At 44.7% G+C, this 285,733-nt stretch overlaps 7 protein-coding genes across 11 annotated transcripts in view; 4 read left to right on the top strand and 3 right to left on the bottom strand.

The window, feature by feature from the left end:
• The window catches only part of GBF1 (golgi brefeldin A resistant guanine nucleotide exchange factor 1), a 107,364-nt gene extending 104,641 nt beyond the window's left edge, over nt 1–2,723 (bottom strand). For all 4 annotated transcript variants that reach the window (XM_082052694.1, XM_082052695.1, XM_082052696.1 and 1 more), the window contains exon 1: nt 2,475–2,723. In XM_082052694.1, coding sequence (XP_081908820.1) covers nt 2,475–2,482 — 8 coding nt within the window. In that variant the 5' untranslated portion in view covers nt 2,483–2,723. The remainder of the gene's footprint in view (nt 1–2,474) is intronic.
• A 6,284-nt stretch (nt 2,724–9,007) lies between these two features.
• PITX3 (paired like homeodomain 3) lies at nt 9,008–31,226 on the top strand. The gene is made up of 4 exons (XM_082053793.1): nt 9,008–9,226; nt 23,601–23,741; nt 28,531–28,736; nt 29,728–31,226. The coding sequence occupies exons 2-4, from the start codon at nt 23,633–23,635 to the stop codon at nt 30,289–30,291; spliced, it is 879 nt and encodes a 292-aa protein (XP_081909919.1). The 5' UTR covers nt 9,008–9,226; nt 23,601–23,632; the 3' UTR covers nt 30,292–31,226.
• An 11,067-nt stretch (nt 31,227–42,293) lies between these two features.
• Nucleotides 42,294–56,498, bottom strand: LOC309440199 (2-hydroxyacylsphingosine 1-beta-galactosyltransferase-like). Its single transcript, XM_082053625.1, has 6 exons — nt 56,388–56,498; nt 47,955–48,802; nt 45,028–45,167; nt 44,779–44,855; nt 44,176–44,395; nt 42,294–43,236 (listed from the first exon to the last, which is right to left on the bottom strand). The coding sequence occupies exons 2-6, from the start codon at nt 48,798–48,800 to the stop codon at nt 42,921–42,923; spliced, it is 1,599 nt and encodes a 532-aa protein (XP_081909751.1). The 5' UTR covers nt 48,801–48,802; nt 56,388–56,498; the 3' UTR covers nt 42,294–42,920.
• A 1,421-nt stretch (nt 56,499–57,919) lies between these two features.
• Nucleotides 57,920–69,947, bottom strand: NOLC1 (nucleolar and coiled-body phosphoprotein 1). Its single transcript, XM_082054520.1, has 14 exons — nt 69,816–69,947; nt 69,678–69,733; nt 69,450–69,577; nt 67,714–67,829; nt 66,802–66,943; nt 66,179–66,282; nt 65,343–65,493; nt 64,231–64,371; nt 63,712–63,801; nt 62,240–62,386; nt 61,523–62,077; nt 60,707–60,819; nt 60,258–60,338; nt 57,920–59,983 (listed from the first exon to the last, which is right to left on the bottom strand). Exons 1-14 carry the CDS (start codon nt 69,924–69,926, stop codon nt 59,825–59,827), a joined length of 2,094 nt encoding a protein of 697 aa, XP_081910646.1. The 5' UTR covers nt 69,927–69,947; the 3' UTR covers nt 57,920–59,824.
• Nucleotides 69,948–73,078: 3,131 nt separating this feature from the next.
• Nucleotides 73,079–116,900, top strand: PIK3AP1 (phosphoinositide-3-kinase adaptor protein 1). Of its 2 annotated transcripts, XM_082052788.1 has the most exons (17): nt 73,079–73,204; nt 78,965–79,381; nt 94,644–94,792; nt 95,642–95,786; nt 97,225–97,367; nt 98,495–98,627; nt 99,374–99,570; nt 101,544–101,733; nt 107,689–107,784; nt 109,218–109,397; nt 109,969–110,031; nt 111,011–111,216; nt 112,806–112,878; nt 113,181–113,336; nt 115,003–115,073; nt 115,257–115,366; nt 116,445–116,900. In XM_082052788.1, exons 1-17 carry the CDS (start codon nt 73,192–73,194, stop codon nt 116,497–116,499), a joined length of 2,397 nt encoding a protein of 798 aa, XP_081908914.1. In that variant the 5' UTR covers nt 73,079–73,191; the 3' UTR covers nt 116,500–116,900. The 2 variants fall into 2 exon arrangements, with proteins under 2 accessions (XP_081908914.1, XP_081908915.1); XM_082052789.1 differs by lacking the exons at nt 73,079–73,204; nt 78,965–79,381 and adding an exon at nt 91,375–91,503.
• A 10,908-nt stretch (nt 116,901–127,808) lies between these two features.
• On the top strand, nt 127,809–175,306 carry TM9SF3 (transmembrane 9 superfamily member 3). The gene is made up of 15 exons (XM_082054358.1): nt 127,809–128,012; nt 136,078–136,273; nt 142,566–142,688; nt 147,138–147,298; nt 150,098–150,175; nt 151,075–151,206; nt 151,696–151,862; nt 154,277–154,371; nt 156,317–156,447; nt 164,859–164,998; nt 166,560–166,628; nt 166,723–166,869; nt 167,301–167,384; nt 167,494–167,570; nt 172,034–175,306. Exons 1-15 carry the CDS (start codon nt 127,917–127,919, stop codon nt 172,099–172,101), a joined length of 1,764 nt encoding a protein of 587 aa, XP_081910484.1. The 5' UTR covers nt 127,809–127,916; the 3' UTR covers nt 172,102–175,306.
• An 8,288-nt stretch (nt 175,307–183,594) lies between these two features.
• On the top strand, nt 183,595–273,367 carry TLL2 (tolloid like 2; the record flags this gene model as incomplete). Its single annotated transcript, XM_082052839.1, has 21 exons — nt 183,595–183,745; nt 215,429–215,539; nt 234,085–234,162; nt 236,296–236,466; nt 238,438–238,555; nt 238,979–239,157; nt 239,446–239,551; nt 244,388–244,512; nt 251,185–251,300; nt 252,938–253,044; nt 256,129–256,241; nt 259,469–259,614; nt 260,598–260,793; nt 264,486–264,611; nt 266,184–266,344; nt 267,103–267,283; nt 268,614–268,739; nt 269,556–269,683; nt 270,388–270,601; nt 271,673–271,923; nt 273,089–273,367. 21 exons carry the CDS (start codon nt 183,595–183,597, stop codon nt 273,221–273,223), a joined length of 3,039 nt encoding a protein of 1,012 aa, XP_081908965.1. The 3' UTR covers nt 273,224–273,367.
• Nucleotides 273,368–285,733: the final 12,366 nt, after the last annotated feature.

Raw genomic sequence — 285,733 nt, 5'->3', positions numbered from 1 at the left:
GAAAGAAGTTTTAAGATTGAAATTAACATGCTGAGTGGCAGAGAGAAAGTGACAAGATTTACCAGACCAACCTGGAATGATCAGTTGGGTTTACAAGAGCATGGTGGTAGTCAAGGAAAATCATTAAATGTATGTTCAACATTAAAAGAAAAATAAAACAAAAACCCCGCAAACACAAAACACACTAATGTGAATCCAGGCTTTATGTTACAAAGGTATGGTCTGAAGAATGGAATGTTGTATAACTGTTGGTTGGACAGCTTAACAGAACTACCAATGCTGAAGATCATCAAAACAGTTGAAACAACCTCCCTAGTAAAGCCATTGTTCCAATTGTTCCAAGCCTCTTGATGTTTTCAGATCAAGACCAGATGCCTTTCTTGAAAGCAACCTTTAATCAAACACAAGACAGTGGACTCAGTACAGAAACAAACATATTAAGTTCTGTGGTCTTGAATTACACAGAAAAAACAAGAAAGGGACCTATTACATTTCAAATGCTTTTTAGCTCCTTATCTCTTCAGTCAGTCGTACATAAACTCCTGCTTCTTCCTCACGATAGGTTCATACACCTGCTAAAATCTGCAGACCAGTCCTCAGATTTTGCTCCTGCTCAGAGCATCAGTGGTCAGCACAGTGAAAATGCCAGCTCCAAACCAAGGCAACACAGCTGCCCAGCCCACCATGAGAGACAGGGAGGCTGTGAGCATCCACAGCACCACTGCTAACAAGGTCAGGAACACTATGAATAGAAAAAGGTGGATGCCTGTGCATGTTATAAGAGAACCAAATCTAACACGCATATGCTTCTCAAAGCCTTCAGCAATGTTCTATGGATAGTAATTATCACTATTCTGAGACTCCCAAAACAGTATCAGATGTGAAACCTTCCCATAAAAAACACTGACAAGATTTACATCTGCAAATTGTATCTCACACGTGCACTGAACACTCCACTGTTCAACCTTGGAACATCCTACCCCAAAACAGAGGAACCCATTTTTTTTCCTGGGTACTACCATACAAAGACTCGGATACACTTTTAGGAAAGACTCCCTCCCCTGCAAGGAAAAGTCTGTAGGTCTTCTGGAAACAAGCAAGAGTTAGCATCACAAGTGACAAAATCTGGCAGACTTCCATCAAGTCGCTTCTTCCTCCCACTAATTTTAGCTTTCAGCTGTGGCAACTGACTCAAACCTGGTGAAACTACCTCAATAAGTAGTAGCAATAAAAAACAATATAATCACTACATATGCAAGAAAGGTTGTATTCCAAAGTAAGCTTCTGTTGACCTAAATTTGCACTGGTTATGATAATGCATGAATAACCTATATAATCTCTGACCTAAATTTGGCCACTCAAGTCCTGATACAATACACTGCGACCAAAACAGAATACACAACCCCCTTCAGTCCATGAATCACAAACAATTCCTGCATAACTCAGAGACAGCTGGGTTACCCAGGAGCACGGCTGACAATAAAAAACCTCCTTGTATTCCTTCTAAGCCACACAGAGAAGGTACATGAACCTCTGCCACAAAATTGAACTTGCTGGGGTTTTTCATGTAATAACTACTCTGCAACAAGCAGTAAAAGTTCAGAGAACTCAGGATGTTGCTCCAACAGATAGCTCCTAATGCCCGGACAAAAATAATAGAAAAGTATTAATTTGTAAGTACAGCAGGGAACTGTGCGGCCCAGTGATGCCAAAATTCTGGGCAATTAAGAAGGCCCTTTAAAAGACATGCAGCACCAACGTGACAGTGGTGGCACATCAGAAAGGAAGGTGAGACAGGCTTCTCTGCAAGTCTCCACTTTTACTTGCAACACTGAGAAATCACCTGGGAACCAAGAAGAAATACCAAGTCGCATTTATCTGTCAGAACTGCAGAATAAATCCAAAGGTAAACAGAGAGAAGGTTGGTTAGGTTGGGTGTTTTTTTAGTTAGTTCACACCGTTGAAACTAAGGAACACAGCACCAGCTGGACTGATAACGTACACCCTGAGTTAGCCCCGAGCCTCCCGCCCGCAACACCTCAGGAGCTGGCGATCAGCTGGGAAAGGTCTCTGTTTCCAGGGGGTTTTGCACAGGCCGCCTTGGCGCGGGGGGGCGCGGGTGCCTGTGCAGGTGCAGCGCACACCCGACACCTCCGACCCCGGCCCGGCCGCCAGCCCCACTCCCAGCCCGCGGCGGGTGTTTGCCCGGTGCCGGGCAGCCCCCGGGGCACCCCGGGCAGGACGTCACGCGTGTCGCGTCACCGCCGGGGGCGGAGGAGGCGGCTGCCAACCCCACCGCGGCCCGCTGCACCCCCGCGGCGGCCCGCCCCGGCCCCCTGCCCGCCCCGGGGCCGCCTCGGCTCCGTCCACGCCCCCGCCGGCACCGCACGGCTCCCCCGCCGCGGCCTCCCTCCCTTCCTCCCGGCCCCGCGTCGCGACAGTATCGCGACAAGCGCTCGCCGCCCGGCACTGACCCCCGCATCCAAAATGGCGGCGCCTGCTCCCCGCGGCGGCGGCCGCTTCACATATCGGTCAGGCAAGCGGCACCGCAGGCAGGAGGGCTCGGCCCTCCCTCTGTCCGCCTCTTCCTCCCTCCCGGCGGCAGCGGGAGGCGGCGGCCGTCCCGGCGAGGCCGCCGAGCGCGGGGTCCTCGCGGGCACGGACAAGCGAAACCGGCTCCACACCGCTCTCACTGACGTGGAAACAGGCGCACCCTAACCCGCTGCCTGGTTACTGCGCCGACGGACAGCCCAAAAAACCAACCCGCACACGATGCGGCAAGCAGCTTCCCAAAATGCCCAATAGGATCACGGTGCGTAACCGGAGAAGGAGGATCCTCCAGTGACAAGCGGAAGAGAGCCAATGACAGCAGAGAAGGGAGAACTAGCAGAACCGCTGGCCAATCGCGAAGGAGACTTGCCGTCGCGGGGCGGGGCCTCGCCGGAACGGCAGCAGCAAGGGTGGTTGAGCGGAAGCGGAGGAAGCGCTGCCCCGCAAGGCATTGTGGGCTTGGCTGCCCGCCGGTCCTGAGCGTGGGCGCGTCCTGGGACCCGTTCCCTGGGGAAGAAGCTCGCCAGCGAGGGTCCTGTGAGGCAGTGCCGGCATCTCCCGAGTTGCTCCTGCAGCCTCTCTTAGCTGCTGGTCCCCCTGAGCAGGCCCTGAGCGGGCAGGAAGGACAGTTGCAGTGTCTGGAACACGGCACGCAGCTGCCACGGGAGAACGCACCGCAGCACGCACACGCAGCCGCTTCTGCCTGTGCGGTCGTGCTCGCCTGGTAGCCTCCCTCAAACCTGAACACAGCTGGTGCTTTGCTCAGGTCTACAAGCCATGTGCTACAGCCTCAGTTCGTCCAGCCCATCTAGCCTGGCAGCCAGGAACCACAGCTCAGTGTCAAGGCTCTTTGAACCAAGTTTACTGACCAGCTCTTTCCTACTGGAAAGAGCTGGTCAGTAAACTTGGTTCAAAGAGCAATCGCACAGCACCTAGCACAGTGAATTCATGGTGTTGGTCCAACCTTCTCAGCTGCTTTCCATGTCCATGCATCAGTGTCAATGCAGTGTACTTCAATGGCAGTCATTTGCAGGGTTTGCTCTGCTTGTTTAAGCCACTGCCGGTTGAACTTGGGGCAGAGGACAGAAAGTCCTCGCATTACCTAACGGTTTTATAGCACTGGGATCTGCAGCCAGGTCAACCCCGGGGGTCTGCTGTGGCAGGTTTCAGAGCGGTCGAAGCAGCTGCTACCCCAAAATCTTAGTTCTGTCTGCAGGGAAAGCACAGATAAAACTGAAGGTGAAAAGGTCAAATAATATTCACTGGCTGTCCTAATAACAACTTCATCTGCTGCAGCGTGGCTGAAGGAGTGAAGTTCTCAGACAAAGGCCCGAGAGAATGTGCAGCAAGAATCCTACCTGGCCAGACCAACCCAAATCTGACTCTAATGCCACCCAACAGCCAGATATCATCATGTCCCTGGCTTGGGGGCACAATCTCCAGAGAGGGTGTTGTCCCAGGAAGGTGCAGGATGGGACACTCTGGAAATGGTGGTTACCAAATCATTCCCTCTCCACGTGAATAGCTGCCTGAATATTGCCTGATCAAGAATCAATGTATCTTAGGCTGAAACTGCCACTATCTCCCAGCTCTGACAGCTCGAGGCCAGGGGACCTGCTTCAGATGAACTTTGCCTGATAACATGCAGGAAGTCTTTGGAGTTGGAGGTTTAAGCTGCAACTGCATTAAGCAGCCACATTTATTCCCCAAGAGTGGAATGAGAAGCAGAATGTAGAAGTAGAATGTGCCAGTGGCCTAACCATGGGCTCAGAAGCTAAAAACTCTCACCCCAGCCTCTACTGCAACCATAGTACATGCAGGTTTTATCTCAAGTTCCTCAGCTATAAAACAGGTGGTTAAATACCTAGCACAAAGAGATTTCAAAAACCACCTAAGCAATGAGTGAAGGTTTGCAGAACAAGATTAGTTGCCATTCCTTTCTCCTTCCCTTCTGTCCTCTTCCAGGAGCCACTAAAGCCCCTATGGTATCTGCCAGATGTTTGGTAACTCCCAGAAGTTTGTCATTACCAGTCTGTCCATCCGCTTCCTGCTCATGGAAGGTGGTTTTGGGTGCTGGCTTGGCCAGTGCACACAACACAGCTCAGCCAAGCCTGCCTGCCCTCTCACAGAAGGGGCTAGAGCCTTCTCCATGCCCCTTTTTGCCCCTTCCAATGCCAGCTGCACAGCTGAGGCTCCCACCCAGCCTGATCTGGTGAATCAGACCCTGCTAACGTGTTATTTATGGAAGCCTGTCACGGAGCTTGAAACCAAGCCAGCCAGGAGCCTTCTGCTTCACCCAAATGCATCTTAGTGAATTAATAAAGAGCAAACATTACAATGTGCTTTGCATTTTTACTTACAATCCAGCACTGCATTGTCTGGAGAGAAAAACAATATGGTTCGGCCCCACGCTGCCTGGGGAGAAGAGAGTTCACTCTCATGCATCACGGCACTGCGTTAGTCAGCCCTCAGACAGCCCAGCACCACCCTGGCTGCACAGAAAATCCTGCTGATGTGACAGCGCAGCACCAACCTCCCCAGCTCAGCAGCAGCGGGGAAACCTGGGCTGCCTGATCCAGCAGCACTGCCAGAGCAGGTACAGCTGTGTACAGATCACGTGTGGGCACATTGGAGCACTCTGTTTGCCCCAAAGGAGACAGGTGTAGGACCAGGACACAGGACGGTCCCTTGTCCCTTTATTCGCAAGATAATGCACTAGTTCTTACACACAGCACAGTACAATGAAACCAGAGATCAGACAAGCACAGTCTGTGCAAATCCTTCAGGTCCCTGCTGTCTGGTCAAGAAAGCTGGGGTTTATCCTCATGACAAAGATGCAGCTTTTCAGCAGAGTTCCTGTCTTCGGTAGTCCTCCTCTGCCCACAGAAGCATGTGGAGGGGATGCAAATGCACTGACAATCATCCTCTCAGGCTTTGCCCAGTTACCTGGTAGCTCACCTGCTTTCATCCGATACATCTGAGCAGCCAGCTCCTTGCAAGGAGACTGTCTCCATGGGGCACACCAACTGCCTTCATCTGGGTCCAGACTGCCAGTGTAATAGCCTGCTCCCTGCAAGTTTTTGATGAGACCGTCACAAATCCATGTCGCAAATCACCTCCACCTCTGCAATCTGCACTGATGAACGGGACTGACTTTGCAAAGTCCATTACCCTTGCTCAGCCCCTTCCAGTTCATGGTTCTCTGCAGGGTCCAGATATCAGACCCATAGGCACATGCAACACAGACATTTTCCTGCAGGTTAAATAGTCTGAGAGGGGTTGAACTTTCATCCCCTCCTCTTGGAGGCTTTTGCTATTTCTCGGAGACTTAGTCTACAGAAAAAGGGTAGAAAGAAGGGGTTGACTCAGAAGGTACAAGTAGTTGTCACAGCTAGAAACTGCTTGCAGCCAGAGCTGAATATCCCAAAAATGCTACTGAGTGCTGAATGCAGTGGTTCTAAGCATCTGCTTCTTTCCAGGGCAAGCCCAAAGCCAGCTGAAGGCTCTTGTTTCCTTAACAGCTCTCCCAAGGAAAACTGATGTGCTGCACCTGGTGCAGTCCGCACTCTGGCCAGGACGTATGACTGAAGCAACAGAGCTATACTGAAACACTCAAAAATATTAAAATCCTTCTCTGGAAACTATACAAAGTACAATATTGAAGCTGCAGAGCAGCCTTCCTAAGCTAAAATACCCTCCCACCTGTTCTACTTACCCATGTCTCAGGAACACTCCTGCACTTCCCAGTGACATGAAACCCTCCTGATGAACATCCCCATGTAATGTTTTCCATTGTCTCTTCTTGGCCAAGGCAAGCCATGCCTTTTTGGCAGGAGCAACCTGGGCTCAGTTAGTCATATCTTCATCACCTCTTGGCTAGACTACAGCTATGTGATGCACCTGGGCATGAAGCCCACAGCACTTGGCAAATGCCAACCAGGAGAGTATGCTGCAGTGGGAGCCATGGCTACCACAAACCCATCAAATCTTCCTTCTGCTCCCTAGGCCATCTTTTGGCTTGGAAGCCAAGCCAAATTCAGGCCTGAGTCCTGATCTTCAAGGCATTTGATGGCACAGACCCAGCATGGCTAAAAGATCAGTTAAGACAAAGATGGAAACCATGATCAACAATCAACAACTCCACCACTCTCTGAGAGCAGTGGATGTATCCAGCATGAGGACTGCACTTGCCTGTGACGGAGACAGGGGGTTCTCTGAGAACAAACTCTTCCCAGCTGGTGAAAAATGAAGTATGTCTAAGATGCTGAGTAATTCCTTCCTTTTTCATATCCCATCTCTCTACCAAGATGTGAACTAGGTTCACTCTGGATTTAGTTTGCCTTTGCCTTTTTTTTTTTTTCATTTTTATTTTCTATAAAATAGTAACCTCTCTCTCCTAAATCCAGGTGAACTTCTTCGTCTCTTCCCAGCAGTGAATTCTCCAGCTGGCAAGACAAGATGCACTACATCTTTGCACTAAGCAGCAAGATCTGCTATTACATTTCAACAACAAACGCTGGAGTACTCCCTCTCAAAGAGACCCTTCAGGGATCAGTCCAGCAGTTTCACCGAGGTTGTTCTAATGAAAGACCTAGTGCAGGTCCCTGGATGGCCTAATCCAAAAGTCTCCACACTGCACTCCACAGGGGGCAAGCTTGTGACATAGTGCCCATTTGTATTTACAGTTCCCTAACGGAAATAGCTAGAAATACCTTTGTTTAATTATTACTTGAAAGCGTAAGCACTAACCATATTTGCTGTGGGCTACTGATGGTAAAAGGTTTGGAAGGATAAGGAGTCAGTTCAAAATATGGTCCCTTCATTGCTGCAGACCTTGAGTAGTGTTTATAGCTTCCCTGTGGCATATGGTGATAGGGACAGACTGCCCACTGGAAAGCACTGTATCTGCTTCTCTTGACAGAGACAAGCATATACTGGGATGGGTTAAAATCTGGGCTGGAAAAATATGTGGTCTAGCTTGCTGTCATTTTTGGCAGGCAAAAAAAAACAGTAAGGCAAACACAAGCCTCAGATTAATACCATTAAAAAAAAAAAACAACACACAGTGATTTCTCATGAGCATGTCAACATTGTGACTCCTTTTAAATTCTCCACGTTTCTACTGAATTAACGTGTTTGTGCATGTTTTTGAACTGTAATCCGTAATGCCTGGGTCTACTTAACCTCTCTTTTCATCCTGTGCTTCTTCATGTGCATTTGTCTTCCCATACATATCTATATGCCACATTATGCATTTAGCAGGCTCCCTAAATATGGCTCATAAATCACATAGGGTTAAAATTCACTCCTACTCTCACAACATTATTTCCTAATCTCTAAAACATGTCAGTGGAAGAGCTTGAGGGTGACCTTTGGTATCATAAATCGGAGAGTGGGTTGACATGGAAATGACCCCAAGAAAATCAGACCGTAGAATCATGCACCCAGCTCCGTAAGAGCCTTACAAGGGTAAACCTGTCCCCGGGGCTCCCAGGGCAGGACGGAGAGGCTGAGCCCGACTTCTGCAAACCTCTCCCCGTGAGCACTGGGAGAGAGGGGACGTGTCTGCTGGGAGTGAAATGTGTTTGCAAACACGTCCAAGGCTTGCTGTAGCGGGGGCGAGCATTTGGGGACATTTCAGGGCGGGATTGGACGCTGCACCGCTGCACCGGGATTTTGCCATGCACTTCGGCAGCAGCCGGGCTACAGCCTGAACTACAAGCAGCATTTGGGTTCCCAGAGAGCCATTTGTGGGCGGGAGCGCGGTGTTACCGCGCAGCCGGAGCCCCCGTGTCCCGGGAGAAGCGGGCACGGTATTGCCAGAGAAGCGGTTCTCGGTACGGCCAAGAGCCGGAACAGTGCGCGCAGTAATTAGCCTATAATTAGCGTCCCCTGCAAGTGCTGCTCCATCGTGCAGTGGAACACTTCCAGCAGCCGACTAAGGACTTGGTTCCCCCGGAAACCTCTGCTTGGTTGGTGGCTCTAACTGTGAAGCCGAACAGGCTCGCCGCGACGGTACTGAGCGGGGGGGATGCCCAGCACGGGCTGCAGGGCACCAGATCACCAAGCACGGAACAACGCACGCAGGTAACGGCAGCCACAACAGCAATACGTAAGAGTACATATACATATACATGGACACCACTATGTGCCCTCAGACCTGGCAGAGCCCCGCACCCCGGAGATGCCCCAGCGCGGCCGAGCCGGCGGCCACGGTGCGGCGGGACGGGGGCGGGACGAGCGCCGCGGGGGCGGGGCCTAGCGCCCTCCTCGGCGAATCCGGGAGCTGGGGTGCGGCGGGATGCAAGTGAGACACGCGGCGATTGGGCGGTGGGAGCGCGGGGCGGAGCCGGGGCGGGCAGCGCTGGACGGGGCGGGCGGGCGGCGGACGCGCAGCTGGAATGGGGCGGGCGGGAGCGGGGCGCCCGGTGCAGCTGGCGGGGGGCGCCGGCCGCCCGCCATAAAGTGAATGGCCAGGGTGAATGGGAGGCAGTCGGCCGGCGCCCTCCGCCCTCCCCGTGAGCCGCGGGCCGGCAGCGAGGCGCAGAGTGCCCGGGGAGCCGGGCGGAATTTACTTTCTGACAGCGGCAGAGCAGCCCGAGCCGCGGGCCGGGGGCCAGCTTCGCCCCTCTCGCAGGATTAAGGCCGCCCAGCCGAGCCCGCCTCTGGAGCCGCTGTAAGTGCCTCTCCTTTCCCAGCCCCCCGGGCAGGATTTTCTCCTTCTTTCCCTGTGAGCCCCTCGGCGCCAGCCCGGCCGTGCGGCGCCGGCCCGCCGCAGCCCTTCTGGCGCGGGGTAAGAGCATCCCCGGCGGGACGGCTCGGCGCGCGCTGCGCGGCAGCACGGGGCCAGCCCCGCTCCTGCCCGGGGCCCGCGACCCGTCGCCTCCTGCGGGGCAAGGGGCAGCAGGCCGAGGAGGGGGAGAGCAGGCGGATCGGGCCCTGTCCAGCAGTCCAGGAGGGGTCCCGAGGCTGTGTGCGGCGGAGCTGTCCCCCGGCGCTGCCGGCGTCGCTGCCTGCCTGGCGACGGGGCGCGGCGCCTACCCCGCTCTGCCCTTGCATGGCCTGGCGGCCTCTGCTCGCCGCCGCCGGGTACCGCAACGCCGGACATCCCCTCGGGGCCGCCACGGGCCCCTCCCGGCAGGCGCTGCCGGAGCCTCTCGCTGTTGCTAAACTTAGTCATTTTCCACTCGGACGAGCGGGGCAGGGGCTGTTTAAATTAGCCGGGGCTCGCTGTAAATAACGGCGTTGCGGGCTGCGGCTCAGCTGTCTGCAGGGTCCGGGGGAGAAGGGCGCGGGGAGCAGAGGCGGGGAGACGTCGCCAGGGAAAAGGAAGGCAGCCCGACGGCTTTTGGACAGTTGGATAAATGATATTTATGTAACGGGCTGGCTCCTGTTTACAGCAGAGCCGACCTCCCTGCAGCGCCGGGGAGAGAGCGAGCCGGCCCCCGCGGACGGAGCGAACCTGCCCCGAGACGCCGCTGGCTGCTGCGCCTTCGTGGCCGGGGCTCCCGGGACCCGACCGGGAATAATAGACCTGGTTGGGCTGCGGGTGAAGGAGCGGGGGGAACGCCGAGCCGCCCCGGCGGAGCAGGGCCGCCCGGCGCCGGGAGGCTGCGGGCAGAGCCGGTGCTCGGAGCTCCGGCCGCTCGCACGGGCTCCGCCGCCTCTTCGGCGCCGGGGCCACGGTGCAAACCGGCACTTTTCCGTCCCGCCGGGTGCCCAGGAAGCCCGACCGACCGCAGCGGGCGCCCGACGGAACGCGGTACCGGCCGCTCTCCCGGCTATTTCCCGCTCAACGAGTGCCGCTCCGGGCGACGGGCTAGCCCACCAGCGCGGTAGCCCCCTCGTCCTTCTCCCCGACCTCCTCCTCGGAGCAGGGGAGAAGGGCGGCTTCGCTGCGGCTCTGGCGAGGGAGGGCAGCCGGGGCGGGGGTCGACGCCCGCGCTCCGCCGCAGCTGCTGGAGCGGCCCCAGGGGGGCGGCGAGCCCGATGCCGCCGAGCAGGGCACACCTGTCGGCCCCTCTGCCGGCGCCTCCGCGGCTGGACAGCTGGGGGAACGGGCTGGGAGGGGGCCGGCTCTGCACCCCCAGCAGCGCCGGGGCCTGGCGGAGGCGCTGGCGGAGGTCAGTGCAGCCCTCCCGCCCCGCCGGAGCTGGGCAGCCCGGAGCAGTAGTACCCCGGCCGGAGGTCCCAAGGCTCACACACCTTTCCCACCCGGCCCGGCGGGCTATGAGATGTAGGGCTCGGCTCCGCACGGACAGCCACTGAGGGGCACGCTGATGCAGGGGCCCAGCAGGTCCCGGCTGTGACCTACAGCCGCTGCACCTGGCTGATGCTTTGAGCTGGTGGTGCAGGAATTAAAACCAGTCCCTCACATGCTTTCGTGTTCCTTCGTCTCAGTGGGAGGCTGCTTCCCACCTGATGGATCCACTTTAAGTGGAAACTAGTGCTGAACGCATCCCCCAGACAAGTGGGTCCTCCATGCCTGGCCCATGGCCTGTAGGATGCTAAGAATGAAGTGGCTTCATTTCTTCTGCAGTTTCCAGAGATACTAAAAGTAACAGTTTGGGAAGGTGCCTTTCAGGAGTGTCACCCCTGTTCCTGTCCCACCTTCCAGAAGCAGGGAGGGGACCACGGTTTTGGTGATGGGATCAGGGTGTCCCTGGCTCCCTGCATTCCCTCCCAGCCCCTTGGCCTGTTGGTGAGCCAGAAAGATGGGTGTTTGCACAGGCTTTCACGGTGCCTTGCTGTGAGGGACAAAGAGCTGCCTGCTGGTTCTTGAGGGACCAGCAGAGCATGGTAGCTGCTTTCAGTCTCCACAAATGTCTGCAGAAGGAAAGCAGGGTTTGATTTTCATTAGAAAACCATCTCACCATGCCCAGTACGCCTTACAAGGAGACCTCACGGGGAGATGTCTTTTCCCAATAGCCTGGAGAGGGGTCTGGGTGAGGGCAGTGTTTTTTCCTGCTCTTACTGGGTTTGCTTGAGTCGCCTCAGACCTGCAGCCCAGGCTTCCCCTTATGAAAGCCCGCCTATATCCCTGCAACTGAGTTGTTTGCTGTCCAAGGCACTGGTTTGAAAACCAGTATCTTTCTCTGGGAGATAAACCATTGCAAGCCTCACTTAATATCTATTATGTTTCTACAAGGACTTAATTCAGGCAATTAATAGATGTGAAAATTATGACTGAATTGCAAAAGGGTCAGTTAATGTACCCTGCAGGGAGTTAGCAAAAAAAGAGTGGCATCTCTCTCTCTCAGATGCTACCCAAAACCTTGAGACTGAGAGGTGAGGCTGCCTTTGGAGTCTGCCAAAATGAAAAAAGCCAGAAACCTGATCTAGAAGGCTGCTCCAAAAGGAAGATGAGATGAGCTAGGGACATGAGGTCTGTCTCGTGACCTGGCACATGCACCCCAGCTCTGGGGACAGGGGAGGTACCCGGACTGGGAACAAAGTCCCAGATGGGGAGAACCGGTGGTTTCACACTGTGTGCCCTGCAGAGGCAAGGCAGTGGGATGAGACCATGGGGCCATGAAGGGGGTGAGGGGGAGGGTCAGAAATGAAGCTGCGGCATCTCTGAGCGGGCTCAGTGATTATCTGGCTGTTTGAAAATGGGAGATTGCTATTTACTTAGGGCCTGATGGCAGAGGGGGCAAAGCTCTCCCTCTTGCTGTGGGCCGCTGGGGCTGAGGGCATCAAGCTGTGCCAAGCCCAGGCATTTGCTGTTGGCAGGCAGACAGCCTCCACCAACTGGCATCCAAGTTAGTGCTGAGGCTGTAGGAAAAACCCTCTCTTGTCAACACCCAGCTGAAGCAAGCTGGGGTTTCAGACGGTTGGAGAAAGAGGATTTCTGAGGCCAGCCTGTTGTGCCGCACTTCCCTGCCTCCCCTTTGTGTGCTGCTCCCCCTCGCCAGCACCCCTGCCCTCCTCCCGCCTCACCTCTGAATATTAATGCCTCTGGCAGATTGGATAATAATGTGACTGGGAATTGAATGAAGCTGGTTATTAGCTCTGGGCTTCCTTGGGGCATTTAAGGGAGTCCATGGGCTATTCCTGGAGGCTTGGCAGCACAGGGGACTGGGGCTGGACCCAGCGCAGAGGGGTTCGCTTCTGTGGAAAATGATTTGCTTGAAATCCTCATGTCTCTGACCCTAGAGGAGGACAAGTACAGCAGCCTGCCCAGAGCTGCAAATTCCTGCAGGAGGGCTAGTCATGGTTTTCAGCAACAAAGAAATTTTAAAAGTCGCTCTCGGGAAGGAGCTAGGAGATCAGAAGCAGAGAAATGTTTCTGTTATTATTAGGCTTTAAAGAGAGACAGAGAGTGAGTGAGGGGTGTCCCCTTCTTTCCTGCCCACCAGTGTCAGAGTGTGCCCAGCAGATTCAGGAACAGGGCCAGTCCTCTGCACACTGAACAGGAAATTTCCTGCCGATTTGCAGAGTACAAGTTCAAGCTCAGAGCCCTCATTTCTGAAGAGATGCACCTTATGATGTCTTTCCTCAGGAGCTACTTAGCCTTTCCATAGGTAGATCTGTGGATGCTTTAACCAAAGGAAAATATTGCTGTCGTGCAAAGGAGAAACTGAGCTCTGGCAGAATTATCTAATCTAACCTGAGCCAGAAATACAACCTCTGTTCCTTGACCCTCAATCTGATGCTCTTTGCTATCTCCCAAACCACAGCTCCACCAGAAAATAAACATTTACACCCTGTTAACTAGTGCAAAAGAGGAGGGAAACCAGAGCCGAATTTGCAGAAGCTGCTATTAATTTTGTCCTGATTTTTAAACTGTTCAAAGTGTTCCAAGATGCATTAACGGGTCTATAGCTGCTGGGGATCTCAGTTGATGTGGGGAGCTGGGTCCTGCTTGGATTATGTTAACCCCTTCAAATCACCATCAGAGCTACTGCAACTGAGACACCTGTTAGTAAAACTCTTATCAAACAAGTTCCACAATCCCAAACCTGACAGCCTAAGAAACACTGCAGTATATAGCATGTATGCTGCTCTGTTTTACATAGCCCTGATCCTGCAGACAACTCTTATTAAATAAACGCATTTATTTGCTACTTGGGGAGCTTTGGTGGGATGGCAGGGGCTGGAAGGCTCGATGCCTGCAGAGCTGCCTGCAGAAACTGAAAAAGTACAAAGATGAAATTAATGACTGGAGAGTTCAGTTACTTTTGTCTCTCTACCTCTTCTTTCCATCATTGCCCAGTCTCATTTCTCCCCCTTCCAATGCTGCCATTTATGCAAATCTAATTTTTAATAAATGCTTATTATAAATGACCAATGAGAAGCATGAGGGTTTAACTATAAATCAAGTTGACCTGTCTGTGTGTGGACATTTTTATTTACTCCTCCTTCTGAAAAACAAATAAATGGAGAATCCCTCAGAAATAAAGCAGCTCCCTGCTTAGATTTGAACACACTTTAAAAGAAACCTCTTTTGTTTTAGCGATTTTTATTTCCTGTTTGTTTCTGAGCTTAGACTTGACAATGAAAACCACATGAAATTCTCTTTTTGTTCCATCAGTTTTATTTTTGGTGCAATAATATCCCAACTTCCAGTTCTACAAGTTGGTTTTTGGTTTGTTTTATTTTTCTAATGCGTTTATTGCAAGCTTATTTTTTAAAGTAAATTTATGGAAGAAGTTTCCCTCCAAAATAAAATAAGACTTTCTAGAGGACTGGATGTATCAGGATGATTTAAAAAATAAAATCTAAATCTTGAAGCTAAATTAATTGAGCCATGAAGGTCAGTTTGGGTATAGATCCATACCTAACAAGGGAGAAATTCCAAATTGATGAACAACACGTACTATTGTATCCCAGTTAAAAGGGTTTTGCAGCTTAGTTTGTGTCGGGTGGATTTCAATAATGATGTTTAAAAGACCCCAGTGCTTGATCTTAGCCGTGCCGCTAGTCCCAGGCCGCGCTGGGAGCCGGGGGAGGCTGTTGCCGCTGCCCGGGGCTGCCGGTGGGGTTTGGGGAGGCTGGCGGGGGCAGAGGCATTTCTGGGGGTCAGGTCCCCGTCCCCGCAGCGGGCAGCCGGCCGGGCGGTGCAAGGTTGGTGGTGTGACCTAAGCGGCAGCGTTTGGAGACAGCTCACTTCCCTCTGCCCCGGCCCTTTTCTCTCTGAGCGGCTTTGATGGGATTGCCCGAGGGCCCGGCTGGATGAGTAATGAGGACTCCGCAGTTTGCTTTCCTACCCACCCAAACTGCTTACCTCCCAAGGCTCTGCATGGGATGCAGCCTCCAGCAGATGGAAAAACTAAGGATTTGGGCGCGGGGGGGAGAAGAGACAGACTTTGTACTCAGGCAGCACAGTGCATTTCAGGATCCTGAAATTTAAACCTCTTGTTTTGCTGCTTGTGATGTCTGTTGTGCTCCCAAATTTAGGGACGCTGGGTGGTTTAGCCACAGCCCCGAGTGGGGCACCTGGCCGAGAGGCTGTGGGCACGGTGGGCTGCCAGCCCTCCCTGCTCACCCACCCGCCGTTTCTCCTCTTTTCCCCCGATACACACAATTTAACCATTTGCCGCGGGAAAGCAGCACGATAACTAGGCGATCCGTGGGCCCGATCCTGCCAGCGCAGGCTGCTTGCAAAACGCTGCAGGATCAGCCCCTGCAGTGTTTGTAGCAGAGAGAGCTAATTGCCACCCTCAGTCCCCTTCAAACAATGTCTGAGTAAACAGGCTGACCTTCAGGGCATGTTGCAAGGTCCATAAAGGCAGAGTGGCGGGCAGTGAGCTCCCGCATCCTTCCCGGAGCAGCCCTCCCCCTGCCCCGGCCCTACAAGCCGCAGTATCCCGAGGGAAAAAGAAGGGATACTGTGGGCTGCGATCGTCCTCTTGTTTTATTCACGGCAGCCTTATTCCTGCAAGGATTTTTCTGCCAGAGAGCTTAAAAAAATATTAAATATAAATTGTTTGGGGTGAAAAAAAAAAGAAAGACAAATCATCAGGAAACCTTACAGCCAGGCACGGCAGACATCGTCTCTCTCCAGCACTGCAGGTTTATGCTGTGAGACAACACATCCCTCGGAGTGAGCCAGCTGCTTCTGGGCTCTCTTTGCCTTAACCAGCAAAGCCGCTCGTTGGCCATGGTGGCTGGTGGGGCTGTCACAGCACCCTTAGCAGTCACTGCTTTTCCCTTTGCAGTCCTGTGGCCCTCTGTGCTTTGCCAGGTTGTTTCAAAACAATGATCCAGCACCACACCCCCCACAAAAAAAAAAAAAAAAAGCTGCTTTTTAGCCACCAGTTTTGCCAAGTTTTGTCACAGAACAAATGTTTATGGTCAAGTCAAACTTCCTCAGAAAGGATTTCTAGCAGAAGTGCTGACGGATGGTGGACACGGACAGTTCTACAGTGCCCCAAGGTCAGCCGTCCGTAAGGGTGTGACATGCCGACGGCATGGCGGGATCCTTCCTGACCTTCAGCCCTGTGCATCACCCACTTGATTAGGGGCTTTCTTGAGCTTGTTTACTAATTGTGAGAATCATTTACATCTTCAGTAACGTCTGAGTCATCCGCTGCCCTCCATCTGCATACAAAACTCCCGACAGTGGCTGGAGTCACACAGCTTCAGTCCTTGATCTCGCTATCTCAAACCTCCATAAAATGGGCCAACATTACAGCCACAAAGATACAGAAATGACCCCACCGTGCTGCTGCAAGTGCAGCCCCCACAGGAATTGGGCCGGTTTCCTTTGACTGCTGGAATAATTAGTCAAATTCATATAATCGCCCAAATAAATACAGCAACGCATACCGATCTGCTGATGCCAGCCCTTGCTGCCCTTTGCTGCTGCGTGAGCAGCGCGTGCCCAGCACCCAAGCTGCAGGCAGGGTGCAGGCAGGGTGCCTCTGCCTCACACTCCTCCCTGGGATCCTGGTTTGCAAGTGTCTCGTCTTGCTCCCAGCTCTGCTTCTGCTCAGTTCACGGGTGCAAGGGAAGATCACGGTCCCTCGTATGAGGTGGCTGTGCAGCTGTTTTCCCCCTGTGGAGACACTGGCAGATCCTGCAGGGCTGGCAGGAGGTGCTGTGAAGCCAGCCTGCCAAGGCTGTGGGAATGGGCAAGGGCAGGCAGGGACGAGCAGGGTTGGTACGTCCAGGCCAATGCCAGTGCTCCTCTTTAGTGGGTCCTTTGTTTTGGTTGTGAGATTCTCCCAGACCAAGTTTCTTACTGAAATAAGTCTATTTTCTTGGTCCCTGAAACAAAGGGATTAATTTCTCTGAAGGACTCTTCTTTCCCTGTGCACACATTCCCAGCACTCCTGTGCTGCCGAGTCTCACCATGCCAGCAACTTTGTGTGATCACAATTCATTCAGACAAAACTGAGCCTTTGCTGGTTTGTTTTGTTCCAGATGCCTAACAAACAAAATAAGCCGTAACAAAGCACGGCTTTATTAGTATAACTGCATAGCCTGTCACAATCCCAGTCCTGGCTGATGGAGCCGAGGTGCCGAAAGCCTCACCGAGGCAGGGCATTCAAGGAATACCAGAAACCCTTCAAGGGATACCAGAAACCCAGACAGACATGGTGAGACCTCCATGCAATGCTTACATGAGTGCAAGAAGCATGAACATTTAGTTCAGGAGAAAAACCAACATTGCAGAAAGTCTGGCAGGACTTTCTGTGTTAGATTTAGCTCTTCATTTCCAAATTTTGGGCACCATTTCAAAAAACAACCAGGTAGGCTAAGGGCAGCATTGGGGTCTAAAGATAGGACCACAGATCTTTTAATTTAAGCCAAGCCCAAGTATGTTGCCCTGTCTCTGCAGACCCCCATGGTTTAGCTCAGTGGAGTCTGTACCAGATGAGTCCAGGAGCCGCAGATGCACCCGCTGGGGAGGACGATGCTTTATGTACACGGCACGGTTACTGCAGGGCGCTTCCCCGGCGCGGGGGCACGGAGCAGCCCATCAAATAAGCGAACGGGACACATTCCATTGTGGGCTTTTTTTGCTGCGGACATGGGTATGGAGCTGTCAATCCTTGGGACATTTCCATTGTGATAATCCTCCAGAATACGGGGGATATATTAACCCTCTGCTGCTCAGAGCAGATGTTTCAGCTGTCACCCTCCTCTGCAGCTGAGGCTCGCATCGAAGCAGAGGAAGCAACTGGCTTGGTCTCACCTTGCAGGCTGCTGCCAGCCCCCCGGGGAACACATTAGGCAGTGTCCAGCAAGGCTGTGCATTTCCCTAGCACCTCTTATCTGGGGATCTGGAAACACTTAATGGAATTTTGCTCCATTGCCTCTACCAGCTCAGACAGGCTCATTAACATCATTTCTGAGATGAAGGATGGAGTCTCAGAACAGCCAAGTAGTTTTAACTACATCACAAGCCAAGTCGGCGACAGCACCTTATCTTCCCCACCTTCTCCCCACTTCGTGTTGTTGGGAACTTTTCTGTGGAACCATGCACAAAAAGAGAAGAGAGTGGAAACAGCCAGGACACCCTCCTCAGAAAGCCAGCCCGTGCTCCCGCTTGCAGGCAGGCAGCCTGGCAGCAAGAGCCAGGAGGGGCTACTGCAGTTAGCACAGCACCATGAGCTGCCAGTGATGCTTTCTCAGCCCACAGGGCAGTATTGGCCAGCCCAGCGATGGGGCAATTTGGAACAACAAATTGCTCTGACAGCAATAAGATATGAAGCACCTCAGGAAGCTTTGGAAAATCCTACTGATGGGAGGAAAAAAACCCCAAACTGTGTTCCAGGCTTTAAAGCGGCACAGACTGCTATGAAACCACTCAGTGCCTGAGCTCAGGGGTTAGTGCCCAACTGCAAGGACTAAATCAAGAAATAAAGTTTATTATAACTTCTGACTCAGTCCCCGTTGTAGGTCGATGATCCATTTCTGAGTGTGCGCCTGAAAGCGCTGCTCAGCCAGCCTGGCCTATGCACAGCCTGAAGTTTGGGAGGCAGGCAGCTCGCTCTCCTGTCCCGTAATGGCTCTGCTCTCTGGGTCACCAGTTGGCTGCTGCTGTTTATCTTCCAGTGATTAATGCTCGCTCTTGGTTCCTGCTGCAATTCCATTAAGATTAGAGACTTAAAACTAGGCTGAAATGTTTAGCAGTGAGTGACCCTGGTCTCCCCATAGTTGTATTTCTATAGTCTTGAGGAAGTGAAGATTAACTCTTGTTTTGCATCCCACCGTTTTTGCTTTCTAGCCTCAGGGAAGGAGCCCCTCACAGGCAGCACTCCTGTCAGCTGGCAAAGAGAGTCTGGCACTCGGGTTGTCATGCAATTCGTGTGCTGTGCAGGCTGTGGCACTTGAAATCCCAGCCTGCAGGCACTCCAATGGCACCGTCCTCTGAACAAATGTATGGATCCAGAGAATAAAATACTCTTCCAGGTGAGGACAGGCACAGCCTCAGCCTCTTCCCCTTTGACATGGCACAGAGGAAGAGGCAGGGGCTGCTCCACGGTTCCTCAGCCCCTCCTGGGGACGAAAGTACAGAGGCAGACTATCTTCCTGAAAACGTACAGTTAAACAGAGTCCCAAATGCTTATCTCTGCTAAAAGTAAGGCAGCACACAAAGAACATGAGCATGAGAGGAGTGAAGCAATCAGCTAAACTCCATCGGGAATCTAGTTACTCCCAGGAGCTTGACTTTTGGGATTGATGGAGCAGGAAGAGACAGCTCAGACCCTCAGACATCTAGTGTAACATCATACCTTCACCTCAGGGGATGGAAGAAAGACGCCCTCCCCCTCAGCTGACTGCAGAGCACCTTTCAGCCTGAGGGATAACCCTGAACCCTTTCTGGAGATCAGCAATCCCAAGCAGAAGCTGCAGTTACCGGCCTTAGCTGGAGGCACAGGCGGTGGGGGAAGCTCTCAGGACCTGGATCTGCCGGAGGCAGCCTGGCCAGGCATCCCTCCTACCTGTGGGTCACCAGCAGTCTGTGTGCTGCTGCCTAGGGACCGCAAGTATCAGGTCCCTTTTGAAGCACTCCTGCATGTCCACGGGAAGCCAAATAACATCAAAACAACCCAAGAGACAGCTTTTCTCCTCCAGATCAACCTGCCAAAGCAGGTTCAGCAGGTAGCCTGCTCCCTTATGGTAGCGCAGGGAGCTGAGCAGCATGTACTTGTCAATCTGAAGGCAGCTCTCAGTGGGCTTATCCACATCACAAAAGACACCACTATAATTAGCCTTACTTGGCTCCCAGTCAGCCTTTATGTTTCCTTCCCACCCCTCCAAAAAAAACAAGCAAAGGCATCTTTGCTCTTGGGTGATGGAGCAGCGTGTTACCGAGAACCAGGAGAGAGGTCACAGGGATCCTTGCTTGCTCTTTTTGGATAAACAGGGTTGCCCTTCTGGTGTAGAAGTGCCCTCGGCCTCCTGCCCCAATGGCCCTGGCTTGGGCAGCCTGGCACTAATGCAGAAATCAAAATGGAGTAAACTTGAAAGGAGTAAAAACCTAAAGCCAGAGCTGCTCTGTTCCTCCTGCCCTCCACCATGCCCGTGGGGCAGGGACAGCAGCTCCCAGCTGGCTGGAGGGACCTGCAGAGGCGGCCGCCAGCACACAGGAGCCAGGAACAGGATGCACACAGGTGATGATTGGAAAAAAAGGCATGTTTGTTACAGATTCGGGAACCTTTATCTTGGGAGCAGTTACATACATCCATGAAAGGAGTTACAGGTGCCAGGGCAGGCTTGGTAGTTTTACAAAACTGAAACCTCTGAGGAAGCCTGGCTGCATGTTGCTAGTACAGGAGCTGTCCCTAAAGAAACCATTCCTTTATATTAAAAGTGAGATGGAAGAATCAGATGGAGATGATAAATTTGATTTTGTCTAAAGATGTTTTTGAGGTGCCAATTTCAGTAACTCCCTGAGAAAAGGAAAACAACTTAGTAGAAATGCCATGAAGGTTTAGCGTTGACTTTTTTAATGTCTCTGGCTGTAGGAAGATCTAGTCAGTGTGGAAGAAAGCTCCTTTAATTAAACCAGAAAGGGCTGTATAATCTAGAATAATACCTACAACCTTTTGTGTTAGTGGCATGGGGTTGCCTTTGGGTAAATGCGTTGGTACAGAGCTCATATGCTGTCCCCCATTGCAGACTTTTCCTGCAGTCTCTCATAACCAGAGCAGATCCCGGTCTCCCTTTGCTTCTCTGTGACCTGCTCACAGCAAGCTGAGGCAGCCTTCCTTGATGCCATCACATAGGGCACATGCAATAGGTATGTAATTACATATATACATACAAAATCTCCTCTCTGAAATCATCCTAGTTTTAAATTCAGTTCAAAAACTTTTTCTGAGCCTCAAGTCCCAGTTTCAATTTGAATATGGACCACACTTTAAAACCAGTTTTAATCTAGGTCCCAACTGCATCTCTGAGGCAGGCCCAACATGCTATGTTGTGCCCTGTTGTTTGGATCAACCAAGTAACCACCTCACTGGTGCAGTAAAGGATGGTGTATGAATTTTCAATACCAGGACTGGAATGCCCTAAGCCTTGTACCTTGTGTTGCCATTTAAATCTATGGAACCGGCTGTAAAATACTCCCCCCTGGTTTTCCCATCTCCAATCTAGTTTGCACAGATGAAAGCAACGCAAGATATGCAAAAAGAGTCCCAAAGCAAACAGGACCCTGCACAGGAGGACAGCATCTTTCAGTTACAGCAAGGCAGGAGTCTGAATTCCTCCTTAAATCTGGTCCAGTACAGAGTCAACCCCAGAAGAGAGGAAATTGCGCTTGACAGATGCAATCATATGCAAATGGCTGTAGAAGAGGGGAAATTATCATCTACAAACATTGGGCAGAAATTCCATCTGCCGCCGCCTCAAGATGGGCTCTTAATAAATTCTGAGACAGCAAAGTGACACACATCTTAATCAAGACTTAATCCATGGAATTAATTCACTGCGCGTTTCTGCATAATTCCGAGAGTAATGCTAAAAGCCATGGCAATATCAGCAGCAGATGGACTCCCCCTACTCTGTGCAAAGGTATTAAAGAAAACAGAGCCCCTATCACATCACTTCGTGTACGTACACACGGCAAAAAGCAACAGGGCTCTGCCCTGCTGCTGCCAGGAGCTGACGCGGCCTGCGGACATCAAAGGTCAGGCTCGCCGCGAGGTGGAAATGGAAACCAGCCTCATGGCAGAGACTGAGCCCCACTGCTTCTCTCTGGCAGGAGATGAGAAGCCCTGGGAAACCAGCACCAGGTCCCTGTGTTAGATGCAGCCTTCGGAGAGTGGTGATTTAGGCTTGTGTCAAGTCAGATTCATCAGCACTTGGGAAAGGTTTGGGATGGAGGTTAAGCAAAGGGAAGAGCTGAAGGAGGACTAGAGAGCAAGAAAAGCTGCTGGGAGTTTCATGAGAGAGATCTGCTGCAGAAACGAGGTGGATAACAACCATTAGAAATGGCTCCCTGCCCTCTTGCTGTGGCCTGGGAAGCATGCTTCAGGTATGGGGGTCAGCCTTGCCAAGGGCCCCAGTGACAACTCTGCTCACATTGACAGGAGGTTTTAGACAGCTCTGAAAATACATTCTTAGTCACTGTCATCCACCTCCAAAGGAGGTGCAACAGCTATGTGATTAATCTCTTGTTTACATGTCTAAACACTAGTGCAGTCCAGGCAAAATACTGCCTTCAGTAAACTCTGTCCCTGACATGCACGGATTTGAGGGGCCAAGCAATTCTTCACCAGCTACAATCCAGTCCTCGCGAATGACTTCCACTTGCAGTTTGGAAATCCCAAACACCTGGTCCAAACCCCCTTAAATCTGAGGATCCCAGATCCCAGCATAGTGCATCAGCTGCTGTTATGTTGTAGAGTGACAGGCTCTGTAGCTGAGCAGGTGAGATATTAGCTGAGGTGACCAGAGTTTCAGGAGCTGCTGTGGTCCCCTCAAAGTGGTCCAACTTGCAGAAGCCATTACACCTGCATTGGTGACAATGCATCTTACTGTGTACAGCAGGGTCAAGACCTGAAACTCGGATTTAAGATCTAGCACAGGGCCAGCTCACCTTTCCAAGGTGATGTGGCTGGGCTTGTACCACCTACTGCTTCACAGCTGTCTCTCCATGGGCATTCAACATGGTCCAGCACAGAGCAGTGCTCACAGCCAGGCTCCTCCAGGCAATACAGGTGAATGGCACAGGGGCCCCAAAGAAGAGTGTGATGAGAATAATTGATTCCACAACAGATAAGCATGGAAAAAAAGGTGGCTGAGGACTCCCAGTGGTGCCTGAAGTTGTGGGGAGCAGCACCACCAGCTTCCCAGCTGGGATGCTTTCAGCCAGAGGAGGTGACCCATGGCCACAGAAGAGGGACTTGAGGGGACACAGGGTGCCTTCAGCCCAGTTGACCTAGGGCTGGAAGTGAGCTGCTGCTGCAGCTGGGCTCACTCATCCCCAGGCACCCAAGGGTGTGTAATGTGATTCCTGTGTTAATTCAGGATTCAGAGGTCCTTGTGTGCCCAAAAGGAGTCTATGTGCACTGCCTGGGATCTCTGCTCATGGCAGTAGCTGTGCAGGCAGATGTACCTTCCTATCAGTGCCACGCACAGGAGTGCGTTTCTTTGGTGATGTGTGCGTGTCTGCATTAACTATCTCTGGACTGCCTTCTTGCATTAGGCTTTATTTGTGCTTGACCAGTTTGTGGAGAAGCAAAGGAACAAGAGGAGGGAAGCTGGGCAGGGAGGATGGGAGGCGGGATGTCTGGAGAAGGTGCTAACAGCCCTTGGCTGGCCCAGAACCACTTCCTCAGATCTCCGTTACACAGCATGCTCCTGGCGTTGCTATTTCAGTCTGAATGTCACCTATAAATTGGAGGCTCTTTCTCTGAAGGCTTCAAATAGAAGTGTCACTAGATGATCTTTGATTTATAGGGAAGCTCAGCAGAAAGCCTGGCATGTCCATTTTCCAGCCAGGAAACTCAAAGTGGTCCAAGGATCACACAGGGATCCTTTGCTTTTCCTATACCTTTCGTCAAGGGTTGGCAAGTCCCTCCCAGAGAGGGTGGGGAGAGGTCACACGCAGATTCATCTCCCTAATCACCCTGTGCCTCCTGCTTTTTCAGATTTCTCCTCCTCTGCCACCCATCCCTGCCTCATGGATTTCAACCTGCTGGCGGACACAGAGGCTCGCAGCCCAGCCTTGTCTCTCTCAGACTCCGGGACCCCTCAACACGAGCACAGCTGCAAAGGACAGGACCACAGCGGTGAGTGTGAGGCTCAAGATGCCAGAGAGGTCCTGACCTGTCCTTGCGGGTGGATCTGGGTGGCCAGTTGCTTGCAAGAGCTGGTTGCTGTTCTCCTGGGAATACACTGAACTACTTCTTGTACCGTGAGCCAGCACAGTGCCATGGCAGCTGGGCCATCCCAGTGAGCAGGGGGAAGGTATAGGGGCATGTATCGCAATGACAGCGCTGTCCTGGTGATAGGAGGTGCCTTGCCAGGCTGCAGGAAGCCACTGCTGACAGAGGGTGCAGGCAGGAGTCAGGCAAGCAAGGTCACTGCCCAATTGAGATTTTGTTGTATTCACATAAACCAGGTCCCCAGAGCAGGAGAGGTCTCCCTGCAACATGGGAAGTCCTAACCAAGGAACGGAAGGCTATGCCTGGTTATAAATTACCATTTTTTAAAAAAACCCTATTTAAATTTCTGAGTTTGAAACTTTCCATGCTACAAGTTAACCTTGGGCTAAACTTTCCAGGTTCAGGCAACAAGAAGGAAGAGAAATACTGTCTTGCCCCCGCTTTAATTGAAAAAGCCTGGTTGTCTGTGCCTTGGCACAAGGCTCCACAACGGGCAGCGGGTTGCTTCTGTCCTGAAAAGGTCCCTCTGACCATTCCTGAAGGCTGAACAAAGCCCATACCTCCTGTATTCTTTATCAAGCCCTGAAGAAGAAACATCACCATTCACATTGCTCAGAAATCACCTACCAAATGGTATGGCTTCCCCTGGATTTTGCATCTGTCCTGTGAGTGCTCCATCCCTCATTGCTCTGGATGCAGCAGGACAATGCAAAGCTGCCCCGCCAGTGCCAGCACGAGGGCAGGTGAGGGCTGAGGACAGCCTGCTGCTCCCTGTATAAAGCCTCCAGGCTCACCCGCATGCAAAAGCTAATAAACATAATGACGCAGGTTAACATTCCCCAGAGTAAGTATTGTGAAGTGAGTTATGCTGGGATAACTATGGTCAGAGAATCCACCCACCGAATTCCCCACTGCACGCGTACCTTAGTTGGGCACATCCCCAAGCTCAGTGGCTCCTTGTCAGCTGCTTTGGATGCACAGCGGTCATCTCCATTCAAGTGGCCTTCCGGATCGAGCCCACCCTGGCACACTGCAGAACTGCCAATTTAGGAGCTGACTTTTATTTCCATTAGGCATGAGCAGCTAATTCCAGCTATGACCACAGTCGTTTCATTGAGTGGGCGAATGTGCACGAGATATATTCCACACCCTATTTTGGGTTGACAATAAATGCTGGGTGCCTGGCTACGTCACTCCCCACTGTCTTAAATGGTCTAGAAATATAAATGGTTCTGGGAGGTGGGTGTTCGCCAGCGCTACCTGCATGCAGAGGCTGGCAGCTTGTGCATTCGTATCAGAGAGGCCAATGGCAGCCACACATCTCCAGTGCCAGGCAGAGTGTGTCACTGAGGGCTGCCCGAGACGGGGTAGGGCTATGCTTCTGGCACTTCTTGCCTCCCTCCTCAGCTCCGCTTCCTTCATCCACAGAACATGAGATCCCGAGGAAGGGAGCGCAAACCTTCTTGTCCCAGCTCAGCTCTCAGAGATCTCCTGGGATGGCATGGAGTGGATTGTGACACCCCCTTCTGTTAGGTTTCATCAGGCAGCAAAGGTCAGGTGGAGAGCAAGGATGAAGAGGGAGGTGGTGAGGAACTGCCCTGCATCTCCCTGAATTCTGCTCCTCAATATGGATTCAGAGCACCTACAGGGTCTGTCCTTCCCAGAGGGTCCCTTGTTTCCCCGTATTGCCCCGGTTTTGATCCCCACTGCAATGCCCAAGCTCTGCACCATTTACAGAGGGTACTTTTCCCTTGCCTAGAGAAGCATCAGAAACAGAGATGACAGTCCCTATTAGCAATGCTCAGGAAGAGCCACAGGTAGCAGGTACAGAAACGGAGAGGACAATAAGAGGAACATGTAGCTGCAGAGATTTTTCCAGGCTCCAAGTCAGGATTCCCACATCCCCTTGGACTTTACAAGATTCATGGAAAGTTCTGCACCAGAAGGTATGGAGAAGACAAATACCAGAGCAAGATACTTGGTGAGCTCTTCCACCCAGATGCTACAGCTGGCCCATAAGCCAGTGGTATTTTCACTCCATTCTCCTTCCCTTTTGGTGTAGTTTCTTCCTGTGTGAAGCAGGGTGGTCCTGAGCAGAAGCTCCCGATCAGGGCACAGCCTCCTGCTTGCCAGCAACCCCTTCAGAAATCTGCTTTTGTCAGGGGCTCCTGTGGGAACATATCCCCTGTATGCATCAGGCTCTTAATTAACCCAGACTTAGCAGATGAACAACAAACCAAATGTTGTCCCTTCTTCTATACTGAGCCATTCCTAATAACTAGCTCAGACACAGTGGCATCATTCCCCTTTTAATCTGTTTTAGAGATGGATAATGCAGGAATCTCCCTCTTCCAACAGTGGCTTAGAGCACTGAGCTAGAGAAATCAGATTTATCCTCTTGGAAGAACCACTATAAAAGCAAAACAACATAAAATCCACATTAAGAGCACAATTCCAAGAGTTCTGCTGAACGTAGGATCCCCACATGAGGATGCTCATGGGAACGCAGAGATTGCCGTCAGACCACAGCCATCTCCTGCTATTCCACATTTCAGGTCCTATAGCTTCTTGGCAACTTTCCAAGGGGAAAGTTCTCATGCAGGTAAACCCTGGATGGAAACAAGAGCTGGTCCTGGCACTGGGAACAGGAGACAGCACCTTCTCACTGAACGCAACCAGCTTGTGCTCTGCTGCTGTGAGCCAACACATGGTAGAGGCTTCTCCAGCTTCTCAGAGCAGTTCTCAATAGCCAGCTAGCTCTCCTTGCCGTTGCTTTCCTGCTGGCTGATAACATTAAACCTGCCACAGAAGTGGAGGCAGCTCGTGGGGATCCTGCATTGTTTTGGTCAACGCAGTGCATTCCCATAGAAACAGACCTTTTCTGACTGCACTCAGGCTTTCCTCCATGAAGAGTGAGCATCTCTCCTGCAAATGCTCTCCATGGCTCCAGCACTGCTCCCTCCAGAGGCAGGCAGGTGCAAGAACGGTTTTCCCAGGAGCAGCAGGGAGTGGTTTCTGAATTAGCGCACTGCCACAGGAACGGAGTAGTGGCACCAGGTCCCAGGCCCTGGCTCCTTTAGAGCATCTGCTGGTGGGTACAGCACTGCCCTGCAGCAGAGCCCTTTCTCTGTCTCAGGTGCCTTTCAGCTTCTCTCTTTTCCATTTAGCTTTATGGGGCATATTTTTCCAGACCACATCCATCTGACTTCAGAAAGCCTTTTCGCCTTTTTTTTTCCCTCGCCCAGCTGTATTCCAGGTTACTATTTTCTTGCCTCCCTGCTTTTTAAGGGGCTATACAAGATACTTTCCATAGTAGGATTTTTCTAGACTTTGAATACTTTTAAGCTATCTTCCACTGAAAACAAAAAAAAATACAACCAAACAAAAATTATTTTAATCTGAATCTCGACAAAGTAATACCAGAATTTGTAAAGGTCCTTCTCCCAGATGGAAAAGTTTGGCAACTGTTTGCAGCACTTTCTACTTAGTTTAGCTGAGTATTTCCAACTGCAAAAGAACACCTGCCCTTCCTCCTGAAAACCTGATTTTTAGTTAGAACTGCTTCACCTTGCTTCTAGAGCAGAGGAAGGAGGAGGTGAACATCAGAAATTATTTATTTTCACCAGAATAATTTTCTTCTATGGTGACTTGTCTTGGTTCTTAGTAGAATTAAACATGAGCTGTAGTTTTCCTCCCTATAGTTGTCCTCCTTAAATTGCCCAGATGCTCAAATGGGACATTTTCTTTTGATGGTGGAAAATATTTGTATTTGCATTCTGCCCCCATTTGCAGGGCACCAACAGCCCCGGGAGGGGCTGTGGCACAGGGAAGTGCCTAGCTGCCCACCTCCAGTCATGACAACCCAAAGCTTAGATTTAAGGCCTGGACTTAATGCCCAGCAGGAGGCTGAGCTGCACTTTTCAGTTAGATACCAGCGGGAATACTGGAGAGTTTCAAGATGTTCACTTAGGGGGCAACAAAATAAAAGATGCTGCTTCTAGGAGAGGGATCTCTGAGTGAGGAGTAGGGAAGGGGCAGAAGAACAGGGAGATGCTGGAGTATTTCATTGTAAGGTCTAAGAAAGGCCTTTTCCTACTTTTTAAATATAGAAATACATGCCCCTAGGTAAGAAGGCAGAGGAGTAAGAAGGTAGGAAGGATAAAAATTTGTGCTTCTCAGGTGTAGTTAATTTAAGAACCTCAACTTTCTGTCATTGTCAATTTGCCTTCTCCCATTACTTGTCCACAACAACACTAATGGATCTTTTACTGTCTCATAAGTGGCAGTTTCCTTTCAGTTTTTATAAAGGGCACCTTAGGCAGAGAGTTTTAAGCAGAATAGGAAATGGCTGGCCTGGATAAGTTCTGCCACTATATCACCCATCTTAACTGCAACCAGAGGTTGGAAGCCTGGAAAATTGAAATCCAGTCACTTGGAAGCTGACATCTATTGGAACAGTTAAACAAGGGCAAGCCGTGCTGCATCAAGGGGCTGTTGTTTTGGTGCAGGGTGGATGCCTGCTCACAAGGGCAAGGGAGTGAGATCTGACCGCTCCTGTGGGTGCAGCTGGAGCTGCTGGTGACTGCAGCAGAGGGAGACCTCACTGAGGATGTACTGGTTGCCCTAAGGACAGGCTCTCCAAATGCATCCAAGCCCCTGAGTTATCTCTCCCATCTTTCTGTTTCTTGCACAGACACCGAGAAGTCCCAGCAAAACCAGACGGACGACTCCAACCCTGAGGACGGGTCACTCAAGAAGAAGCAGCGGAGGCAGAGGACACACTTCACCAGCCAGCAGCTCCAGGAGCTGGAAGCCACTTTCCAGAGAAACCGTTACCCAGACATGAGCACCAGGGAGGAGATTGCAGTCTGGACCAACCTGACGGAGGCACGAGTCCGGGTAGGACTGCAGCCCCTGCATCTTCCCAGGCCTGAGCTTGTGGGGAAGAAGCCGGCTGTGATACAAGCCACCAAGCAATTAGGGGCACTAGAAGATTTCCCTGTCTTGAAAACACCTCACCAGGCTCTGCACCTGAGATTGGGCACATCCAGCCACACACGTACCCCCGTGCTGGTGGTTCCTTCCCCAGCCAGTGCCACCTTGAAATAACACAGGGAGATGCAAAGCCCAGGCTCTGCCACACAGAGCCCCACCAGCTGGCTGTCTTGACCCAGCAGACCCCTTTCTTTCAGTGCCATCATCCCCCAGCCTTGCCCTTGCTGGAGGGCGCGCTCTGGGGTTCCCAAAGCACTGTGCAGTCACAGGCATAGTGTGGCAGGGCTCCAGCTGGAATGAGAGCTTCTCTCTGCTACTAGAAATATGAGTTAGCAGCATCATGAATAGCCTTCCAGCAGCTTCCGTGCCCTAGGAAGTTATATTGTTTGAGTCCCTTCAACACTAACAGATTTTTCCTGTTAGATGGCAGACTTCTAACACCCCACCCGAAGCCCAGTCCTGAGGTGCAGTCAAAAGAGAGGTGGTTTCCTCCACTCAGCAGCTCTCAAACTGCATCCCCCAGATACTTTCCTTCCAAGTCACACAATCCCAACCCTTCCTGCTGGGCTGTGGTCATTTGGAAATACAGCGAGTATTGTCCTACCTTTTCCCCATGTAAAGGGCATCCATTTGTTGAATGAGGTGGGTTATTCTATATATTGTAAAATGGCAGTGGTTGGGTTTTGATCCAGCTGGTGATTCTTGCTGGGAGATGACCCTGCAGCCTAGACATCTTACTGCAACCCGTTTGTGATGCTTGGCCTCCCAGCCCCCTGGAAGCATCCCTGACCCTTCAACAGCTCTCACCTTCCTGGACAAAGAGACCAGGGCAAGGCTCCTTCCAGGGACAGTCCAGAGCAATTCCCATCCCTTCCCTTCTCTCCCTCTCTCATAGGTCTGGTTCAAAAATCGCAGAGCTAAGTGGAGGAAACGGGAGAGGAACCAACAGGCTGAACTGTGCAAGAACAGCTTCGGAGCCCAGTTCAACGGACTAATGCAGCCTTATGACGACATGTATTCCAGCTATTCTTACAACAACTGGGCCACCAAAGGGCTTGCCACAAGCCCACTCTCAGCCAAGAGCTTCCCGTTCTTCAACTCAATGAATGTCAGTCCCCTCTCCTCCCAGCCCATGTTCTCCCCACCCAGCTCCATCGCCTCTATGACCATGCCTTCATCCATGGTCCCTTCTGCAGTGACTGGAGTACCGGCATCCAGCCTCAACAATCTGGGAAACATCAACAACTTGAACAGCCCAAGCCTCAACTCCGCTGTCTCATCCAGTGCCTGTCCTTATGCCTCAACAGCCAGCCCCTACATGTACAGGGACACATGCAACTCCAGCCTGGCCAGCCTGCGGCTGAAGGCCAAGCAGCACGCTAACTTCACCTACCCGGCGGTGCAGACGGCAGCTTCCAATCTGAGCCCTTGCCAATATGCCGTGGACAGGCCCGTATGAAAGGCTGCCCTCCGACAACCAGGGACTTGACCTTAGCCTGACAAAAGGAGACCTTTAGCCCTACAACAGAGTATGTCTTGCAGAGAACGAGAGTGAACGCAAGAGAGAGCAAGAGAGCGCGAGCAAGCGGCAAGCAGGCAGATGGACCTCTACGAAGATTTGTCTAACTATTGTATGGTGAATTTTGACTGTCTTTCCCCTCCCAAGCCCCTTCTTCTCTTGCCCACCAAACCTTCATCCTTGTGGTAAAGAAACCAAAACAATCTACTGGAAGCCCCATGGGGAACTAGGAGCCCTGACATGTGGGGTGCTTGACCCATGGGCAGCAGAACCAAGTGTGTTTCAATCTGCTCCTCTGATCTCCCCCCTTACAGTGAGAGCTCCCCAAATCCATGGAAGAGCACAGGCAGCTGGACACCAGCCCTACGGGGAACAGCCAGGGACAGGGCAATGCAGGGCCACTGCTTGGTGCTCGGCTGAGCCCTTCTCCCTGCAGGCATATGAGATTTCAGTTAAAGATGTCTTGCCTACCTATTTATCACACAACCTTGTCTGAATAGATTGGCATCTCTCTTTATAATGCATATATACGCACAGCTCTTCAGACTTGAAGCCTTTAGGATTGGGGAGTTGTAAGGATATAAAATATGTGTGTGTATATATATATCTTATATATATACAAATACATATCTAGACATTAAAGTATGCTTTTTTGTTTTGTACATGAGATAACCTATAAAGTAGACCTTAAAACCAAAAACCCCATAAAGCAAGCACATCCACCGAAGCAGCATCCTGGCCGTCATGCTTTCCTGCTTCAGTCTTTTCCAGTCAGATGGGAACACCTTTTCAAGTGTACATTCAAAGCATCCCCTTTTGCAACAATCAGCTCCCCCTCACACATCTCTTTCCCTTCCCCAAATCCCATTTCAAAAACAGATAATAAAATAAAAGTTGGCACAATTCCTTTAAGGCTTCTGCCTGTCTGGTTATTGAGAGCACGAGCCTGTGTTCGAGGACTCAGAAATCAAGCGCCAGCAGCCTGGGCAAGACCATCCTTGGAATTGCCAGCAGGAGGCAGCCCAAGTCAGACCAGGGGTTTGCCGTTAGGAGGCGCCATCACTGTTCGTCACTTGCAAATTGAACACCTCGCTCCTCAGGACAGCAAAGACCTGTTGGCACAGTATGAAAGGGAAAACGAGTCCCCTCCCTGCTCCCTGTCCATGTGTACCCACTGCAGCAGGAAGGCTGAGCCTCTCTCTGTGCCAGATTCCCTGCCACGATGGATGGGGCCAGTGCCTTTGGGGTCCTGGCAGTCCGGGGTAGAGGAGCCCCTCCAGGCACTCCTGCTCCAAAAAGCATTCCCCAGGGGAAAGGCCAGCTGCAGCCACCTGCCTTGCTAGCCTGCTCCTGCGCAGTTCCTGTTGGGAAAGCTGTAAAACAGAGCTAGCTCTCCTGAGATGTACATGCACCTGATGCTTCAGCCGATACAGAAGGATGCAGCAGGTTCCTCCAAAGGCTCAGGGAAGCTCCACATGCAGTAGGGGAGCAGGACATCTCTACCCAGTGCAGCCTCCTTTCCCTTCATTTGGCACATGTTCCAAGGGGAAAGCACAACCCTGAAATTTTACTTTTCTCTTAGAAAACAAACAAACAAAACCAACCAAACAAAACCCACATAACCACAGCAAACTATCTTACTTGGATTAATGGGACAGGGAAGCCTGGCATAAACCAGGTTTCTCCAATGCTGTTAGCATGCAGAGAGGAAGGAACTTCTTTGCTAAGGATTCCTACTAGGACACAGTAAGAGTTCCTTCACAAGCAATGCATATGAACAACTCAGTCTTTGCCAAAGCCTATTCCAGGGGGAGCTGCTGCTGCTGCTGATTGGTGAACAGATGCTGAAAGCCATCACAGAAGTCAGCCCAACTTCACTGTAACAAAATTGTGTTTTGCTGTGCACTAATCCAAAATGAGGGAGCCAAGTCACCCTGCACTGAAACAGCTGCCACTGGAAGCACAACTCTAACCGCAATGTGCACTCAAAAATCAAACATAAACATCAAAAACGTACACTTAACACATCCAAGACAAGACCATTCATTGTAACCTGAATTCTACCTTGCCTCTGAGTGCCACTGCTGCTGAGGTCACTCCAGTGGTTAGTCTCTTTTCTGTGCTGGTGCCTCCATCCAGCAGCCTTCCTGCCAAACACACACACTCCCATCTCTGCAATAGCCCTTCCCCCTAAGGGAAAAATGAAGGGCCTGAGCTTCTCTTTAATTTCCTCTACTGATCCTGACTCACAGCTGAGTCCAACTCTTCTCCCTGTTAACCTGCACCAGGTGGTGCCACAATCATCTTCTACTCCTTGACAAAGAAGCTGAACTCTTTACACAGCTAGTCCTTCCCCTACACCCTTGCCAAACACCGTGCCCCTCTACCCCACACTGATATCAAGTGCAGATGAGAACACAGCAAAAACAGAACAGGCATCTCTCATAAAGATACAGCAGGTGTCCCACAGACCTTCTCCAGGACCTCTCTTTCACAAGTCCCCAGTACCTCCCTAGCTGTATCTCCTTGGTACTGGAACTCAGTGAAGTGTTTTTTAGAAGAGACCTGTTTATTTGAAAGACCTGTTAGGCAAGTAACTTTGTCACTGGATACATCCAAATCTGCAGATTTAGCAAGTGCACATTCTTCTCCGTCATCCAGATCATTAATGGAAATGCTGAAAAAAAACCCCAGATCTGGCACAGATGTCCCTAAACTTCACACAACAGACCCTTTCCAACCATGAAGCCTAGATACCTCTGATGGGTTTTGTACCTATACAACATCCCATCTGCATCATGCTTAAGAGCCCCTTAAATGGCAGCTGGGGCTCTTCTCCACCATGCCCTTACCCTGTCATAGAGAAAAATTAGATTACTCTGACCAGATTCTGTTCCTGACAAGCCCATATGGCTCCTGCTCATCTCCACTGCTTACCAGTGGTGAGATTATTTGTTCCGGCATTTTTTGGGTGGTGGGTGGGTGAGAGAGGATTTAACTGTCAGCAGTTCCTGGCTTTTGACCCCAGTCCTCATTTTGAAGGGGTTTTGGGGGGGTACGAAGCTTGCATTTTACAGTCTTTCCATGCCTCACTGTCTCCCAGTAGTTCTCATAGATAAAAGCAAGTGTTTTTGGCATTGCTTTATGTGAAGTTCACCACACCCAGGTGGTCTGAAAAAATTCCCTCTTATCTAAATACTCTCTTACTCATGCTTTCCTTATTCAAGGCCAATCTTTTAGTCCCCATCACTGGCATGGTTTGTGCTATCCATGTAGTACAGACTATTGCTGTCTTCATCTGAAGCTAAAGCAAGGTGCACCAAATAGATGTATGTCCTTGGTGGCTGCCATCAGCATTTTCTCTCTCTGCTAAAAACAGCACAACACAACCATCCATGGTTAGTCTTTTACTGTTAATACAGTGGAGATTTGTTTTCTTGCTTGGCGCATACTAGCTTGTGTTTCTTAATAGGTCCCCAAACTGCAGACTGGATGCGAACTCCCAAGCTCCTGCTGGAGGTAGGACAAGCTGGGCTCAGGTGGATAGGCAGTTGTAAGAGATCGGTCTCATCTCTGTCTTCATTGCCTTTAGGACCTGGTTGCAGCCAGGCACAGGAGGGGCTGGGCTGGGAGCGCGTTCCCGCACTGCCCGCAGCAGCGCCGAGGCGAGACCCCGCAGGGTGCCGGGAGTGGGCAGTGGGCCCTGCCCACCGGGCCTGGCAGGTGAGCCGGTGTGTCACCTACCGGCTGCTGGCACCCGGGGCTGGCCCCTCAGGCAGCAGCGCCACGGCGGGGGGGGAGGGAATGCCACTCTCCCACCCGGCCTGAAAGATGGGAAAAGCCTCCAGGTGAATCCTTCGCCTCTCGCGATGCTTGCTGGCTCCGCAGCCCCTGCTGCACCGGCATTTTCAGCCCTGTCTCCTCCTGCCCTTGAAGGCTTCCTCTCTACAGTGCATCCCCTGCCACAGCTGTGCCAGAGCTGCAGGGCTGCCCCCCTGCACCCCACATCCTCCCCACATCCCTCTGGCCACCCCTAAGCCAAGCTGCTCCAGACACCTTGCTGTTGCCCACCCTCAGGAAGACACAGGATCAAGATGAAGAAAGCAAAACTTCTCTCATAGTTCAGAGCAAAGATCAGGTATGAAAAAGGTATCAAATCAATCCATACATGACAGCATTTATTAGTCATTTTTACACATCACACAGTGGCAGATGCACCCTGAGAGGAGCTGAGTCTGGGACCACTCTGCCTCCAGCCCATGGAGGTGGCCCTGGTCTGGGACCATAGGCAACACCTCACATGCTCTGCAGGGCAGAGCCAGGTCCTGCTCAGCTCTCAGGGTCTGAGGCAGTAGCAAGTCAGGTTAAACAGATCATTTAATATCATTGAAGGGGCACAGTGAGGCATGGGCACAGCCATTACAGTTAATGGGACTCAGTTTCTTGCACGACAGAAGAGAAGGGAGAGTCCCAGGCAAAGGCCCTCACATCTCACTGGATAGCCCCATCACCCAGAAGCTCTTTTCCACTGGATCACCAGTATGTGGGGTAACATTTAAGCTTGCATTGCCCCTCTTTCCCAAGTTTAGCTGGAACCCTTCCTCCTAGCCACTATGACACAGGTGGGAGGTGGAATAGAAAACAAGGAGGGTAAAACTCAGCAATCAGAGCTGCAGAAAGAGCTTGAGGAGACTCCATCCCCAGTGCAGTTGTGGGTAACCCTGAGCTGGCCTGGAGCTGCAGTCAGCTTGATGCTTCACAGATCTGCTCACACATGGTCAGCTTCTGGCACCAGTCACCAGAACCTGTGACACCATGGTCTCTGCTAGAGGGCCTCTCAACTATTTGGCCATTAGAGGGGAGCAAAAGCCTGCAAAAGTGCAGGGAGGCGTCACTCAGCAGAACCCTTCACTCCCCAAATGCAAGAGCAGGCAGGAGGTTGGCTGTGCTCCTTCCTGTGACTCCTCAACTGTTAGCTGTCCTCCCCTGCAGAAGCAGGGCCCTCAGGCCAAGGGAGAAGAAAGGATCCCCTGCTCCTTTCAAGCAGTCCGTCGTCAGCTTCCTCAGTCTCAGGTCAGCTGAATTGCCTTGCAAGAGTCATCCAAACAGTATGATACAGACAGTTTAGGGTTTAACATCTGCACAGTACCAGAGGAAATAGTCCTTACTTGCAGCTCCCAGAGTGGCATTTGACTAGCACTCATGAGACAAAGCTCAGCAATAACGTTTCTTCTTTAGTCTGTCAAGATAAAGCCATAAGCAGCAGCTTTTGTGTCTGTATCAGACCCTCACTGTACAGCACTTGGGCATGGTCCTTCTGAAGGATGTGCATGATGATAAAAAGGTTGGGCATTTGAGAACAATTTTGCAAAGAGCTAGCCAAAGTAGTGTCCCTCGATGCATAAATACTCTAAAAGATGGCTTCTGAGGAACATACTGGATGGGGACTGCCTTCCCTCTGCCAGGCGAGACAGCATTCCCCAAACAGGACACGACCAAAGCAGACGCACTGAGTGGGAAGAGGAGACCTCTCAGAATGGGACTACTTGGCATCCTTACTAGTGCTCCAAGTTATTTCTTGCTCTCTGACCTAGTTGCTCCTAGCACTATGAAACATCTCTGAAGGGAAAATAATGTAAGAGATGGCTAACATCCTGAGGATTAAACAAAAGGACTGTGACAACAAGAGCTATGAACATAAGGATGTCACAACTGCAATCACCCTTCAAATGAATGCTATCATGGCTCTAAGCTAAGGGTTACAAACACCAATGATGAAAATCACCTGTAAGGAGCTCTGATGTTGGTTTTGTGGTAGCATGTACCATTTACAGAACCTTTTGTCCTTCAAAGCCTGTAAGTAGGCTCACTTGTGTTTAGAAACAGTGATTTAGACAAGTGCATTATGTGAGCAAGCTGGGATTTTGCCCAGCGTTGCTATGTATTCAAACTTTGTTCTGACAACAATAGTTCAATACATATGCAGAAGCTGGAGAACTCTAAATTAGCCGAGAATTTGTCAGTTTAATTAATCAGTGTCTGTTTAGTTGAAAATTTAGAGGCTGAAGGAGACTACCTAACAAGTTCTTGAACAAATACATATACAAAAATCCTGTTGAAGGGCTTCTGATGAAGATCAAAGGTGTCCTTTAAAAAACCTGATCAGCTACATCTTTATCACAGAAGTCTCAAGGCTCAGACTTAATTTAAAGAACATCTACAAGCATGCATGCATGTACCTGTTTGTGTTTTTGGAACTGTTAGTTAAAGAGAGACTTTGTACAAAACACATCCAGAATTTCTCAGCCAGAACAGGTATAGGGCTTTAAACAAGAATAAAATAAACCCCAACACAATAACAATGTTATTGCACTAACCAAATTGCCATAATGAGCTGTTGCCTACTGCGGTTACGGTGTGTAAAAGCTGTCCACCCTGCATTTTCAAACATGCAAAGCACCTTCTCCTTTGCTAAGCCAAACAGAATAGCCCCAGGGTCATTTACACAACCAGAACTTGCTGATAGCTGTATGTCAGCACCTCGCCATCATCCTCCTGCTCCAAAGCCTAATCAAGTCATCTGTGCTAATAATTAGCAGAAGTTACACCAACACCAGGCACACTCAAAACATGTGCTGCAGTTGTTTTTTGAGCTCCCCCCAAGTCCCTAACCCAGTTCCTACAGGCAAGGAAAGGATGGCCCATTTGACTCAGAGCAATTCAGACTGAAAGATAAAGCAGCTTTGTATCCAGAGCAATAAGAACATGCTCTTGAGGGCCACCTCAGCCAGACCTGGGGAAAGAAAGGGGGTGTTTTTACTGTTAGGCAGCTGCAGAGCACACAGGTTCATGCACAGCTTGAAGGGTTCTTCTCCCCACTGGCTACAGCCCTGTGCTACTTGTAATTTCCAACCCCAGCCATGCTGCTTGCAGTTAATTGTTTCGGACTTCCTCTGAGATGCCTCTAGGCCCAATCCTAATTCAGCAAATTTTTTTACTATCTGTAGTTACTCTCAGCTTTGTTTGTGCATCTCCTGCCAAAATATGTCTTTAGCACCATCCCTCACTCTGCTGATCCAGAGGGCAAGTGCAAGAGAAAAAGAGAGCAAAGCAATTGTTGTGGTTTAACCCAAGCTAGCAATACAACCATGATAGTTGCTCACCTTTTTACTAATCTCTGACTTTTGTTCTTGCTGAAGATCTTAGCTTCTTGCCAGTTTAGTTTTAATGAAATTTAACCATTCAACCCTTCTTCTCAGCTAGTTTAGATTTTAAAGAGACTGGCCTTATATAGCAGTCCATGCATTTCATTGGTGGGTTCCGGGCATAGCCATTACTGTTTCCCTGCCTGAAGTCCAAAATCCAATATTACCACTGCCTGAACTGATAGATCACCTCACCCAAAGCTTTGTACAAAGAACACTGAAGTTTAACTCAGTCACTCCGTTGAAATAATATCATTGGGATTATAGCACTGAGTTTTCTGCTTGCAGAACATGCAATGTTTCTATTTTTTTTTCGGTAAGATGAATAGGATATGCTGCATTGCTTTCAAGAATGGTTTAGCTATTATTCTATTACTTGACATACCTTTCTAAGAACAGACAATAGATATATGAGGCTGCCCTTAACCTAATGAACATTACCATTTGATTTTCAGTAACTCCTCCAAGCTTCCTCATTCTCTCATACTTCATAAAAAAAATCATCCTATTTCCTTTGAACTACCACTAAATAGTTCACTTTGAGCACACTCACCTCTTCACAATCAAGCAGGATCACTCTGGTCTTCTGACATTACCAATAACATACCAAAAAAAAAAAAAAATCTCAACTCTGTAGAGCTCTTTACTGAGGTTGCAGAGTTTTATGTCAGCACATGGTTCAGTCTCAGAAGAGCTTGCCTTACAGGAACACACATAACTGAATTCAAAGGAGATGAGGATTAGGTTAGCTAACAGCATCACTACAAATTTATCATTAAAAAAGTTTTCCTTAAGAAGATTATTACATAGCCTTTGCTGCTATAGACATCACCAAGGGTAGCTGTAAAAAGCTGAAGAGGAACTAGCCCCAGCTGCAGCCTACCTAGAGTCTTTTATAGCAGCAGGTAAAGTGGCCCTGCTGGGGGGAAACAGGCTCAGCTGGAGGGAACAGGGTGGTTATAGGTACCAGGAGCTGTGCAGCTTCACCTGCAATGTGGAAGTGTTAGAGGAAGGCATTGCCCATGATCTCAGGGGCATGGGCCACCCTGTCCCGTTGAGGGCAGTGGCTGGGGCTGAGCCATGCGCAGGTTCCTGCATCAGCCAAAGAGAAGGGGTTCCTGGCACAGAAGTGCTCTTTGCTTGCTGTCATTTAATGGTGGGGTGAGTGAAAATCGTCTTCGAGGAGCCCGTTCTCCTTCAGGCTTTCCTCTCACAGCCGGAGCCCATTTCACACTCGCCTGCAGAGGGAGACAGCTCCTCTTTATTAGCCAAATCCTATTGACACAGTTTGGTACCATCACCTTACCATGCTGATGTGGCCCTGTTTCAGCCCACGAAGGGGGTCTCTGGTAGGGATGCTGCCAGGGGGACACGTGAGGACCATCCCACATACAAAAGCGCTGCAGATGAAGCAGCAGTAGCTTATTAGCTGTTTGCAAAGTCCTGCAGGAGAGCAGCATTTGAGGCTGTGCCAGGCCCTCCTGTGTGCTCCAGCAGTGGTTCAGCAACAGATGCTTGGCTAAGAGAGGGGTCGCAACAGGAGCAGCATGTGTGGCTTCACCCCTTCCCTGTCCCCAGCCAGGACCAGCTCCCAGCAGAGGTGCTGCTTCCAGCCCAGGGTTTGGGCAGAGCTGCATGGCTATCACCTGGAAAATTCACTCGTGCAAACCCAGGGTGTCTCAAACACCAGGCTGGCTCCTGCTCACAGGGCTGTTGTGCCTCACATGTAGAGCAGGTTTGCGAGGAGCTGCTGAGGCTGGGTGAACCTGAAAAGCTGGCTCGTGTGCACTCCAAATGCCTCCCTGCCTGCAGAGCCTTGCGGGGCCCTCGCAGGGAGTTCTGCACACAGTAACAAGGCTGCTGGTGTTTCGGCATCCCGCTCAGGCTACCCCTTGCCTTGCCAACAGCAAGACAGAGAGGAGAAGGCAGTTTTGCACTGCACAGGGCTTACCTGGGGTTGCAGCTCCTGGGTGAGGCTTCTTCAGCCCTCAGGAAAGTACTGACTCATGTCCTGCTTTTCCTTGGGTGGTAGTGGTGGGGGAAACGCTTGTTCCCTGCTTGTTGCCTCATAAACTATGGTTTTACTTTCTTAAGTTACACAACAGCCCCACCTGCCCATCTCATTGCCTGTGACAGGGGAGGGCACATGGTAACTGAGAGGCACCTTGCCCAGGGATCAGGTACCAAGCTGAAGGCAGAGCTGCCTGAAGGATAAAGTTCTCCTGCAGGCCTTCTCCCACCACGGCTTTTAATGTGTGTGACAGGCTACTCGTTATTCATAATTGAACTTAATAACTGGCTTCAGGCTTTGTTATACTTTCCTTCTGTATTCAATACTGAAAGAAAAATGAGGACAAAAGTAAAGAGAGACAGGTATGTGTTTAGTAGGAAGAGAGTAAAGAGAATGGGAATAATGCTGAAAAAGTTAGAGGGGCCCTCATCTTTAAGGCGTATATCCAAATACTTCCAGAAACTGCAACCCCCACCCCCCAACTCAAATAATGGCTCCTGACAGTTTCTAAGCCTATAAACACCATTTCCTGGGGAAGATCCTTTTCACTTCAGGGATGCTTTTTGAACATCCGCTTTTTACAGGATCCTTGGGCAGGTTTGTGCTTTAGTCCATTAAAAGTAGTTCTCATCAAGTTGTTGGATCATTTTTTAATACACTATGTATAATTTGACTCCCTGGATAAACATGCCTCCTAACTCTGCTCTGTATTTGGAAATGAAGGTAGTTATGAAAAGCTTGAGGAATTAAGGACATATCTAATAGGAGACAATATGCTAATGCTGCACATGGCTTGAACTTCTTTCTGAAATTGTGAACAGTAAGAAGGCAGCATCCTCACTAAGTCAGAAAACAGACTTACTTTTTTGTAAGCCCACATAGACTCCTTGGGTCTCAAACATTTCTCTTTGCCTTTTTACTTGGAAGAAAAAGAAGCCGCAGGTCTCTGGCCCCATCAGGCCATAGTGCCCCTATTTCCTCTGCGGTGCCAGCACTAGTGATCCGCATCTGGCCTGGAGGATTTTGCTGGGCGAGGCTGATGCCGGCACCCTCTCCTGCAGCTCCTCTGAGGCCAGAGACAGCTGCTGTGGGGAACAAACTGAAGGAGCCCCTCACCTCCAGCATGTTTTGCCACATGGCTGGGCTCTGGGGGAAGAAGACAAGCCATGCAGCTGGAGCACCAGTTTGCAGACATGGTGCATTTGTCCTCTTACTTCTTCTTCGCCTAAGTTCAAAGCAAACTAACTCTGTCAACAAACCACAAGCTTCCTGACTCTCTATATTCAGCCTAATCTAAGTAGCCAACCTCTCACATAGGCAGCAGAGATGATCTCCCTCTTTCACCCCAGCAATGACAAAGAACTGAGCAAAATGCCCCACCTCCACCCCCATACTCACCTGCCAGGAGATGACAACAAAGCCACCATAGGGCAGCTGGCAATAGGCAGACACGCTATAAAACTTGTACTAATACCTTTTCCCAAAAAAACCCCTCAAATTACATCAACCTTTAAATTTTGACTCACGGGCAGTAAAAAGTACCAGGTACCCAGTTTCTACTACTAATCTAAAATCCCTGCTTTTCCCTTACTGCTTATTGCTTAGCAGCTCACCTTGCTCTGATCTCTCCCAGCTCCCCATTGGAGACAATTAGACTCCACATCCTCAGCTCAGACGGCACAGAGCCACACGGGACTGCTACAGAGCAAGACTGATGGGTTGCAATGCCCACTGCTGACCACAGCCAGGCTTGGGCATCCCAGGAGAGACAGCAAGAAACTCCAGGAAAAATAACTTCTGCTGGGGGATCATTACAGGTCCCAGCTTAGGGCTATGGGCTCTTCTCAGCCATCCCTGATAGCAAACGGGATTCTCAAACAGCAGCATCTTTACTGCAACCCCTCCACAAGCCATGAGGGTTGGTGAGGGAAGGCAGCACTGCTGGGACTCAAAAGAGCCACTGAGTCAGATCTGGATGCTGTCCCAACCCAGAGCATCCCAGGAGCCCAACCAAACTGCAGTTCACTAGGCTGTGCATGGCAACATGCTTTTCGTCTGAAAAGACAACCACGTGCAACAGCAAGAAAGAGCAGAGCCTGGAAACACCAGTGAGGGCAGCTGTGGCAACGAGGCCACTCTCCAGCTGGTGCCAGCACTGTGATGGCCCCATCTGAAAGGACAGAGTGGAGCCCTTGACCCTCAGTGTGGGGCATTGCCAGTTGGACCATAAGTGAATGCTTCAGGTGGATTGTGCAATCACACCCAAGCATGAATTTGCCTTAGAACCCAGGGTGAGTAGAAGCATATGGGCATCACTCCACATCATGTCCCCAAAGGGGGCAACAGTATGCCTTTTCACATTGAAATGAGAAGGTGTTTCTGTTTTCTTCAGAAAGAGCCAAGCTTGTTGGTTATATAAATGTGCTGTATGGCCCACTGCCTATAACCAGCTCTCCAAGCTACTGGCTGCTCTTCCTGTGGTCCTGGCACCTGTACCTGTTACAAATCCTTATTTTATCAGAAGTTTGGACACTCCATGGGCATGGGTGCATGTCACATGCTGGCAGAGGAGGGAAGGCACAGCTGAAACCCTGTGGGAAGACCAAAATGAGTTGCTGACAGAGGTTTATAGGCATCCAGAGGTACATGGAAACCACAAAGGCAGTGACAAGAAAAAGCCCTTTAATCTTGCTTGAACAACATCCTGAGAGAACTGCCACACAGGGGAAAGAATATAACTTTATTTAAAAAAAAATAATAATTTAGCTCAAACACACACAGGATTGCAGAGGGTTGATGGAAGCACAAAGAACAATGTTTACCCATGGAATTTAAAGACCAATTTCATTCTCTTGTAGATGACAGTTACAGTGCCTTTCCCTGTCCACAGCTCTACATCAGGTCCTCACCTGCACATAAAGGAATCCTGACTCCCAGGGCTCTTGGTAACAAGGCAGAGGAGAAACCATGTCTGCCACACATGAAAAGCTATTCCTGCCTCCAGAGCCTCCCCAGAGATCCAAAAAGCCAGAAGAACAACATCAGCATCTAAACCAATGTGCAACAGAAAGGGAACAACTTGCACTCCTCCCTGGAAGTCTACCTACCCATGCCCCATTCCCAGCATCCTGGCCAAATGATTCCACCCATGCCTGAATTCACATCCCCGCCCACAGGTGCTGTACACAGAGGTGTGCACGCAGGACTTGGCAATACTCCTCCCTCCCCACTCTTCTCATCCAGACCTGCTGATCTTTCACTTCTCTCCATGCCTGCGTGCCATACATTTCTTGGCACAGCAGCAGTTCGTTTCACAGTGATGGACAGGATGTGCCCTGCAACATGCTGAGCTGCTACTGCAATTTCTTCTCTTCTGTGAAGTGGCCTTTCATGCAATTGCCGTTCTGATATACGGGGCTGGCTCCCTTCCTTCTGCACCACACCACAGATTTGTAAAGGACAAATCCAATACCGGTCAGGCACAACAAGAGAAGAGCCAAGATGTCCAGGCAGAAGTACTCATACAAGGAGAGGTCATAGACAGCAGGGCGAAGATATGGTGCCCCATCATGACGAAGGATGTACTCCAGCCAATACACCGTCCGGTTGAGCGCAGGCATTGGTCTGTCCAGGTGCAGAGCTGAGATGAGCTTGGCCGCTTTTCTGTAGCTGCAAAGGAAGAAGACAAGAAGTTACCCTTTGGACAGGACCTTCATAGCTGGAAAGTGGTCTGAGGCGTTTAGGAGTGCTTTCAAGTCCCAAATGATACCTTGGGAGAGTGGCAAATTTCTTCCGTAATTCCCCTTCATCTATGCCTCTGAAAGCCACTCTGATGGCAATCTTTAGTCACAGCAGCACAAGGCAGAGCACATTTTACTTTGTGTTTTGTTAACAAGACTAGCAGTTCAGCTCTTGAGTGACTGTTCAGTGGGTTCATGCGGATTTTTGCTTTTTGAGGGGAGCTTGCTCCCAAAGACCTCACCCAGCATCAAGCAGCACATGCACACTTGATGACTGGCCAAATCCTTCAAGGTACTAAGTTGCAACACCTTAACAACTTACATCGAGGTCAGTAGTTGAGAGCTCCTACTAGGTAACAAAAATGTTCAGACAGCATTTCAAACACTAGCAGTTGCACATGTCCTGATAGAAAGTGGGAGCTTTGTGTCTCTGTGCTACAGCAAATCTAGAAAGGGCAGAGTATCTGGTTGTCAAAAGGAACAGATGGAGCATTACCTGCAGTGCACTCTCTGTGCTATTACTAAAGAAAACTGTTTGGACAAGACCAGGGAGCTCCCAAGGTGAGGTTGTGATTCCACTCCCCAATGACAGGCTGGCATTACAAGGAAAAGAGGTTTGTTCTCAGAAAGCTTTCTAAGAAAACTGCAGTCAAACAGATCACACTCCCTAACAGCAAGTGCTAGAGTATCTTCTCCCAGACAACACCTCAAGATTTCAAGGCACTAACACATCTGGGCAGCTGAGCAATGCTTGCAAGTCTGCTTGGTCCAAAAGCCACCACAGGCCATGCAGGGTCAACATGAAGACACGCTGGTCCCTTCATACAGTCTGCACCAAGGAAGAGCTCAATGCTTTCAGGTGCCTCACCTGGGGTCAGAAATAACTGTGACGATAGCCTGGTAAAGATCCTCTTCTTTTACTCTACTCCAGTCCATGAGGATACCCATCCCCTTTGCCTGCACTCTGGTCATGATGTCAAACTGGTCCCCATAGAAAGGAAATCCCACCACTGGCACACCATGATAAATTGCCTCAAATACACCGTTCATCCCACAGTGGCTGACGAAGGCTTTCACGTTGGGATGGCCTGCAGACAAAGAAATGGCAGTGGGTCAGTGCCTTCTACAGTGAAACATGGTTACTGGTGGCTTCCTCAACAGATGGCATAATGTATGTTTAGGGAAAAACAGGCATGCTGAGCAGAGAGGATGTTACCCTTTGGGAATGCACCTGGCTTTTGACAGCCCAAAACTTGTTGAGTAGCACCTGGAGGAGGAGGGAGATGGGGCCAAGATGCAGCTTCAAGCAGGTGTTAGGTGAGGATCGTGTTTTGTACAGATCAAACTCTTAACAAGCAACAGACTTAGACCCACACAGGTGCTGTTGTCCTTGAATGCCTCTGCTGTGGTTTGGGCTGAACTCCAGGGATGTTGTTAGCGGCACAAACACACACACAGAGCCCAGCCTTACCTAGCAGGTCGTTCTGGGGCAGCCACCCCATCATCAGCGTATTCTCACCCAGGTTTTTTGGCTTCTGTCCAAAATATCTGTGGGAGGAGATAAAGGAGGGAGGAAAAAGGGAAAAGAAACACACAGAAAACAATTATAAATTTGATCAGATCAAGAGATGGAAAACAGATTCTATGTTTTGAGATTAATCACCCTTTAACATTAATTTTCATCTGATTCGAGTCAAAAGGAACCCCATTCCCTCCTCACCTCCACACCACCCTCTGAGGGAGGCGAGCGAATGCACCAGCCATCTTCTCCACCAAGTCACTGGGAAGAGCTCGGATCCCGATGCCAAAGGAGACAACAACAACACCCGCGTCTGCTGCTTCCACCCAGAGACGCAGACCCTGTGGGCAAAACACACACAGCTGCCTTGAATTCTTGTTGGAGAAAGGCCCTTCCCACTCCTGCCTCTGCCAGTAAAAGGTTGTCTACAGAGAGGATGAATCCAAATCCATCTCCAACACACAGGGGACAAACTCCAACACCACTGTGACTCCTGCACCCAGCCAGGCAGAAATTACTTGAGCACCTGCTGGGCTTGGGAGGTTTCAGGAAGGTGATCAAAACTTGTGTTTCATAGCATCACCTCCTGCTTTGGAGGTAAGATTACTCTTCGGCAAGGAGGGCTCTGAAAACATAGATAGGGGCCACACAGGAGCAGCCAGAGCGGAGAAGGAAATTGGAGTAAAAAGAGAAAGGTTGTTTTCCGGTATCACTGAGGCAGGAGGCCTGCCAGGGTCTCCACCTGATACAACAGACGGATACAACAAACAAAATATTGTGCAGAGCTGGCAACAACAACTTGCTGGAGATTCCCCAAAAACTCTCCAATGTCAAAGGCTCCTGGAAGTTGCAGAAGGTTTTGCCATCTTGACAGGAGATTTCTACCCATCCGTGATAGCTACTTGCAGGTAGCTGATTTAGGGTTTGGTCACTAGGCAGAGAGGTAGCTACAGTTCCAGCAGAAACCACAGATGTTTGTCCTTCGGTTAGAGGCTACCTGTAATGCTGCATAAACAGGTGTGTATCTAGAACAGAGTCAGTGCTTTTTTCAACCAGAGCCAGAAGGCTGCTGGGAGAAGAAATCAGCCACCACATGTGCTGTGGAGCAAACACAGACTATTTCCTTTTATGCCAGACTAGGTTGATCCTATTTCTCATTATGGATTCTGTCCTGCTTCAAGATTCCCATGTATCAGTTAGGAGCATTTTAGGGAAGTTTCATAAAATCTGTCTTTGAATATGAATACTTAATTGAAATAAACACTGTAGAGGAATATGAAGGGAAAAAATAGTTCTTCCTATTATTAAAGGAGAAAAATAGGATGATTAATTCAGAATATCTTATTAATAGTAGTCTACACATTGGAGGACCATAGTACAGAAGAGTTACAAAGCACATTTTGGTGTTACTCTCAGGGGATATATGTCCTTCGCTGTATGCTTTGGAGACTCAAACTTTTAAAGCAGAAATGCTTAAAAAGCTCTAAAACAACCCAACAACAAAAAATAAAATTTATAACTATGGGATTTTGATTTTGCCATTCTTTTGAGTTTCACATCCTTTGAGAAATACAACCACTAGAACTGCTGAAGAGAAAGTGTTAGTTTTACTTTTCTAAATAAAAGTACGATTCATAAAACAGATTATTATGTCATCCATGATAATTGTGCCTTGACACCTGACTTTAAGAAACAGCATTAAAGTTGCTAGGGAAGCATGGCTGACCACTGAAAGTTCTCACCATCTCTCAAGTATGTATCTATATTTCACTGAGTCCTAATTAGAGGAACTCACAATCATAGTGTTTCAAACATGAGGAAATAAAACACCTTAATTACGTAACTCTGCTCCAGTTCAGATGGGAGATTCCTTAAGCTACACGTAAACCTACAGAGGCCTCCACTTCTGCTGGCATCACATAAGCTGGGCACACACACCTGCCAGCATGATGGCCACCGCCTACTGCAGGGCTCCGCACTTATCTCCATCACTCTTCCCTCAGGCGCCCTGGGATCAGTTCTGGAAGCACATGAATAATGCCGCAGAAAACAACTCCCTTCTTTATAAGGCAGGTGTGTACGTGGCCAGATTGGACCAAGCCAGTGTTTTGCAAGACCCGTGAGGCAGCGACTCTCTGACACAGCTTTCGGAGCACCTACGTGCGTTGCATTACCTGCATGCCACGCCACATGGGAAAGGGTGATGTGCAGCCACACACATCTGGAGAATTTATTTTCTAAAGCACCTCACCTCTCTTTTTCTTTTTACCTGGAAAAAATTGGCACCCCGAAATTTGTCTTTATTAAAGCTGCCATCAGAGATCTTGACAGGCCTCTAATAATTTGAAACTTGAATCTTCTCTCCATTTCAGTCCCATAGTTGAGACACCAGGACAACCTGACTGCCTGAGTATCATTATCCAGGTCTATTTCCCTCCAGTGTTTGTAAAAACAATAAGGCAATGGGAGGAATGACAGACAGATCCTGCTCTGTTCCAGTATTGTCTTCAGTTGGAGGCTTTAAGAGCTTGTTCCTCTGAATTTACTAGTGGGGATAGTGAGGTACAGGCCAGAGAAAGCCTCTGGGATGACGGGGGAGTTTTCCCCCTGAGCTGGACCTTGAGAAAAAGATGTTGATACACTTCCATTTTGTACACTTTGGGATTCCACATTTGATGAGGGAACAAGCACGACTGTTCTCTATGAGTTCTTAAGACTATAAGCTCGAGGCCAGAAACACCCTACAAGAAACAGGATTGAGAAGGAAATTCTGGATTGACATATATCAGTGATGAAGCAAAGATTAATTTTCTTCCCATTTCCGTTTCAAGTATAGGAACAAACAAAATATTCATGGTAAGTCCCAGTGACAACACTGATAATTTAGGACTTACACACACCATTTTACACAGATGGTGAAGTCAAATCCTGCTTCAGGGTGGACAACTTAATTCTATATCCTCCCTGCAACCTCACAGTCCTCAGTGCTCCATACAGGCACCAAAACATAGCAGCTTTCCAGACTCCTGGAATGTCAGAGCATTTACAAGGCTCTTCAGCAGCAGATTCACACTGAATAACTCCCCAGGCAAATGTGCTATCACAGCTCAAAGCTTCACTGCACTTACCACTGGGAGGGGCTTTGCAGGCTCAGCGAGGATCCCCCCTGTGAAAATGACATGGGGGAGCGTTGGCCGGGGAAAGTCCAGCACCACATCATTACAGAGGAAGAAGAGGCTAGTTCCATGGACAAGGTCCAGCATGGATATCTTTGGCTCTACCCTGTGCTTCTCCATGAGACGTTCAAACTTGGGCAAGATGAACAGCTTTGTGGCCACACGAGTGATCATGTAGACTATGAGATTCCAAGTCCTACCAAAGAAGCCCATCCTGTCTGTCATCAGGGAGTTGAACTCGGGGACATAAGCAATGGGGGAAGTTGCACCAATCTCTGCTGGGAACCAGAACCCAGTAGAGATCACAGCATATTTGACATGGAGAATGTGGGCCAGGATAAAACCGCACATCTCATTGGGGTCCACCAACAGCAGGTCAAAGTGCTCACGCTGGAGTTCCTGCAGAAGGGTAGAGTTTCCCAGCACTAGGTCACAGTTTTCCAGGTACTTCTCCAAAAAGGAAAACATCTCCAGAGAGGTCATCTTCCCTTGGAAGACACGCTTTATCTTCTCCTGCACCCAGGCATCTGCGCTCTCTGTGCTAAAGATACCCCAGTACCTCTGCACACGGAAGCTGGGCAGGTAGGTTTCCACATCCCGACCTTCATGAAGAAGTAACACGGGGTCATGTCCCCGGTCAGTCAGTGCCTCTGCCACTCGCATGAAGACTCGCAAGTGGCTGTCAAAGACTATGGTGGGCACGACCAGCACCTTGGCACAGTGAGATGGCTCCAGACTGAAAGCAGCCACTAGGAAGAGAAGAGCAGCAGGACATGGTAGCACCTTCATGATCTTCATCGCTGCAAGGAGAGAAACATATCATTAATATATTATGAAATGCTTGGTCACGTACTTGGGCAACTAACAACTGGGATTGTAGCTGCAAGCCAGAAGCTCATGACCAGGGAGAGAAGAGCAGTCTGGAGTCCACCACTGGGAAGAAAAAAAAAAAAAAAACAATCATAAAAACAAAACGGCCACGAACACAACCCCCCCCCGCCCCCATAACCCCATAAAAAAAGGCAAAAAAACACACACAACACCTGCCAAAAATGCCACACGAAGTCAGATACCAGGATTTATCAGAAGAGTTTTCCAGAAATTCAGAACCTCTTCTCTGTGCTGATCTGCTCCCAAGGGTCAAAAATTAGCAGACTAACTTGCAGAGAGTTAGAGGGGAGAGCAGCTGGAGGAGCTGTGCTGGATCACAGCACCAAGCAGAGACACTCACTGCTCAATCCCCAGTCACCACTACAGAACCAGCGCAGCTGGATTTTCTATTTCTGCTCAGCCAGAATGGCTGGTTCCCTCTGAGCCCTTGATGTCTGCGCAAACTCACAGGGAGGCTGCAGAGCCCGGTGGGAATGCCAAGAGGCATACCCTGGCTTCAGCCCTCACACGGCTGGCAGGTCACCTCGCTCAGTGCCGATGGGGCAGGAGCGAGCCCAGATCACAGCAGGACCCTGCAGGAGGGACCACGATCCCAGAGAGCCCAGCAAGAGTCTGAAAGGAGAGTTGCTCTGCTGCAGGTCAGCTGTGGGAGGATGGGGAGGCTCCAGGGAAAGGACTGGGAGGGGAAAGCAGGCACCAGGATACTGATGCACTGGAAGAAGGCAAACCCAGAAAGCAACCCCAGAGATAATGTGCAATACCCATGGTACACTAACGCCCCTTAGTCACACTCCTACAGCCCTTGTTCCATTCCCAGTTTGGTGAAACACCCTGCATTTCTGTTGTGTAAGGGGTGTTGCTACATCACTGGAAGCGAACGCGTCTCACCCACACCTTACATTATTTTGGGAGAAGAATTATGTGATAATTATTTGGGAACACTCAGAAGCAGAGCTGTGTCCTGAGGACCCAGTTCAGACATGCGAGGAAGGGTGGGGGGCAAAAGTTACAAAGGGAACAATTATAAGTGGATTTTGGATGGCCTCACATGCTAAGCCCCAGGAGAGCTGCAGGGATGTGGTAGAGCAGAATTTGATCCAAGATTTTCTGCCAGCCTCTCCACTATTGCTTGATCAATTAAGATGCAGGAAAGGAAGTCCTGTGTTGGTGGTTTAACCTCAGCTAGCAACTTAGAACCATGATAGCTGCTTGCTCATTCTCTTCCCGTCCTCCCCACAAGTAGGGAGAGAACTGAAAGGTAAAGAGAAACTTGTGGGAGAGATAAAAACAGTTTAATAACACAAAATAATATTAATATACTACTACTAATAATATAAATAAAATAAAATAAAATAAATAAAATAAAATAATAAACTAAAATAAATTTGGTGCGTTTTCTCATGAAACCCCAGCTGCGCTGAACTTCCAGCCCCAGAGAGGAGAGCACCCTGATGCCAAAGAGCCGATCCCAGTGCAAGAACAGAAAGGCAAAAGGCCCAAAGGCCACTGCAAAATGGCAAAACAGCAAAAGACCAAACTAAGCGAACTTCCAAACAGAACCAAACTGAAACTGAACTAAAACAGATACAATGAGTCAGAAAAACCACTCTCATTATATATAAAGCATGACAATAGTGGCATGGAATACGTTCATTGATTAGCCTGGATGTCAGTCAAGGTCTGTCCTATCCATGCCCCTTTCATACTTGCCTTGCACCTGCAGACAGAAAGCCCAGAAAGACCTTGGTCTCTCTGACAACAGTTGAAATAACAGTAAGTTCTTACACTCTCTTCATACCAAATCCCACACAACGGAGAACTATTAGAAGAAAACCATCAACTCTATCCCAGAGAAAAGCAATGTTATCTCATTATTCTTATACCAAATACAAAGACCATACTAGCTAAGAAGAAGAAAAGTTTTTAACTGCGTGGAAAAATTAACTCAATTTCAGTCAAACCAGCACACCTGGGTAAGATCCTGCTAAATACAGTCTTCAGACTCCCCTCAGGAGCCGGACATCTCTGGCCAGAGAGCGAGTGGGGATGCAGACAGGGGAGAATAAAGTGCCATGCTTCCCCGATTGCTTTCCTGTCCTGCACATGTGGGCAGGGACATGGGAAAGAGCAGCCACTGGCCAAGACACTTGCCTGTTTCAAAGACAACTACTACTAGTGCTTGTACTCCCACCCAGGGCCAACTGGGTGGCTGTGCCTGCAGGAGTGAGGAGAGACACAAGAAATGATAGCAGATATCAAAGGGGTGGTTGGACCCACAGAGGAAGAACTCCAGGAAGATGGAGACAAAGGTGACGGGCTGGAGAGCAGAAGTAAGGATCTGAGAGCAGAGAGAGTAAGGATCTGCCCAACATCCCACCCCCCTGCCAGCAGGAACAGGCTGGCTTGTGCCGGCAGCACTGGCCACCAGGAGCTACAGCACATGAAGCTGGTCCAGTTCTCAGCTTACTTGACAGACCTAAAGGAGATTTGTCCTGCTCAACACCAGAGAAGACAAAGTATTTGGCTGTGACATTATGCAGCAGATCCAGAGTGCATGCAGCTTCCAGGGAAAGAGGGAGGGATAGCAGCCCCTTGCTGCTGCCCTTCTCCAGGACAGCAGGGAGCTCGGGACAGGCTCCATGACAAGATCAGGTATAGGCTTGTCCTGGGACATCCAGTGGGTCATACACACATGTAAGTGTGTTAAGAGTAGAAAAAGTGGTTTTATACATGGAGTGGGGTGTTTTCTCATTGGGCAACAAGTAAAAAGTGAAGAAACAGTGCAGGTGAAAGCAATAGTTATTTAAACAAAAAAAAAAAAGTCACTCATCTTCAGCAAGGACCATCTGCTGTCATGGACCTATGTGCCAGACATTGCTGAGACTCTCAGCTCTGCCAGGACTCTCTGGGGGCTACCAAAATTCAACTGCAAGAAAGGTGTCAATCTCAGGCCTCAGGTCAGAGACAGATGCTGACACAGGAGACTTGCAGATTGCTCTCAGCTGCTTCATCCCTTCCAACATCAGGAGCAATCCCTAAAGGTGCTGGCTCAGGACTCCCTTCTCCCTGCCCAGGCAACAAGGGAGGCTGTAAATCTTCCTAAATGGTGGGAAGATGCCAGGCTGAAGGAAGGGACTTTTTTTCCTGCCCCAGCTCAGTACCACCAGAGCAAATCTCTGCTCTGTCCATGCCAGTAGAGCCCCTGATATGTGCTGGATGCATCAGGCAGATTTTCAGCCAGGCACATCCCTGCTTTTTAGTGCTTCTGGGATATAATGAAGGCGTAACTAACAGCTCAAAGGGCAGCACTCTGCTGGCTCCATCCCCTGTTCAGCAATTAGTCACTGGTTAGGATCCCAGGTTGACAGCAAAGGGGAAAGGAGAGAAGACCTAAATCTTAAACGCACAAGGGCTAGATGAGGAAAGGCTCAAAATCCACCCGCTCACCTCCCTGCTTAACCTCTTGCCAACACCAAACACATAGCTACAGCCACTCCGTGAGCTTTGCAGCAGAATCTTCCAGCAAGAGCAACTGCTGTAGCCAGTGCAGCTCAGTCTACGTGGGGCACTCGCTGCCCCCCAGCCTTCTCGCTATGGAAGCTCAGCTGCTTGCACCCACTATTGGGCTGCAGAAGGGTGGTCTTCAACAGAAACTTTCAAACTGCTGGCCACAGAAACAGAATTCTGCTGAGAGATGAATTCACAGCCTGCACCGTGGCAGAGATACGAAATCTAAGTAAACTGCAGATCCCACAGTAGATCCGAGAGCAGAGCAGACAGAACCACCTTCTCATTTGTGGTCTGAAGTCCTGGGCTAGGGGCTAAATCAGATAAATATTGCAAGAAATAGCACTACCACTGAAAGGAGAAGGCTTGTAGAGGAAGAACATAGCCTTCCCTTTTGTCATGACAAGCACTCAGTAAAGCCATTGAAACTGGCTGATTTACACAGAGCAATCCCCCTAACACCACAATTAACCCTAACAGTCAGAAGTCAGGGTTCAAGGAAACTCATTTTCAGTGCTGCAGCATGCAGGGCAAAGCAGGCGTGTTGGTAAGAGCCAGGCTCAGAGCCTGCTGTAGGACAGGAGGGCAGGCACAAGCTCTTGCACAACTGCCACTGCAGGCAGCAGCATCCCTGCCTGCCCTGCACACCTGGACACCATCAGCTGCTGGGAGTTTGCTTTCAGAGCCACAGCAAAGCATTGAAATTAAAATGGCAGGCAGCAGACTGGGAGCAGAGAGAAAGCATCCCTCAAACTGCCCTGGGAAACCTCTTACTGGGATGAAATTTGCCCCTTGATTTTCCTATATTTAACATGCTTGACAGGGTATGATTTTGATACCAATGGAAGATTACATCAATTTAACTTGAGTAACTGAATAGCTATATTTCTAAAGATGTTTCTTTAATTCAGATGCCTTTTATTACATTGAAGTACTAACACATCTGTCAGCCAGCAGTCTAAGCAGAGTAGCACACAAAGAAAGGGCAGCAATCAGACCCCATTGCAAGGACCCTGCCCTTTCCAACTCTCCATCTACTCCAGTGCTCTGTACTGCCTAGTTCCTGTCAAGGACAAGGAAACGCACATCCATGGGGCTGAATTATTTCCCATTCTGCATCCTGGTCTCTATCCAGCTCTTGCCCACAGTAAGAAGTGGCTTTGCTGTAAACTTCTCAAGAGTTAACAACGTAGCACAATTCATTTGAAACCAAAAGGAAAAGGTGTCTTCACTTGGATGCTCAAAACTTCCTGGAATAAGAAACCAAAGTTTGCCTCATCTATTGGGTATAATCCAGAAAAAGTAGAACCACCTGCTACCATCAAGGCAATGACGGCCAACCCAATCGTGGCTAATTTAGGGAAGGCAAAACGTCATGCAACCAGGAAGGTATGCAGCTCTGGGAACAATTCTGCCACTGGAGGAAGATGTTGCACTACAAGAAGGAGCTGCCCAGGGGAATCTCTAGTAAAAACCTAGAAGATACAATGCTGTATAAACTTAATAAAGGATATGTTGAAACAGGGAAGTCTAACCAGCAATCACATCCAACCCATTGCTTAGTGGGGTTCTGTGTTCTGGTTTTGGATTATCACAGACTCCTGCTCCACCGCAGTCATCTGGGTAAATAACACTAAAATACTAATATTGGTATTATGCTACACTAATACTGGTATTTTAGTATAGAAAACAATGAGTGAGAAAAAAAACCCACGAACAAAAAACAACACGAAACTCCCCTCCAAATATAAGCCTTCCCAGGCAGCCTACAGCTCTGAGTTTTTTTAAACATTGATTGTGCACAGAGCGAATAGCACACGTGTGGTCTGCTCAAAACAGCGTACCTTTCTAGCATTTTTCATTCAACATCTTCATGGAGGCCCACCAGAAACAGAGAACGAACAAAGCCAGATCTCCAAAAGACTAAAGGGAACAACCAAAGCAGTGATCAGGTCAGCATCAGAATAACTCATATTTTGCACCACACATGGTGCTGCTGCTTCCCATACAACGGCCTCAGAAGTGCTCTGCTCATCCTCATCCATTTTGGACAAAGATGGATACAGTCCCCAATCAGTTCCAAACTTCTGGGACCTTGAGCCATCTTCAACATCCTTCCTGGATCATCAGAGTTGTACGGAGGAACCTCTACAGGCAAGGTGGGAATCTGTGGGCCACCAACAGGTTGGCAGTCCATAGGTCGCAACCAGGAACCATGGTACTAAAAAAAATACTGGTCCACAACAACTGGGAAAAAAAATAAGATCTGTATCTCAGGTTGTCAAGGCATTTGACACTACACACACATTCAAGAACTTGAGCTGGCGGATGGTGCCAAATGCAACACAACTGCTTCCCCACCTTGCCTCTCACCATATATTAAATTTGTCTAGGTGGTGAGATTTCCCCTCACTCCATATCCACAGTCTTCCTGGTTGTCCTCTAGAAGGGACAAAGATGGCTTGTGCACTACGGAGCTCTGCAACAGCAAGTTCCTCAGTGTGGCCTTTTCCCTTCACTTGCAACACGGCTGCAAGACAGAGAAGCAGCTGATGTGAGACTGTGCTCCTTGGGAGCGGTCTCTGGTCTGCAGCATGGAAGCACACAAGAACATTATTTATAATTCCTGGATGCAGGAGACAGAAAGGCTTGGGGCCATTTCCAAATACTCACGTGAGCTGTAGACCTTAAGGTGAGAGCACACGACAGTTCAGTGCATTCTTTGTTCTTAAGAAGGAGTTGTGTCTGTGTGACAGTCAAGTTGAACAAGTTATCGGGACTACAGAGAATACTGAAGAGCTACAAGTGTACCAAACTTTAAATAAGTGGTCAAGATGGGTGGGGAAGAAAAGTCTTCCATTTACTGCCTGTCATTTCAGCTTCCTTCTGCAGAGAAGCACCACATTGAAAAAAAAGAAGCCATTAAACATCCTAGAAGGTTGTGAAATCTTGTGTAGGAAGCACTGGGGATTGATAAAGTCCTGACAGACAAGTCTGATCATATTTGACAGAATTACAGCAGTGGAGAAGCTAGAGATGAACCTTATCCTCAATAAAACCATTGATGCCCTCACACTACAAAAACAAAACAAAACAAAACAAAAAACCCCAAACAAACAAAAAACACCACCAAACCATCACCAAACAAAAACAAAAAAGCAAACCAGCAAACAAAACAAAACCCCAAAGAGCTCTTTGGCTCTGAGTGCACTGGAGGAGTCAGACCTGACAGAGCTGCCATAAACAAGGGTTGAGGAGGGATGCATAGGAAGAGGAGGCAGAACAGGAGAGGGAAGACAGTCCTTAGATCTAATCTAGAGGAAGATGAAGCCAGTTACACAAAAGCACTTTGAGCATTTGTTCAGGTGCCAAGGCTCTGATCTTGCACGGTTAAGCAGATGCTTAACTCGTGCCCTTCAGTAGCCCTGCTGAAGTTACCCAGGCTGTTCACACACGCATCCAGGCAGAACCAGGGCCAGGCTGACAGCTGGGAGCGCAAACCACTTCCCTCTCTCCGGCAGCGGAGGAGCAGTCGGGTGCCTCTGCCATTAGCACAAAAAGTTCGGTCCAGCCCGTCAGTGGTCACCCGGAGCGCGACTGGCAGCCGTGCAGCACCCGGGGCTGCGGCCACCGCACGGACCCGCGGTTCACACCGAACTAGTCCGTCCGTGCAGCCCACCGGCCCCGCCGCCGCCGCGACCGCCCAGGGGCAGGCTGAGCCCCTCGCCCGGCAGGACGGCCAGCGGCGGGGCAGACGCCGCAGCCCTTGGCCGCGCTCGCACCGGCGGCGGGGCGCTCCCCGGGGCTGACCGCGGGCGTCCGGACAGGGAGGCAGCGCCGCACCTACGGAGCCGAGAGCCGCCCCGGCGGGACGCGGGATGAGAGGCACCGGCTGCAGCTGCCCCCATGCCGGCTCCCCTCGGACGGACCGCCCGCCCCGGCCCGCTCCGCCACTCCCGCTCCACCGGCAGCGGAACCGACACCCACCTGCAGCGAGTCTCACTGGGAGCGCGGCCCAAGTCGCGGCGCAGAAACAAAACGAGGCACGGCAGTGGGAGGGGAGGGAAGCAGCCGCCGCCCGCCCGCCTTCCCCTTCAGGCCAGGCGGCGGCGGGCACGGGCGGGGCAGCCCCAGCCCACGGGTCGCACCCACGGGCCGCCCCGCCCGCCCGCCCGAGCCAGGCGCTCGCCCGCAGTGGGGCAGATCGAGAGGGTCGGAAGGGAGAGCACGGGGAGCCGCCCCCACCGCTCCGGCAGCCCGAGCAGGCAGGCAGACAGGCAGCGCCTGGCAGCTCCCGCTTGCGTCCCCTGACAGGCCAGCGTATCAAAGCGTCTCTCCAGTAACCGGGACTGGACCCTACTCAGACGCTCGCAGGGCCAGGACCCCCTCTGCGGGCTCAGGGAAAGGAGGGGAACAGGGGACTGCACACATATTAGTCAGGACAGCAAAATGGAAAGGATGGCAAACAGAGGAATCAGGAGACTAAGGACGGTGTGCCGGGGCACCCATACAGGTACAGCACACACCAGAGGGGGAGATCCTGTTAATCCAGTTCCAGCATTAACCACAGCTGAAACCTCAGCAGTGATGCATGGGGAAACTAGGCCTAAGTGTTCCATGGGGTGTTTCCTTTACGCCAGGACAGTAGCAGAGAGCAGAACTGTGCGTTAAGCCTGCCTAGCTGCAAAAGCTTGTGGAAGGAGCAGTTTTTCCCCTAGGAGTGTCAAGCACATGGAAGAGCGTGTAGTTTTGAGTCTCACAAAGCATTTCCTCTCTGGTACTTGCTGCATTTGTTCAGTCAGGTGCTGATCTCCAGATATTCTTTGCATCTGCTGCTGAAACCTCAGATAGCGTTACACCTTCTCCTACAACATCACATTCAAGGTGGAAGGTTCTGACCGACAGTGTTGGTTACAGAGCAACAGCCAGCCCAGTCTGCCTGGCCACTCTGTTCATCACCACCTTTCCCCAGGGGCATAGCACAGAGGGTAAAAATAAGCACTACGGCACACAAGACGTCCACCAGGCCCTACCTAATTAGCATGTTTCTTTTTACTGTACACATGGTCACAGAGGAGGAAGAGATCCAAGGGGACACAGAAATTACTTCTTTTAACCAGGTATATACACAGAATTTTTCAGTTATGCTCCTTGTTTCTTATTACCAGAGGCTGGTGCTACTTAAGTTATATTGCCAGCTGCCACACAGCTAATGTGGCAGCAATATTTGAGAAGAGCTAACCAGATATTCTGGTGGGAATGGATGCAAGCAGCCTCAAGTTGCCTTGCTATAATCAAATATTCTTAGAGTTTTATCCAAATTGCTTGCAGCGTCACTTGACAGCCAGCTGCACAGGCCATCTTTCACTTCTGAAGGCCTGTAACTTGCACACACAACTAAGGAGACATTAAGTGGTTGTTGACAGATGGAAAGAGACAGTGCTACATTACCCCCAGCACCAATGCCCTCCCTTTTCCCACCTGCTATTCCACACCTTTGACTACAGTATCCACTCAGGTTACAAAGGCAGCAGTTTTTATTTTCTGACACATTAAAACTTTCACACTTAAAATACCCCCGAAAGTTTTTAAAACGTTTTAAAGTTTCAAATGCAAGTTCCTGATAAACAGCAGAAAAAGGACAAGTCACAAGCAAGACGATGTTCAAATCCCCAGGCCTTCCCTCCTACCTTCCTTTGGCCTCTAACCTTTAATTCCTTGTAATAACCGTGGTCTCCTGGGCCCCCTCTGCACTGTAGGCTAGAATCCAGGCACCAGTGTGATTGTGCAAGCCAGAGGGGAAGGCCTGAAAAATGCTCAATGGAACATGTTGCAGCTCATGTATATGGGGGTGGTTCATCAAGTCTCATCCAGCCCTCAATTAGGTGACGCTGCTTTACACAGAAACGTGGCTTCCTTAACAAGGCTCTTCTCATTGTCACCCTTTGGTGAGGGAATGGGCACATGGAAATAAGGGCCTGTATAACCTCTCCTGGTGACTGGCAATTTCACGAGATGGGGTGAGCAGTTCTCACAGCCCACTACCCCATCTCCCAAACATTCACTATTGCTGTTGCATTCATACTGGCTATGGGCTCAGCAGACTGCTCCACAAACTAAAATTAACCCAGCTAATGGGAAAAAAGTAGTTGGGGAACCATTTTCTACAAGATGTGAGCTGTACCAGAAATAAGGAGGCAGTCATGCAAGCCCTCCTCAAAAGCAGTGGGCCATTATCTCAGTTGCTCATGAAATGTCAGTTGAGGCTGCAAGCTACTGAACTTCTTTGAGGCTCCCCATACTGAACATGTACTTGTAGCCAACACTTCAAATCTTCCAGCACCAGGGGGAAACTGGCATTTTACTTCTCAAGAGGATTTAGCAGATGAAAAACAGCTCAAAGAGCAGAGATCCAACTAAAAAAGAAATTTAAGGCATTAACAATACATTCATCTCAACTCCCAACAACCTGCATGGCACATTGCTGGGAGTAAGCATAAGCTGGCACGCTGTGAGGAATAATGCCACACTGCAGTCAGAGCCTCTGAAACAAAAACACAGCACAAAACAGAGCTGGGTAGAAAAGAGAGCTTTATCTCCTCTGCCTCCTTACCCATTCCCACTGAGCCAACTGTCACAACCTCCGTGCAGTCAGGTGTATCTGCACATCTGCACTCCCCAGCTACATTCCCAATGAAAGTGTTATCAGGAGTGCTGCAGCAGTACTATAGACTTTGGTCTTTCTGACAAGAGCTCCCAACCTGCAAGTGCAAGCAACACAGTTACTCAACTACTAAGGTGTCTTTAGACTCTGCTTCTCTAAGGTTAGTGGCCTCAACAGGAGTGAAGAGGAAGGTAGGAATTTATTGCAAGGTGAAACCATGAAAGGAGGAAACAGAAAAGAGGAACCCTGTCACACTGCAACTGTGAACTTGAAATGTCAAGTGGGGGTGGGGATTAGAGCCAGAGGGTTCAAATCAATTGCTGCTCTTACAGAACAAGCCAAAGGCAAGTCACAGTCCTTGCCATTTCACAGGTATCCAAGTTAAACTGGCTGAAAAAGAAGAGGAAGGCTAAGATACAGGGGAATGATTTCTTTCTGCTACTAGATGGGCAGGAAACCAAAATGAAAAATCACTGCCAGCCTTTTAAAATGAGACTGTCGAAAATGTAATTATTGGAGGTCACGCTAGTGGTGCCAATAACACCAGCTCAAGGACGGTTCCAGAATAGGGGTCTAAACCAGAATTAGAAATAAAAGAAGGAAACATCCAACCATTCTCACACATTCCCACTCTGGAGCTGCCTGTCCCACAGTGGGCTAGGGAAGGCAGCATTCCAGGCAGGTTTGACATCCAGTGTCCACATGCCCATCCAAGCCATTCTGGTGAGCAGATGGTTTATGAATTCCCAATAAAACATCCTCAGTCACTTTCAAATTTGACGGAATTGATTTGGGTTGATATAGTGCCCCCACGGTAGCTGCCTCGTTTTTTCTTTGTCTTCTCATGGCGGAAAGATTTGCCTTTAGTGAATTTCAGGACATCGTTAGCCTTCTCCCCCCAGTCACCAGCTGCTCCTTTCTGTGAGGGATGGAGAGAGAGAGGAAAAGGAAATTCAGGTCAGTACTCAAGAGAGTAAAGGCAATGCTTTGCACTTCATTCTGCCCAGCAAACACCAGTACAGTAACACTGGAGCCGACACCACTCTCCCATGCACCCCCTACAAGTGCTCACACGCTTCCTAACAGCACCTCCTGGTGGAAAAAGTTCCCACCCACAGACACACCAAGGCTGCTCTGCCGACCTGTGCTGGGAGAGGCCAAGTTTTCCCACTCTGGGTGTTACTGAGCCCTACCTTTGCTTCAAATGAGTTATCAGCAACACGGGCATCCACCTCAATCTCTTCTTCCCTTACTCGGCGGAATGGGGAAGCTGGCTGTTTATGAGAAAGAAAACAAGACACAATAAGCACATACATGTGCATGTTATTTTCTTAGTGACAACCTCCTTCCCTTCTTGTCCTGCAAATAGGGAGTCTGTTCACATTGCCTCAATCTTTTAAGTGTTTCTCAGATTTATAATCCTTTCCCTTCTTCAGATCAGGCAGCACAGGGATGCTCCTGTGCAAGCATATTCAATCAGCCTTTGCCAGAATATTACACACACATGTGCACTGGGTTCAAGTGCAAAAATACAATTTATCCTGTGGGCCCAACCTCCCCCCCAAAAAAACAAAACAAGCCTACTTGTTCAGAAGGCAGAGATGCCTCTACCACCAGTCACCAACAGTCCACGCTCACTCACCCGTTTCACCTTGGGAACTGTGTGTGGTGTTTTGGCTTTGATCTTTGCCTTTTTACTGTGTGGTGTCTCTGGCTCCTGAGCATCTTCTCTCTTCTGTTTCTTCCTGATCGTGCCTGTTAGATGTACAGCAGTAAAACTTCAAAGAGAGTAACTGCAGTGTTGCGGAAAGTAATGACACCTCTCCCCCAGAATGCAAACCCAGTGTTGACACAGGTGTGAGAATCAGTCCCTGCATTACCTCACCCAGACTGCTATGACAGACACTAACAGCCATTCTGGGTCAGCAAAGATTTTGCCATCCTATCTCAACGGATACTGATAATTTTGGGAAATTGAGTATCTCTGTATTAATGATTTAATGCACTTAAGAAAGTTCTGTTCATTTAAATTTTCCAGTTCTTTGAATCACACAGCAGGCACTTGCACACACCACTAGCACATTCAAAGTTGTTTCCCTCCTGGAGGGATAAAGGTTCAGGTTGTGCACTGAGGCATCACCTATGGTGTTCAGCTAAACACAGACAAGGTCATCCAGCAGCCTGCCTTGCTGTCACTAAAAATCTTGTGCATGCACAGATGGCAACTGGTAACAACTGTACAGAAATGTGCTTTATGTTACCACAAATTCCAATGCCAGCAGATACGCGACACAGAGAAAAATGATCACACCGAATTAAAAACTAGCAGTACTGCACCACATGGCATAATCTAATAGCACATACAGATTAGACCGAATATTATTTAGAAAAGGCTCCCACTCATGCTTAGCTCAGTAACACTGCCTGACAGGCCCACTTGCCAGACTGTAGGTAATACCTCCATTGACTTTTCCAGTCTCTTCTTCAGAGCTGCTTTCACTGCTGCCACCAGCTGGCTGAGACTTCAGGTTGTTTGCTGCTGGTGTGGATGTTCTTGATTTCTCTGTGGAGGCAGTGATCTTGGAACCGTTCTGTGCCCCTTTCCCTGCCTTTTTGGGCTTCTCATCCTCTTCACTGGAACTATCAGATGAGCTGCTACTACTACTAGAAGCAGCTGCCTTCTTCCCCCCATTTGCTTTTGCTGCCCCTGTAGATTTGCTGGCTGGTTTCACTGCTGGCTTCTTTTCTTCTTCTTCACTGCTAGAGCTATCAGAGTCAGAAGTGCTTGCTTTGGGAGCTGGGGTAGAAGGTTTGGACACTGGTTTACTCGCTTTGCCAGCTAATTTAGCTGGAGTGCTTTTCTTCTTCTTCTCATCCTCAGAGCTGCTGGAGCTGCTATCTGAATCAGAGCTACTTTGTGCTTTCTTTGGGGCAGCTTGTGACTTCTTTGTTGCAGGTGTTGCTGTTTTAGTTGTGGGCTTCACAGGGGCCTTCTTGTCAGAGCTATCAGAATCTAGAATGTAAAGAAAAAGAATAATTAAGGCTAAGACCTGTTCCTTCAACATGAAGCTAACAGGCAGATTTAACTGCACCATCACACCCTGCCTAGAAACACAGAGGTCTGGGCAAGTGCAACATGCATGTGGGAAATACTAGTTTTCTCCTATCCCAATACCTGAGCTGTCAGAGGAGGAACTGGAGTCTTTCTTTGCTTGTCCAGGCTTGACAGTTACTTTTGCTGGTTTGGAAGTGTTCTTTATCACAGGTTGTCTGGCTGGGAGCTTACCCCCTGTCTTCTTGTTGTCATCTTCAGAGCTAGAATCTAAACAAAATAAAACAGGATGTTTTATGTTAATAAGCTTCTGGTGCAAGTTACTTTAGTAACAACATGTATACAAGCCATGGAGAAGTGAAAAGCAAAATAGGTTGTGGCCCAAGAAGAGCCACTAGATAACTGGCAATAAACAGCATTTGACAAACACTTGAAGCATCAGGGGACAGCATTCATCTTTCCACATGTCTTCTTTGTTGGAAGGAAGTGGAAACAAGCAATTCAAGTTCTTCACTAATGTATGCACAAGGAAGCAGGTATTTGGAGAATAATGTAGCAGAAGAGGTACAGACTGGAGAAACTACAGGTATCACCAAGAACAAACTCAGGGAGAAGAAACATTGAGAAAAGAAGCTATGTGGTAAAGACCAAAGAACAGGTAGGAAATTAGGAGATAAAACTGATAAAACAGCTAAAGTGAGGCATCAACAGGACAATATCTCATTTTAGCTTTCTACTTCCTGTACCAAATGTGTTTAGCAGCAGTTTGAGGATGGATCAGAGACTCCTGCATACAAATATGCCTTTATATTGTATGTCACAGCAAGCTGGAATGCTAAGCCTCATCTATTCCAACACTTCTGAGCACTTTAATAACAATAATCGAAGTCTTGTCTGTCTATGAGAAACTAGGCAACAAAAACAGAACACAGAACTCTTGCCACTTAATGAAGTGTCACACAGCCTAGTCCTAGCTGTTTGCAGACAGACAGGCAGCTGCCACCCACAGACCCTGCCATGGCACCAGAGATGTGGAGATACACAACAGAAGCAACCTCGAATTTGGGGAGGAAATGTAGCACATAGGGAACTTACATGGGAAATACAGCATTGCGAACCTTAAAGCTGATCAATGTAAGACACAAGGCACACTGAACCCTATTTCTAGGGTCACATTAGGAGGAGGCATCTTTTGAACTTGGTATGGTGATAACATTTTTTATTTTATAAACTTCTTCCAAACACAATGGGATAGCAGAAACAAAAAATCTTAAGGCACAGATCCTCAAAAAGTGTAATGATTAACATTCCTGAAGAAACCTGATATACAAGGCCCCACCCTTTCCACCTAGCAACATGCAGACCTTTCTGCACTTGCCAATGGTCTCACTGGTGTCTCATGCTCAAGACTTCACTCTGTGTGGTGAGTGGCTGTTTTTCAATTTCACACCTTGTTAACTATGAGACTGTGAAGCTTTCAAGCTCACACGCTAAGGATCTTATCAGATCTATCTATACAGATCTATACACTATACAGCAACCTGGCCAATAAAAACATTAATGCAAAAAAATAAAAACTTTATTTCTTGAATTACCTGAGTCACTGTCAGAACTGGAATCAGCCTTCTTGGTAGTCACAGCTTTAGTTTTGGGTCCGGGGGTTGTTTTAGCTACTGCTGCTTTGCCTGCAAAAGCAATTCTAAAATTAACAGGTTACATCCACAACAAACCTTTGTCTCAAGATCCACACCTTTCCAGATGTGAAAAAGCTCCTTTTTCAGTGCACCAGCCATTCAGCCAGCACATGGGAGGCCAAGCAAGGACCTGGCCAGCTGCAGTAATGGACCTGCCTTACTCCACATAACCACATCCTGGTGACTTTTCAAACCAACATGTGCAAAGCAATCCAACCTGCACACAGTCCGGATCCACAGGTTGTACACGGTGTTTGGGATTCCTTCAAATCCTTAAAAAAATTCCTTCAAAAGCTTCCAGAGAAGCAAACAGCACCACACACCAAAGTCAAACAGCTTTTTTCAGGAAACCAAGACATTGCCAAAACATTGACCACACCATGTGGTACTTCCTCTATAGATTCTTCTCCCACAACATACCTGCTCCTCCCTTTGAGGGCACCTGCTCCGCCTCATCACTACTGTCTGAAGAGTCACTGCTCTCAGCCTTTTTTGCAGGAGCCTTGGTAAGGACTTTCTTTGTCTGTGTAGCTTGAGGAGGTGGCACAGCACTGTACTGACCTACAAAAAGACAAACAGCATTCATATGCTTGCATGACAATGCAGGCAGCACATGAGATGTTTCTTGTAGTTAGAATACAGCACCATTTATGGAATGGTTCCATTTATTCCCCTTCTGTAGCTACAATCAAAACTACTAGCTTATAATTTTAAAGGTTACACCCACCCCACTGCTACCTCCTGTTTCTACTGTGAGTTTAACTCTCCTCCTGGGGTTCAGTTGACACAACCATCTCTGCAGAAGTTTTCTCTGCACTTCTAGAAGAATGGGAACTCGTGTCACCAAGCATTTTCAGAAAAACAAACACACAAACCCCCAAACCCAAACTAACAAACAAACAACAATAAAAACAAAAAAAGAGTTAGAAAAAAAAGAAAAAAACACCACAAAACAAATGATGTAAATTGTTGATCGTTTTCATTTACTCTCAAATCTTCTGATCAGAGAATCAGACCGAGTTTCGATGCATGATCCTCCACTCAGATCAGGTCTCTACTGGAATCCTAAAAGCATTAAACTATACTGAACAGAGGCCCATTTAGTCCATCAGCTGGATTGCAACTGAAAAGCCCAGGATACTTTGCAAAAACACTAAAAAGCTGAAACTAGTGCAGTTACAGAATAACCCAACCACTAGCAAATTACTTCCCAAATCCTAGCAGACAACAAACCTGCCAGAAGAATGTATTTAAAGGCTACCTGAACAGAACACATGCAGCAAACTAAGCAGAGTCTGCCGCAATCTCTCTCATTCCCCAGCCCTTGCTGAGTGAGAAGCTGAGTTTAAGTTTAGCCCCACTAGCACACATGAAAAGGACTGCTCTATTTCTGGTTCATGTTACAACTACCAGCACCACCTGGAACCCTGTGTGCAGCAAGACTTTCCCGTGCCCTGCACACACTTCTCCCAGGACATCAGGAATAGCACAAAGCATCTGCACACATCGCAGCTATGGCACTTAACACTTACCAGACTTTGGCTTTTGTTTTGCAGGTGGCTTTTCGTCTTCTGAGCTGTCAGATGAGTCCTCACTACTGGAACTTTCCTTGGCACGTTTGGTTTTCCCTGGACATGCTTGAGTGGCTGCAGGTTTCGGCAGAGGTGACTTCTTGGGAACAGCCTTATCACAAGAAGGAAACACACATTAAAAAAGATGTTACAGAAATCTTGTGGGGACAGCTGGATGTGGATCTTGTTTAACTCTACACCTCACTTAACAGAGCAAATATTGAAGACAAAGAGAGAAAGATTAACGAAGATTCTCAAACGCAAATTTTAGGAAACACACAAGCACCAGGCTCTTTGTGGCCACTCTGCTGTTGTTTTCTGCTAAAATCCCTAATGAGGAGCTCCTCTGACTAGGAGGCACAGAACTGATCAAAATTATAGCAACTGCCACTTCATTAATCAGAACTACGATTATTTTCGTGTTGCATAAACTTGTTTAAACACTCTCTAGTGGAAAATTCAAATTTACAAATAACTAAGCACAGAAGAGTCATGCAAAAGTGAACATAAAATGGAGACGACAATATGGTTATGACACAATGAGATGCCTTCCTGTAAAAGGAAGGAGCAGTGGAAGCAGTAAGGAGGTAGCAGGGAAGCAAGCCAGCACATGAAGAGATACCAGAACATGTCATCCCACTGTATAAAAGAGAAGGAGGTATAAGAGCCACAAATACTGTGCTCAGAATCTGTGCAGTCTGTGCCTTTGTCTGCACATTTCAGTCCCTGCGAAACAGATACACTCGATCTTGCTAGACTTCTACAGTGTTCATTAAGTTTTTCATGGTCTAATTTACCTTCTTCGGTGCAGTCTTTTCCTCATCAGAATCTTCACTACTGCTGCTACTGCTTGCTGCTTTTCCATTGACTGCCTTGGGAGCTGCCTGGGCAGGTTTACTTCCTTTTGAGAAAAGTAAAAAGGGACATTAGAAGATATGCTGTGATAGCTGAGGGGTAATTACATTCAGCATAAAGTATCAGAGAGAAAAGAACCACAGGAAGCCAGAGAACACTAAGGCAGTACTGCAAAACTGCTGTTTTATCAAGGTTAGATAAAGTTTTCAGAAAACTGTCTGTTCTAGCTCATTGGAAGTTCCAGGACTAAAGGCTAAGTAAAGATCTTCCCTGCTCTTTGAGTGGAAGACACTGGCAAAAGCACTATTTAAGCAGTTAAGGTTGCCAATTGCAGTTAGTTATGCAAATGTGGCAGTGTTTGGGACCAGATGTTTTGTTTGCCATCAGTTCTACACCTCTTCCATGTCAGAAGCAGACTGGACTGGAATGCAAATGGCCAGAACAGCGGATTTTCAGACTGCTATGTTAATACATGTGCCTTTGCTTGTAGGTACAGCCCCCATCTCTCCTCCCTGGCTTCCCCCACAACACCCGACTTTGACTCATGATATAAAATAAGATGTACCCGATTTAGGTGTTACTGGTTTTGGTGGCTGTTTCTTTGGTGCTTCTCCATCAGAGCTGCTTGAGTCAGAGCTGGAACTCTCTGCTTTCTTCTGAGGCTGGATTTTAGTTCCAGCTGGCTTCACCACAGGTTTTGCACCTTTCTAAACAACAGGAGGGAAAACTGATTAGCCCTCGTAGCCATGAAAAGAGACTAACAAGCAGGACACATGCACAGAGAGTATAAACAGCTGTCTTTCACAGAGGGAACCATTTTGACTTGGGAACACCACTCTGCTTAACAGTTACGGCCTGACAATCCCAGGTAAAAATTTTGCGCTGGGGAAACTCCCAGGAGGCCATGGGAGACTTGCTTTGTGCCTCAGTCTCCAGTTCTGCCTCCTCAACATGGGGCAGCTCTGAGGCTGACACTGTTGTCTTCCTTCACCAGACCACACTAGTTTTAAGACTGAAAATACTGACAGAACAACTCTGTTAAGTCACCTCTAGTGTACACTGACATAATTCTTCCTCCTCCGCTATTTCTCAAGACCATGACTGTAGGAAGAAAAAGGAAAGAGAAGAATCTCTTTTTATATATACACACATATATATACCAAAAAAGGTCAAATTTATTTTAGTGATAGTAAAATAAATCTTTCTCTGCAAAAAAAAGTAAGCCCTGGCAGTCTTTGGAGCAGACCTGGAGAGGAAACAAAGTGGGTGCTGGACATGAAATTAATTTCTCACATGACCAGTCCAAATCGCACACTGTCCACTACAAAAATGTCTTCTTACATAGCACCTGCTATGTAAGTCTAGGGACTTTATAGATCAGGAAAAGTGAGTCAAATTTCAGAGAGAATTTTGCTATCACCATCAGTTTGCCATCACTGCAAAACATGCATTAAAGAGGCTGGAAAGAAAAGCTGACCTTTGGTGGTGGCTTCTCCTCCTCTGAGTCGGAATCATCGCTGGAGTCCTCGCTGCTGCTCTCTGCCTTCTTGGCTGGAGCAACTGTTTTGGCCTTGGGCACAGTGGCTGCTTTAGCTGTCAATAAGGTACAGCACACATCAATTTTAAGTTAATTCACAACTCCCATGTACCTATATCCTGCACTAGTGTGTATTAGGGCAAAAGGATATACTAAGGTCATTAAACCACGACTAAAGTTCATAACACCAAATTTGTCTCTTGAGCAGGTGATACAGAAGACTCCAAAATGGGTAGGCAAGAGGATAAAACCAATTCTAGATTTTTATCTTCGTTACAAACAAAGTACAGATTTCTATCACGAAAAAGGACGCCCCACAGGAAAGTGTCCACACAAACTGAGATAATGTTAACTGGATCTGCACACTTTCCAGCTTAAAAAAACCCCACTGAATGTGCACAGACTTCCAAAGAGAACCACTGCAACATTGTGTTAAGGTTCCAAATACTTTGCTAAACACGCTTTAACCAAATATACTCCTTCCTGGTTACTGATTGCTTTTTAATAACGTGGAGAAAAATAAATAATTTCCCCTCAAATTATATTTGCAACTGTCCCTATCAAATAAATATGAGATCTAAGTTCCAATTCAGGTTTAGGATGTCTTAAGTTGAAGACCAGGTTCCTTCTGTGTCTCTCCCTTTCCATGTCTACTACTTCTCTTGCAGAAATCTAGTCCTAGATACACACAAACATGCATACGCTGTGATTAAGGCAAGGCAGAAGAACAAATCCAGAATAAAAGAGAAAAACACAAATCACTACATACCGAAGTGCAGTGGAGGGATGCACTTTTTGACAGTACTAGGATACAATTTTGAGAGAAAGGAGAGCAGTAACCTCGCACAAGCAACAGGTGAGTAAGGATGTCTGGTGTTTGGCTGGAACTCAGGGATACTGTGTACAACTGCCCTGCATCAAACGGGTCACGGTGTCCACCAATACAGATAGCTGATAAATCCTAGCCATGCAGGAGTTTTGTCAAATTATGCATATTTTAACAAATGTGAAAGCACTTATAAAATCTGAATCAGTTTTCCTACAATAGCAAGATGAGAAATCACTCTTTAAAGCTCTCAGTGAAACTGTCCCTGTAAAATAGCATGTAACAAAAAATCATTTTGTTTGGAAGAGACCCTCAAGGTCACTGAGTTCATAGGCACCTGCCTCCCATTAAGAGAATACCAGTCCAGTCCACATGCACTCAGAACTCAATTTCACTCAATATTTAAATCAACACATAATTTGAATGTGCTGAAGCAAGTAGTGGTAACCCTGCTGACATATCCTATCAGTAAGTGTTTGGAAAGCAGAATCTCAATATAAACAAGGCAACGAGGGCAGTAGCTCAACAGCACCTTCAAAACGCAGTGCAGCCCAATACCTTCACCAGTCTCAGCAAAAAGAGACAATCTAAACAGCTAAAACCTTCTAGCAGACACAAAACCTGCTATGCTCTAATTATAACTGGATAACGAGATCACCCTTAGCTTGGGTGAACACATCTCACATGCCACAGCCAAAGACGTGCCAGAAGCAAGATCAGGGAGCACACCCCAGTCCTTGATAGCTGCTGATGGAGCCCAAAGGAGCCGCTGAAGCTGAGCTCCACACCCAAGAGAGGAGCCAACGCCGAACACAGCCCGGGCTGGCCCCGGGACTGCTCACACCCCCACCTGGCTTCTTCGCGGGGGGCGTCTCGTCCTCCTCGCTGGAGCTGGAGCTGTCCCCGCTGCTGGAGGACGGCTTCCTCTTCGCCTGCGGGCCGTTGGGAACCAGCTTTCTCTTCTTGGCCGCCGGAGACCTACGGCGAGAGAGGCTGAGTGGGGAGCAGGCGGCGGCCGGAGAGAGCCCGGCGGCCCCGCGGTGACACCCCCGCCCCGGGCCGCCGCGGAGGCACTTACTTCAGCCAGTAGCTGTAGATGTCCAGGAGCGAGGCAGCGTTGGGGTCCTGCTCCTTCTAAACGGGGAGAGAGGCCGCGTCAGTCAGTCAGTCAGTCAGTCAGCCGGTCGGTCGGTCCCACAGCCCCGCCCCCACTCACCGCCGCCGCCTCCCTGGCGAAGGCGCGCGCGGCGCCATCGAAGCGGTTCTCGCGCAGGAACGCGAGCACGAAGGGGAACAGGTCACTGGGCACCGCGCGCCATTCCGCCATGCTGCCCGCCGACACGTGCCGCCTGCGCGCACGCGCACCGCGCCACGTACCACGTACGTACGTACGTGCGTGCGTGCGCACGCGTACGGCCTCAGCTCCGCCCTGCCCGCTGCTTGGCAGCGGCTGCCGGGAGGGACGCGGCGGGCAGAGCCGTCCTACCGGCGTGACGGGGCTGGGAAAGGCCCTGCTCAGTGGTGGCGCCCGCGGCTGGGTGAAGGCAACAAGCAGGGCAGCAGGGCCGCTTGTGGTGCAAAGGGAGGGTGAAGGTGGGAACCCGGGTCAGCCTCGCAAGGAGATTCGGGAGCACGCGTGTGACGTTGGAAGACTTTAGTCCACTTAACGCCTTCTGTCCCATCAGTCAACTCCTAGCTATAATCCATTTTAAATATGATCACTGAAAGGAGAATGGTGGGGAGCACAAGGAGCAGGATTGCTCCATGGAGGAGAACAAACTGGGATCTATGGGCAACATCAGTGCTGGTAGCATCCTTGCCAACAGTGTGCAGTCCCACTTGGCTTCAACATGGCAGCCAGACATAGATGCTGACAACAAGAAGATTCATCAGTAGTCCCAGGAAAGATGAGCTATGAAATAGGTCCAATATCCACATTAGGAATGTATTCAGGAGCAATAGTAGAAGTAGCAGAAGAACTAGAGTAAAAGTAACACTGTAGGCTTAAAGGGACTGTTTATAACATGAAGCTAGAGAGGGAATTTGGGATAAAATTACAAGATAGAATTGAAAGGCATGGAGGAGGATAAGGTTAGAGGCAGGACATGAAAAAGATACCACTACAAAGTAGAATAGACAAATGATAAAGACCCAGGCCTGAGCTTGAATGGAGCTTCTGGCCCTATGGGCAAAGGGTGGGTGTGGAAGCCCCATGTGAGGCTGATCAGGACAAGTGTGGTCTGTTAGTGTATGCAGGATCCTGATCAGGAGATTACATTCAGCTGTTGGATATTGCTGTGGCTTTAAATTAGTCATTTATCCACTAAAGTTTTTTCTGTGCAACTGAGGGTTTGCTCTGATGAATGCAGTGTTTTATTTTCTCTATGGTGTGCCTTTTGTTGATTCTTTTCAATAAGATGTATTATATAGCCTCCTGAGAGTGAAGGAAGAAACGAGTCCTGTGCTGAAGTTTTGAGTTAGGGCTGCTAGGGTCAAAAAAGCAGTAGTAGGTAGGTAGTGTTGCACTCTTTGTGTTTTACATTTCCTTTATCTAGTCCTCTGCTCTTAAGCGCTGTTGTGCCCTCTTGTGTGCAGTTAGGTAGTGCCAGCTGAACACACGTTTGGGCAGGTTCTGTGCACAACAGCACACTTGGTTCTGGTGTCTCTGGAATGTGTTGTGTCTGTACTGCTGGGGAATTCAAAGCAGCTCATGCAGTGGCAGATTATACTGTAAGATTTTGTAGTTTTGTACAGGTGCTGTTGTCTGTAGCGTAGAAAAGGGATAGTCAGCTGTGGGCTTGTTAAATATGTGTACTTAGTTTTCAGCTGCCTGTGATCTGGCCTGCCCCTGTTATGTATGGAATAATACAGGGCTGCGTTACAGTAAGGAAACTGTTTTCAGGAGCCAATATTTCTCTCAGTTCTTGTAGCTTCCATCCACAGTAAGACAGAACTTCAAGCTTCATCTGCAAAGCTCAGCACAAGGTCGGTGCTTTTGCCAGCATCAGAAAGGATGTAGCTATTGCTGGTAAACTTATTTTAAACCATCCTGTCTGAAGTCACTACTGGGAGGATCCAGGGAAATGACCAGCTGTATTTGCTTCTTGCCCTGGTGAGCAAGCATCACCCTCTCTTGCCAGGCCTTTGCCAGTTAGGTCTATTCCCAGGAGCTACGTGACTGCTGCTTTTCAGAGGTGTGTGCGCCTGTCTGGCTGAGTTCTGCTATGTTGCACCTGCAGCTCTCCAGGTGACTCGGCAGGGCAGTAACCATGGAAGGAAAGCAATTTTGTTCTTCTATTCCCTAAGTCAGTAGTGGGGAATCCTGGGATCTAAAAGGTAAGCAAATTAAACTGATTTATGCTATTGCTTCATTTGCTCCCCTCACCTACTCCTAACAGGTGTTTTCAGTCCTTCCCCTTGGCTGGTGTATCTCTTCTTTTAAGGCTGCAGGGAGAGCTACTCGCCCCAGAATAGAGTGTTCTTGGGAGAGGTCTCTGCTCTTGCCACTCTTTTCATGGTCTTATTGTGGGAGCAAACATTCTGTTTTTGGAAGACAGGCTGTGGCACACAATTTGTAAGCTTGAAATAGGTTTTGGGTAAAGAAAGGTTTGGAGGTAACAGGAGAGTTTGATCAGCTTCTAAGAGTTTCTTAGTAGGAGACAGTCTGTTCTTTACTGTTCCAACATTAATGTTGGTGGCATTAAGTAAGCTACAAGGAGGATGTCCAGTGACTGCCTTGATACGGAAACAAGATTGTAAAGAACCTGCTTTTGCTTTGCCGAAGCACATCAGTGAAAGACTTTGCTGGTTCTCAGCAACAAAATGTTTATGAACGCAAATCAGTGCATGTGGCTTTTCCAAGTTTGCGAATGGGTAGCCTGAAATAATTATTTAGGCAGAATCTGTTGCTTTGTTTTCAGTGACAAAATTAAACTGAATCCTAATCTCTAAACTTCCAACAGTGTCCTTCTGGGGGTTATTTTCTCTGTACTCAAGCATGAACATAGTCACATGGAATCTCATAAATCTAAAGGAAAAGACTGCATCATTTAGAGGAAAATACAGAACATCAAGCTGCTTTGTTCTGTATGGAACAACCTGGTTTTCCCCTAGGGAAGGAGCAGAACTCCGTGCTCATAGGAGAGGGAAGTCAAAGCCTGTGTTGGGGGTGTGCATAAAGCAGGTCTCACTTCTCTTCCACAGCCATTACTCAGAGTTTCTTGTGACTCGGGATACGGAATTTCAATACGATGTAACACATAACTTTTCCTTCAGTGTAGCGCTGTTTCCTCAGACACCTATGGAATATACGATTTGAGCCAGCTGGAAAAGGGAGTTTCCCTCCCACAGCAGGGGAATCCCGCCGTGTACCTGCTGGGCGAGGCGGGGCCGCAGCCGCCCCGTGCCCGGCTCTGCAGGGGGCGCCGCGGGCCGCCCTCCGCTGCCGGGCACCCTCCGGCCGGGCAGCGGGCGGGAGGCGGGGCCGGGCGGCGGGACCGAGCGCCTGGCCGGGGGCGAGGAAGTGGCCACGGGAGGGACGCGCCGCGCGATGTGAGGGACGGGGAGCAGCCCTTTCCCGCCAGCCCCGGACCATGGCGGCCCCTGGTAGGTGCGGCGGCCGCTCGCCCCGGGGCTCGGGGCAGCAGCGGGGTTTCTCCGCCCGGCCGTGCTGCGCGGCGGGGCCGGGCGGGTGCTGACCCCGCTCATCCCCGGCGAGGCGAGGCGTTCCGGGGTAGCCCAGCCCGGGAACGTCCTGACCCGCCGTTCGGCGCCGGTGAGCGGGGAGGTAGCGGAGAGAGCGATCCCGCCTGCGGGGCGGTGCCGCTGTGCGACTCCGCTCGCCCCGGGCGCTCCTCCGCTGCTGGGAAAAGGGGAGGGGAGGGTCTTTTCCCCGAGTTCAGGGGAGTTTTTCGGGGCAGCGGTGGCTCCTTTGTTCGCAGCCGGGTTGCTGCGCTTTTTCCTTTACCTTCCTTCACTTGGCGTTGCTCAGGGCAAGCGCTGGCAGAGCTCTCCTTTGACTTGAGTGCGTTTCAGGTTGGCGGCTCAGCTAGCTCTGAGGGAGAGTATTCTGTAGAGAAATCTGTCCCTGATCAACCTTTGCCACCTAGATGTTTTTCTGTTTTGTAGAGAGGTCAGTTCTTCCTTAATCCTATTTTATCCCCCTATATTTGCATACTTCCTTTTTGGGATATGACTTGGTGGCCCTTGCCACAGTGGTGCAGGACCACAAACTCGGCTAAGTTGCCATCGATGAAAATGTTTTAGCTACCATGTGTGCAGGTAAAACTGGTTAGAATAGAGCTGCGAACTCCAGGGGGAGAGGGTGTTAGCCCATATTGTGTAAGTCTTGCTAGTGCCCAATTTGCAAGTTCCCCTCCCTGCAGGGAAGTGTAAGTGTTTTATCTAAAAAAGGAAAAACGTGCCATTCTCGGAGTGTGAAGTAAGTTTCAGTGAAGTTAGTGTTTCACTGATGCATATCTCCTTGTGATGTAAAAATAAGCTAAATGGAGCCTCAGGGGACTTGTGGGCAAAACTACTTTTCTCCTTATAAACAGAAGGTGATTTCACAAAGACTCTTAAAAGCGGAACAACTGTAGGTTCGCATATCGTAATGCAAATCTCATGTTCATGTCGCTGAAGTTTGGCTAGCAAAACTTTTATCTAGTTTGATTCTGCTGTTTCTTCTTGCTTGTTTGCAGCACTTTAAATAAAGTAGAAGGTTTTCTGCTCTGGTCAAAGTGAGAGGTCTTTTTAGGATGTTAATAATTATTTCATGTGATCACTATTACTTTGTTATGCATTCCAGCTAGGCAAAGAATGCATTGATTTCCTCATACATCACTTAAATACACACACTTCAGACACTGAAATATGAAAGGTGCTGTGGACTTCTGTTACTGCTGTTTCTGCCCACCAGCTTCTAACAGCTCTTGGAAGTGCTCGCTCTCTTAAGAATTTTATTATTAAGACACCTTGAGTTGGGTTTCATTTATATCATAGGAAGTGGATCCCCCTCTATCAAGAATTTATATTTTCTATTGCCTTATTCATGTATCCTCCATACACAAGATTCTCCACGCAGACTGGTAACAGGCTATGTAGCACTTTTTCATACAGTCAGAATTTGAGGTGGATTTGATCTAGCACATGATCATGTGAGTTGGAGTAAAGATTTTGTCTGTCAGGTTTTTACCTTGTCTGTGAACAATGAGAAGTCACGGTCTACTTAGAAGAGGGAAGCGAAAGGTGACACAGGAAAGCTGTATATTATTAGAGGCCCTGAATTTGCTTTATGGGACCCATAAGCACAATGGAAAACTGTTTATGATCAGTAAATTGAAAAAGGTCAAACCTTTTGGCTTGTATAGTGAACTAATAGGTAATAACAGTTGATGACACCTGATTCAAGTTTGGGAAGCATTAAGTGGGCAAGATGTAGTCTTACCCTGAGTTGATATGCTAGCTTCCTGCAGTATTCTTTAGCTACTTCCGTGGTAATCAGAACCTTATAATATGGCCAAAACCCGCTATCCCATGTTTGCTCTAAACTCAAAGATTGCCACCTCACGACTTGCAAACATGGTCCGAAGATAAACCTGATTTGTTTGCTTCTCAGAGGGGTACTATGAAGGCATGATATGGTCTATCATTATAGGATACTTTTATTCTCTTGCCATGGGCCTTCTGTGATTTTGACTGAATTGCTTCATCCCCTTCCATTCTGTGAGCAGTTTATAAGCTAGGGAAGACTTTGTATTGTGTTCTGTGTCTGTGATATTTAGTCTGTGCACCTTCCACTTCAATTAGAGGTCTTAGGCTTTTCTACAGTACTGGTTTGTAATCTCATTGGTCTTTTATCATTGCTGTATAACGGAGTGTGCAACTAGGCACTGAAGAGGCAGTTACAGCAGGAGAGGAGTCCAAAGGTTATGTTTTTATCATTACAAACTTACATAGAACAGCACCTGGATTATTTTCTATGAAATAAATAGTTACACATGCCCTGCGGTAGTATTAATAGTGCTGACGTTTTGTAACCAAAAGCAGGTCACTTTTATACCGTAAGTTTAGGAATGGAAAAACAAGGTGATGTTAAAATTTAAACTAGATTACACGTGAGAGAATTTGACCATTTTGAAATGGTTGGCTGGCACAAATCTTTCTTCATCTTGCTACTGCGTATATTGTTCATATCTTTCTTACTTGAATCAAAGGCTTCCTTGTGTTTGTTTTTCCAAAACCAGACTGTCCCACGCATTGTGAAAGCATCTATCTAAGGTCAAGGTTTAAAGAAATAAAATGGTTGCTGTTCACCTAGGGATTTCTGTGTATGTGTACAATAGGCAGAGTTTACACTGTGCTTTGAAGTGTGCTCTGTGAGCTTTTCTGTAACTGATGTGTGAATAGTTGTGGGAAAAACTCCCCAAAACATTCTGTATTCTCCATTTATTACACTTTTCCCTGAGGAGTGAACAGTAGTTGGTGTTGGTTAAACAAATAACAACATGATTTAGGAAAGTGAGTCTGTGTCATCCTTTTAAAAAAAATGGTGTTGCAATTGAAGCTATTTCTAGATTTTTGTTTTCTTTGCAACAGTTCTGTTGCTGGCTTAAGCTTATTTAGCCCTTCAAGACCCACTTCCAGTGTTTTTGGTTCCAAGTTTCCTTGGCTCTCAAAATGGAGTCAGTAATTTTATATCTCAGTTCTCCTTTTAAAAGCGTTGTTCTTCAGTTTATCCTAAAAGTGTAAGAGGCTATAGCAATTAAGAGGGCCTGGGGAGGGCTGGCACAGCTCTGTTAAGGGGAATTATGTGCTGATAGAGCAAGTGCTGTCTAGGGAATCAATACCTTTCCTAAAACACTGCGTGAAGTGTCTTCCTACTGACTGCAGAGACTACACTGCTCTGGGTGATTTTGTCTCTGGGGATATAAATGCTGGTAGGGAACTTGCAGAGCATATGTCAAGTTTGCATCTTTTGCCTATGTATCTGAGAAGGGAGGCTTCTTGGGTACTTAGTGCCCCCATAGTGCAGTGGCTCCCTCACCCTGTGTCCTCTCCAAGCACAGCTGCTTATTTCACAGCAGGACTGGACAAGAGGTTGTTTTCTAACAGGTTTAGTTGTGGAAGCTGCGCTCTTTCTAAAAATGCATGGTTGGTTTAGGTGTTCCATTTTATAGAACATTAAAATGCCCTGGAATTCACTGCTGCTTTCCCCAGCAGGCTGGACCTCTCCCAGAGAGCACCATGGTGGGACTTCAGGAGCCCTGGGCAGATATCAAAGTCACTGCATCATCTCCTGTCTGACAAGGTCTGGCTCAGGGGCCATGCTGCAGTGTGTGGGCTCTGTTCTCTGCAGATAGTTGTGCTGCCCTTTCTCATTGTGCTGCAAGTAAATCAACACATGGCTCTGGAAGCAGAAGTCTCTGGCACTCCTCCCTTTCTAGAATAAAACAACTGACCTCTTGAGTTCTGCTTGGTTTTCCTGTTTCTGCTCATGTGATTCTGTCATCTTTTTCAGGTGGTGTTCAGCCAGAAGTAATATTTTGGGGTTAGTCGTGTTCTCAGTGGTGTGAAAGCCACACATTTTCACAGCAGTTTTGCACTCATAGCGTGAAGTCCCAGGGCTTTTGGTCTGTTTGTCTGCTATATGAGTTTGCTGGATCCCCTCCACTGAGAATGCAGTCTCCTACAAGCCTCCATGTGGGGTTCAGAAGCTCTATTCACACAGAAACACGGAGCCACCTTAGTGAATACTGCTGAATTGCGGTGTCTGTGTTCTCCATGGCTAGGACATCATCCTTTCAATGCTAGAGACTTTCCATTTATGCAGGTAAACATAACACTGTTGGTTGAGAACGGAGCACATCTCCATGCTTTACTTCTCAACTGTACCACTTCTGCTCAACTACAGGTTGAAGTTGGTAATTGTATGGTTTAGAGCTAGGGTGCCATATGTAGCCTAGACATCAGTTCAGCCTTCATTTCTTAATGCAGGTTCTGGGGAAGGTGGCAGAACACAGTCTTTGGAGGCTGTCCATTTTTGGTTGAATTTTAATAAGGTGACTGCAAAACTGTCATCTTCAATTCTGGCAAATTCACTCTCTGCAGATGCTCTTTTTGGCATGCTGAATTTTAGGCATTTCTTCTACTTTAATTAGAAAAATCTGCCATTGTTTGCTTGATTCTGGTTGGAGATGGGTTGGAAATGTTAACACTTTTTAAGAGCCAAAATAGGATTAGAAGACAATTTACTAATAAAATTTGAATGCTCAGCACTGGGACCATGGGACCAGAGCTGTAATCCTAAAATTTGGGTGAACTTCTTTTGCAGGTGAATGGTAAAAATAAATTTAGACTTTAAAGTTTTCTTGAGATTGGTGGGAGACCACTGCATCATGTCATGTTGCTTCAATCTGCATGTGGTCTTCTTAGCAAGCTGGAAGTAGCTTTAAAAGTACTTTCATTCCAGAGCACAGAAATGCAGGAGTGTGTACGTAGGAGCTGTCTCTAGAGAGTTATAGAACAAGTCAGCTTTGGTGAGTTTATTTTGGCCTGTGTTATGGCCACCACTATTGTATTAGTTCTTTCACTCTGAAGAGAGGGTTTGTCATGTCAAAATAGTTGGGAAAGTGGGGAAGGACTCTAACACAAGCTGGCAAAGTGTCTGGTGACTGACTGATGGAATTACTGTGCTGTGAGCACCGGGACTGGTTCATACCCTTCAGTTGCAAATATACTTTGCAGGCAGTTTGCATTCTGCTGCAATGACAGCAAATGTCTAACACTATGGAAGCCATAGTGGCTTCCTGTGAGCATTGTGGGACCTCATTTCAATAAAGGCCTTTCTTATTTTAGGTGTACTATGTTTAGTATATACTTTGCTTGAACGTGCAGTGGTCTGCAGTTGTGTTGCAGAGACCCTGTAGTTGTCTAAAATGATTTCACTTCACACGCAAGGGTGAACTCCCCTTTTCAACCTGGTTTGTTTTGGAGATCGGGTTTTTGTGGGTTTTTTCCTATCAACATGCTTTAAATCTGTAGATCTCCACATGTGGTTTGTTTCACTTGAAACTACATAGGAAATCCCCTTCTTCATAGGAAGCTTTTTGAGAATGAAAAATATACTTAAATTTTAGTGGGGTAAATGCAATTATGAGTTCAACAACCCTTAGACTTGCCTGTGGCTGTCAACACCTCACTTTGGATATACCCACTGTTCTTTTGAAGTGCTTTGGAGCTTCTGACATGAATTATAGGGACAGCCCTGTAGGTGTGTTTTTTTTTTTTTTTCTGCAAAGCTGTGGGTCAGTCCGTTCTTGCTTTGAATTTAATCCTTCTCCCTGGGATAATCTTGCTCTCGTACAGGAGCCTCTGGAGGATATGATGTGCTGATTGTGTATGCAAGTGACGCCACTGAATGGTGTCAGTACCTCCAAAATCTCTTCCTCTTTACTCGGCACGTTCGAAAGCATCGAATTCTGACCTACCAGCTGGAAGGCCGGTCTGCCATCTGCCACCAGGATCTGGACCTGTTCAACAAAAGTCGGAGCATCATTCTTTTGCTGTCGTCTGAGCTGGTGCAGAGTTTTTATCTCCCCCCTGTCCTGAAGAGCCTTCAGGAAGCTTTATGGCCCCCGTACAAAGTAGTCAAGCTGTTCTGCGGTGTTACAGACTGTGATGACTATTTGACCTTTTTCAAGGACTGGTCTCAGTGGCAAGAACTCACAAATGAAGATGAGCCTGATGCTTACCTTGCAGCTGTCAAGAAGGCTATTTCAGAAGGTAAGGTGGCACCTGTGGGGTTGTGCATCCTGGTCATGGGGTGGAGGAGGGAGATATGTGATATTGTTTATCCTTATTTTAATGCTGATAATGTGTTTTACTGAAATAGAAAGCTAAAGCAAATTGCACAGCCTTTGTAAACTAGGAAGTTTTGCAAGCCAGTTTTTCTATGCCTGGTCAATTGGTCCCTAATTCAGAAGAGATTAGCAGTGACTCACAGAGAACTTGTGAATTTGGAGGTTATTTTAGGTGTCTGGTTTTGAATGCAAGTTGAAAATAAAAATTTAGTCTCTTTAAAGTTCTACTTGTAGATATTGTACTCTGCAGTTTATTGACCCCAATTGATGGAAAAATCTTCTTTTCCTTCAGACTTACATTTCTGTCATACCAGAACAAAAATAAGCTTGTCTAATATGTATTCTCTAGTGCTGGGCCTGAAGTCATAGATGTAACCATACTGGCAACATATCAGCTTGCTACATGTGATGGAATGGCAGAGATGAATTGGAGAATTGTGCTGATAGCCTTAAAAATAACCCAGCCTGTCTGAAAGTGATCACCTTTTAACAAGCACAGGGACTTACTAGGGCAGAAGTATTAACAGCTAGAGACTATAGAAGCCCAATGTACTGAGTTTTAATTGAGTCTGAACTTTCCTAAACTCCAGAGGAGAGTGTGGTACTCCTTTCTCATAGTTTTTGTTGAAATGAAGGTGAAGAGCTGTGGGGAGTCTTGCTGGTCAGGATGTTTTTATGATACTGCCATACTTAGGGTTATAGTGTTCTTTGTCAGCTTAGCAGGATTGGAGTCCTGTGATCACATCTTGAATTAATATTTATCTGTATTAGTGGCATAAATGAGGCAGTGCAGTCTTAGTCTGTCTGATGTTGTGTGCATAAAGGTGCTTTATGCAAGGATAACAACAACAATAATCATGACAAATTTATCACAGTAAAAATAAATTTTGAAAGGCATGATCTTGGCCAAAACAGTCCTCCTGAAAAAAAGGTGACTGAGGGATTGTGCTGAAGGTGGCATTCTCACGTAACAAGGTCACAACAGATGTTTTAGTACCTTTCAAAAACCTGCATAGATTAAAGTTTGCATCTCTCTTACAAACACCCCTAAAATGTCTTGATCCCAACAGATAACCTAGGGCTAAAGTAGTCTGGCTCCTTTGCCTTCAGCAAGGAAGAGGACAGAAAACAGTGGCTGAGCTTTTGTACTCTGAAAAATAAAACTTACCAGAGATTAAATTAGCTTTTCTGATGCTTTCTGGCAAAAGTAAAAGCTTAGATATTGTTTTCCTCCAAATGTGGGTTTAGAGCACGGCACCAGTATTTTATTCATTTTAAATACGCTATTCAAAGTTAGGAAGGTTTAAACAACATCTCCCTAGATTACTGGTAGAATTAACGGTTTTACTTAACATGTCCGAGGACAGTCAGAGTTTTTTAGGCCAGAGTAGGAATGAGTTCTAGTGTAGCTGAAGAGCGTGTGAGAGTAAAAAGGGATGTTGGTCCTGAAATCTCTTCCTGGAGCCAGCTCTCGCCAGTCTGTTCTGGCTTGCTGTGCTCTGACTGCACAAAGCACAGTGCTGGGCAGAAGAAAGACTCCTGTGTCCTGGGCTGCGAGTGGAGTGGGAAGCACAAATGTCTCCATCCTTCATTAGATGGACTGGCTGTAGTGGGAGGTTTCACGTAGCCAGGTCGTTCCCTACTAGCGAGAGGCTTTCACTCATTTTGCTTGTGTTGAGCACAATAAAAATCAAAGAGAATTTGAGTGAAGGGGACGGGTGTCAGAATGGATCAGCTAGAAACCACTCTGGATCATCTGCTTCTCTCTGTAGAGAGAAGCTGTAGTTGTCAAAGGGAAGCACCCAAAATCTGACTTATGTGCTGGGAAAGCATATCTGTTGGCAGTGGTACACTGAATGCAGGGCCTTATCAACTAAAGAGCAGCCTCTGCTCTCTTTGATGTCAGATGCAGTCAATGAATTGTACTGAGCTGACCTGACTGATCTGTGAGATCTACTCTAGGTGAACCTGCTTTAGCAGGTGGGTTGGACTAGATGATCTCCAGAGGTCCCTTCCAACCCCAACCATTCTGTGATTCTGTGACCTGGCTCTCTTCCTCCACTCTAACAAGGGGTTCTCCAAAACTGAGCTAGTTCTCCCTGTGTACAGCTGCTGCCTGTTGGCACACTGGGGACTGTGCCTGTGGGACTTGGGTGCTGGATCTTCCCAGCAATCCTCAGAGATAAAACCAAAATAATTTGCAGTGGGGTCTGCTGTGGCATTTTCCAAACAGCTTGGTACACAAAGATTCAGAATTTCTGAACTGCTGTTGAGGTTATGGGAGGCCCACCTGATGTGAGCTGTCAGCTGCACACAAGAGTTGGGTAACGTCAGGCTCTTTCTTTGTGCATATCAGAGAAGTTGCCAAGGCAAACCATCCACTGTCACTCTGACTCTTGTGGAAGGAAGAACCTCTGTAAGCTAGGCTGGTTTCATAGCAAAAGTATTTGGATGAATGTATGAGATCTTGCCTCTCTGTGGGGAAAAGTGACTAGGTGACCTCTTCCATCGTGTGATTCTACAGACCAGATTTTGTGAATGGCCTCAAATGAAAATGTTTTGATGCTTCCTCTGAAGAGAGGACAACCCCAGGTGTACATAGTTCCCTTTTTGGGTGAAACTGTGAAAACTTTCTTCTTGGTTGGTAATAAAAAAATAGCATCTGTGTTACAGTTTGGTTGCAGCCAACCCCAGCATGAGTGACTTAAAGTAAGAGTGTTTGTGACAACAGATCTCTCCTGTAGAGAAGCACAGCCTGTACTCTGCTTGCAGGACTTCACTGTTAGGATTTTAGATGAAGGCTTTGAAGGCAGGAGCTCTTAGAAGGTGTCAGCGAAGTCCATTCTCTGCAGTGGACTGTGAACTACTCCTGAGCAAGGCAGCCCTCAATTCCCACACCGCTTAGCAGAGGAAGTTTATGGCCATGTTTGAAAAGGTTTGTCTGGGTGTCTTCTTCTGGGTAGCGCTTCTCTTCACATGCATTCACTGGTACTTCTAATAACAGTGTCAGCACAATTAAAAAACAAAATCTGATGCAAAATAACCGAATTTCAGCTTCCTATTAGCTGAATCTCAAGTGAGTGGAGCATATGACACAGGACACTGTGAGGGCCAATTCTGCTCCAGAGCCTGCACACTGTTCCAGCTCAGGCTATGCTCTGGCCTCTAGCACAGCTGTTAGGCTGTGGTTTGTTTAGTGTATCATGGGGACATGACACCCCCAGACATCACATGCTGAAAGCTATTTTAATTTTTATTAGTTTGGTACAAATTCAGAAATGAGGAAGTATTTATCTAGCCTTATTGAGAACTAACTGTGCTGACACTGACTCTTGCTTTCTTGTAGATGTGCCATTTTTACTTTAACAATTTTTCAGTCCTGGCAAACTACAGAGATCATGAAAGTTTCTGTTTGCAGGTGCTCCTGTTATTGATGGGAAAGTTTTTCCGGCTGTGCAATAACTGTACTAAGGACATGGAAATGCTCAGGATGGCACTGTACAAGCCTGCTGCTTAAGCTCTCTTGTCTGGCTTGTGATACCACACCATGCTGTGCTGTGTGTGTTGCTCAGCTGGGAGTCACTGACCTTTCTCTTCCTCCTGTGTTCTCAAAGCTCAGTTGACATCTGCTTTGTATTATGAACATTTCAACTTCTCCGATTTATTTCATCCCCTACCTGTGTTGTCTTGAAAAATTTCAAATTTCCTGCCTTAAAGGTTGGTGTTTCCAAAGCATTTACTAATTAATCAGTGGCTTTGAACTTCCTGTTCCCAAGCAAACTCTTTCAGGGAAAAAACTCAGGGAAGCTGACATTGCTAAGGTGATAACTGGATGTAATGGCAGCTGTGAACCGTGCTGCTGAACACAGAGTGTGGACTTGGCTGAGCTGAGTTCTCATGCAATGAAATGGACAAGAAAGAAAGACTCGTACCAGCAAACTTCTTGCAAAATAGGAAGGTAAAGGAATGGGTGTAAGGAAGCATGTGAATATGGAGGAGAGCAGGCAGTTAGACAGAGGATGAGAATTTTGCTGGAGCCCTGTAGGTGAGGAAGAGCTGGAATGTTACTCCACTTAGTGAGGGGCTCATTGAGAAATGCCAAAGACCAAGGCAGCGAGCCTTTGGGAGGAAAATGGTATAACAGAAACAGCAGAAGCTGTTATCATTCTCCCTCCTGTACATGTTAAGGAATTGAATTAACTTTTTGGCTTTCTTCGGTTGCACTGGTAAAACCATGAGTGAAACTTGAGAGCGCATCACAGAATTGTTCAGGTTGTAAGGGACCTCTTGACATAATCTAGTCCAACCTCCGTACTGAGACATGGTCAGATAAATCAGATTGCCGAAGACCATATCCAGTGAGGTTTTGAATGTCTCTGCAGGTGGACACTTTGCAATCTACCTGAACAACCTAACAAAGTGTTTTCTTCTGTTCAGATGGGGTTTTATGTGTTTCACTTTGTGTCTATTGCCTCATGTCTTGTCAGTGGGCACTACAGAGGAACATCTGGCTCCCTCCTTTTCATTCCCTCCAATCAGGTAAAAATTGAAGGGTCCCCTCAGTCTTCTCAAGGCTGAAGAGTTCCAGCTCTTGCAGCCTCTACCTGTATGAAATATGCTGTGGTCCCTTAATCATATTTGTGGTCCTGTGCTGGACTTAAGCTGTAAAGACAAAGTAACCTTGGAATAGGCTACTCGGAGTTTGAGGTCAGGTTGGACAGATGTGTAAGATGTTATCACGTGTGTCTCAACCCAGGGGGATGAAGTGGTAAAATGCAAGAGATTCAGTTCAGCCTGACACTTCTGTAATTATTTGATTGCTAACTTTTGCTTATAACTGCCATTTAGGGGTAGAGCTCTAAATTCACAATGAATTTGTAAGTTGGGCAGGAGCTGCTCTCCCATTACTTTGGAGTTAATGATAAATGATCTGTTCATTGATGATAAATGAATTCCTATTATGTATCTCAAGATTTCTACCGAAGGCAGGTTTTTTTTCCTGGTGTAGCTCATTGGCCAATAGTGTTTCTGTGGAAGGGTATCAGAGTTTGTTCATTTGATTGCTCAAACAAGCTCCATGTTAGGCCTTGATGAACTTACAACCTTCTGATTTACTGTGTAACTATTTCGGGACATGAGTACAGTGAAATACAGTGTTATCTGGTATGTGAGATGTCCTGAGAAATGACAAAGCGAGTGCCATAACCTAGAATAATAGCCTGTGGCTTTTGTGGATAAATTTGAACACTCTTTCCTTTCTTTTCTCCCATTAAAAATAAGCTAACTCACATTGCATACTTTTAATGGCAACTTTTCAGTAGAAACCACAAAAGCCACCAGACAGTGACAGATCTGCACACTTTAGTATAGGACAGTGGTGATATTATCTCAGGTGGCTACTACAACAATTCACTGAGGTGCGGGTGCTTTGTACTGGGCATTGGTAACTATTGCCCTGACAGTAGCAGCTACTGTATCTGTTGTGCTGTGTCTGTTTCTGGTAGGTAGCACTTCAGTCAGGACTGCTCTGTCAGACTAATACTGAGACTTGCAGATGGGGCAGTAGTGAAGGGGGTGCTGTGAACTGCAACCTCCTTCCCCACAGGTCCATTCTGCCCTGTACAGGAACATGTTCCTGTGAGAGGGAGTGTTGTAGTATGATTTCCAGTGCCTGTGGAGTTTGCTCTTGCATGTGGAGGCAGAACAAGCTCTGAGTGGTGTAGCAGCTCTTTCCTGTGCTGCTTGTTAAGTTTCATAAAGCATGGCCATTGAGAAATATTGGATGCAGAAAGAAATCCTGTTAGAAAGAGGCATGACATGGCCAAGTACTTTATGGGAATGTTAAGCCACTCCCTTAAAAGATATATCCTGGAACTAATGCAGCAAAAAAGACTTGTGTGAGTTAATTTGACATCCCTGGTCATCTTTTTAGAAAAGGATCATGAAGCTATGTCAGATCAATACCTTTATGAAACCACCTCCTTAATCTTTTGCCTTACAGAAGATGGTTCTTTGGGACCTGTTCTGTTGCTAGAGAGATAAAGCTGTATCTCTGAGGCTCCAGCTTGTGAGCAGGCCCGGGTTCATGCAGCTCTCACTACAGTGTTACTCTAGCCCTGCTGGAGTCTCTTGTCTGTATGAGATCCTAGTATTGCATTTGCCTTGCCAGTTGATCTCTTCAAGCTCTCATGTGGTGGTCCCACACCCTCACAATGTTCCCAAAGAGTTTCCAGTCCCGTGCATACAATTGCCATTTTCTGCAAGATCCATTTTGGCCCTTAGGTTCTAGAAACCGAAGATTGGATGTGAATGCCTGTGCCAAGTTTGTGATCCCTGCTTGCATCTTCAGAGTCTGTTTGGATATCAGAAGCGTAGTAAAGGAAGCAAGTTAGAGGTAGGAAGGAATGGGAATTGATGTACAGACCTAAAGGGACAGAGAAATGTGAAGCTGGGGACCATTTGGTGTTTACTTCTGGCTCTTGGTGCTCTGTGAAGGAATATGTTCTGAGTACCCCTGTCTCTGAGAATTATGTCTAGCATTTATTTCTATCAGTTTATTGGAGTGGCTTTGAACAAATGAGGCAGCATGATTGTCTGCTGTACTGCAGTCTTCCCTCCCTCCCTTGCTCTTTTTTTTTCCCCCTTTTTTGGAGGGGCAAGGTTAAGTGAATTCTTAAAACTGTATTTTTCTCTGTTATATTGTGTTGAAACAGAAGATATGCTTCTTTAACCCTGCTCTTTGAAGACAAACGGGTGAGGTATTAGTCAGCCCTCTGGGTGCAACAGGAGTCTGCTTTGTTACATGGGAGCTCTGCAGTTGGGCTGGTTCTCACTGCCTGTCAAAGAGAGGAAATTGTGACGCTCTTGGACCAGGAATTAAGGTCTGGTAGCATGTCCTTCCTTACAGATACTAGTATTGTTATAAAAATGATTGACGTTGGAAGCACAGAGACTTCAGAGAGCTAGTTAAAGCAATCAGAGAAACTTTAAGCCCCTGAGTGACACTGAGAGAAATGCATGAATGTCCTTATCCATCTGTAGCAAAAGGGATTGAACAGTTGAAATAGTCTTCCCAGCTGCAGTATGGGTGCATTGTTTGTCATCTAGGTACTTCTTAAAGTCCTGGTTTATGCACATTGGAAGCAATACTTCATGGCAGTATGAGATTCAAGCAGTGCTAACATACTAGCTTTCTAGACAGACACAAAGAAATGATAGCCCAGAACCAGTAAAGTACAGGAGCTGATGTGGTTAGGAAGGGTCAGGCTATAACAGACTTCATGCATGTCACAAATACTGATAATATTTCTCTGTAGCTTTTAGTTCTAATAATTTTCCCAAGTGATTAAGCCAAATTCTAAATATCTGCCAATGTGAATGGCAAGGCTTTAAAACACCTGCTTAAGATAAGAGCCCAGTAACCATCACTGATGGCTTCTTCCAAGTTTGGAACAGCTGAAGTAGTTTCTGCAAAATCTTTGCAGGAGTGTGTGGTCAAACCAAAGATGTTTTACAGAGCAGGTCTGAAGAGATGTGTGTAGCAGATTTCAGGTTGTTTCAAAGACCTGTGTTGTGCACTTGGAGAGTTGTTTTGCTTCTAGGATTGTATTTTCTAGGATTTTCACGGCTGTTTGATAGTACCATAGAAAACTTTCTAGGCTTTTTTCAAAAGCAACTTGAGATTAACAGTGGATCTTGAACTTCCCACGGGGAAGTTTCATCAGTGGCATAGGCTGGCCTTAGCATGGACTGCTGCAGAAGAGAGTGGTCTACCTCATTTGCCACCCTTCATCTGGCTGGGTGATCTGGTGTGGCATTGGACTGCAAGGTGATGTTCCAAGGAGACTAACTGAAGGAGGGACAGGGCGGGATTGCCTTTTCAGTAGTGATGTGACCTTAGATCTACTGAAGCAACTTGTAGAGCCATACCTTCAGGCAAACAGTGATCTTCTGGTGGGATGTTTCCAAAGCAGCTACCCTGCTCTCTTGGTTGAATTCCAGCTATGTGGACAGTCTTTTCTGTTGTGTCAAGTGTTATGCGTTGTGCTTAAATTGAAGCAAGGGGATACTGCAAGGGGGAAGAGAGAATTGATCAGCAAGTTGGATGTTTGTGTTTCTTGCATGTGCTTGCTTTGGAAGACTTGAATCAGAGGTGGATATAAGGTGATTCTTGGCACCCTCAATAATCATCAACCATGCATATGCTTTTTCAGTATGTGTTGTCACCTCTTGGCACAGGTTGTTGAAGTGAACTGTTCCAGCCTGTCTTTCTTGAGATTTTGGTCATACACAGTGTCTGTTGTCTGGGTGGCCAGAGCACTGCATCTTCCTTGTAAGCTCTTCCTTGTCTCTGTTCTTGTCCCATGCACACCAGCTAGCTCTTTAGGTTTATACACTTAATCCTATCACAAATTGACCACTAGGCTTGGTGAGACCCTTGGGCTGAGAGTTCAAAGAACTGTAATGAGTTGGCTTGCAGTTTCTCAACCACAATAGCCAGGCATGCTTTTAGCTTGAGGCAGGCATAGTGTGGTATATGATTGCTTGAACCTTAGTGAAAGAGCTACAGGCTAAATACTTTGCATTTGTAGCACACTATAGACATGGTCAGATAAACTGGGTTATCTCTGTGTTATAAGGGGGACTCTGCATTTTACCCCTGAGTTTACACCTACTCTATTTGCAGTAGATATGAGTGAAATGTGTAAATGTTCTTCCTCATCCTGGAGTTCAGGGACCGGCAGCTCAGATTACACCCCCGCTGTCAGCTGCTGAAGCAGAGATCCTGATCCTGTGTCTCACTGATACAGCCAAACGTGTTCTTTTTTTGCTGGTTCTGCTGCATCTGCCATGGCCTCTGGTGAAAATAAAGACAGGAAGGGGAAAGAGGGCTGTGATGGGTGTAGTTGTATTTTAAACTGCTATAGCTCTTTCTGTTGTATATGCTCCCATGGATGCACAGATATGATTTTTTGCAGCTCAGCAGACTCACTAAGCCAGGATAACCCTCTGGAGTGAGGTGTGCATCTGAGCTGAAACAAAGTCTTTTCTGGACAAGTAATAGCACTCTAAGGGCTGTATTGGTACTCATGTGCTTTATTAGGTAATGGAAGATGACATTTCTTCTCTAGGACTGTGCTAGGTCATCTGATGAGGTTTCTAAGAGCATAATTTGGCATAATCTCAGAACGGTATTTGAAGGGGTCTGCATTTAGGGAACATGTGTCTGTTACTGGGTCTGGAGGCAAACCCATGCTGGATTCAGACTGCCTGCTTTTCCTGAGGTCTTGCATGTTACAGCTCTAAGAGTCACTGTTTTTTCAGGTGCATCCTATTCTTTACATTAAAAGTACTGTTCTCAGCTCAGGGCTGCTAGTGAATGAGCAAGAGCTGTATATTTGAAATAGTTTTTCAGGATGTCACGAATTGTAATTTCCTCTTTAGCCTGTGATAGAATTACTGAGTGTTGCCTTGTCATCCTGGGGAAACTGCTGAGGTTCTCTGAAACTATCCTGTGCATAGACCTTTGTGGATGATGTTTTTTGCAACCTGTAGCACTACAGACCAAGAGTGCACCTTCTGCAGCTACTGAGGAGGGGCTGCAGACCAGTGACCACAGTCTGAACTATAAGAGCTCATCCAGTCATCATCTGCAGTCAAGGTGCAGGAGGCTGAGGAACGTGGCTGGGGCAGATGATGTGTGGTAGGCTGTTTCCCAGCTGTTACCTCTGTGGCACTGTATCCATGACAAGAATTGCAGAGGTGTGTTAATCTATTTCCCATTTCCATCTGTTCCTAATGCAGGAAGGAATTCCATCTGGGATTCCTACCTGTGCTTTTGTGCATCAGGAAATGTCATGTGAGGTGGAGTGGTTATATGCATCAGTCTGATCACAGTTGCTTTGCAGATGACCTTGCCTCCTCAGTCCCACTTTTAATTTCACATTAATAAGGAGTGCCAGGAATAATTCAAAACTGAGCCCAGCTTAAGCAGGCAACTGAAAGTTACTGGTGACATTTGTCCCTAAACTGGAATATTCCCACAGAAGCATCTTTGATCCTGTGGGTTACCTTCCTGTTCTCTGCCAATTCCCCACCTGCTTGAGGTGTTTATTTTATCACTGTTTTCTAGCGCCTGGTATTTTTCATATTTTTTCTCTTTGCTTTCTCTTCTGTGTCCTTTCCACTCTTGTGGCTTTTCAGACTTTGTTATTTACCTCACGTTCTCAAAACTATGCGCTGAGTTTCCTGTTCCTGAAACCCAAGTAGGGTATTTGTTGGCCACTTTCTCCTCCCTACCTTCCAGTATTTACAGGAGTGACATGAAGTTGCCCTTGGCATTGTAAACAACTTTTGGTGACTCAGCTTTCTCCAAATACTTTGTGTTTCGAAGATGGAGTTAAAAAATAACTTGGAAGCAGAATTTGGGAACACTGATCCAAGAAAGTGAACAGATTCATTCACTTGAGTTAGATTTTAATGAAGATCACGAAAACCTGCTGCAAAGACATTTTTCTTCTTTCAGTTACATGTCTGTAGATATAAAACATAACAAAAAAAATGGTCCTAAAGTTTGGATGAGATGCTATTTATAGAGGAACTGTGGAGTTAGGTATGTTTTTGAGTATGAGGGATAGATATTGTCTTATTAGGTTACAAAGGTCAATGCGGCTTGCCTTCTGGCTTTTTACAATTTGCTGAAACAGTGGTCCTGTCAACAGGTCTCTTAATAACCCACTTGTGTTCTTTGTAAGTATACAACGTCCCTAAGAGAGGCACAAGTGTGTGTATGCACACCAGCTCAAGCAAAACTTGTCATAGTAAAATACAGCTTGTTTCCTTGATGGAGAATGAGAACTAGTTTATTGTAACTTCCAAGGACAAATGAAATGTAACCACTTTCTTTGCAGAACTGAAAATCTGGTTTTAGGTGCTATGCTTGTAGATGAGCTGTTTGAATAAGAGGTTTGAAGGGGAGATGTCCCATACTTTATTTGTTCTATATGGACAATTTCACAAAATCTTACTTTTTCCTGTATTTTTTCTCTGTTTACCTGCTGCTTTTGTGCTTGGTTCTCTCCGCTTGGTTGAAAGGGGAAATGTTGCTACAGCATAGCCCAGTCTTGAGGGATTATTACAAGATGTTTCGCTGCTGAGCCCGTATCTCCTTGGTAAAGCAGGGCTTGGACGTTGGCATGACAACCTTTTGTTGCTCTGGGAGACTTAATGTCCTTGTTTGCACTTGGAAAAGGAGGCTGGCCAGTTGCAAGCTTCAGGTGACAGCAGAAGCTCTCTTTGAGGGCCTTCCCTCGTCTGCCACCTCGTGAAGGCTAGTTTTCTTGATTGATGAACTGATCAATGAATGGAGTGTTCACAAGATGGCAGTGAGGGGGTAATATACACATGCAGAAACTATATGTTCAAGCTGTGGCCCAGTTCTTGCCATTTCCATTAATATCTGGATGACAGAGTGGTCAGGACAGGCTGCTGACTCTTTCCGAGCATTCGTGTGTCCTGTGGTGCAAGGGCTGACTTCTGAGAAACCACAGCTGCCGGCTCCACGCCGATAGCCCATGGGCTTCGCAAGGAGGAAATGGATGACAGAGCAAGCTGTGTGTGCTGTACAGCCACAGGTCAAAATAACTGGCTGCTTCACTTTGGTTTCTAAAGCTGCCTAATGGCTCATGAAGCACGAGGCCGTGCCTGTGTTTTCCCTGGGTTTTTCCCGGGGGTGAGTTTCTGCAGGGCAGCTGTGCAGGGAGCCTGGCAGGGCAGGCGAGACGGGGCTGGCATGAGGCTGCTCTCTGCGGCACAGCTGCTGACGCTTCGTGGAGGGGGGCATGTTCTTCAAGGGGAAATGTGGTTGCGTTTCTTGGACCGCATCTCCTCCCCTTGCTGCCGTTCTCACAAGTATTTCACAGACTCAAGTGTGGCCTGAGGTAGCCTTAATTTAAAGGGGAACAGAAAGGCCCCCCAGTCAAGACAGAGCCCTTTATACCACAAACTGTTGACTACAGCAGCTGCTCATGGAGAAGCTCAATTCAGGTATTCACTTAGTTTTCTAATGATTCTGTTCATCTCCTCAGTGGTGGACTCTCTAGCCTGGGTATCAGAGAATCATAAAATTGTAGTATCATTATGATTATATAATTCTGGAATCTGTATATGCAAGTGAGTTGCCATTACTCAAGTATCTTTAGAGCATGGATATATAGAATGTAATGGGATGCTTTCCTCTTCTAGTACTTGCATGTTCACAAGTCAGAAGCCCATCACTAGAACTTGCAAGATGACTGTAGCATTACTTCACCGCTTATGTGAGAAGTTGGTAATTTGCAATTTCAGAATTTTCTGAATGAAAAAACAGATGAATAATTAATACCCGAAACTCTGAGTGCCTGTTGCGTCAGCTGTTAATCCAGTTACTGATTAACATTGCTTGCTTCTTCCCATATTACCTAACAGCTCTGTTCTTACATATCACCTCCGGGCACTCAACTCTGTTATGAGAATGCGGAAGTGCAAAACAGGACCAGGCAATGTCCGAACTTCTTAAAAAGTCTTATCTGTTAATTTGTCTCTAATATCAAATAACATCAGTAAAACAGAAAGACCAGGGGGCTCGTTCTGTCTTTGCTTGCCTATTATCCTTGCTTACTGTAGATGTTGTAGCTGAGATCCATAGCTTTAGGTTTCATTTTCCTCTGAAACAGACCATGTGGTGGGCAAGTGAGGTACAAATTACCACACTAATGGTTCCATATTGGGGTGGGAATGATGCCCTCAGTGTCAGGATGCTGGCCACTGTCAGCTTGTGCATGTGTTACAGGAACATTAATGCTTTGCTGCAATTTGGTCATCATTTGCTCTCATCTGCAATGAGCTTAGTCTTTCTGAGGTAGTCATGTTGGGAAAAAAACAACAGAGATTAGAGAGACTTCTGGTCACAGTTGCCTCTTCTCCTCCTCCCCAAAAGACCTGGTGCCTTGCTCTGCATGTGCCAAACGCCTGACGTGGGACCAGTGCTTTATTTTCTACTGTGCAGCTGGGCAGTGTCACACTCCCAGGTGGGAGTAGCCACCTTTTTGTAAGAGAAGGGTTCCCAAAACTGGAGTCTGCCTCTTGCAGCTGATGACTTTGGACAGTATCAATTAAAATATTGAGTTAAGGAATTTAAAACCTCAGTCTGTTTTCTGTAATACTTAGTACCACTGTCTAAAAATCCAAAAAGACCACCTTCAGTTTATAGGCTTGTGTCAAAGTCGTTTCTTAGTCAAATCTGTGTATTTATGTTGGTGCAGTTTTAAAATCTGTTTGCTAAATTACATGTACTGTACTAGGTTTGTTTCAAGAAATGTTGATGTTGGCGGTGATGCCTTATTTGAACTTTATAGAGCTGAGCTGCAGATTTTTTGCTTTACTCTTTCTGCAGCAACCATCAAAGCAACAATCTACTTGTACTCATGTGAGTAGGTTTCCTTGCTATGTGGAGTGATTCACATACTTAAAGTTAAGCATATATACACCACTGTTTGTGAAAAAAATGTCAGCTGAATGATTTGCTAAAATTTTGTGGCTTAAAGACTGTCTCCTGAAAGCAAAGTTGCGTTTGTATAATTCATAAAATCCCATTTAAATGTATAGAAAAAAAATTTAGAAGTACATGACAAAGAATTTCAAATGACCTAAGTTTAAGTCTTTGGTAATTATAATAATGAAGTAGTCTAGATTTAAATTCCTACCTGGCTTCTAGTTTCACTGTTTGAAACTAGCAGGCCATGAACTCCCAATATAAGCCCGCTTTAATAACTTTGACTCTCTTGTTTTGTGGAAACTTAATGTACCCAGAGGTTGGGGGATTCTGAGTAAAACCTGGACTGTTGGCAACTTTGCTGTATGGATGCCACAGATTAGACAGTGTGGTTGATCGCTTAGGTCTTATCAGGACTGAGCATTTTAAATAGAGCATTTTTTACTAATATAAAACCCCTGCCAGTCCAAATTTGAGCTTTCATCTAGTAAATAATTTGTACTGCTCTTCACAGATGTGTTTTACAGTAAGTAGTCAATAACAAATAACTTTCAAAATGTTGTCTGAAGTCCTTGACTGTTCCACATTTTGGCAGGGTTTAAAAATTTTGGCCATGGCAGATAGAGTTTCAAGATTTCATGCTAGTCTTCTGGCAAGGGGAAATCAGTGATTTTCACCAGATGTTTTGGGAGGGGGGAAAAACAGTGTGAATCATGTGAATCAAGAGGTAGAAACTAGATAAGAAAGTGCTCTCTACTAAGTAGATACAAAATTGTCTGTTTCCTTTCTCTAGCTGGGAAAAGTGTTTCCTAGCAGGGGTAGGAGGCCTGTAATCTATTTTAATTCTTGCTAGGCTTTTTTTTGCAGCCAGTGATATAATTTCAGTTTGCTCTTCCATCAATATCCATGCTATTACTGGGAAACAAGAATGAGAACATTGTTTTGTACACGCAGATTGTAGGGTTACATGCATTTACTTCTACTCCTGGGACTGTTTGGGTAGAGTACTGTTATTCTTCAACACAAAGGCTCTGGGTTTCAGTTTCACTGTTGTATGGGTACAGGAGCTTATCTTTCTTGCTTGAAGAACAGGATCCCTTCAAACTACTGCTTCATGGTGTATTTTGGTGACACAGTAATGAACTTGGGAGTTGGGGTGAGCAACATAAGCAGGATCCAGAAAACTAAAGATGCTACTGAAATGAAATAAAAGTTGGTTTTCTTCATTTGCTTTTGGAGAGGAAGACTAAAGGCTGCTGCCCATCCTACAATGTACTCAAAGTTCAGCTGGAGTCAGATGAGTCCAGTTGCCAATCATTCTTATATTAGATATTGACATACTAGTTTCCCTATCTAATGTGAGAAGGAACTATCCATCTCAGCAACTAGTGGCATTGTTTTTTGTTTTGTAAGCATATTCAGTGCTAGTCCAGCACTTTTGTGTCTTTGTGGGTGTTCTCCACATAAAGAAATAAAAGAGGAAGCTCTGTAGTTTCCCTTTCTTTGACTAGATCCCCTTTTCTAAGCATTACTTTGAGAAGAATAGCAAGTTTCACCCCACCATTTCCCTGGCTGTTTTTCAGAATGGATGTGCGTGATATGCATTTTCAGCAAAGGGGAGTGATGTAACAGAACTCTGTATGCTTTCTTTTAGACTCAGGCTGTGACTCTGTGACTGATACAGAAACGGAAGACGAGAAGAACCCAGTTTACCCCCACAGACTTGCCATGAGCGAAGGACACGGATCATCCAAGAGCACTGGGGACCATCCGGTGGTGCAGCCTGACCGCATACGTTGTGGGGTACTGTATGTCACCTCCTTGGGCTACATTGTTACTGTGGGCTTGTGCAACCCGTTATACTGCTCAGTAATGGACAGCTTTACAGGCCTGGGAATTAGTCCCTAATTCCTTTTCTGTCACCTTCCCTCTCAGCCTGCTGTCCTCAATGTCTGTTTCATGAGCTCAGTGCCCTGGGCCCAGAAATAGCCTGACACCATGCAGTGCCCACTGTTGTCTAGGCTGCAATGTCAATTATTGACAGAACGTCTCATTAACATTGCTGTTTGCCTTGTGTGCTGTGAGGCAGGTTCACACTCTTGACTTCCCATCTTACATTCTAGCGAGATTTAGGGGTGGCAAGTGGAGTAAAGTGATTGTAATGAGCCAGTTAGACTGCATCCAGGCTGTAGAGTTAACATGACAATTCTGGTGCATGTCCTGCAAGTGACTCCAAATAGCTTGGATCATGGCTTTCCATCTGAAAACCAGCATTTTTTAGTATAGCATCCCCTCATACTGAAAGTTTATTCCTTTTTTCTGTTTAGAATGGGGCTGTGCTGCTTGAGGGAAGAGAGTGATAGAGTTGAAACTAAATAGTATTATAAATCTGGCTTTAGTCAGTTTATAAATCTAGTTGATAAGTCTGAAGTTTTATCACCTTCATGCATGTATCTATGCTGGTGCAAACTGTAACAGAAGCCAGCTGCCCAGTTACTTCATGACTGGAAGATGCTCATGAAAAATATTCAGGACTATGAAAATGGCAGATGAAAATTTGTTAGTTGCAATGACAACAAAATCCCTAGAAAAGGAACTTAACAAAGTGTTCTTATGTTATGAATGTGCATGTTGTAATGCCTTTTCTCTTAGGTGCAGACAACAGTTTATATTATCATGAAATGTAAACTAGATGGTGAAGTGAAAACTGAAGTTGAATTCTCTCCAGAGAATGCATCGTCTGTGCGTGTGCTGGCTGAGATGGAGAATGAGTACACAATCTCTGTGGAGGCTCCAAGTAAGCTGGGCTGAGATTTCCCTCCTCTCTTCACCCCATTGCTTCTTCCTATCTCAGCCTGCTTGTCCTGAAAAGTTCCAGAGGGATAAGGGTAAAGGTTGCAGCACAGGAGAATTTGGGGCTGTGAAATATTGAACTCGCATTCTCATTTGTGATGCTTTTATGATGAGGAATTGAGATAGACTTCTGCTCGGGCTCTGTTTTCCCCTCAGCAGTGGCAGGGTTGCAGTGTAGAAACACCTTACTGGGAGTTCTGAGAGCAGTTTGCAGCTTGTAAAGCACTTTGAACTTAGCTGCATGTTATAATCACCACCACATTAGTATTGGCAGGGCACCAAGAGAAAGGTAAGTGTCAGTAAATAATTGCATGACTGTAACAGCATGTGTTTAATGTTGATCTCTCTGTGATCAGAACTGAAACTATTTATCCTGGCTTACCTTTCAATTTACATATGTTCTGTCACTCTAGATATTTATATTTACAAAACTGTAGGTTGTCTAAACGTCAGGTTCACAAAACTTTAGGGGCAAGATTTCTGAGCCTTACAGATTGATAGTAATTTCCCAGCATGATTTTATTCTATCTACTTTGGTCTGTCCTCTTGAAGAGTCATTGTGGCAGATCTGAGAATAGAGATTAATAGTCATTATACCGACTCCTATTAATTCAGTGAGGTGGACTGATTTAAAGAAGGTGACCTCACCCACATAAAAATGTTCAACTTAATCTGTCTTAAATTGAGATTTATAATTTAAACATGGACCTGGAAACTAACTTGCACTTTGAATTATAAACATGACCTTCATATTGATGAAGTGCACAACTATGTAAGTTTTGCAGATTAATTTCACTGGGATTCAAAATATTTGGTTTTGAAAGAGCAAGTTCAGATCTATGAATGCACACTGAATAAAACATCAAGAAGCTCCCAAGATGCAAGCAGGAGATAAATCCTAGGCATGGGTCAAGTTGCAAAGCTGGAATTCTTTTAAGTTGATTTCATTCAGAGACTAGTACAGCTGACAGGGGTTGCAAACCCCCTAGTGAATTTCTGTTTTTTCTCCTCTCCTTCCCCAGCTCTCGTATTTTATGGCATGTTTTAGAGCCTGTGCCAGAGGAAGTCAGGTGTGGAGAGATGGGAGACTTTCTAGTTTGGGATGGTGTAATGTTAACATTAGTGGTCCAGTCTACTGTTAGCAGAAGACCTAGCAGGTCACAGGTGATATGCATTGATGTAACTATGAATAAGGCAGTTCCAAAGTACTTTCCTACCTAGCGTTCAGACCAACATAATCTCCTTTTTCCTTACTCTTTATTAATTCAATAAAACAGAAACTGTTTTGGTATCTAGCTGGCAGTATCTCCAAACTCAAGGTATGTGATGTAGACCTATTCCCATTGTTTCTTTTGACAGTGATTTCTTCTCTTTCTTTTCAGATTTAACCTCTGGGACAGTGCCTCTGCAGATATATTCAGGGGATTTGATGGTGGGAGCAGCAAGTGTCACCTATCACACCGACATGGAGGAAATCAGCAGTCTGTTGGCTAATGCAGCCAACCCGGTACAGTTCATGTGCCAGGTAATGACTCCAGCAAACAGCTGCTTTGGAAATTGGCCCTTCCGAGCCTACACAAGTAGACATAAGCAAAACTGCTTGCCATGAAATAGCTCTTCTGAAATGAAGGATTGCAAGGTTATTTAGGGATTTTCACTTAACCTTAATATCCCCTTTTAGCGAAAGCATTGGGTGCTTTTTCTGTCTCTGCAGCAAATAGCTGGCTAACATGACTCAGGCTATCGAACTAACAAAAACTGCAGTCAGTCAACACTCACATTTACACCCTGATGACTTGAAAAGACTGGGATGACAGAACCTGATATAACAGAAAATACAGTAAAGAAATAAATTGTTTGGAAATTTGTATCTAAGTGTTCTTGGAGAAGATGTGAAAAGGCAGCAAAGATTCATGCTAGCTGAATGAAGGAGAGTAACATAAAATTATTTGTTTATTCTTAGCATTTATTTCTTTAAAGCCACTCCTCGGTTCTCATGTTTTGCTGGGGTACCTGAACCTTATTAGAGGGGTAAAACTTGCACAAGCAAGTTCTCCAGATGTGTTGTCTTTGCTGCCTGCCTGCGCGTCCCTTATCAACCGTGTAGCGGAAGCCTACAGAGTAGTTTTGTTAGTCACCAGTGTACCTGGGGCTGGAGAGACTGTCTTCCCCTTTCTTTTTAGTTCAAGTTGTGGAGCAGTTGGTACCGGGCTGTGCCTCTATTTGGGAACAGGCATGCTTCTCAGTCTTTGGTTAAGAACCAGTCCAAAAACCAAACCCAGAGTGTACACCAGAGCAATTAAAAATGAGCTAGTTCATGCGTAAAGCAGGAGTGACACTTCATTGGAACAGTATCAAAAGTAAGATTATACCTGTCAAGAAGTAGGAAATAACAGTTTTCTGTGCTTCCAGTTGCATGAGTGACTTTCTCATTGTACTCCGTCTTGTGGAGTGTATGGTTCTCATCTGCGCAGATTAGTGACACTCTATTTCTGGACCAGGAAGCTATTAATGTCCTTTGCTTGACCTGAACATTTCTACCTTCAGTCTACCATTTTCTGATATGCTCTACATAATGAAACACTTTATAAATATCACCTTAACTGAATCTCCAGTCTCCCCCAAACAAAATAATTTTTCATTTATCTCCAGGCCTTTAAAATTGTGCCATACAGCATAGAAGAACTGGACAAACTGTTGACTGAGTCACTGAAGAAGAACATTCCTGCCAGTGGCTTACACCTGTTTGGAATAAACCAGCTGGAAGAAGAAGATATGACAACAAGTAAGATGAAAGATTTTTGTTTTCTTTTTAAACTTCATCTGGATCAGTTGTTTTACCTTGGAGTGCATTAACACTGGAGTGTCTGATACCTGAACAGGCTGTCTCAAAAATCTTGGATCTCAGTCAAGAAGCTCAGTTTCTCATGATGCCTATAGATTGGGGATTGCTGTTTGGGTCAGGTGACCTTTTTTTATTACATGCACCAGTCTCACTTCCTTGTGCTGCGACAGATGCAGCTATGTAGACACCTTCAAACATAACCAAAGTGAAAAGATGATGCTCCCCAAAATGTCTCTCATATTTTCTTCACTTGTTCTTCTTCCAGTCCCACATGGCATTTCTTCCCAGCCAAGTCCTTTTCCCTCAACCCTGTGACTCTGCTCTAAGGTGCACAGTGGGCACTAAGCAGTTTGATTGGTGAGGCACCATGACATGGTTGCCTTACAGCAGCTTTATCCTACTGGAATAATGATCTAAGAGGTCCTTGCAAACCTGTGATCCTAGATATGTTTCACTGGTACAGTGCCAGATTCCCCACTAGAGGTCATAGGACTTAAGCCTTGAGATGCACTAGGTACTTCAGTTGATTTCTGCAAGGTTAGTTCCATTTTGAAAATGTATTTATACTTTTCAGGGCTTTCACATCTGCTTTGGTCTGAGTATTTGCTAGGAACGTGGTTTCTTACCTGCTGGCTCTGTTGCTGTTAGAGAGAAACTTGGTTTCTAACAGGTTCCTTTTCTCACAGATCAGAGGGATGAGGAGTTGCCAACGCTGCTTCACTTTTCTGCAAGATATGGGCTGAAGAACCTCACTGCCTTGCTGCTGACATGCCCTGGAGCACTGCAGGCCTACAGTGTAGCCAACAAGTATGGCCACTATCCAAACACTATTGCAGAAAAGCATGGCTTTAAGGACCTCCGCCAGTTCATTGATGAATATGTGGTAAGAGGAAGCAGCAGTCCTGCGCTGTCCCACGCAAGTGTGGGCAGTGGCACCAAGCTTGGCACTTGATGTTGTGGGAGCAGAAGTGATGGGCTAATAAAGGTTGCAGTGTGGTATGGTAGGGTGTAGAAGACAGACATTTAACTGTGCTGAAAGATTCCAGGCTGGAGGATTGGGTGCATCTCTGGAGCTGAGGAAGTTCTTGGGGCTTTTGCACAGCAGATAAGATGGAAGCAGAGACTACCACGCTGGGTTCCTTTATTATCCATCCTTCTAATGAAGTTTCTGCAGGGATGTGGTTGGTGCCTGGTGTACTCTTCTAACTTCTGATCTTGGGAAAACTACAGCCCCTTCATCCTGCTTACTTTAGGGACTAATATGGGAAGAGAATATGTTTGGGAAGGTACAATCTGGGGTGCTCTCTGATTAGTCATAGTGCAGTCTGGATTGCTTATTAGCTTATTCACAGCTCATCTGTGTAGTCTGCCTGCTCCAAATCTGTTTCTTCCATTTCTGCATTAGGATAGCTTTCTGTTTCCTACTTGTTCTGTCTGGGAGCCCAATTCACTTCTCTTTGAGCTAGCCCCATTCCCAGAAAATGGCACTTTGACATGTCGGGATGGACCTGACTCCAGCTGCACCAGGCAACTTGGGGCTTGCTTCTTGAAATAAGCATGAACCTAGCATTATACACTAGAGCTAAATAAATGCCATTCCCTGTTCTGAGATCAGGAGGGATGCAGAAACTGTAAATTGTGTAACTAAAATCTTTGCATTAGGTAAGCGAGAGATGCTTAGGAAGCCTTTCCAACATCTTAGGGCAGTACTCTGCTTCTCCCGTGTTCTCCTCTCCACCAGCACAGTGACAGACCTATGTTGAGAGTAGATCCTGCTACTGACCATCTGGCTAGTGCAGCTTAGTACCAGAGCACACAAATGATCTGCACCTGTGTGTCCACTGCAGGGTAGTGGCTAGAAGTACTACTAGTATGGGCATCTGAAAATTCCAGTAAACCTCTTTACTCACCTAATTTTCTCTCTGTCAGAAGTTCCTCTGCACCTCTCTAACACATCAAATGAGCTACCTGCCTGACCTGTTTTGACTGTGGAGGGAAGAAGTGTAGACAGTTTTGACACACATGTCGTGTGGACTGAAGGCCCGTGAGGTAGCTGTTGTGGATGGAAGAATATCTTGCAGTTCTGCAACTGGTTAAGGTGGTTGTGCTTGTGACATAGTTGGAGCTTGAGGAGGGGGCTGGGACGAAGCTTTATATTTTGCTCCCTTGCATGGTTTGGTGAAGATCTGCTCACCGCCCCAACCCCCCACCCTGCCCCATGTTGCAAATATGTGAGAAAAGGGTTCTGCTGTCCTGTGAATTGAAAGTTGCCTGTATTACATGAACAGCTGCGTGCTGTGAGGTTTCCTGTTAATCTCACAGAAAGGGGTCTGTGTACTCCCACTCTGGGTGTGAATGTGCTGCTGCTAATGGCAAGAAACTGAAACTGAATCTACATCAAAGCTAAAACTTTGCTTTCTTGTAAGTGTTCCACATGTGGCAAGCTTTCCCCCTTCTGGTCAGTTATGCTTACCCCAAAATAGCATTTGACAAGCATTTGTATTTTTAGAATAAGCTTTGCTTGTGTTCTAGGAGTTTACGGACATGAGGTAGGACAAGAAAGTGAGGGGAGGAGAGGCTGTAATCAGTAGTCAGAGTGTGTCAGCACCAACTTGTTTCTCACCTTCATTACCTATTAATACAACATAGATCTTGAAGGCAGGGCCCAGACAGCTGTAGTGGGGATTTAATTCCTCTGAGAAGTCTTAGTCATTGGGAATGCCTACTTTTAGAAGGTTTTTTCCATCAGTCAAGGGAGAGTGAGATATCTTTAGCTTGCTTTGATTCTCCAGTTTCTTTATTTAAATGAGACTTGAATGTGTTGGATTCTTTTTTCTTGCCCTCTTTTCTCTGCAGGAAACTGCAGATATGCTGAAGAGCCACATTAAGGAAGAGCTCATGCAAGGCGAGGAGGATGAATCTGTTTATGAGTCTATGGCTCATCTGTCCACTGATCTGTTAATGAAATGTTCCTTGAATCCTGGATCTGATGAAGAGCTTTATGAATCCATGGCTGGATTTGTCCCTGGTGCCCCGGAAGATCTTTGTATGTATATTTACAGAATTACAGAATCGTAGGGTGGTTTGGGTTGGAAGGGACCTCTAAAGGTCACTTAGTCCAACACCCCCACAATGAGCAAAGATATCTTCAACTAGATCAGGTTGTTCAGAGCCCCCGTCCAAGAGGCCTAAGGTGACTTGTCTCTCTTACACACAGTAGCACCTCAGTTGAGTTTCAGAGTAAGGGCTGGTTATAGCTTTTCTGCTCTTACCATGAGGAAACCATGCTCCAGTTCTGATGTTGCATGGCTGATAAAATTGCTCTAAGCCTTGCTTTGATTGCCAGTCTACAAGATCAAGAGCTGTTTACTCAGTGCTTTGAGGGCTCTCTGAACCCTGAACAAGAGAATTAGTATTTTGAAGAGACAAAATTTTCTACCATGTCCTGATTCTCCCTCCTGAGATCCAGGGAGGTAGGGGCACTCTGCCTTACAGACCCTAGTGGAAAAGAACATGCTATGATTTTATGGAGAACTGGGGAAGTGAAAAACAAGAGCTGAGATTCTACCTCAACAAAAGAAAACCAACATCTATAAATATATGTACTGAAGAGATTATAATTGAAAAATCATTAATCCACTTGGTTTATTGCTAAAAATATAGAGCTAATTCTGATAAATATGCAGATGTTTAACTCTTTTACTATTCCATTAATATTCAGTGAGGCTGCAAATATTCAGTCACTGCAAATATCAAGTTAAGTATCTATATTAAGAAATTGTAAATTTGATGTTCTTACTTATCTGCCTATTTGGTCAGACTTCATCCCACTGATATATTTCATGATTCCCACAATGAGCAGAGAATCTAGCTTATAACAGTTTAAGTACCTGCATAAGAACTTCTAGTGTTTCTGCAGTTTTAAGTGTGCTGCATCACGGTTAATGTTTTCTTACCGAAATACGTTTACTTATAGGTTATGTCTGTCCTGGGCTGGTTTTCTCCTCTTTTAGATTAAATGATGTTATAGAACATGTTGTTGATTATGGAGTCCAGAAGACTTTTTTGGTTCTCTGCCTGAAATCAAACTCTTCTTTGTTTTGTTTGGCTGCTGCAGGGATAATTTTGCTACCAAAGCTGGGATTATTCTGCCTTCAGGTAGAGATAAGCAGTAAGGCTGGTTTGATTTATAAGGAACAAAGCTGCTGCTGTTTGCAGTAGAGAGAGAGAGTTTCTAGATGTTTGGAAGCTCTGCCTGCAATCAGTGCACCTCTGAATGGGGTTGATTGATTAAGTCTGTGAAGGGGGAAATAATGTGTTTAAAACCACTAACCCAAACTTGTTGTCTTCTACCCCCGAAATGTCCGGATCTCTCAGAAACTATGCAGGGGATATTCCTTTCTTTTGTGCATGCAAATCAAGCTCCCTGTAATCAACCACTTTGAACTGGACTCTGAAAAGCATCTCTGAAAATATTCTTGTATTGGTGCAGATTTATATCAGAATAGCTTCCTGACAAGAAAATCATTTGCCAGCCCTGCAGAGGAGGAACTAATTGTTTTAAGGCGCTTGTTTCTTCTTTCCTGCTGAAGATCACCACCTCCCTCAGTCTGCTCTCTCACTGGCTTGTGTGCCTGTCCCCTTGCCTGTTTCTGTCAAACAAGCCACATTAAGTTAAACACTTCAAGTACACAGGTTTTCCTGTCTTACTCCGACAGATCTCAGGAGGGAGTTTGGCTGGTGTTTTGGATGAATTCAAGAAACAGAGCCTGCTTGGCTGGCAGGCATGGAGACTGAGAGCTAGGAAAGGTGGTGCATTTGAAGCCTAAGCCAGGCTGCTTTCTTTAAGCCTCCTCAGTAGCCCAGGCCCAGCAGGCATGTCTTTTAGGTGAAGCTTCTGCAAGCACAGCCACATCAGCAGCGTGGCAGAGGTCTCTGGGATCCACACCAGGAAGTTCTCCTGGTGTGCGAGTGCGCTGCAGGCTCTGCAGGGATAGTAGGACTGGAAAGGTAAAAACTCAAGCTATCACTAAAGTAGGTACTTATGATTCCTTTGCTGAAAAGCAGAGCTGAATGAGTCTGTGTTTTAAAATGTTTTCTTCATTGGTGAGATGCTGTATATGGCTTATGTGTAATACTTCAGCTGGGAATATGAGCACTTTTCTTGCTTCTTCTAGAGTTCTCCTAGTGTATTGCTCCTGTATGTCAATCTTCCACACAGGAGTCTTTTACTGAAAAATCTCTGGGTTTTTATGTAGTCTGTTAGTCTTTGTCTAAAGAATATTTACAGCTTGTCTGAACTGTCCTTAAAATCTACCTGTATTGTAACAGGTAAGTTTAAATTGGCACAATGCTCAACACTTAGATTGGTTCTCTCAAAGCGAAGGTGTTTGAATATTATTTACAATACCAGCACATAGGCAAACCCTCACTGAAATTAGTGGGAGTGCTGGCTGGTTTAGAACTGCCATCACAAATAAAGGGTTTCAGCTTCTGTAATGGCTTAAAGGTTTGTGAGGATAAAAAGCTCCCTAGGAAATCACAATCAGTTTCTATTGAGGTACTTTCTCTAGGTCAGAATAGCCCTTATGTGAGTAGTTATGGCTGTGGTGTAGAGAACAATACCTGGCTTATTTGAAGTGTAGCCATACTGTGGCAGCATGCCCATTTACTGTGATCAAGATGTGCTTCCATCACAGTTTTTCAGACACTGATCAAAGGAAGGTCAGATATCACAAGGTCATTTGTCTGTCAGGAACTGGTTTGAGAAAGACGTAACACAGGACTGGAGCCCTTGTAGCGCGTTAAAAGTAGTAGCAAATACTTGAACACCAGAGTGTTCTGTTAGTTCTTGTATTCTAATCTGACTTGTGATTTTTCAATGCATTTTTCTCTCTGCATTTGGTCCTGGGGAAACACTTAGAGAAAGTTCAGAAGCTGTGCAAGAACCCAGTTTTAGTTAAACTGATGCTGCATGAGAGTTACACACACCTGTATTGAGTTACTACTTGTCCCTTTAAGTTTTGAGATAATGATGAAATTAAAAAAAAAAAAAGTAAAAGGTTTTGTTCATATACAGAACACTGCCCCCCCCTTCTGCTGGAGGGGAGCATTCCTTCCCAGGTAGGTCTTAATGCCCTAAGCAGCATAGATCATAAAGTATTCCTAACCAAATCAGTGGGAATTTACTAGCTCCTGCTGTTACCTTGTTTGCTGTTCTCTAATAATGAGATTGAATTGCCTTATTTAATTTCTTATCATTAATCGTTGCATCAGGTAGTGCTTTGCTTTTTCTGCTTTCCTTTCGCCAGCACCTCCTGCTGATTTTGGCTGGAGTTGTGCGCAAGAGGGGCTCTGAGAGCAAGCACTCTTGAAAGTGCTGAAAACCGGTTTGATTTGTGTGAAGGCTAAACTGCTGGATTTGTGTGTGTGTGTGTGCGCTATTATGCTGTTTTACTTGGGGAAAGAGTGAGGCTGTATTTCCTCTGTCCAAGCTCAGACACTGGCAGTGGCCAAGGGCTGGTGGAAAAAAGTCCAGACCCTTAGCACTGTTTGTGTAATCTATAAACTGCATGGACACTCAGACCCTAGATAGTGTGAGTTTCATGCAGAGCTTTAATCCTTTCTCCTAGAGAGTTTCAGCTGACTAAAACCCATTGGCCTGTAATTTGCAGACTTCCAACACTTAAAGAGTAGATATTAGGTCACATATAAGTTGCAATGCAATAAGTTCTACTCTCTTGCATGTTGTTTCCCTCCTCCACCATTTTTATTCTCTTGAGATCAAGCTCTCAACACTGTCCTTATTGATTTTAATTTTTTCCTTAGTTAATGCGAGAAACAGCAGCCTCCTTATCATCCTTGAGCAAATGGAGATAATTGTACACAAAAATGTAACTGCTTATAAAGTTTTAAGTTGCAACTTATGCCAACACATTGAAGCTTTTGTCATGCATAATAAAGGATTGGTCTCTGTAAAGAGGTGGCTTGCTTTGTGTGCAGGCATTGTGTGTTTGCAAATGTTTAAAGGGAGAAGGGTGCTATTACTTTCTAAAGGGTGCCCATGCATGGATATTTTGGCTATTGTGAGGGGTCTGTAGGACATAACTTATTTTCTGTATGTCTGTCTGTTCACAAGTTGGTTGAGCTCCCTTCTAAAGCTTTAAACCTTGTAAGGGGAAACTGAAGCTCTTTGAATAAATACCTTTTAGCTACTAAATTCTGACATCTAGGAATTACTTAAGTCTTTTCCTGCTAAACCTTCAGACCAACTTTCTCCAATAGTCTCAGGAAAATCTGGGAACCTTTCCTGTGATATACAGAGTTTGTATGTGCCACCTTCTTGTCACTTCTGTCTCACAAGCCTGTATTTGCAGCAAGTGGAACAGAAGGTGTCATTGACGAAGCTGAGAACTTCTTTCCCATTTTGGTATGTGGGTGAGATGTTAGGTCTCATCTGTATGCAAGACAGGCCCATGTGCAAGAGGGTAGCAAGGTGGCAATTGTGTCTTTTATCAGCTTATTAGTTCTCCTTAGATTTGACAACATTTACTATGTGACAGAAAACAAATCCTGCAGTATCCTGCTGCACTGCTGGTTTGGTGATCCTGCAGAGTACAGTGAACATGGGGAAGACACCATTCCCTCCACAGAGAATGGAAGAAACTTTGCACACTTGTCACTTTCCATTCTGCTCCCAAGTCCATGAAGTAGTGGCTTTCCTCTGGGCTTAAATTTGCTACAGATTCATTTCTAAAAGCTATGTTTAAAATATTCAAGGTGGCTGCAAGGTGGAAAAAATTGCTCCCCCCAAAAAAGTACAGGTCTGTAGTGCTGATTCTTTAGGATTCTCAAATGTCAAATCTGTGCTTTCGTGTAGTGCAGTGATACTGAAGTGAACTTTATATTAGGTTGGTGGTGGGTAGATTAGCTCCAGCAGCACGCAACTTGGCACGGACTGCAGAGCTCTCGAGAAGCTGCCGGGGTGGTTAGTCCACGCAGCGTGTGGTGTTGCTGCCGCTGTGCTGGAGCTACTCCTGGGAGGTTAAAGCCAGGTTGAGTGCATTCACATGATTGTCAGTGGGTCCTTTGACAATTATAATCTAAAAGAAACCCACAACATTCTAACAAAGCAAAATCTTGCTAGCATTTTCTTATCCCTTTTTCATAATCTCCTCAGCTTTGCAGGAAAAAATAAGAGAGGTCAGCAAATATTTAAAAGACATTTACAGAGAAATATTTCATATTCTGTCACATAACTCAAACCGTCTAATTTACACAGTAGTAGTTATTTCACAACATTTCCTTTATATCACTCTTGGCTTTGATATCATTAGAAGCAAGGTTACCTAACATTTTATTTTAGTTTTAGGGTTACAGTGAGGTTAACACATTTTTTTTTAAATCAGAATCCTTTATGTCAAAACAATGACTTAAAGTATCTTATTGTTTGCTGTCACTCCTTTCTCAATACTAAATTATCATCTGACCCCTTAAACACCTTCCAGTCCAACTAATTAATTCAGCCAGCTGTTTTGACTTTTATCCAATAAACAAAACAAATACTATCTTCTGTGTCATGGGCACATTGTCCGTAATGTCTTGTTTTGCCAAGTCAGAGTTTCCACACAGTTTGGCCCCTCAGGAGCACGATGCAGAGGCCAAAATCTTCACCTGGCCAACACACTCTCGGTAGTAGCTAATCCTCAGTGCCTGCTTGGAGCCTTGTCAGAGCTTCTCAATAGGCAATGTTAGTCATGCTCAAGTGTAACCGTCAGGCAGCTGGAAAATATTTGTGAACACAGGAACTTAGGAGCCTTTTTTGACGCAAATGTCTGGTCATGCCTGGCTTCCTTTTTGATTTTCACCATAAACCAAAGGTCTAGTCAGAAATTTCACATCATTTTCTTATATTACAGTGTTCCACATGTTTAAGGGCATAATCAACAGATTAATCGTCCTGTTTTCTTTTGGTTTTGTTTGTTTGTTTGTTTTTTTTCAGATGTAGAGATGCTTCAATCCAAACCAGACACTCCAGTTGCTGGAGATGAAGTTTCTCTAACTACGAAAGACTCAATGCTCCGCAAGTTTTTAGAAGGTGAGACCTGTTTGGAGAGAGGGGTGGCGCTAGCACAGTTAAAAGCAACTAAATGGAATCTGAGATTTCTCCTTGGTCTGTTAAAGATAGGAGCTAGTCCACACTGTTTGTGGGCAGCTGTGCTTTATTGGGTACAAATGAGGCACAACAGCAAAAGCAGCTTGTGAGGTGATTTCACAAATGCAGTTAGTTTCTTAACAAAGATGAAGAGTGATTTCTAGTTCCGGTCCCTGTATACTGGCAAGTGTAAGCACACAGCTAGTACCAATAAGGCTCTCTTTTGTGATGGGAATTAATTCTGGTGTCTGATGTGGGTGCAGGCTCCCCTTATGGGCAGAGGCTGAGTATAAAGGAGAGCAGCACAAGCTAGTGATGCATTTTAATGCAGATGCTTTAGTAAAAAGTCCATTAATTGAAAACAGCAGACTAGAAAGAGGAAGAGGAACTACTGGCTCCAAAACCTGATCTATGCTCTGCCTCTTCAGTGTTCCCTTCTGCCTTCTCTGACCAAAGCTAGACCTTAGCTCCATGCTGTCACCATTGAGCATGATCTGGTTGTCCAAGCCTTTTCCTGACTTACCAGGTTCCATGGGATACTGGTTCACTTTTTGCGGGTGACCCAGCTGAACTCAGAGCAAGATTAAATCTAGAGCTTTTAACATCTTGTTCTGTTTTCCATGCTGATACTGATGCTCTGGCAGTCCCATTGCATTGACTCATATAGGTGTTACAACATCACTATCAGAAAGTTAATCCATTGGTTAGGGTATTTGCTTGTGACTTGGTAACAGAGTAGGAAGTTAGTCTAGGGGCTCTTAATTCCTTTTGCTAGTATGCAAACAGGGAAGCTAGCTTTTAAATCAGATATGACAGCATTTGATGATTTTGCAGTCATGTTAGGAGTGAGAACAGAATGGATATGATGAGGTGGTATAATGGTAGCGGGGCTTGTTAAGTATGGATGTGTGTACTCAGCTCCTTCTGGGACACATTGTTCTGAGACCAAACATATTGTCAGCTGATGGTGATTGCTCATTTCAGACAAAGGAAAAATTCTCTGTAGTACTTTGTAGACCATCACAAGTAGCTTTTGGAAACCAGCACTCTGTTTGATTTGTTAACTGATATATTAATTTACTGGAATTAATTGAACTGTTTGTTGAATACTTAATGGAAAATCTCATAACTGTATTTATGGTTTCTTTGCCAAACCAGATGGTAAAGGCTTAGTGGCAAACACACGCTACTAGATGTTAGTGACTTTATCAAGTCCTGACCTGAAGGGCTTTGGCACTTTAAGTCATTGCAAAACTGAATGTTTTTGCCTGTGAAATGGCCAGCTTGGTAAGAATGTGGTACATAGTGCACCTGGAAGGATCCAGTGTTCAGTGAAGTGGCCAGGTTTATTTTTTACAAACTCTGCTCTGTTGTAGGCAGTAGTGTGGATGTGCCAGATTCAGAAGAAGGAGTTTGCCAGCAGCATGGTGAAGATGTATACTACTCAGTGGAACAAGATACTTTCCCACAGGAAATGGCGAGCAGACCTCCAGTTCCTGTTCCAAGACCAGAATCCAGCTCTCCACAGCCAGACAATGAGCTGTACATTTCCAAAAGTGAGTTGGGTACCAGGACCTAAACTATAGGCTAGGAATGGCCTTGACATGGGCTCCAGTTGCCAAATAAATGCCAAGAAAATGTACATGTTTTTGAGATCCCTGGATCATTTGGCTCTGGAGCTGGATTACCTTTGGGATCCAATTTCAGATGTGTTTTTCATCTTCTGCTCACTCTGGAAGCGTGGGGATGTTGCATCCTGAGGTCTTGGCTTGAGGTTTCTCTTAATGAAAGCAGTAGGAGAGCAGGTTACTCCCAAATGGTAGAAACAAATCCAACTAGGTAGGAAAGATCTTGACATTATAGGATAGTAAATTGAGACATTGCTGCTCTGTAATGACATCATTGATATAATAGCATTTGTATAGGACATGATTCTATACCTCCCCTCTGAGGTGGGGTTTAATTGAAATTGAAGAAAATGGTGCCTCTTAGTTTGCTAGGCAGTTTTGGAAATCTTGGTCATATGCTGTAATGCAGTACAATATTGTCTATGCTTCCCATGTTCATCCTTGCTACTTCTGTCTTCATGAGATGCATTTTGATATCTAAAGAGTGCTTGTTTTACAGTTTTTGCACAGAAAGCTCAAAGACCTGAGAATCTCTATGTCCCTAGAGGAAGGGTTAAGAAAGGTAAGTCAGAAGTTCAACCTGAAAATCTTTCCAGTAATCCAAAGGCTAACCTACTGAGGTAGCTTCATTTGTGTGAAATGTGACAGAACAGTCTGTTTTACAAGGCTCATGGGATAATGGTCCTGTATGAATGACTGAACCTTACTGACCTTATGTGACATTGAAACTTTTTATAACAGCAGAGTCTGAGAGGGGTACTCTTATCACATACTCTACATATCTGCTGTTTTGGAGTTTATCCTCAGTCAGGATCATAATGATCATCAAAGTCCTTTTATTTTATTGAGACCCATATTACTTCATGGAGTCAATGTTGCACTTTTGATCTTCTGGATGTAGCCACTGCCAGTTGACCAAAATTTCCTGGCGTTTAACGTGTAGTGAACTGCTTGCCATTGATCTCTGCACTTCCAAAACCGTGCTCTTGTTCTTTCACCTCTTATCCTGTGCACTATCAGAGTGCCAGGAACCACACTTGAGCTTTTATTTCATGTTGGGAACTCCTCTTTGTTGCAAATGAGTTAGAGAGCGCTAGCATTAGCAGGATGGGTTTTCAGCTTTCTGTTCCTGGAGTTGCACTGCACAGATTACCTAGGAAGAGTCTGGCTTTGTGGCTGCCATGGTGAAAGCTCTGTTCTGTGGATTGCTGAGGAGAGAGAGATTTTTGAAGTGTGGAAGAGGAGCACTTTAAGGAGTACATTTTGTGCTGTTCACTTAAGTTATGTTTTTAAGAACAGAGATTATCCCTGGGACATATTTGCATACAAGGCTACCTCTCAACTGGGCATTTAGCTCTGACAAATAATCGGATGGCATAAGGACAAAATACTCTTCTGGCTAAGGAAACATTCAGTCTGTAATATTGATTTTTTTTTTTTTTAATCTCCTTTAAATCAAGGGTGCTTGTGTTTCTTTTCATTCAGTGAGGAGGGCAGATGCCACAAGTTCAATAATATTTTTTGTGTTCTTCTCTCTTCAGAGACAATAGTCAGGCCTGTAAGGGACCTGTCTCAATCAAGCATCTATGATCCATTTGCTGGAATGAAAACGCCAGGTCAACGGCAGCTGATTACATTACAGGAGCAAGTGAAAATGGGCATACTCACTGTTGATGAAGCAGTACTTCATTTTAAGGAATGGCAACTAAACCAGAAAAAGAGATCAGAATCATTCCGGTTCCAGCAGGTACAGGCTTATTCCACAGTTTAAGAAATACAGTTCTGTCTCTGAGTATATATCACAAGCTGTTCAGTGTGGGTACATTTCTTTCCTGGTTGGAGCAGGAAGGTTGCTAAACCCAGTCTCCCTGCTAGCGGAGTTCTCTCCTGACATGGTGGGGTTGTTTCCATGTGGCAGCAAGCAGGTTGCTGTTTTACAGATGTTTGTCTTGCAGTGGTTTTGTTAGTTTCTGGAGATCTGTACACTAGGAATTGAGTCAAATCCAGTTGGCTAACTTACCTTTCTAGAGGTCACCTAGCACCTACCTGCTGGCAGGGGGCTTCTGTGATTAACATTTAGCTTGTCAGTTTTCATCCATTTCAAATCAGTGAAGACTCAGTCCCAGATGGTATATTGGCTCTTAAGTCCTGTCTTGTAGATGGTCTGATTCCTCCCTGGGTGTTTGATGGCTCCGGGACTACCTGTTCCTTGCAGCTGGGCAAAGTCTAGCAACAGTCATTAGTGAAAACACGGTGTCTGGGCAGCTTAGCTGAATGGAGTCGTTATGTTGGCAGCAGCAGCATAATGACTGGTGGAACTACCAGTCATAGTTTAAAATTTCCATTCTCAAATTAGAGTGGGGCTCCTTCTTTAAAACTGCTGCCTGCTTCTTTTGGAGCCTTTTGTTCATGCTGCAGCAGTCTGCTCTTACACTTGAGGTGCTGATCTCCGGAGTGTGGCACTGTTTTGGGAACTGTCAGAGAAAACCAAGATTTTTTCCTCCTGGTTCTCACTTGGAAGGGTCCTCTCTACCCAGAAACCGTCAGAGGAATCCCTTCTTCTGTCAATGAAGAACATAGAACTACTTTAGTAGAAGTCTGTAGCAGAGATGAAGTTGCATGCTCTGTGCCTCATCCTGTGAGCAGATTTCAAAGTTTCTGCTCCAGATCTTGCCTCATGCTACAGCAAGTGCTTCATCTACTTTTCCACCTATACAAAGGTTTTGTCCTCTAACATATGTACATGTTTCCGTGCTGGAAAAGTTGTCTGTTTGTTTTCCCCTACCTTTCCTTACTGTAAGGTGCAATATACAGCCATATGATAGTGAAGAGACTTTGCACGCAGTTACATTTCCAGGTGTACCTTCTTGCTTCAATGGGGACATTCTGAATTCTTTCTGAATTGTTCCTCACACTTCGGAATGTGTGGCAGCCTCTTCCATTCCTGCAGTCAGAATTATCTGTTCATTAGTACAGAAAGGACTGTGTAGTTACTTGATCATGGCTCTTGTTTCTGTGCTGGTGTCACAGTGGAAACAGAAAATAGAGGGAGTTCTAAACCCTGTGCTGCTTACCTGCAACTGCTAGTGGGTCTGTGAACTTGACCTTAACATAAACAATGAATGTCTGAAAAAAACTTGGCTTCTGAACCGCACACATGGATTTCTGAAGGGAATAGATTACAACCTGTTGACATTGTTTGGACTTCAGCCAGGTCTAGCAGGCCTTGTTACAGCTGGTTGCAAAGTTAGCTGAAATATAATATTGGTGTTGTCAGAAAGCTGCTCATCCTACTTTATCCAAAGCCCTGAAACTAATATCTTGTGATGTTTTTAGGAAAATCTGAAACGGCTACGAGACAGCATAACCAGGAGGCAAATGGAGAAGCAAAAGAAAGACAAAAGTGCAGGTAATGGTCTCTGACATGAAGCAGCTAACAATGCTAATAGGCTCTTCAAGGCAGAAATTTCTCCATGTGTATTTTAGTTACATGGTATTTTAATATTCACATCCATGTGCCTGTTGGCTCAAACATATGGAAATTGCTTTACTTCTCAGTTTCCCAGACTGAGGAAAGGATGCCCACATCTGGGGAGTGAATCTGGATTCATTCATGTACAGTTATGATTGCCCTTATGTGATTGTTTTTAACTTTATTCTCTGGTGCAAAGCTGTCTTTCAGAGGCTATGCTTGTTCATTTTCCCTTACAGATTTGGAAATTACAGTACCCATTCGACATTCTCATAATACTTTGAGGAAACCAGAATGTGGAATATATGAATACGCCCCCCGGAAAAACGTTTTCCCACCAAAAATGGAGTTAAAGCGAGGAGACTGGAAAACAGAAAGCACATCCAGCACAACAAGTAAGCAAACCCTGAGTGTTATCCTCTCTACGGATGGAAAACACTTCCCCAGCCTGACTCTGCAGTCAGGTCAGGGGACAGGACTTCTCTTCCTGAATCCCAGTACTGATGCAGCCACCCCAAACCCTGCATGCCTCAGGCTGTCTGTTCTCAAAACTGTAAAAGCAATTCCTGGTACATCAAGTGGTCTGGGCACCTATGTCTGCATCTCTGCAGGAGGAGAACTTGAAAGCTGAGTAAAAGATTCCCTTGAGCCTTCTCAGAGAAGGCCTATCACCCATCTTCAGTTCTTAAAAATACATGGCAGCTGCTCTCTTACAAAAAAAAAAAAAGGACGCTCCATTGCTGTGCATCTCAGCAGGCAGCATGCTCTTCTGGTCTGAAGGATGTAGTTATATTGCAGGCTGGGAACCAGTCTCTACATGTTGTAGGTAAAGAGCAGTGTTTTTCATCGGTAGCTATGGGACCTCTTCAGTGACTTGGGTAGTCTGCACATTTTTATCTTTGGTTCTTATTAGGTTTAATTTGTGCAAATTAATTCCCTGTATTCTTGCTCTTACTGAAGACTGAGAAATTATTGCAGAAATGATTAAGATCATTTTGGCCTTCTGAAAGGAAAACTGAGTCGTAGTGAGGTTACTACCTTTGTGGCTCTTGACAAGATGCAGCTGATACATCCAGAGCAGGTGCCAGAGCCAGCTGATTTGGATATAAGCAGTTGTGAGAGAAATGTTACTAAGCCTGCAGAGTTCACTGTGTGCAGCTTGGCTCTCTTAGCCAAGGCGTGATTGTGAGAACAGACCATAACACCATATTTAGCACTCTCAAGTGCTGCTGTTTGTACCAGCTGATAATGAGAGTTACCTCACGAAGGCGAGGGAGGGACTGCATCTTATGAGATGTCCCATTATTGCACAGCCTTACAAAACATTATGTATTTATGACTGAAACCACCCATAACAGTGTAGGATGTGTTTGTGAGTTAGTATCCCCTTCAGAGATGGCGTGACTGATTAAGAAAATATTCCCTACTCTGAGTCCTTGCAAGTTAAGTGGGTTTGCATAAATGGTTGCTGAAGGCTGTTTGAGCAAACTTGTCATTTTTTAGTTCTGAAGTAGACCAGGAAACTTTCCTGTGATTAATAAGGATTATTGTGAGAGGAGGTGGTGAACAGCGATTGGGAGCAACAACCTCTCAAGCAGTCACTTATTCCAGGAAGGAATGTGTGGCCATGCTCAGAGCCATCTACCTCCATGCAGCTGTTAAGGACATAGGGTTTGATAATTTAACTATACATAAATGTTGGGTGTGTAACACTGGTGAAAATATTTACGTTACTTGCCCATTGATATTGACACTGGATCCTTTCAGTTGGATTATGGTTGTGAGTATTTAATCAGAAGCCTGGATCTAGATAGGACAGAAATCTGCTAGACAGCAAGCAGAACTGAATGGTTTAGCCCTGTGGTCTGTGTTGCATGACATGCCATTGTTTGGATCCTGAACATGTGAAAAATAACCATAGAAATAAATTAATCTAAAGAAGCACTAAATGATGTATGCAAGAGGTAAGCATGAGGTTAGAAGTAATTCTGAGTTAGTGAAGTGCAGTTAAATTGCCAAGATTTAATAACCAGTTTGTTTTCATTTGCTCACTCACTCCAGGTAGCGCAAGTAACCGCTCCAGCACTCGGAGCATATTGAGTGTCAGCAGCGGGATGGAAGGGGACAGCGAGGTAAGCTCTCACCTCTGCTATGTGCTGGTCCACTGTTCTTAAGCACGTGGCTTTGTTTTCATGCAAAAGAAAATGAGTTCAGGGGTAGCACTGCATTTGCAGAAGTGGCAAAATGTAGCTACTTCTATTGTGAAGCTAACAAACCAAATTCTGCTGATCTGTAACCTCTTCTTCATTTTGTAGGACAATGAAGTTGCAGAAACAATTAGAAGCCGCAGCCCAGTTGCCCAACAAGCAGAGAGGCTGCCTTTCTCAGAAAGGCCTCCCAGGGTGCCTCCTCGAGGTGCAAGCAGGTAAAGCCAAAATGCAGTCTAAATATGGGCTTTCAGTGAATCAATATGGAAGCCTTTGGCAGAAAGCAAGGCAGGAAGCAAACATGTCTTTCAAGAAAATTACCAGAATGTTATCTATAAGCACACTCTGTTAGGAATTGTAAGATCCTTGCTTCTCATCTGTAATAATTGGTGGAATTGGTTTCCTAGTTGGTGACACACCTATTGCAATGCTCCTACTGCGGGTCACGCGCTGCAAGGGCAGCACTATTGAAGTACACGACACTTGACGTAAGACTGATGCTGGTGGAGAAGCATCCTGCCTTTGGCGGAGATGTAGTACCCAGTCCTCCTGAGAAGATCCTCTTGCAACATACAAAGTGTAGGGCAGAGGGAATTCCCTTTTGGCATTCCCTTCGACTTATTTTTCTTTTTACAAGTTTCACATCTCTCCAGATCGGACTAGTTTACATATTTGGTGAGCCTCAAAGAAAGAACTGCACTGGTTTTATAAAAGATGCTGAGGGGTTTTGCCTTGATTTGATCAGACCACCACAAACTTAAGTAACTTATAAATATTCCTTTAGTCCAACTAGCGCAAATCTATGAAGTCCAGGCCCCAGATGCTTATCTAATTAGAGATGCTCATAAAATTCTCCAGCTGTTAAAATAGTAATTACTGATGTGTGGTGCAGTTAAGTTCTGTATGTTGGATTTGCTCTGGCAAGAATATTGCTGGAATATCTGTAGTTAGTTTAAAAAAATATTGAATCTTTTGATCTCTTCCTGTTGCTCTTCATCTAATTTTCAAGAGAAAGCTACTAAACTATCAAAATTTCACTCCAAGTATTAGAGTGTGTCTGTCTAGTAATAGTAGGATTACTGCAGCTGGAGAGCAGAAGAATGAACTTGGTCGGGAACAGGGCTCCGGCACCTTGGCACCTGCTCTGTTGCTGAATCACTGATAGCCTGTTTTAGTTCTTGTATGACTATTGCTTGTATAGTATTCTTACATATGATGTTACTGCATGCAACATGTTGCTCCAGAACCCTATTCTCTACTGTTTTTTAAAATGCATTGTATTCTGTCTTTTTACAGGCCTGTAAGTTCTGAAGGCTTTTATCCTCCACCTGTGCCACCAAGAGGCCGCTGAATCTCTCAGCATCTGTGGAATATGAGATTTTTCTGTTTGTATGTGTGTTTGTACAGATTTTTTGGGTTGTCTTAAATTATTTATAAGTGGAAGCCAGATGTTTTCTTCCATTTCTTCCTCCAAAAAGCTCTAGTCACTTTTCCCATGATTTTCACTGAAACTTCTTGGCCTTCTATAATTTTTTTGCTTGGAAGGTGCTTGGGACTTCAAGAAAAAGTATCATGATTAGGAAGGAGAACGCTGACATGTGTCTTGGCAGCCCTGCACCAACATGAAGTTTCCTTCTGATCAAGGAAGAACATATGTCCTTTTAGAAACTAAATCCTGACAAGCATTGTTACCAAAACCCTTGATACCATGTGCAAGGGCTTGAAAAAAGTAAAGAAAATAAGTTGTTCAAAGATTTTGTTTCAAGAACACTCATTACAGCAGGAGCAGGTGAATATACTGCAGTTTGGTGTGACATTTTGGGTACAGACATACTGGCTTTTCAGAAGGTATAGAATCTCCTTCCAGCAATCATTAAACCATGGGAGGATAAGAAGTTGTCTTTATTCAAGAATGTATTTTGCATACAGCCTTGAAAATGCCTTTCCCTTTCAACTTCCCTCTCTGAAGAGGACAGACTTTAACAAGGTGTTGTGTGTGCTGCATTCACCATGGAAATTCCCAAGGCAGCTGGTAAGGGACCTGCTGTATCACAAAACAACTATACTTAAAACCCTTTTTTGGGAGGGGATAGGTATGTTGTTACTTGAAATCTCTTGACCGACTTCTCAAATTAGAGAAAGGAATTGGTGGCAATGCTGTGTTCTCTATCTCTTACGTTCATTGTAGAAGCGATATGAAGGCGTTGCACTTCAAGCTCTGGAATAGTATAGCGAGTCACCAATCATAAATGCACACACCTCAAATGCCACCCATGTAGTTAATTAGCCCACTGCAGTGGAGACAGGGGGCTGGACTCTGCTTGCTCTCCTCTTCCTTCATAGCGATGTGAATCTGCAACAGCTGTGTCCTGCCGCGACTAAGAGACGGGGACACGACTTGATGCAAGCAAGATATCCAATTTATTGATCAGAGGCGAGACATTTATATAGTCTAAGGCTTACGTGTTACATACTGATTAGTTACATTTTGCAAAGTTAGTTCGGCTGAGAAGATTTTACAAGCTACATTCCCATCGCTAATAGTTGCTAATAGTTGCTAGTTTCATGGTCATAAGATATACTCTGTTGCAAGGAGAAGACACCTGGTTTTCACTGTAAGTCCTTTGTTTCTTGTCCTTGGCTTCATCACGTCGGGTTTTTTCACTACAGGGCATTCCCACTGTTACCAAGGCCTACTCTTACAACAGACTAGCTAACTTATTATATGTATAAGACTATGTTATAGATCAATTCACATCATATGAATTTAGACAACCCACATCTCCCCCTTTTTGTTTTCAATCATCTGACTCTTCCCAGGGTCGACGTCCGACTAATTCCAGGACATCTTGCTTCACCAACATTTCAGCACTGGGGGTTTTTGCGAAGCCCTGTTGCTGTACAAGGAAGATCTTATTCATTGAAGCAGTTATCGATTTCTGAAGGCACTGCAACACACACGGAATCATTATTAACAGCACACAAATTATTAAAAGAATAGAAACTCCCTGTTTGAGCAAATCTTTCATCCATCCTGTAATACCATTGTTTGTCACTATATGATCTGCTTGTTTCTTAGTAACTGGCCAAGCTTCTTGGGGTATTACTGACCCATTAACCGAGAGAACTTGGGGTCTAAGCCTACTTGTGCCAAGGACAAACAGAAATCTGTAGTCCCAGTGCGATTTGCCCAGGTAAGCCATACGTTAGTGCGAGGGTCAACATGATGCAAATCAAAGCAAAAGCCTATACCTATAATAAATGACAAAGAGACTAACACTTTGCCCATGTTTGCAAGTTCTTATTCTTCCTTCTGTTTCTCTTTTTTAAACACTTCTTTTTTGTTTCTTCCCACTTATCGGGGCTTACTTCCCAAATTTGAGGTACCGGAACAAATTTGGCACACTCAATAGTTCTCCAAAGGATATTGTCTGATCGTTTAGCGATATATCTGTGCCATTCTTCCGACTTTGTCTGGTAAGAATGAGACCTTTCACCCTCAATTCCCGTATCTACCAACAGATTTTGCAAAATCCTAAAGTGAGCAAGTAAACAATCATTACACCATCGCCCTACACGACATCTATTAACCCACTGTAGCTTTTCACAGTCTGCACAAATTCTAAGGATCCAGGGGTTGCACAGTCCACAGTGAGGGCATTGAAGATCGCACTTGTCCACGTCCTGAAGTGACGTCATCAGTAGGAGCCGTTGGCATCACTTCCCAGCTCTAGAACCGGATCATCTTCAGCAGGAGACTGTTGCAGCGCCTCTCAGTAAGGTCTCACGTTTTTCGCCGGGATCCAGCGAGGGCCTCTTTCTGTTGAAACACAAGCATAGCCTCTTCCCCATGTGACAAGGGGATAGGGTCCCATTATCATACCTGTTTCCGGGTCCCGGATCAAAACCGGCGGTTTCACTCTGGGTTCAAAAAGGTTATTTGTGCTGAAATGGTGAACTACCGGAGGATTGCTGTCTAATAGAGAACAATTCAAAAAGTTAAAAACGTACAAAGCTTTCTGTATTCGCTCCTCTGGCGTAGCAGTCCCTATTCCCCCTTTTTGTTTTAATAATAAGCGTTTTAAGGTTTGGTGAGAGCGTTCTATCAGAGCTTGACCTGTGGGAGAATGAGGGATACCTGTAACGTGAGAAATTCCCCAAAAAGCAAAAAAGGTTGTTAAAACTTTAGACACATATGCAGGACCATTGTCTGTTTTAATTTGAGAGGGTACCCCTAAAGTGGCAAAAGCGCGCATTAGATGTTTTTGCACATCGCGTGCTTTTTCTCCTGTATGACAGGAGGCAAATAACATTCCCGAAAATGTATCAACAGAGCAATGAATAAACTTTAAACGACCAAATTCGGCAAAATGAGTAACATCTGTTTGCCAGAGTTGAAGACTCTGTAAACCTCTGGGGTTAACTCCTCCTGCTATGGAAGGAAAAGAGTGTCTTTGACAATCAGGACACACTGCAATAATATTATTGGCTTGTTGTGAGGTAAGGTTAAACTGTCGTTTTAGGCCTCTAGCATTTTGGTGGAAAAAAGAATGACTAAGTTTAGCTTGTGCGATACGGTCTGGTAATACCTGTACTGGCAACGTCAGCATATCAGCTTGCCGGTTTCCTTCCGCGATAAAACCTGGTAAGGAAGTGTGAGACCTAACATGCATAATGAAATAAGGGTGAAGACGAGAGTCCAATAGAAAGATAAGTTCCTGTAACAAGTTAAACAGTGCCGTGTGAGAAACATCTCGTAATACAGAAGCTTCGGCTCGGCTAACAATTCCTGCAACATAAGCAGAATCAGTAATTATGTTAAGAGGAACAGACCATTTACGAAAAACTCTAACCACTGCAGATAACTCCACTATTTGAGGAGAACCCTGTACAGTTTCAATATCAGATTCCCATTGTTGGTATTGGCTATTCCACCAAAGGATAACCGACTTGTGAGATCTCCCAGAGCCATCTGTAAAAACAGTAAGAGCCTGTAAAGGTTGGTCACTCCGCTTTGGAATAGGTAAAAGGTGAAAGTCAATGCCTAACAGTTTGTGAGAAGGCGGATGACAAGTGAGTTGGCCTGCATAGCCAGTTAGAGCTATGCCTAGTGCATCTGATTGTTGATGTAACCATTGCAGGTAAACACTTGTTACTGGCATACATATAAGGCTAAAGTCTGTGCCTGCCAGGGTAAGTAATCGCTGTCGAGCTCTGATGATTAAAGATGCAAACATCTCATGCTGTGTTGAGATAGTCTTTGTGGCTTTGTTAGGCAAAAAGATCCATTCAATGATTAGTAAGGGGTCCGTTTTCTGGCAGTCCCATTGGAAAATAAGTGCATGAGGCTGTCGAGCAGGGTTAAGGATGATTAATTGAAAAGGCAATTCTGGTTCCCATCGATGTGCTTGTCTGGAGGTAATCGCTGCTGCAGCTTTATGCAAGGAAGCTATAGCCTCAGGACTGAGACTTCGTGGAGCGTTTAAGTCTGAGCTTCCTTTAAGCATTTCGAATAAGGGACTGAGATCTGCATTAGTGATTCCTAGCAATGGTCTGACCCAATTGATTGTTCCCAGCAGTTTCTGCACATCATGTAAATTTTTTACATTCGCCTGTATTTGTAAAGGTTGCGGAGTAATAGTCTGAGCCCTTATACGCCATCCTAGGTATTTCCAAGGTGGCACTTTTTGGATTTTTTCTGGCGCAATACAGAGGTCTGCTGATTTTACAGCAGCCATGACAAGGGCTACAGCTTTCTCCATAACTTCATAGTATTGTGCTGCCACTAGAATGTCATCCATATAATGATATAACAATGCAGCAGGCATCACGGTTCTGACAGGACTAAGTATTTTGGCCACATACCATTGGCATATTGTGGGGCTATTTTTCATTCCCTGTGGTAGCACAACCCACTGGTATCTTTGCAAAGGAGCTTGCATGTTGACGCTAGGGACCGAAAAAGCAAATTTAGGAGCATCGTCTGGATGCAATGGAATATTGAAAAAACAATCTTTGAGATCTATGATAGTTAAATGCCAATCTCGAGGGATCATGGTAGGTGACGGTAGCCCGGGCTGCAGGGCTCCCATGTTTTCCATAGCGTCATTAATTTTTCTCAGGTCATGGAGCAAGCGCCACTTGCCATTTGGTTTTTTAGTAACAAAAACAGGTGAATTCCAGGGACTTGTAGAGGGTACAATGTGTCCCATAGATAATTGTCAATCTCTTGCAGTAACTGCTCTACTACTTGGGGTGAGCACAGCGATGTAGAAGGAGGCTCTGGGAAACTTCTCAGTTACACATTCCTTAGCTCTATTTACCTTTTACAATTAGACATGTCAAAAACAGTATAAACCAGTATAATAAACCTCAATCCATTACTCTATTTTCCTAAATCTAAATCAGTTAATATTCTAGCAACTTTTAAATACAACCTCTTCTAAATTCACATCTATCATAGCATTTTAACAATTTAAATACTTTTCTAACAATATAAGCAATTGCTCCAAGGTGTAAGGATGCATCCTAAAGGGGGAGCAAGGTGGAATTTTAGCAGTGGAACCGGTTCCCATTTTGTAATTATCTCCCCAGAAAAGATTCTTTTGGTACCAAATATGAATATGCAAACCAAAATACTGAGCTCAGATGTGAAAACCAAATACCCAGGTCAAATATGCAGATAGATTATAGTCACACTAATTTAAGACAATATCTCAATTTTTGCATTGCACCTTTGAGCCTCTCACTGCTCAGGCAGGTGGAGGTACCTCTGGGTCTCCCTGACAAAACAGGTCAGCGGCGCCGGAGCCCATCAGTACTTGCCCCCCCCGCCATCGCAATGAGCTGAACCGGGCAAGGCCTTCCTTTTTACTTTGTTTTGTTTTCAGTGTCTCATCTGGTGCGCTATAACTGTTAATCCAAAACCTGGATTCTTTACTTGATGTGCATATGAAAAAGCCAAATTTAGTGTACCGAGATGAGAGACAGCCTGTCACAGAGTTGCGCAAGTCTGGATATTGGAATAAAGCTAGCATGCTAGAGAGAAAAACAACAGCTACTACACGCAAAATTTTTACAACCACATTCACGCAGCAAGGAATCAAATCACTCATGATCTTCCGAACCATCACAAAATGCACATTTTGAGTCAACGGATTCTCACGATTTAACAGAGTACGAACTTATCATACTATATAACACAGACCTACCAAAATTGCAACATACTTAAACAGATACCCACAAAGAACACAGGTTAATGAGGAAAGAACCTTGCAGACTTTAACAAGTTTCGCGACTTGTGTGTTATCAGTTAAGTCTCTCAGCTGTCTGAGATGATTTAATGATCTCTTGCAGGGATTCATTTTGTCCCGCTCTGCTGGCCTCAAAAACAACATTAATTGCAACAAGATTCTATCCTCCGGACACTTTCCCTAATCATTTAACTCATACAGCAGCAAACACTGATTTCAATATTTAACAAGATCTTCCTTCCTTATAATTCCGAGTGCTTTCCCAAGTTTTAAAACACCTCGCAATACTGATTTTTTAGGAACACAGCTGAAAACAATTATTCCTGACCCCATCTTGCAAGTAAAAACCTTGAGAAGAGGGAGGGAGGGAAGAAGGGAAGGCGGGGGGGGGCGGAAAACGCACAGGTCTGCTTGAAAACAGTTAACTCACATTCCTGACAAGCCGCTCGATTTTCAGAGAGGCAATACACAGAAACACACAATATGCACTGTAAAACTCGCAAATAACATGTTGATAGCAAACATTAGCATTCTCTACTGCTAATTGAAACACCAATGCTTTCTCAGCTTCCAAGTTTTCAACCTGCTTACTGATGGCCTCTTGAAGATGGTCAATAAATTGCGTGTAAGTCTCATTGGGACCCTGATTACGGTGTTTCAATTAGTGTCTCTAATGATCTATAGCTGTTACCTTTCACAGAGTTCCTTTGCCCAGTTCTCATCCGGTGACTCCCTCTGCTCTTTCGTTGGGGTTAGAGGGTTAAAAAACAGTAAAAGCAAACTGGTAAAATTGGTAAAAGGACTGATAGTACACTCGTTTACGACTTTAGCATTCTCAGCTTTCACAGGGTCTTTGAGTAAGTTGTCCGACTCCGATCCTCTGGACGATGGTACAGGAGGCCACCCGCTCGGCATTTTTCCTCCCCCCGCCCCGGACTGCTGAGCCATCGGGGGCGCCGACAGTACAGCAGGGGATGGAGTAGGGAGGGTATCACAGACACAAGCCGGGTAAACTTCACAGCAACTTTCAGGATACTTATCAGGCTGCAACGCTGCAAAAATTCCAGCAGCAGCAGATCGTTCAGCCTTAAGGTCTTTTAAGGCAGTCCCATGATTTCTATTGCTGACTCTATCCCATTTTTTCTGCTCTATATTGTCCCAAAGTTCAAGCGTAAAAATTAAGGAGGCAGTCACCGTAGGGACCGTAACTTCCACCCATTTTAGGATTAATTTAAGATCTTGTCCTGAAAGAGCTCCTTTTCCCTGCTTATTAAGCAGAGTTTTCATGTGCTCATAAACGTCTCTTTCGGGGGAACTCTCCTGATTCCCCATCTTTCCCGCAGCGGCTCACCTCTCGTTCCAGACGGAGGGATTGATTTGCCGGCCGGCTTGTTTCTTTCAGCAGCACTTCCCAAGTTCTGCGGCTGCGGGATGTCGCGGCCGGCCACCTCGCCCTGGGCTGCCACCAGGCAGGCGGTTAATGGACCTGCGATCCTGTCACAGACGATCACGCATCACGTTATCACGTCGGGGTCACCATTTGCCGCGACTAAGAGACGGGGACACGACTTGATGCAAGCAAGATATCCAATTTATTGATCAGAGGCGAGACATTTATATAGTCTAAGGCTTACGTGTTACATACTGATTAGTTACATTTTGCAAAGTTAGTTCGGCTGAGAAGATTTTACAAGCTACATTCCCATCGCTAATAGTTGCTAATAGTTGCTAGTTTCATGGTCATAAGATATACTCTGTTGCAAGGAGAAGACACCTGGTTTTCACTGTAAGTCCTTTGTTTCTTGTCCTTGGCTTCATCACGTCGGGTTTTTTCACTACAGGGCATTCCCACTGTTACCAAGGCCTACTCTTACAACAGACTAGCTAACTTATTATATGTATAAGACTATGTTATAGATCAATTCACATCATATGAATTTAGACAACCCACAGTGTCCAGCCTTTTTTCTGCCTGAGGGCTTACAAACTTAAGGAGAGATTCCTGATTTGGCTCTTTGTGTTCCAAATGTAGAAAGCATGTGAAGCAGAAATTAACTTTGATTACTTATCTCAAGGGACTGAAATGATGGAAGTGAGGTGTTTTGTTTGTTTGTTGTGGGGGTTGTGGGCGGGTTTTTGGGGGGTTGGTTTGGTTTTTTTTTTTGCAGGTCTTGCAAACTTCTGTGCATATCCTTACCCTTGGGGGACAAGTATAAGGCTCTGGTTTTCCATTAGTGATACAGATGGGAATTCTGCAAGATAATATTCAGGACACCAAATTAAGCATCATTACCTACTAGGTTTCCAAGCCATTCCCCCTCTTCCAGCCCTGAGAGAAACACAGATGCATCTGCATTAGATGGTCCCTCAGGTACAGGTAGGACATGTAAACCTTCTATCTGGTCATATAAGCTCCCCTTAATCTGTAAGGGAGCAGGCAACAGAGTTGTAGCTCCTCCCTCTTGCAGGCTGTCAAAGCCAATGTGCAGAGCTGCAGGAGTGACAGATGGCAGTTGTGACTCAGCCAGCACTGAATGAAGGTGGAGTAGCCCCTGCTGCTCTCAGGGGTAGAGGCATATGCTAAATACCATGTACACATTAAGCTCAGGGTATATATCCAAGTGCAGTTCATATAGCTGCTCCTTTTGATGACAGGGGGATGGATGTGGTGTGCTTGCAGCTACAGAGGTGACTGGTAGTTGTGTTGGTTGGTTGGGTTTTTTTGTTTGTTTTTAAAGGACCTCAGTGCCTTCTCCAGTAACTGATCCTACAGGCTCTCACTGACAGTTTGCTCTTTGTTCACAGTAGCCAGGGGAATGGTGAGGTGGGAGCTGCCTTCCTGTGCTCTTCTTGGAACAGAACAAAGTTCCCAGCATTGTTCGGTCAAACTGGAAGCAGGGAAGGAGGTTTTGGTGCTGAAATGAGTAAAATGGTAGCATGTATAAGTGAAGGAAACAGGGATAAAAGAAATAAACTAAAAGAGGAAATTCAACAGCTTGATTGTCTTCAGCTGCTACACATGCTTTGGTTTGCACACAGCTCCCTGGTTTTGCTCTAGAATTCCCTGTCTCCTTAGTTTTGGCTGGAGCTGTGCTCCAGAGCTTGGAGCTCTGATGTGATAAGAGGAATGCATCTGCTTCCACAGCTGCCAGGCACAACATGAGGTAGAAATGTAGAATGGGGGGAAAACTGTAACAAGACAAGAAAGGAAGAGTAAAATATGAAAGTGTGTGATGCAGATTTCCTTTCAAAGCTGTGGGACTGAAACAGCCCAGGGATTCATCTTCCCCAGCTAATTTTTATTCTGCACGCCCTGTGTTGAATAGCCAAATGTCTTCTATGAGAGGTGCTTTATCTGAACTGTATCTGAGCATTTGCCATTGCACAATCCTAATAACATGTCTGTGAACTGGATTTTTATTGCTAGTACTGCAGTGAGATGGTTTAGAACTGAATTGCTGAAAAGTAGCTCATAAGTAACCTTTCAGTCCCTCTCCTGTTTGAAGCTTAGGCCCTTCCTTAGTCTGATCTGACCTATCATACAAGAAAAAACATGGTGATGGTTCTCTGGTTTGGAGGAGAGGTGAGCTGGGACAGGTAGGGCTGAGTCCTATTATAAATGCCACTTCAGGGCACTTCTGCACTGCATAAGGGGGGAAATCAAAGATGTACCTGCAGTCTCGGCACTTCCTTCTCTCTCTTTGTAACTTTTGGATTACTTTTGGATCTCACTAGTCAGCGATCACAGCAAAACTGTCACCCTATCAAGGAGAAAAGGAGCAGCACTAAAGTGGCTTCACTGTTAAATGCAGGTAAACAGTTGGGGGTGCAGGCAGGCCTTTCTCTTAGCTGCCAAAACATGTGTTCTGCCTTGGTTTAGTTTTGTGTAGTTGCTTTAATCCTCTTATGGCTCAGTGTATGTGCAAGCTCCAGTCGTGCTGGTGAGCATGAGGTACATATTGCTTCCACCCAAGATGAGAAGTGAGCTGAAATGGAAACTCGGAAGAGACCGGAGAAGAAAACTGCCTGCGGCCGGATTGTTGATGGCTTAAGAGTATGCTTGGGTGGGAGAGTGGGAATGAAGTGTGTTTCTGTTGAATATTAGAGCTCTTGAACTGAACAGATAATAAAATTGTTGGTAAAAAGTGAAGGGCCTGGCTACCTGCAGGGGCATCGGCCAACCCACCAAGCCCAGGTGGCAGCTGGCTGGCCTGGGGACAGTGTTTGCTCTTTGCACAGAACTCGCTGCAGCAGATGGCTCTGGCTGGCCCTGCTGTTGACTGAGAGCCTTAAGCACTGAATAAACTGAAGATGCTGAAGCCTCTGTCTCCCAAGGGCAAGCTACTCTCTTCTGGACTGAGATGCAACAACTAGAAAGAAACGTGTTGTTATCAAAGTGGTCTAGTGTTGTTTTTGTTTTAAATATAAACAGGGGCTTTGAATGAGTTTTGACACATCGCTACAGGGACCTCCCTTCTACTGAAATACGTGTGAGATTGTGGGCATACTACCTGGAAAAAGCTTCACATAAATGTAGCTTGCTAAAATATGTTCAAGGAAGGTAGATTGAATGTGTAAGACCACAATGGGAAAAGCTTGGAGTATAGGCATGGTAGGCAGTGGTAATCGGGGAAATCTGTTTTTGCTTCATTCCTACAAAGCATGGATGGCCCACAACAGCCTGGAGCAGCTCCTGCATTCAGCTCCCGTCCTTCCCTCTCTCCTTACTTGTTGGCTAGTGCGATATTTGTGAAGATTGTGTAGTTACTTCACCTCCCCCCCCCCTTTTTTTAATGTTATACCCAATAGCCTCTGAAAATTATTTGTTCGGTTTAAAAATTCTCTGATGAACAAATGCTTAACACCGTGTGGTTTTTGGTCTGGGGTTCTGTTAGGTTTGGGTTTTTTTTTTACTTTGGACTTGGGGCTTGCGACAGTCCCGAGCTCACCCGCCGGTGTCGGACAGCACCGGCAGGAACGGACCCGTGTCGGCTCCGCTGCCGCTCGGGCCGCTCCCTCAGCGCTTCTCAGTTTCCTCTGCCCCGCGAGTGCTCCGGGACACAGCACCGCCGGTTTCTGAGGGTACTCGCACGCAGCCCCGCGCCGCGTCGTTCTCAGATAATTTCTGCTTATTTCATTGATCGATGTGTTATGACGATATCAATTACAAAGCAATTCCATTAATTAAAAAATAACTGCGCCTCAACGCGCTCATGCTGAAGGCGGCAGTGTCTTCGGCGCCCGCGGTGTGCGGGCGTTTCGGGTCCCGCAGCCGCGGTTCGCGGCGGGCGGGGCAGGAACCGGAGCCGAGTTCCCGCTCCCGGGGTGGCGACCGGGGCCCGCGCAGCGCCCGGCTTGGCTCCTGCCGGCCGCCGTAGGCGCCGCGCTTCCGGCGTGCGACCGGGTGACGTGGCTGGGCGGAGCGGAAGTGGCGTCGCAGGTCGGCGTTGGCGGCGGGGCGCGGGCCGGCTCCGCGGCGGGGCCTGCTGCGAGCGCGGGGACGCCGAGGCCCGAGATGGCGGCGCCCGGGCGGCAGCTCTGCGGGGCCGCCGCGCTGCTGCTCCTGCTGTGCCTGCCGCTGCGCGCCCGCGCCGACGAGCACGAGCACACGGTGAGGCGGGTCGCGGCCTCCCCTGGGGGCGCCGCGGCGCTCGGGCCGCAGCCCCGGCCTCCCCCCCCCGCCGCGGGACCCGCTGCCACCGAGGGGCGGCGGCGGCCGTAGCGGCCCGGAGAGCGCGACCCGGCGGGCTGGCGTGGGCGTAGCGGGGAGCGACGGGCCACGGCCTTGGCGGGGAGCGGGTGCGGCGGGCGGCGGCCCTGGCGGCAGGCGGGTGGCTCCCGCCCAGGGGGCTCCTCTGCTCTCTGTCGTTGTTGTGACGGCGCGGGCCGAGTTTGCGCGGGATCGGTCTCGCTCTCCGACTCTGTACGGGCGGGATGCCCGGGGAAGCGCTGCCGGAGTTGTCTGGTGCGGTTCGGGCGTCCGTGTGTCAGCCCCGGTGCTGCAGCGCTGAGGCCCCCGCCGCGGCTCCCGGCGTTTCGCGGTGCGGATAAACCCGGCAGCTGCGCGGGCCGCGCTCGGAGCCGCTGCCGCGCTGCGGGACGGGCCCGCCGCCGGAGCGGATACCGCTTCCGGGACGGGGTTGCTTTGATTCCCGGCAAAAGTCCGAGCCGGAGCGCGGGGCTGCGCGTCCTGCGCGGTGACAACCCTGCGGGGATGCGCTGCCGTGTGACAGCTGCCCTGGCGGGGGTGTAGGGGAGTAGTGTGGGGCTGGGATGAGGTGTGAGAGCAGCGGGGGCTCTCGGGCTTGGAACGCTGACGTGGACCCTGATGGAGTACTCACCTATTGTTATGAGGACAGTTTTGCTAAAGTTCTTGCTATATCACCCAAAAAGAATCTCTGGGAATTAAGTACTGGTTCTCTGTCAGTTTCTGCTCTTGCTTTGGAATGTTATCTCCTGTAGTTTTTGGTGTGGGAGGGTGGGAGTCTGTGCCATGAACCAGGATGTGATTTTTGGAACGAGACTTTGCTGAAAACCATCCCTGTTTTCTCACAAACTGAGTGGATTGGAGTGTGGCTGTGATTAAACACAGTGTCTGTCTGTCAGAACTTTGGTGCTCTTGAGCAGCCTGGCTGGTGAACACTTGTTCAGTTTCTTAACATAGCTCGCTCTAGGTGTGGTATGGTTAGCTTAATACGTGATTTTAATAAAACAGATAAATAGCATTCATAGGTTTTGTATAAGCAACACTTTAGTTGCCTGATTCTATGTGTTTATGAGACCTGAAAACTGTTTAGGATTGTCTTCATGTTTTAAAAGCTAATGGGATTTCTCAGTGATGCAGTTAATGACAGAAGAGTTAAGCTATCATTGAGTACTTTCAACTAGCTTAGGTTTCCCATTTTGTTGCTGAACCTGTATTTTATGGTTAGGTTTCTGCTGAGGTGAGATGGCTGTCAGCATAGCAATGTGTTTATTTTAAAGGCTGTTTGACTTGAGTGATTCCAAATTATTAATTCAATATTGTTAGTCTTCTAGGGGAAAAAAGATTTCATAAAGCTGCTGTTGAATCTTTTATTTTTGAGCTCTCCCTTCAAAAGTGAATTCTGATGGGATTTAGGTCTTCTGAATGATTATTTTAACAAATACCAGTGGAAATCACAAATGCCTTTTGAAGGCTTGTCGTTTTTTTCCATCTAAATTGCTCAGCTGTTTGAGATTGTTATAACTCTGTCTCTTTGCTTAGTATTCTTGTTCATGTGGTGTCCAGTTTAGTAACATCATGTGATAAGTTAGGAATAGTTGATGTAGGAGGACAGCTACCTTTTTTTGGAAGGCTGTCTCTGTGCTTGGATAGTTTGATACTTTAATACAGGAGACTGGAGTGAAAGCATTAATTTAATGAATGAAACATGAACACGATTTTGTAGTAGTGCACTTATTTTGAGATTAAGAACCTGAAGGAAATGTTCCTTAAATACTGCGTTTTATTGAATTTCAGTTTTGAATTTGACTGCAGTTGGAAGATTAATCTTTCTATAACCAAAGTGCTTTATTACACTTATTTTGGAGGCTCTGCTCTCTTTTGGGGAAGTGGAGGGAAAACAGTAGGGCATGGTGACTTCAAAATCTAAATTTCAGTAACTTTAAGATTTGAGTCCTATTGGTAGGAATACACAGCAGTATGTGCTGCTGTTTCCTCGTTAATGCTCTAGTGTGCAACTTCTTGTGTATGAGCACTTGGTGGTATCTGGGCGGAGGTGTGTTGTTATACTGTGCACAGTTTACTTTTAACTGCCGATGTACAGAGCCTTATCTGTGTTGAGCATGCCAAACATTTGGAAGTACTGACTTAAGTGTTTAATGCTCTGTTAGCAGGTTAATTTTTTAATTCCTTTACTGCTATAGTACATAATAGTATACAATATTTGTAAAATAATACATGTGTGCTATAATATGTATTTTTGTATTACTATAAATTGGCTTTTCATGTTTCATATGTATATCCTTTATTTTATAATGGTAGGACAGCATAACCAAATATTATAAAAGGTAATTGTCAAAGGACTCTGCATGAAGTTCTAGGACTATAAGTACTAGTGTTTTTGGAGATTTTAGGTATGGATAACTTCATTGTATCAACAGCTAAGTGAATTAATCTTTAAAAATGCTGTCTGCATTTCTTTAGGGGAAGAATAGTATAAATACAAGATAAAGACTAGAGTATTTAAAATCAATAGTAAGTGAAGATAATCTAGGATTTGACACAGCATTTAAAATCTCAATTATCAAAAAACAGTGCAGCAGCATAACTTCAGAGCACAACAGAACAATTTATCAGAAACTAACTGAAAACTTGTCTGCTGATTCTTTAACTTATGTTCATGCTTTGGAGTGTGTAATGTACCTGCTTTTTGGTTGTATTCTCATTCTAACATTGCTTCAATTTAATTATCAGTGCTCTGTAAGCATGGAAATACATGACAAACATTGAAAAATAAACAAAACCCAGCCTGTGCTGTGTAGCAAAGTTTCTTAATTTATAATGATTGAGAAAAGCATTTTTCTTTGACTTTTAGCCTGATAAAGTATGTTAAAGCCCTGAGCTTGTAAAGCTTTTTTAAAGTTGATACATAAAATCTTGAAATTTGTATTGTACATGTAAATTGTCAGTTAGAGAAACGCTGTAGAAAACATTTTGGCACATGCAAAATACTGCTTTGAATGCTAAGTTGTGTGCAGACGAGCACTGATTCCTTTTTGCAGTTCGCATGGTTCTGTTTCAGAGAGGTGAAATAAATGTCACAGAAGCAGGACGTGGTGTACCTGAGCAACCTTGTGCATCTGGGAAGTGTAACAGTAAAAGAACTGCTTGTGCAGGAGTTCAGACTGTGCTGCTGGGACAGTTCTAGCCACATTTTCGTGAGGCCTACAATTCAGAGAGGAATGAAGAGATGTTACTGGAAATAAACCACTTTATCTGAAACAGAGCATGAGGCTGAAATCCATGGTTTAATAGACTGTGGATGTGAGCTGCGAACATTGAGAATTATCACAGTGCTTGATAGGCAGAATATCTGTAAGATGCTGGAGACTGAAGTCTGGGATATCACTTGCTGGTTGAGTCTCACTTCTTGCCTCTTATTTCCCATCCTGCCTCTGCAGTTTTGCTCTGCCAGTGACAGGTTATGTTGGTCCTTTTTCTCCCAAAAGACCTGCTGGTGTTGGAGGAACTGTGTTGTGGAAAACCTCATTCCAGACTTTAACTTGAGAAAGGGAGTAAAATTGAATATTTCCTGAAAGAACAATTTTGATTTGAATTCATTTTGCTGAATCATCACATATTTTGGTAGTTGTAATCCTCTCAGTGCCTCCATCATTTTCTGCAAAATGTTTTCATGATTTGAAAAAGAATATCAACAACCTGACAGTCTCATATTTGTTTCTGCAGCCTTTCCTATACTGACTTTATCTAGCCTTAATCGTTTTATAGAAGAAATAGTTTAAGGTTACTATGCTAATTTCTGTGATTGTGCAAAGATGGCTTAAGTTGCTTTGCACATCACAAGTGCCCTATGGGGTACCACCTCACTACCTGATCGTCCAAACCACACTTCTTCAGTTTAGCAGCAAGGATGCTGTGGGAGACTGTGTCAAATGCTTTACTGAAGTCAAGGTAGGCCACATCCACTGCTCTGCCATCATCCATCCACCTTGTTATGTCTTCATAAAAGGCTATGAGACTGGTCAAGTACGACTTACCCTTGGTGAAACCATGTTGACTACCCCTAATGACCCTCTTGTCCTTGATATGCCTAGAGATGGCACGAAGAATAAGTTGCTCCATCAGTTTCCCAGGGACAGAGGTGAGGCTGACTGGTCTGTAGTTACCCAGGTCCTCCTTCTTGACCTTTTTGAAGACTGGAGTGATATTTGCTTTCCTCTAGTCCTCAGGCACCTCTCCCATTTCCCAAGATTTGGCAAAGATGATAGAGAATGGTCCAGCAATGACCTCAGCCAGCTCCCTCAGCACCCGCGGGTGCATCCCATCTGGACCCATGGATTTATGGATGTCCAGACTGCTTAATTGCTCCCTAACCCAGTCCTCATCAACCGAGGCAAACCTCTCCATTGTCCTGACTTCCTCTGGTGCCTCAGCAGTACAGGGCTCCTCAAGACAGCCTCCGGCAGAGTAGACAGAGACAAAGAAGGCATTCAGTACCTCTGCCTTTTCTGTATATTCTGTCACCAGGGCACCCACCCCATTAATCAGTGGGCCTACATTGCCTCTGGTGTTGGTTTTATCTGCCATGTATTTGAAAAACCTCTTTCTGTTGTCCTTGACCCCTCTCACCAGGTTTAATTCTAAGGAGGCCTTGGCTTTCCTAGTTGCCTCCCTACATCCTCTGACAACAGCCTTATATTCTTCCCAAGTGGCCTGCCCCTCCTTCCATGATCTATAAACCTCCTCTTCCACTTGAGCTTACCCAGCAGTTCCCTGTTTAACCTTGCAGGTCTCCTGGCTCCCTTCCTTGACTTCCTATGTGTCGGGATGCTCTGATCTTGAGCTTGGTAGAAGCAGTCCCTGAATGCCACCCAGATATCTTGGGCCCCTTTACCTTCAAGCAGCCTTGCTCATGGGATTTTCCCATGCAATTGTTTGAAAAGGCCAAAGTTTGCCCTTCTGAAGTCCAGGGTTGTAATTCTGCTTGCTATTCTGTTCCTGTCACATGAGCTCCTGAACTCCACCATTTCATGGTCACTGCAACCAAGGCAGCCCTCAACCTTTACTGCTTCGACCAGACTCTCCTCGTTAGTGAGGATGAGGTCCAGCAGTGCTGCTCTCCTAGTTGGCTCCTCCACCACTTGCATAAGAAAGTTATCGTCAATGCACTAGAGGAACCTCCTGGACTGTGGCTGGCTGGCTGAGCAGTCCTTCCAGCAAACATCAGGGAAGTTAAAATCCCCCATGGTAACCAGGGCCTGTGACTGTGAGGCTGCTCTTGGCTGCCGGTGGCCTGTAATAGACACCCACCACAGTATCACCCCTGCCAGCCTGCCCCTTAATCCTCACCCATAGACTCTCAACTCGCTCCTCATCCGTGCCTGGACAATGCTCAATACATTGTAGCTGCTCTGTCATGTAAAGAGCAACTCCACCACCACGCCTGGCTGGCCTGTCTTTCCTGAAAAGGAGGAAGTAATAAACGTAGACTTTGCTTACGTTTGATTTGGTCCCTTTTCTCTCCAGAGCAGACTAATGGCATCTTGGAGTCATTGTGGGAACAAACTTGTAGGCCCTGAAGGAGGGCTAAGCATCATGTGGATAAAAGACAAGCAAAGACCAAATTTGTTATTTTAGATGTTGCAATTACAATGTAGTTATATTATTACATCAGAAAATGTAACAAGGTTTTGATATGTTCTTGGAAGTTGGTTTGTCACTTGCAGGTGATCTGGTATAGTTCCAAAAAGGCCGAAGTCCCAACTCAGTATGAAGCAGGTCAGAAACAAGAAGCTAAGTGAAGTGGTGGTCAATTCTTTATTCAGGCACTGTCAGAGATGAATTCACAGACCTTAGGGTGTTGTCATATTCTATTACTGAAGGTTGAACAGAGGCACAACTCGATTCATGCGCAAGCTGTTGCATTATAAGAGATAATGCTAAAGTGGGTTCTTGACAAGTTAAGACCTTTTTGAGAAAGGGCTGAAAATATGTTCTGCAGCTGCTAGAGGAAGAAGCAGATGATGTGCCAGGCATAACAGACTCGAAAGAGATACAAATGAACTTGTCCCTTGCTGTATTGGCAAGAGCTGGAGGTGATACCGTAGTGCAGATTCCACAATCTGCTTCTGCTGCTGAGGGGACTGGAACTGTGTGGTTTTTTCTATTTCCTTCTTCCTTCTTTCCCAACTTTCTTTGAACAACTGCGCTGCACTGGTATAACCTTTTTGGTTGCTGGCAGAGAGGAGCAATGTCTGCTTTCTCTTGTTGTGTTGTTTAGTCTTTCTTTGCTCCTTCATTGACATTTTTTACCTGTCAGAAATGTTTTGAAGTGTGTGCTCTGCAAATGGGCAGGTTTGTGAAACTGGTGCTTGGTCTCTATTGCAGCTCAGAATGAAATTAGTAAGATATTTAAAGTTTCTTCTTGGAGGTTGCTCCAATAAGAGGCTGGAATGACCCTTGTGCATCTTTGTAAACAAAAAAAGATGAGGCTTGTAATTGAGATGACATGTTAGTATAAAGGGATTAAATTATTTCCCAAAGCATGTTTGCTTAAATCCTTGAGTTTAACTTTTAAACACCTCATATGAAGAATTTATTGCATTCCATGTGTAGCTAATTATTTCTGAGTTAACCTGTTGGTATGACTGTAGTTATTCAGAATAAATGGCGCTGAAGAGCCTTTGTTCTTTTGTTAAAAAGAGAGATGCAGAACTATATTCAGTATTTCAACTGCGCGCCATGAAATAGTTATGGCTACTTAACATTTGACTTTCTTTTCCTCTCCAGTGTGTCCTGTGTTTGTGTATTTGTCTTAAGATAGTACCTTATTCTTCTGTACTTAAAAAAAAAAAAAAAATCAGGCTCTGTATGGTGATTGTGCTTGCAGGTATGTACAGTTACAAGTAGGTGTTGGGGTTTTTTTTGCTTTATAAGTTAGATCACTGTCCCTCCCAATCTGTTGAAATTATAGTAGGTGAAGAAGTTGTGTTGGGTGGGAGGCTTTGTAGTAACCAACAAACCTGATACCTCATCCAGATGCATTCAGATATACTGCAACTTATGGTGTCAAATCACTTAATTATCCTGAATTAATGCAGTATTTGAATACTGGTAGATGGATGGTTTTAAGGACATTTTTGTTGTTGAACTGTTACAAGGACTTGAAATCACTGGCTCCTGGAATAAGTTTTCCTTGTTAACAGTAGCTGTGGAAAGTGAAGGGTGGATGTTCCCAGAAAGAATTTCATGGCAACCACCAGACTCCTTGCTGTTTTGTTTTGTCACTGTGAGAATGTTAGAAATGCATCAAAATACAGTCCTTCTGTCTGACTTCCTTTGTCTCTTGGCTGCTGTGGGTATGCCACAGTTTAGTTTTGGTGCTTCCTGTGAGGTGTTGCACTCTTCTGGGAATTTTGAATGTAATTTATATAATTGCAAAAATGAAAAGGAGTTGCATTTTAGGAAAATACAGTATACCTGTCAGCATGGGTAGCTTGCCTGATTTATTTGCTAAGATGTTGTTTAACAAGACATTAGTCTGATATTTCCTTTCAGTGGAGATAAGTAGAGTTTTGCTTTTAACTGGTGCATGTTTCCACAACATTTGTAAAAGCTTATTTATTTGGGGAACTTCTGCTTTTCTTCTGTTCTCCGTATCTTCTACTTCTGTACTAAATTTGTGTAAATGCCCCTCTTCCGATACTTCAGTGATAGGCTCTACTAATTTTATGATTAAATAAGCTTTTTTTTTTTTTCTTTTTTGGTAGGAAAGCAGGCTGAAAATCTTGTCCTAGAATCCCTGCCACCCAAGATACAAAAATACTCGAATGTCTTAAATGTTGCCTGTGATTGAACAATCCTGCCTTGCTAGTTAATATGAATGAGAGAGTTCCTTGAGTATTTTTATTCTGCTGGGCTGCTCATCCAACTCAATTACTTTATCTTTCAGTACCAAGATAAAGAGGAAGTTGTTTTATGGATGAATACAGTAGGACCCTACCACAATCGCCAAGAAACATATAAATACTTCTCTCTTCCTTTTTGTGTGGGATCAAAAAAAAGCATCAGCCATTACCATGAAACCCTAGGAGAAGCACTTCAAGGAGTTGAATTGGAATTTAGTGGTCTTGACATCAAATTTAAAGGTAAGCGATTGAAAGTGCATTTAGTCTCTTAAAAATCTCAAGAACCCTTAGAACTAGAAGAACTGAAAGTTTCCTGCTGCTAGCAACTGAGTGTATTTTATATTGTTGCTTGAAACACCCTTGAAGGTTGTGTACTGCCATTGCCTTTTCAGTTTACAATAAAGTTTTCATCTATGTGCCTTCTAAGGAAGATGCTTACAGGAGAAACATGCTTCTGAAGTAACTGATTGAATTTTGTAAAGTAAAACTAAGCTTTCTGCATATGAATGATTTAAAGTATATTTACTGGAATTAATGTTCTGGAATTATGAATTCTGAAGATTTATTTTTTCCCATGATGTTGAGTACTTGTAGACTCTCTGGAGTTGGAAAGGAGTAGCAAAGGCTCAACATCTCAAAGTTCTACAAGGTTAATTATTGTATCCTTCTAGTTACTGTCTATTTTAAAATACCTTTGACAAATACCTTTATATTATTGGCTGTAAATTATCATAAGCCAGTCAGGATGGAACTGGTCTCGGTTATTTTTTCTGTTGTTTCCAGCCCTCTCCTTCTTTCCATGCTGTTCCAGAGATGATATTTAACTTCTTTTACAAATAGGGCCCCAGTCTTCTATTGCATAATTTCTTTTTATGTGTTCTTTGGTACCCAGAGCCCTTTCAGATACCTGTAACTGGTAGTTGCAGAGCTTCAGAGAGTAACAGATTCTTTTTGTCTGTATTGAATTTTAACATTGATAAATTTAATCCAATTTGGGTTTCTGTGTATATGTATTTGTTTTCCCTAGAAAGCTACACTTCATTGTATCACCAGTGCTTAGCTGGATGGAGAACTTAAGCATAGTATCTGTTGTCTCAGCATTTGCAATCAGATGGGATTTAGTTTCTGAAAAGTGTTCTCTCTAGATGCAGCACCAAGTTTTAAAGACTGGAAGGTTTGTGACGTAATGTTTGCTGTTATGAAGTGTGCTGTTCCCAGATTTATTTTCTGAAGATTATTTGTAGTTAATATATTCCACTATCATATCAAATTTTTGTTAGATCAAGTCTTTCATTTTGTGACTGGGTGTACAGAGCAGATTGTGCTGTTCTGTAGCTCACTTTTCAGCATATCTGTCGTGGGCCTGCCCTGTTCCTTATTGACCTGGAGGTTGTAATTTTGTAATCTGATTTTATAGAAGTGCTGAGATGGTATCAAGGGAAGGAAATGGGCTAGCTCAACATCAGGAACTAGCTGAAATGCTTGAAAAATTTTCTGTGTGAGGGGCCCAAAAGAGCCAGAGCCTCTGTTGTACCAGACGTACATGTAGTAGTTAAACTGGTTTAGATTTGTAAAGCATTTTCATCTATTTTTTTCCTGAAATAACAGATGAGAGAGATGAAACTTTCAGTTTATCTTTTGTCTCCTCCTGTGACTATTTTACAGTCTGTAGTCAGGTGTAATTTAGCTTTCCAGAGTATTTACTGTCATTTCTGAGGGAAATGTGCAGAAGCAGAGCACTGGACAAATCCATTCTTCTGTGATACACTCTCAAATAGTTCTGTAAAATACTTTAATAACAAAGAAATTAATGAGTTTCTATTTCAGTAATTCTTTAACACTTAGGAAAAAAAAAGATACTTAATGTCTGTTTTCTTAAAAATAAGGGCAAGCTGGGTAACACTGAATCTCCATCTCCTTGATAACATAAAAAATGGATACCATTCTTATTTGGTTAAGATAAGTCTTTTGGAATTCAGAACTACAAGGAGTCAAAGTCATCCGTGACTAACACAGATTCAGAATGGTGGAAAAGTGCTGTAGGTTTTGTGTCATGGGATTGTTTTGGTTTTCATTGTGTCCCTGCCAGATTAGTAATTCTTTACAACAGGTAAGCCTGTTTTCCTTAAGTCTGATTTTGTTTCATTTTCCTTTGAGAAATATCATTTAGATGCTTGAATATGCATCTAGACACCTAAGTGTAGGGACCTGCTTTTCAGAATGTTGGCATGACCATCTGAAATGTTACAGTTTTTCTTCATGAATATGTGAATCAGATCTAAGTTCTGAGTTAGCAGATAATGATGCTTTTCCTCTTGTTTGCTTGGGATTATGGCAAGACTAACAATTACAGGTATTTTTCCTCTTTAAATGGTGTCGCAAAAGTTTACAAAATTAGATTTGGATTTTAGACTTGTAGGTTTTTATCCTATGGAGTGAGTAAAGGGGAATTAGAATTGTTCTAATAAATTAGCCTCTGCGATAAAAAAACAGTTCCCTTTTTCTCAACGAAGTTTGGCTGGACAGCAGTGGCAGGTAAGTGTGAAATCGCATGTTGTTCGTCATATTTGAAGAATTATTTAGGCTGCAGCTGTCAGTAACTGAAGTACTGTAGACTGCATAAGTAAAACTGCCTGTTGAATTAGTGGATCTTGCCTGTGTTTTTGAAATAGAGTAAGAATATTATTGCTCTGCAGGAATGTTTTCTGCTGAGAATGGAGGTTTGCACTTGAATATGCTTGGTAGTGACCGGTGGGACAAATCTACAGCATATTCAAGAATCCATGAAGTAGCATTTTATTTTTGTATTTAAAAATGTGTCATGTAAAAGGATACCTGTGACCATACAGGATAGCTGGACTTCCCTTCTGTTACAAATATGAAAAATGCTCTTGTATCACAGGTCTCAAATCTGTACAAGTATCTTTGTGAAGAAAGTAATGAATTATTAACATACACTTACATTGTAATATAGCTTTTAAGTTTTCAGTTGGCTTAATTCTCTTGTCAAGCTAAATCTAGAATAATAATCCTTTTTATGTAATATGTCAAGTTCTTTATTCAAACATTTGAATTGACATCCTCTATGTTTCACCTGAGACCTATTGAATTATTAAATGTATTGAACATTGGGATCATAGCAACTTCAATGAGAAAATTAGTTTTTGACATTGCCATATAATACCAATTAGAGAATATGAATTTAAAGGGGAAAAGTATTTTTTAACGTACTTGAATTTTGTGCTTATTTAGAAATGTTATGAAATTACCATACTTCTAAGTGATAACTCCTTGCCCAAGAATTCCTTCTGCAACACCTCTAGAAAATACATCAGCCATTCAGGATGATGTTCAGTGTTGTACTGGGAGATGGGCAGATGTAACGAGGTTTTATATGGTTTATATGTTTGAATAAAACCCAGTTGATCTGACTGTTCATAGGAAATTTGAGATCTGGTATAAGTGCACTTGCTTTTGTAATGGGTCTTGCTTTTAAATCTGCTTAATGTGCTTCTGACATGACTGAAGCTGTGTTATATAGCAGATGTTACCGCTTTGATATCCCTGATAGAGACACAATCCAAAACATACCTGTAACTTCACATTCCTCCTGGATACACACGCAGCCATAACTTGCATAAGAACTAGCTCACATATGCAAAACTGCAGATTTGGTAAAGCTGTAATGAAGTAGACTTCAGCTTCTTAGCCACTGGACGCTGTTCTAAACTACTCTAATTTGATCATTTAACACAGTGGGTTTGAGCTTAACCATCTAATCCTGTCCTGTAACAAAGGGCAGATTCACCGTTCTCAGTGGCTGGTGAAAGGAATGTTTGTCTTCGTTCCTCCGGCCTTCATTCAGATGTTTTATGGGGAGGTGAGAAGAACTGTAGCATGTATGTAGCGTGGCTGAGGGTGAAATCGTATACCATATGTGATGTCAGGCCTATGTTTTGCAAGAGTTGTTTCTAAAGGTTCTGCTGGGGTTTTGTGTGTGTGCACTGGAGTAACTTGTAACATAATTGATCCATACTTTTTGTAATATCACTGTGATGTCTTTTGGTGTTCTGAATACCAGGAGTAAAATCCATAAAAATGGATGAAAACAGTATTTTGGTTGCATGCTCCTATCTGCAGCCTGGTCAGATGTCAGTGCAGTCACTTCACTTCAAATGATATTTGAAAGTGGGTTTGTTGTTGTTTTGGCTTAGGGGTTTTTTTTAGCAGCAAAAGCCAGTGTTTACATCCTGGAGTATTAGGTGCAGGATGGCTTATTTCAGTTAGTTAAAAACCAACCAAACAAAACTAAACTAAACACCAAAAAAAAAGTTATGAATTCCATGGGTCTGAAAGCCCAGGGAGTAACTTGGTATTAGATTACAGTCTAATACCAAATTTGGTTTGGTTAATAACTGCAAACAAAGGGTGCTGTATTCAGACTACAGGATGGGAAAGGTCTCTGAAAAGGACACTTGTAGTTCATGTGATTTTGTTTGTTTGTTTGTTTTAATTTCAGTAGTAGCACTTGCTCCACTCCCCATGTTCCTCAGTTGTGCTAGTATCGCTGTGTGTGGGTGAACAAGTCAGCAAGGAGCCACCTAAAACCAGCCTGGCCCCATGGCATTTCCCCACATCAGGCTTCCCTGCCCTGGCGATAGGTAAATGTGTCATTTAGCAGCCACTACCAGTTTTTGTCCTGGTTTGGGCTGGGATAGAGTTAATTTTCTTCCTGGCAGCTGGTATAGAGCTGTGGTTTGGAGTACAAGAACAATGTTGATAACACACTGATGTTTTACCTGTTGTTAAGCAGTCAAGGACTTTTCAGTTTCTCATGCCGTGCCAGGTGTATAGGCAGGACAGCTGACCCACCTGGCCAAAGGGACATTCCATACCATGCGAGGTCATGCTCACTATAGGTTTTAGGGGAAGCTGACCCAGGGACCCACTAGTCAGGAACTGGCTGGCTGTCAGCTGATGGGTGCTGAGCAGTTGCATTGTGCATCACTTGTTTTATGTATTCTGTTACTATTGTTGTTTTTATTATTATAATTATCCCTTTCTGTCCTATTCAACTGTCTTTATCTTAACCCATGAGGTTTATATTTTTTCTGATTCTCTCCCCCATCCCAGTTATGTAGGGAAGCGTGGTGTTTAGCTGCTTACTGGATTTAACCACAACATTCTTTTATCCTTATTTTCCCAGCAAAAGTTTCATTGTCTAATAAGTCAATCTGAAAAATGGGTTTTCTTCAGTTAGAAAATGAGCTTTGAGTGCATTCGTTAGGTCTTGGAAGAAACAAAAATAGAAAATACTAAAGTTTTCGTAAGAAATAGGAGGAAGAGATGCATCCATTCCAAAATAGCCAGGGGCACTATTTTCTCCAGGGCTACAGGAAAGCAGTGTAGCGCTGCAGGGCTGCTGTTGGCAGGTTTCTTGCTGTTTTGCTTCACCAGGCTTTGCTTCACTTTTGCTTGACCGGACATCGTGTGCATATTTTAAAATTGTCATTGTCAGAGAAATAATGTTTTGTATTGGCAATATTCTGTTTGCTGGTGCTTTTTCTGTGCAGGTGATTTGATTTTAAGCTTTATATGGCAGTTCTCCTATATGAGAAAGCAAACTGAATTTTGGTACAGATTAGAGATGTTCTTTAAATTAATTTTATCTGCTGAAAATGAGGCCTCTATTCCAGTGATGACAAAAAGGGGAGGGAGGGGGAGCTGGGATTATTTATGTTCACTTTGTTTGACTATTTGCAGAGTGAAAACATTCACTAAGAAGCAGACGGGGTTTTTTTTGGTGTCTAAATCTGTTGCTGCCTGAACTCTTGTAAATATGAGCCTTTTTGTCTTGTTTCACTTGAAAGAAGACATTAGGAAAGGAAATTAGGATGTGAAAAAAAAGACTGCTAACTGCATTACTTAGGAACTGTAGTTGGGGAAAACTAGCTTTCTGACTCGAAGAGGTGGATTTATTTTATTGACAAATGCAGCCTCTTGTGCATTCTTTGTGTTATTCCTATTTTTGTCTTCTTTTTTCTCTAGCTTTACCATGATTGCTTTGTTTCTTCCTTTATGGTAGTTTCTTGAAAATTGCTGAGAACTTTAAAAATTTTATTTTTTTTATGAACTGTAAAAAGCTCCTAGTCAGGGAGCCTGATTATACTAAAATGGAGAGATAATATAACACACAGTTTTAGGTATCTATTAATAATGTCGTACTTCTCATGGTCTTTCCTGGTGAAGCAAATGAATCTTAGTTTAGTGTGGGTGAAATAGCAAAAGGATACTTGGAGACCTTTCCTTTCCAGTCTGTGGGAAGCTTCTGCATGTGGAAGGGTGGAATTACAAGAACAATCACATAATTGCTTTAATGGTTCCTTTTCAAATGTCGTTTTTTGTTACCTACTTGAGGACAACAGAGAGGGGTTAAAGACTCCAGCAATGTCCTTTCCTCCATTTGCTTGGTTTGCCTTTGCTTTGAGCCAGCTCATTAATAAATCATTAATTGTGCTTTATATTTTTGCAGACGATGTCATGCAGACTACGTACTGTGAAATTGACTTGGACAAAGGCAGAAGAGATGCATTTGTGTATGCTATTAAAAATCACTATTGGTACCAGATGTATATTGATGACTTGCCAATATGGGGTGAGTGATATTGTGCACAAACAACTTGATTACAACTACAGGAGGCCTGTCCTAGGGGGTTTCCCAGAGTCATTTAATGACTAAGCTTCATTACAATAATCTCACAAGTATGTAGAACTCATGTAACCAAACAGTACAACTAAGTTAGGGGATTGTTGCATTGAAAGAACAGTTGGATGGCTTGTACTGGTAAAATACAAAAAAAAAAAAATACAAGGTCTTATGTTTCCTAAGCACTGATGTAATAATACCAGGTTTTTAGGGTTAAATTATATTAAATATTCAAGTGGTAATCAGATAGGTCAAATATAAGGTCCGTGTTCTTGTGTTCTTGAATAACAGTTTTTGTAAAACTCAGTGTTTTAGCTTTATTTTGCTAGTTCTCGGGTTTATTAATAATGCAAGAGTTGTTTGATTTACTTTTGTGGTAAATTAGTGGCTTTTAAACAGTTTTGCATGTGCACTCTGCGGTTATACAAAGTAGCTTTATTTTATTTGTTCTTATACGGTTTTTAAAATTGCTCTTGCTGAATATTAATTTTGGCTTAGATGTACTTGTGTCACAAACCAAAATTTGTGTGTCCTTATTGCCATTGTCTCCTAAGCTCTGTGTTTTTTGTCACCCCCTTGTAACCTGTGATCACATACCTTGTAAAGACTGCTCTGCAGATTGCATTTTTCACTGATAGCAATCAGCCAAACTTCCCAAGCCCTAATCTCCTTTTTGTAGATGTAAACTGAGGGGAAAGGAAAAGCACCACAAAATGCTCTGTTAAGGTAAGGTCTTTGTTGCCTGTCTTTGCCTGTGTTCTGAGAAGGATGCAAAAAAAAATCTGAAATAAAGAAAACCCTACAACACCTACAAAAATAAAGTTCATGACAGAAGTTCTTTGATAGATAGTGTGTTGTATGATGTTACTCATCATTCATTCACTCTGACAATGGCTGTTTTTTAGCTCTTTCTTGTAATTGTTTTTAGAAAGCAGCTAGCTGTTGAAATACGAGCCCCAGCCAGAAGCCGCAGTGTTTTATTTGTTTATCTGTTATTTAGGAAGTCTCTTGCTTTTTTTGATGTATCTGTTTTGAAGAGATAACATTATAATGCCTGACAGGAGAAGTACTTGTATATCATATTCTTTTCAGCTGACTTGCTCAGTGTGTGTAACAGGTCTGTGGCAGGGCTTGGAGTAGACCTGAATTAATCTGTGTGGCCTTTACTGTACTTCTTGTGCAATTGCTGCTAGGCTTTATAAAGCATCCACGAGTGACAGTTGCTACAATATTTTTTATGTTTCTGGCCTTTCAGCAAAAGATCAATGAATGATTTTACTAGACTAGTGGCAGCTCTGTAGGCTTCAGACTGCCCAAGCGTGACGGATGCTAACCTGACTTCTTTGGACTCTTGTGTGACTAGCAAGTTTTCAGGACTGATTTTTCTCATCTTATTTTGGAACATTTTTTTTCCCACCTCAAATACTGAAGAACAAATATACTTACTAAATCTTCTATACACTGACTAAATTTTATGCTCTCTGCTGAAAAATCTGTGATTCTAGTGTTTTTAATGTTCTTCAGTAGTACGCTTTGTATGCACAAGAAGCCACTCCTAGTGCTACAGCTAACAAACATGCAGAATCTAGATACCATCTTTGTATGACATTAGGAAGCTGGTTTTGATTTTTGTTTGGGACCAGGAACTCAAGTTGTGACGCTTAAAAGATGACTGCAACATTGTAAGTGGTGGCGGTTTTATGCAAGGATATAATCTGACATCAGGTGTGAATGCAAGCAGTGCTGACGATTTGGGTCTGTATCTCCTGAGGGCTGTGTAAAACCAGCAGGTCTGCAGATTGGTCCATTGATATTATCCTGTCTTTTATTCCAAAAAAATTAACTGGTTTTTGATGGATGACTGACAAAGGAGCGGATGCACCCGAACTGATCAGAAGGGTTCATCTGCAAGCCTGAACAAGTCGTTCTGAACTTTGCGTTCCACGTGCAGTTTAGAAACTATGCATATGGCTTATCTGCATTAATTTTGGTTTTGCTGAGTTTCTTTCAACAACAGGAATATTTCAGGTTCTGAGTGCTGCCTAAAACTCAGAACCTGAAATATTCCTATTGTTGCTGCTCACTGAATAGTTTTTATTATAAATAACTTCTGTTATGAATACGGCGTGAGTGATGCCGTACACGTGGCTCCTCCAGCTTGTCAGTGTCTTTGACTGTATTATATAGACTTGCCTAGTACCATGTAATGTGGCAGCAGAGGTACTAAGGAAAACTAATCTCTTTTCCTTGATTGTCATTGCATAGCTCTTAATTTCAGTAACTGTAATGAAAAACATTAGGACTGCTTAAAATACGTGGGAGTAAGAACTTTAGTTATTATGATGGCATCTCTGAAATACTCTGAATACTGAGAAGGTTTGGTGTGTGGTTGGTTTTTGTTTGTTTTAAGATAGTGTTCAGAACAGGTTCCCCTAAGCTTGCATTAAAAATATCTTGTGCTGAAATGGCTTTTTTTTAAATTCCCTTTTAATATGTGTAGGCTATCATGTTGATCTACTTCATTCAAATTACCTTTCCTGAGAACCCTACTAGCCAGCATGTATTGTATGTATACACCCAGTCAGTCCACTATTACTTTTCCTTGTTGATTTGTGTCTTGTAGCTGGATTAAACCAAAATGTTGTTTCCTAAATGTAAATGCCTAGAGTCCATTTTTTGTGCTATCAAAAGAAAGTAAGTATTCTCTGAAGAGCTTAACAGAAAAGGATTCAGAGAGTGTTCATGTTTGCTGAGAATTCTAGGCAACTTCTATTTAATTCAGTTCTTAAAGCAGACCACTCACTCCTCTGGGTTCATCCAGGTGGATTTGTGTCACTCCTGTCTCCTGGGGAACTTTAGTTGTGTTCTTCATAGTTTTTCACCTTGGTAAGGCTAACTGCTATAAAAGTCATATGCACAACCATTAATATTTGAAATTCTCCTTAGGAAGTCCTCAAAATACTCAGTAAGGAGAACTCTCTTTTCAGTAAAGACTGGGCATAAAATAACTGCTGATAACTAGAGGTAATGACTTCAGGCTGCTGTTTGAGGGCTTTGGAAGGTTTACACTTTACTTTCTGACCTTAAAATGCAACCAGATCTTTTAAAGTGTATTCAGATAAAACTATTCAATTTTCCATTTTTTCCTGAATTGCTGTTCTACAGTGGAGTGGGTAGGCTTGACTATCTTTGTTTCAGGACATCTCCCTAAGTATATGGAGCACTGTGTTAGTTCTGTCCTTCACGCAGTGATTGATCAGAATGTCCTTTAAGCTGTCTAGAGATCTGTATTGTCATGGTTTTGGATTCTGCCCTGGGAACAGATGGTGTGCCAGGTGCTGGGCTGTATGGTATAGGCACAAACTGGTGTGTGTTTCATGGGGATGGCAAATACAAGGCAATCCTGACAAATGAGCGTGAGTAGAAAACATGACACAAAAATACCACCTTGAATATGAAAAAGCACAGGTAATCCACAGGTGCCATTCCTTCATATACCTACTGTTTCGTGATAAACTGTTCCATATCCTTCACTTGTTCTCCCACTCCACCCCACCTTTGTATCTCTGGAGTGCTGCTTTTGTTGCAGCTTTCCATCTTGTATGTGATCTTTGGTATGATGTTCTTGATGTTAAAGATGATGCATGTTGCCTGTGAACTTGGTGACTCCTAGAGTTGACTTTTTTTTTGTTTTCAGCATAGTACATTCTCTGGGATTTTTCTGTAGTACATTAAACATTTTGCAGAGAAGTCAGAATTTAATGATGGCTAATATCAAGTTCACTGGAGTTCTGATGCTCCAGAAGCATCTGAGAAGCTTTCCATGTTGCTGGTGATCAAAATCTTCAAGTAAATGATAATTTTCTGAATTTTTTAGTGCAAGTAACAGAGGGAAGTAGTCAAAAACTGCCATTCTTGGCAAGCATTGGAAATGTGTGCAAATGAGAGCGAAAAGTGTGTTGGAGAGTCAACTAATGAGGAATACAGGCAAAGTAAAATTTTTAAGAGGAAGAAAAATGTGTGAAGGGGTAGATGTGAGACGGGAAAATAGAGAGGTTGGGGCTAAGCTGTGTTCATGGAAATTAAATCTGTATTCAGCTAGTTGTTTACCTGGTAAGAATTCCAAATAAAACTAGAGGAACTGTTGTTGTGTCTTCTGTTTCTTCTGCAATGTTTGGAGCTCCGTGCTTTTTTCTTTTAATGTCATTACAAAATGCTTCTTGCAGATACCTGTATTACAGTTAAAAAGCAGAGCGTAAGGTCTGCCATGTTCTCTTTACTGTAGTTATGTTGCTTTTATTAGCTAGCAAAATTATTGTAATGCCTATTTAAAAAAATAATTACAGAATATTTGAAAAGCAAACCTGTAATAGATGCTTACACTTGTTTCCTGTGCAGGTATTGTTGGAGAAGCCGATGAAAATGGAGAAGATTATTACCTTTGGACTTATAAAAAACTTGAAATTGGTTACAATGGGAATAGAATTGTAGATGTCAATCTGACCAGTGAAGGAAAGGTGAAATTGGTACCAAACACAAAAATCCAGATGTCATATTCAGTAAGTAATTTGGTGATGCATCTGTAATAAGAAACTCTACACGGTGAAATAGCTCAAAAATACGTACTTGTACACCTGCTACTATGTATTAATATGTGAGGCTATATTAGAGGAAGATGCATCTTCACTTCTTCAAATATTTGTTTTTCATTACTGAAAAACCTTGATAGGTTTATTAAGAAGAAATGTAAACTGTTGATTTTTGAAACATGTCAAACAAACTAAAGCTGGTGTGATCTACAGAGAAGTGTTCTGGTTGGAATGGAAGATATCCTAAGAGGTATGGAGACTAGGATCCCCCAGTAGGTAGACATTTTCTTTATGTTTGGAGCTCTGACATTTGCATCATAGATTTGCACTGGATTCTGAGCTAGGACCAAGATCCACAGTAAGCCTTTGTACTTTGCAGGCAGTTAGTATCAAAGCTTATTTTGCTTTTGTGATTCCAGTAGAAATTTGTCTTATTTATATAACCTTATTAGTAAGTTTTTTTTCTGAAGCTCTCTGCTATTATATTGAATTGCTATGTTAAAAGGTAATGAATAAACAGTGTTTGCTGATCTGAGATAATGACTTCAATTTTTCAGTTTTTGTCCGTATTTATTTGCTGTTACTTAAATCTGTAATGGTTCATTTCTCGTGCTCACCACATTTGTATACTGAAACTAGTTCTTAATGCATTGCTTTTCTACAGTGTTTTAGCAGTAGGTGTCAGCATAAGACTTTATTTCAAAGGGTATTCTTGCCACTATTACATTTATCTCGAGCTGAATAAGTTGTATAGTTTGAAGTGCAGATAACTGGTTTTTATCTGTGCTTTCTAGAATTACTCTTACAGAAATCCCCTATTTTTACTCCAAAATTGATCTTAGAAACCTTGGGTTTTTTTATTTAAAATTCCACCAGCTTTATGAAGTCCATTTGCTCTGTGAATTTTGAGGTGGACAGCACTGAGTAGCTGCCAGTAATGGAAATAACATTAGCCGTTCCCTTAAAATACTTTTAGCATATGGTGCTTAAGATTTACATTTCCAATTCTGTTGGCACCACTGGGCAATCGTTGGGCTGGCACGTGTGGGGTGTTTAATTCACAGATTGTCTCTGGTTGGCCTGTTCTATGCAGCGCTTCTTAGTGGCAGATGCTCTATAAAAGAAATATATCTGCTTTCACCATTGTTTTAAGCTATTAATGTTTTGAGGTACTAATCTTGAACAAGACTAATTTGAGTTGAAGAACAGGAATATTACCTCAAAGTTAGTAATACCTGAGTCTTGGGGTTTTTAATCTGTCTCAAGACTGATGAGTGATAGGGGTATTCCATCGACATTTATGCGCTTCTATACTGAATAAGAGAACATCTGCTGGAAAGGATAATTCCTTGTCATGTATTTTTAAAAGATATGCACAAGGGACTGCATTTTTTTTCAAGATCGCTAAAAATCCTAATATTTCCTAATCTTTGCATGCCTTTGAAGAAATTTTAGTGTAGATTTGTGTTTAATTTCTGAAACTGCATTTAAAAATGAAAACTAACACAGCCTTGCAAATATTGTGAGAAATACTTTGTGCTATCGTATTAGCACTGTATAGGTCATTAATATGATTAAATCTTCCAAATCCAAAGCAAATCCTCTGTGCAGCTAGTGGAGTAACCAACAGCAGCAATATGCTGCTAATCTCTGATAGTATGGCCATAAATATGTACTTTTCCAGCTGTTTTTGGAGTTACTTGTTAGCAATTGGAAGTGTCTAGATTGCACAATCCCATGGTGTTGCTGATTTTAGACTGCAGCTTTTAAAATTTTGGTGTCTGGCTTTTAGGGTCCAGCTTGATTCCTTTTACCCAGTTCCCTTCCAGGCAGCTTGTATCTCAGTCTATGCCCATTTCTTTCCTGTTGGCATCTGGTTTAAATCTGCTTTCATATCTTCAAATTTCCCTCACTTCTGCTAGACTGCATCTTTTTTCTTGGGCACAGTACTCAGCGAATTTAGGTAAAGGTGATTTCACTGAACACCAGTCTGAGTGCGTGGCAGCAAACCAGATCTCAGCTGCCATTGCAAGGGCAGATGAAGCGGGTGTTGTCATCGCTCAGTGAACACCAGTATTGTTCTCCACAAGCTTCTTTTTATACAACACAACACCTGGAAATGTTGAGAAAAGGGAGTGTGCTGTCAGAAAAAAAAAAAAAAAAAAAAAAAAAAGAAAAATTCCACTGCTTTCTAGCATGTCATTCTTGAACATATTTAAACATGCCTTCTTTCTCTAACCTCTGTTCTGAAATCTTGGGCAAATTTGGGAGGATTTTTTCAGCAGTTTTGCCCACTGTGGAAAATAAAACACATTTAAATAAAACACATTTGAACTGTTCATTTGGCAAAACTGAAAAATAAGGTCATTTGATGGATTTTGGTTTTGGCATCTTTATTATGAGTATCTTAATGAACTCCTATAATAATCAAAAGGGTTTGTTTTATTTGACAACTAGAAGTTTGCTTCTTTGGTTAGTCTGACAGAGACAGTGAGAGCTGGAGCAGCGCAAGACTGATTTGTCCTTGTTCTTAAACATAAGCATAAATAAGATTAGATCTGTGAGACAAGGTGACTGATGTCCATTCTGTGTCTGGTCTGTGGATATCAGTCTTGATGAACATCAGTCCATTGTTTTTGCCAAAACCTCAATTCATATTGAAGAAAACATCTTAAGTGGCAGATTTTTAAAATGTTTGGGGTTTCTGCATGTGAGTATAGCTGGACATATTATTATGAGCTTTTCAAGTGTAAATTTTTCTGTGTTCAGGTGAAATGGAAGAAATCGGATGTGAAGTTTGAAGACCGATTTGACAAGTATCTTGACCCATCTTTCTTTCAGCACAGAGTATGTATTCTTCTAAGACAACCTTATAAAAGACAAATTCAAAATGGTTGCTTTAGTTCAGAAGATGTCTTGGAATTTTTGGATGATATCTTTGAATTTGTGGATGTCCCAGGTGTTCTGGGACAATAAGGCAGGCAGGTCTAGGACTGTAGGTTTTAAGTGATAGTTTTCTTGTTCAAATAGGGTGGCTCCAGTTTTTAGAGTGCTTCAGTTAAGTGTCTGCAGGCAAGCTTCAAGCCTGCAGCAAATACAAGGCAGTTCAAGTAAATATATTGACACGATTGGAAGCAATCGAGTTTCAGGGACACAACTGTGCAGCAGTTGGTCATATGTATACGTTTTGCTGCCGTAAATGCAAAGCAAAAAGCATAAGCCTAAACTAATTGGTGATATCAATTGTGATGGTTTAAACCTGGGGTTGTAATCTCTTTAGTAGTACACTGAGCTATACTTCTTTCTGAAATTAGAGGTTTTGGGTTCTGTTTGGAGCTCCATGAAAGCCAGAAGATTTACTTGTCAGAGGCAAAATAATGCTGTGCACGTGGTGCTGCCTTTGGCTTTTTGACTGTGGGCATCTCTTTTACCACTTAAAGCTCTCTGCTGGGAAGGCAGCAGTGCATGTGTCTCCTTGCCTTTACCTGGGCAGCATGCACAGCCAGTCCTTCAAACTTTGCTGGCACTTACCTAAGCTGGGATAACTTTGTAATGAGCAAGCTTGGCTGTTGAAAAGTTTTGTGTATGCTGTTTCACAAGCCAGTTTTAGTGGGGCTTTCTACAAATTAAGTGTTACTTAGCAGGACAGCTTGTCAGCACTAGCTAGGCAATGATTTATCCTTATTGGAACAAATTTGAAACACATTTACAGTTCTAAACCTTAGGGATGTGTTTTCTTTTTATAGATTCACTGGTTTTCAATTTTCAATTCTTTTATGATGGTGATCTTTCTGGTTGGCCTAGTGTCTATGATATTAATGAGAACTTTACGAAAAGATTATGCAAGATACAGCAAGGAGGAAGAAATGGATGATATGGTAAGATCTGCATTCACACTTTTAATTCTCTTTTTTAAGGCTTATTGCTTTTGTATATTTATTGTGTTAGCAGCTCTGAATGGCTTTTTTCAATAAGACAGAAAACTGCACTATGTGTGTCTTGAAAGCTTTACTGGTTTTCGTGCTCCTAGGTTGCAACCCAGAATTCTGTCTGTAGTCACTGTGTTAATATTCATATCCACACTTAGGTTAAACGAGGTCCATCTGGGTGTGTAATAGAAGCCTGTGTATATTCTTAAACACTTCAGGGATGGGGGGAATCTGATTCATGCATTCAGGTAGTAATTTTTGTTGTCTTCATAAGCATCTGAAAAGTAAACTTTTGTCCTAGATTTGATGCATTCAGGAGGGAAGACATATTTGCACTTTAAGTTGTTTTAATAAATCAAACCTTTAATTTATGCCTAGCATGTGTGTTTGTCATTAGTTGTCATGACTAGACTTAAAATTTTTTGTTGTTGTTCCTAGGACAGAGATCTAGGTGATGAGTACGGGTGGAAGCAGGTCCATGGAGATGTTTTTAGACCATCCAGTCATCCTCTAATATTTTCATCGCTTATTGGTTCTGGTTGTCAAATTTTTGCTGTGTCTCTTATAGTCATTGTTGTTGCAATGATAGAAGATTTATACACAGAGTAAGTGTAATTGTGCCATGCCTTCCACAAAAGAATGTCTAAAGCAACAAAATTGTTACAAGAATGAATGTTCAAATTGGCCTGGAAAAAAATGTTTGAGAGTCTTTAGCAAATGATCAGATGTAGTATTTGGAAGGGTTCTTTTAAGTTGTAATGAAACTTTGTCCTACTCTTGTCATGTGAGTTGGTTTCCTTTAATTTTACTGTTTCAATGCTTGCTTTTTTCATAATTTATTATGAAACTGTAGTTTGTTCTGCAGCATCATGGGTAGATTATGTGGGAAATAAATGTGAAAAGGTACATATTTCACTTATTTCACTTCTGGTTTCATCTGGAGTGATAAGATACTGCTGTATTTCTTACCTTCTTTTCCTCCCTTTGTCTTGTAAAGACTGAAGTATCTGTCTCTGTAGAGATTATATTTTGGATACTGGGGAAATATGTACATATTTTTTTACAAGTTCTTTGTTTTAAGCAATGGCCTAAATGTCGAATCTCTGTTCTATTTTCCCTTGCGTATCATCTCTAACTATTGATTTTAACGAGTTGTAGTACTTCTCCTGTGCCACTAGAGGGAACTATTGAGTTTGAATCTGGTTGCATTTTAGTGGTGTGTTTAAAAAGCCACTGTGTAGTACCAGTATCTTGGCATATTTCCATTTTTCGTATGGTATTATTCCCCCTTTATGCCCCATGGTTACATTTCTGGAGAGACTTACATACACATTTTAATTGTATAGCATGTCAGCCCTTGAAGGGAGGGAATGAAACCATTTCAGAATGCTTGTGCACCGTAGGGAAGCTGTAAGTTAGTAATAGCAAATGTAAAACGTGTCAGAACAGTAATTTTAAAAAATATATGTGCACTTAGTCTTTTATTGTAATAGGCCTTTATATCACTTTCAAAGTGAATTTAATTCTGGGTGTGTAAGGAACAGTTCACTACATCTGGTGCAGAGAATTCTTATGTTTAGGAAAATAGTGATGTGAGTGATAAAGGCTGTGAATCAGCATTACAAGATTGATGTCCTGTCAGTGTTCTTCAAGTCTGTTAAAAGTCTTGGGGATCATGTAGACGATGCCAACTAAAAGTGTCTCGGTCATGTCAGCAATTTATTATTAATACCAGTTGGTGTTTTGAGATCCCTTCCATTAGAATATTTTAAACATAAGTGAGTAAGTTCAAATATAAGAAATCTTTATAGTTTTAGATTGACTTTGGCTGGTCACTTTATAGGCAATCTGGATTTACATGGGTCACTGTGGACTGTGCATGGTTTTCTGTTTTTTTTGTGTGTTTCTAAATTGGCTTTAGTTAGGGCAACTGTTAAAATTGATTTTCCTCTAACAAGTAACTTTCTAAAATGTAACTACTGCTTATTATTTTTAAGAAGCAGTTGTTAGCGTAACGCTCCTTCAGTGTATGTGACCAGCAGGTATATTTGCTTAGTTCAGTCCATCCAGTCGTGGAAGCTGGTTGTACTAAGGATCACTTTCGTGAGTAGAGCAGGTATCCAGGAATGGTACATCAAAAGCCAAAACACCAAAAGTCTAGAATCTTTTGGAAGAACTAATTTGAAGATAGTACAGCAAACTGGCTGAAAACCTTCCGCTGTTTTTTTTCTATCGAAGAGTAGCAGAGGGACATGGGGAAACAGCTGTATCGTTAATAACATTTATATCTGGCTATTCTTAGATAGGATTTTTTTTTTAAATGTATTTGGAGATGGCTTTTGTGATTTAAAATTATTAGCTTTGCCAGTAACATTTCAGAAAAATTATGCCAAAATGAGTGCTCTCAACATTTAATGAGATGGTAATTTTAAAATCACTAAACTCTTCTGGCTGGACTACTCCATGCTGATTTGTGGCTTCATTATAGTATTTATAATTTCTAAATCAGTTTTCTAATTTTCTGTAAGATTAACACTTTCGATTTTAAAAGTTTAATTTCTGAGGGATGGCAGAAACATAATTCACAATCTTAGAGTATTTTTGTTAATACTGGCCTTTTTGTTAAGCAAAGAGTACCTTTTATCTGCAGCAGTTAAATCTTACACTTAACATATGTGATGTAAATAGTGCAGTTCTTTATACACTAGGTACACACATAGAAATGTTAGAGGATTTTGATCAGAGGTGAGATTTTTGTACTGCAGTGAAAATAAATGCATGTTAGCAAAAAGGTAGTATGTTGCAATTCCTTCTCCCAGATTGAATTAGACTTGGCCAGAAGCTTTGAATACAAACAGTTCTCATTCTTATGCAGATTTTACAATTTAAGCACTGTAAAATTTTTACTTACCTAAAAATATTAAATAACTGCTTCTGCTAAATGTACATATTATACTGTAATCTTTTGCTCTAATACTGTGGGGTTTTTTTTCATTTATCAAAAAATCACTTCCTGTAGGAGAGGATCAATGCTTAGTACAGCTATATTCGTTTATGCTGCAACATCGCCAGTGAATGGATATTTTGGAGGAAGCCTTTATGCTAGACAAGGAGGTAAATTGTTTTCATTTTTCAGCATTTCCATTACATTGTTAAATGGAGAAATTATTATTTACTGACTTTCACCAATACAGAAGTATCCTCGTGGAGTTAGGTCATTCAGATGGAATCCATTCAATTCTTAATAAACAGAAAATACTTTGAGCATATTTAACTTTCCTATTATTTTCTATTTAGTATGGGCTGCATATTCTAAAGAAAGATACCCGAGGTCTCTGGTTAATTTGAAAGTAATGAGAGCTAAAAGAATGTTAACAGTGGTATCTTACGAATTACTTGTTATACTCTTGTATATAATGGTTTGGCTCATGACATCCAGAGAGTTTAATAGTCTCTTCCTCGTCTGTAACATGCTGTCAAGCAGCTCATGTCGTCTTGTCGAGATGACTCCTACATAGCCCTGCTCTATAGGTACCAGGAGGATTACGTTTACTAGCACAGAAAGGATGAGTATGCAGTACTTACTAGACCATGAAATGTGGATGAGGAAAACTGTTTATAGCATGTTTTAAAGAAGGTTATTCTGCTTTTCAGTATGTGATCTGCTTTACACTTGGCAGATTAAAAATTAGTATCAGCAGAGAGCAGAAGCCCAGTAAAATTGACATAACAGGTTTGGACAGGCTGTCTTCAAGTGCTCCGCACTATGCCTCTGAGTTATGACCAGTTATATCCTGGCAGACTGCTAGCTTTATCCATTCCCTATGCTGCAATAAAAGAGTAATCGATATCTATTATCCTCTACAGTGCTTTAGGAAAAATAGTTTTGTTAAGTTCGCCAAAGAAAATTTGTATCTTTTGAGCACAGCATACTTGCTAGTATTCAGTCTCAACTGCACTCTAATCTACTCTGAGTTTGGAGGTGAGATGTTTCTTTTCATGTGTTTTGTGTATAAACCTAGTGATTTGTAGAAAAACAGGCCTAGGTATGTTAGGTTTGCTGTTCTAAAATGTACTGTGCTCTATAGTTGAGCCAGATTTGCCTTTTTTTTTTTTCTTTTTCCTGCAGATCCAATACACGTCAAACTGTGAAATGCTGATTATGTTGTCTCATGGTGAAAATACATATGACTGTCTTGAAAAGCATGTGCTAGTTTTCTGACTTTTTTATTTAGTGCATATTACAGATGCATCTATGGTGTATTAAATTTAAATATAGAATCACAGAATTGTTTTGGTAGGAATAGACAGTGTGTAAGAATATAGGAAGTAAAAAGAATACAGACAGTGAAAATTCTTGAAGAATTTTTTTGAGCTCCTCAGGGAGCTCTGCTAACAAGTGTTGTTGTTCCCTTTATGTCTGAGGTTTAGCATTCACTTTCTTTCTACCTTTTCTGCTCTTGAAGATATCAGAGTTCAGTTTTGCTGTACATTAAATGCTGTGGCATTTTGCTTTATGCCAGGGATAGCTGATTCCTTACTGCATCCTGAATGTCTGGAGCCAGCTTACTTGGGTCAGGACAGCCTGGAGCAGGTGCTGCCTTAGGGCAGCTGCGGTGCTGAGTTGTCCCAGGAGCAGCGCTGGGCTCCCGAGTACTCTCGGGGTGTGAGCAGGCTCGGCACAGGGCCAGCTCTGCTATCTCGGTCTCTGCTGAGCTGCGGCTCACATACACACTCGTGTTTCAAATCCTGGTTTCTTTGGCCAGCTTAGTCAGCATATGCTGCTCTGCAGCCAAAACGTTCTCACGCTATATCCCTTTTCCTGTCTTTTCACCTGGCCTTGTAAATTGATTAACGTGCCGCATATTGTGAACTGCCAGGAGTCAAATGAAACTGTAGTTAACTTTTGGCTCTTGTATTGATGTATTATATGGTTACCAATTTTTCACCTTTTTGTGGAAGAAGTAGTCAAAACCTAAATTCTGGAGAGCTTGTTGGTACAATGTATTTTGTGTAAAGAGTTATCTCACCAGTCCCATTGGAATGTCGCTTTTTACAGGAAGACGATGGATAAAGCAGATGTTCATTGGGGCCTTCCTTATTCCAGCAATGGTGTGTGGAACTGCCTTTTTCATTAACTTCATTGCCATCTATTATCATGCTTCAAGAGCTATACCCTTTGGAACCATGGTGAGTCATTTTACTGGAGAGTTTAAACACCACTATAGACACAGGAAAACTACCTTTTAGTCTAAATACAATTGTGAGTCATAGCTTTAGCTGCCTAGTTAGAAATTTATTCTGGAGGGTTTTAAGGTGCTTCAAGTATAAATCATTTTAGTCACAATAGCAACAGCTGGTGGATGCCAAGAGGCTTCTCTCTGCTTAAAATGGTGCTGCTGCTTTGTATTCAATCTTATAGCAACATGGGAAGTTAGCAACTTGAATTTGCTTCTGGATGGCCAATGCAAACTGGTTATAAGCTCAAATGCAACACAGAAGGGTTCCAAGTGAAAGCTACTTCCAAATCATTGCAGTCAAGCAGAAAAAATAAAAATAAAAGATCAGCCAACAAGGTGAGATGAGAAATCCTGAGGAGATCTGACTTTATGAAAACAAATCTCTGTTTTCACTTTCTGAAGTGGTATTTAATATCCAGTTATGCTCTTGTGTCTGTGTATTAACTGTATCACTTGAAAAAGAATGCTGGTTGGATTACTTTCTCATTTAATCATGATGACTTTTGTTGTTTCTTGTGGCTTTTGTGAGGATTTCGTTTGTTGTCATGGCCCTTTCAAGTAACCTCAAATAACCCTGTGAATACAATGTAGGAAATAATCACTTAGCACTTCAACAGAATTTTTCTTTGAGCTTGCAAGGGGTAGTATTTGAGAGCAGATTTTTTTTTTTTAATGCACCATAAAATTGCTTTTTCTATTTTTATGCAGTAGCACTGTTAACTTTAAATGTCTTGAAACAGGAAGGCTTGTTTTCTTTTCTAGAGCTGTAGCAAATCTTAGAATTTAACCACTTTATAGCTCCCTTGCATATCAGTTTTCGTGATACATTAAACTGTTCTTAGTTTAAATCTACAACATAGTGAAGCCTAATATCACAAGTTCTGTCTTAAAAATTGTATTATTTGGGATATTATCAAATTAATTATGTGGCTGAAAATACTTCTTAAGAAGACATTGTTAATGAATGAATGTGGTAGAAATCACAAATGGTAATAAAAAGAGAGACCATTCTCAGTTTCAGGCAAGGGTTTTCAATAGTTTTCTCCTGATGGAGGAGCCATTATTTGGCATGTACATTGCTGGTTCTAGTCACCTCTTTTTCAGTATTTTCAATTAATGCCTAAATACCAACTTTTTGCATTAAATTTGTTGCTATAATACCACTAAATATAACATCAAGTTAAATATGTTTATAAACTGTTCATTTAATTTTTCTGGTTTTCTTCTTCCAGAAAATAGCTTAAAATCTTTGGATATATTTGTATTAGTTAGTCAGTGCCCCAAAAGAATATTGTAGTGTTTGTTTGTTTGTTTGTTTTTCCTAAGCTAGTAGCCAAATACAATACTGTCAGGAAAGTATACAATATTGATCTTTGATATGTGCAAATAGGCTTCACTGCTGAGCAAGCAATTTATAAAATCACATTTCTCACTTGTATTGCCATTTGGAAGTCAGGGAGTTCCAACTGTGCTGAAGTTTGTCTTGTAAATCTGTTCAGCTGGTTTATATTTTAAGATCATGGAAATCTGCAAGAGCAAAAGGGAGTATAAATCTTCAGGGGTCACTTAATCAGGATGTTAGGACTCTCTATACACAGTGATTTTAATGATCTCAAGGTTTTATGAATGTGTTCAAATCATTGACTGTGGCAATAAACCTTCACGGGAGTTAGCAGACTTTTAGTAGGAGCAGGTTATGAATCGGAAACTTCATCAGAATAAGCAACGCTCTAATGATTTCAAATCAACTAATGAAGCTGGTTTGTAGAAGGAAATGAAATTGTTTGAAATTACTGTGTTATGCTTCAGGTTGAAGTCCCTGGGAAGCCCTCTGGTTTTACAGATAAGGTACCTTTATGTCTTTCCACCCCTTTTTTCAGCGTAAAGAAGCTTCCAGAATTCTCTAGTGGAAACTTGCTGCTGCTGCCTCCTTGGGAAAATAAAACCTCTGCCATCTAAGTGTATTAGAACACAGAAAGTACTTCCTTTACACTGGTGTGTCTTGAAACCACCCTCCTTGATTTAAATTGCTGGCAAGAATTACCACCTCTTCTTGACTACTGTAAATCTGGAAAAAGCAGAACCCAAGTTGCTGAAGAAAGTCTCTGAGCTAAAAGGTTGCTAAGAGACTGTGGTTAAATATGACATCCTGTACTTTGTCCATTTCGTGTTGCCACTGCCCCATGAACCGCTAGGTAGTCTCCTCTCGCTGTCTTAATTTGTCCCTCCAGGCAGATTTTTTTCTCTGCAATGTAGGCAAGGGCAGCTGATGGTGCCAAAGCCAAGACATCCAAGCTAACGCACAGTTGCTGCATTTTTGATCTGCCTGGTGTCTGGTCATCCACACTTTGTCTTGAAATGCTCAAATTGATTGGGCTCTTCAGGACCTTCTTACACCTCGCAATCTTTGCAGTCTGTGTTGAAATTAAAAGCCTCGCTCACCTTATATAATTCATTCCTGATGCCTGGGATCTCGAAGATGTGGCAGGGACTGAGAAAATCCGAAGCTTGCTTCTCAAATCATTCTTCAGTCTTGGGACTCTGCCTTTAGCCCTTTTGGACATACATGCAAACCATCTTACCTAAACTGTGACAAACCTTCTCTAGTGAAATGCACCATGAGCCTGAACAAAGGCTCAATCTCTTCATGGGATATCTTTCAGCTGCCCTTCCCTTCAAACTGCGATACGGAATGCGACAGATTTTATTCAAAATGAGAGCTTTTTGAAACTTAATGGTTTAAAGCTTTCAGCTCCCTAAGCCTATGGAGGAGTTATAAAAGTCTGGGATTTTTCTCTCATCTCTTCACCTGTATAGAAATGCAGTGGGTGCTGTTCAAATCTTTTCTTCTTTTGGAGCCCAGATTTGATTTTGGGAGGTATTTTGTTTATTGTATCGTCTTACTGGTGAACACTGAAGGGTCCTGAAGGTGTACACCGTGGCTTACCTTCTGTTGATGTTTGTCAGTCTTTTCACTGTATATATCAACCATCATTCTATTTTGTTGGTTTTTAATTATATGCAAAAAAGGAGCATGGAACAATTAAAAAGAATTCTAAATAATGGCAAGTGAAGTGACCTCTCCATATATATTTGTGAGTGCAGTGGTAGTTCTGTGCAGAAATACTTACGAAGTAATGCGGAATTTCTGCAGAGTACAGCATGATTGAATTTGAAGGGACCGTCTTAATTCTTGCATTTCATAAGTTGTGACTGCTTACCTTGTTCTGTGTGTGATACATAATTTAAAGATTTCCATTAAGGCTACCATGACTGATGTAATATTCTGACTGCAGAATCTATGCAGCTTCTATTAAACTGTTTAACATGTACCATTTTTGTTTTGTTTGAGCAGTAGGTTCCTGTGTGGCTAATGTTTCCAGTATGCATTTTTAATGATTTAATTAATTAAGGTTATGCACACTGAATTTCTCTTGGGATCAAGGCCCTGGTGTTTGCATCTTTTATACCTTGTTTAAACTAGAAAAAAGTGTTTCCTCCCACAGACAGCTTAATCTAGGCTGCAGCCATCCCTGGCAGCTTTATGTTGATGTAAATGTTTGCTGCCACTGAAAAAGGAGGACCTGGTAGCACCAAGGATTTTTCATGCCTTGAGCCAGATAAGGAGATATACCTGGATAAGAATATAAAAATATGTAGTTATATACATTCAGCAGGGTGCTTTCTCAGATTACTTGAAAGTGACTGTGGAATCCTTGGTCAAACCCCTCATTTTTGCTGAAAATAGACCTAGGTAAATGCTTCTGTGTAAATTTTCAACAATTCAATTTATTACCCAAAGCAGCACCCTAGATTAATTACTTAGTTGTAATAAAATCAGTAGCACTTTATTTTGAAGCCTTGTGTTCATGTCTTGTTTTGTATAGTGTTTGGCCAGGTGATGTGCAGGAAACTGTTTCATTGTATAGGTTCGGTAACCTCTGTGTGGGGGGAGACCGAGGGTGCAGTTTTGGTAGCTGACAGGAAAGATCAAGCTGCTGCTTTGACAGTTAATTTTTATTGCTTTTCTCCCTTGTGCATTTAGCAGTCAAGGCACTGTAGCCTGCCAGTAGCTGTTTAATATTAGATATGCTCATAAAAATTTTAATTATCACCTTTGAATGAAGTTTAATCTACAGTTGTCAGAAAATATGAAACACATGGCGCTAGAACATAAATTATGTCCCTCTTGACAATGTTCCCTTTCAAATATGGAAAACCGAATTCTGCACATTCAGTCAAGGGCAGTAGAATATTCTTTCCCCCTCCAAACAAAAAGGGTTAGAAAGAATGCAGGCTTGGTGGGGTTGACAGTCTCTTCTGTGGCAGCTAAAACCTACAAACTAAACCAGTTGCTTGTGTATAAATAAGATATTTTGTACAACAAAAACGCAACAGTCAAAATGAAGTAGGTATGTTTTAATGTACTAGCTTGGCAGAAAAACTCATAAAATTTGTCATCAGTAATATGGATTATGGAGAATGTGTGCTTGTTTGCTTGATGGAAGACTGGGTTTATAGACATAGTAGATTTGCGTGTTTGCATAATTTTTTTTATTAAGTGGTAGTTAACACTGTTTTGAATTTTACAGTAATTCTTCTCTTAAAAGGCTCACGAAGACCTAGCTTTCTTATTTCTGCCTGTCATGCGACAGCTATTATTGAGGTTTTGGATTTTTAGTATGTTACCAGTGATGTCTGTAGGGAGATGCTTCTGTGGGAGGGCAGAGCGCGTATGGGTCTTGATCCTGCCTTTGTTTCCTCTCGCCATTGGTGATGGTGACATGGAGGCCAGTAAGTGCCTGAGCTGCTTTCACTGTTGTAATCTCAATCTCTGAAATCTATGAGGCAGTTCAGTCTTCTCAGTTAAGACTCTTGTGTATTCCGGTGCCCTGTGTTTGCTTCAGTTTGGATTTAAGCTCTCTACGTTTAGACATTGCCCAACCTGCATCATCGCTGCTCTTGCCATGTGTGGTGACAAGCACTACCTCTTCACTTTTTGGGGAAGGCAGTGTCTTCACCTCAGATCTGAAATTAAGAGGAACATGCCTAAAAAGGCAGAAGCTGGCTATGCCCAGCCACCTCTCACATCCAGAGAAGACTGTTACTGCCAAGAATGAAGAAAGTGATTTTCAGCAAGCATCAGTCTGAGCAGGTAGACTACCCTGAGTCAGACAGCAAGTTCAAAGCAAGAAAGAAAATGCTACTGAGGTCAGCACAGTGTGTGCTGATTCTAACCAGTACTGGTTGTGCTGGTCAACCTACCAAGACCCACAGGGTGCCATCACTGGGGTGGAGTTATCTCCGAAGACAGAACATTCACAGCTTAGACAGCATTATCAGCAGCAGGTGGAAGTGGGAGCCATACTTGAACCTGCACTATGGGCCATCCTTGCTTGCTTAGTTGGGCCTCCTGTGCTCTGCAAAATTATCTCAGATAATTTTTATGCTCCGGAATGGCACCAGGAAAAATTGTACTTCAGTTCCAGCTATCGTCAGAACATGGCATGGCATGAAGACAGGCATTTCATTGTGTAACAAACATTGACTTTACCTAATGCTGATTGCTAGATTTCACTGAAGATGATAGCTGTTCTGTCTGAAATCAGTTCTTTTTTTCAGCCAAATTGTTAATAGAAGGGAAGATGTTACAACATTATCAGTCATGATTTGACTGATCTGATAACAAAACCACAAGCGCTTGTAATTGGCATCTTTCAGAAAATCTGAGTGTACTGGGGACAGGTGAACAGTACTTCCTGAAGCCATTATTTAAGGAACTTTGGTCTGTCTCAGCTTGTTTTATGCAGATGAATATTTTAGATTTCAAAGCTGCTGCTGAGTCAGTCTCTTGGACAACACAACAGCCCAGCCCTGCTGGAACAAGTTGGGTTTTCTCCTTGCCCACCTGATTTGAAGCCATTCAGCTCTGCAGTTGGTGTCACTAGAATGAGGTGCTACTGACTGCCTTTTTTCATCTAGGAGTTTGCCAGCTAATTACTAATTAGGCCTGGATGTTTCTTGCTTGGTTCCTTATCCAAGGTTATATTCTTTTCCTGTGGATTCCCTATGGTAGATGTGCAAGATGGACAATTAGAAGCTAAGTTTTGTTCCAGGTGAGCTTGGAACCCAGGGCTCTTCCTGAACAGTTTTTCTGCAGTGAAGCAGTGGATTCACTTTCTGCCGCTGTCCCTAGTCAGGGGTAGTTTCTGAAATAAAGAAATAAAGACATCTTGATAACTGCACTATAAAAGCCAGTTGTGGCAGGATGAGCAGTACAGCTGCCCTCTCATGCTGCCTGTGTGAGCTTTCTGCCTCAGCCAGGTTTGAAAACTGCCGAGCTCCAATAACAGGGGCTGCCCCACACACCTGGGGGTCTTGCCAGGCAGGAGCAGAGGGAGCTCTTCTTGCAAATGGAAATGGTTTCATTATGGTCAGCTTGGAAATTTTTTTATTCCTGCCCAGGCCTTAATTCTTGGATGTCCCTTCTACCCACTGGACCACAAACAAGCTGGGACTTTTTGCTCAGAATTTTAGTAAACATAGCGCTCAAGATGTTCTTTAATGTTTCTAATACTTTTGGACATTTTTCTCTGAAAATACTCATCTGCTCATTCTTTCAGACTGAGCAGTTTTCAGGGGCAAAACTTGCATCCATTAAAGTGAGTTAGTTGTATACTTCTGCTGTAATTTATTCTTAGGCAGCCTCAGTGCCCTACCTAAGACGCTGCTTGCTTACCTGTGTTTCTTCAAGTAATGGAAGAAGATAAACAGCAGACACTAAATATGTATAAAATGTGCAAAATCTGCTTTATTATTGGCAAGCATAATTACTCTAGCTTTTCCTTATTTATTGCTGAAGCTTCATATTTTGGTGATGATGTAATTCTTTAATAACGGCTCCTCAAAGATATGCAGAGCAGTCTGGACAGTGCTTCAGCTTGTTCACCTCCTGTTTGGTGAACCCCTTCTGTAAAGCATGAAGGCTTGCTCCATCCAACCCCAGACAACATTTTCCATTCACATCTGGCCTGGCCTAGTGATCATAACAACTCAGGAATAGAGGGATAACCCACTGACTTTTGTCAGATGTTGCCTTAAATGGTGTGATTGACTTAATGCTAAGTTTGTGTTGTGTTAATGTAGTGCAGCTCCTCATCTCATGAAGCCTGACAGCAGTTCTTGTTTTTCAGCTGCTCACAGCAGATTTTTGTAGATATAACATGTGAACAGCCTTTTTTTATCCTGGAGTAACTGCTTCGTAAGTCAGTGTGTGGCTCTTAGATGTGGTCCTTTGTCCATTGTTTTGGACTAATCTGCTGCCATGGGCTTTGCATCCTGATGGAATCAGAGAGGAATATAACTTCTTTGCTCAGGAGGCACCAGGGTGTACACAGAGCCTCAGGCAACAGCGCTTTTAGAAGGCAGTATTTTCTTATGTTTGCATAGAAAAGGTCACAGGGTCAATATTCAGAACTGTGGTTATGGCATTACAGGCAACTATTGTGTCTTTAATTATCAATATCAAAAAGATAACAAACTGCCTAATGCTAATTCATTTAGTGCTAAACAGTTATAAGTAGAGAACATCTTGCTAAATGCTTGAAATTTTCACATTTTGGAAGATAAAAATATGTTGCCTTCAAAGAATAGCAAAAGTAAAGCTACATACATATGTTGGAAAAAAGATGATTTGTGGTAAAATTTTCAGGAAAGAGGTAGAACCTTGGTTGACTTTGCTCTATGTGTAAGTAGGACCACTGTGCTTCCGAATTGTGTATCTGTCCATGCCAGTGGTCACTTGTGTCTCTGGCAGTCTGTGTTCTTAATTAGTTAGTTGGTGGATGGTGGAGAAAATGGAACCCAGAGTTTTAGTTGGTAGCATTCTGACAGTTCTTTTTTGGGTTTCATTTTTGGATTGGAATAAAAATTTTGCAGCCGGTAGTTGTAGTTTTGTGTGCAGCTGTGTAGCTGCTGGATGTTGACTCCCAGGGACAGCATACTCTGCAAAAGTTTTAGAGAAGCTGACAAAATTTTCTGTGATGAAGTACCATGAAGGTTTCCATTTCTTTCCTGTTCACTGTATTGAGTATAATGATTAGATGAAAACAGTAAAAAAATCTGTAATGGTTCTGTTCTCTCAGTTGATGCAAGAAAATATACTTAATAATGTTTATGAGGAAGTTTCTTGGGAAGTAAATACTTCCATTTGATAAAACAGATGTATATTGACTAATGCTTCATAAGTAGCAGTATGATTCTAAAGCAAAAACTACTAAGGACTGATGTATACAGAGTGAGCTTGTTCTCTTCTTTTGTCATCTTTTAAATTTAATTTTTTTTTTGTTTGTTTGCTTCTAGGTGGCAGTGTGCTGTATTTGCTTCTTTGTCATTCTTCCATTGAACCTCGTTGGTACAATTCTTGGCCGAAATCTGTCAGGACAGCCTAATTTTCCATGTCGTGTCAATGCAGTGCCTCGTCCCATACCAGAGAAAAAATGGTAAAGACAAGCGTACATGTTAACTAGATGTATTCACTTCAGTACATTAAAAATGACTTTTCAGATGTGATTGTTGAAAGCGTTTCTAGAATAACTTCTTAAATTTGAGTTGTATCTAGAAGAACACATCAACTGACACTTCCTTAGTATGATTTGTCTGTTGAATAGAAACACCAAGTGCAGTTAATTGTTAATAGTTGTAGCAGATTTACCATCATGGGTCACTGATTCACTTTTGGCCTGAAATACTCTTCAGTGTTTTATGTAAAAGGGATGGTCCCAACCCATTATTGTATAGGTATCTTGAAACCAAACCTTTCCTCTTTAGTTAACGCCTTTTGCACATTTAGGATTTAATGTGCCTTGGAGGCAGAACTGTTCTGGTTAATGATCTCCATCTACAAGCTGAGATATATTGACAGGGTGAGGGTGGAGAGGAGTTTGCAATGCTGCTCCCAATTCTGCACTTTTGTTGATGGCACAGAGCCTAAAATACTCCAGGTATACAGTTTGAATTGCAAATAAGCCTTTATAATTTTTGAAGGGAATATAAAGAGGTAGATGCCTAGTCTCAAAAAGTAGACTTGGTTTTTGGAAAATCATCAATGCAGTCACTTTTTCCTATTAATTTAATTCTGAGACGGAGGCAGCAAGCTATGGAAATGAAAATATCCTCAGAGGATATTTTAATAGATTTTTCTTGCTTTCCCTGTTCCGAGGAATGGAAGAGACAAAATGAAGGGGGCACTGAAACGTGTACGCCCACGATATCCAGGAAGTGCGGCATACTTAGTTTCTCGTTAACGGCGGGTTGTGCAGCTCAGATGCTAGGATTTGATTTATATTGTGACCTGTATCTTGGCAATCTGATGGATTTTTCTGGATCAGTGTGACAGATAAAAAGAAATAAGATACTTCTCTTGAAGATGATGAAATTGCACACCGTCAGCTTAGACAAGTCTCCCTATAAATAATAAAAGAAGCTGCAAATTAAATCACTGGTTACTAGCTAGATTCAGCATCATTACAAGTACTATACAGAGGTCACCTTTCGTAAGTGACAGTATCATCTATAGGTAGATGAGTATTCATTTTTGGCCGTAGGCTTGTGACTTAGTATAGCATCAAAAATAAACACTGGTTCTTAATTATATAACCATTACCCTTCAAAATTTTCTTTGTGCTTTTTGCTGTATTTATAGCCATCAACAACTCTGAGTTTTCATTGCCTTCATTCAAGGCTAGTGGATGTTACGGGGCTTGATTGCTTAGGCACTTTTTGGGCAAGAAAGGTTCTTTCTGTAGCCTTTAAGGCTGTGGTTAGATGCCCAACCTTGTGCCTGCAGGTGGTAGGTGTGAGACTTATGTTTTGTTTCAGCTTTCCCCAAGAATAACTCCTTCTATCCATACACATGACATCTTTGGAGGAATCTTCTTCAGATATGGTTTTGTTAGCGTGCCATTTAAATTCTCTGTTCTATATTAATTACCTGGTGTTGTCTTAGTGTGTTTATAAATGAAAGGTTAAAATTATCCCTAAACTAATCTTAATGTCTTTCAGGTTCATGGAACCAGCTGTTATTGTTTGTCTAGGTGGAATCCTCCCTTTTGGTTCAATTTTTATTGAAATGTGAGTATGTCAGCTACTTGCCAATTTGATTAAAGAGTATAATAATTTAAGCTCAATTACAATATCATCTGCATATTTTGTTTACTCTCTTCAGGTATTTCATTTTTACTTCATTCTGGGCTTACAAGATCTACTATGTTTATGGCTTTATGATGTTGGTTCTGGTTATCCTCTGTATTGTGACAGTTTGTGTGACTATCGTTTGTACGTATTTCCTGCTAAACGCAGAGGATTACAGGTGGTAAGTATTGCATTATTTGCGTAGTTAACCAGATTGTGAGAGTTTTATAGAAAAGTAATCTTCTTCAGCCTAGATGGGTCTTTTCAAAGGGTCCCATGTCCACAGTGTAGCTGTAGGGAATAAAAGCAGATCTTGGATCCTTTCTGTGTAGGAGTTTCTGTATGTATGTGCATCTGTGTGTGCATGTATGTATGTATTAAAAAAATATGTATGTCAAGGCACACAGGAATGTGAAGAAGGATCATCTTGATATCAGTGGTAACTGTTGCCATAGAAGCTTTTGTCACTTACAGCAGACAACATGTAGATTTTGTTAAATAAGCCTGTAGAGCCAGAATACTTTATTTTCAGGATAAAGATTTAGCGCATTGTGCATCTTCTTCGGAGGCCTTTTGGTTAGATATATGATGGACATGTGTGTTTATTTTCAGGCAATGGACAAGCTTTCTTTCTGCGGCATCAACTGCGATTTATGTTTACATGTACTCCTTTTACTACTACTTTTTCAAGACAAAGTAAGTGGTAGTTTTCTTGCTTGAATATCAGATTACCATATTGCTAAATAAGTTTATTGAGAAAAACTGGGGAAAATACCTGGCATTAATTCCTGTCTTTCTTTTTCAGGATGTATGGCTTGTTTCAAACGTCATTTTACTTTGGCTATATGGCAGTATTTAGCACAGCTTTGGGAATAATGTGTGGTAAGTTTCAAATACATTGACAGTTTTCTGTCATGTTTCTGATTTTTAGATCTGTGGTTTTATTGGTGGAGTGTGTATGTCTGCAAGTTGTGCTCAAAAAAGCTTACAATCTTTAAAAATAATCTTAAGAATTCTCTGCTTATACTATGTTTCTACCTAATATAGGAGATTTATGTGGATTGTGTCTTCTGATAGGAAGATAATTTATATACTGTGCAGTGAATTTCAGCCTCAATGCAAGTTTGAAAGACTCAATATTTGGCAAGAAATTGTGGAAAATAAACTCCATTAAGTTGAGTCCATGCTAGCAATTTGTTTTAGAGGTTTTACTGTTGCTGGAAGACAGGGAGGTTGGTGCACCTATTGAGGCATCAGTGGTGTTGCAATACTGGTGATGCTACCACCTGTATCTTGTGGTATGTATGTATGAGAATGACCAGACAAGATGACACTTCAAGATAGCATATGAGAAATAAGTATTGGAATATTCGCAGGTGAGGAGAATGGTTAGTGCTCCTGTGTACAGCTGGATTTCATTGCTTTTTAAGATACTGTTTAGAATGTTCAGAAAAAAGCTCTGCATGGAGCTCATCTGGTAAAGTCAAATATACTTGTTCGCCTGTTAGCTTTATTTTTATCCTTTGCTCTCTGACTTTCAGGAAGTGCTACTTGGTTCTTTTGTACTTTTCTATTATGTTATTTGCTTTTTATGCATGAAACTTATTAAATACTTCTTAGCAGAGAATGAGTAGTCTATCGACTCTACTGAAAGGATTTCTTTGAGTTAGATATTTGAGACACATGATGTCTTACAGTAACTTACTTTCTATAAAGTATACATTTCATGATACTGCAAGAGGGTGGGTTTCACAGTGCTTGATAAAAAGGGCAGGAAAATCATCTCTTAATTGCTGAGTACCTGTTCCCCTTTTCTGTCATACAATCTAATCTTGCTTCATCAGGTTCTTGGCACATTACAAGACTTCCCTGCTGTTCTGGTAGTCTTGCAGCCATTTTTTTTCTTTAATAGGCTTATACTTTTCAGCTCTAATCTTTTCTTTTTAAAGTGCTCAGGCTGGTATTGATTAAAATGTCTATGATGCAGAAGCCAAGCTTGCCCACCAGTTTCTGTAATTAAAATGTCTTTTAAAATATGGAAAAGGAAGACTGTCAAATGCTTTCTTGTCATGGTAGGACACTACTTGATGGAATATTAGAGTAAAATCAGAAAATCAGAAAATACTGTGACATTAAACTTTATTTCCATAGCTCTATTGAGATTTCTTTTTGTCTTTTTAAGTGGGTTGGAAGAGAAGCTGTGAGATTCCTTTTTACTGAGCACTCCCATTTCCAGCATGTGGAGGGAAGAAAAAAAATCCCCTGTCAAAAAGCATTTGTCTAGGGAACTTGCTGCCATTGAGGTCTAACAAAGACATTTGTGTTAAAGAATTGTGCAATGTGCATGCTACTGACTGTATGTCTCCTGTGAACAGTGTGTGGAGCTGTGCTTTGGGGGGCTCACACAAATGGGCCTGTTCAGTATCACAAAGTTTGGTAGGAGATGCACTAGTTACAGGGTCCAAAGCAGCCACAGGGAAACTCTGTAGCCTTGTGTCGTCCAACTCTGGTTTTAGTGCCCCTGACGATGCCCAGTGAACTCGGATCCCACATGCAGTGGAACGCTTTGATCCACAAAGTCTGCTGTGCCCTGCAGAGCATCTCAGCTCTGGGACTGGACAGTGGGGAGCCCATGAGAACTTCCAAACCTTTTGAGCTCCTCATGTTTCCCTCTTAGTGACAGAAAAGAATAAAACGTATTCCCCAATTCAGTGGATGGCTTAGGAGCCAGGTAGTATAGAAAGGCCCCTTGAAATACTACACTTCAGCGTCCAGATGAATACTGTAAGTATGATCGAAGGGCTTTTTGAAAAAATCCTGTGCGTACAAAGTCACAACTCTAATTAGTGTTAATTGGTTTGAAGTAATAGATGGGAAATAATATTTTTCTGGTTTGTGGTTGCTCTTCCTCGCTGTTTGCATTTTGCTCTATTTAAAAGCTTGTTGTTCTGCTGAAATATGCTTGCAGTCTATTTCTGCTGAACCTATATAGGCCATAACCAAGTTATAAATATCATCTGATAAGGTGTTTAATAAACAAAATCATTCCCTTTGCTATGGATTTTTTAATTCAAATGAGCCAACTGTCCTGCATTTGTTTCAGGAGGACATTCTTTAGTAGTCATTGAATAGGGTTTCCCCCTCCCCGCCCCATGTTTTATTCAATGCCTGTGAAGTAGCCCTGAGGTTTAACCCCTGCCTTGGGTATTGGCCATTAGTGGCCTTCATGGCTAAGGCTCCCGTCATTCAGAATAGGTTATGATTTGTTTATGGGGTTGAGAGCTTGTGGTCTCATGTGACTGCTACTCTCTACTCCTCCCCCTTGCTTCCATCTCATGCACACATTCTCTAGATCCCAAACAAAACACAATTAATATACTGTTCTCCCAAATCTCTCTGATATCTGGCATCGCATCACTAGATGAACCCGCAAAGAGCAAGTTCTGGAATATGTCTGAGTTTAGCAACTAAAATGGGCATTGGATCTGTTGCCAGTGTCTGCTTTAACAGGCAAAACGTGAATGAGTCTTAAAACAAGACTCCAGTGCCATTATTTTGTCCATTTACTGGATAAGACAGACAGTGAGCTCCTTGACGGGCTACAGAAGAATTTGCGTGTGCTCCTGTATGACTCCAGGTTCACGTCACCTCTGCACAGCCCGTGCTTGGGTCTGTCTGAGTGCTGTACTGGTCTCCCCTGGAACTGCCAGCCCTTCCCTCTGCTGCGTCCTCAGCACAGCAAGCAGCCTCATCTTGTGTGTGCTGTATTTGTTTTGATTGAACTCTACTTTGTCCAAGTTAGTAATACAAATCCCTAATTTGTGGGCCAGTGGAATAGTTGTCAAGATATTTTTACAGCTTGAAATGCTGTGCAGTACAGAGGCGGACACCACAGGCTCTTTACCGCTCCAATAGCAATGGACGGATGCATCGGATTTGCCTTGTGCAGATTTCCTGATTAGGTATGAATGTTGGGCTTTTAGCCTTCTAAACATCAAATTTCGTGAGAGCTCAATGGCTGACTCGTGAATGATCCGATCATTGCCCAGGATTTAAAGAACTCTCCAGGTTCTGAAAACTCTGTGGTCAGCACTGCTATCTGCAGGTCTGCATGGTGTTAATTTCTAAAGGCAAACTTCTCTATTTTTATTGAAATATAAAGTTTTAGCAGAAAACTTTTAGTGTTGGTTAGGCTTTTGTGTTTAACACGTCTCATGCAAGACCGGTGCATCCCAGATCACCAAAAATGTCAGTTTATGCTTTGATCTGGGCTTTTCTGTATTGCTTCAGGCAAGCAAAAATATCTCTTCTGTTTAGAGTCTGTTCTGTACTGAGCATCCGAACATTTGATGTTAGGAGTTCTCTGTAGTGAGTTACAGCCCTGACTTCTCTATCCTTTTCTTCCCATATTTTATGACGTGTTATTCTGGCAATCTGACAGCAGTTGTCTTTAATTCTTGCTTGATTGTCAACTTGTAACTTGAGACTTTGCCAAGCTGACTTCCACGAGGCTGATTTAGGCTTAGTTTTGCTTGAAAGAGATGAAGATATTTTCTGCAGATATTGCAAGACAACAGTATTTACTGAGGCTGGCAAACCTGGGGTTCTGGGTTTGACTGAGCAGGTTGCTGAAGCTCTTTCTGAGAAGAGGCCTTGGTCCAGTGCATTTCTTTCATTTTTCTAGGCATCCTTAGTCTTGCAGTATTTTGAGTTCAGTATAAACTGTTGCCCCTATCAGAAACTCAGTGACCTGTTCTTTTATTACTGCTGTGACGATGCATTCTCTGATCGTGACTCTTACTAATTTGAAAACCACAGGTTGCAATTTCCTTTAACTACTAACTGCTACTAGTTTAATCTCTTTGTACAGACCTCCTTGGAGTTCAAGACTCCTGGGATGGGGGTATATTATTATTTGTGCCTTGTGGGAAGGAAAAAGCCATCTGCCAACAAAGCACTTGTCCAGAAGGCATGTAACTTCTAATAAAAACCCTCCCTCCCATCCACCTTCCCTGCAGAGTGGGTGATTGTATGTTTTTTACCCTCTGTTCAGAAGAGGGGACCCAGTTATTGGCAGCAGTAGGGGGGCTGCTATATTTATCAAGGCCAAGTGAGCATGGCCTCTTGGTAAGATGGCTTAATGGATTTAGATTGCTGGACTAGGGGAGTTCTTGCCAGACATTGACTGGGAGCACGGATAATTAGAGTTTGAGAGCAAGTATTGCAGGTAAATAATTTTCTGTGTGTAGAGTGCATGCTTTATGTTTAAGTATGTGTTTTATATTTCTGGCTTATTTTGATGGTCTGCTCTCTAACATATTCAACACTTTTGGTTTATTTTGCAGGAGCAATTGGTTACATGGGAACAAGTGCCTTTGTTCGTAAAATCTACACTAATGTGAAAATTGACTAAGGAAATAAGAAAATTGAACTATGGATCAGTTCCTGTTATCATGGGGACGAACTTGCACAACGAAAAGCGCAAGAAGATATCTGGGTTTTAACACTGGGCACTATATGGGTCTCCATTTTGTGGATGGCTTAAAGTAACATCTATTTCATTGATCCTAGGTTCTTACTGACTGCTTTCTCCAACTGTTCACAGCAAATGCTTGGATTATACGCAGTAGGCATTACTACAGTATGTGGCTAATCTTCCCAAAAACAAAACCAACAACAAAACAAAAAACCTAGCTCATTAAAGATGAATAGACTAGCTCTCTTCAGTGAAGAGGACAAACGGTTTATTTAAAGCATTTGTTCCATTCAATAGAAAGAGGGAAACTTGGCTGCTAAAACTACTTGATTAGTAGTCTTCCTGGTACTTAAAAATTCTAAATTATGTAAAAATGCTGTTCCAGAAAGATTACTCTTCTGATTTTTACTGCCATTGCCAGGATAGGAGGTATGTTTTATATTTTGACTCCAGGTGCTTTTTGGTTTATTTGCGATATCAACTATACCCTACATTCATTTGTTTAAAAAATAATTTTAAAATATATAAAAAACCCATATGCATGTAATATATCAGCTATTATTCTAGTTGGACCAACTTCCCTTTATTTATCTTTAAAGTAATATCCAACTACATCTTAAATCCATCCAAAGAAAATACAGTCTGAAGACGGGATGTGTTCTCTGCAATGCAATTTACTGTACAGTTAGAAAGCAAAATGTTAAATGAAGAGGATTGTTTGTTTTTTAATAAACACTTTGAGGTCTAGATTAAAACAAAACCAACATTTTAACTGAATGTCTAAAGTGATTCTCCTTTTTTCCAAGTTAGTCTTGCTTATTTTTTTTGTTTGGGTTTGAATGAAGATTTTCCTTTAGACATTATACAAGGGGTAATAAGTGTATATAACAAACATTAAATAATGTAACTTAGGTGTAGATCCCAAATGTATTTGGATGTACAGATTTACTACAGAGTACTTTTCTGATGATTCGGTGTAAAAATGTGTGAATTTGGGTGGCTTTTTACATCTTGCCTGCCATTGCATGAAAAGTTGGGGTTTCTTCACAATGTGTGTATGTCATGCTTTTCTGTTCTGTTTCCTTCCTCAAGCTCTTACAGAAAATTAAATTTGTAATTTAGAACATTTTAAATTTTGTTAATCCTATCTGGACACTTGTGTAACATCAGGAGCAGAGTTGCTTTAGAGTGTTCAGAAAACTAAAATAAACTTTTCAGACAAAAGTGTTCCGATTGTGAAAGTAGATGAGTTTGCAATTGAAAGTGTTTGAAAAGGCAATACTGCTGAACACCAGTTTCTGTACACAATGTTAGTGTGGTTTTCAAATAGCAAAACCCCATGCTTTAATTCAGAATCTTCTTACAGCTGTAGTGTGCAATACAGCTCCAAAGTGGATGACCAGCCCAAAAGGTTCTTCTTGGCTGAACTGTTTGTGGAGAAATCTGTTGTGTGATCCAGCTAGTGTACCGAGAAAAGCAGCGGTAAGCGTGGACTGAAATAAATGGGCAAATAAAGGTTAAGTCCTTCTAAGACGACTGTTAAATATGCATTGTATTTAGCTAGAAATATCCTGGATGTGTTTGTGACAGATTTGAGAGCCAGTCGGCTTGATTATTGTCATTTTTTTATTTAGGCATCTGTCATATAGGGATGTTTTCATCAGCGTGGCTGTCTGAAATAGAGCACCCGCCATGGAGGAGGCAACTTCCTGAATTTAAGAAATGAGCGAAGTATTTGTATTGATTAGCACTGTATTGTCTCTGTATAAAAAGTACTGATAATGCAATAGCCGCAAAGAGAAGCAGCCGTGTGTCGGCAGGGTCGCGCTGGGGCTGGGGGAGCGGAACTGACAGGTCACAGTGAGCAGCAATGCGTCCTGCTGGATATGGCTTCAGAAAAGTGTCTGAGCTTTCAGCTCTCATCTCCCTGGCCAAGTTTAACCAATCTGTCAGAAAATAATTAAGTTTTGCTTCAAGTGAATGGTCGGTGTCTGTAGCTGAACACACCGCTCTGAGGAAACAGAGCAAATAAATCTTAACAGATTTTTTTTTTTTGAAGTACAGGCTGATTTTAAGATGAGGTTATAAACTGGGTCAATGGTTAGTTTTCCGTTGTTCCAAAACGTGGAGACTTAAAGAATGGGTGTTATGCTAGTTCTTGCTAGTGCATACAGCTGTGGGAAGCCCTCTTTTCATCCATGTTCTTGTAAATCTGAAGTGAGAAGCCATTATCTCCACACAATAAATGCATTAAGTACTAGTACTCTGCTGAGATACAAGTTTTTTAAAGGGACTATTTTGATAATAGGTCTGTTTCTCTATTTAGAGCACTGCTGTGTGATTAGTCTATCAGACATGTCACTAAACCGTTTGTGAATTTCATTTAATCACTTTATAATGCCACAGAATGGTGGGCTGCCTACTTGCTTTCTCTATCCTCTGGCATTATTAGCTTTTGCATATCCAGATAGGACTGTATAGCTTTTAAAGTGACATTGAAAAGATACTTACAGCGCAGGCATCGCTTTTGTTTTCTGCAAGCACGTTCCTCTGGAGTACTGTGTTTAAATAATGGACATTTTTATACTTCGACCCTAGCACGTCAGTAGGTTGGGGGGTTGCTTTGTTTTCCCCCTTCCTTTTGGTTTCTGAAGGAGTGCAAAATGTGACCAGTTTTCAACAGCTTGTCTTTATGGTTGCTGTTTGGGGCAAGGTTGTTTATTTGCCCCCCTAGCACTGTTGATATCGCTTGAACCATCTTGCTTAATAGAATTCGGAGGCTCTCTGCTTAGATGATGTAGTCCTTCCTCTTTTATGGAAGAAATAAAGATCTTACAGCCAACGCTCCTCTTTCCATGGTTGTTTCTTAGGAGTTTCTGGTTCTTCAGTTGCAGCTTTTGATAACTCTTCAGTTGGCCACTCGCTGCTTCTCTTCCCAACCCTGGATCAGAGGCCAGAAAAATGGGTAAAAGTTATGTAGCAATAGCCAGTCTCGATCAAATGCTTTAGATAAATAAGATTGTAAATCTTTTCAATTGAGACAGGGTGCACACAGAAAGCACCTCTGGTACTTCATGTATGAAAAGCGGTGAACGCTGGATTGGAGATAATGGAGACTGCAAATAAACATTACATTATGCTCTTTTTTTTTCATGTCTGAATGTTTTGGTGCAAGTGTCTATTAATTCCTTTCCAGAATTACATTCCAAAGTGTGTAAAGGGCACACAATTAAATTGTTTTCTGTATGATAGTCTAGGAGTATTTCTTTAACAGGTTTCAGGTTAAGCAAAAGAAAAAACAAACAAGATACACACACAAAAACCACCACCACCAAACAATCAACTCCAAACAAAACTATAACTTTGACTTCTATGCTTTTGGTGCTAAAACTGGGTAAAAATGATGATGCAACTGAGAAAGTTACATTTTGCTCTGGCTGCATCACCAGCATCCAGCTAAATTTGCCCAATGAAGTATATATGCACAGTTTCACTGAAGACAGCAAAACTGCCTGTGACTCCATCAGCAATTTCTCCACTGGAATGTACCCAAAAAGCATAAGCTTAAGAAAAGACTCCGCTTCAGTCTGTGGACAACTGAATAGTTGGAGCTGGAGTGGAGGGGTCCTGTTATCTTGGCATGTGGAACAAAATAAAGATTAAAACAAACAACCCCAAAAAATAACAACAAAAAAGGAGAACCCCTGAATCTGTAAGACTTTGTGCAGTTCTAGTAAATTCCAGCAGTCCTGGGAGAGAATCACTTTAAAGGGCAGAAACTCAATTGAGCAAACACTAAGAAGAAGTTGTTTTATCTGGTGGACTGGCCTGTTTCAAAGGCTCTGGAGACACATCTGCAGTCAGAGTATTGTTTGCCTCAGCCCTGTACCAGTTATGGGCTTTTCACCAGTGTGTTTGCCATGGTGCAAGGTTTTCGCAATAAACCAAAGGGTTCGTCTGTCATGAACAAAGTGGATGTTGTTTGTTGTTACAAGTGGTTTTGTCTTGTCGATAGGTACACTTTCTCGCCAGCTTCTAGTAATACAATACAGAGCAAGATGTCAAATACCTCTGAAGGTTCTACCATTCTGAGGCTTCATTTCTTACGGAAAACAAACCCATAGGAACTTTCCTTACGTTCTTGATGGAAGATCTCTTCAAGACCTGGGGCTTGGAGCATTCCAAAACACAACTGCACAAATTCATACTTACCCTTCAGCTGGTGTTGCATGACTACAGCATTCTATAATAGAAAATAAATGCATTATTAGAATTGAGTGTTTATGTGCAATGAACAAAATACTTAATTTTATGGAACTTTTATTTTAGAGGGGGTGTTTTAAACATATTCCTGATTTAGAGATAAACCCTTCTAATATTACCAGTCATGCTTACCCATATGATGCAGTAGGTACCTTGATAGACTCCAGTTCACCAAAGCATAGACTTAGGCCCTATAAACTTTAAATGCTTGTGCTGGGTCTGGGCCAGAGAGTCCTGTCTCTAGTAGTTCTGTCTAACAACCCGACCAACCTGGAAAAACATGCTGCAGTTCGGCACCACGCTGTGACTTTTTTTCCCTGAAGGCTGTGTTGCAAGATTTTACTTGGTTTCTGAAAAGTTTTGAGAGCTGTAGTAACTTTCTGAGTCACTTCCAAACGTGGCTGAGAACTTCATGCAATACTGAACTCAAGGAAACTTCTGGGGATGCTCATTCTCATTTCCCTAAAGGTTTGTCTCGGAAATTTCAGAGCTGTGTGATGTGCTAAAGCATTAGACAAGGCACGGTGGATTTCTGGGCTACTGGAGATGTAATGCTGCTTCTGAGTTCATTTTATGCTGTTTTTTCATTCCGAAATGCCACAGTCTTGGTTTAGCTGTGTCACTTTATTGGGCTGGGAAAAGTGGTAAGTCCTACCTGTGGGATTATGTTATTAGCTTAGCGCGAGGCTTTTCTTGCTTTGCTACAGAGGAGTAGCTACAAGAATGGGATGGAAATTTTCTCATTTCCCTTCTAACGCCTGGCCAGAAGTTGGCAGGTGAGCGTTACCTACTGTTTGCTTTAAGAAGGGATCTGACAGTTTTACAGAGACAGACACCCATTTACCTGCAAGAATTGGAGGCTTTTATAATAAGATATTGAAGAGATGCTATTAGGCTACTTAAGTCCTGCATTTGGACTCTGCAGAATCAATGTTAGTAATTTGAATTGCTTAGATGAAAGCTGACTTTTGTTGAGAATTTTTTTCCTGTTTTGTCTCACTACCAGGAAGTGATAAAAAACCACCTCTGGCTGGATCTGAAACATGCAACTTTTTTGTATGATATGTATAGTGAAATAAAAAATGAAAAAGAAAGTCACTATTCCTTGTTTTAGCAAACTGAAGAGTGACATGTAAGATTAACCTAATTTAAAGTATTGCTTACCTAATGAATGAAATATCTGCATGTTCTCTGCACGAGCCAGGTGTGTGATTTGGGTGCGGTTTGGGTTACTACAGATAGACCTATGTACAGAAATCCTGTGCAGAAACCGTAACTGGGAAACTTCTCTAAGGTAATTCTCCAAGAAGCAGCATCTCCACTGTTTCGACAGATTAATTAAATTCTACCCACTGTTGTGGAACAGCCTGAATTCAGGCAGTGCGTGCTGCCAGCCCCGGTAGTGGAGGAGCAGGTGAGCAGGTACTGCAGCTATCCCAGCTTTGCCTCATAGCAGAGGCTCGCAGAAATGTTCTTACTTTCCCAGATCCATCCCTTTTGGGTAAAGAGAAAAAAAAAAAAAATACAGATTTTTCCTACGATGGAAAATTCTCTGGAAAGACCAAACGATTCATCTTTCAGAATTTTGAACTCAAGATGCTTTTCCAAAGGTGTTCTCCTGCCTCCCTGCTTAATGATGCAGCAGAAATCACCACAAGCTTTGCTCGATGCTTTCCAACCGACACCTGCGTGAACCCTGAAAATGGAGCTGAAGTGAATTAACATCAGTTTCACATGCCTCGGTTTGGGAACCAGTGGTCAAGCCAAAATTCGTACTTCCAGATAAGACAGATTTCTCCCCGCCCCTCCTTCCTATGGCTTTTCTCTGACTACAGCTCAAAAATACCATGGAAGTACCTTGTTTTCCCTCACACGGTTTAAGGATTAGAGTAATGATGGGAAAACGTGGTGCTTTTTGAGATGGGATGACTTAAAATCCTGTCTGCTGCTGCTTTGGTGAACAAAAAGGAATTTTCCAACCATCAGTTACTGCTCGCTTCCTGAAGCATCACTGCTCATGTATAACAGGGCTACATTGTGAAATGTATGTTGAGTTGTTAATGCACAGGTGAATGTGCCTGTGACTGCAGTGAGCTCTGCACAGCAGATTTCAGAACCCCTGGAACACGTTTAAGCACATACATGTCAACAACTTTAAAAATGCGCTTTGTGTACTGGGTCATTTACCCTGAAGTGAGGTAGTCCTGTGTGGCAGTGCAATAAACTTGATAAAAAAGACCAACCCACCCCCAGTCTACTGCAGGAGAGACTAAAATGGGTGATGGGAGAGCAGGGATCGATATTCATTTTATTACCTGGATTTGTCAAAGGCAGCAGTCAAGCTGGTGAAGGTGTCCTAAGAGGGGTCAACTCCAGGAGTGATGAGAGGAGTCAAGAGCAATTGGCTGCCAGATAAAAACAGAGGCAGAAAATGGGCAAAAGGGGATGAGGAGAGTGACCGGGCTTTATCTGTGTGGAGCCCCGTAGTGGCACTGGCAGAGTAAAGAGCCTTTTTCAGTGTCAGGGAGCAGGGGCAGGCTCTGCGGAGCCCCAGCGCTGCCCGTGGGAAGGGATGCACGGCACATCAGGTTATGCCAGGTTATGGCAGGATTTGTATCCTACCAAAAAATGAAGCAACGAAATAAGCAGAAGCGGGTGGTAGTGGAAATACAGAGGGAAGAGAATACTTTGGATCAAGAGATGGGCTTCAGCTCTCCAGGCCCCCATCTGCCCTTGGGGTGGGGATGTACATGGAGGAAAAAATATCTTTATGTGCTCGGGGAGCTGAGACTGGAAAAGGAAATCTCTGCTTGTAAACCTGGAGACAGCTGAGGAATCTGCAGTGGGACAGGCTCCAAAGGAGCCCTGCCTCAGTCACTTTGTTAGAAGATTTGATGGACCCAAGTGTTAGCAAGAGGGAAGAAGCAGGTCTTGTGGGAGAACTAACAAACTCGTGTGACCTTGGGACATGTTGTGTGCAGGGACATTCCATCAGTGCTAAGGAGCTCCCACCCAGCTTTGCTCATGGATGCTGTTCAGATGGAGCTGTGTGCATTTGTGCTCAGGGAGGCTTGAGAGGACAGTGCATTTTGTTTGCATGTGTCGGGCAGGAGGGGATTCTGCAAAGCAAAAGGCTGCCTTTGGCAGTGGTGGATATAGATGATTTTGTTTTCAGATAGTTAACTGTTGGTGTCACTGGTTGCAGTGCTGGTATGAAACTTCACTGACTGTTTTACCAGCTCAGATGAAAAAGATTTTCAGGGATTTTTATGTTCCTTATTTTCACTGAGGTGGCACCTGCCAATCAAGATGACATGAGCTGATCTTTTAAGCACTGAGAAGCAGTCATTACTCTGCGTGAGCTGCTTCGGCTGCTGGTTGCAAAATGCTGTGATTGTTACTGAGAGCCATTTGTAGAAGGATCGAGCAGCTCTCCATGTTAGTGAATGGACATCCAGAGTCTGCTGTAATGTGATAACTTTTCTGTTTGCATGTGGAGGACAGTAACAGACTCCTCTGAACTCCCTCACAGGCTCTTCTAATTGCACAATTAAGGATCCACATTTTATTTTACTCCCTTCCTCTTTCTCCTTCAAAGCTGTGGGATGTTCTCTTGTATATCCATCCACATCCATAATAGAGCTTCTATGTGCAGAAGAGGTTGGGCTCCCCAGCACATGTTGCCATCCTGGAAGAGGTCAGCAAACGGTTGCCATGTGGTCAAAAGACCTTGTTCTCAGTGGTGACAGCCCCGATCTGCACTCTGCTGCCAAGGGCTGCACTCGCCCTGCTGATCCGTGGTGCTGATCCGTGGTGCTGACCAGGGAGCTCTCGACCCATCCTTGTAAGTGTTCCAGCTTTTGTTTTCCAGCTTCACACACCCTCAAAAGTAGCACTGCCAGGACCTTCTCTACAGAGAAGAGAGAAAGGAGCATCTGGTGCCCTTATAGGTATTGGGGGTTCTTCTGAAGCACAGAAGGGGATCAGCCTTTCCTTTTAAAATAACCAGGAGGCTCTGATCTTTGTCTGACAAAGTAATACAAAGTAGCATCCTATGGAGAAAAAGTTATTAGTGTTACTGTACATTCCTCTTAAAAAAACTCCGGTGATGGAAATGCCCTTGATTCTTCATGGCAGTCTGCTTTAGGGCTTTGCTGTTTTGCTGCTAGAGAGCTTGCCTGAAACCTAAGTCTTCCTTGGTGCACCTGATGCTTAATTTTCTTTTACATATTTGAAGAGGGTTCCCGTCTTTTCCTCTGTGAAGGTCTCAGCTCAGGTCTTCCAGAGTTGTACCTAAAGCTCCTGGTAATCTCCTGCTAAGATGGTGAGAGCAAGAGCAGCAGCAAGATGCTTCTATGCAGATGAGGCCTCGAGTGCTAGACTGGCTTCCAAAATTACCATTCCTTTCCTTGTTTCTGTTCAAGACACTCGTCAACGGATTGGTCAGCTGCATGTCAAATCTTCACAAGTTGGGTGAGAATATATATTCATTTAGGGCTTTTGTTCAAAGTGCCTGTATTCTCCAAGCTTGATCTCAACAGGTGGATTTGGTGTTACAGCCCCAGTTTGGTGGGCATCAGTGAGGAGTGAAATGCAGAGAATGTAACGAGCATCCTCAGGGAGATCAAATGGCTAGGCAGCTGTTTTGTTATCCAGCACCAGCAGCAAGTCCCAGTCACAGCCTTGGCTCATCCATTGAACTGTGCTCCTATTATTCCTGTTTTCACCTCATTTTGCCAAGACTGATACCGCAAAGGGATGTTTCACTCTTTCAGTGAAAATCCAAGACCTTCCCCACGCATGGCTTCTCTGCCCACCCTGTGAGTGACTGGGCCTGTGGAGCAGCCTGGGAATTCCCTCATGGGTGGCTCAGACACCCCCACCTACTGATTCTGTCCTTCAGGTTTCTTCTCTGAGCTTCTGGGACCTGCTTTGAAGCACAAGGTGGAGTAAGTACGGTGTGTCTTCTGCCCAGCTATTGCCAGAACTGCTGTTAAAGGCTGAGTGCAGGTCTTGGGAGTCAGCATGGACCAGCTGCTGTGTTTATTTGGCCCACAGCCATAAATGGGCAGTTTGCTCCAGCTCATATCACTGTTCAAAAAACAACAAGAAAGATTTTGAGGTGTTGGTGAATACTTGAATGCCGTCACCTTGATTACGGCCCCTATAAAATGCAGATTAGACAGAAAAACATTTATGTTAGAGGCTTTCCTCGGGGTGATTCTTGTGCAGAGGGTAGGGTCACATCCATCAAGTACACAAAAACCTCCCATGCCATAAAGATTTTTAGAGTGCCCTTACTGTAATGTGCCTTCTTGGTAGTTGTTTACATAATGTCTAGATTTCATTAACATTTTTCTTGACTTGCCCCCTGAGTAGCTATGCACATAGTGTTTTGTTCTGGTAGCAGACTATGTCTCCTGTGTGCTGTGTGTTACGGAAATCAGGTGGAGAACCTGACGCTTGGGGTGGAAAGTGGGCAACTCATGCCGGTCTCCCCTTCCCGTGGGAGGGAGTCTCCTCCATGCTCCCCAGACAGCTGTTTGTCTTTACCCGATGGGCTTTTCACCAGTTGTAGAAAACTCTAGTGCCTTCGATCAGCAGAGTTTTTGACCATGGTCTTCATGCCAGGGTTTGATGCAGCCTTTTTGGCCTCCGTGAAGGTTTGGAGAGGATATTAATTTCCTGACTTTATCTTTTCTGGGAAGCCAATATTAAATGGGGGGTGGAGGGGAGAGGCAAGAGCAGTTTGCAGTAGCCTGTGTTGCTGCTGAGGAGATGCCTGAATCATGTTGTGCTTTTCATGCCCAAGAATCATTCACTGCTGTGGACTAGAAGTGACAAATGTATGGATAGCTGATGGCAAGCCATCGTGTGCCTCGGTGAAGGGAGGGTATGGAGCTGATGCTGTAATGGGAAAGACTGCTTGAGGATCCTGCGGTGGGAGCTTGGAAGTACGCAGCTGAAGGAGCAAAGAGTAATGGCACAGGCAGACTGTGGTATGCACGTTCACCCCAGGAACCCCCGAATGAGCTCGTACTCTTGTCAGCCCTCCTCTCCTCACCAGTATAGCACCTGTACTGTATACCACCCATAACTATTGCTGCAGCCTCAGACCGTAACATCTTGTCCAGGCAGCAGCTGCCTGTGCGCTGTTAAATTCAGACTGAAGCACCTTGTGAGATGACTCTGAAAGACTTCAGCATCCAGTGAGGCTTTGGGCATCTGCCGTTTCCCTGCAGAGTCACTGTTCAAATAGCAGAGACATCGCGCCTCTGTGGACTGACTACACCACAAGCCAGCAGCCCTGGGCTACGATGCTTTCCAGTGTGCTCTGCTGCTAAAGGTGTGTGAGATACCACACAACCTCAGGCAGCTGCAGTCCCCCGGTTCAGATACCACAGGGCAGATTTTGATGCAGCTGGGCAACTCACACACAATCCATCATCCCAGTTTCCCAAGTCTCACTGCATATGGATCATCCCAAAGCCCAGACTTCCAGTAAATCAGCCCAGTTGCCCCTGAAAGCTGCTGTAATGTGCTCAAAAAGAGCGGGAGAGGGATAGATGCACATCCTTATGTTTTGCCCCATCTTTCTCCATTTCTCCTATTCTTTAGTTGGTCTTATTGTTTTTTCGTACCCCATCTTTCCCCATTCACAGTCTCGCAGCTCCCCTTATGCATGGATTTAAAGGCCGCAATGTGAAATATTGTATTTTTCCTGGCAGCGGACGAGCTATTTCTCTTCAGCTGCCCCTGAAGTGACGATTATTTTGAGGGGAAAAAAATAAAAATAATAATAGTAACAGTTAAAAAATTAAAATAATAATAATAATAATAATAATAATAATAATAATAATAATAATAATAATAGTTATTATATCTGAGGACTTGCCACCCAAGTGCTGCAACCGGGAGAGGGAGGGGGTTCCCCGCCCCCGACGGACCCCGTAGCCCCGCCCGGCCCGGGGCGCGGGTCCCCCGCGCCCCGGGCCGGGCGGGGCTACGGGGTCCGTCGGGGGCGGGGCAGAGGCGCGGGCGTGGACGCGATTGGCTGGCCTTGCCTTGAGTGACAGCAGCAGCACCCCCCGGCCGCCTCCCGCGGCGGGGCCGCTGGCGCCGCGCAGTGCCCGCAGCCCGGGCAGCCGTGCCGCCCTGTCCGCCGCTATGGGCCGCGGGGCCGCCCCGCTCCGCCGCCTGCTGCTGTCGCTGCTACTTCTACCGACCGCGGGGACGGGCGGAGGGGGAGCCGCCTTAACGGTGGGGCAACCGGAGGCGGCGGAGGAGCTGATGGAGTACCGCGACCCTTGCAAAGCCGGTAGGGGAGCGGGCGGGATGCAACTCCGGGAGAAGTTTGCAAGCACGGAGGTGGCGGTGGGCAGGTGGCCCTGCGAAGCGCTTCTCGGTACCCTGGTGTCACCCGGTACCGCGCGGCGTGACCGGCGCTGGGCTCACCTGGCCGCGGCGGGAGCCCCCCGGCCGGGAGCCGCCTCGGCATCCCCCTGCCCTCCCAAACCCCAGCGGGCACCCGGCGAGCTCCCCCGCTGCTGCCCGTCCCGCCGGCGCGGGAGGGTTCAAGGTGCCCCCCAGCCGGTGCCCCCGCTGCCCCCGTTACTTGCGGGTTGCAGCCCCGAGTCGGAGGCTATGCCTTGGGTTTTTTGAAAAAATTATTCCCCGCTTCCCCCATCAATTCGCTCACTCACCTGTTATCCACCCCCTCCCCTACGGGAGATCTCTGCAAAGCCAGGGAAATGCCCGGCGGTGCTTTGCGGTTTGGTGGTGGTGGTGTTTTGGTTTTTTTTTTCTCCCCCATATAAGCTTTTTCTGCGCATTTTTTGCAGCCTGTTGGCAGCTGTTTCAACTTGTCCCGGGGTCTGTCCGGCCCGCAGTGGCGGTGCGTGCCCCGGAGAGGCAGGAGCACCCGGCACACGGTGGGGGCCGGCGCGGGGGCTCTCCCGGGGCTCCCCGGCGGGCAGGGGCCGGTGCGACCAGCCCCGGGCTCCAGCTGAGCCGCCGGTGTCTCCACATACTTTCTAGTTGCCTGTGTGGGAGTTAACTGCATCCCCTTCAGGAAGCCTCCAGCTGCTCCTTCCATCCCTTTTTCAGAGTTTTTCGTTCCCGTGTTAAATTACACTCAGTTGTTTCTGAGCTCGTTGTGAGCCTTTTAACCGTTTGATTTCTCCAAGAGCTTCTGTCACCTCTAATATGTTAATTCGAAGGGAATATGAACCCAGGTTTTCTCTTTGGAAAGCTAGGTGGTACTCTTGATAATGACTGTTGCTGCTTTTGGTTCCAGCCATCAGTGAATGTTGTGGTCTTGTGAATTGCTTCTCTGCTGGGAAACTGGCAATCAATACCTTGTAAGTCTCGTTCCATTTACCGATAACTTTGTGCAAAGCCCTATTTTCCTAATACTGTAGGAATCGGAAAAAGAAAGGACTTTCTTTGTGTGTGTGATGTAGTTGATCTTTTGAGTTGGGGCTTTGCCCCCCAAATGCTCTCCTAGCTGTTCCTCAGTGTCCCTTGGTGATAGCTTCCCTTGTTATCAGCTCTCTCCTGACTGCTTTTAGGGGACTTGTAGCCGCACCTGCTCACATAGACGAGCTCTGTCACAGCAATGTCTATTGGAGCTTTTGTGTCTTGTATAGCAAGTTGTTTAACTGGCCGTGTATGCCAGCTGTGTTGTGAGTGGTAGATTTTATTCCAAAATTCAACTTGGTCCTCTTCTCTCCACAGAGCATCTTTCGCACAAAGCATTCCATCGATCACTAAGTCATCTGTGATTTCGCATGTGGTTTGGTGGGGTTTTTTAAGTGCAGAATCAATATGGGACCCAGCGCACCGAAACATGCATTATTGTATTTGTGCCTACTTCTAAATGGCAATGAATTCATCTCTCTCTCTCTTTCCAGTGAGACTAGGTGTTAGTGATACAGCTATGGTTCGGACCTGGAGAGCTGCAGGTACAGTGCTTTCCTATCTGAAAATGTATTATCCTTGTATTTCCTGCAGAATTATGGCATCATCTCCTGTGTGTCTCACTTATATTTGGGACTGTTAGGTATTACTGTAGGTCAAGTATGTGGAGGATGAGGAATGCTCCTTTAAGGACCACGTGGACAACATTTACTTTAATTGACCTACCTACGTCAGACAGTGAACCTGTGACAGAAGAGGAAAAAAAATCCCAGCCTGTCATTGACCTGCCTTTGCTGTAAGACCCTTTCTTTCTCCTGCAGTCCCCCCATCTTCCAGGCTTTCTATCTCTCACTTCTGCATGTATGCAGAGAAGAGCCTGGATTACAAATGGCAGTCTCCCTCTATTGTACATCCCCACCTCCTCTCCTAGTGGGCAGAAAAACCTTACCTGTGTTACTCCTGTCAATTTCATTCAGTCAGGATCACAAATCACAAATGATCTTTATATACTGACTTCTCAGGGTTTGCATATAATACTTTTCCAATTTCTTCTTTCCAATAGAGAGGAAGGAGCGAACAAGAGCTCTGGAGGTCACAGAGCCCTTTTCTGGAGCCCAGGGCCGGGCTGGTGTTTCTGACAGTGCGGGCACACATCTGGTTTTGGTGGGGGCTGCCAGGCAGCCTGGCCTTGCATTGCTTTGGCTTTCCTCTTGTCTGACCTGAGGCCCCAGAACTGCAGCTTAACTCTGCTTTTCTCCCCAGCTCTGTGTGTGTATGGAGGACAATGTGGTGCCTTCTGCTTTGCTGCAGCATTTTCCACTGGTGAGCACTGTTAACCAGCTTTCTCATGTTTCAGTCGTCTTTTCTATGAACGGTATGAGTCTGTCTCTTTCAGCCTGTCCTGACTGCCTGTTCTTTCTGACTCTCTGATCCAGTTTCTCTCTATGTGGGCTGTATCAACCTGAAGTGCAGAGCACCTGGGCTACAAGATGCTCCTCACATGCCATGTACCTACCTCTGTGCACTGAATGGCTCCAGATTTTGAAGTCAGCCTCAAATCAGAGCAAGCAAGACTCTTACCACATGGACCTGTATTAGACACTGTCTTTCCTCCTCCCCTCCACCCCCAGCCTTGCTTTCGTGTACTCCCTTCTCTTCCAATGTTAGACCATTAATAGAGCTAAGCAGGTGTTCAGTGCTGAATAAGCCATCACAAAGGGTCAGTCCAGCCAAGGTTAATGAGTGAAGAGATCCATTTCTGTGAGACAAGGTGAAGACACCTCTAATGGAGTTGTCCTTCCAAGATGGGCTATGTCAGGGCTGGTTTTTAGTGCCTGTATAGGAAATCTATCACACTCTCTTTCTGATGTGCTATAGCAGTGACAAGTCATCTTAACTTCCTCAGGCCTGAGTTTCTCCACTGGTGGGACAGTGTCAGTATTTGTCTAGCAGCATTACTGGCGAGAAGACAGTGATTGCAGACCTGCTGTGAAAACCTCAGGTGCCTGGTGTGTTTTGTAAGGGAAAGTTTTTGATGGTGTGTGGAAACAGAGACACTGTTAGACTGTTTCCATTGCTGCTGTAGGCACAGGCTCCTGTGCACAGTCTTGTGCCTGCAGATTGTATGCAGGCTCTTAGCCCATTGCAAAGACAAACTGCTGCTCCATTTATGTGTTTTCCAAAGCTGTTAAAACTATAGTGCTTTACTTCTTTTTTGCTGCAGGCTAATGGCTGTGACCCAGAGGCCGTGATGGATTTAGATCTGGCAGGTTACAAAATGAAAGCTTGCCAGTTCCTCATCCTTGCAGCTCATGCCCTGAGGTTGAGCGCAGGCTGTCGATGGTTGATCTGCTGGGCTGGAAGTGAAAAGCCCGGCACATGCTCTACTCTTGTTGCATTAGCTAAGGTTATAATAATCTCCAGCAGCAAGGAGGGATGGGCAGCACAGAGCAGTAGCTTCCTAAATCACTGCAACTACTGAGTTACTGGTATAAACATGTGTCCAGTTACCAGGGCTCAGCTGATGGGCCATAACTCCAATGCTGCTCAGCCTCTTAGCTCCAACCATCCAGGATTTCCTTTCCTAATCTGCAGCTGCTTTCTTGTCTTTTTGATAAGGTAGGAAGAGAGAACAAAATTCCTGAATGGGTGATGAAGGGGCAGTTGAAGCAGGGCTGCATTGTGGGTTTGAGATGTCAGGGAAGGTGACAGTGCTGACTCTGCTGGGGGGGGGGGTTTGCTGAGTGTTGCCACAGGTCACTGGAGCTTGTCAAAGTGAACAGTGCAAAGGTTCCTGCCAGATCTGCTCCATTATAGATGGAAAAATGTTGTAAGCCTGGTATGTGCTTTGGATAGATCTGCTGCTCAGAGGGTCTGGCTAAAGATGCCTGGGCCAGGGTGCAGGTCTGAGCAAGGCTGCCTGACAGACAGGCAACAGGAGGAATGATGGATGCCTGTGAAACAAAACAAGCACATCCTTCTGGGGCTTTTCGTGCCAGTTGGAACTAAAGGAATTAAATAGGCTGTAGCTACTTCTGGTAATTATTTTGGTGCAAACTTACATGAACTTTGAAGAGCAGAATCTCTGAGGTTCAAGGTGACCTCTGGAGATAATATAGTCCAACTTATGTCAGCAAGAGGAGGAAGAACAGCTGGGCACTAAATAACTTGTCCCCTAGGTATTTACAGTGTCAATGACTGGTTCCCTCCAGCAGCAAGCCTGTGATGAGGCTCTTTTCCACTTACAAGTCAGCAGGCAAGGAGAAGAAGCTGTGGTTTGGTCTCAGCATCTTGGTTCCTGGGTACTTTGGCTCCTTGTATGGTGCCTCCTGCCCTTTGTGAGCTGGAGATGCGGTGTTCCTTCCCGAGGCCTGGCAGTTCCTTCAGTGGCTCATCTTCCAGGCTGGGGTCCTTTGGGGGTGTCCTGTGTTGGAGTCCCCCATTTCTATCTGCTCTGGCCAGGCAGTTTATTCTCATGTGGCATGTCCTGTCTATAAGCTGACCAAGCTGTTTGGAACTGGAAAACTTGAGGGGGTAATCAAATGAGAGAAGGGAGTGAGGATCTGTAAAGTCTGGGCCGCTTGAATATTGCTTGGGTTTTGAGTAGGATGCAGGTGCTGTTTTCTCTGTTGGAAGCACAGCTCTGTTATGTTAACAGGGCAACTTGAAAGCTCTTTGCAGGCCACGCTGTGGATCCAGGCTGCTCAGCTCTTGTTGAGGGCCTTCCTGCAATCTCACAAGTTGTCCTGTTTGGTTTGGCAATGGCAGGAGCACTGGCAAAGTATGTGCCAACCTGCCCTTTGCTTGGGAATCCCAGATTCCTGTGGAGGAATCTCAGCTGTGTCTTACAGATTTTCCATAAAGCTTTGAAGCCTCTTAGCTGGTGTGGAAAGCCTCAGTGAGCTGCAGTACAGCTGTGGTGAAGGTACCAGTGCCTCTGGCATGGGGCTCTGTGTTGTAGAAGATGGTGGTGGGAGCCAATGGCTTACCCAAGGGCAGTCAGTGTGGCGGTGGCAGTGCTGGAAGCTGAATCCTGGTCTCATGACATTCAAAGCCATGTGGACTTCCAGAAAAGAAAGCTTCCTTCCTCCTTTCTTTGCCACCAATACTAACATACATGCTTGAGGGAAGAGTCTGAGACATAAGCTAGTCTGTGGATTCCTTGATGCTGGTTCAAATGTTTGTAGAGGAAGGAGAAAGCTCCTGCCAGCAATCATTCCTCTTACATTTTTCCCTGGTAGGTTGCAGGAAGGGTTAAATGCTCAAGGAGGAAGTTAGTGACTGAGTCTTTTTGGGTGGTCTGGGAAAGAATGAGAGAACAGGGCATTCAGTCTTTAATTTACCTGCTTTGGGCAGGTCACAGCAGTTACAGAGCAGAAAACAGGTGGGTGAGGACTACTGGAAACACTCTATGCACATTCAGCGCTGTGGCTGTTTGCTGTTGGGGATGCTCTATTTTGCAGTGAGGTAGAGCTGCAGGAGAAGCTTCCTCCTCAAAGGGAAGGTTTAAGGTGGCTTTTGTTATAATCCTAGCAAGCACAAGCTAATGGCTGTGGCTTAAAGAAAAAATAACCACCAACCATTTTCTTGCAGCTGAGATTCCCAGGTAGAGAAGCCATTGGCCTGTGGAATTTGAGAGCAAAACCTTGTGGTCCCTGGGAAAAGAAGCACTTGAGATCCAGGTCTGAAGTCCTTCCAGTGTTTAGCTGTCTGCTTGGGATCTGACAAAAATGGGCTGGACCTTTGGCATTTTTTGGGGTGCGTTGGATCTACTTGTCCTACGTGAGATGTAACACTCAGTGCTATACCTACACCTTGGGATTTAGCAATGGACAGGAGAAGGGCTGGGCAAATTTAGGGCAACAGGCTTTTTTTCTTTTTTTTTTTTTGTCTTAAAAAAGGCTGGTAGGGTAGGGAAGAGGTACTTGGAGTTGTCATGGGTAGTTCTGTGCAAAGACCTTGTAGAGCAGGGGTGTCAAACCCGTTTTCACGGGGGGCCATATCAGCCTTGCAGTTGCCTTCAAAGGGCTGAATGTAATTTTAGGACTGTAGGAGTAGTTAGATTTATACGCACCTAAAATTACATTTGACCTTTTGAAGGCAACCACGAGGCTGATGTGCCCCCCCCGTGAAAATGAGTTTGACACCCCTGTTGTAGAGCTTTTATTGAACTTTGTAGACTGGGGGCAGTTCACAGGTGTCTGCCCTTGACCACAGCATGCACAGGTTTGATCAATGAGGACTGCTTGTTCCTCAGGTGTTCTGTGACATAAGATTAGTAAGTCACAGAGCCCCAGATGGAGGCATTCAGAAACTGTGCTGTAAGACTTCCAGGCTTCAGAAGTCCATAAAGCTGCGGATTTTGGTTCAAGGCACTTTCGACTTGTGTAATTATATTCTGCCTTTGTAGTTGTGTTTGGAGCTTTTATTCTCCTCCTGTCCTAACCTCATGCACAGTGTGCCTGTGCCTTGCTGGATGGCTAACACAAGAACTGGCTGCGTTTTACTGGTAAGCTGCCCCTCACTGTGCCTGTGAGTGTCTCCCAGGTAAGCGGCTGCTGCCCCAGTCCGGGGAAGAGCTGATGAATACCTGCTGCAGTGTATTCAGGCTCACACATTTGTATTTGGGAAATTGCAGGCACCATGTGCCTGATACACTGGAATTTCTAGCCTCCTTTCTCAAATAATCCATCTCTTTTTTTTTTCCTCCTCTCTCTCTCCACATTGCCTTTGCTGCAGAGCCCCTTGTGCTCCCTGCCTGCTTCCTTTGGTAGTTCCTATGGATCCATTTCAGATGTTCCCTTGTCTCCTTTTGCTTGAAGTTCTCTTCGGTTCCTGCAATTCTCTGCTTTCTGCCCTGGGTGTTCTGCAATGGTTTCTTCCCCAGGCTGTGAGGTGATGCATCTCCTCTCCCACCCCAGCAGTAACTCATGCTGTTCTCCCAGTGGTCAGTAGGTTCTTCCATCCTCGCTCACCTAACAGCAGCCCTGTGCTATGGTGTGCATTTACCTTCTGTGTCGTATTCGATGAACTAGTTCTGTGCAACAGGCTGTTCGCTGTAGTAGGTGGACTGCTGTGCCTATCTCCCCTTTCCTTCGAGAAACCGGAGGGAAATGGTGGGGCCAGATTCTGTGAATCAGGGTCCAGGACTCTCTGTGCCAAGGAGATGGTGCTGGGAGTGGGGAGAACACTGACAGGGAGGTCCGTGTGCTCTTTGTGGAGACAGGCAACCTTGGAAGGAAGGAGGCACCTCTGACAATGAATGACCTTGTTGTCCTGCTTTGATCTTGAATGTCACAGGTATGAATCCGCAACAAAATTGCTTTCAACTAGTGCTGGAATGTGTTTTTACTGCACAGAAGAGCTGGATGATTGAGCAGAAGCTGGCTGTTGTTTTAATTTAGCTGCTAGTTTGTGGTGGTGTTTTCCTTTTTTTTTTTTTTTTGTTGTTGTAGCTGAGCTCCCAGAAATGCTGATCTCCAAGGGCGCCTGTACTTTGATGTTCAGATCCACTCCAGCACTTTCTGAACAGGAAGGTTGCGTGTCAATAGAAACTGCTTAAATGTGTAAGGAAGCCCTTGATTAAAGAACTCTCAATGATTGATTGCTCTTTCTTGGCCAGTTTGTGTCAGCCCAGCTTGGAACAGAGAGAGATGTTTAACTGTGTGTTGAGAAGGAAGCCCACGCAGAACCCCAGCCACGGGTAAATCACCCTCTGGTTTGACTGATACATGTTGTCAGAGACCTGCAGCTGTTGCTGGTCCATTAGTCAGCTCAGCTTTAGACCCAAACGGAAATTTGCATCCTCTCAAGTAATTTTGTATTTGTGCGAATGTCAGCACCCAAGCAAAAAGCATCTGTTTAACCTCACCATCCACAAACCCCGAAGCTGTTTGCAGAGCAAACTGCACCACAGTGTTATAAGACAGAAGTTCAAGCCTGCTGAACATTTTATCTCCTCCTGTTGATAGTTAGCACTGGAGAATGGTTGAGTCTCTGTGTCCTTATTAGAAGCTGGTTGATACAGTCCTGGAGGGTACTGAGAATTACCTTTCTTCACTTCTCACATTGTAGCTGTGGGTGTTGCCAGTCTCCTACTCCTCATCAGTGTGACTTTGAACTTAGATGGCATTGCCTGCAAATAGCACTGCCTAATCAGCAGCTTTTTCATTTGCTCAGAATTTTGGCAAAATTAGCTGGTTTGGTTGGTATTTTGCATGTTGAATATCAGGTGTAGACCTGCTGGGGGTTGTTCATTCATTTCAGAGAGCAGAGGTTGGAGGAAAGAGATTTATTTCCAAACTGTGCCCTGCCTCCCGCTAGCAGTGCAGTACCGGACAGAAGGGCCTGTCCCTGCTGCAGGTGGAGGTGGCTGCTGTGGAAGCAAAGAACAGTCTGCACTGGTGTTTGTGCTGGCAGGATGCTGTGTGATGAAGGTATTGGTTCAGTAAGGTTTTGCTTTAAAATCCCCCACATATAAAAATACTGGACTTGGAAAATCAAAAACTCCCTCTTGCAGAAATGCCAGCATTAGGTCTGCTTTGGAGCCTGTGATGTAGTGCCTTGGGGATGAAGGTAGATTCGAATGATGTGACATGTCTTGAACAGCTGTCTGGTGCAGGGAGTCTACTCTGAAACTGCATCAAGTACAGGTAATAAAGGGGATTTTTGGCTGCATTATCCATGTCTGTTGCAGAGTTTGGTAGTGGGTAGCAAATAAGGCAGCTGCTGCAGGAGAAGCTTGGACAGCTGCATGGCAGAGGTGTTTGAGCTGTGCCGGAGTCAAGAGGCTCCAGACTGAGGAACAGCAGTTGGTAAATGACTCTGGTGGGCAGTGGAGGAACCTAATATAGTAACCTACAAGTTATGTGGCTTTGAAAAGGGTGGAAATCATGCACCTGCATTGCCCTTACTGAATATCTTGGGCCTAAGTAGAGCTATTCCTTGGGTGGCCTATTGTCAGTAGCTCAAGCTAGACGTGGCAGGGGAGTGATAAAAGAGCAAGGATCTGCACTTCTTTTATGGAGCTTGTCAGTAGGGCTCTAGTCAGAAGAAACTGCAGTTCAAAGTTATATGAACCTGACTTTGGGTGTGTTTGATACTCCAGAGGTCTAGTTCAGGCTTTTGTGACCACGAGATCTTGTACCCTGCTGTTGTTCAGACACATCTCTGTTGGTTTGTCTGCTGCCTGTGCGTTCCCAACAAGAGTAAGGCACAGCTCTTTACCTGAAAGTGAGTTGTGAGAAGTTTTGGCCGCTGGTCCAAGAGCTTTCTGAGTTATTTGCACAGTGCGACTTCTGGTGCAGTCTGGTTTTTGTGGTTCTATTGCAGTTACTCAGATTAAAGACCCATAGACCATTTTGTTTTGTCTGTACTGGCACTGCTGACCTGGAAAGGCAGAGATGCTCCGATTCTTGGGGCTGACCCTTTTGCGGGACGGGGGTGAGGAGGGCCTGGTTTTGCCCTGGCAGAGGAGCCTGTTATTGCCGTGCTGTTGATGCTGGCAGTGTATTTTGCTCAGTGACGCTCTGAGCTGCAGCTGGCCCGTGTATCAAACTGCTGATGTGTTGTGCAGTTGACTGCTGCCTGGATTTAATCTCTAACCTTTGATTGTTCTTGAAAGCATGTTCTAGGGATTGCACTCCCACCCACACTGCTCCTGTGACCCCTTCCATTTCCTGGGTGTCTAAGTACAGAACAGAAAAGATTCATTAACCTGGCAAGTAACCTCTTTTTATGGGGGAAGTGATTTTCTGTCACGCTCTGTTAGATCCTATTGATTTCTGGTTTTCCCCTCTTTGGCCTCTTCTGCCATATATTCTCTTCTTTGTCATGCTTCGGTAGGAAGGTGATATGTGATATGCTGGGGTTCTTTTTTGCTGTTTCCTGGGCAGAGAGCTGGGATCTCCTAAGGCCACTGCTTGAATGCCCAAGTCTCTGCCTTTTCTTGGAAAGCTTTGTTGTCAAGGTAAACTGGTTAGTAATGGGATGTTGACACGAGGAGTAAAAACCTTCTGGCTGCCTTTTTTTTCTTGATGTTGAGAAGACCATTTTCTATCCTTTTGCCCATTGTACAATCCCTCATCTCCTGGCAGGAGTGTGATGTGTTTGCCATGGGGTTTGCAGGCATGCGTGAAATGGAGACCCTCACACCATCATGTGTGCCTCCGCTTTCTGTCCTCCTGGGGGGTGCTGGCAGCTGGGTCCTGATGCTTTTATGGTTGCTCTGTATTTTGTAGCTACACCTCTGCTTGGTGTGAAACTGCAGGAGCTGCCAGGTTTGGGCTGCCCCCCTGGCTCCTCATTACTGAGGTAGGTTGTGGCAAGTGTGAGGGGAAGAGGCATGTCCTCAGAGCTGGGTGCGAGAATGTGCGGCTGTCCCATGTTTCAGGAGGAACAGGACATTCTGTGCAAAATTCCACGCAGGGAAGGGGGAAAGTGTTTTCTTTCCAACTAGTTCTCCTCCTGTGCACATTTGTGTATTCATCCCTCTGGCCAGTCATCTTTATGCTAATGCAACTATTGCAAAGATAAAATATTACAAAGGTAAATGCTAAATACATGTTCTCTGAGCAGGATACCTCAGTTTTGAGAAGGCTGTTGCTATTTATAATATATTTGATGTTTTAGACAGACCCTTTCTGTGATTCAGGGCAGGTATTTATTTCAATAGTTGGAGAAATATTTTTTTCTTCCAAAAAGTACACTTTCACATTTTGTATTAATTTCTCCATTTTCATGGTTCTTGCTAAATTTCTCTTCTTTACGTATGGATATTTTATGGTAGTCTTGTGTTAGAAGTATTGCAAGTGAAGCATCAAAGACTTAAAATCTAAGAGAATATTGTTGTTCCTTTTAGACTTTTGTATTGTTACAGGAAACTGTATTCTGAAGAAAGTTTGCCTTTGCATTGCCTGTCCTGTTGCTACTGAGGTTCAGCTGATCAGAATGAGGAGCTCTGCCCAAAAGGAGAAGTGAAGCTTTCTGGGGCAAGATTTGTCATCTAGGTTGTCCTAAAGGAAGGTGCAAGAAGAACAGATCCTATTAATTTACAGTTCTTAGGCTGCACTTTCCCTAAAATAGGCCATTAAACCTTGAGGGCCAGTGAAGGGATATGAGCTCTTTTTGCAGACCGAGCAGACTGATCCACAGTGATGTGGAGTGGAGAGCTGTGCTCGCAGCTCTTGATGAAACAGGTCCTGGCTGTTTGGTGCCAGGCTGTTTGCAGGTTTGCTTTCGTGGTTAACTAACTTAGGTGGGAAAAGGGGAGAAAGCTAATAGGAAGGTTTTGTAGGGAAAGCGGGGGTGGATACTTTGGTGAGGGGAACACACCAGGAAACTCTTGGAGATCTTAGTGAATTGTAGTTTTTGCTTTTAGTTGTGAGTGGATGTGGGGTAACAAACCAACAAGCTTGAGTCTTAAAATGCATTCGATTCAGGATTTAAAGTTGTTTTTCTCATATTCCTTTCAAGGCTTTGAACTTTCAATTTCTGTGTGTGCTTTTTTAAAGTTTCCTGGTATCCTTCATTAACTCCAAAGACTCCCAGCATACCTTGAAAGAGGGAACAGTAATCTGTAAACTTTAAGGCAAGTTGGAGTGGAGAAGTTGGAAGGTCTTCTAGCAAAACTGGGAAAGCTGGAAAAGTTACTATAAGCAGAAAACGACACCATCAAAGGAGCAACTGGATGTAGGGCTGGCTAGGGGGGCATGGGTCTCTAAAACATGTGATGTAAGGATGTTTGCTCTCTGGCATGAATGCAGTGCTGGAACTTGGTGACCTCTCCCTGCAGGACTGTTTTCAGAATGCCAAAGTGCCTTTTCAGTCAACATGAAGGCTCAAAGGGTTGTGGTTAGGGGCGTGCGGGTCTTTCTTGCCGTGTAAGGAGCAGGCCTCTCCTCTGCTCCGTGGTGCTGCTGTGTGACGCCGGCAGCTGCTGCTTCCTCCAGCGCTGGCCTGAGGATGCTGTTCTCCTCTGGACACAGACACTCGGGAATGAGCCATGTCCTGGAGGAACTGGAGGTGAGTGATGGGGTTGCATTGCAGGTGGTGCCTCTTCTCTCCTTCTTCTGCTGGGGGTGAGGCAGAGAGGGTGATGGATACACCAGAAGTCCTGTGTATGCTGGGGCTCTTGTTACTCATTATCGAAAACCTGCCAGCAACCTCAGTTACCCTGTCACAAGCCAAGGTCCTGGCGTTTTCTCCATCCCCCTGCCTTGCCATGAATTTTGCTAACATGCATGAATGCAGAGTCCTGAAATTCAGGTTCATGGTTCCAAAGTTCATGGTCTTGAGAATAAACAAAAAACTATTGTGGTGGCTGAGAGCTGGGTACCCCATTAACCCAGAATCATGAATATTTATCATGCTGGATTACAAAAGAACATAGAGACTATATTGTATTTCCTATAACTTTATTTCCATGGCATCTTTTCTTAGCGGGTCACTTTAATGTAAGCTTTGCTTATTTAGTTGCACACTTTAAGCCGATTAACTTTTTACTAATAAAATGTGTGTTGACTCCCTTTGTCCCAGCTCCTGTTTGTTTGTACCTACACTCCTGTGACAAAGAGTCACAGAGAACTGCTTTAAGCTCTGGCTAAATCCCACTGCTGGAAGCTTTGAACGAGCTGAATGTGTCTGGGGGTGATTTCAGCCTTGCATTTTCTCTCTCACTCTCTCGCTGCCTGGAAGTTGGGCCCTGCAAAGCAAACTCTTCTGAACACCCCCTCCATTTCTGAAACTGTTTGTGGTGCTTTGGGGTTTGGCAGGAATGATCCGGCCTGTTATTGTCACTCTCAGAGTTGGGTCAGAATAAAACTACAAGTGGGGGAACCAGAGCAGCTTTCCAGACGTGAAGACTGATCTGTGGCTCTGTTCAGTAATTTCCCAGCCGGTAACCACATTATTCCGTCTCTGCTTACATACCTTGCCCTGTTATTCAGTGCCCAGTATACTACATGTTTTACTGTAACTTCTCTCTAGGAACATCCCAGAGAGATGATGACGTCCTGCCATTTTATTAAAGGCCCTCTACAAAAATTCTCCTTTTCCATCAAAGACCAGAGTTTTAAAGTTACTTGGGAGCCTAAAGGTATGGATAAGCACTTGGAAAATACTTTCTAAAGGCCTTCTATAAATCTGTTCCTTTGTATTTGGAGCTTTGCTAAAGCTAAAATGATTCCTTAGAAATGTACTGTTAAGAATGGCTGATCTGTCTCAAACTCAGTAGCCTGTTTCCATCAGGCCAGCAGCAAATGCCAAGGGGGGGTTCAGAAAAGCAGGGTAAACCAGAGTGATTTGTCCAAAAAGTCTCCCTTACTGTGGCACACTCCACAGTCTCTGAGGCAGAGATGGTTCATTGTCTTTAATGATCTTGGATAACTTTGTCTTCCATCTGGTTTCTTTTTGAACCTGCATAAGCTTTAGCATCTAGAGCCTCCTGGGATGAAAAGTTAGAACTTACCTACAGCATCCCCCCCGCTTTTTTTTTTTTTTCTTTTTTTATAGTCCATGTGTGAGTTGGTGCATCAGGTGTTGCAGAGGTTTTGTTAGTGTTGCCTACTCATTTCCGTTCTTGTCTCCTTTTAGACCAAAGCTTCCCATGTGTGGTTTCTGTCTTTGGGAAATTCAGAGGCACATAACTGGTTTTAAATAGCAGAAAATACTTGTCCTTTGCTGTTGCAAGAAAATGCTTTATTTGAGAACTCTGAAATTGCTCTGGCTGGGGAAGAGGAGGGCAAATGTTGAGGGCAGTAGCAGCCATGCTCCACCCCTCATAGAAATTGCTTAGTGCTTCTCTGCAGCATGTTTTACATGTGAGTTTTGGACCATTCAGGTTTGAGGGATAATTTTCAGTGTACTCATTAATTTACTTGCAGTGGAGAGGGGATGACCAGAGGAAGTGTGTGGTATTGCCTGTCCTCTACAGAGAAGTGTCTAAGAAGTTGTGGTGAGAGTTGATGGGAGGAAGAACAGTGTAGGAAGGGGATGTACTCACCACTGTAGTATATGGGCATCTTCTAGTACTGGAAATTTGAAACCCCAGTTACTTTATTAGAGCATTTGGTGAGGTTTCATGGCTAAAGGCATGGTTTCAGAAAGCATCTTGTGTTTGTGGTGGTCCTGATTTTAGGGAAGGACATTGTGCCTTTACACCTGAGAAGGACGATAAACAAGTTGTTCTTTACCCAGTATCAGCTAAGCATTTGGCTGCTGTGATACGGTAGCTCTGTGGTGTGGTATGTACAGATGGCTATGGGTTGTATTCATCATGTGGACAGTCAGTGGGTAAACAAGTGAGGTTAAAAAAAATAAAGAGAATCTTAACAGATTCAGTAGCAGATCTCTAGTAGTGCTCAGTCAGCTGTGTTGGATGTGGTGGAGAAGTCAAGATCTGTGAGAATAGATATGCATCCTCTATCAGTGTCAACAGAGGAAGTACAAAGGCAGTGCTGTGAGTTGGTTCTGTGACTTGTCCTGAACCCTCAACATGCCAGTCCAGAGAGAAGCTTTGATTATATGAGCTTATAACTGGCTTTTGGCTAGTCTGGGATTCTGCTTAGGAGCTAGGAATGACTAGGTAAGAGCAGCTTTAATGAGCAATTGATAGGAGCACTTCCTAGTTTGTGTAAGTTCATGAACTGTCCTTGTTCTTATGGTACCTGGAAGGCATGCAGTGACAGTGCACCTCCTTCGGGTAGTTCATACACAGTATTCTCAGCTGATGGCAGAAGCATGTCTATTTAGTGCAGGGCATTGGGTTTTCTCTTGTGGGGATATTTTGGGTTTTATTTTTCACTTGTAGATCTGTGAAGTTTCTTGGGTTGTCTTCCCCAAACTTCCCAGTGGCTGTCTGCCCTGTATTGAGGAACAGTGAAGCAGATGAGCTTTCACGAGTCATGATTGATTTTCGACATGTAGCATGTGGATGTAAAAGGGCCCATTAGCAATAAGCCCAAAGAAATACATCGATGTGTTTCCCCCTTTCCTTTACTCTCTGACCCACTGTGCCACCTTCTGTCACTGATCTTGTAACCTTCTCTGCACAGTCAGACCTGGTGAGGAGACAAAACCAGCCTTAGCAGTGAAGCCATCACCAGCCATGGAAATACTGGTTTCCTCTCTGATGATACCCAGTTCCTGTGTGAGAGCTGTGCAGTGTCTTGCAGTAGGGACACCTTTGTATAGTAGAGTGTGGAGAAACAATTGTCATGTTGTTTGCTTTGTTTCTGGAATGGTATGTTGGGAACTGCGTTATGTTTTCTGGACTGCCTTAAATACTACATTTCTGAACTTCCTCAGACTTCTAGACCCTGGTAATACCCCTTTTTACCAGTGGATTTGCCTGCTCTCAGCAATTCAGTGCCTGATGCTGAGGGAGCTCTGTCCTCTTGCAGGTGCATGAGGTGTGGATGAAGGTTTGCTCTCCACTATACTGCAGGTCTGTGCAAAATCTAGAGGGGAATCAGAAGAGTAGAGTTTAAAGGCCTCCATACTAGGCCATGCTGCTTTATGGTGGTTTTAATCTTGTGCAAGATTAAAGTCTATGGATGTGTGCCTTGTGGGGAAGCACTGGTATTTGAGGGGTTAAAAGCTGTGGTGTTGATGAGGCTGCAGAGGGATAACTGACAGGAGGGGGAGCAGATCTGCTGTTGCTGGGTTGTTATGATAGCTCAATAGCTGGAAACCCTTTTTGATGGGGACAACCCTTCTGGAAAGTGCTTGCAGTTTGCTTTGTGCTGATGCAGAGCTGGCACGGGAGTGCCTGAGAGGGAGAGATGGCGCCAGATCTCCCTGCTCATCCTCTCTGCTAATGGTGGGAGGGAAAGCAGGTTGCTACAGCTCCCTCGGGCTCTCCTGCTGAGCTAATCCTGTCCCCTGTCCCTGGTATCTTCTGGAGGAGCAGGAGGTATGGAAAACCAGTTGCCACTGGAGCAAATGCCTGAGCAGAGTCCTCTTTCTGACCCAGCACAAGTCTCCTTCTGTAATAAGTGAGCCACTTTTTCTGGTACCTTCCTTTTTCCATTGGAGCTGGTGACCCTGCTGATGCCCAGGAGTGCTCATGGCAAGGCCTGGCTTAAGGCTGTGGGAAACTGGAACTAATTTATTGTTTGCAGTACTTTGGGCTGGAGTTTCTCCTGATGTTGGTCTGCCTGGGGCTGGGAAGAGTTTTCAGAGCCTGAGTCAAAAAAGGGCTTGGCTGCCTCAGAGCAAAACCAGTGCAGGGAGACCTTACTGGCACTGTTAAATCCTGGCAACTGCCCCAAAGCAGCTCTGTCCCCTTTCCCCTTTGCTCCCTGCTTTTGTCAAACTGCAACCTCCCACTTCAAAGACAGGCACACTCCTGACATAAGACTGTTTGCTATCCAGAGGGCACAAACAGTTTGTCAGGGGAAGCTGTCTTTATTCCCCATGTAAAGACATTTTATTAAGGCTGGGAAATGTCAAAACTGAAGTTTGCTTTTGCACCTTCAATCCAGCCCTGCTTATGTGTTGTGATAGCTGCTAATTATATGATTGCATGCCATTGCTCCTGGAATAGATCCAGCTGTGGGGTGAAGGGGACTGATGATGACGGGGATCCTTTCTATTTTCTTGCAGAGGCAGGGGGTGCACACTGGGCAGGGATGAAAAAGCTTTTGTCTTTTAGACAGCTGAGTGGCACCATGTCAGAGTGTGTGCCGATGCTCTGCATCAGTGTTCCTACATGGTCTTCAGTGAGCTGTAGCACCGGTCTGTCCAAGGCTCTTTGCGTCCTTTGTGCTTTCCTGTGTGTTTGACATGGGAGCATATAGATCACTTGCAAAAGTGCCGAGTACTTGCTACCACAAAGGAGGGAGCAGAGCTCTAACACAGACAGGGCTACGCTAACGTACAGGCTGCAGCTGGGCTGTTTCAGGGAGGGATGGCCAGCAGAAGTGGTTATGGTGTGTATTTATATGATTGTATATTTAATGTAATCTTGTGAATGTTCGTGAAGGCCTGGCATGAGTAACTCTGGGTGATGCTGTGTTCTCAGGACGAAGCTGGAAAAGGAGGGATGGGCGTACTGACGTAGAAGACCATCCACTGCCTCAGGAGGGCTGAGCAGCTGCTCCCTAAGCCAGCCACATCCACTGATGCTGCAGTCGTGGTCGCTTTATTCTGGCTTAAGTCTGGTGTGCTGCTGAGGAAGACTGTCTTCCCACCATCTTCCTGCTCCCAGTATCACTGAGCTGTGGTAACTTTGCGCATAGAGGGACCAATCTGTTTGAGAGCAAGCTGTTTTTTACTGAGTTAGTAAAACTAAGTTGTTTTTTACTGTGTGTTGCCTAGTCTTGTGAATGATTGTGGCAGCACAGGAGAGGTCATAGGAACAAGTGGCTGGGGAGGAGGAAGGGGAGAAAAGAGATAAAACTGGCTACCTCTGGGAGTGTAAAGCAACAATTCTGTAAGCTGCATGCACAGTGAGACGGTATTTTTGTTGTGTGTGTGCTTGTCTCGTTGTGCTTGCTTGTCTGGACAGTCATAGCTGTAGTTAATGTACACTGAGAGACCTTCCAGTTTCCATGAACTCATAGGAGATTTTATGTATTAGTGATCAAATGTGACCAGAAAGCACTAAGCATCAGTTAGGAGTTTATGAAGGTGTGGAAGGTAGACCATATTTACATATGCATGAAGCATAAGCCTTGTTGAGTTTCATCTTCAGCTGGATGCTTTAAGCCAGTCTTGCTGCATGAGGGGACAGAACTCAGCTTGGCTGGCCTTCCCTAGGAGGTGAAGGATTAATGATGCTTCCTTCAAATTACTTAACACTGTAGCTTTATGCTGGCTCTTCACATCTGTTGCGGTGTGATACAATGCTGAATGCCATGAAGGTCCTTTAAATGTCAAACAGCTTCCGCTTGAAATCCTTCTGACTTCAGAGCCTTTGGTTCCAGTCTGGAGCTGGGTCTGCTAGCACTTTTATTTTGCATGAATTCCACCACTTTGCCTTTTGAGATAGCAGTGTGTTGATTTTCCTTCTATACCCAGTCTCCACCGTACTGATTTCTGTTCATGAGAAGACTTGCGTGTTCTGCAATGATTTCCCCAAAAGCTACATCTTACCACGAGGAGACAGACTGTGGCAGAGATCCTGGATATGTTCCTAGCAGTCTCTGAGGGCAGCCTTCCATTACTGTAGCCTCATACTTGCATGTGCTCCAGGCTTCCTGCAGAGTTCAGGGCATGAAATAACTCCTGTAATTTGGACCCACGGGAAGAGGCTGAACTGGAGAGGACCCTGCACTAACAGGGGAAGCAGAGGTGGCCACAGTTAGCGTGCTGAATTGTGGAGCATTTTCATTCATTCCAGCTGTTTAACAGGATTACATGAGGAGTGGCTTCTGCCTGCAGGCACTTAGTGCCTATGGAAATCTGCAGCTGTCTGGATCAGTTACGTGCAAATCTGATGCCCCTCCTTTATGCATAGGAATTTATGAATGACAGAAACCATGTGAATCAATTGCATGAGTAATTTTTCATGTGCTTCACCCTACGTCAGATTTGAGGGGGACTTTCAGTTAACTGTGTCTTGCGGCCCTTGACAGCTTCCTCAAAGAGGGAAGAGATACTTTGGGATGGCCACAAGGTGTAGGAATAGGATAGTTTTGGTCAATGTGAATCCCCTTGACTTAGGTAATGGGAAACAGCCCAGTGTGCAAGTGAACTTGGAGCTGAATGCTCTCATCTTTTGCTTGGTCTGACTGTAGCATGATTGCCTTGTGAAAGTGGCAAGGGCTTGAAACCCTTCCACCTCAAGAGAGGGGAAGTAACTCCAGCACCTTGGTGGGGGCCAGCAGCAGATGGTCTGTCTAATGGTGGAGCACTGGGATGGGAAGCTGGGACACGCAGCTCTACCTTGGATTCTGTGACTGAAAAAAAAATTGCTTCACTTGTTCAGAAAGGGCTGAGAAACATGTCTTTGCGTGGATCTTTGGGACATCTGTTTGATGCCTGCTTCAGCAAGCTTTGTCTGAAGAGATGAGGTGGGTTTTACTGTGCAAGGCCCATTCCAGTAGGCACAGATTCTGCACTGTGCTTTCTTGAGATGCAAGTGTAATGTGCCGTTATTGACAAGGAAAATAGTGGCATCCATGTACTTTCCTTTTGAGCTTTTAAATCCTTCTAATAGCCTCCACTGCATTTCCAAACAGAGATATTTATTGTCTGCTTCCATGACTAGATCTACCTTTCGGAGAGCAGTGCCCCTGAGTGAAGGCCTTACCTGTCTGTCTGCTCAGTCTTCCTATCTACCCAGCTACAGACCATTAGTTTGGATGGGGTATAGCTGTAATTTGGCAAATGACCTGTTGCCACAGTGGAACTGAGCAGGAACTGAGTGGAACTGTGCATTAAAAGTGAGATGCTAATTTCAGCAAAATGTGGAAACGTGGAATTATAACTTACATGGAGCCCCAGAGCTTCATTTATGCTTTGAGGAGTTCTGACAACTACAGCCTGGCACCTGATGGTGATTTCTAGATGAGGGCTGACTAAAAAGCACTCCTACCCCATGAGTAAGTCACTTATCTGGAACCAGGAGCAGGGGGTGGTGGCGTTGCCTGACCTGATAGATCATCTTCACATGTTGAGGTGTTCATTGTAGGTCTTTTCTCACCGTGGTCCATTAAGTGTGTTCCTGAGGTGCCATGATCCCGGGAGGAGGCAGCCATTAGACCATTCAGCAGCATCTGAGTGTGGAAGGGGCTGGGGAAGCCCAAGCAGACCTGGGAACAAAGGAACCGTTGCTGTGAGCTGTGTGTTGAAACCTTGCTCTGTGGAAGCCAGACAATCTCCCATTTATTTGCAAGTGGCATTTGGTCACAGTTTTTTGGCAACATATGGAAACTGTTTAAATTAGCCGTGTGAGCTGTAAGTGAAACAGATGCATGTTCTTGGGCAGGCTTTTGTCACTGATGTTTGAGCGAGTGGAGACTGCAGCTGGCTTGCTTGGGAAGCGGGGAGCATGTCCTCACACAGATGTGGTTAAGTGCTTGAAGTGAAACAGAACCAGAATGTTACGGGGTGTGCGTCGATAAAGACCAACTTCTCATGGGCACCTACTGGATAACAAGATGAATGGATGTAATGACACTTAACCCTTCACTGCTGGGGCAAGATCAGTTGTGTCAACAGAAGACTGTAGGTCTGTGACTTTTTTTGCTTGTGTCTTCCACTTGTATATTGGTATATCGACACACTAGTTTAAAGCTCTGAGGTCTGATCAGACCACAATTCTACACCTTTCTGAGCAATCTTAGTAAACAGAGAGTAAAGAGATCTTGTTGAAGAAAGTAGAACTTTGTGACTGCTGTGGCTTTAGGGTTTGATTCTTGAGAGCAATTTTATATGGGGAGAAATTGCATCTGAAACTGATGCCTCTATAACTGGAGCTTTGGCAGCCTCTGAAACTTAAATTCTTGTAGAGCTCTGTATACTGGGAGAGTTGTGCTGCTGTACAGCCCTAGGTACTCACTGTGATATGTATGGCTGGGACAATAAAAATGGCCTTGAATATTTAGAGTGGTGACTTTATATGTGCCAGCTGTGATGGGATAGACCAAGGTGGGAGTTTCTGAGACTGCAGTGATGGTTGGTGTGGATGCTGGGGTGACTGAGTTTAGCTGGTGTGGGAAAGTAACACTGAAAGACAACAACAGAGCTTATGGCAGTGGGGTTCAGAAAAGGGTGGGGAAGTGATGAAAACAGAGCTCTGGGAGCATTGCTGATAGGACAGACTGGGAAGGCAGAAGTTCTGGGACATCAGAAGGAGCTACCTGAAGGAAGACCATGGCAGGAATCTCTCCTGTTAGGGCAGCACTGTGACATGTGAGTGTGTGTGTGTCACACAGGGACATCTGCAAAGTGCAGCATTCAGATATGGGTGTGCTGCTGACGGTCTTGTAATGCTTCCCCTTGCAAAGCAGACCTGAGGAAGTGTCTGCTGAGGCAGGCTGGCTGGCTGTGTGGATCCTCCACCTTGTGTCTCTAAAGGTGCAAATCTAGAGAGGTATTTGAGCAGGCTGCTGACAAGCTTTACGAGCTACAGAAGGGAAAGCAGTAGATCCTGTTTGCTCTGCACAAATAATGAGGAAAGGCAATCACTGTTTATTTTTCAGGCTTTCTTGTAGGAGTTTAAAACTGGGAATGACTAGAAGGGGTATGGGGTGGTTCAGGTGGCTCTAGTTGTCTCCTTGAACCAAGGTTTCTGTGACCAAGGTGAGTTACTTGGCAAATGCCTGTTTCTGGGCAAGCTGGTGGTACGGGGAGTTTCCCTGAGGTGCACAGTGCAGGTACGAGTCTCCTTTCTTGGACACTGATGGGCTCAGCCCTTCCATGGGCTTGTGGGCACCAGCAAACACCCCACCAGCACAGGCGGCCCCTGTGCAGAGGGGATTCCCTTTGCTGGAAGCATCAAATGCTTCAAATGTAAAACCAACCTGTTTTCAAACTTAACAGGTGAACCGAACAGCTGTTTGTGATGACAAATACTGATACTTTGGCTTATGGACAAGCCTGAGTGAAATTTCTCTTGGGATGTGTTTTGACCTCTCCTTTTTATTCATTTTGTTCATATGTTTCCTTGAACTGTTTTTGCCCATGGTGAGGTTTACCCGGAAGCATCCTTGTCACAGGCGTCACTCTAGTAATGTTTTGCATGCTGCTGGGGGTGGAGCGCTCCATTTTCCAAGGTTATTTTTAACTCCTAAGTTCTGGTGGTGAGGCCAGTCCAGGACGGTGGCTGGATCCCTCACACGGAGGGGCTGCGCTCTGCTGCCACGGTGAGTGATTTCCCCTCCTCTTGCTCAGAGTGCCGCTGTAATTTTTTGTGAGTAGCATCTCCCTCTGGGGAGTGTTTGTGAAGTTTGATTTTTAGAGGGAAGAGGGAGGAAAGGAGAGAAAATCTGCTGATCCTTTTTTGTTGTGTTTTGTTTGGGTTTTTTTTGGTTGGGCAGGGAAAAAAATGCATTTTTGTATTTTTTGCCCCTTATTAACATCAGTGCCATGTTTCAGGTGGCATCACGGCTCAGCATGTGTCTGGGACAGAGCTGGTGCTTTGTGCAGCCAACCTCTCCTAAACTTGTGTTGCTTACTGTTTTGCTGTGTAGTGCTACGAGGCACACTCACCTGTTTCCTCTGCTATCACCTCCTGCTTTTCCTTGGTGCTGTGATTTTGCAGCTTGCAAGGGCCCCAGTCCTGTGGGGTGCTGACCCTTTTATTCCTTGGAGGGAGCTCAGTGGTCTGTGGAGGTTCTTGGTGGTTTGCAGGGCAGGACTGTGGCATTTGCCGAGTTCTTGAGATCTCACACATGGAGGGCATTTTCTTTTGCCTTTTCTGCTGAGCGCCTAGGCCTGGCTTTGGGCACAAACCCCACTGTAGTCTGGGGGTGCCCTTGGTCACATCACACGCCATTCGGTGCTGTAGCCACTCTGGCTGACAATCTCATTCTGATCTCTTCATTGTTGTGTTTTTGGCAACCCAGATTCCCCACCCAGGCCTGAGAATTTAACATCAGCACATTTGCATGACTGATCAGATTTGTCTCGCTTCTATGACGACATTGTTTCTATGGAAAACTAATGGATTCTCACGTTGTATTTTTAATGGCTGAAACCACCCCCCTGCCACCCTCCCATCCCTGAGTTCTCAGAGGGGAAGTCTGTAAACAGCACAAATTAGCTATCGTCTGTAAATAGGTCCCATTTCTTTCCTGCCCACTGTCCGTTTCTTTTCTCTTTTCCAACAGTGCTGCAACATTTCTCTCCTGGTGCTGGTGGGTAAAGAACAATGAGCAAAATGAGCCTGTGTTTGCTTTCCTTGTCTGGCCCTTGAGTAGACATGATATATCGTCAGCAACCCCCTTTCATCCAGGACCACGTGGTTTTAAATTGTCAGCCTGCCTTAAAGTTTGCTCCAAGCAGGCCAGAGTTGCTACCTTCCTCTTTGGAGATGCAGCTCAGATAATGGCTCTGCTTCTGTTCATTTTTGTGATGAGTGAATTTTTTTCTGTGGGTGGGCAGGTGGCAATGAATTCCCCTGCTGCATTGCTTGGGGTGAGAACAGTGAGGTTTTGACACCTAGTGTGTCAGGGAAAAGGGGTGGATTTTGCAAAGAAAGCTGTCACCTGAAGGAAAAACATCCCTCCCCAAGTGGTAAGTCAAATAAGATCTAATGGTTCACTCTGCGTTGTGAGCATGGCTGGTGGAATGTCCTCAGTGGGGGGACAGTGCTTAGCTACTGAGCTGTTCCAAATCAAGTTTAGGGTTAGAGCAGTTTGTCTTAAATTTTCTTCTGCCATCTCTAAGGTTGTTCCTTCTCAACTTAATTTTGAGGAATAAATCCAGAGCAAGTCACATGGTATGGGAATTACCTGAGGAGAAGGTCCGACCTTGATTGTCTCCTCCCAGAAGACTAAAGCTGGTGGCCAGAAAATCTCTCCGGTGTGACAGCTGCTGAGGGGGACGCTATGTGTTAGGTCAAGGTCTCCTAACCCATGGTACCAAGAAAGTAGTGTTGAAGAAGGACCTGAATGCCTGAGACAGAAACTGTTGGCAGCCAGTCCCTGTGCCTGTCCTTGAGGTGGCACAGGGTGAGAGGGTGATCCTTATCTGCCCCAGCCTTAAAAAGTTGACTGCTGAAAATCAGGGCCTGTGTTCCCCACAAGTGGAGGGGAAGATCCTTTGAAAAGAGCTTGTTCCACTGCTGCACAGCTGGGCTGCACTCAGTTGTCCTTATTTTGCTGCCTACCCCAGACTTGGCTTGTGCACTGAGATGTGCTTGCCACTGAAGACCTTGCCTTCAGCCCCAGGAGCCCAAGGTGGAGTGGTGTCTCTCTCTGAGGGTAGCTGGAGTTATTGGGGAGTTCAACTGCACTTGGAGTTCCTACCTTCAGGTTTTAGGTCCAGATATCTGGAGTACAACACCAGCCTCATACCTTAGCCAGTACATCATGTTTGCATGATTTGGTGATGAAGATGGACAAGCAGGAAACTATGGAGATCTGATTGCTTAGTTACTTAGGACAAAAATGTTGCTAGTTCTTTAGACAAAAGTGCTGCAGGTATGGAGATAAGGTGGTTGATTTGAATTCTTGTGGTGATGGGGAGAAAAGGGGGTAGGAGAGGATCTGCTCTGTGCTGGCAGAGGCTGGGCTGAAGCCAGCAGCTGTGTAAAGTGTTACTTCTCTGAATGTGATTGTTGCTTGGGGCTTTGGATTACATTAGCATGGAAAAATGCCTCCGAGCGAAGGGCCACAAATCATAGCTGGGCCAACAGGGAGGGAAAGAGGACTATAAAGCAGGAAATCAACTTAATACTCAGTGGGTGTTTGCAGCGTGCTCACCCTTCCTTCAAATTGCCAAAGGAAAGATTAATTAAAGTTATATTGAGCAGCAAAAATGATGGAGGGTGTGAGACAGGGCTTTTGTCGTACAGCTTTCTCCATAATTAATTGACAAAGGCATTCTTGGATTTCATTACCCAGAATTTTGCCATCTCCTGCTCTTAAATGGCAGCTGAAGCGATGCTGGATTTCCAAGCCATTTGTTGCTGCCTTGCAGTTTGAGCTGAAGAGGGACACTTCATAGGCTCTTGGAGAAGGTACTGCCTCTGTTAAGGAGTGCCACCATGCTATTTATGGGTCCTATCACTTAGGATCAGACCACAAAATGCTTTTATCTGCTGGCAGTTTTGTTTCCTGGTTGCCACTTGTAGTAGGTTGAGAACTGTGCGCACTGCAAGGTGGTGTTGGCAGGGGATGGAGATAGCTGGTGCCCAGGTCTCTTGTCTCTGCTGTCTTTATTTAGTCAGAATAACTTCTGAGCAGGGTGTGACAAAAGCTATAGGAGGCCAGGGCTTGTCTGGACCACTTGCTAACTGTCAAACAGAGAGAGAATTGTGTGTGGCTCCCTTTTCCCTGCATCACGATCCAGCTGCCATCTGTGTCCCTTCTGTACTTTTCATGAAAAGTTGCACCTGATCAGCACTGTATTTGTGAGAGGCTTTTCCTGCTTGCACCAGCTGCTTTTCGAGGCTGTTGTGTGTTACTTTCCCTCTCTGGGGTAAGCTTTGGAGACACTAGGGCTTTGCCTTTATGATGGAGTTTCAGAAGCTAACTCCTCTAAGCTGAGATGCAGCTCAACTTGCCAGGTTCTACCTGTCAGTGACTATAGCATTTCTTCCCAAATTTTCCCTTGAAGATCATACCTTGGTTTGATGGTAGAGCTTCCCTTAAATCTGGTTGAATATGAAGCTTTCTGTTCGTCCTTCTGAAAAGGAGCTGCAGTTTTCTCTAAGAGGGCAATGCAAGAGGCAGTTTCTACATGCCATGCTCTTGTAAGGGGAAAACTCTCCTGTCTGCCCAGCAGTCCGAGGTCTGGCAATCTTGGAAGTTTGTTTCCTCTGCTGATTTCCATAATAAATTCCTGAATATGCTTAATAGTGTGGGGCTGGGAGATGTGGAGCAGGGTGAAGCTTTGGATTAATTGGATACAGTAGCTCCAGTCTTTATTGGCAATATGAACACCGTGGCCATGCCCGACTTCTTTTTGTTGAGCATTATTGCTGTAATGACTGATTGCACCTGGCTGTGGGATACTGCAGAAAATAACTTTATTGTTTAAAAAGTGTATATAACACTCTCTTGATGCAAGGCCAGGACTACATGTTTTTAAAATCAATTGTAATTGATTGGACCAAGAAGAGGATAAAGTGATCGCAGTTTAGTGCAAATGCTGGGTTTGACACTTCTTAAACCAGCTAGGACAGAAGAAACAGTGGCTGAGTTGGTTAAATTACATGAAGTCAGCAAACCAAGGGTTTTGATTTGTTTTTGGCAAGGACATCTTGCCAGGCTATTGGCTTAAAGAGAAGATAAGAGGTCTGTTCTGAGTCACCACTGGCTCTTTATGTGGCTCTTAACTTTGTTTAACTTGGAGAACCAACAGACTTATCAACACTAGCCCTGTTTAAAAGCAATTTCTCTGCACTCTCTTCTACAGGCTAGGAAAGTGTTAACTGCTCAGCTTATGGATGTAGGTAGCCAATGACACAAAATACATGCTTTCTCATCATCCCTGGGTGCTCTAAACAGAGACTGTTGCTTCATAGTCCACTAGCTCAGTGCAGTAAAAGATTTTTTTTCTTCTTTCTTGTCTACCTTATGTACAGATTGCTTGCTCAAGCACTAAGCAATCGAAAATGGAGAGATGTCCAAGCAAGGATGGGATGGGGTAGTATGTAGTTGAGAGCTAAACATTGGGGTGGAGGGAAGAAATGCTGAGCTGGCAGAAGTTGAGGGGAAGAATCTCCCTTTGAAGTGGTGATACAGAGTAGGGATGTGCTGCTTGCACTTGGAACCAAGCTGGATCTGAAAGCCCTTCCTGCTTTGTGAGAAAAGAAGGTGCTGAAGTCAAAGCCCCTCCTCAGCAGAGTGGAGCATCTGTGGCCATGGTGGAGTTGGACAGGAGCTGGGAAAGGTACTTGTGTCCCTCAAGCAGCAGGAGGGGGCCAGGGTTGCCTGGGCAGACGGACGGCCAAGTGAGCTGCAGAGCTTGGTGTCACTTGCACAGAAGTGAGGTCTCCAAGTGAATTTAACTGCCTGTGGTGTGGCTTTGTGCATGTCTGTCTGGGGGGTAGAGATCAAACTATATATGTTTGTGTGTCTGTGATAGCTTCTACCTAAAGTCTGTTGTCTGCCCGCATGTAAAATGTGGCCAAGAGGCACTCTGCAGACTGTGTACAGCTTGCAGGGAGAACAATTCAGAGCTGCACAGCCAAAGCCCAATCTCGATCAGCATTGCCATGGGACATGTGCCATCAGCTAGAGCAGAAAGCAGAGAGAGCAAAAAAGTTATGAAGCTCACGTAGCTCAGTGAACTTTCTGTGGAAACAGGAGGGGTTAATCCAGTCCCTTGGGTTTTGCACCCACATTGGGCAGCATCCTCAACCCTGTAAGGTGGTCTGAAGTACTGGGCAGCAGCCATCCCCGTGCAGAGCTTTCTTGTGAAGAGGCAGGTGTTTAACCATTTAAGAGCCCGTAGAGGGAGCTGCTTTGCTGCCTGTGGCACGGATTCCCAGCTCTGTGTTCCCATGTGCCCTTCTGCACTGCTCATCGTAATGGGAATGGATTCATAGGTTGTTGGACTAGAGTGACTGCCATGTCGATGTGGAAGAGATTAAGACCTTGAGTGAGGAAGCAACCAGCAGCAGGAGAGTTATGAATGTTAAAATGAAAATACGTTTCTCCTAACTTAATTATGGCAAGTGCTATAATTGATGGCACTGAATTGATCAGTTCTTGGTTAAAATAACGTGGCGTTCAGCCAAGGGAAAGCATGTATCATTCCTTATATCTGGTCATTGTGTAGGCTCACATGCATGTTTGCGGCTTTGGACAAACTCAAGCCCAAAGTATTTCTTTGTTCCTGCATTGTCACCTTCCAGGAAAATAAATTAATTGAACATCAATCAGAATTTCTGTCCTAATCCAGTCTCCTGCAGATAAATTCCCAAGAGAGGGTGCTGTGGGAGCACTGCATGTGATAATTTAGGCAGTTCAGGTTTCTGCAGAAGTCTGAACTGGGATTCAGACTCTGATTCCCAGGAGATTTAGACAGTTTTGAAATATTCGTTGCCATTTAGAAGTGGACTGTCTTAGACGTTCCCCTACAAACTGAGACTCATTTCTGAAATGAAATATGCTCCCTGGGCAGGGGAGCTCCCGCTCACTGAAAACTGAATTGCTGGGAAATGCCGCTGATGCCAGCTCTGGCTCCAGACACCCTTGCTGCATGGAGGGGTTTACTGCCAGAGCCTTTGAGGCAGCTTATCCACGAAGCTGGCCGGTGGGAAACTTTGGTTGTTCCTGATGAGGAGAAACAAACTGATCCAGATGAAAACATAATGGCTGAATATGGTGGTCTTGATGCTTTTCTTTTACTCGTTACTGCCACTTGTTTCCCGTTCTCCTTTGGCTTGAGTGTGCGATGCTCAGGTTGTGGCCCTACTTCCAGAATGTTGGTTTGCATTATTTTCTCTCCTTTCACAGGTTTCTACCTTGTTTTGAGGCCTTGCTCTTCACTCTGGCACAGTTGTTAGTTTGTCCAAAGGAATGTGTTGAGTTTTTCTTTTGAGGTATGAATCTTTCTTAGCATACTTCAGAATTCTGTTCTGCTGGTTCTTGTGCCAGCGGGTGGTTCAACAACAGCAGCAGACCTGTCTTCCAGTGAAGAAAGGAATATGGAGGTGCTGGGAACACACCTTGATCTGTTGATTTTATTTATCTGTGGTTAGACTGCACTGTTACCCCTAATGAAACTGTGGCCGGTGTCGACAATTAAATCTCCCAGTGCTCAGACCTGTCAGGTTGGGAAGCATCAGCAAATGATCAAAAATAACTGGCGTGTTTTTACCAGTGCATAAATAGTCATAATGTTGTTTGCCAGGAGGTGACACTCATTATTGTCTGCATATGCCCAGCACTCCTTGCCAGCAGCTCATGTTTCTAAGGTGGGACATTGGTTTTCCCTTGTACTTTTTGGATATGGCAAATTCAACTCTACAACTAGAGAAGCTGGTGCCTTATGATCTTCCAGCATGGAAGCAAACTCTCATATTTGTTCCATCAACATTAATAAGTGCTGCTCTGTTCTTACTATCCAAAAGGATTAATGCATCTTAAAGAAAAGCTGGCATGTTGTTGTACTGAGTGTTAAGAGTTTGCACCTGGCTGTATGCTGCAGAGCTCTCTGCCAAGAGAAATACTGGTTTCCCAGTTTGTTAGCCTGCTGTTGGGAGACTTGAAATTTTTTTTGTTTGTTTTTGTTTTCTTTTTTGGAAATCCTCCCACATTAAATTAAAAAGGAGACATTGGTAAAGGAAATCAGAAGGGATGCTTTGAGATGCTTCGTTTGCCAGCAGTCTCTGAACTTGTGACCCTTTAAAATAAAGTACTTGGGCTTTCCTGTGGGATGACTCCCTTGGGGTGGAAGCAAGCGTCTTTCAGGCTTGCATGCCTTTAGGAAGGAGCTTTTGACAGCACAGGAGAAGTTGCAGCACAGCATTCTCAGCCGGGACTTCCAGCGAGGAAGTTGTTCAGCTGGTTTGGGGCTGTGATAAATCATGGTTCCCCTGGAGCACACTGGGACTGCAGAGAGCTGGTAATAAATGCTAGGGAAATGCAGCTTTTGTAGTGGGCCATCTTTCAGGATGATGTATGGCTTTGTAACAGAAAGAGATTCCTTTGCTAGGGCTGGGAGAAAACTGCTGCCTTCCATTGGGAAGGAAAATGTAACAATTCCATTGATGTAAATCGATGCTGCAGGCCTGCTCTGAAAGCCGTGCTTTGGCACGGGCTGCCTTAGCCCAAGAAACAAACTGTGTCGTACTAACACAGGGGAGCCACCGAGAGCCCAGGGTGGTAGTAATTAGTTTAGGGCTGAAGTGGAATGATAGGTTTGGCAGGAGGATAGGGAATGGATATCAAATTAGCCAGTGTAATAGCGACCTATCAAATGTGGCTGGGGAGGGAATAGAATGGTGTGGGATGCTGTTTGCATATCTGCCCCTTGACTGCACCATTGTCTTGAGCAAATAATTTATCTGGACAAAAAAAATGTCTTTTCTTCAAATTGCAGTTATAAGGGCATATGTCTCTGCTTTCTTTCACTGGCCATTCCCAATCAGCTTGGGATGTTTGGCCATGCTGGTAGACTTGTTAACTGGTGGGGATCTGGCAGTATTTTAGGTTCTTCTCTGTTGATCATGAGTGCTTGGATTGTCAAGAAGTTGTGGAGAGTTCTGTGTTACTGTAGCAAACAGAGGCTCTGTCCTAGTTACAGTTGATGTCAGCCTGTGTATAGGTTTGTCTGCACTAACAGTGGTCTCTTCTGGAGCTGTTGCCATGCTTCTGTACTCTGGGGTTTAGTACCACTGCTAAGGAGACCCAATCAAAAAGACAGACCCAGCCTCCTTTGGGGCTTTCTCCCATTACTATGCTGTGGCCAAGTAACCAGGCGGCGACAGCTGGGAAAGGGAGATGCATGTGAGTTCCCTCCACTCAGGCCAGGGCTCTGCAGCTCATAGCAGCTCTTGGCCGGGTTGGTTTGTGGTAGCCAGGATGTGCCCAGTAGCAGGCAAAGGCTTCTTGCCATTCCCGTCTTCCAGAACAGTGACACTGGCAAATGCTGTTGTACCAGCTGAGATGCAGAATAAGAGGAGGCAAGTGCTGCATCAGAACCAGGGCCATGTTACATCAGGAAGTACTCTCTGAGTTAACCTTTTGTAATTCAGTTGCCACAGATTGGATTGCGAGTTTCTGGTATTCAGGCAAGGGTTCATATTTTATTTGGTCTTGGCAGCAGAAGTGAAATGATTGGTAACATGCATTGGTTTCTCAGGCCTAACATGCTTTGATCAGTGATGTTGCTAGTGTAGCAATGGGATGTTTTTCCACCCTTAGTAATGTAGATGTTGTTGACTTAACAAGAGAAGAAAAAATTATTCCATCAAATCTGGTCACTGTTGCAGACTGTGAATCAATATTGCTCCTTGTCTGACTTGCTGTTAAACTGTACCACTGATTAATTTGCTTGGTTTTATTTTTTTTTATTATTTTTGTCAACTTATGCAGGCTTCTTTTATGAGTTTTAACACTTCTGTTCATAACCTGATTGTTATCTCTGAAAGATCCGTTCTGCTTGGTCAAGTGCTTCATTGCCTGTGTTTATTTTGTTCACATTCCCAGAATGGTAACTGCGCACTGCAGCGTCAACTCAGTCAGGATACTCCCAGGGTATAATTTGTTCCACTCAGATGATTTCCAGTCTGTTTCTCTGAGCTGTGAATGTGGAGGTATCAGTTTGTTTACCTTATTTTCATGGCTTCTGGCTGAATCTCAAGGATGTTTACAAAATTTAAAAAATCTGCAAACTTATATATGGGTAACTGATCCACAAGAGGACAAATAACTGGCGTTTCTCTACCAAAGTGGAACTGGTAGGCTGGCTCTCAGCTTGGCTTTAGGGCAGTGCAGTGTGTCTGAGTGCTAACCCCGTGTATGAGGTCCCGCAGGGTGACGTCTGCAGCTGAGTGCGAGTCCTTCACCACTGTCCTCCTGTCCTGTGCAAATCGTTGGCCTGGGAATTATGTGATTGCAACATCCCAGGATCTGGGCTGCAACTTCACTAGGTCCTTCAGACTAACTAGGGAAATGCCAGTGATTGTCCTCCTTGTAGGCTTTAATGAAGGGTGAATGCCACCATCTTAGCGCCTGTTTGAGAGCCAGACCTTTAACAATGTAACCTGAAACACAGACCTGTAACGTGAGGAATCCCAGCTAATCAGCTCCTTTTGGTAAATCTGCACAGTGGCTTAATTTAAATGCTATTGCTGGCTCTTCACTGATGTCCACTCTGTACTTTGAAAACTACTACTGTGTATTACCTTTTTCTGGTCCATGGAGTAATCACCTTTTAGGTGTGATATGGGGCGCATAGGAACTGTACTTCCCTTCCAAAATAAAAACTAAACTAATTGCAGTTTGTTTCTCTCCAGCTGCCTTTTGGGGAGATATCGCTTTAGATGAAGATGATCTGAAGCTGTTTCAAATAGACAGAACTGTTGACTTAACAAAACACTCAGATGGAAACGCAAGACACACTTCAGGTAAGGGCAGCCCCAACATGGTGATGCCTCTTTCCCCTCCTTTTATCCTTGGAGAGGAAGGAGTTCCCTCTCACCTGTGGTGCCTGTTCCTGCAGGCAGGGAGGTGCATGCAGAGCTCAGTTATGTCACCGAGGGTGGGATCCAACTCTGAACTTTGTTAAACAAAAACTGAATTGCAATTTGATGTAGCAAATTCTATCTTGTCTGAGGGAGAAGATTTTCAAATTTACAACACTGGTCTCTTTCTGCAAGGAACTGCCTTTCTGCAAATTTGGAAGTAAATGTGTTAGAAATAGGGACACTTGTTTTGGCATTAGTTTTGACTTTTATTGTTGTCCCACACTTTTATTGCAATGTACAGTCTTAATGGAATAATGCATTTTTTCAGCTCTCTGCCTAGGTAAAACCCACTGCAGTCTTGCATACAGACTACTCTTGAAGTGATGTTATAATTGAAATAAGTTAACAATTGTGTTGATTTTTCTATAAAGCAAATAATAGATGGTGTAACACATACCTATGTTGCCCCCCTGCACTGCTCTTGTGCATGCTCGGTCTTGTGCCAGACCAGAGTTGTTTCTTGACCCAGGAGCTCTCTCTGGACTCCAGCTCTAACAGTCTCCAAAACCCCCTGCAGCAGGTTTAGAGGCTTCTCTGCAGAGTTGTTGCCTCTTTTCCACTTTATGCTGCAAGAGAGAAATTGCTGGAAGTCTGAGCTCTGAGAGGTTGAAAAGTTGGGTAGAGCCAGGAATCACTGAAACTGCATGTTCACCTGACCTCTGTGCATCTCAGCTCATATTGTATCATTTGTAAGGACTGGTGGCTGGTTCTGTATCCTTGTGACTGCTTACCTTTGCTTTCAGAGCATCTTAGCATTGTATAGATCATGTTCTGGGGATGAGTGCTCCAGCTTCCTGTTGGCATGAGTGCGAAAGATTACACATCCAGCACAAAGGCATGATTTTGTTGTCAATGTAACTGATTAAGCTCATGGAAATGCTGACATTCTGGGCAGAGGAGGGCTGTCCAGTTCTTCACATTAGATTGCTCCCTAGAAGTGCAATTATCCTGTGCCATTGTTTCGCTTAGCCCGTTGATATCACGTTTTGAGCTGTGACAGATGATTAGGAGTAGGTTGCCTTCAGAGGAGAAGGTAAATTAGAAAATGAGGACTAAGTGAGACAGGCAGCATTCATCTGTTCTGCATCCCTTTGTTAGTTCCTGAAGTCAAATGAGGAGGCTACTGGGGAAACAAAGCCAGGTGGTATTTGATTGTATTTAGTCTGCTCTGGTGGCTTTTTTTAGTTGCCACATCTAGCACATTTCTTTTCACTTGGCACTGGTACCAGACCTGTGTCATCTGGCAAATGAATTGTTTTTTATAACACGCATTTCTATCATGTAGTGCAAGCACTGGTCTCTTACAACCATGGTTGTATGGTTGGACTAGTCTCTTCCTTGCAGCTTTTACTGACCGAGGCAAAGGCAGTGCACCATACATTGCTTTGCTTTAGGTGAATGGTGGGTGATATCACATCACTTGCTTGGCCCTGTTCTCATCTCTGTCAGGCTTCATTTGTCCCCCTGGCTTTCAGCCCCTGGCAGTGCCATCTGACCAGTGGGCAGCCCCTGTTCTGCAGAGCCTGCACAGAGGGACCTCTGCGCTGCCCTGCCAGGGGCTCTCTGCAGGGGCACGAGGGGCTGGTTCTGCTCTTGTGGGGCTTGCTTGACACTCATGTGAATTGTAAGAGGGTGGTCTACTTCAGCATGGTGGGGATTGGGACCCATTCTTCCCTGGGAGAAACTCCTGCTCTCTGCTTTTTATATTTCCAGTGGGAAGAATGCAACCTCTGTACAGAAACAGCCTAAGACCTTTTATGAATGGGACCCCTTGAATTATAACATTTCAGAGTTCCCTAAAGCTGTTAATCGGATTAGTTGTATAGTGGAGGAAGTACTTAATACGTATATACAGACACACAGGCTCTTCGTATCTGGGAGCTGCAGTTCTGAACATGCTATTAGGCCAGGCATTCTTCTTCACGTGTGTTGTTTCCTTGTCCCCAGAAAATGCTGTTTGGCTGGGAGGAGGGGTGAAAATTGTGCCATTTGATACTGTTGGGCTGTTTATAGGCTTACACCCTATTAGCTTGTGTTGAGCATCTGCAGCTGTCAGGCCCTGGAGAAAGAATAAGGTTCCCATGTTCCTATGGCAGTGGACATCGTTCTTCACTGTATTCAACTGAAGGTGACCTGTTTTAGTAAAAGCTCTGCTTTGGTTCATGAGGGCTGAGACTGCCAGATGTTTCAAGGTTTCCCATTCTTAATTCTTTTCATCTTCTTCCAGTCTTGCTCTAGAAAGGTAGTGATGCCCTTCTCTGAGAGATGGGCAGGGAATCTGATCTGTGGACTGCCAGGATTCTGCCACAGGTCTCTGTGCTGAGCTTACTTTCACATTGTGGACATACTTCAGGCTTGATTTCTGCATTAATTTCCTCCTTGCAGAAACACTATAATCACTATTTAGACCCTCAGAGTTTGGGAGTGTATTTGAGAGTGGGATGTCTTTTATTTTGCTGAATCAGCAGTGCCCTTGTTTTAGCTTCTGGGAGAATGGATGCCTTGAAGTTCATTGTTTCCAAGCATTTTCTCAGCAATATTTTGAGCTACTGTTTCATTCCCACTATGTGTGATGTAAAGCAATGGACTGAATAGTATTGTCCTCCTGGTGAAGTCACAGAGCAGGGTCATGGTTCTTTCCCTCAGAGGGACGTTGGCTCAGAGCTTTCTGGTGATGCTGTGGAAGATTGTTTATGGGGGGTTTACAGTTAGGGGTAGCTGTCTCCTTGGTACCCAGCTTGGTACCTTGCTTCAGAGCACCAGCAATTATGTCCCTCTTCAGCTTTGTCTGGATGTCTCTGTCCAGTGTGTCAGGATTATTTTGTGTGATTGGTCACATAAAGGATTTGCATTACATAGGGAATTGCATCACTTGTGTTACATACTTAAAGCTTTTTGGAGTGCAGAATATGACCTCATAGTCCTTATTTATATGAGCTTTGCTCCAAAGAAGCTTCCATTCCAAGGATTTGTCAGAAAGAGCACAGACTGAGCAGCTGAAAACTGCAGAAGGCTTTGCAATACCATCTTGTGTGCAGACATCATTCTCTGATATGTTTACAGCAGTAGGGTTTTCTTCAGGCTATGTTGAGGGAAAAGCAGGCATGATGACAGTCTACAGCTAAGTCTAGCCCATTTAATCCAAGTAGTTTTTAGGTGTCCGCCTGTTGATCTCAGCTGACCTCGTTAAAACTCTGAGCTCTAAGATAGCAGAGAGTATTTGCAAACAGTGCAGATGAACTCTGAGTGAATGCCAGCAGACGTGCTCTTCTAAGAGGGCTCAGGACTGCAAACTATAGTTCATTTCTCTTCTGGACCCTTTCAGGATTTGCCTGAAGATTAATTCCATGGTGCTTTCCTCCAAACCAGTTTTAAATAATTCCAGTTATATGACTTCTGTGCTCCTTTACACAGGTCTTTCAACCTCAGCTTTGTTCTACCTGAAGCTCAGTTTTACTCTTGTCAGTGATCTGGTAAAAGAACTGTTTACAGTTGCACAGTTTGACCTCTCTTTGAGTTGAGGTAAATGTTTTTCTAGTTTTCCAAACCAGAAAAAAAGTTGTGGGTTTTTTTCTCCTATTAGCTGCCCTTCTTTGAAACTTAGGTCCTAAGCTCAAAGAATTGCTTGTGTTCTTTTTGTTTGTTGATTATTAGAGAATCTGCAGGCCAAACTATGCCCTCCACATCATCTACTCATCTTGCTATTACTATGTGTAATAAGAATCTGCCAAACAGGAAATTTCCTCCTCCCCCAAAAGTGTTTTGGAGCTAGAACAGGAGAAAACCAGTAAGGGATGTTGTTAAAATGAAAGTGTTACTTTGCATTTAAATGCTTAAGTTTGCTGCTTCCCCGTCTCTATTTCTGTGGGATTAAGTTTAGATGCCATGTTTGCTATGAAAATTGGTTGTTCTCATGCAATGGTGTTGAAGTGGATAGCCTCAGGATTTGGCCCCATAGAGATACAGTAATGGTTCAAAACATAATTAAAAGCATTAGGTACCTGGAGATCTGCCAGTGAGTGCTGTCCTCAGCAAGCCCATGCTTCACCAGCTCCTAATCACTTTGATGAAAGATTTTTTTCAAAGAAATTACAGTTTTGAAAAGTTTCTCATAGTTGGTGGGGTGTGATTATTTTTTTTTAACTTTAGTGAAAATGTTTGCTTTTACAATATAATTTTCTTTTAGAAGAAACTTGAGTCAAAGAAGATTCCTGTGCTGCTGAGAACCCCCAGATATCTTTGAAATGTGGGGAAACAAGCAAACCCACAGGCAGGTTGTCACCTCTCTTTTGGACCCAAGAGAGCCTGCTGGTGCAAGGTGATTGTTTTATTGCTTTATCTGCTGAAGCATTCACCATGGAGGAAGAAGACTTTTCCTTTTCTTGCCATGCCTGTGAGAAGGCTGTGCCTATTTAATTAATCCTAACAGGTTTAAGTCTTTTCTGGCAGCTTAGGGATTAAGAAGACTTTTCTGATTTTTCTCTTTTCCTGATTTTTGTATCACAGAGGCAGTTTCTAGTCCTGAAAGGCACCTCTGTGAGTGAGGAAGGCAAGTTTGTCTCTCCTGGGTCTGGCACCAGCAGATCAGCAGAAGCGGGAGTCTGGCTGCCCTCACTCGTGCCGGGCCAGCAACTCTGCATCCCGCTGCCGCCAAGGATGCTTTTCCACAACAGTCAAAACAGGGTTGGGCTTTTTGCCTCTGATCCTGAGAAGTTTTTAGGCTCATGGTTTAAAGGCCTTAATGAGGCTTTCACTCTGCCACAAGTGAGTGGCAGGAAGGATTTACAGAGCATCTTTGCTAACTACGGTGAGCAATACTTCAGATAACAGTGCAGCTGGGACAGGGATATGTTTGATCCCAGCATTTCTCCTGGAATCTGAGGGAAGACGGAGGCTGCCATGAATGGCTGGAGGCTCTGACAGCAAATTTATGCGAGTTATTCTCTGGCAGACAAGGCAGACAGGAGTTCTGCATTAAACTTTCTCTTAATAAGAGCAGGGAGTTGGTTTGTTGGCACACACTAGCTCCAGTGTTCTCGAGCATGCTGTGAAAATGCAGGCAGCTACTCCACCAGATCTGCACAGGGTCCACATCTGCAGAAGGCTGCTTTCATATTTCTTGATTTGGGGTGCCATGATCACCTGGTTTCATGGAAATCTCTGTGTTTCAGGACTGGCTCAAAGCTTTTTTTTTTTTTTTTTTCCCCTGTAGCATGACAACCCAGGAATCACAGATTTAAATGCAATGAGTGTAAAGGGCTTTGGGCTGTGGAGGCAAACCTTGAAGAGATCTGGAAGGGAGCAGAAGAATGTGCAGTCCTGTGTGACTGCACACCTGACAGTCTGTATGGTGCGGGGGGATGGCTGCAGTGCTTTTCAAGCTACATAGCAGCTTTTCATTCACTCATGGTGGGCTGTCAACACCTGAAACAGGTTTCAGTGTTCTCTGGTTACAGTCCTGAGAAATGGCATTGATTCACGTGTGACATGGGGATCGCTCGCAGGACAGGTTGCTGGAGTGCAGCTCTCCTGCCAAGAGTTGTGCTGTTCAGCCAGGGTGGAGAATAAGACTTCTTCTCCCCTGGAGCGCTGGAGGTGCTGGAAGCAGTCACAGGCAGGGCTTTGGCAGAGGTTGCTCAGTCTAGGGGCTGTGCCCAGTAGCAGTGCTGCACGTTACTTCCAAGTCGTCTCTGATGCTATTGTTATGTTTCTAGGTCAATTTAAGTTAGTACAAAATCAACTTCCAGAAGAATACAAAATCCAAGGATTTTAGAGCATAACTAACTGAGATTCCAGGGAAGATGTAATTTATGGATTTGAAGGAGAGACTGTTGAATTCAGCTAACTTGACACATGCATGCCAAGCTCCGAGTTGTTTTCCCCTTGTAATTCATGTTTGGTTCAGAGCAGAAAAGGTGGACTTCAGCATTACTAGATTCAGCGCTGCCTGGGGCCCAACATCTAATTAATTTAGGCTCAGAGGATATCTATGGGTTGTGCTAACTCAGTCTGAGCTGTGTTGGTTGTAACCAGCCAGGAGTAATGCAAATAACTATGTATGTGCTGTAACATAACCCACATCTGTGAACTCTCTACAGACGTTTGCTCTTCCAGTGGGAAATATTTAGTGAAGGTTGCTTCCTCTTACATGGGTAGAGAACATCTTTGTTCCAAGAGATCTGTCTGAGGGCTCTGTCCATCCTTTTGCACACCTCCTTTCAGTTTTCCACAACACGTGGCGTGCACTTTAGGGATGTCTCTTTGCAGTCTATGCAGTCTCTTAATAGGAAGAGGAGACTCAGTCTGCTCTGTGGAAAGGTAGGTGCCAAACGCCTGGTGCTTGGCCTGTTGCTGAGGTTTGTTTAGCTGTGCCAGATGATTTTTCCTACAACTAGCCCCAGTGTTTATCTTTGAGTCCATTCAGTTGAGCATTTTACCAGAGCAGACAACAGAATGAATTTCCTGTAGTTCTGTAGTTTGCTAAGGCAAGGCAGGAGCTCCCTTTTGGAAGAACTGGGTGAGTTCTCTAGATCTGAGGGTGCTCTTGTTCACACTGGCGTTTGGAATTACCCCCTTTCCGCAGTTCCACATTTCTGTACAGTAAGCCAGTGGTTTTATCTTTGCAGAAAAGCAGATAATGTGGGTTGTTTTTTTCCTTCCAGCCCAGAGTCTTGCAATCCTATTGCAACCTTCTCAGAACTGCCTGATTTTCTCCAGCATAAAAATAATTGCCTAGAAAGTGCATGACCCTTGGCTATTGCTGATGAACCTTCCAATTTGCCCTGTAGCTAAGGCTGTCCTGCTAGCAAATGCTGATCTTTAGGGTTGATCTTGTCATTGCAAATGCTTTTCTTTTTCGATTCCTGAGGGCCAATTTGAAGTCCTTTTTGGAAAATGTTGAGAGGGATTTTTCTCTCCAGTTGCTGATCTTGGGGATGCACTTTTGCTAGTCACAGGAACAGTCTGCCAGTCTGGTGCCTGACGGGAGGAGAGGATAGAAGGGGATCAAGTCAAGGTACCAAAGCATAGGACGTGTGTATGTGCAAAGAGGACAGATCTCCTTTGCAAGGTTGAAGCAGCTTCGAGTCAGGATAGCGCGGCAGTCAGGAGCAGGGAATGTGCCTTGTCCGGCATGTCTGCCTGTTCTCATCTTGCCCCTGCTACTGGGCTGATCTGTCAGACAGCATGTGTGGGGTGATTGCACAGACTTTGGGTCTGGAGCCCCGGGGATGTGCTGCATGGCACATGTGCTGACCGGTCCAGTGAGCTGCAGCTCAGCGCAAGGTGTGGATTCTGCTCTGGAGTGCTTTGCATCTCAGACTTCCAAAAGCACAGCACAGGCCAGCTTTGTGGTTTTGGCTGAGCTGTTTTGCCCTTTCTGCGCTGCTTGCTTCCAGTAAGGAGGAATTCCCTTGGCTGTTCAGTGTGGTGGTTTCTTTGCTCCTGCCCTTGTATGTGTGAGGTGTGTATGTATGTATGTTCTGATTTTTATCACTCCATATATGTGTTACACATTCAGCTCTCCTGCTTTAGATATTCCCACTCATCCTTGGGTCACCCATAGCTGATTTCCCATTGCCCAGAGGGCTGTATTCTCCTCCCTCAGGAGCCAGTTTCACCTTGCCCCCTACCCAAAGAGGCTTTGTTGTGTTTGGCTTTCTCTCTCTTCCTATAATCACCAAAGGGAGTTAGTTGTTTTCCTTACTTGCCTCCTCAGACCTCTGCCTTAGGTGATACCTATAGCGAGCTGTCTCATATGCTGACAAATGCTCTTACCATTATCCCTGTTTCCCAATGCGTGTTTTGTTCCTACTTTTGCTGTGTTTTGTACAGTCCCTATGTGACCTTGAAGTATGATGGGGGAGAGAGTGTGGTGCTTGAGTGCTAGCTAACATTTGAGTCGACATCAGATGTTAGGGGAGAGCAGTCCACAGCCTCCCCAGGCAGTGAGCTGCTGCTCCGTGATGTGCCTGACTAGCAACAAGAGGTGCTGGAGTCTTTACTCCACCTGTCCCACCACAAGGTATGCAGGCTCTGATTTTCTTTGGACTAGGTTCTTTCCAGTATGACATGTTACTTCGAAACCAGTGGGGACCAGTGGGGCTTACAGTGTTCCTTCACATGGTGGGCTGTGGTGTTCCAAACTTGGCTTGTGACAAAGCAGAGAAATGCCTCACTCCCTGCAAGAGAAATAAAGTCTCTCCTCTTTCCCCTTTGCTTGTGATAAAGGTTGGGCAGTGCACAGAGAGTCCCAAGGAATAGGTGAAGATACCATGTGGTCCTGGTCAGGGCACAGCCTAAATGATACAGCCCTGTTACTTGCTCTGTGTTCGCCAGGGTGTAAGATGTATTTTTTCCTCATTGTGGTTCCTGATGGCAGCTGGTCACATGCACCACAAAGTTTATTTTGCAAATGCACTGTTCCCTGAAATCAAGTTTTCTGGATGGTGGCCTCTCGCCTGTCAAAATAAGTGGTTTTATTTCTGCTGTGCTGCCAATATTCAGCCTTACGTAGTTTTTCTTTTAGTGATTTTATGAGCTTTGCTGTGTTGCTCAAATTAAACCACACAAGCAATAAAGCTTTCTGCACTGTAACGAAAATCCCCAGCTATTTCCAACTCTGCCACTTATTCATTCTGATTGGAAACTTTGGTGTTTATCCTGTGAGTCCAATTTATATGCTGCTTTCAGAAATCAGCCAGGAAGGCAGTAACTTGGTATCAGTCTTGTCAAACACTGCACATCAGAAATCAATCAACTTAGATTTTGTTAATGAGCAATTAACTTTCTTTAAGCACCCAAAGACATCTGCAGAAACTATATTCATTGATGCCACAGTTGAAGCTGCTTCTAAGCAGCCTGTTTCTATAGCTCCTTCCTATTTGATGTGGTACCACCATCAGCTTTGGGCATCACTGCAGCAGTATCACTGCACAGATGATGCTGCATCCCTGCTGATCCCTGCTTGACTTTGCCTGTTGTTGGCTCCCAGCTCCACTGCTTTCCCCATCCCATACGTTCTCTTTTGGGCACATCTCAGGCACCTGGAAGTTGGTGCTAGATGGCATTATTAACCCTTTACAGAGCTGGGGTAGTCACCATGTAGAGCATTTATAACATCTGATTTCTGTTGGCATCTGTCTTGCTCTTGATCGCTCTTAATTAAATTTTCTTTTGCTCTTGTCTACAGCTGGTATAACACACTGGGAGGCTGTTCCTTTTATTGATGCCAGAAGAGTCTGAATAGTCTATTGTGTTTAAGTGGAGGTTATTAAATAGCTTTATATTAATTAACTGTGATGCGGGGAACACATGGGCAAATGTACTTGAGCAGATCAGTTTATCCATATGGAAATGACATTGGAAGTTAAATCCATTACCCTAATTGTAAAATTTGACAGTGCTTAGACAATAACCACAGAATGGCCTAAATCATGCATTTGTTTCAGAGCTGGACAAATGCCTAATTTCCTTGAACACTTGCTCAAATGAAAAATTGAATTTCCCTCAACTGCACAGGCTGCCTTGACGTTTCTGAGAGTGTTTTAGCAAATGACAGAAATGGTCAAAGAAAGAGTATGGTCTAATAAGCTCTGGAAGCAGTCATTGCAGGAAAGTCACTCCATGAGACTGGCTTGGATGCCTTGACCCTCGGGCTCTTTCCTTTCAAGTGGGGATGTTGCTGTGCCCACAAAATAAAAGTTGCTTACCCCGTTCAGTGAAATAGCTGACAGGTCCAAGAAACAACTGGTAGCCAAAATGGCTTGATGGATAATAGCAAACAACAAATAAACTAGAAGAAGTTGTAAACTGCTCATGGTTGATTGTGAACAGAAAGGGGTTACATTTGTGGAATAAATGTGTTCACTCTGAGCTGCTTGTTCAGGCCTGATTTGGAAAGAAGAGCTGGTGTTTGTAGCTACAGTGGACAAAAAAACCTTCGCTGTGGCTCCCCTTTTCAAATGGCAAGGACAAAGTATTTATTCAGCTGTGAAGTGGGGAAAGAAAGCAAATTAGTTTTAGGCTGAAATGCTGGACTGTGTTTACTGCTGTAATTCTGAGGCCAGATGGTGACTTGGACACCCCTGGGGAAATGGTAACAAGTTTCTCCGGGGCAAAGATCAGAGGCAAAAGGAAATATTCGGATTATCTTGCTGTTCCACTTCCTAGAGCAGAGCAGATAGTGTGAGATGCATGAAGCTGTGCTGAGGAGGGGATTAGCCCCTTTTTGCAGTTGATGGTGTTGCTGAATCCTGGAGTCGGTTTGTGGCAGAGAGTGGGTTTGAGACCTGACTTCCCCATTTAACTGCAGCTGCTTCTGGGTTGGATGGGGCAGCTTCTCTGCCAGCAGCTCGCTGCACTGGGGAAAGCTCCTCGGCTGCTTGTCCAGCTCCCCCGCTGTGTCTGTAATGGCTGCAAATGATTCCAGCATCTGTTTGACCATGGGGCTGGAGGTGGCATAAGGCTACTTGGCAGTGGTCATGTTTGGCTTTCACTCTCAAAGCTTTTTAAGCCCCACTTGCCCTACTTCATACCTCTGTTTCTCTTCTGTTGGCAATCCGTTTGGGGTGTCCTTTAAACAAGCTGTGGTGGAGCTGGTTGATGACCAAGTGGACGCAGTGTCTATGCTACATCTACTTAGTATTCTCAACTACCTATTAAACATGGCACAGGCTCCCAGGGGCAAGAAGTCACCAAAAATCTCCAAGAAGCTCCAGAATGGGGAGCCTCTGAATGTCCAGGCAGAAAGCAATCTGGCAGAAATGTCTCTGTGCTAGCACCACACACTCTTTGTGGCAGGAGTTTTAATTGCATTCAAACATAATTTAGCTTCCAGTGTAGTGTTTTCATTTTGAGTTAATTTTTATCTAGTATAAACAAGGTAGGGTGAAAACAAAAGGATTAGGAGGGCTCGGTGGGAGGAGCGGTTGGGGCAGGCTGCAGAGAGCCCTGGGCTCTGACAGGGAGCCCACAGCCAACAGGACAGGGATGATGAGAGGCAGCAAGCTGTGCCTGGCTGTGCCCATAGCAGCCCGAGGCTGAAGCGATTAGACTGTGCAGGTCAGAGGGAAAGGGATGTAGCAGAGGGGGGCCGAGGGGCTTGTACTGCCTGTTAGAACAGTAATGGGCAAACCCAAGCCAGCTAAGCCGGCTCTTACTGTTTACTTATCACCTGCAAGTTCACTTCTGTTTTTCTTTCCTTTCAAAGGAAAGACAGAGAAGGAGGAGGCTTATTGTGAGTCGAGAGGAATGTGATGGAGGGGCAGACACCTGTTAGGAGTAGATCTTGATCCATCAGACTGACAAGAAATGAAGTGCAATGGGGTGGGGGGATAATTGGTGCTGCACATTACTGCTTTGATGTGCTGGGAGGGGAAAAGTTGCACACTGTACGTGGGGACTGGGCCATAGAGGAGAGACATGCACATGAACAAAGTACTCGTGTACTCACTTTAGCTTTTAATTTTCACTTGCCTCAGTAAAAGCACTGTAAGCCAAGGACCTGCGGGACTCTCTAACTGCAAGAAATTGGTGACGTGGAACAAGTTGTAGGTAATTATTTTCTTTCTTTTCTCTCTCATCTGTCTGTCTTTTTACCCCAGGGAACAGAGGTGGTTGTTACAGCCTGCAGGAAAAGGCCTCTTCCAGTCTTCTCAGTCCTTCCTTGTCTCCAGAGAACATTGTTCCCTTAAGCCTTGACTCTTGCTTGAAAGGTTGGGTCAGGTTGTCCCATCTCTTGCAATTCTTTCTTCAAAAAGATGTGTCACAGTATAAAAGCGATGCTACCACTTCCAGAACAGCAGGGAATGCCCATGGAGAAAGCAGGGTGTTGGGGAATGCTGCTGCCTACACTTCTGCAGTGCCTGCTGTGCTTCTTCAAACATGGGTAGCAAGCAGAAGGGCTCAGAATGTAGCTCTCATTTGTGACAGCTCTGCATTTGCTTAGTTGAGTTCACCTTCCTCTTCTTATGAACTTTCCTGGGAGGCTGATGTCCTCACCCTGCACAAGCATTTGCAGAGCTGATGTGGAGAGGACACATCTGCTTGCCGAGCCTCTGGACCCTGGGACTCTCTTGAGTTATTGCAGCTAGTCAGTTTACTCGGCTATGAAAAACAGATTCCTGCAGGGAATTTTGAGTTCAGAATTCTTCTCCTTTTAAATTTATTTTTCTTTAAGTAAACGGAGGGAACTTCAGCTATTGCACTGACAGGAAATGCTGAAGGATCTATCTCAGATCATTTGCTCAGATCTCCAGGGCCCTGGGTTTTATGAAAGGTTTTTGCTATAGACTCTCCACCAGCTCTGGGAAACATCTGTTCTGCATTCTGAATGTGTTTTCCCAGCAGAACCTGTTTTAATAAAATCATCACTTTCTCTGTGGTTAGAAAATCCAGTGCAATAAAGTTTTTTTTTTTTTCTATGCTAAAGACTTGTTGACCACTGGTTAATGAGGAAGTTAAAAAGCTGTGTGTAACATCGAGTTTGACTTGTCCTGTTCTTCCAGAAGCTTCTCTGATGGTCACAATATGACAGACTTTACCAGAGCCGAAGCTCTGAACAGTGAGTGTTTCATGGTATCTGCGCTTCTAAGGTTTTTTTGATGCTTCATTGGAGCCTCTGTTGAAATCCAGTCTGTAAGCTGTGGCATGTGAGTAGCACATACACTGAATGAGAGTATGAAAGTGAGATTGTTTCAAGGCATGGGCAGGGGAGGAGAAATTGTAATAATTTTATGAAAATGTATTTTATGATACTTTTTTTCCTGGGTTGTGTCCCAGCTCTGAAATGGCCTTTCTTTTGTAGTAAGGCATGTCAGAAAAAGTCTTGCTGAGGTTCAGTCCACGTGAGACCAGATCATTATGTGTACGATCAAGTTATTCTCTGCTGAATCAGAAAAATAGGAGAACCTGGCAAAGTCCTCAGCGTTCACTAGGGGCTCCTTTATCCCTAGTGGTGCTGATGGAAGCAGTGGGTGTAGCTTCATTCATGGAGGCGTTCCTCTGCGTGAATAGCAGCCACAGAAGAAAGAGAAGATCCAGTGAACATGAGTCTGGAGAGGAAAAATTAGCCTGGCTTGGAACTCCTCTGAAGGTGGGAGGTTTTGATTTTAATGGGAACTTTTCCACTTTGGAAAAAAGGGAAATGTTGCAAGCTCCATCCCATCCAGCTTCCCATGTAGGAACATTTTGTGTTCTCAAACTGCAATTTTTCAGACATGTACAATTGCTATTGGCATTAGTTGGGTTTTAGGCTTAAATTCTAGGTAAGCATAGTCTGAAAATGAAGCTTGATGTAGCTTGGGATAGACAGAATTTTTATTTTATTTTTTCCTCCTTTGCTTTCAAGTGGGTAACTCACCTGGTCCCAGAGTAATGTTTGCAGATAAAAAGCTAGAAGACAGGTGGTATTAAAATGTTTTAGAAGTCAGCTGCCTCTCAAGCAGCTTTGAGGTCTTAGAGGGACTCAGTAAGAGGGTGGTGTGTATTTCTAGACCCGCTGCATGTGTCCTGGTTCACCAGTGGGCTGCTTAGCTGCTTTGCCTAGGCTTTGCCTAGCTTTCCTTTTTCAGACAAGAGGCCCCTCATGGTTTGCGATAAAGTGGAAGCAAGCACTGAAGCTTTATTTAGTGAGGTATCCGATTGCCACTCTTTGGTGGTTCAGAGTATCTGGGCTTTTAAAAAAAAAAAAAGGGAGGGGGGCAGGGCAGGACATGCACAGCAATAAATGCCTTCAACCCTAAGTTCCATCTAGTAGGAGACAGATTTTGAGGTCTGATATATTACTGCTTCTCCTAGTCCCACCCTGCCTTGTGGGAAGTATGGGTACTGAATGGAGTCTGCTTCCTGCTGTTTTCTCAGGTTACACATCTCTATCCTCTGCTAGTGCTGCAAAGGAGCTGCAAACAGTCCAGGTTTGATCTGGCTCTTGGCATGTTTTGTGCACCCTCTCTTTCTCTTAATATGTTGTCTTTTATTTTGGTTCCAGCTGAACAAATCGGATTTCTTTTAGCAAAACTGGATTTTAATTTTCTTCTTCTAGAAGAGCAGGAGAAACTGCTTTCTTCCCAGCAGCGCTGCAGCCCGCTGCTTTCTGCTTGCTGGCCCCTCACATACCACCTCAGGCTGCCTCTAGTTTCTGCAAACAATTTAGGCACCTGTTCTTCAGCCAGGTTGCAAGTGTGGTTGATTTATCTCAGATTTATGGTGCATTTAAGCTACTGGACATTTCTTTCAGTCAGCCAAGCTCTCTTGGCACTGCTGGTCTGTGGAAAACAGAAAAATGAGTTGTGCAAGTGTGCTGTAGGTAGAAGATGAAATATTCCCAGTCTGGGCAAAGACTCTCTTGTGCGTTCTCTGCCAGATTGTACACAGAAACTAAGTTACCTAGTTAGGAGTCCAGCGGTGTCCTGCTGGGGTTGTAGATATTAAGCAGGACAAATTGTTAGGAAGGATTAAGTCATAAAAATGTAAGAGTAAAAAGAGATTAGGAGATCTAGTAGAGCTCCCTGCATGGAGGCATGGTCTAACAAGGTCTGTATCATTCATGTCTGTGGGAGAAGCAGGAAAAGCTTCAACAGGCTGGAGAAAGGTGATGGCTGGTCTGGCACAGCAGCAGGTGGAAAGTACTGAGGATGACAGTGACCTTGGAGGGTTTGTTAACTGCCAGATATACATGTAAAAAACAGAAAAGTCACCCCTATTTTGCTCATCTCATTTTGGGTTACTGTGAGCGGTAGACCAAGCCTGCTGCCACATTGCTGTGTTTACTTTCAACAGAGCGTTCTGTCAAACTGAAAATCTCCATTCTCCTCTTCGTTGTTTCTAATGATAATGGGCTTCAACACATACGTGAGCATTTCATGCTCTGGAGCAGTAGCATGGGAATCCGCTCTCCTCTTGGAGGAGACAGAATAGTCCGACAGAGAGATGCAACTTCAGGGACATGTTGAGGGGACAGCAAGACCTGCACATTGCCTGCAGCCTATGCGCAGCTGCTGCCAGATGCAAGGTGCATTTCTTGGCTTCCTTATTTATTGATGATGGTATGTCAGTTACTTTATCTTTGTTTTGCTAGGGTCATGCATTAACCTTCTCTTAGGAAGAATCAGAAGAGAGGACTAATTGTGTGTTGAGTCACTTTCATCTTTGGGATATGCTTAGGTGTCATAAGGGTAGGAAATGTCTAAAATCTCAACTGAATCGGAACAGGAACTTCCAAAATTCTCATGCATGATTCAAAAACATCCTTGTGGAAGAGAAGAGTATAGGTGATCCCTGTTCCCTGTCTGTACTAGTGAGATTAGTAGTGCTTGAAAATATCCGGTATCTTTGCACATCCATATGTGCCCTTTGTGCAGTGGTCTCCCTTTTCATCAGCTACGATGAGACAAAATATGCAAAGATGTTGTAGATTTCATTAGTCACACTAGTTTATTCAATCTTCTCCTTTGCATAAGAAACCAAGGCTTGCACTGATCTCTGGGAAAGAATGTGCTCGAGCTTGGAAAAGCCGTCTGCCCAAGTGACACTGCGGCACGGCAGAGGTCAGCAGCGCGGGTGCAGGAGAGGGGGCCCGGCTGTAGGGTTTGGTGCCATCATTTGCAATTCAATCCCATAGAGTTCCCTCTTGGGGGAACAATTCACTAAATACAGAGTTGTTCTTTTTTCCTAATTCACCATATAATTCACCTCCCAAGTTCAATTAAGAAGCAATCTGTTTGTGACTGGAAGCAAGCTGCATTTATTTAGAAATACAAAATTATCCTTTGCTACAGCAAAGACTGCATGCCTTAATAATTCTGGTGGTGAATGGCTGGTTGGGGCTTCCTTTAAGCAGAATGGGATATTATGTAAAGAATAGCATACTTTGGAGTGAGTGAGAAGTCCTGGGGCTGTAAAATTTAGCTGAGAAGAGGAACTTTTGTTGAGCTTGAGCTTAAGGAAGTGACAAGGACTGGGCATGAAAAAAAACAAAGGGAAATCTTAGGATGGGACATTGAGGCTGGAAAAGAGTGATAGAGTTCAGAGCAATCCATCTTGTTGAATCAGGCTTGTTCCTGTTCACACATCTAGTGGGCTTTTGTCCAGTCAAGCTCTGTTAAATTATGGTACTTCCTTTGGGTGACAGTCCCCTGATTTAATGTGTCTCTTGGACCAGGAAGCCTTAGCCTATAGTCAGCTGAGAGTCTGGGTATTTTACATTTCTCTGGTTCATTTTATTGCTGTATTTCATCATCCCTTTCTTAATATTCTAATTAGCTATAGTAGTATAATGTTGGAGAGGTAGAATTTGATACCATCCTCTCAGCCCTCTTCCAGGGTGCCAGACGTGTACCTTTTCCCTGTCCTTGCCCCTTTGGAGGGGCTGGAGAAGGGTTTGTGAGGAGCCAGTTCCAGAGCAAAAAGAGAGTTTTTCAGCTGGCAAAGCAAGACTGGTTCAGGGGCTGGAAGATGTCCAGCTGTCTTGAAAGTGGGATGTTTCTCTTGGAAATGTCCGCACAGCATCCAGCAGAGCTATATGACTAACAGTATCTCTCTTTCTGCATATGGTGTTTCACTGTTCTCTTCGTGCTTTACCTGGCCACCAAGACTGTAGAAACTTGCCCTTGCTAATACATCTGCAGAAATCAGCTCATTCAGCCTCCCTTCAGGGGACCCATGATAGCAAGATGGGGAAGGAGAGAAGTGGAGAACAGTGGAGACCAGCACCACCTTTCTAAAGCTGTGAATGTAGTCTGTGCCAGTTTTATATGTTATACATCTTGCTGCCTCAAGTGTTGTGCTCTCTTACTCTAGGCACTGTTTTTGAGTTCTCCCTCATACTATAGTCACCATGGAGAGCTTTCCTGCCAAAGAGATTCTGATTGGTTTTCCATGTTGGATCTGTCACTCTTGTGGCTTGCTGCCCAGGTTTCCAAACTCTGTAGTTGCCTCTAGCTTCTGTGGTATTCCTAAATTGGACCTTGCAAAATGGAAAGCCCAGGAAATGTGGAAGGCAGACAGCTATAGAAAGAAGAGACTGGTTCTTCTCTTCCCTCTACCCCATCTTCCAACCATTTTTCTGTCCCTTTCATTGCATTTTTCTTCTACTGCCTGTGTCCCAAGTGGCCTTGTACTGCTGGATGATCTCCTAGTGCTCCATCCCTCACCACACTTGGCAGCTGCTGGTACTACATAGATCTCAAGACTTTGATTGTTGGTCAACCTGGTTTTGAGAGATGGTGAAAATTTGAAAGCTGTCACAGGAACTTCAAATGCTTTCTGGAAGACTGTTTTTGGCATAGCTCAAGTAACCAGTTTAACAAGAGGCTGAAGCAGGTATGCTGAAACACTGTGAAATGTCCCAAGCCCCTTCCTTGTAGAATTCTGGTTTGACCTGTGAAGATCTGCACCTATTGAGATGTCCAGGTGCTGATTTTTAGAAATTCATATGTATTGTTTTGCACTCAAGCAAGAGACATCTAAACAAGCTTTAAGAGGCTTTGAAGCACAGAATTTGGTGCATCTTGTTGGAGCCTCTATTCTTTTCCCCCATCTCCCTGGGCAGATTTTATGTCAGGGTGTGAAATCATTAAGCACTCTAAACTTTATATTAATTTAGACTTTTTTTTTAAGAAACTGGAAAATACATTGCAAATATACTGCTGCTTCTTTACCCTTTTTGAAATCTTTAGCCTCTCTGAGGTTTTGGTTGTGGTTTGTTGGTGTTTTGTGTGTTTGTGTGGTTGGTTTATGGTTGGTTGTTTTTTGTTATTTTGTTTGTTTAGTCTTCGCTTTGCTAACTAGTATTGGGAGAGTTAGTTTAGAAACGGGCATTTTAGGGGAAGCTGAAGATAGTGGTTGTGGGAAGAAAGACTAGAAAATATTTTGTGAGCAGAAAAATATAGTTACCAAATCAAGAAAGAAGATGTGTAATTCAGGGTCTTTCCAGTGGGTATAGGCATCACAGAGAAGGCCTTCTATTTTCAGGTGAAGCTGAATTCAGGCCAAATGTTTAAGAGCTGATAGAGCTTATAGGATTGAATGTAGATCATTCTTTGCCTTGACAGTGTACCTTTTTTAATTTGAGATTTTATAGTGGTACTTACAAGGAGGATGGTAACAAAAGTATAGCTCCTATTCTCAGTAAATCTCCATGGAACTAGCCTTCCCCAGAAGAGACTTTCTGCCTATTTAGCATATGGAGAAAGTAGGGCATAGGATGGTAACAAGTTGTAAGGTGTCACTATAAGCTAGGAACAAATTTAGGAAAAGAGCCCAGCTTTATCAGGCTCTTAGTCTTTGTTCTCTGTAGAGAGCGATCAGCCAGTTTGTGTGGCTGCAGATCCACAGATGGCAATCACTGACAGCTGCTGTCCTTCCCGTGTCAGAACTCTGCCAGCCTACTCACCAGGAGTTGTGTCTCTGCTCTTTTTCCTTTTCAGGAGGCCTGGGAGAACAGTCTTTTGTGTCAAGTGAGAACGCCACTTCAACTGATCGCAGTAACAAAGCAGTTAAAAAGGGTAATGTGGTACCCCACCCAGACCTTTGGGTATCTTTTATTTGCTTTTTTTACCTCCTGTAAAACATGTTTTGTCCATGTACATGTGTGTGCCTCCGTGGCTAGGAGACCAACCTTGTCCAGGCATCTACATTTGTTGCTGTTGGTGGGTTTGTCTTGTATAGCATGGTGGGTTGGCCCCATCCAGCAGATGAGCACCCACACAGCTGCTTGGTCGCTATCCCCCTCCTCCAGCAGGACAGGTGAGAGAACAGGAAGACCAAAAGTGAGAAAACGCATTGGTTGAGAAAAAGTGTAATAAGTGAAGGAAAGAGAAAAAAAACAAAGCCAAGTGATAGTCAGTTGCTCACATCTATCGACAAGCAGACTGATGCCCAGCAAGTCTGAGCAATGGTTACCTTTGGAGACAAAACCTCACAGATTTTATTGCTGAGCATGATGACATATGGTATGGGATATCCATTTGGCCAATTTGCATCAGCTATCCCTTCTGTATCCTCTCCCAGCTTCTTGCACTATCGCATGGCTACTTGCTTGGCGGGTGTACAGTTCTCAGCAGAGTGAGAAAAAGAAAGCCTTGATGCTGTACAAGCAGTTTTCAGCAGTTGCTTGAACATTGCTGTGTTATCAACACTGTTTTAGCCACAAATCCAAAACCTAGTACCTTATGGGCTGCTATGAGAAAAGTTAACTCCATCCCAGCCAGACCCAGGATGTACAGGAAGCCCTGACTGTCACTGGGACAGCAAAAACATTTTACTCCAAGGCAGAGATGTAATGCTAGCTGGCTGATCCTTGCTGTAGGAGTGTTTCAGCTAAACCAGTTTAAGTTTCTGTTGCCCTGAAGCAGGGCTATCACCCAGGCCAAGTTTTGCAGTTGGCTTCTCCCACTCATGTAGGTAAGGTATTGTTTACAGGATCAGCCTGGACCTGTGATCTTACATGCATTCTCACAGGAGGAAGAAGGACAAAAGGCAAATTCCAGGCTTTGTCCTGCAGCTCGAAGCAGGGTGTTGAGCGGGGAAGGGCTGGACCTGGTGAAGCAGGAGGGAGGGTTTGAAGTTCATTCCTTCCATCCCCTTGCACTGCCTTAATTTTTTTCCCATTGTTTTGATCCCTTCAGCCTTTACAGTAGTGGTTTGCTTACTGGTGCTTCCACTGGAAGGATGAATGGGAAGAGAGGCTCTCAGGAGCCCCTCTAGTCAATGGAGGAAGGTCTCAGCAGGGCTTGTGCGTTTTCATAACCTGGCAGCCTATGTCCCTGACTTGAGAAGCAAAGTTGCAGCCAGTCTTGTTGATTTCCACACAAATCACAAGACCACAACTGGAAGCTTCTCGAAGCTTCAGAGAGGACACCAGCACTGAGGAGCCACTGCCAGCAAAGCTGCCTCTTTCTAGGTGGGGAGGGAGTTCCCTTTAGGCCAGCACTCTCTGCAGGTGTAGCAACCCCCGTGTTTAATTACTGCTTTGCTGAAGTCCAGCTGACAGATTGGCTGTGCGATACAGGCACCTTAGCCAAGAAGTGGTGTCTGTGCAGCCCTGACACATGCTAGTGTTGTTTCCAGAGCACTGGAGACCTAACATGTGAAAACAAACACTTTTATGTAATACTTTTCAGCCTTGACTAGTATAAGTTCCAGTCTAAGTGGCCTGTCCTCTTCTTCCAAGGCCAACTCAAATGAGTAATTCTTGCTGTTGTGAAGCCAACCCTGCCTGAATAAACTTTTCCCTGCAGATCTGGATGAGTAGGACAAGTTGAGAACATACAGTGGCATCTGGGCTTGTTTGATCTCACTACTCCCATTACCCTCGTTTAAGTGCTGTGTCCCCATCTACGAAGTTGCTGTTGGAGAGAGTGAGTGGCTACAGATGGGGGGAATGTCCCTTTACACCTTTCTGGCACAATAGGTTTTGCACAGTGCACAGGGAGGATCCAAGACAAGAAGGGCCAGGTTGCTACAGATTAACTGTCTCTGAGTCCCAAACAAATCACTGGCAAATCTGGCTACAGCTTCAGGTTTGCATTAACATCTCGCTTTTTCTGTTTTTCTTTTTCTGAAGCTCCAGGGTATTACCTGAGGGCTGCAGGTGGAACTAAAGAGGATTTAAACAGTATTGCCACTCTGTCTTGCAGACGGCAGGCAGAATACAACGCTTGCGAGGAGCCTGAAGAGGAAGGAATATACAGATGAGTCTGGGATGGATACACACTCCTCTCCCAGAGTGCGCAGGGCAACCACATCCAGGGCTGAGAGGATCTGGCCAGGGGGAGTCATCCCCTATGTGATCGGAGGAAATTTCACTGGTCAGTAGTGAAAACGTTGCTCCCTGTTTGCTCAGGGGTGAGTGTCTCAAAATGTGAGGGAGATCTCGGGAGCAGACTTTTCCCACAAATGACTTGGGTCCTTAGGAGCCTCTCTCCTGAGTCAGGGTGGGCGTGTGGTTGCACCAGGAACTGTGGAAGCCTGAGAATGAAGTGTGCAGTTTCTTGGAGTCCAAGAAATAACTGGGTTACGCAGTTACTTTTCTTGATTGCCAGCACATGTGAGCTGCACTCACCCTGTGTTTCCTGAAAGGGATCCTCTCTGCTGTTGGAATAGCAGGAGCAGAAAGACACTGGGGTGCTTTGTGAATCCTCGCTTGGAGAACTTTACCTGTGCACTCTGCTTCCTGACCTGCTGGGTTTACGCACCAGACTTCAGGGTCTCCTCTAGCTGTGTAACAGTAACAGTGAGCTGGATCAGAAGGTCTCCAGAGTATCTGTTTTAGAATCTCTATAGCATCTCCTGGGCACTGTCCAAGCTAAAATGTCTCTTGGAGTGCAGCAGGTCTCTTGCAAGTCTCTCATGCAAAGCAAACAGCCAACTTGCTCTGATGCCACCTCTCCATAGCTCAGTGGTTCCCTGTGGGATTAGTTTCCTTGACTCATGGATGAGAAATACTCTGTGCCCCACTGGAGCCAGCTCTTTCCTGTCTGCTGTTCCCCCCAGGCTGCCTCCACCATGTCCCACTTAGTTCCAGCAGACCATGTTACCTTGGGCTCCTGTGGTGCACTTTGTCCCAGTAACAAAGGGCAGTTTGTACAGTGTGGGTTTGTCTCCCCAGTCCTGCTCCTCCTGCTAGTTTGGGGTGATCCTCAAGACCTCTTAAACATATTCATCCAGACCTTACCTCATTCTGGAACCCACACTGTTGCCAGGAGTCTGAAGCCCCAGTGGAAGGGTCTGTGCACCTCCTACAGAAGAAGGGGCTTGTGCAACCTGGCAGGATGTTGAGTAGCCTGATAGCCACAGCTGTTGCTCCACACTTGTCAGAGAACAACCACCACTACCCTCAGGGGCTGACAAGAAAGTCTTCTCTGTGTTACAGGTTTCCCACTGCCCTAACCAGTCCAGAATAGATAAAACCATCCTTCCATTTGGATGCGTATGTATGAAGCAGCTCTCACCATAGCACAGTTCTCTTCTGTGTTCAGCTTGGCATTTTACCTCAGCTTAATCCCATGCTGGAGCTCCTCTCTGTGTTTCTTGTCCCTTTCTGATGTACTTCTGTTTTTTTGTCCCTCTCTAGTCCCTCTCGAGAGTGTCAGCTTGCTCTGCAGGCTGTGCTGGAAAGGCAGTGCTGTAAGGAAACCTCATGGGGCCATGTACCACTCTAGGGCATCGCGTCCCTGCTGTCTGTGTGACTGTTCTGGATGCTGTGACTGCTGCAGGTGTCTGACTCCCTGGGGAGGGAAGGTCCTGTGGCTTGTCTTGCTACTATGAGACAGGCATAAAATCCCACTTCCCAGATTCTCCAGTGAATCTCTACAGCTTCTTACACTGTCCCAAGACTGCCTCTGGTTCCTATATGGCTTTTGCTTATAGTTCTAAAGATAAACTACCTGATGACAGCTTTGCCTTAGTTTTGGGAAGCATCTGTAGCACTTGTGGGATTCCTGGGTCTTGAAAGATGTGTGTGGTCATGTTACATTATGTCCTGAAAGCAAATGTGGCATGCCACTGAGTAGCTGGTATGCAGATCCCTAGTAAGGTGGTGTTTCTCATAAGCAGAAATATTGATGTGCTTAACCAAAACTGCTACCTGTTTAATTAGAGCAATTAATCAAGCATAAGGATGATACAGTAAATTAGCACTGTAGTTGGAAGTGGGTCCCAGATTCCTAGAGGTGTCTACAGGTATAAGATTGACTGTCCCTCTATCCAGACGAAGTCTATATGAGATTTTCGTGAAAGCCAGACCTTGACTGTTTGCTGCTCTTGGATTTCTTTTTCAGGAACCCAAAGAGCTATCTTTAAGCAAGCAATGAGGCACTGGGAGAAGCACACTTGTGTGACATTTGTGGAGAGAACTGATGAAGAGAGTTTCATTGTGTTCACGTACAGAACGTGCGGGTAAGTGATACACACATTCCCTGCAGCCGTCTGTGTTACAAACGTCCCTTTCGTTGATGAACAGCTTTTAAGACTAGCTCTGGTCAGAATAGACCAATGGCTACATGGGGGAATCTGTCACAGAGATGCATCTGGTTGCTTCCAATAAGGTTTGCAAGGATAATTAAGTATTTGCTCAGAAGAAGGTGCTAAGCCTTTCTAGATTCTTTTTCCTGGGATAACACTTAAGTTTATATATGCATTTTTATAGATATGCACTTATGTGTTTTATTTATAAATACGCACACACATAACGTAAGTACACATAGCGTATGCAGCTGCTGGCCTGTCCTAGATCCTGCCAGATGCCATCTCCTGTTGCTATATCTCAAGCTTCCACTATTCATTGATGTGCTGCATGGGTTTGTGGGTTTTCTCTTCCAGATGCTGCTCATATGTGGGTCGCCGAGGAGGTGGCCCTCAGGCGATATCCATTGGGAAAAACTGTGACAAGTTTGGTATTGTGGCTCATGAGCTGGGTCATGTGGTGGGTTTCTGGCATGAGCACACACGGCCTGACAGGGACCAGCATGTCACAATCATCAGAGAGAACATACAGCAAGGTAAAAATAGCACTTCAGTTTATTCCACCTGGCTTTTGGGTAGGTGGAAACCTTTCTTACAGGACTTGTGGAAAACCCTAGTGGTCTGTGAGCTGGGATGGAGAAGAAGAAATGTTGCTAGTCCTTACCTAGAATAGGGGTCAGAATAGTTGGGTGAGTAGAGATTTTGGATGGCCAGCTGGAATTGTTGGAATGTAGGAGTATATCCCTTTCATTTTAGGTGCCCAGAGGTGAAAGGCGCCTTTTTTTTAAGTGATTTGTTTTTTCCCTTTGTGTTTGGCATCACAGGTCAGGAGTACAACTTTTTAAAGATGGAGGCTGGGGAAGTGAACTCGCTGGGAGAGACCTATGACTTCGATAGCATCATGCACTATGCTAGGAACACATTTTCCAGGTGATAATCCAAGGTTAAATGTGCTTAGGACTATTTTCAGTAGTTGTGATTAGCTCTGTGGGATGCATGGAGCCTAGAAGGAGACTTGTGGTTTATTGCAGAGATATGTGATAGTTGCAGTGAGCTCTGCTGTGTTGCAAAGCTTGGAAAATATTTGAAAAAGCAAGGTGGGTGAAGAAAAATATAGTGAACTCCTGTTTTCCCCTCCCCACTGTATTCACCCAGTGCTGATAGTCTTGGAGACCTTCCAAAAGCATGTTAGCATGTTTTGCAACCTTCCCAGCCAGCATGCATGTATGTATGTATGTAACTGCCCACCTTCAAGGGGATAATAAAAACACCGTGAATCTCTTGATCATCCAGCTTGTGCTTTGGAGTGACAATATTGCCTTCCAAACCTCGAGCACGTTTGCCAAGGGGCGAATTTAAACTCTAAACCATGAGCTTCAATTGCTTGGCTATTTTTTTTTAACCATTTATGCTTGTGCTTTAGATCACGACCTCTGCAGCTCTGTGTTTCTGTGTGACTGGATTCTTCATGGAGAAGTTTTCAGTCCTGTTCCTGCCCCAACTAACTGGCCAATTTTTGTGTAGCCTGTTTGCCCTTGACTCTCATCTCATCCCATTTTGTGATTAGACAGCTCTACTGGGTAGAGAGGTGAAATGAGCAACTTGGGAAAAATTATCAAACTTGCTGAAATGGTGTTTGTTCTTGCAAGGGGGAGATGGTGGCTGAGCAAGGGTGCTTTGCAGCCTTCAGAGATTTCTTTGGACCAAATACCCAAAGCAAACAATTTTTCTTCCCCTGAGGCATCTACTGGACCCTTCCAGCATTTTGTAGTCTCTAAATGGTTGGAATTGTCTTACACAAAAGCAAGATTAAGTTATTACTGCCATTTATATTGTGGATGCCTTTGAGTCTGTGTCTCTTGAAAACCAGGGTCCTTCAGAACACTGCTGGGCCAAAAGGGGATAAAAATGGCAAGAGTCCTTCTAAATTTAAATTGGTGCTTAATAGGATTTTTAAGTCTGTTTTCTTTAAGCCCTTTGTCCCTGTGACCCACCCTCACCCCAGTAGCAGTCTTTATGCAGTAATTGAACTGAGCACTAAGTGCCTCTGTGGGCCGATTGTGCTCTCATCATAAATAGGCAGTGCTGGGAACAGGCTTTTGCTTTACCAAGACCTCTCTTGACATCTGCTTCCCTAAGAGAGCAATGCTTACTTTGGCCAAACAGTAGAGATTTGTGAGTGTATGCATATCTCCTTCCCACCTTACAGTGGTTTGCAGGTGCTGGCTAATTGCAACCAAAACTCATAAAGGCATAGAGCCCGTGGAGATATTGAGTTCCAGCAAGTTTCATTAAGATGAGTAGCTGAGAATGGGAGATAGCCTCTGTGTGACACTGCTAAGGGAAGAGCTGTAGTGGCTGTGTTAATATGTTTGCATACACCAGAACATCCACATAGCAAAAAGATGGTCTGAGCACCCCACCACTGGAGACAGGACGTGTGAGGAGGAGGTGAAGGACACAGTCGTGTCTGTCGCTCATTGTCTTGAAGCAACTCATACATGGCACTTAGCACAACCATGTCATTTATGACTCCTGTGAATACTGATGATAGCAAATCATATGGTGTTTGCCGTGGTCGAATGCTGCTGCAGGTCTGAGGCCCTTTTTATTCTAAACTTTGTGCCTGGAACAGAAAGGGACAGTTTTTCTGAAACAATGAGTCCTAGTAGTGGAAATTGTTTCCAGTGGTGCTCTTGAAAATTTCTGCAGGAGTCACTGCTCATTTTCAGTTCACAGCAAAACATGTTTCTGATTTGTGTCTGCAGCTAATAGGAACAGGCGTATGGCACAAGAGACTGTAATGACAGCAGTAACAGGTTTTTACCATGGGAACCTCTATTCTTGTCTGTGTCAGAAAGTTGCCTGTTTTGCAGAGTATGGCTGCAGGCTTTTATTTCCTGGTGCATTCCTTACAGACATGACAGCGAATGAAATTGAATATTGCTGTCTCATTAAACAATTTCTTTTACTGCTGTCAAGACCCATAAATGGTGGCTTAGCAATAAGAAAGTTTAAACCTCCACAGAGCCCTAAGCAAATAGTGCATTACCTTAATTCACTGAGCCTCTTGCAATTAGACATGGCAGCACAGCCTGGAGTTACAGAACGTGACCTCTGCAAAGCTGCTGTTTGAATCAGGATGCTGGTAGCACTGCCTATATGTCAAGGGGCATCTTCTTGACATATTGGCAACACACCATCCTAATCCTGCACCAGACAGACACACAGTGCTTACATCCTCCACAGGTGTTACTGTGTAGAAGTAGGGTTATGTTGTCTCTCCTCTGCAGATGGGGCTATAAATGCAGAGTTGGAACAAAATGTAGCCATAATACCTGCAGCTGAGTGCTTAACCTGCCTTGAACATCTGCTTCCTTGAGTGATGTTTAAAAAGCACCTGTATCTAATGCCCTCAGATGGGTTGGTGAATATTCAGCATTTCTCAAGATCACTTGATAATTTCATAATGTTTATGTAACACCTTACACATTCAGAGTACTATGTGGGTGCTAATTACTCTGTTGTTCTAGTAGCAATGGTGGGTCCTGGACAGCAGGAGAATGGAGCATCCAGGATTCCTGATTATTTTCTTACCTCTGGGAAGGGAGGTTCGTTATCTTATTGAAAAACAATTCTGGTGTTAAACAGAGCAGCTTGGGCACTCTTAATGATGTCCGCTTGGTGTTGATTAATTTGTGAGCCAAAGTATTAGTGCTCTTGAAGACACTTGTGAAATGTGCAACTTAAAATCATAAGTGTTGTTCAGCAAATGGGGTTTGGGTAGACAGCATGGGGCTGCTGGGACCTGTGCAGTTTAAACAAGAAAGACACTCTCCTCTGTTCTCAGTGTTTTTGATGGTAAAATGAGAGGAACTATACTTGCTGCCTTCTAATCTGGAGTCGTGTTCAGCAGTACGTGTCAAAGAAGCACAAAATTCAGTTGGTAGGAAAAGCAAAACCAGAAATCTTACTGGTCCAACCTTAGGGTAAAGCCTTCTGAAATAAAATGTGTTTAGCAAGTAATATAACTAATCACAAGGTAATTTGAAGCTGTGGGATGTCTGTGTTGTGCGAGCAGTCCCCTAGGTGTATGTTATGGTCTGGGGGCTGTGAGTATGCAGTTATGAGGGCTGTAATGGGAAAAAGAATCAAAAGTTTGCATGGGCAAGTGGTGGTTTCTCTTTGTCGTTCCTCCCTGGTTCAGCCTGGAGATCTGCAGAAAGCATTTCACTGGCCACAGAACTATGTCCCTGCCAAATGCCAAGTTCTTCTGTGAACTCCTGAGGAGGCTTGAAAATTTAACTGTGGGCAAACAGATCTGTTTCTCTGTTTGTGTTGTTTCTGGAATTGAAGAATTTATTTTTGATATGTAAACTTCAAAAAATTGAGCCTGAGGCATGCAGCTGACATGTGGAATGCCAGCCTGAATTTGTCAATCAAAATGTGATGGGCTCACCTCAGAGATTGTAAGCACTGATTTTAGGGCTGATCAGGAATTTTCCTGCCACTGAAAAAAAAGAACACATCCCCCATGCAACAGTAGATTCTATTTTTTTAAAATAAAGTCCTTCCCCCCTATTTTTTTCTTTAGTTTTAATATTTACAACAGAATTTTGCCCCACAATGTATGTTTAATAGAATGATATTTTCTGTTCAAGAATATTGGCTGCAGCTCTGGACAGCTGTGATCCAAATACTCTACTTGCAGTATTTACTTAAAATTAAACCAGTATAAAAAAAGCCCTCTCGGGCTCCTTCCCAAAGCTCTTACACAGCTGAGCAGTCCAATGAACGGAATTACTTGTTTACTTAGAGCTTAATCCATACTTAAAGACTCTTATATCAGGACTAGGCAGCAAAAAAATTATTGCTTCTGCCCTGATTTCCCATCAGACTCCACAGACAGTTGTATTCTCTCCTTCAGAAAAAGAAGTCTGCCTCCCAGATGTGATGCCAAAGTTTCAAACTCACTGGCACCTGTTAAACATTCAGGAGTGCAGTGAGATGGTTTCTGTGGACTGGACAGCCTGGCCACGAGGACTTTCCCAACCTGGAGCTCAGGTTTCTGATCCTCGCTCTGCCTTTAACCCTGTAGCCCTAATACTGAACTGGGGTCTCTTCAGCATGCAGGCTCTTGCCTGGATGCGTGGGCTTTGAATTTTGATATAAGTGGGATTAAATCTTTTTCTGGACTGACATCAGAAGTGCAGTAGAGAGTTCCTGAGTATGAAGTGCCACAAGGAAGAAATAGGAGTGAGGAAAAAGAGGCAGAGAGAAATGGAGTCATTAGCTTGGAAACTCATGGAGAACAAAGGTAGAGCACTGATCTTTTTCACTTGTCTCTGCCAACCCAACTCCATCTGCTACTGAACAAGCTCCCCTTTCCTCTGCCCCTTTGGCTTAAGTGTCCAATCTGTGCTCCTGCTGAGCCAGATGTGCCATGAACCTTCTGCAAGAATATTTCTTTACCTGTTCTGATTTATGGCCACGAATGCATCTATACTCAAACAGAGGCAGTGGCAATCTTGATATATCCAAAGACAAATTTACTGGCTTGGCAGACTTGCCTGTATATTTAGAAGGTGTTGGCTGTAGCAAGAAGGCCACCTCATGATGTGGTTATCACAATATACATTACTCTTGCTTGTTAGCATGGGATATATGGCAAAGGGGATGCTGTAGGGGGCTTGCCAGGATGACTTCTTATGCATCGTGTCACTTTCCCTATGTCACTCCTCTTTGTCTCTGTGTTCTTCCATTCAGAGGCGTTTTCCTCGACACTATCCTTCCCCGTCGTGACGATAATGGGGTCCGGCCAACCATTGGTCAGCGTATTCGCCTGAGTCAGGGAGACATCGCTCAGGCGAGGAAGTTGTACAAATGCCCAGGTAAATATGGCTTGTGGAGATGGCTCCAGCTTTATTGTAGACACATGGTTTTACCTGGAAAGCATTGGAGTTCAAGATCACCTTAATGGTCCCTTTGACAAAAGAGACTTGGGAAACATAGACAATCAAATGCTTCAAGCTGGAGATGTGGAAGAACTGAACTTGCCCAACATGTGTCTCCTATTAGCACTTTGCTGGAATTCCTGTTTGTTTTGGGGATTCAGGTTTGTCCAGTGTTCTCGACTGAAACTTAGTAAGAGGAGCTGCAGAGTAGGCTGGGGAGGGGGGCTAAGCCAAGACTTGTATTTTGCTGTTAGCTTCATATAAATATACTGCCTAGACTTAAAGGTGTAGGCTTTGTTCATAGCAAATTAAATCAATGTACAAGACCATGGACAGAGTGGGGACTAGCAGTTAGAAAAGTGGCAGAGGGAGATCTGGTAGACCAGGGTCTCTGCACACCAACCAACAGACTTCTGTTGGGTTATTTATATAGGTGTTGTTACAGGGATGAGCCTTAAGGAAGCCCGAAGTGTGTCTCTGTGATTATAGTGTGTTGCACTGAGGTTTGGGAAATAACGTCAAAGAAAGCCCAAAGATGCTGATTTGTGAAGCAACCAGGTGCTGGAAGCTGGAGCTTTGAGCTGTTCAGGAGACAGCTGTATCCTTCTTTCCGCTGCAAAAGGGTTGATAGACTGGGAAGAGCTTTGGTAGAGAATCCATCTATATATGTGTGATGTACTGAGTCCTGGTTTGTCTGGGATCTGAAAAGATTGGCAAAAAGAGCATTTGGGTCACAGATGGGATTGGGAGACTAAATTTACTAATCAGAACAAAAGGATCCTTTTGAAGTGGAGATATTAGACAGCGGAAGTTTATGTGACAATTTTAGCTGAATAGATTAACAGAGAAAACCAGATTCCAGAGAAGAAATCTGCCAGACTGGTGGACAGTTTAAATGTGGGGATGTAAAGAGAGGCTTGAAGCAAAGGTGGCACCCGGTGTGGTGCCTGTGGTACAGACTGCAACAACTGAGGAGAAAGATAGCATGGAAAGTGTGATGCTCGGAGAGTGAAAATTTAACAAGCTCTGTTGAATTTCTACTGGTAATGAAACATTCATGATAAGATACTTGAGAATGAGAGTTGCCCTAATTCTGCAGAATGACTCTGTAAAATGAAAAAAAAAAAAAAAAAAGGACTTTTGCAAGCACGGCCCAGGAGTCTATCTAAATGGTTGGTCTGGCCAGCATGTTGATCCCATTGAGAGTGGCTTTGACTGTTCATAAACCTAATAAGATCATAAATGACTAATTTTCTTGGAACAAACCTATCACAAAGGGGAAAATGTTAGTAGGAGAGAAAAGTTTTACCAGTATAGAGTCACATCTCAAGTGAGTGGCTGGCTGGCACTGCTCTGTGAACTATTAATGAGGCCATGGGAAATGTGGGATAGCTGGTGTGCAAATCTGCTTCTTTTCTGTATCCATGTCGGAGAGTGTGAGTTCATAAGGGTCTAAAATAAATTCTAGGGATCAACGGTACTTCAGGCTCTGTGATATTTGGGGATCACTACTTAGCTTATAGTGAGTGATATAACTTTCTTAGGTATGCTAGTTCTAACTGACGTGGTGGTTGTTGTTGCTGTTTTGTTGGGGTTTTTTTGTTTGTTTTTTGTTTGGGTTTTTTGTTTGTTTGTCTGTTTGTTTGTTTTTACCACTCATAATTTTCTCTAATTCACTTTTGGTTGAACAAGATGTAGTTCTTGGAAAATTATCTCACAGATGAGTTTAGGAATTGGATCATTTGAACACTCAAAATTAAAAAAAAAAAAAGAGATGTCTTGCACCATGTCTTTTGATTGAGTCAGACTTAATCCAAGCAGGTTTTTCAGTCCCATAGCTGGAAGCATCAACTGCAGATTCAGATTTCTTAAAGCAAGCTGAAAAGCCACTTTGGCCTGAGGTTAAAGTAAAACTAAAAGCTACAAAGCAACTTTCTTAAAATGAGGACCCTTATGAGTCTCAGTTTTGTACTTGCAAACTAGAACTCCTCTACTTTCTAGAATTTTTTCCAGAGAGTTTTAGCAGAGGTTATGTCAGTTCAGAAAACATTTGACAGCAGATTGTTTACAGCTTTAAGCCTACTAAACAAATTTTCTTCAAATACCTATTGTTTTGGCTGGTTTTCTTTTTTTCCTTTGCCTCAAAATTTATTCACAGGTTGCATTTGAAGAGAAGGGATGCAGTATATTTAATGACATTAACATCCTCAGCTGCCATTTGAATCTGTAGCTTGAAAAGTTCTCTTCTTGTGCGAAATGCAAAGCATAGGAGTTCAAACCCAAAGGACTTCTGTTGTATGTTTGAGCAGGGTCTGAATGAGACTTTGAGGACAACTTTGTTCAGTAGTCAAGCTGAGGGTTTTTAAGTAAAATGCAACAACATAGTCCAGAAGTTGAACAGCAGATGGTTTCACTTTTAGAAAGAGAGTGTCCATCTGAGAATGCCTGAGAAAGGGCCCCCAAAAAAGAGCTGGCATAGTGAAGGATGAGTTACAAGTGTGCAGTGGTACAAGCCAGAATGACTGCTGTGTCTATTGCAAGAAACAGGGCTCTGCAACTCATTAGGCTGGAGCTCTTGTGGCTGCTACAGTTAGAGCTGTCTTAGCTTTTCCATTCTCAAACCCTGCTGTTTTAAATTGTTCTTAATTCCCCAAAGCTTATACCTGCTGGGTTAAAGTTAGTATCAAGCCAGGTGAAACCAGATTAGATTAGGAATTTCTGGAAAACAAAATGCATTCTACTGCATAATACTAAATGCTAGGTTTTTATAAAGATGCATGTTGAGGATTTGATGAGTATAGTAGCTACAAAAGACTTTAAAATGGCACATCCAGCAATCTTGTGCTATGCTAAAGGAAACAGGCCTCTGTGTGTAGCTCTGCTAACTGTGCAGTGATGGCTGATGGCTAAACTATAAATTGAGAATGGTCCTGCATTATGTCATCCTATCCAATACTATGTTCAGCTTGAAAAAGGTGGAGTGTACTAGTAACCAGCTGGTGAACTAAGTGCCTGTCACTCAACTACATCTGCAAATGACTTCTGAAGCACTGACCTTTCCTACTTCGCTTTTCACCTCTGTTCCTTTCTAGCAGCTTATTTGTGCACCAGCACCTTCACCACATGTGAAAACCACCCCAGCTCAGTTTCTTGGGCCTCAGAAGTACCAAACAGTAGTCTTACTGGACCTGTTGGCTTAGTGACTAAATGGAGTACATTTGTATTGCGTATCAGCGTGTTCTGCAAGAGATTCTGCATTGCTCATTATTGCTCATTGCTCATTATTATCCTGCTTCTCCCTAGACATGCAGGCAATTGCTCTCCTCTGCACTGAAAGGCCAGCCTCTCCCAGCAGGTTTGGAGAGCTTCCTCTGCAAGGTTTGGATAGTTAGCTACATCTGCTTTCACGATATTTTATCAGAGTAGTGCTTGGTAGTAGATATGTTAGTGCCTGTTCCATAATTACAGTTTTGCAAGGTACTGTGTAGTTACGCTTGGGAGAATTAAGTCTGGGTGGTTGGAAAGCTTTGCTGAAGTTCAGCTGAGGGCAGTAATCCTCTTTGTCCAGTGCCATTATGGTAATGAAGTATGTGTTCCCAGTGTTTTAGAGTTCTCTTTGTCATTTAATATTTGTTTAAATAGATTTTTGAGCAGGGAAAAATGACATTTATATATCTTGTTAAGTTATGGATTAGAATCCCCTCTTTATTGGGACACCTTGTCAGATGTTGGCATTCCTAGAGCCATCCTAAGGTGGTGGCTACTCTAGACCGTGCATTGACCAGTGGTGATGCCAGAGGATCATCTGAAGAATGGCTTGCTGTCCTCAGAATGAATATGTCTGGGATTCAGCTGCTTTGAGAAGTTTATCTGCTGGAGCAGCATGCATTCCTTGGTTGAGGGTCCTAGGACTGTCATGGGAGCTGGAATTACCCTAACAGACTCTGATACAGTTAACAAGGCAAGGCATCTTTGCAAGAGGTGGAGGAGGAAGGAAATGTATTTGTTCTGCAAATAGAAGTCTGGATTTCTTCTCCAGTTCATGCAGACCATCACCTTTTACAATCCTCTGTGCTCACCTGAAGAATATAGACAGCGTCACCTGCCAAACCCGTTGGGAGAGGCAGAAGGATATTAGCTATTTCTGTGGAATGCTTTGAAACTAAAGCTTGATGTGCAATGCTCCTTTGAAGTTGCATGATGGTAGAGAGAGTTCTTGGGGTTCAAAACTGCTTGAGAAGGAAGGAGCAGCATAGAGGTTTTGAGCTCTCATTTATTTTCTTTGTTCCTTTGGGACAGGTGTAGGCATTTACCTGCCTGGTTTGCTCAGTGGTGCTTTTTTCTGAGTAGTTTAAAATACCTGTGACTTTCTTGACAGGAATTGCTTTGCCAGGTCTCATGCTGACCTGTGCCTTGACATATGTGCAACTCATTCCCAGTAGTGACTCCACATTCCAGAGTACACCTAGGAGCTCTTTGGTTGAGCAAAACCTCTGTCATGGTTTAACCACAGCTAGCAATCAAAACCATGATACCCACTCATTCGCTCCCCGCCTCTCCCTGGTCCCAAGTAGGGGAGAGAATCGAAAGCAAAGGAAAAAACTTGTGGACTGAACTAAAAACAGTTTAATAAAGTAACAAAATACTACTACTACTACTACTACTAATAAGTAAAAAATAAAAATAAAATATATAATAAGCAATACTGTGTGCAATTCCTCCCGAGCTCCATCCATACCGAGCAGCCAGTCCCAGGAAGAGAGAGAGCACACTGGTGCTGAACAGCCGATCCCGGGGAGAGGACAAAAATGCTAAAAAGGCAGAAAGGCCCAGAGGCCCACTGCAAAACAGCAGAATGGTAATAGGGCAGACTAAAAGAAACTCTCAAACATAACTCAACTGGAACAGAGCAGAACCAGGACAGGTTGCCCAAGCCGGAAAAGCCAGCTCTCATTAAATACAAAGCATGACACCAATGATGTGGAGTATTCTCATTGATCAGCCTGGATGTCAGTCAGGGTCTGTTGCATCCATGTCCCTTGTCCTAGCTGCCTCGCACCTGCACACAGAGAGCCCAGAAGGACCTTGGTCTCCTAGACAACAACTAAGCTAACAGCAAGTTCTTACATTCTCTTCATTCCAACTCAAAAACACTGGAAAGTTACTTGAAGAGAAACATGAATTCTGGCTCGAGGTGTTATCTTACTGTTCTCAAACTAAATCCAAACGACTGTGTTGGCTATGAAAAAGGAGTTTCTAACTGCATGAAGAAAATCAACTCTATTTCAGTCAATCCAGCACACCCCTTTTTTGTATCCTTGTGTATTGTTCATCCAGTCTGACCTGTCAAACTGCTTCAGGGAAGTTCAGAATTTCTGGCCTAGGTGGCTCTCTCTCCCCTCTTTGAAGATATTACACTTTTTGCATGGGACCAGTCTCTTTTCACCTCCAGCTTCTGACGTGCGCATTTAGACGTGACTATAGCTGAAAAATTAGTGAGTGTGTGATAACATGAGGCAGAGGAACATCCCCTGGCATTTCCATGAGAAAGGGGGACAGATGTTTGGGGTTGTCAGATCTTTCAAAGCACTGCTGCTTAACAAGGGATTTTTGGGAGCTGCCTTGCTGTCACTGAGGAAACCAAGTTGCTGGTCAAGGCCAGTTTCCTAACATCAAGCGGTTATGAAATTAGAAAAAAACAACTGAAAAGCAGGCAAGCCAAGGTCCTTGCTCCTTGGGATGGGTATCCGCATGTGTATAGTGTGGACTCTGAAGGAAATGGGAGCTTTGATATTTGTGGTCCTGTGACCTGGCCAGTCAGCTGCTCTGCAGATGTAGATGGTCACTCCTTGTTCCAGCTCAGTCTTCCTGGCTCAGAGAGCAGGAACTACAGTAGCTGTGGCTTTCCCAGATGTTGGAAGCTCCAGTTCACTAAAGGAGCATATGCATGTATGTGCATGTTACTCGCTTCCCGAAAGTCACTCTGGGAGCTACATTCCGTTATCTACAGCAGGCTGCGAAAATGGGAAGGTGCAGAGCAGAACAAGCTGCTGTTCTCACGTTTTATCGTGCACACTGTGACAGCAGGGTAGGTGCTGGACAGCTGAAGCTTGAGGGCAGTGGGGCTTGCCCTGCTTTTGTTTAGGATGTTTTAGCTCAAAGAGAAAAAAAAGACACTTAACAATGGTAACTAAGGAGAACTTAATTGAGCAGCTTGTAACGAAGGGAAAACAGATTTGCTGTAACAGTCTTGGGGTTGCGAGGTAGAGTGCGGTTAATATTTTGCGTTTGGTTAGTGGATGAGCTATTCCTCAGTAGGACTGAAAACTAAAAGTGCTCATGTGTGGAAGGAAGATTGGTGTTTTTCTAAAACCTGTTTCCCCTGTGTTCTTGTACTGGTAATCTCTGTCCTGGGAATCCTGACAAGTTTCGCATCATCCCTTTGGTGAGGTCTCAGGTGGTCAGTGACCTTTCCCAGCACATGAATGAACATCATTAGAGTACCAGCCACCAACCTGCACACAGCAACCGTGTGCAAATGTTTTGATACACCCTGGTATCTTTCAGAGGGTCACTCCATGGTGTTGTTTTTTTTCCCCTCTATCATAGCTTGTGGAGAGACCTTGCAGGACTCAACAGGGAATTTCTCAGCCCCTGGCTTTCCAAATGGCTACCCCTCTTATTCCCATTGTGTCTGGAGGATCTCTGTGACCCCAGGGGAGAAGGTAGGTGCCACAGCAGCATGTAGCGTACTCTATGCTTCCCTTGCGTCTGATTTTGCCTGTGATGACAGTGTTAGCAGCTGCCAGAAGATCATGCAGTAGATCTCTGCACTCCTGGAGTACAGGGATGGAGCCTGGAAAGACTTCCAAGCACCATTGCTGTTCTTCCAGAGGTGGGGTCAGGATTACATGGTCCTGAGGAAAGAAGAGGTAACATTGGAGCAGAGCCCCCTCACAGGTCTGGCTGTGTGTTGATGTGTGATCCTTCCTCTCGATTCAAAGCTAAACCCTGCCTGGACAGTCTCCTGCCAGCCCCTAGCTCTGGCCAGGCTTGGAGCTGGGGGAATTGCCTTTCAAAGCCAGGTGCCAGTCAGACGAGTTAGATAAAATGTGCCAGCAAGCTGGGGTTCCGAAAGGAGCTATGAGTGACATCAGTGGCCTGCCCCTGTCACACAGGCATAATGTCCCTGTCAGGGGACTCCAGCTCCCTGCCTTGAAATGCCGAGCCCCGCTGAGCATCAATCAGCCACCCTGTCCACTTTCTTCCCAGCTCCTTTTGTTTTATTGATCTTCCTGTGGAAATGAAATCTTTCCTTAATCCACTAATACCAGCCCTTCAGGCCTTTCACGCTGTACCAGGCTGCAAGAATGCGCAGCCTGGCTTGGGAGCTCCTCGGCAGAGCAGCTTTGCTGAGGACCACCCCCGAGACACACTTAAGACTCAGATTTGAACAAAGAAGAGCACAGCTCGCTTGTTTTGCAGCAGCCGTCTTGCTCTGGGACCCGATCCCGTCACCTGTAAGCCCAGTCCCGTACAGTGTTGAGCTCCTGCTATGAGCTTTGCCAGGGCAGGGGTGCTGAGAACAGTCCAGGTTTTGAAAATATTGCACTGGGAGTTTTGCTGTGTAAATCTTACTGTAAAGTATCCCTTTGTCTCTCAGCCTCTTCAGAAGACTTGTATCAATACCTATTTTAATCTAATGATATTTCTGTGGCAGAATATAAATGTAAATTAATATTTTGGTCAAATCTTACAAGGACAAAAATGCCACAAGTACATCCCCATTGGTGACTTCCATAGGCTCAGAGCAAGGCCTGGAATCTTTGTTATGGAGGAAGGAGACCAAAAGGATAAAATTTTAATACTAAGCTCTGCTCAGTAAAGCCACTGAACACAATCGCATCATGGTGATGGCATGAGTGTAATTGTCAGAATGTGGAAACTTCTCAGTGAAATTAGCTTACAAGAGTCCTTTATATAAGGGCATAGACCACAAACAGCTGTATTTTGAGGCAATATGTTTCTCTGTGATATTCCTATTAATCAAACCCACATATTCAATTTTTAATTTAAAACAAACAAAAACAAATAAGGCCTTTTTTAGTAGCAATTTAATAACTGAGGAACAGTGACTGTGAATTACAGAATGGATAGTAAAGGGCTGTCTACTGTCATGTACTTTCATGGTTTCATTAAAATACCTTGAGAATCCTTTCCTTTATGAGGAAAGCTGATTAAAAACCTGTGTTTTGCTGCATACTCCCACAACACAGTAGCAGAGGTGAGGCACCTAACCTGTAGGGTCTTCTCTTTAAAGTAGCTCCCTTCCTAAAGAGAAGAATGTTCTCTCTCCTTTCAGATTATGTTGAACTTCACATCAATGGACCTATTTAAAAGTCGCCTTTGCTGGTATGATTATGTGGAAGTGCGTGATGGCTACTGGAGGAAGGCTCCGTTACTGGGTGAGTAGCTGTTTTGTTTTAATTGCATTTCATGTGTTGTTCTTGGAGCTTATTGGGGGAAAAAACCCACAAACAGATACAACCCTTCCTTTACCTGGAATGAGCTTATGTTTAGGCAGTGCACTGGCCAGCTATTAATGTCTCCATTCAGAGATGTTGGTGTGCTGTATTCACACAAAATGGCCCGTGCTCCAAGTCCTTTGGTAGCAAAGACTTTATTCCTTCCTTTTCCAGCTTGAGAACTGAGGCAGAGAGGGAAGTGAGTTGAGGGCATGATTGGGATTAAAAATGTGACCTCTGGAGTTTTATTATTGTTTTTTTCTAAGACCTTGGTAGAATGGTCAGGGAGTCAGAATGAAGCAGCCATATGGCTACTGGCCCAGGCTCCTGCCATAAGTTCTCAAATACACGATAGTCTCTACTTTGGGCCTCTCTGTTTCTAGCAGGGAACTTCCTAAACTGTGCTTAGGTTATAGGACCATGCAAGGGCTCTACTCTGCTCCTGCTCCCAAAAATCTTGAGGAAGTGCAGCTCCTCTGTGTCCTCCCTATTCCTCTGCCTTCTGCTATCGTACCTGCAAATCTTCTGCCACCCTGAGTGGGCAGTCAGGAGTCCCACCTGCTTTGCCACTGGCTCTGATCCTCACCCTGTCTCTTAACCTCGGTGTCCTGCTGTGTGAAATTCCACTTCTGCCTGAAAGGAAAGAAACAATCAGCCTGTGTAGCCTCACTGGCTGCGTTGGAGGTGCCGTGCCCTGTGCTGCAGCACAAGACTGGCCTATGCGGGATGGGTCAGAGGGTTTAAGGAGGTCTGGGTGCTCTCCTTGGCCATGCTGGACATCCCAGCCCTAGTACCAGGTGTCACGCTGAGCCTGGAGCTGTGCTGCACCCTAGAGGTTTCTGTGGGCCTTTCAGTGCAGATCTGGCAGCTGGTTTTACTGCTTCCTGCCTGTTTTGGGGTTGGCAGCATTTATTGCTGCTTTCTGCTGCACGTGTGTCAGGTAACATTGCTCCAGCAGCTGCAACTTAGCTCCTTGTTATTTATTTTTTCTGCTGAGTAATTTAAAGGTATTTCAGAAGCCAAGCACCTTCCTGTCCCCAGATGGCAGGTGGATTTGTGAGTGTTTCCATATGGAAGGAGACACTGCATGAGCGGCCACAGCTCCTGCAAGGCGCTGAGCCCATGAAATCAGCTCGGAAGAGGCAGACAAGAGGGCAATTCAGCAGGGGGTGGGGAGGAGGGATTAGTGTGAATTGTGAAAGCACGGGCTTCTTGCGGAGAGGAAAAAAATACATGTGCGCTGCATATTTTCCCAGGGAAGTGTGTGAAAACCTAGCCTTTAAATAGTGTATAACTTTTTATGAATGGGCCCTTTATCACACTCTGAGGAGTTTGCTCATTCTCGTTCCTCATCTGCGTTTCCTCTCCTTGACACCGTTGTTAAACTCTCAATCTAAATCCAGGAGGCAGTTGCTCAGTGACCATAGAGGAAGAAGCTTTGCAGTGCTGATGCTGTTTGTTAGCATCCCCTTTGGGAGCAGAGACAGGCGATGCTATTGGTACGCTGCAGGGCTGTCACGCTGCCACAGCAGCACAGGGCAGCTTTGGGGCACAGGGGCTCAGAACTGAATAGTTAAATGTAGCTGGGATCTGTGCTAATATTTGGATGGTGAACTCCACAAAGAAAAAACCTTTGCAGTGAAACTGCCATTGAAAAGAAGCAAGGTTTGCAACTCGTCTTCCATGCAATCTCATCTGCACTGACTGGCCTGCCACAGAGGTCGTATTCTTCCCAAGGCTGCTAGTGGGAAGGTGGGTTGGGCAGAGCCAAAAGTGACAGTAGCCGACTGTGGGGCAGCTGGCTAAGCAGTGGGCCCTTAGGCTTTTAGTGCACAGAATTCATGCAAACTGCTCTGCCTCCCATACACAGGAAAAGCTGCAGCCTTCTCTGCCTACCAGTCAACAGGCCTTGAACTGTCTGTCTCCTTATCCAGTGTAGGGAACCACCAGTGCAGCCTGCTGATGGGATCTAAAGTGCTCCCTTGCAGGTAAGGTGTTAGCTAGGTTGGTGGCCAGTGGAGGTTGTTCAGAGAAGCCTTTGCTTGGTGGTGCGAGGCCAGGGTCCTCTATCACCACTGTGCAGACTGAATGCAGCCTGAGGAACTGCTCTCTGCTGCTGTCACACTCCCACAGGGGCTTTGGTTGCACAGGGTGCCAAGACCACACTGAATTCAATATATAGCTCTTCTGGTGTCAGCTGGAGTAAAAATCATGTTTACAGTGTGTGTTCTCAGCGCATACTTGGTACCTGCTCTGTTTCCATGAGGAGCTTCTGCCTGGAGCAGGTAGAAGAGCACCAAATTAGGGTTGTGGAGGTTGTTTGGACTGCAGAATGCTGTCTGCAGCTGTTCAGTTTCAGGATTCTCCATTGCTGGCAGGATTCAGGTGTTTAGCAGTGCTGGTGCATGCCGGAGAACTTAAAGCTGGGTGAACTGTGAAGCAAAAAGGCTCTTGCTTACAAAGCTCTTGAAATAGATTGAATAACTGCAGAGGCTCAACTGGAAGGAGGTAAATTTACCAGGGGAAGTGAGAGCAGAGGACAAGATAAGGGGCCTTTTCTCATCAGCATGGCTATGTCCTGCCTTCAGTTTGACTTGGACGCTTTGCTCTTGGATTCAAAGAGATGAAGGAGTTTCCAAGGCCTAGCAGGTAGAAAGGATGTTCCCTAATGTCACATCTCTAGAAGGACATGGAATGGTTCCCCATTTGCCCGATCAGGTGATAAAAACAGAGCCCTTTTGAATTTAGCAGGGCAACAGAGACTGCCTCTGTGACTACTGGATTCTGCTCCCAGCTGAAGAAAACCTTTATTAATGTAATAATTTGATAGAACATTAATGGGGGAAACAAACAAACAAACAAACAGAAATTCATTCAAAAGCACAAGTAATGATAGTGCAAGGATTTTTTACACAAGCAAAGCTCATTTAACCACAGACTCTTTGCTTCCTGGAGCCACAGGTGCCTGCTATGCTGTGCTGCCATCAGCCAGGAGATCTTTATTGTCTCTTTCCTGCCTTCTAGGTAGATTTTGTGGCAACAAGATCCCTGAGCCGGTAATCTCCACGGACAGCAGGCTGTGGATCGAGTTCCGGAGCAGCAGTAACATCCTGGGCAAAGGCTTCTTTGTGGTCTATGAAGGTACAGCCTTAGCTAGAAGAAGTCTGTTGCATTGCATGGAGCAGCCAGAGCAGGATGCAGTGGTTTATCGGGTCAATAGGAGTTCTGCTTCACCATGTGGCTAGACACAGCCTCCACTCTTGTTTTTAGGGGAACTGGCAGATTTTGCAAGCTGTTTCAGCAGACAAGATCTTCCAAATAGATAATGACGTTTTTGGGGGGACAACAGAGCAATAGCTTCCGTTTACAGGCCGGGTTCTATTTTCCCTATCCAGGCCCTGCAAGCAGCCGTGCTGGGCATAGCAGGAGTTCCAGTATTTTAAAAAGCAAAGTTCTGGTTTAGATCATGCATTTAATATCACATAATGCAGCATTTATTTGTTTATTTTGTTGATTTTGTTTGTCTTCTTAAATGCAAAGATTGTTCTTTGGTTTCTCCTCTGTATGATTTACTTACAGAAGATTAGAAGTTAGCATGTCAGATTTTCTGCAGGTCAGGTACTTTGGAAACTTGCATGGCACTGGGATGCTGAAACCACTTCAGAGGAGGAACAATACTAGCTAAGTCAGTAACAACCCTTCTCCGTGTATGCTTGTTTATTACAATAATGGTTCTAAAATGTATTAAAAGGCTTCATTGTTCTCTGGGCAAGAGGCGTTTTCTTAAAGTACCAGTGTTGTCAACAGTATTGAGGTTGACTGTATTGGTACTGACGCTGCATCATCTTCCTTCTGCAGCCACAGGAACAAGCGTGACACTGGAAGCCCAGTGCCCAGGTGTCCAGTATATTCATGAATAATGATGCTAACAGAGGGAAGTGAAGAAAACATGGGACTGTTGGGGAAGTGCAAATAAAGCATATGAGGATTTCACAACAGTGTGGCGCTAACAAATCTATTTCACAGGAGAAATATCTGGTTTTTGCAGGAATTCTTGCCCCAGAGACAGAGGTAGCTTGCCTGATTTTTTTTTTTAATTTTTTTTTTTTTAATTATGTCTCTCCTGAGAAGCAGCTGTTGCCTGGACCATGTGGTTTGTAACACCCCTTTAGTGGTACTTTGTTGGAATTAGAAGTGGTCAAACCTATTGTGTCTCTAATAGATTATTTTCTTTTGGCTTATTGCTTTTGTGGACTCATCAGCTTAATTCTTACAATGGGTTATTCCCCAGTGATATCTGCTCCAACTTTAAAAGAAAAATAATATGGCTTCGTGCTTCATATTGCTAAATGATGCTGAAGAAGAAAAAAATTTTACGTGGGCTAAATGCCAAAGTCAGTTTGCAAAACTTTCTTTCCTCTTGATAATTTCCCTTACTTCCTGTTGATTAATAAATAACCCCCAAAGGTTCAGTAAACATGAGCAATACTTGCTTTACTTGATTATTGAGGAGAACAAATGAAACAGAATGTGCATCTAGTGATCAAACTCTGCATCCCTCAGACTCTTCATATTTTCCTGCCTCTTCAAGGCTCTGGCTTTTTATATAACCCTTTCCTGCAAGAAACTTCCCATTGGAAAAGTGTGACATCTATCGCTAAGCCTGAGAGCTAGCACAGAGTATAACTGGTGGAAGCCAGCTTGTACCACAGAAACAGCGATGACCCCTTGCATAATTCTTTTCTTAGCTCAGACTTGTCTTCTCAGAGCAACAGGTAGTGAGATTATCTGCATCTGCCTCCATAATCCATTTGCTGAAACAGGACAGTTTCTGAAAATCTTCCTGAATCTGTATTTCCCTCTGATGCAAGCTCTGGTAATGGCTGGTTTTTTCCTCCATTGTCAGGTGGCTTGCTCAGCTGTTTTGTGACTTCTGTGTTTAGAAAAGAGAGTAATTTAAGGGCAATGCCTCCTGGAAATAAAAATGTTTAATTTTCTGTCATTTTTTTGTCCAACAGCTCTCTGCTTTGCTGTTAGCTCCTCTTTTTCTTTTGAGCTCTTTTCCCTTACATACTAAAAAGCCAAAGTGGGTTTTAGCACTGCTTCTCTGTCCTCTGCTTTAGTGAGAGTGCATGTAATTGCTTGTGCGTCTGAACTTTGCTGGGATCTCTGTGGGTGAGGACTGATTTTTGGATTTGGATTCTTCCAGGTCTTGGCCCTGAAGTTTTCAGTAGATGGGAGGAAAGAGGCAGAAGCATGTAGCCATGTGATGGGAGAATTACTTGATACTATTAATAAATGACTGTTAATGTGGTGAAAGTGTCCTAGTAGTTCAGTCGCATTGTTCCTTGACTTTCATGAGATTCAAGATGGGAAGATACTGGTGGTTTTGTCCTACGGCACTGCTGGCAGCCCTGAATTTGTCATTGCTATTGCCTTCTCAGGCTCCCTCGGCAGCTCTTCTGTTTTGCAGTAAAGCTCTACCAATGTACTTAGCTGCTCAACTGAATTTCAGTGTGAACTTTTGCAGTGGATAGAGAAAATACTGTTAGCTGTCTGTGTGTCTTGCATCACAGGGTAACACAGGTTTTAGCCTGCGATCTTGCTTTCATTTGTTACATAGTCTTGCGGACAATTATGTTGAACTGCTATTGTCTTTGAGGTCTCTGCTGGTTTTGTATTGAACTAGATTTTCATTAAATTTTCTGTTCTTGGCCTTAAAACTTATTCATTCTTAGATTGAGCACAAAACTTAATTTTTCATTCACAGCTGTCAGCCTGATGGTCTGCCGGTCAACAGCTCAACTCACGCTTGTGTTAATATTGCCACCGTGTGGCTGATTAGATTAGAAACTGGTTGCGTGCTGTGGAGGGGTTTGGGGTTTGGGGAAGGGAATTTTTATTTTATTTTATTTTATTTTATTTTATTTTATTTTATTTTATTTTATTTTATTTTATTTTATTTTATTTTATTTTATTTTATTTTATTTTATTTTATTTTATTTTATTTTATTTTATTTTATTTTATTTTATTTTATTTTTTGTGGTTGGTTTTCTCTTTTCTTGGTCCTTAGTGCTGGTAGCAGGTTTTAAGCAGTAATGAAGGTGACTAGGAGTGTGAACCACACAAACGCATAAAAAACATGTGCCAGTGAGTTTACCATCTAAGGAGGTTGGCACTGCAAGACAGGAGACACTCTCGCTGAGACAAAATGTTAGATTTGTAAAAACTTCCATTACTTGTGCCTTTGTGGAACAAGCAGTATTGCTACAGATTTGAATGAGGAAGAAGGCCATGTGTGGAGCAGGCTTTACCTAAGGGAAAACCTGTAATTTCATGGTGGTTTTGCTGTTTGTTTTTTATGAAGCTATTTGTGGTGGAGAAATTCACAAAGATGCTGGACAGATCCAATCTCCCAATTATCCGGATGACTACAGACCTTCCAAAGAGTGCATCTGGAAGATCACAGTTTCTGAGGGCTTTCACATAGGAATCACATTCCAAGCCTTTGAGGTGAGAAATGTCAATTCTATATTATACTATGGATGTTATATTGCCTCTGTAGATCTTTTAAAATTAAGAAGTGATATAGATAATAATAACAAAAATATTTTGAATACTTCAGAACATAATTTCTCCTCACTAGAAGTTTGCTCAGAGATTGTGAAGCCAAGTTTTAAATATGGTGAGTTTTCCAAAACTGCTTCTCTAGACAGAAAGAATTAGAAGGGCAACAGAATTGCTTATGATGTTAAATAAGGGACTTACGAGTCCTTAAATTTTCATTCTGGTCAAATGATGTGTATGGTCACAATCCTGGGGAGAAAAACAAACAAAAAACCCAAACAAACAAATAAAACCAAAACCCCTCCTGTTGGTGCCATTGGAGTTTGGCAGATTGCAGGATGTTTGTGACTCTCCAAAGAAATATCATGTTCCCAGAGGGCAGACAGGCTTTTAAGAGCTCAGAAAAGGTTTTCTCCTACTGGGCATAGGATGTCTTACACTTTTAGCCAGGTGCCCAATGATTTGTTTCTGACTACTGATGTATAAGTCAAGGACAGGACCTGGATTTGCGCATAAACCCCAGCAAGCCCATAGGCTCCTGTGGGTTGTGCACACTTACTGTGCTTGTCCTAGAATGGGCTGACACACTGCCTTCTAGCTGTGACCCCACAGCTGTTCCTTGAACCTTTTTGTTTGTTCTGCTTTGTTCTTTACAACTTCTCATGGAAAAGCAGCTTGTAGATAGTCAGGAACCAGGTTTGACAGGAGAGCAGCCATGCAATAGCAATAGAACTGAGAAGTGCCTGGGCTTGAATGCAGTTTCAACTGCAGAGATTTTAGTGGCAGCCACGAGGTGAGCACCTAGTTGTGACCCGCTACTTGGGATTCTCCGTTGGGAGCTGATCTCTGGCTGCAGTCTAACTAGTTAGCTGGCCTGACTCAGAGCGTTCACGCTAGTGAACTGCAGGCACACCGTTTTCCCATTGCAGATTGAGTGGCATGATGCCTGTTCTTATGACTACCTGGAGATCCGAGATGGCCTCACTGAATACAGCCCACTGATCGGTCACTACTGTGGCTATGAGAAACCAGAAGATATCAAATCCAGCTCAAATAAAGTATGGATGAAGTTTGTATCTGATGCAACCATCAATAAAGCAGGCTTTGCAGCAAATTTCTTTAAAGGTATGTGATCTAGTACCTCTCAAGGTCAGAGATGGGGACTATTCATCCCTTAACTTACTGCCATCGGTGATCAGTTACCATTGTATCTACTTGTGGTTAAGAGCTATTAGACAATACTAAGTTTATATACAAATTGCTTTGAGAGTGTAGAAGGGTTTGATGCTGAGGCATGAAGACCACCTCCCTGATGAAGACAGAAAACAAGCCTGCTGGGTCAGCACCAGCCCAGGCACTAGTGCCTTGTGTTGCACAGCTGGACAGAATGTGACCTCCCTTTATCTGTGCCAGGGGACATCGACATTTTCAAAGAAGGTACTAGTACTGTACAAAGAGTGTTCAATTCTCTGCTTAAGTTCTATTCCAAAAGAAGCTCATGGAGAGAGAGTAAGTTTGATTGCAAGTAGAATCCCAGGTAAAATTTCAGAGTGCTTTAGGAAACAGATGTGTTCCTAAACTGAGATCCTCTTCAGGAAGAGTTGAATAAAGACTAAAATTCTTTTTAAAAGCTGAACCCAAGCCATGGTCCTTTATCAGCATTCTGCTGACTTGGTATAGGCCAGAACAAAATATCTAACCTCTTGGGAAAATACCTGCAGAGCAGCTGTGAGGTAGATAGTCATGTTTCTCTTTGGTTCAGTGACAGTTGTACAGAAATAATAGTTGCAATGCTAATATTTGGATTGCACAAGTCCTTTATTTATTTCTACTTTAACTTTTGTCTTGCATTAAAGATGTCAAGGTTTGTTTGGATCTCTCAAATTTCAGGACAGCGTACTCTGTGGATTAAACTTTATTTCGTGAGCTCATTAAGAAATACAACAAACACACATGGCAGGTCTCAATCTCCTTTGCTCAGACTAGTCTATCCCCTTATTTCACTTATTCATCATCCAAGTCATAAGGTTCCGTAACTTATAACCCGTAATTTTAATTTGTGCACTTATGTGGGGGGAAAAAAAAAAATTAAATTAAGTTTAATTCACAGAACACATTGTCCTGTAAATTTGAGAGATCCAAGCAGACAGTGACAAAGAGAGCAAGATCACTGGCAAATCCTGTGATGTTTCATTCCAGTCCCTGAACAATTCTCACAGCGCCTGGACTTCCTTGTTTACATTTCTCAGGTTCCATGAAGATACGGGGAATACTTCTTCCGAAAGATATTTTGGCATCTTTCAGGAGCTGACAATGCAGGCTGACTGTGGCAGAGATGTCTCCCAGGGATTAGTGCTACATGGAGACTTCTTGGCCTGCAGCAAGTAATTCTGTAGAGTCTGAGGTTCTCCTGCAAGTTTGTAGGGGAAGAAAGTTACACACCTGAATCAGGGATGCTTTCCTTGTGGTACAGATAGTCAGAAATATTTTTTTTTATGTATAATAAAAAAATATATAAACATGCACTACAAGTACAATTCCAGACACAGGTATTGTCTGTGGATTTTTTGCTGGCAGACTAGCTCTTGCAGTGTCTGCCCAGACTTCACATGTTTGAACCAGAAGTTGTGTAGCTCATGGATGGTTAGTGTGTTGTTAAGTCCATGCCAGTAAGTCCAGCTGACGAGCAAAGTGTATTTGCTTGGACCAAGCGCCACAGTAGCCGTAGCTACACAGCTTGTAGCCAGCTTGCATTGTGTGTGGAGCTGGTGTTTGCAAAAGCTGGGTAGACATACCTGCTGGGTAGACACACCTGCAGGCTACATATGGAGTTTCAAGCTGGGATCTGAAGTCTGCAGCCTTTACCTCCATATTCAGAGGGACTGTGACGACCAGCCATTCCATGAACCAAGTAAATGAACAAATTAGATGGCTTTGCAGGCACTCTTCAGACTGCCATCCATAGCTGTTTGAACAATGGGTCAGCTTTTCCTTAATGAATTATGAAAGGAATAGAACTTCAATTATGTCTTAAAACACTGAAAGAAAATAACTCAGCTTAAAAAATAAAAAAGAAAACAGAAACAGAGTTAAGGATGAACTTGAATGTTATGCTTTGTGAGAACTTGCAGTGGTATCTTCTAATTTTTCAGAGAAAATAAACCTGCAAACAGCTCAGAGAGTAAGACAGCTCAGGGTAAGTCATTGGTCACATGCAAGAGACAATGTCAGAAAGATATGAAGAGTGATTTTCTCGTGTCTTTCCCATCATGTTCCCATCTCAAGGGAAATCTCTTAGGTTTATTCTTTATTACTTCATTTTTGTCACAAATTGTTTGTATCACTGAAGCCTGTTTTGTTTGTGGTTGAAGGGTTAGTAGTGATTTGCTTGTCCTACAGTCACATTGTTGTACCTTTCTTCTTCATGGTAAAAATTAGAAGAAAGACAACACTTTGCAAAATATACCTGTCCATAGCCAGGACATATCCCTCCCATGGTGAAGACTCATCATAGGCATTTTTGATGATTTTAGGAGTTCCAGCCTCCCTTTTCTCTCAACCAGGTGATTTAACAGCCAGATTAAAAGCTATTGAACCTGTACCCAAGCATGGAACAGCAAATAAATACTCTGCTTTCTTCATAGTGAATCCAGAAACAGAAACCAGAAAATAAAATCTGTTTGGACTGGAACTGTTGCAGTGGGGATTCCTGACTGTGGGAAGGCTTTACAGGACCACAGTTTTATCAACAAAACAGAATATTTCAGTTTGAAGGGACCTACAATGATCATCTAGTCAAGACTGTTCCTATTTGATCCACACAGCAGTAACTGTTACTGGAGCATTATACTGGATGTGGGTGTCAAGGTGTTGCCAGACAGATGGTCCAAGCTGCTGTGCGGTGGACCCACCACAGGACATAGCTGAGCTCATCAGCTGAGCTAGTGGGGCCTCTGCGAAAACGTGTTTAAGATAGGTCAAAAATGATGGGGAAAGAGAGGAGTAGGGAGCAGAAAGTGTAGTACAGCAGAGGTAACACCAGGGTCAGAGGAGAAGTTTAAGGTGCTTCGTGGCAGAGCAGATATTCCCTGCAGCCCATGGAGGACTCATTCTGAAGCAGAAAAATATGAGAAGGAAGGAGAAGCAGCAGGATCATACAGTGACTGTAGCTCCCCATCGCCTCCTGCCTTTGCATGCTCATGGCTTTGCTGAAGGGACCAAGTGTAAGCTGAGGTGATATAAGGCAAGGGGAGATGAGTCTGGAGTGAAGCTGAGTCTGGTAAAGTGGGGTGGAAAGGTGTTTTCCCTAAGTGTTTTACCATTTTTTTTTCTCCAGTACCTGAATCAGTACTCAAATATTTACATTAATTGTCAATAAATCAAGTTAAATTCCCCAAAGTTGAGTCTGTTTTGCCCACAACAGTAATCAGTGGGTAATTTCCCTGTCTCAATCAAGGGGCTTTCTTGCTTATTTTCTCCCTCGTACCACTGGAGGGGGGGTGGGCAGGGAGTGAGCAAGCAACTGGGTGGAGTTTATCTGCTAGCTGAGGCCAGCCCACCACAACCATGTTAATAAAGCCATCTCTTAAGAGATGCACAACCAAACAAAAAACCCCACCTGTCTACAAAAAGCACTTTTGACTACTAATGGTAACTGTGGTCCTTTATGGTTACTGTGAGGTTTGCTGCGGTGCCTGCTCCATGGGCTCAGCTCACAATCTAATGCTCTGGTTCTTCTGTCCAGAGTGTTGCGTGAGGAATATGGTGGGGTTTGGGCAGTCAGGAAAATGTGACTTGTTCTGGTTCCCTCCTGACAGAGGTGGATGAATGTTCTCTGCTGGACAATGGTGGGTGTGAGCAGCACTGTGAGAACACACTGGGCAGTTACAAATGCACCTGTGAGCCTGGCTATGAGTTGACGGCTGATAAAAAGAGCTGTGAAGGTGAGTAACCTACAAATTGAGACATCTGTCTATAGGACGGGTACTACAGCTAATAAAGAAATTGAGCAATCTTGGACGTGATTCCTCTTGTCCTTATATCCCCTTTGTTTCTGTTTATCTTACACAACCTAAAAAGTTTCATTTTGTCAACATCTTCCATTGAAAAGCAAGTTTTGGTTGAAAAACGGAAAATACTCTGATTCTCTACTGCTCAGCATCTCTCAAAACAGTTTTTCTTCATGGCTAGAGGATCCCTGTTCAGACCAGATCTCTCACAGTGCAGCATAAGGGAGAGCAGGCATTACAATCTAACGGTTACATGGCCCATAAGTATTTCAATCTAAGGCTGAATTTATTATTTTTTAAAAGGAAACATCTTTTGTAGAATAAAATACTAATGTTTTGTCTGCATGCAAAACAGACATTCTCCATACTAAGGAGTCAATTCCCTTCTTCTGTTATGGGGGCGGGGAAAGAAACCAAACATATCTCTGGTAGAAACTTTCTTTCGGCTTTCTATTTATATAATTGTTTGCTCCCACCAACAATACAACTGTTGGTGTGGTGATAATCCACTCATTGTTCTTGTCTGGTAGCTCTGCCTTTCAGCTGAGAAGTGTAGGGAGCTCCACACACTGTGAGTGGTGCTCCCAAAGTCACACGGTTTGCCCTGACTTCTGCTTCTGTCAAACTGTTTGCAGAAGGCTTCTATTGACTTGGTGAGGACAGAGTTAGGTGTGTGCAAAAGGATTTTGGAAGCTTTATTTTTTAAATACTTTCTTGCAAGTTTGAGCAAGCCAGTTGATATAACTTGGTAAGCTGCTTACTTGAGTTACTTCTCTTAATGCAAAAGGATGCTGGGAACCAGGTGCAGGAAGCTTTTATTCCTGTGGGTTTTGCAGATGTGGCTGTATCTCGTTATTCCCAGGAAACAGCAAGAAAAAAGATGCTTAATTGCAAATAGAATTTTAAGCAAAAGAGCAAACTGAGGGTGATTCCTTTGAGGTAAAACCATGCCCTCCCACAAGAGGATGAAGATGGAATATCCTTTATTTTTAAATAAAATGAGTTAATAAAGCTAAGTCTTTGGTTTTGTCTTCAATTTTGCCTAGGCAAAGTGCAGTCCACATGTAATAAGCCACTGAACAGTTGACAGGGCTGTCTTCCCCAGGATTCCATTATCTTCTAATTATTCCATTACTGATAAGCTTGAAATAATAGGGTTTGTAGGACTGAGTGTGGGTGAATTTACTAAGCTGGTCTTTATTATGCATGTCAAGTCAACTGATTCACAGTAAGCCCAAGGGTATAGACTAAAAAGAAGGTCAGTCTTACACAGTTTAAGTGCCTCTCAGGGCCATAGCCCAGCTGTGTGTGTTTCCCTGGTGATTTTTAGCAGGTGAGCTTTTCTGTCTTCTTTGCAGCTCCCAGCATTTTAAACCTGTTTTGGAGGCTGGGATTTGAAATGTGCCACCAACCAGGATCTGATTAATTTCATAGCTAACAGTGTGGCCCAATCTGTGTGTCTGAACAGAACCAAGTAAAACTTGTGTTCATTTATTGCCTCTCCAGCTGCCTGTGGGGGCTTCATCACCAAGCTCAATGGGACCATTACTAGCCCTGGATGGCCCAAGGAATATCCTACTAACAAAAACTGCGTCTGGCAGGTGGTAGCTCCAGCCCAGTACCGGATCTCTCTGCAGTTCGAAGTGTTTGAACTGGAAGGCAATGATGTACGTAACCAGTCCCTGTATCTCAGAGGTGTGAATATTGGCTAACTCAGAACTGGATAAATCCTTGGGGTACAAGGAAGAGGAGGCTCTGCCTCACTGGTGGAGCTTCTGGTTGTTTTCCTGCTCTTGATGGGCCAATAACAATGATGGTTCTCCTTGAAGTCTGGATCTGCTTTCTCTATGGCTTGGAAGGATTAAAGCTGTTCTGCTATAAATGGGCTTCTTTTCTCTCCCAGTTTTGCATAATTGTAGGTGTTTTCCATCCCTAATAGGTGCCCCATCACCTCCTTCCCCAGAGCTGCCTTTACAGGAAAATAATTGGAAATGAACAGTGAAGTAGAGTTCTTCAAAGATAAACAAATTACCAATGAAAGAGTCTGTTGTCTGCCCATCCAAGTGGAATTTGAACAAAGCATTCAGGTCTCTCTTTCCCCACTGTAAATGGGAGCAGTGGCTCTTCCTTAATTCAGCAGGCTGCTGAAGTTCATTCAGCACTGTCAGGTGCTTGGATAAGGTGGGAGTAATTATTTTAGCTAAACTAAATGGAACCTTTGCTATTCTGATAAACACTCCCATGCTTTAAGATCAGGGCAGCAAGGGAAGGGGGTGAGAACACTGACAAAAGAGAATTTGGGGAAGTTAGGAGTGTGTTTGAGTATAAGGCTGTTTCTGTTCCCTCTCAGTCAAGCCTCTGTCCCCTTACTCTGAAATGCTGTTCAAAGTCCACAGAGCTGAGAAATCTCCTCCTCTCTTGGCAGGTCTGTAAATATGACTATGTTGAGATTCGTAGTGGGTTGGCTTCTGACTCCAAGCTGCATGGTAAATTCTGTGGCTCAGAGAAGCCTGAAGTAATCACATCGTATGGCAACAACATGAGACTAGAGTTTAAATCAGACAACACAGTCTCCAAGAAAGGCTTTAAAGTTCACTACTTCTCCGGTATGTGGTTGTATTCTTTCACTTACTTAGCTGTCTCCTCCAATGGAACTCTAGGTTTGGTGAATTTTCTTCAACCTCCTGTCGAATCAGACAGAGCCTGACATGGTTATTTACATCTAAAAAGCATGGTTGCTCTGTGCTGTGTCACCTTTTATCTTGGTTTCTCAGTGCAGAGTATGGTCCAGATTCATAGTGTGGTGTCAGCAAGGTGCAGGGATTTCATGAGTGTACTTCCGGTCCTTCCACAGCAGGAAGCAACAGGGAACCCAGTCCTAGAAATTATTTCTGTTCCTGGAGTCATTAAAGAAAAGGTTTTTCCTCTGAAACTGGAAAAATAATAAAATTTCCGGAAGGCTTCTGTATGGCACTCCTTCCCGTCAAAGCAGCGCATGCTAGTGGAAGTTTCTAATTCTCTGTTCTGAATCCTTTGTAGCTCCTGGTGTTGGTGACGTCCTTTGTTGGCAGGCAGTTCTGGAGGTTAACTGTACATCACATGGAAGTGGAAATTCAATTTCATGCTGTGTTTTCAGCAGAGATCAAGTAGTATTAGTGTTTATGAGGAGAATGAACAGGCAAGATGGCTTTGAATTAAGACAGTTGCAGGGTAAAAATCATAGCTAGATGTTTGGCTTGTTAGATCTTATAAGAGGAAGGATGAGTTGGGGTATGTTTCATCTAGAAATTTGTTTGGGAGTGAGGAGACAGATGAGATTCATGAGGTCCAGGGAAGGTATTGGCCCCCCAAAAATTTGAGATAAACTACTCATAAATTAAATTGGACTGGAAACCATGTGCAGTTCCTGTATTCAAGACAGTGAGATTCAGGAATGCACAGTCCTGAACACACAGGAGTGAACATCCACTGGGGCATATTTTAGCTTTAGGGAGCAGCACATACCTTATATCCTCTTTTCCATCTGGATGTTTGTGCTTTCGGACAGAGATATTTAAAGATGGAGGCTTACGGAGCATGTAGGAACTTGGAAACATAAAGACTGGCCAGTGGATTTTTGCCTAGGCTAGTGAATTTGTGTGATACTTTTCCTGGACCCTATTCTAAAATAATGAGATAGTGTTATAGGTGTCTTTTACCAGTCAAAACATACATTATATAATAAAAGACATTGGTGATGCATTTTGTGGAATGAAAGGTAATTGAAGGTAATTGTATCTGGGCTAAAAGCTGACCAGACTAATCCAGCAGCAGAGGTTGAGAGGTTTGCACTGGAACCTGCCCATCTGGGTATGGGTCTCCCAGCTGATGACTGTCATAGTCTGTTTCTCATTGTTTCTCACTGTTCTCAGTGTTTGTTGGTTTGATTCTGCCCAGACAAGGATGAATGCTCCAAAGACAATGGTGGTTGCCAGCACGAATGTATCAACACCTTTGGGAGTTACGTCTGCCAGTGCAGAAATGGCTTCGTGCTACATGAAAATGGCCATGACTGTAAAGAAGGTAAGGTCCCTGCTACCTGCGCTCAGGAAAGACAAACTACCTGAAGTCCTGTTTGAGCCCAGACACCTCCTGCCCAGTGTTGGAACCATATTTGTTTAGTGTACTAGGCTGGAGCATTAGAAAAGCCCCAGTTAGCTGAAAAGCTACCTAGGAAAAGGAAGAAGAGGGCTTGTTTTCAGCTGGATCCATTCCCCAGTCTGGCCCTCTGAATGGCCATGGAGATGGACAGGATGGGTGCAAGAAGCTGGACTAGCAAAAGGAGTGTTTGTGGGAAATTCTTATTGATCTAGTCACTGCTGCTTTAATTATTGGGTTGAGTCAGAAGAGAGCAGCTAAGGTGATCTGACTGCTTGCTGCTGCCAAAAATACCCTTTTTCCTGCTCCTCCACCGCTGCTGTGTACGGTCTCTGGTCCTTGCCTGATCTCTGCATGAGGTGATTCAGCTTTCCAAGTTGGCAAAACAACTCAAGGCTGAGATAGCATCAGAGTCAACATAGTGAAGGGATTGTACACCATGTCACTGGAAACTGGGCAGATAAGATGGAGGAGCAGGAGAGTACATTTAGGAGTGAGGACTGAAGCCCAGGGGAATGAGATGGTCCATTTCACCAGCTGCTGAGTTAGCTCAAAAAAGTTTAGGACAAACCCACCAGAACTATGCAGTAATACTAAAAGTTCTTGTTCAGTGACTGAAATCTTCCCGATTTCTGCCCAGTTGAGGGTCTCAGTGAGCAGAGAGGAGCATGTAGAACATTACATGGTTCCCATGTGAAACCTGCCTTGATGCCTCCATTCTTTTGATCTCTCTTTCTCTAGCTGGTTGCGAGCACAAGCTGAGTGGTGCAGAGGGAACAATGAGCAGTCCAAACTGGCCTGACAAATACCCCAGCCGAAAAGAGTGCACCTGGGACATCTCTGCAACGCCTGGCCACCGAGTGAAAGTAGTGAGTAACCAGTGAGTGGGAGCATGAGAGGAGAAGTGGGCTGGATTGTGGGGGGCTGAACTGACTTTTCCCTGCCACTGTATGAGTTGGCAGGTGGATTCCATAGGTCCTGCATGGGGTACTCAGAGGAAGGCATCCCAGGAGGCTGCCCCTGGCCTACAAAAGGGCAGAAGGATTCGGAGGGACATGAGGTTGGGGTGAGGCAGCTTGGAGGAGACTCCAGCAGATAACAACTGTGGAGTGTTGCTGTCCTGCCCTCACCCCTCCTTGTGAGCCACCCTGTTGGGACCACTTCTGCATAAGGTGGTGGCACCCCTCTGAGGTAAAAACGTCAGGCCCGTTTTACAGCAGCCCATGCACTGGATCCCTGTGCTCAGTGGCAGCAGTACTGAAGAACTGCCCATTCAGTGTGCTAGGCAGGGTTCCCAACAGGAGAGAGTGTGTGAGGTTTGCAGGTGAAAACTGTTATCGTGCACCCATGTGAGGCAGCAAAGCTAAGGCTGCACAGCACATTCATATGAACTTCTGCACTTTGCCAGTCTGAGAACACTCTTCTCTGAAAGCACACTATTCTTTTCTAGTTTGTGGGAGGAGTGGGACAGGCATGCCGTTTAACCTGTTTCTCATTTGGCATTTCATCCTCATCTAAATTGCATACTCAGATCTACAAATGTCTGCCTTAATTCTCCTTATTCCTGCTGTAGATCTTCAATGAGTTTGAGATTGAACAGCACCAAGAATGTGCCTATGACCACTTGGAAATGTATGATGGACCCAACAGCAAGTCACCTGTCCTTGGCCGCTTCTGTGGCAGCAAGAAACCAGACCCTGTAGTGGCTTCTACCAACAAGATGTTCCTCAGGTTTTACTCTGATGCTTCTGTGCAAAGAAAAGGTTTCCTGGCAAAGCACAGCACAGGTAAGCTGCCTGCCTGCCAATACCCCAGTGCGATAAGATGTCATCAAACCTCACTGTGTTGTTTACCAGGCAAAACGAGACACACTTTTCTCCCAGATAAGCTTAGGCTGCTTTTTAAGTGGTTGTAAATTGTGCTAGCCAGTTCTCAGACCATTATTGGCACCTTACCATAAATGCCAGCTTCCTTATCAGCTCAAGAGAACTCTTGATGTCAGAAATTCCTGCTCAGTTATTTTGTTTAAATTGGAGGTGTTTGGTTGAGCAACAATCTGTTCTGTTCCTCATCAACGCTCAGGAAACGAGGTGATACAACTTAGCCCATGCATTGGCCCACACACAGAACAGGCTGGTATTGGTAGAAGCAGAGGTAGGCTGTGGACAAACACAGCAAGCTTGATCTTCTATCTGTGGCAGCCCGGAGCTGGCTGTGTTGTACCAAAGTTCACTTTTTTTAAATCCCTGCCACTGTAAACAGATGAAATGTGCGTTTCATTTCATGGGAGTGCATGAGAGACTGGAGAGGAAGAATATTCCTGACTGGCTGCAGGGAAGCCCTGCACCAAAGCACACACATTTTGCACAAGCATAGGACTACCTTTGTGCAATGCATATGCAGAAAAGGATTGTTTTGGCCCCAAGTTTTTTAATGTGCTTCAGCTTACTGTTGGTGAAGTAGTTGGGAGTCAGAATTTCAGCTGCAGGACAAGTGCAAAAGAACATGTTAAGTCTTCCTTTTAAGTAATTGCTCTATAAAATAACACATTTTTTCAAAGCTTAATGTGGCAGGAACCCCATCCTGCTAGTTTGAACAAATGATCTCTTTCTCTTCATGTTTTATACCAAAAGGACCAAGCTTCTTGCATTATGTGAGTCAATGGATTTTCATGGATGACTGCAGAATTCACTGGTTTGTGGTAGTTGGTGCAGTGGTTAATTATCTTTCCTGTTGTACATGCACTTTATGCTGGAGGTCTTCTCTCCCTACAGCTTGCCCAAAATTGTGATGGTGAGTCTTTGTTGTGAGGTAGAGCCTTTGATGAGCCTGTGTTTTATGCTCTTTTCTTCCTCCAGAGTGTGGTGGGCTCTTAAAGGCTGAAGTACGAACTAAGGATCTGTATTCCCACGCTCAGTTTGGGGACAACAACTACCCAGGTCAAGCAAACTGTGAATGGGTGATTGGAGCTGAAGATGGTTATGGGGTGGAACTGACATTCCAGACATTTGAGATCGAGGAGGAGTCTGACTGCGGGTACGACTATATGGAGATCTATGATGGTTACGACAGCACTGCACCCCGCCTGGGACGCTTCTGTGGCTCAGGGGTAAGCCATGGCTCTGGGAATTTCATAGACAGAACTGGAGGGGGACTGATGACAAGAATGCCTTGTGTATCTGGGGTCGCTGCTTGTCCTGTTACTAAAGATCACAGCCATTTTATCTGATGCACAGAGCTGGTCTGAAAACCTTGGTGACTGGCTTTCCTTGTTAGCCCAGGGCCATGTGCAGCAGCATGGGACTGCCACGCTGCTGTGCCCCAGCCCTGCCACCAAAAGCATTGTATAAATGTGGGAAACAGCTTCCAAAGGCCAGTTTCATCCTCAGTTACCTCCTGCCTGAAGCCAAGTGGCATTGCAGCCATGCTACAGTGAGGGCAAAGGGTGGAGCGACTTGCAGAGCTGCTTGCTGACTCCAGGGTGGCATGCTGTCTTCTAAACCTTTATCTATGTCCCCATTAAGAGAAGCGACTCTGTTAGCGTGAGCAATAGCGTGTGGTATTTAAAATTAGAAATTCTATGTTTAATTTCTCCAGGACTTCAGCAAGGAAATGAGAAGGTTCATACTGCATTTAAAGAAAGAGATCCAAGGAGTAGGTGTGTTGGAGCAGTCCTTGCAAATTGGAGGAATGGACTAGAAAATAAACAAAGGCATAGCAGCTTGGTATGAAAAAGTTCAGGGCAGCAGGGTAGTAATCTACCTGCCTGCACAGTGACAAATGGAAAATGGCTGGGAAACTGTTGGTCCTGCAGAGAAGCATGAAGAGGTTGTAGCAGGTTACAACAGTTGAGGAGATACCCAGACTTATTGTGTAAGATACACAGCAAAGTTATTTTGCTTCTAACGAACCCTGGGATGGCCTCAACTGCCAAAGAGGGTCCAGTTTGGATAGTGTCATTTCCCAAAAAGATTAGCATGAATTAGAGAAAACTCAGAAGACTGGAACAAGAACATCTAGGGAGTCCTGTGAATATGACCTACAAAAAACAACTGGAGGAACTGGGATTGTAGAGTGGGCCGGCATCAGTCTTTGAACATAAAGGACAAGCACGCAGAGAGCTCAGGAAGTCAGAGCAGGGCAGGGAGGTACAGATTGCTCAATGTTTGTGTTTCTTGGCCAGTCTGTGAGCTTAAACTCTGGCATCATAGTGCAGACAGTTATTTAGCCTGCAGACTTGACCATTCTGTGCTGTCTTCTTTACTTTTCTGCAGCCTCTGGAAGAAATCTACTCTGCAGGGGATTCCATCATGATTCGATTCCATACAGACGACACCATCAACAAGAAAGGCTTTCATGCCCGATACATAAGTACCAAATTTCAGGATGCGTTGCACATGAGAAAATAGATTTACTGCTCCTCACAGACATTTGCTTCTGACGATTGAGACATTTAACTGTGATTTTTGTCTTGTCTTTTTAAAGCTTCTGTGCACCTGGCCAAAAGCAGTGTACAGTATTTTCTGTAACTAAAACTAAATTCAATCTCAAAGGTTTGCCTCTGAAATTATTAGCATGACCCTTCCTTGTTAACATACCCAGGACCAAAAATTATTTTCTAATCATACCTGCCAGGGCATAAACATTGTATTTTGCACAACTTGCTGTGGGGCTGAGCGAAGACAGCTTGAATTGAGAAAAGCCTTCATCTCTTGCATATCCTGTTTCTAGGTAACCTTTCCCAAGCATCCTGGTACACATGAGCTGCCAGAACACATTTTCTGGAGCAGATGATGCAGACAGCCACCCAGGAGGATTTTCTCAAAGGACCTCAGGAGCCACCCACTCTCCCCTGCCAGCCCAAAATACTCTGTCCAATAAGTGAACAACCAGACGGCTGAGACTCTGTCACTCCTTCTGTCATGTCTATTTATTGTCTTGGTTATTGCAGGTTGAAACTGGTAGGCAGGGGCACAGGGACAGTCTCTTCAGGGCTGCTAGCTACTTGGATCATGGTGAACTAGACGGGCCCGGTGCCTGATTTGCAGTAATTATCATGGTGTAGGTTGAATGGAAGTACTTTGTGGTGGCCAAGGGAAAGGTGGTGGCTGACAGAGAAGTGCTGTGGTGGGATGCAAGGCTTGACTGTGTAACCGTGGCAAAGTTTAACAACTGGAGTGTTGCCATCGTGCTCCTGTCACACTACCAGGCAAGGCAGCTCAGAAAGGGCTATAGCAGCAGTCCAGACCTTATCTTAAATAAGCAGTCTCTCCCCCTCACTTCATATGTGTGTTTTCTCAGCTTCTTTACACTGCCTCCTTTCTTTAGTACCGCTTCCATGTGAGCCCTTCTTTTCTGCAGCTGAGCTGCTCTCCCCAGGGCTCCCCACCGGAGCCTGGGAGTGCTCTGCAACATCAGCTGGCCAGAGCGTCTCACCAGAGGAGACGCTGGGCTGGAGAAAGTCAGGGTGTCCTTGAGGCAGAGGGACACAGGCCATGCTACAGGTCATCTCTGGAAACCTGTCAAACATGTGTAAGCTCCAGGCATGGGACTAGGAACAGGAGAGCTCTGCTGGCTCCTTGTTCCTTGCTGGCCCATGGCCCAGTGTTCTAACTTCATGGCAGGGGTGCAAGCGAGATGGTGACTTAAGCACTTTGAGCTTATAAGGCTCAGATATGCTCTGTGTTGCAGTTATTTATGTACATGGAAGCTACTGAGCCATGGGCTTGCAGAATTAACAGGTAGGTTGGCACTTCTTTGGGAAAAAGTAGGGAAAACTGTGCTTTTTGGGGAACCACTGTAACTGTGCTGTTGATATGGGAAGAAAAAAAAAAGAGAGAAAAGAAAAAAGAAGAAGAAAAAAATACTTTATTCTGAATTATATTTCATTAAGGCACTCATGAGCAATTATGATCTAAAAGCTGAGGTATGTTAGCTTTAATGAAGTATTTATAATCCAAGGATTACTATGTTTACAAAGCCAATGTACTGTCAGGCTCCAGGATGACACCTGCTCTCTGGTGTATGACTGCGGAGAAGTGTGGGGCCACCGCCACTGTCAGGCACAAACGACATTCCTGGAGATGAGACCATTTCCAGATGGATAATAAGTAGCCCTCTCCAGAAGTCCTTGAACAGAGTATGATCCAAGTATTGTGAATACTAGGAGAAGCAAATGCATGAAAATATTTTCTTGCTTAAAACAAGAAAAATAAAGTAATTTATACACACACACACAAGATTATATGTATATAAAATGTGCATGTAGAAGACCAGTAGTAAAAGCCTTAATAAGTGTCATGTGAACAATACTGTACCATTGACTTATAGCTTTATTGCAGGCTGTATAAAACCATGTTATTTCTGTTTTGTTTGGGTGGGTTTGTTGTCTGGTTGTGGTTTTTTTTAAGCTCTGTTTTGTTCCTTTTTCAAATCTTGTGGCCTTTTTATGGGTAAGGCCTCTGATCTCAAGCTGTTTTGACCATGCAGGTCTGGGGAAGTGATCTCTGCTAGATGGGGTCTGCATTTGTCCTTCTCTTCCTTGCCCCCGTTCAAGCAACATCACAGTGACTCAGATCTGGAAATAAAAGCATGACACTGATCCCTGTGAAACAGAAGGAAAGTTTCAGGTGGCAAGGAGCAGTTCAGATTTCCTGACTCTCTCATGGGAACAATGACTCTGGAGAGAAGTGACTGTAGCAGCTTCCCATGTACTTTAACATCTCCGTTCCATTTCTGAACCCCAGACTGGTTCGTTGCAGATGCTTGCAATATGGTTTGATGGATCTACTACACTTGTTAGCATTCATGAAGGTGTCTCTTGTGATAGTGTGCTCACAACTGTTGTACTGTGCATTTCAACCAATGATCTATGTAGAATATTTCTGCTGTACTGACTGGGCTTGACAGTCAATAATTCTAAATGTGTGAAGGTTTCTTAAGAAAAAAAGAAAAAAATGTCAGACCCTCCAAGGTGTGTATATGTTGTCTGGTCTTCGTGTGATTTTTACATTTCACTAACTAAAATAAATTTTTAAGAGGAGGAGGAGAGGAGGATGTGGGGGTGATCACGAATGTACCTGTGCCCATGAACGAGTCTCTCCTTTCATTAAAGGCTGTGGATTCAGTTGCACATTCTGTTGTATGCATACATTTACCACTTCCTCAAGGGGAGGATTTCTTAATACATTCCCTGTTTTGCCAACTGCTGTCTGTGTCTACTGCTAATACTAGGTGTGAGCTACTGTCTGGAGGAAGCAACTTTCCCTTAAGCCTTCACCTTTGTCTTGGCTTTTGCAAGCAAGAGAGCATTATTGGAAGTGGGGCAAAGGAAGAAGTTGGTCAGCCAAAGGGCTGCATCTCTGTGTTTCATGTGCTGCACTCATGCTTTAGAGTGCTGAGATGCAGATCTGCAGTGAATAAACATTAAGGATCTGGGAATTAGTCCACCAGTAGACTTTAAAAGAGGAGGCTCACTTACTACAGGGTACAGCCCTCAGCAGCAGGTCCTAAAGACTCTAGGACATGAAACTCCTGTGCAAAGGACAGCAGGATGAGCATGAGGGAGATGTTCCTTACTGCAAAGTTGTTCAGTAGCTATGCAGCACCTAAAATGCCTTTTCGTCTTCTTTCTGTCCATTGCTTGATGTCTACCCTGCTTGCTAGGGATTACATCTGTGTTCTTTCCCCAACACATACCTGGTTCATGTGTGTCTGCCACCCAGAACATTTCCTGTGGTGTATGTCACAGCCACTCAAGCCTTTGTGGTGACTGAATTTTCTCCTAGCTGCTCCCAAAGGCAAAGCAGCAATGGAGATGAAGTAAGGAATAAGATTCCCCATGTAGCCTCCTGTACCAGAGTGTCATGGCACAGTCTAACCCTGTAATGAACCTGGAGGCTGACAGTCAAGTCACCAAGCAGATATAATTTCCAAAATGAGGGCCAGGAGCCTTCAGTCACATAGAGAGTTACAGTCCAAAGCAATGTTGAAATATTAGAAGTGATGCAGCCCAAATGAAGCTGGTGGGAAATGTGAGGTAAAATAGAAGGTAGAATATGAACTGGAGTCACAGCTGTTACAGAAACACAGAGACAGTTGCAATTACAGCGAGATAGGTACTTACTGTTTGCACAATCTCTCTGTTGTACACATAAATATCTTCTACAGGCTTATATCTTCCCTTCTGCTCAACTGTCACGTTTCCTTAATGTCTGTTCCCATGCTGATTGCCTGCCACCAGTGCTGTGTGATATAGCTGGTCCTCAGTTTCTCTGCTTCTTTCTAGAAACAGGTCTCAATTTTCTAGAAAGCACTCCAGGACCATCTGGTCACCACATGTGAGATGCTGAAGGGAATATGGTTTATCTGCCAGGAGATTCTTAATCTTCTGAAAACACGAGTACCCAGTGGTGCAGGACACTTCAGACACAGAATGATGTCTCAGACCAGACAGTCATCTTGGACTCAGCATCAAGCCAGCAGAAATTCCTCCACTTTGTCCTGGTGTTTCCAGCAAACATGCTCTGGCAGACAAGGTGTGAGCCTTAGAAAGCAAAAGCAATATTACCCTCAGGCATGTTAAACATGCTCTTGGAGTCAGGAGAGGTTTTATTTGCTGTGGGGCTGGCAGAGAGAGAGCCAGTGCTCTGCAGCCCAGCTTTCCAGGCCCATGCCAGACCTGGCTCTGGTAGGTGTGCTGGGACCCAGCCAGGTTGTCTGAGTCAGCCCCAGAAAAATGCCATAGTCTCTTCCTCTTTGCAGGTCCGCAGTTCAGTTTTTAGCAGGAAGAGAAACTTGTCCTAAAAGAAGCACTGACCCTGGCACCGGGCGGTCTGCTGTGAATGTGTGCAGGAATTTCTCAGGGAGAAGAGCGAAATGGTGAGTGGGAGTCATCCTGTCGAGTCCACTGGGTTTTGTTTGGATGGAAGTAGTGGGGGTAGATCAGGGTACAGGAGAGGTGAGGCCATGGGACCAAATAGCTGTTGGATGAAAAATTCCTTGGGAGTGTTTAACCCTCCACTTCTCTGCACTGTCCACATTGGTCAGGCTGGCCTCTTCATTAGCTCTGCATTTCTGTGTGGTGTAGCCAGCAGTTTCAGACCCTGCTTGGATTTTAGCATCTACCTGAGGTTTTTTGTCCTGGAGATATCACCTGGTCTTGGGGTGGTTGGAGCAAAGAGGAGGCTTGTGCTCTGGATCATGCAGTGAACCCTTCTTGAGAAGATTTCCTGTCCTGGGAGATGGGACCTGCTGAAACTGGTCATTTAGAAGTAGTCAGGTGAAGGTGATTGGGAGCAAAACCTCCTTCCTCTCAGCAGCTAGCTGGCTCTGAGACTAAAGCAACATTTTCCTCAGAAATTTAACAACGAGATAATTCCATGAGCATTCACTGAAAATATGTTCTCAAAGCATCTTTGACAGCAGAGCTAGAGGAGTGCAGCACAAGTTCTTGTTAATGGCATGCAAACAGAAACAGATCAGTGCTTTTGGTCTCTCTAACTTCGACTGATCTTCTTTCACTTCCCCATATCCGTCCCCTTGGGATCTCCCTTTGTCTCTCTCTTCCACAGGCCTGCCCAGTGACTGCCATGTAGCCTGTCCCAGCTCCACCCAGGAGGTGGCGAGGCGTCACTCCTGGAGCTGTAGAGGCTCCAGAAGAGGAGATGGTCCATGGCCGTGAACAAGCACAGTTTGAGTGAGAATAGCTAGGGAAAAGTGATTATTGTCCATATGCTGGAGAGTTGATGCTGAGAGGTGGAAGCATCTGTGGTAAATTCGATAAGTGAATCCAGAGCATCTGATTGCTGGATATGTGTGTGTTAAGTGCATCCATCCGTCTCCCCTCTGCTCCCTTCAGTGGGAACCTCTCTGTACAGAGCCGCAGGTACCCAGTGAGGCTGATTTTGGTTAGGGAGGAGGCCTGCCCCCTTGTGGTCTCTCCATCAATTTTGAGGACTGTAGGCTGCTATGACTTACTGAGTGGCAAAAAGGGAGAGATTGCAGCAGTTATTTTTACGTCAGCTGCAGCATAAGGCTTTCTCACTCAAGGTGTGCTTGGCAGACAGTAGCTGCTGTAGTTAATGCTGCTGGGAAACCTACCTGACTCACATCAGGGTCACTGACGGTCAGAGCCCTATAAACATCACTGTGGAGTAGTCAGGACAATCCATGAGCAAAAGCAAGGACAGTGCAGGCATAGAAAGATTTCACAATACTGAATTACATTCACTTTACATTTCAAAATTTGAGAGCAGTGGTCAGAAGTTTTAGTCAGGAGAATTAGAAGTGTCCTCTTATTTCTTTTTTGAACTAAATAAATTGGAAGTCAATAGTAACTTTCACAAAAGGACAGCCTTGCCCCTTCTGACATGGCTAACATGCAAACTTGTATACTGATCCATTTTTGCAAGTGATTTGAAACCATGGCTTTAAAACATTGCACAATTGAGAGAAAAAAGCCTATTTCTCAGTGACTTGCTAGGATTTTCTGTATTTGCTTGCTAGCAGATTAGACACTTCAGTTTCCAAATACAACGGTCTTAGTAAGATACCATGAATCCTTCATTTTGTAAGTAAACACAGCTCAGAGGAGAGCACAAATACCCAGTGGCCTGCAAGTCACCCGTTAGAGATTTATAGTGCAGAACTGGTCTTTTACTTTAAGTAAGTGCTTTCTTCATACAGTCTGTCTGCTAGTGTCCCACCTTAAGAAACTAAGTATTTAACCTTGGTCCGGAACTGTGATTGAATAAGATAGAAAAAAACATTTCTACTCAAATCAAGGCCTACCATTGAGGTTATGACCTATTGCTAGCTGGCAACTTAAATTTTTAAAGTTGCACACACAAATATAGTTTCACAAATAACTTGAGCACAGAAAGGTGACCATATGTAAATGCACTCTTTATGTGACTCCTGTTCAGACTTTCATTTAACCTGCATGCACAGTCCTGGAAATAATTGTGAAGTCCATTAAGTGCACTGTCTTTTACCATGAGGAAGAAAATAAAATTAAATGTATAGCTTCAGAGAAGAGGCAAATATGAAAATCCAAGCTCAGACTTTAACAGGTCACCTGTTCACAAAAGTGTGTATTGGTGAGGAAGTTCAAGGATGCTACAGTAGAAAATTTGGGTGATAAATGTTTCTGCTCTATTTCATTCCCAGCTGGCAACCTGGGTGCCGCAATACCTGCACCTCTAAAGTGTTTGAAAGAGATCCTTTCAACTCGGTGACTGATTGATAGCTGTGTCTACATGCTCAGAGGCATTTCGCAACATCTCTGGTCCCCTAAGCTAAGCTGTTCAAAGGTTACACTTCCAGTACAATGTCCAGAGCTCGTGTATAAAGGCCACACTTCTAAATAAGCCTCCAGCTGGAGTCTGTAACGGGAGGATGAATTCTGGATATTTCAATAACTCATCCCCTCTTTGACTTTGCTGTGGATTTATGATCCTCAACACCCAGTGATGTGTCTGCTCCTAGACTGCAGAACTTAGACTGAGCCAAGGGTTCTTGTAGCTTGCTTGCATTCTGAGCCTTCCTTCTCCATAACCTGCAGTATCCAGACTTTTATTGGTTTCACTGCATTCATCTCCCGTTCTGAAGTGACCAGGCCCTACTCAGTGCATGGCAGCAGAACTTCCTGCAGTCAGAAAAAGGACAACTTTCTGCCAGCTCCCTCTCTGCTGGCTTTTGTAGATGCAGAGCCAAGCTCCTTTTCAATCTTTCAGTAAACCAGAATTTCAGTTCCAAGGGAGACATTAGCAGCTTTGCTTTCACTCCAGTTCACTTAATTCTTACAAGTTTCTGGGACCAGCTGGATTTCAGAAATAACACTCAACCTAAGGGTCTTAAAAGGGCTGTATCATATAGATGTGTGTTCTACGTGCTCTTGGAGTACAAGAGGAAAGGCTCATGCACTGCTTGTCCTGATAACCCCCCTCTGAAGCTCAGCCTCTAAGCAGTGCTGTTTCCAACATTGTCCCTAGCACCCAACACTGTCCCTAGCACCCATCCCTGCAGGCAGCAGGGATCCAGTGTTACTTCCAGCAGCAGAGCTGCCCCAGGAAGAGAGGATAAGAGCAGCTTTCAACTGCCTCCAAGCCTCTTTCTGCTTTCTGCTTTCTTTCTGCTTTCCCAGATGACAGTCTCTATATCCCAGCAGACATACAGCCCATCTAGCAAAGACTCTCCTGAATACCTTCCTTTCTATGTGCAGAAACAGGTTAATTAGGAAGGACTCAATGTGTTTCTATAATTTTCAGCTGCCCTTGAATCAACAGGAGCAGGCACATGTGATTAGTTTGGGGTTCAACGGCTGCAGGTGCACATCTTTGCTATTTTACAAGCTGCCACTGTACTTCAGCTCCCAAGCCATAGTGGGGTTAAACAGCCTTACCGTTTCTCACTGGGGAGCTGTCAGGGTAAATGCATTAAATTATAAGGCCCTGACTACTGAGAGGGGTAAACAATTCAGGCAAAGCAGTTCATGTTACATCATATCACTTTCTTCAGTAGCATGGCATGGGTTTTGTTTTCTCTGGTGTTTCTCCCTGTTCAGCTCAAATTATTATGTTCTCACACCATCATTTCCAGTCCCTTCAGAAGCAGCTCTCCCCATTCCCACATCTGGCCAGGGGCATCTCCCAAATGCTAATACTCAGTTCTGATTTTCTTCATTTTTTAAAATCTCTCTGCAGGAGACAACATCTTTCTCACCATTTTACAACAAAACTGTAAATTCAGTAAGTACACTGTGGAGGATGAAGATCAACTGACTGCTCACTGTCATGTTACCCATAGGAGCTGGGGGGTGTGACTGGAAAAGCAATTGCTGCTTTTATGGCTGGGTGCTGATGGGGATCTTCTCTGACAGACTGTCCTAATGCTGCTGATGTTACCTTGTAGCAATAAGGACAGGTAAGATGGGTAAAGTACTCAGATCCCCACATTTGTGCCTGTTTTCATATTTATTTAGCAATGAGCAAATCCAACAAGAGGTGAGTTTGCTAAGCCTGTAATGCAGATGAATTTTCCTCCTGCTCCTTACACCAAAAGGAATGTGAATGTCATTTCAGATTTCATTTCTGTTCTTTTCTGGTTCTAGACTTCTGCGCATACATCTGCAAGCAAAACTATCCAGGCAGATCATTTTTCTGGGGTAAGAGTTTGTTTCATTATTTAATCTGTTTGTTTACGTGGAATGTTTTCCCTCTGAAATAAAATCTCTGCTTCCCCTGTCCATCTCAGTGTGCAGTACAGCTGGGTCAGACACCACTGCTTTTGATCCAGGGCTGCAGTTTTGTTCCTCACATTGGATTTTCTTGCTTTTGTATGGTAGCATCTTGCTCAAGCTTCTAAGCACAGTTAAAGGATCACACTGCATGCGTTTGACTTGATTGTCTTTCTTTGTGAGGCAGTATGAGCCCTGGGTGGTTGGAGTAGCCACAGGGATACCAAGCTTCCTGGCCTTGGTCCTTGCAGTCATCTTGGCAGTGGTCTGTATTCTCCAGAGGAAGAACTACAGCTGGAATCAGGTGACTACCTCCCATCTCCTGGGTTCCTAGCCACTTCCAAACCTAGACTTCCATGTCAGAAACTTGATTCAACACCCTCTGAAGTTCTTGGGAAGTTCAGCATCACATCCCTAGCAACTCAGTCTGTCTGTACTCTGTCTCTCAAAGGCTGGACCTCAACTTAGGAGTTGCAGGTTCATAAAGAGAAAAGAGAAATTCATATGAAAATACTGAAGGGTCACCTCCAAGTGATCTGTTAACTAGCAGAGAATGAAAAAAATATTATCACTCCTGTTCTTCAGGGGATTTCGCTGTCATTTTCCACAGGAAATCATTCATTTAGGGATCCTCTCACTCCAAAATGGTGTTACTTAGCTCCTGAAATGCTCCAAGGTGTTTCATAATATGTATAGCTTGGTCACCTTTTATTTCCTGTGTTCTGGCCCATGAAGTGGGGGAGTCTTTGTACCTTGCCTACCTCTCACTGCTGGAGTACAGTCAAGGGTTTCTGTAGGTATGTCCTTCCTCTGGGGCAAAAGAAGCACCCACATCACCAGAGAGGTGGTCAACCTGCCCATGGAGGAAGAAAGCCATGAAGCACTCTCACAGCCCAGCATTAACAATTCTACCTAGAACATCCCTTTCCTTCCCCTGCCACTTTGCTGATGTTTTTAACCAGCTTCTAGTACTTGGATGGATCTTTGTTTCCTTATTGCAGAAAGAAAGGTGTAACAGTACTACGGGAGATGATTTCCCTGTAGTTATTGTTGCTTAACATAATATATCTTTTTTTCAATTTTTTTTTTTTTTAATATTCTTTTTCCTCCGTGTAAATGTGAAAGCCGGGGTTTTCTTTTGTATATAAAGACCAGACAGATTTTGGATGTTCTAGTAAAGGCAACATTCAGGCACTGGGGTTTCGCCTCTGCAAGGTCATTCTCATGAGCAAGCGTCAAGTGGAGCCTGAAATTGCTCCAAATGAGTGTTTTGGTATCCAGCTTAGAATATGTTGGATATTATCACCAATATTGTTCCTTGTGTAGTTATTTATCCCCTGAGTATGTCCCAAGTCCTGGAGCTGTTTAGTAATAGAATATTTTATCACTACCCTGTACTTCTTATGCAGTTGTTTGTGAACTGTAGCTAGATGTTGTTTGTCACTGTTTTGTTCATTGCTTCAGACCAATCAACATCGCGATGGGCAGGAAGAACATGAATACGAATCATCCCCTCCCAGACCTCCAGATGTAAGTCATCTTTTAAGTGATCCTCAACACAGCACACATGCTGCTGAGTTCCAGAGTGCAGAACTGGCTTTAATGGTAGCTCTGTAGACTAATAGAGAGCTCATGGTAAGCTCTCTCCCCATGCTTGCCTGAGGCTCCTACATGACTGCTGTTTCTGGTTGCGTGTCTGTCCATTTGATGCAATCCCACATGAGAGGCCAGCAGTGATTTGCCGTTGTTTTAGAGTACACAGGCACTAGAGCTGTGTTTTGCATGGGCAAAAATGAGGTGAGAAGGAGGGATGAACCTGAGGTGTAAGCAAATATGACATTTTCTTCAAAGTACTGCTGAATATTTCCAAAGAGATGCAGGAATTCTTGCATACTGTATTCTCTGCAGTACTTACAAGATCTAGGAGCACCTTGTGACAACCATTACAGAAATTATATTTTGCCTCTAGGACTTTTATATGACCATGATGCGGGGGACAACAGATATCTATGTAAATGAAGCTCAAGACAAACACCACAAACCAGACATTCAAACACAAGCGAAGCCCATGAGGACAAAGAAGCCCAGAAAAGAGCCATCTGTGGTGGAATCAGTTTATGAAAACCATTCGCCTTATCACTGAAAGAGAAGCACCAAATAGTAGCTGGGACCAGAAATAACAGACACAATCCTTTTCCTGGACACCTGTGGTCACACGGTTGCAGCTTATGAACAAGAAAGTTTTCTCTTTGTGCATACATGAAATTCTACAGAGGACAGGACAAAGAGACTTTGGATGGGGAAAAAACTTGTTTGCAGTGATGCCTCTGAGATGCAGAAATGAAATGAGATTCCTCTGGAGTACCCAGTCTCTCTGGGAGAGATGATTTTGCTGTCCTCCTAAATTTAAGTTAATTCCTTTTAATAAATCCTTGCAGTGATCCTGATAGCAAAAAAGAGCAGCCGGAGAGTTGGTTGGAGTCCCCATCACTCAGGTGCCCAACCGTCTTGCAGCAGCCTGCAAAGACAGGGGTGCACTCATATTGTCATTTGGCAGTAGGACTCCAGACCATAAATGAGATGAAGTGATATGCCCAAGAAAACTGGAAGGAGAATGCAACTCCAACTGCAGAACCTAGCCCCTGTGATGGCAACTTCCCTTCATTCTCAGCTGTTCCTTTTCTGCAATGTCCTCTCACACTGTTCTTCCCTCTGTACCTTGGCATTTCAGCTGGGAGGTGAGGTGGGAGTGTGATTCAGGCAGGAGACACTGTCCACAGAAACGATCTCCTCAGCAGTCCCATCTGGATTCATGTGGGGGTGCTGAACAGCCACAGTGACAGGTGGTGCAGTGCTGGCAAATGCCTCAGGGAGAGCAGAAGGCCTGGAGGAGATGGTGGGGGGAGAAAAGAGAGGAGCCATAGGGAAGATGCTCCCAGCTTGTGAAAATGCTGGGCCAGAGAGTGCCTGAGAAATGAGAGGAGCCCCTAGGAGCAGACAGAGGTCACATCAAAGGGATGAAGGCAGCCAGAGCTTCAGCCTCTGAACTGTGGCAGGGAGCACTCTCCTCCAGGAGGGATGGTGCAGTCATCCTTTGTCTGGCTGTGGGCAGAGGATTGGCAGCCCCAGGAATAGCAGACAGAGCTGCTGACAGCCCCCAGGCTGTGGGACCCCCTTCCTCTCCCACACCATGAGCCTTCCTGATGGGTGCTGTGCTGCAGCCTGCCGCAGGCTCCTTGAAGGCAGCAGCAGTGGGTCCAGTGACTGAAGCAGGAGGGACCGTGGCCCCTGGAGAGACAGCCCTTCCCACAGGACTCTGACCACAGGCGCTGCAGACCTAGTCTGCAGTGGAGCAGCAGATGAGGGTGCTGCCCCAACCCAGAGAAAATAACAGCTCAAATCCTCATCAGCAGATTTATCTTTATTGGGTCATTAATGTACACACAAGCAGTGCTACCTATCTACAAAGCATGCTGCTCTTGGTGGGACATATGCTGCAGGAGAAGCAGGTTGTGGGCAGCCATGGGAGCTGAGTTTGTGAGAAAATCAGCTGTTTGATGTAGCCGCTGTGCTCAGTGAGCCCATGGACAGAGTGTCAGTGCAACAGGCTGCACTGTCACCCAGGGCCTCCCCGCGATGTGGTGGAGCAGTTCTGGGAGGCTTTGGAATGTGTCTAGTCTGT

The sequence above is a fragment of the Streptopelia decaocto genome (assembly GCF_964273445.1).
Source record: "Streptopelia decaocto genome assembly, chromosome: 5".
Taxonomy (NCBI): Eukaryota; Metazoa; Chordata; class Aves; order Columbiformes; family Columbidae; genus Streptopelia; species Streptopelia decaocto.
This window is presented reverse-complemented; position numbering and strand designations above follow the sequence as displayed.

Coding starts and splice junctions, on each gene's coding strand:
- TM9SF3 (XM_082054358.1), top strand. CDS start 127,917: ATGGCGGCGCCCGGGCGGCAGCTCTGCGGGGCCGCCGCGCTGCTGCTC. Junction 128,013..136,077: donor CCGACGAGCACGAGCACACG/GTGAGGCGGGTC, acceptor TTTATCTTTCAG/TACCAAGATAAAGAGGAAGT. Junction 156,448..164,858: donor CTATACCCTTTGGAACCATG/GTGAGTCATTTT, acceptor GTTTGCTTCTAG/GTGGCAGTGTGCTGTATTTG.
- PIK3AP1 (XM_082052788.1), top strand. Junction 79,382..94,643: donor CAAGAAGGCTATTTCAGAAG/GTAAGGTGGCAC, acceptor GCTTTCTTTTAG/ACTCAGGCTGTGACTCTGTG. Junction 101,734..107,688: donor TGGTGCCCCGGAAGATCTTT/GTATGTATATTT, acceptor GTTTTTTTTCAG/ATGTAGAGATGCTTCAATCC.
- NOLC1 (XM_082054520.1), bottom strand. CDS start 69,926: ATGGCGGAATGGCGCGCGGTGCCCAGTGACCTGTTCCCCTTCGTGCTC. Junction 69,734..69,815: donor TCGCCAGGGAGGCGGCGGCG/GTGAGTGGGGGC, acceptor CTCCCCGTTTAG/AAGGAGCAGGACCCCAACGC. Junction 59,984..60,257: donor ATAACTCATTTGAAGCAAAG/GTAGGGCTCAGT, acceptor CATCCCTCACAG/AAAGGAGCAGCTGGTGACTG.
- LOC309440199 (XM_082053625.1), bottom strand. CDS start 48,800: ATGAAGATCATGAAGGTGCTACCATGTCCTGCTGCTCTTCTCTTCCTA. Junction 44,396..44,778: donor GCCCCAGAACGACCTGCTAG/GTAAGGCTGGGC, acceptor CTTTGTCTGCAG/GCCATCCCAACGTGAAAGCC. Junction 43,237..44,175: donor ACAGTTATTTCTGACCCCAG/GTGAGGCACCTG, acceptor CTTCCTTTGCAG/CTACAGAAAAGCGGCCAAGC.
- PITX3 (XM_082053793.1), top strand. CDS start 23,633: ATGGATTTCAACCTGCTGGCGGACACAGAGGCTCGCAGCCCAGCCTTG. Junction 23,742..28,530: donor CAAAGGACAGGACCACAGCG/GTGAGTGTGAGG, acceptor TTTCTTGCACAG/ACACCGAGAAGTCCCAGCAA. Junction 28,737..29,727: donor TGACGGAGGCACGAGTCCGG/GTAGGACTGCAG, acceptor CCTCTCTCATAG/GTCTGGTTCAAAAATCGCAG.